The sequence below is a fragment of the Caretta caretta genome, chromosome 11 (genome assembly GCF_965140235.1).
Source record: "Caretta caretta isolate rCarCar2 chromosome 11, rCarCar1.hap1, whole genome shotgun sequence".
Classification (NCBI taxonomy): Eukaryota; Metazoa; Chordata; order Testudines; family Cheloniidae; genus Caretta; species Caretta caretta.
In genome coordinates this window covers 4,590,981-4,813,038 of record NC_134216.1, presented here as the reverse complement: position 1 = coordinate 4,813,038, position 222,058 = coordinate 4,590,981, and the positions used below count along the sequence as shown (strand labels likewise).

At 46.3% G+C, this 222,058-nt stretch overlaps 1 protein-coding gene across 2 annotated transcripts; it reads right to left on the bottom strand.

The window, feature by feature from the left end:
* Positions 1-39,457: 39,457 nt before the first annotated feature.
* Positions 39,458-211,057, bottom strand: MARCHF4 (membrane associated ring-CH-type finger 4). 2 transcript variants are annotated; one of them, XM_048869884.2, is made up of 4 exons: positions 208,850-211,057; positions 85,513-85,674; positions 76,355-76,547; positions 39,458-49,104 (listed from the first exon to the last, which is right to left on the bottom strand). In XM_048869884.2, exons 1-4 carry the CDS (start codon positions 209,327-209,329, stop codon positions 48,743-48,745), a joined length of 1,197 nt encoding a protein of 398 aa, XP_048725841.1. In that variant the 5' UTR covers positions 209,330-211,057; the 3' UTR covers positions 39,458-48,742. The 2 variants fall into 2 exon arrangements, with proteins under 2 accessions (XP_048725841.1, XP_048725842.1); XM_048869885.2 differs by having other exon boundaries at positions 85,519-85,674.
* Positions 211,058-222,058: the final 11,001 nt, after the last annotated feature.

Here is a 222,058-nt window from a genome sequence, read left to right as displayed (position 1 = left end):
GGCCCCACACTACAAGAAGGATGTGGATAAATTGGAGAGAGTCCAGCGAAGGGCAACAAAAATGATTAGGGGTCTAGAACACATGACTTATGAGGAGAGGCTGAGGGAGCTAGGATTGTTTAGCCTGCAGAAGAGAAGAATGAGGGGGGATTTGATAGCTGCTTTCAACTACCTGAAAGGGGGTTCCAAAGAGGATGGCTCTAGACTGTTCTCAATGGTACCAGATGACAGAACGAGGAGTAATGGTCTCAAGTTGCAGTGGGGGAGGTTTAGATTGGATATTAGGAAAAACTTTTTCACTAAGAGGGTGGTGAAACACTGGAATGCGTTACCTAGGGAGGTGGTAGAATCTCCTTCCTTAGAGGTTTTTAAGGTCAGGCTTGACAAAGCCCTGGCTGGGATGATTTAACTGGGAATTGGTCCTGCTTCGAGCAGGGGGTTGGACTAGATGACCTTCAGGGGTCTCTTCCAACCCTGATATTCTATGATTCTATGATTTGTTAGTCTCTAAGGTGCCACAAGTCCTCCTGTTCTTTTTATGGATACAGACTAACACGGCTGCTACTCTGAAAGCTAAATATGAGTCAACAGTGTAACACGTAAAAAAAAGCTAACATCATTCTGGGATGTATTAATAGGAGTGTTGTAAGCAAGATACGAGAAGTAATTCTTCTGCTTTGCTCCGCACTGATTAGGCCTCAGCTGGAGTATTGTGTCCAGTTCTGGGCACCACATTTCAGGAATTTCATGGACAAATTGGAGAAAGTCCAGAGAAGAGCAACAAAAAATGATTAAAGGTCTAGAAAACATGACCTGTGAGGGAAGATTGAAAGAATTCAGTTTGTTTAGTCTGGAGAAGAAAAGAGTGACGGGGGGACATGATAATAGTTTTCAAGTATAGTAGAACCTCAGAGTTATGAACACCTCGGGAGTGGAGGTTTTTTGTAACTCTGAAATGTTCATAACTTTAAACTGAACGTTATGGTTCTTTCAAAAGTTAATAACTGAACATTGACTTAATACAGCTTTGAAACTTTAGTATGTATAAGAAAAATTTTGCTTTTAGCCATCTTAATTTAAATGAAACAAGCACAGAAACAGTTTCCTTGTCAAATCTTTTATTTTTAAACCCCCCTCCTTTTTTTAGTAGTTTACATTTCACACAGTATTGTACAGTATTTGTGGGGTGTTTTTGTTTGTTTGGGGTTTTTTTTTGGTCTCTGCTGCTGCCTGATTGCATACTTCTGGTTCCAAATGGGGTGTGTGGCTGACTGCTCAGTTCGTAACTCTGGCATTAGCAACTCTGAGGTTCTACAGTACATAAAAGGTTGTTATAAGGAGGAGGGAGAAAAATCGTTTATTTTAACCTCTGAGGATAGGCCAAGAAGCCATGGGCTTAAATTGCAGCAAGGGCGGTTTAGGTTGGACATGAGGAAAAACTTCGCAATTGTCAGGGTGGTTAAGCACTGGAATAAATTGCCTAGGGAGGTTGTGGAATCTTCATCATTGGAGATTTTTAAGAGCAGGTTAGACAAACACCTGTCAGGGACGGTCTAGATACTTCTTAGTCCCTCCATAGAAGACATATCATAGAACCAAAGGGCTGCAGAGTTCTTCTGCTAATAATATGGGAAGAGCTAACCTTTTTCTGTCTCTGAATGTTGGAATCTTCCTGATCATGGAGCCGAATACTAAATTTTACCACTTTTCTCTTCGTGCTAGGGATCCCTTTCCTGTTCTAAAGAAGTCAATAGGAATACTACATTCACTGCAGTGACTTTTGTAGGAACGTACACCTTTGTTATGGGATGAAGTGGTATAAAACTTGTGGAGATGGGGAAATTACCAGCGTTTTATATAAGTGCCTGGAGTTTCGACTTAAGAGTGTCAGCTTTTGGGGCAAGAACAGTCTTTTTGTTCTGTATTTGTACAGCGCCTAGCGCAATGGGCTCTTGGTCCATGAGTGGCACTCCTAGGTATTGCTGCAGCACAAATAATGTATGGGAGGGGAGAAATTCTCTTCTGATGTCAGCTGGTCATAATCCTGAAGCATGAAGATTGCTAGCCATTGACTATTTTGTTATAAGCACATTAACCTAGCTAGCGAAACTGCAGATGGTACTAAGTATCTGATCTTCTTCAGCTAAAATAAGCAGTTATTCATACCTGTTATTTTATTCCAGAAGAAAACTCATTTTTATACTGAGCTCTTGGCCTCTATACCCCTTCCCTCCAATCTTCATTCTGCTCCCATTTCTCTCACTTGGACTGCAGCACAAAGCAGACAGACATTGGAACGACGTGTATCCGTAGTGGTGGGAACATATGCCATGAAAAGCCTCCCCTCTGCCCCAGATAACATCCCAAATTCTTTGAGGACCAAATTGCCAAGAAAAGTTAAAGTGCCTTCATTGGAAGGGTGACCACAAGCAAGTATGGCACTGGCTGCTGCAGAAGAGCATGGTTGGCTTTATAGGTTGTGTGGAATATGTACATAGCATTTCAGAGCACTGTTTAGTAGGCAGAGTGGTCCCATGGGTGAACTACATGAAGCATGCCTGCCAGCCAGCCTTGGGAAGAGCATGTTAAGGTTGTAGGCAGTTTGAGCCATTTTTGGCTTTTAGTTATCAAACCTGACACCTTCAGCGGCCTAGGTTGCCTCACGCTAAAGAAAACTACCTTGGCTTTTCTAGTTCTTTTATACAAGAACAAAAACAAAAGAGATCAATGACATTAAATATGAAGCAAAATTGGAATCAGAACTGTAGAGGCAAAACATTAGGCTGAAAGACTGTACAGCCTAACAGAAGCTAGAGCTCTCAAAAGCTGAAATGCTGGATGTTAAACTTAGCTTTCGAGCATGTCCTGGTTTAATCCTGTATGTTTGAGTGGTTATATTTTCCAAGGCAGCGAATTCTGGTGTATTTTCTATGTATTCAAATTTTCTAGGCAGCAAATTCTAATGCACATTGTGGTCCTCAGTAGCAGCCCTTGTCAGTTCCTTCCGCTGAACACAGGCATCGCTAGTTCACCCTGTTCTAGTCTTTCCCAGGTGCAGATCCTGGGAGCCTTCTCAGTCAGACTGGGAGCAGCTGAGGTTGGAATTGATGCTACTGGGTTCTCTGCTGTCTACGGTTAGAAGGAGAGAGATGGGCTGATTCTGCTCCCCTCCTGAGGCATAAGGCCCAGCCTCCCTACACACTGGAAGACAATGAAGCCAGCTCCTGTCAGGGTGGGTGAAGATCAGGACCATAAAAGGTCTGGCACTCCTGCATTTTTTCTTGCTATCCCCAGTTTTCTTTTACTCATTCCCCCTTCTGGCAAACTGACCACTTCTGTGGTCACAGGGACATAAGCATTGCCAGGCTGGATCAGACCCCAGATTTATCTAGCCCCGCAACCTGTCTCTTGAAGTATCCAGTGCAGATTTTCATAGTTTCATAGGTTCCCAGGCCAGAAGGGACCATTGTGACCATCTAGTCTGACCTGCTGCATAATACAGACTGTAGAACTCCCTGAAAATATTTCCTAGAGCAGATAATTTAGAAAAACCTCCAATCTTGATTTAAAAATTACCTGTCATGGAGAATCCACCACCACCCTTGATCAGTTGTTCCAATGCTTGTTCCACATTTGCTACTGATGGGTTTTTATACCTTCTTCTGAAGCATCTGGGATCCTGGGAAGCATAAATAGGGGGACCTCGAGTATGAGTAGAGAGGTTATTTTACCTCTGTGTCTAGCACTGGAGAGGCCACTACTGGAATATTGTGTCCAGTTCAATTCAACCCACAATTCAAGAAGGATGTTGATAAATTGGAGGGAGTTCAGAGAAGAGCCACAAAAATGACTAAAGGATTAATGCCTTTTAGTGATAGACACACAGTGCTCAATCTATTTAGCTTAACAAAGAGAAAGCTCAGGGGTGACTTGAATACTGGCTATAAGTACTTACATAGGGAACAAATATTTAATAATGGGCTCTTCAATGTAGCAGACAAAGGTATAACCCAAACCAAGGGCTAGAAGTTGAAGCGAGACACATTCAGACTGGAAATAAGTTAGAAATAAGGTGTACAATTTTAACAGGAAGGGTAATTAATCATTAGAACAATTTACCAAGAGTTGTGGTGGATTTACCAAGAGATCTGCTGTAGTTCAAACACGAATTAATTTGGGGAATTCCTGTGGCCTGTGTTATACAGGAGGTGACAGTGATCCCTTCTGGCTTTATAATCTATGAATTACTTTTCATTTATTGACAGTGAACTTCATTTGCTGAATTTTTGCCCATCTACCTAGCTTATTGAGGTCCTTCTGAAGTTCCTTATAGTCCTCCCTGGTACTGATTAAGCTAAACAACTTTGTATCATTTGTATATTTTGCTACCTCACTATTTGCCTTCCTTTCCATATCTTTAATAAATATATTAAGCAATACAAGACCTTGTATAGAACCTTGAGGTGCTCACTGTTAATCCTTTGCCTTGATGAAAATTAACCATTTAATCTTACTCTTTGCTTTGTGTCTCCTAGCCAGATTTTGATCTGAGACAATACTTTGCCTCTCATGACTACTTAGCTTCTTGTGTAGCCTCTTGTGCAGAACCTTGTGGAAGGTCTTTTGAAAGTCTGCATAAATTATGTCAATTGATTCTCCTTTATCCACTATTCTATTGACATGTGAAAAGAATTCTAAGAGATTAGTGAGTCACGATTTTCCTTTGCAGAAACTGTGCCGGTTAGATCCTATCCTGTCATGATCTTCCTGGTATTTTGTTGTTTTGTTTTTAATTATTCCACCAGTTTGCCAGGTACAGGTGTAATACTCCCCAGATTACCTCCAGAGCCTTTTTAAAATATAGGTATAATAGCATTTGCTACCCTCCAATCCTCTGGAACAGTTTTTAAACAGCATAGAGCCAGAATTGCCTACACGGTAGGACTAATTTTGGTCATGTGACTGTGTATGTGTATAGCTCTTGTGGCAGAGCTCCGACCTTGTCCCCGTGGGTCCCACGCTTCCAGGCGGTTTATGCTGGCCTCAGAGGCTCACTCCAAGCCTCCATGTAGCCCTTCTCTCTCTAGGGCCAGGGATACAGTCTATTGAGCCCTTTTCATCATAAGCCAGCAATGGAGGTTGGTGAGAGAATGCCCACAGTCTCTGTTGCTCCTACCGCCTCATGCCAAAACAGTTTAGATGCCTGTCCTGACAGGGGCCTGTTTTCCCCTCCCAGGAGGTGTTTCGGTAGTGGCGGGTTGCAGGGAACCCGGGCCCGTCCTCTACTCTGGGTTCTGGCCCAGGGACCCTAATGGTAGCAGCTGTTGGCAGCCAGCCTTTTACTGCCAGAGTTGCTACATTTCCCTGGGCCACTTCCCCACAGCTCTCCTGCTTCTCCCTTACTTTAGGGCTCCCTGACCAATGCCTGCTTTGAGCAGGGGGTTGGACTAGATGACCTCCTGAGGTCCCTTCCAAACCTGATATTCTATGACTCTATGACTTGAGGGTGTCTTCATTAACTAGCCCTTCAGTTACACTTCTTCTCCTCTCTGCCTGACTGGAGTGAGCCCTTTTACATTATCAGAGGGGCCTTAATTAGAGTCAGATGGTCACATTAGCTTAATGGCCTCACCTGACTCTTTGCAGGTTAATTGGAGTCAGGTGTTCTCATTAGCCTGGAGCAGCCCCTGCTCTGGTCAGTCAGGAAACAGAAAACTGTTAATCCAGTGGCCAGTATATCTGCCTTCTGCTACTCTGCTGTACCCAACTGGCCTGAGTCTATCACACTGTGTATATATAACCTTAGCCCCAGCACTTTAATGAACTTTCCAATCATGGTCTAAAAGCTAAGCAGCTCCTTCATTTCTTATCCCTTCATGGATGGATGGGCTGCAGTTTATACATAGTGTAGGGAATCTGTATAGAGAAATTTATCAAGATTAACAACAAACAGCAGATAAATCATACCGGCCTCAGAGGAGAGGGAGGAAAGGAGGCAGGAGATTTTAGGGAAGAAAACATTTTAAGTGATGTGGCAATTTGCATATGATTGATGCACTTGTCTGTGTGCCACCGTCAGCCTGTTGAACTACAAGAGCCCGCAGTGCTCTCTGTAAATCAGGACTGGGTTTCAATGGGATGCGGCAGTAGTAAATGGAAAATGTACTTATGAAACAGCAAAATCGCTTTGGAATGCATGTGTGTTTTATATGAAGGGTTTGATGAAATGGCTCCTGGTAGGTTTCTGCTCTAAGCTTCTGATTTTTGCCAGCAAACGAACAAGACTCATGGAGATCTGCACTTGCAAGGACCAACATGACCCATTGCAGTGAATGGCAAAGTGGTTTTGAGCATCAATGGTCTGCTTTTTAAAAAAAAACTTTATATTGCTATGGCTGCATTACAACGAGAGAGGAAGCTCTAGTGGACAGACTCTATAGCCAGGCCTTCAAGGAGGGGAGGAAGAAGGCTGTGTTGTAGTCCTTTCCATGCCTGGTTTGTCGAGGCCAGGGCTTCAAGAGACCCTATGTGGTGACGCTAGGCAGCAAGGCTGTATTTAGTCAGTCTAAGAGCTGCAGAGCCAGAGAAGCACAGTGTCTCCGTCTGTGTCCGGCAGCTTCAGTAAAGATTTCCCATTGTGCTGCTTACCGCGGAGTCTTTAACCTACCGTGAGAGAGAGACGGCGGGAGTCTGATGGTTAACATAGAGGACTGGGAGTTAGGAGAAATGGGTTTTCTTCCTGGCTCTGCCGGAGACTCGTTGTATGCCCTTGGGCCACTCACTCAACCTCTATGTGCCTCTTTTATCCTCCCATTGCAGATGCGGAAACTTTTATTTCCTTGCAGTGTCTCACAGGGAAGGCAGTCAGTGTAAAAGAGCTTTGAGATACTTGGCTGAATTGCAACCATATTGTGTATGTAAGTACACAAGTTTACTGTTAACGGAGTCGTGAAAACTGACTTAAGACAAGGAGCAACATATTTGTGATGCCAGTGGAACTGGAGTAAAACATGGTCATAAAGGCTTGAGGAGGAAAAGATAAAATTTCAGTAGTAAGTATTCCAAAGGCAGCAGCAAAACGTGTGACTAAAAGGGACTGGTGTTAAAAACAGAAAAGACCCAGGAGTTCTGGAAAAATGCCCAGTAGATCATTCTACTTAATAATTTTTGAAAGGAGATAGATGATGGCTCCGGAGTTTACACCCACCACCTGGCCTCTTATAGTATTGGGAAGCTGACTTAGAAGTACGTTGTGGTTGATGACCGTCCAAAAAGACCTTTACACAGTGAGCATTCACCTACCATTCTTGGGGACACACTCTGGTGTACTTAAAATCCATTCATGCAGGTGGTTACAGAGACACTTTCAGATGGTGACAAAATCAATGTATAGGAAGAGGGGTTAACCCAGCAAGGCAATGTCACCTGAATGGTTTATAGCTTGTCCAGGATAGATTTTCTTCTGCAGGTGAGAGTGACAAAGCCTTGAGAATTAATGGAAAATAACTCTTACCCATCAGATTGTCTTTAATCCCTAGTAACCTAGCAAGGTAGATCAAAGCACACTAATGAACTGTTAGTGCACGTCAGCAGGTTCCACACAGTTAGTATGTGGCTAGAGTGGGTAGATTTACACCCCACCTTGCCACGACATAAATGTTCATGTAGACAAGACTTAAGATATGTGATCTGCAGTGCGAAAGTGAAAAGGTTTGGACTACAAACAGAAAGAGGATAAGAGGGGTGAGGAATCCCCATCTTGACAACAGGTCTGTATAGATGGAAACATCATAGAAGCAGTAGACGTGTGTTTACCCTGGGGAGCTGGTGCAAATTAATAGAGAGCAAAGCACTGCATATGTATTACAGGAAAGGAGTGTGCTAGAAGGCACAAGGTCAACTTCAGATTCTAGAGAGCTGCGGATACCTCAAGGGGAAGTTATTTTGTTCTCTGGAAAAGAATCATGGAGCAGAGCCTCACAGCAGCCCAAGGAGAATTGAAAAGCAGATACTGGCTGCATGGACAAGCATGCTCGTTGCGTATTTCAAGGAGAGACTTGATGCTGCTGTTTGCCACTTTGCATCTCAATGCTGAGGCATCTTTCATTTCGGATTTGCCATGTTACTGGATCCATCTAGGCTGGTATCCTGTTTCTGAAAGTGGGCACGTTTTGAAGGTTTGACTCCAGCCCAGACTGAAAATGACCCAGATTTGTCACTAAAATGCGGGAAACGTGTCACTGGATTGACTAACCGATTAATAAGGATTCTGTTTCTGATCACCGAATTTCCGTGTGCAGAATGCAGGTTTCTCAAATGGATTTTTTACACTAAAGAGGCATGAACACAACTGAAGGGGATTTGCCAGTGAATATGCATTCCAATTTTTTAACTTTTAATTTTTTTTTTGGTAGCATTTACCCAATTCTGGTTCTTCCCATCCACTGGCTTTTCAGTGACCTGTGTGCCATGATTGGTGAGTCAGGTGTTGATAATCCCATTACATAATTGTTACGGCCTTCACTCATTTTCCCCTGTGTTTGCAGTCTTTGCACAGAAGCCAAAGACTGTGAATGGGATATAGTGACAGAACCTACCCTGTCATGCCTGGAGATGGCCCTTCTGGGTTAGGTTTGAAACACATTAGCAGGACAGAGAATGTGGGAAACCTGACCAGCTGCTGTCCATACTCTACCTGTTCTGTGTCTGTCAGTCCAACAGCTTTCAGTGTGCGCCATGCCCAGAAATGCACACGCAAAGCGAATGTTGCTGTGAGAGGGAGACAGCTAGTTAGACAATACTAATCAGTGACTGATGGAGAAAGTTAGTCACAGAATGATGTCTGGAGATAAGGAAGGTGAATGAGTGAGGTCATAACATTTACTAGGAGAGGTGGAGAATAATACCTAGCTTTTATATAGTGTTCTTCACCAGTAGACCTCAAAGTGCTTTATAAAGGAGGTCAGGATCATTGTCCCCATTTTACAGGTGGGGAAACTGAGGCACGGGGAAGGGACATGACTTGTCCAAGGTCCCACAGCAGGCCAATGATATTGCCAAGAATAGAACCTAGTTCTCCTGCCCGCAACAGGGAAAATAGGAACAGATTGCTCCTGCATTAATCAAGCAGATGCACTCAGGCTCTGAGGACCATATTATTGAGCAACAGAAAAGTCCTTGGGTTGACATCGTTTCTTCAGCTTTGCAGAGTGCCCACAGCCTTCAGCTTCAGGCACTATATCCGTCGCAGGAACTGTTTTTACCATTGTGCAGTCTTTTTCTGCCACTCCCCTTGGATCCTGGCATTATTTGTCATGTAGTCATAGTGCACATGCATACACATTTACACTCTCTCCGCACGCACGCACAAGTCATGTCCCTTCCCTGTGCCTTAGTTTCCCCATCTGCAAAATTTTACATCGTAAAACCTCACTGATCTATGTGCCCAGTAGTTTCTCTCCCCTCACTTCTCAGCAAAGGTTGCCCAGCTGGGACGGTCGTGCTGTGGTGAGGGCATATTGCTAAGCATTCATAACGTACAAGGATATGGATTCTCTGATGCGTCAATCTTTTTATAAACATTTTACAGAAAACTGTCTAATTGAGCAAAGTTCTCCAGATGACACAGTATCCCTGGCTTTAGTGTTCACATGGGGTCTAAGGGCATGATTGGTACTTGCCCTAACGCTGCTATAAGAACATAAGAACAGCCAGACTGGGTCAGACCAAAGGTCCATCTAGCCCAGTATCCTGTCTACTGACAGTGACCAATCCAGGTGCATTGGAGGGAATGAATAGAACAGGGGATCATCAAGTGATCCATCCCCTGTTGCTCATTCCCAGCTTCTGCTGTGGAGGGCAGTTAAGTGACCTGCCTGGGTGTCCCCCCTACCCTTCTGTGCAGTTTGTCTCGATTGCTGCTCCAGGTCCAAGGGGGAGAACAGCCTTGGTGGGTCACTGCTTGTCCCTGCAAATAGGTGAGGAGAAGGTTGAAAAGTGGCAAGATCTATACTCTCTCTCCCACCCCACCTCTCTCTCAGCTGAGCCAGTGCAAAGGGGGAGTACACAGCCTCAAAAGACTCCAGGACTTTACTTCCCACCAAGAGCATGGGGGAAGTGGGGTTGCAACTGTGATTCTCTGAGTTTTCCTAGGGCTGTTCCTAAGGAGAGGTGCAGCAAGGTGCTACCCCTCACACAGGTCGAGACGTTGTCTCTTAATCTAGCCATAATTCACAAAAGTCAGAGACGAGGAAAAGGCGTCCCCATCCTTAATGTGAATGAGCCATGTCTTACTGCAGGTGCGTGTATGTACGAGGTGAGAAAGTGCGAAAGTGTGTGATACAGAACTGCTAGTCTCTGCTCCAGGGCACTTGCCTTTCTCCGCACTGCGTGTGGCCAGACTTGGTCAATATCTGATAATACAGAGGCCCAATTTTAATTCACTTTGGGGGGAGCAGCATGCATAAACATAAGGGCAGAAATTCCCTGTGGGCACACATGTGTTTCGATACGCACTCCCCTCCTTTGGTAGCCCACCATAAAAAGAGGTTGATGCCTCAGAAATTGATTTCTAAAGCTTTGAAATAGCCCCATTGTACACCTTCCCTCTGTTCTCCTGCTGCTGTAACTTTGGATAAGAAGCAGTGAGTAGTTTGCTCCATGCTATAGGCTGAGGGCACTGCTTTGTTTACTGGCACATTGCGAGTTCTGGAGTGTGCTTATCGGCTGGCCAGCTGGCTGTTAATACCCCGAGAGGAAATGCATACTTTATATTTACTAATAGAACTTGGAGATATAGTCACACTGCTCTCCAGCTCAGCAGGCCTTTGGGCACAGAATATGCTTTGCGTACTTTGCCTCTTATGTATGGAATAAATGGCAAAAAGCACTTCCATTGGATAAGATTTTTTTTCCCCGCGATTTTAAAAGAAAGATAATTTGTTGTTCGAAATAACAGCAGCTTTGGTAACTGGTGTTTGAACAACTCGAGTGTTTCATGCTCAGTGTCTCAGGCTGTAATGTGCATGGCGGGGGCAAATTTCACAGCAGTGCTCTCTGGCTCGCTCGCTTTGGTTCCCATCTGCCCCAGTTTATCTATTTTATTGATCTGTCGGCACTGGCCTGCGAACATCTCGAGTAATGCTGGTCATTCACAGAGCACTGTGATACACGCAGCAGTTGGAATGTGGAACTGATAGACAGCAGTGGGTGGTATTTAAGTTTCGTTAGCTCCATTTTTTACAGATGGGGAAGCTCAGGCAGAGAGACTGTTACATGTGCTTGGAAACACAGCACTCATCGGTAGAGATTCTCAAAGGTACCACTCGCTACCACAACAGGTGCAGTCTAAAAACCTAGATTACTTAGATTGTCAGCTCTCTGGGGGCAAGTGCTATCTATTTGGTGTATGTTTTGTACAGCACCTAGCACGGGGGTGTTGCTCCATGGCGAGGGCTCGTAGGCAGGACAGTAATAACTAGGTGGACAACGTGAAGCTTCGTAGGGCTTGTTGGTTCATTGGTAAGAGACATCACTTTGAAATATGGTGTGCGGGGACCACCTTGACTTTCCCCTTCCTGCTTATCTGGCTTTCCTGCGGTGCTCTTCCGGCTCCTTGGCGTGAGCATTACAGCAGCTGCTCACCTCTTAACTTGGCCCAGAGAATCCTGGGTCTCCGCACAGCTGCGCTGCCTCATCTCGCTCCTCGCCTGGCAGTCTCCTTCCATTCCTTAGCTCCAGCATCCCCTTGTCTTCTGGATGTGACTCCCCGGTCCTGCCCTCTGGAGTGCCCGGCGGTGCCTCCTGCTGCTCCAGCTGGAGGATTCTTCCAAGCCAAAATGATCTGTTGCAGTGAATGGCAAAGTGGTTTTGTACTTGGCGAATGACCCCAGGGGGCCTCGAATGAAACTCCTCAAGCCCTTTTAACTTGTGACTTGATCAGTATTTCCAGCCTGATCTCTGCTGTGCTGAGCCAGCTAGCAACCCTCTTTCTTTAGCAGCGGGCCTCGCTCTCCAATTGAGTACTGCGTATCTGCCATGTCAATTTGTCCTCCCCTGTGCTAGTACCCCTCGCGTATGCCATTCCCTCTGGCTCCTCCTGTACAACTAGTCTCTGATCTCCTGAGCGTGCCACCATGCTGACCTATAATCACCTCTTCCTGAATTTTCTTGTGATCGCTACCTCCTGAATGTAAGCCTGGCCTGCAAGATGATGCAAGTGTGATGTGCATTGCGTTGCTGTTATTTAATACTTGGCAGTTTGGGTGTTGCACTTGTGCATTTAATTTAATCAGAAACCTCTGTAAATAATGGCCTGAGGATTCTATTTGCCTGGTCTCTTCCGTCTCTTTCCCTTCTCTGTCGTATTTATTACGCTGTTTATTTTACTCTCTGGCTTAGTTTTTCCTTTATCGGGAATCTTCAAAGAAAGATTTCAGAAGTATCTGTACGTAATTATTAACAATCGAGTCTCATAAGCGTACGTCATGTTTTACCAACACAGAATGTCACTAATTCTCCGTGTTTATTGCTCACTCTTCTTTTGAAGATTTCCATATACTTTACAAAGGAGAATAACTGTTGTCCCCCCTTTTTTCAGCTGAATAAACTCAAGCCCAGAGAGGCTAAGGCCCAGAGGTATTTAGGTCTTGCTGCCCTCAGTGTTGCAATGCCTAATTAATTTAGGAGCCTAAATCTCATTTTCAAAAGTGATTTAGGTACTTAGGTGCTTAATCCCATCAACAGTGAATGGGATTTTGGCTCCTAAGTCCCTTTTGAAAACTATATTTAGGCTCCTAAATTAGGCCCATATTTGTAAAGGTATTTAGGAGTTACTGCGCTCAGCATTGCAATGCCTAAGTGACTTGTCTAATATCGTGGAACGAGTCTGCCTAGGGGAGCGTGGGATTCAGGACACCTGGGTTGTATCTGCAGTTCTGACACTAATGAATATGCTGGCTACCTCGCCAAAGACACAGTCCTTACCCCACTTACTGGGGGCAAGTTGACACTAGAATTGCTCCAGGGTGGAGCTGCACCAGTGCTGAGGTCAGTGTAACTTACGTCACTTGGGGATAGCTTTTCTACGCCTTTGAGTGACTTAAGTTATACTGAAGTAAGCGCGAGCATGTACAAGCCCTCAGATGAATCCAAAGCATCGGGTGATTGCTTAGGAGGGGAGAGAGCTCAATGGGGAGAGGCTGTGCGAAAGGAGTGGGTTTTGAGGCAAGGGCTGAAGGAAATTAGGGTGGGAGGTTGGCCCCCAGGAAATGGGAGGCTGTTCCAAGCATGGAGTGTTCTAAGACAGAAGAGTGAGGTGTCAATTCACTGTATGTGCTCATCCATTCTCGCTGCACTTCACAAAGCAGGAGTATTCTGGTGCATTGGAAAACGCATCAGAACCGTTCCCCACTGGGGACCCGGGGGGTGGTCTAACAGGGCTGTGGAAGCGTTTGAGTTTAAAACTGGTTAAACTGTATAACCGTGGAGGGGGAGGGGCTCATTCCCCCTAGGGCTGCACATGGAGCTTGGCTGCATATGCCCCTCACCCTTCCCATGGGCGTGGGTCCCGTCCCCCTCCACCCCAGGCCCTGCATGAGGGTGGAGAAATAGGCCCAGTAAATCCCCGGTCCAGCACTTAGTGGGAACTCTGAAGAAACCTGCCAACCTCACAGGTTCTTTCTCCCCACAGGTATTTCCAGGTAGGGGGGTGGATGATCTAGGCCCAGGCTTTAACTTTGTGCGGCGGGGGAGCTAGCTTATTCTCTGTGGCTCACACAGCCCTTCTGAATCTCTCACTGGTTTTGAAAGTGCTCCCAGTTCTCAGAGAGCAGGGGCCTCCCAGGATACCGGAAACAAAAAAACGCCCTGTGCACCTTGCCAACTAGTATGCAAGCTATTATGAAAGTAGGACAGAACAGATGGTCTAGTGAATAAGGCACCTGATGGGAACTCAGGAGACCTGGATTTGATTCTGCGCATGGTCTTGGTCAAGCCATTTAATCTACCCTGTTTCAATCCCCCATCTGTACAATGGGAACAGTAGTATTCTCTGCCTCCTCGGGGTACAGTGAGGTGCTCAGATACTACAGTGATCAGGGTCATGTAAGTACATAAACAGAGAGAAAGCTGGCTTCTGATCAGAGTTTGGCGCATGTATTTCCCCACAGGTGCTTTAAATTCGTTGCCAGTGCTTCCTCTGTCTCAGCACAGCTGCTGCTTGGATTTGAACTCTGCTCCTTGAATCAGCTGGCTTCGTGCGTTCTGCTGAGCAGTCAATCCACTAACACTGTGATGTTATAGCTCAGATAAGATCAAGCCCAGATGATCTCGTAATGAAGTGGTCTTTGTGCCTGATGCTGTTAACAGCACACGGAGACAAATACACTTGAGCTGTGAAGAGCCCCTGCAGGTACAATTCGATGAATGAGGAGGTTCATATTGATCTGCAGAAGGAAAGGAAAAAGTGACCCATCTAATATTTCCAAAAGCCAAAGCTAATGAAGTTTGCAGTCAAGCAAACCTCGGTCCTGTTCCTAATGCGACATGACCAGCCAGCTCACTTTGCTTTCTCTGGCATCCACCTGCCTCTGCTTCTCTGCAAAACGAATGTCCTCATGCTAAATTCCTTGAGGCCAGACTCCAGCTGTCAATTAGGCCTTGTCTACATTTAAAACTTAGGTCAACACAGTGATCAGAGGTGTGCCGACTTAACTCCCAGTGTAGACACAGCTAGGTCAGCGGAAGAATGCTTTCGTGGACCTAGCTACCATCGCTTGGGGAGGTGGTGTTCCTACGTGACAGAAAAACCCCTTCAATCGCTGTAGTCTATGTCTGCACTATGGGGTTACAGTGCTACACCATAGCATGCATTGTGTAGACATGGCCTTAAACTGGGATTGAGGGGAAGGTGATAAGTGAGGCTACAAAGCAGATTCTGAGTGAATCCAGATATACACTGATGTAACCGATCACAATCTAGCCTTGTATATTCAAAATGTACATATATACTGAGGCTAAAGTTCCTCTATCACATCACCAGAATCCCAAATTCAGTAGTTCTGTAATCTCATCTAATTGAATCCAATCTAATCCCAGCATTTATATCGACTGATCACCTTAGTACTGTCTGAGCACCATGGCCAGGCCACCTGGTGATAAAACTGAGCACTTACGATGTGCAGTTTAAAAGTTCCCAAGTCTTGCCGTGTATCCGTGCTACATATTGGAACCAACTGTGGGAGAAGCAGAAACTGCAGCAGGAAAAAAAGCTGGGTTTTCTAAGCACATATGCTTATATATTGCCCCTTTAATCTTCATAGCACTTTGCACACGACTCATGGATATTAATAATACACTGCACTCCTGTGGTGTCTTTCCTCCAGCAATCCCACAGTGCTTCACAAAGGTGGGCAAGTATTCTCTTCCCTTTGCAGAAGAGGAAACTGAGAAACTAAGTGACCTGCCCGGGTCTCTCAACAAACTACCTGTGTCATCAAGAGTGGAACCCAGGACTCCTGATTTTCAAGTTCCTCGCTCTAACAACTAGATCCTGCTCGCCCCCTTAACAGTTCTCTGAAGTAGGGGATATTTTTACAGAGGGAAAACAGAGGCCGAGAGATTAAATGACACAGCCAAAGCAAGGATCAGAACAAAGAAGTTCCTGGCTCCCAGTGCTGTATTTGAGCCACCAAGTTGCCTGTGCCTCTCAATTTACAGATTCAAGCCACTCATGGGTTGTGCTGTTGTTCAAACCCTCAGTGAAATTCCTGCCTTATTCCTGGTCCAGATTTTCTCCCTTTGTTCTGGATGCTTTACATTGCTAAGAGACAAGGAGGGTGAAGTAATATCTTTCATTGGACCAACTTCTGTTGGTGAGAGAGGCAAGCTTTTGAGACACACAGAGCTCTTCTTCAGGTCTGGGACCTGTCTGTCTCTCCAATATCCTGGGACCGACATAGCTACACCTACACTTACACTGCTATTTATTTATTTGGCATATGCAATCCGGTCAAGCCAAGTCACAGCGTTCTTATCAACGGTGCTCAAGGCACAAAGACCTCCGGGGAGTTGGGTCCTTTTGCAGTCCTCAACAACAAGTGTCATACTTTGCTGCTGCCCAAAACTGACATGGTGGACTGTCTCTCAAACGCCACCGAAATTCCACTGCAGAACAGATTCCAGGGCTGGTACGAAACCAGTTCAGAAAGCACCATTGCCTTTGTGGTCAGTCAAACTTGGGTTGATGTTGAGTGGAGTCCAAGACAAGATAATTATTTGTCACTTTCTCTGCGGACCGTGAAGCTTGCCATTTATAGTTTGCACTTACATAGCTGAGGCACTGCAAACTGATGAGTAGTGTGATGAATAAAACTAGAGGAACAGTCAAGTGATTCGAGGACTGAAGAAAATGCCTTCCAGTGAGAGACGTAAGAAGCTCAATCAGTTCAGCTTATCAAAAAGACAACAGAGGAGACCCCTTGATTATGGTATATAATGGGAGAAAATACTGGACTCTTTGATCTGAGAAAGACGCAACAAGAACCAATGGCTGGAAGTTAAAGCAGGACAAATTTGAATGAGAAATAAGGCACAAATATTTAACAGTGAGGGTGATTATCCATTGGAACAAACCAGCAAGGGATGTGGCGGATTCTCCATCTCTTGAAGTCTTCAGATCAAGACTGGATGCCTTTCTGGCCAATGTGCTTTAGTCAAACACAAGTTATTGGGCTCAATTCATGAGTAACAGGGTGAATGTCTATTGTCTCTGATATACAAGAGGTTGAACTAAATGATCTATGGGTCCCTTCTGGCCTTAATATCTATAAATCTACAATACATGAACTTGCCTCCTGCCCCCCAAACACTACACACATGACCTGGAGCCAGGGCAGAATGTTCCCGCACTCTGCTAGTTCTCAGTTAGTGTGTAGAGTCCCTTAGGGACCATAAACCTACTCGTGTATGGTAGAGCAGTCTAGGAGCTGCTCTAATTGACTCTGATTGTCTGGGGTCAGCCCAGATGCATCATGAGACTCCAAGAGCTGTAACTTGCTCCCTGATGCCTGCCCTGAGTGTGTCTCAGTATGAGACAGGATCTGGGATAGTATTTTGTACATTTTCCCGATTGTTTTTTATTATTAATAATAATAGTTGCTGCTAGAAATTAAAAGAAAAGAAAGACAAAGGCGTCTTTGTTGGAGGTGGGTTTGTGTTTAGTTTTTTTGCAAAGCCTCTTCAACTGATTTCTGCATTAGCACAGGCCCCACACGGCCTATCTCACTCTCTTTCTCTCAGGGAAATGCAACACTTAATAACCAAGAGGTGAAAACACCTTCCTCTCCATTCTCCTCCATTCAGGGAATTTCAGTCTCTTATTGCACTCAGCTGACTCGTGAGACCCGAAGCCCCACAAGGTTGTGCTGACTCACACTGGTGCCCGTGACCCTGATTCAAAAGGGAACAAATCTATTTTCTTTCAGATAGATCTGTGCGCTAAAATCTTCTGATCTCAAACATGATGCAAAGCTATCAGAGGTATTTAATTGCTCATTTCCCCTTCATTCCATGAGAAGTTTATAAGAGCTCTCTAGTCTCAAGAGACTTTCATACAAACGTGTTATTCCCATATACCCTGCATAGTCCACTGCATCCCAAGTGACTGCTTATGATTAGGTGATGGTTGAAGAGCACTTCTGACGTCTAGACATAGGAACATTCATGCCCAGGGATTTCTCTGTACCTTGCTGATCAATAATGATGCAGATTATGGATCTTGTATTCTAGCAGTCAGCCATAGAATGCAATGGGAGGGTGAATCTAGTGGTTAGAAGAGGGGCCTGGGAATCAGGACTCCTGGGTTGAATTCCTAGCTCTGGCATGGATTCCCTCAGTGACCTTGGGCAGGTTGCTCAGGCCAGTATTTTCACAAGTGATTGCTAGTTTGGGGTACCCTAGCTTTTGGATGTCCATCCTGATATACCTTTCACCTGATGTTCAGAGGCATCAAGCACCTACGTCTTCCACTGGACTCAATAGGAGTTCTGGGCGCACAGCCTCTCTGAACATCAGGCAAGGGAGCCTCAAGCTGGGCAAACTGGACAATGTTGGGGTCTTTGTGCCTTTTTTCCCCCTATCCCTGAAATGGGGATAGTAACATATTTTCTGCGCTTTGAGCTCTGCGGGGGAAAGTTGCTGTATAGGTGAGAAATGCTCTTTTTCAAGGGAGAACCTGAGAGAGCTGAGAGAGTCCTCACCCCACTTCTTAATGTATTTGCAGGGAAGGGTTTCTCAGAAAGATGTACCTGGTACTGTACATAAATACTTTATATGGCTTAAGGATATAACATAACGGCTGCTCTTTTTATTACTGGTTAATCTGAAATACAAATTTCTCCATGAACAACTCTGAGCATCCCAAACTGTGTTTAACACGGGTAAGCCACCTTATATTTATGAGCATAACTGCTACCAAAAAGGCATGGAAAGCACCTAAGTATAACCAGCTGTGATGCAAAAACAAGCATTGTGTTGGACCCAAGGTTCACTGGCCAGGGATTTCCCTACTGTGTGTGCCATGCTATACTCTTCCCCTCCCACCTGTCCAGATTTAGGTTAGACAGGAGATCATTAGCTTGGGTGTCAGAGGGAAATATCCTGTCCGTAAAATCAAACTGAATCAGAGATGGGACTAAAACAGAACACCACATCTAGTCCTACCACCTTGCCCTTTGGAAAGTTCAGATCTAGGTGTTGATCTTCACCACTTTGACCTATCTCTACAATGGAAGCCCCAATACAGACACTCCCAAACTCTAGGAAAGTTCAGGTTAAGTTCAGGTTTAAATGCAGATTTTAACTCTGCACTCATACTTATTCTGTGTGTGTGTGTACATATATATATATATGATACTACACAGTATAGTAATAGGCACGTTACCAATGCCCAAGATAAACAACATGAGCTACATTTTGATTTCCTTTTTGCTGAATTAACGCCATTGGACTGTTGTTGACTTCTCTGGAGATATTCATTCTCAACTGATGCTGATGTAAGCATAAGCAGAGCTGGGCGATATTTTCTGGTGAATAGTAAATTTGCCAGAAAATGCATTTATCAGGGAACTAAACGTTTCAACAGTTTCAAAACAACATGGTGTTTCGTTTCTACATTTAGCTAATTAAAACAAAAGGGTGAAAAACATCTAAAAATGAACCAAAATGAAATGAGAAAACCATGACACAATTGTTTCGGGTTAAATGAAACATTTTGTTCTACTCAGACAATTTTTTTTTCTTCAGTTTCTTTGTTTCAGCTCCTGAACTGAAAAATCCATTATTCTCTCAGCTATAGGTATGGGTAGAATCAGGCCCTGTATACAACCCTCATACCTCATTATGCTGGGAAAGCAAAGGGAAGGCTGTACTATTTCAGAGTGTTAGCCAACCCAATGAATACACGAGATTGGAGGAGATCTTTTTTTCCAGAGGAAGAATATTCCATTTCTCCTGACTCCTAAAGGCACAAGAGAGTCTTGTAACACTGAGAATTGAGAATGCAATTATCAAATGTCTAATGTGCTAGTCTAATTAGTGCCTCTGTTCCCACGGTGACAGTAAGGCTGTGTGAACTGGGGTATCTGCTGGCTTAGGGGAAAGGGATGAGGAAGTGGCATGGTTTCTGCATTACGTCTCTGTAAGGAGAGGCATTGACAGAAATTGGCTGGTGAATTTTTGATTCAATGTGACACATGTTTTGCAGTGTGTCAGGTTGCACTGGGTTCTTGTGAATCACCCTGATCCGCACAGATGAAGTGAGCTGTAGCTCACGAAAGCTCATGCTCAAATAAATTGGTTAGTCTCTAAGGTGCCACAAGTACTCCTTTTCTTTTTACAGTATAGAAAGTTAATGTTAGGAGCATCTCTTGAACTGATACCGATAGGCAGGAAATTCAAAGTTAAAGCTGTGAAACTGTCCTCAGTTCACCCCATGATGGACATAGATCATCCATATTCATTTTATTTAATCTGATTTGTTGGGGGTGGCAGTTTTAACAGTAAAAGTCCAAATGAGAGATGGGCCTGAATCAAAACCTCAGATGCAAAGACACTTGATGGATGGGCCTCTGAGCCCAGATTTAGTTCAGCCTATTATAGAAATAGAGCTTAGAATCCTGGATCAGAACAACTCTGAAGGTTGGGGAAATTACACGCATCCATGCTGGCAAAAGGCATTTCATGGATGTAACATGCCATTCATTGGCACGGAAAGGGTTAATTACCAGTTCTGGGCAGACATTGAAAGTTCTGACAGTTGGGTTTGGTTTGGATACTTCTCTGATCGTTAGCTGAAGTATCTCAGTCTCAGTGGTCTACGAGAACCAGCGATCTCCTGAGAACCACTGAAACTAGACCCATTCAGACTGGAAATTGGGCTTCAATTTTTAACGGTGAGAATACTTAGCCACGGGAACTATTTACCAAGGTTTGGGGTGGATTCTCCATCACTGACCATTTTTATATCAAGATCAGATTTTTTTGTTTTTTCCCTAAAAGATCTGCTGTAGGAATTATTTTGGGGAAAGTTTCTCCGGCCAGTGTTACACAGGTCAGGCTAGATGATCACAGTGGTTCCTTCTGGTCTTGGAATCTATAAATGTAGAGTTGGGGTTTCCCAAACTTTTCTGCTTCTGCTCAAGCTGGAAATACAGCGAGAATAACCTCTCTCATTGTATTTTGGACTTTCTGGCTTTTGGTCCCAGACAGAAACCAGAAATGGAGAGGCGTTCAGCAAAAATTTAATAATTATTAGTGGGAGGGAGGGAGGAGAGTTATACTGAACTCAAACAGGCAGAGAAAACTTTGGGTTGAGTTTGGATTGAAACTTCTAGCTGCTCCTGTTTTTACTTGGACCAGTTTGCCCATCTGCATTAACTGATGTAAATCCTAACTGCAGCTGAGCAGATAATTCATCATTTCTTCAACAAATTTTGCCTCTTGTTCTGTTTGTGGTTTGTCTTGTAGGCAGCTTATGATTTCCCCAGCTGTATCAGAAATTACTGAATTAATAATTCTCGGGTTCTGGCTTGTTGCTGCAAGTGTTCAGTATTGGAAATCTCAGCAGTGTTGGGGTTTGATGGGACCCATAGATCACATGGTATGTTTTTATTTTTTGACTAAGTGTAACTCTCCAAACCAGGTTTCTGGAGAGAATACTTAAGTATAAGAATTCAGATGTCACTTTCCATTAATAGTCTCCAATATTTACTAAAAATTCACTGGTCCCCATGGTCACGAGACTATTTGCAGGAAGTGAGCCCAGTGCAGTGCTCCGGCCTATTTGAAAATTCATAGACTTGTAGAGGTATTCACCTAGACTTAGTCCTATTCTTCCTGATTGTTCCCCGTAATGTATCCTTTACAGATGTACTGTCAGCTCCATGACAGTGGTGGGAAAATGCTGGTGTTCTTCAAACTCTCCTCTCTCTCCACTGTCATGTGGAAGTACTTTCAGTGTCCATTTTCTCCAGGCCTTTGGGACTAGCAATGAAAGATTCCCATGTCCAGGAGGAGCAGAGAGGTTGTTTTCACTGGTCCAACTGCTGCTGGAATGCTGCATCCAGTTCTGGTGCCCCAATTCAAGAAGGATGTTGATAAATTGGAGAGGGATGGGAGAAGAGCCATGAGAATGATTAAAGGATTAGAAAACCTGCTTTACAGTGACTGACTCATAGAGCTTTGTCTATTTATCTTAACAAGGAGAAGGTTAAGGAGGGAGTTGATTCTAGAGTATAAATACTCACAGAGGGAACAAATATTTAGTAATGGGCTCTTCAATCTGGCAGGAAAAGGTCTAACACAATCCAGTATCGGGGGTAGCCATGTTAGTCTGTATCCACAAAAACAACAAGGAGTTCAGTGGCACCTTAAAGACTAACAGATTTATTTGAGCATCTGAAGAAGTGGGTCTTTTTACCCCCAAAAGCTTATGCCCAAATAAATCTGTTAGTCTTTAAGGTGCCACCGGACTCCTTGTTGTTGACATAATCCAATAACTGGAAGTTGAAGCTAGACACATTCAGACTGGAAATAAGACACACTTTTTTAATTGTTGGAACAATTTACCAAGGGTTCTGGTGGATTCTCCAGCACAGGCAATTTTTAAGTCAAGAGTGGCTGTTTTTCTCAAAGATCTGCTTTAGGAATTGTTTTGGGACAGGTCTCTGGCCTGTGTTATGCAGGAGGTCAAATTAGACCTCACAGTGGTCTCGTCCGGCCTTAGAATCAATGAATCTATGAAATCAAGGAGGGGGCGGAGGGCCCAAAATTTGAAAAAGAACCAATAACAATTGAACACGTTTTTTTGGAACCCTATTGAATTGGCTCAGATAGAATCAGACAACAGAGCCATGGTTCAGCTTGAGATCTGGGTCAGATTCACTATTATCCCTACTGATTTATAGAGCTACCCAACTACCTCATAAGCCATTTCCCAGAGAGGGTGTTAAAAGAGGCTGGATAAAAGGTTATCCTTTTCTCTCCCTTTCTGTCTCTGCGACAGCTGGAGCTCACCTGAATGATAAGGGTTTGTTGTACATTTTGGTTACTCTTCAGAAATTCTAATTCCTGGAACATCTGGTTTGTCCCGATGCTGATTTCTTTACCATTCTTCCCCCTGGGAAATCTAGGTCTGTGCTTGGCATCTGTCTCTCATTCCCCTTTGTGCACATGAAGACAAAGAGCTATCTCTGTGTTAGCAAATGTCTGCCTCATCTGTTAGAAACTGCCTCCTTACCATCTCACTTTTCAGGCCCATTTGGTTCCTTCACTGATCTCTTGTTCTTTGTGTAATTGGAAAATCAGCCCCCTATTTACAGTGTTTGCACTTTAGAAGTTTAAAAGATGCTGCTGGTTGGAGAAATATTCCCTATATTTAAAATGGGGAAACTTTTTAAGTGAACCTACTTCATATTCATCTTTCCACTCGACATCTTTTACTTTTGCTCTCTTCCCTTGCAGTGATTACTGAACTAAAGCTTTGGTCATGAGACATAAAACACAGAACATGCCCATCCTGGGCACTGTTCACATCTATTTATCTATCATAAATAGGGCTATGATTTTATCCTGGAGGTCATAGGATCCGTGACTTCCAGAGACCTCTGTGACTTGAGCCCTCACAGCCTGGGAGCTGTAGGGTCCCCTGGCAGCTGGGAACTTCAGGGGCCTGAGCTTCCAGCTGCAGAGGGAGGCAGGGGCATCCTGCAGGTAGCTCCCAGCCAAGGCAGAGGCAGGGGTGCCCAGAGCTCTGAGGCGGAGGGAAGACCCCCAAACTCCTGGCAGCTTTGGGGTTCCCAGGAAGTCCTAGCCGCTGTGAGTGCCCTGCAGGCAGCTGTGTTGCCCCAGAACTTGGAGCTGCCATGGGCGGTTGGGGGACCCTGCACCTCCAAACCAGGCCCCCCTGGGTGATGCGGAGAGCCTGCAGCTCTCCATTTTGTCGTGCATATTTTTAGAAAAAGTCACGGATAGGTCATGGGCTTCCGTGAATTTTTCTTTATGCCCGTGACCTGTCCGTGACTTTTACTAAAAATATGTGTGACAGAATCTTAGCCTTAATCATAAATATTCCCTGTAGTATCTAGGGGATGCAACAGTAGAAGGGCTAATCCCTGTGTCCTGGTCAATTTCCAATATGGGCAACTAGAGTCTGCCTACCTAATATTCAGCCTGTAATGTCCATTAGAAGCAGTATTCTGCATTTCTTGTCATCAGTGATTGTGTAGCGTTGGGTACCATTAAGCTGTCATTCTCAACTCCGTGGTGACTGCAATTAACTGGTGGGTTGAATGATAACTGTCTTACGATGAATATTAGCTAATCATTACTAATAAATATTATCTTGCATTCATGGTAGGTAGCAGCTTTCATCCCACAGATTTTACTATACAGGGACCACTTCATTCACCCCTGCAATGTAGTCACAACGAGCTGTTAATCAGTGCAAAGGAACCACTCGAGTTTAGGCTAAGAGTTGAAGGGAAGACCTCTAAACCCCAGCACTCCGGCTGCAAAATGGCCCCCAAACCATGCATGAGCTCTGTACTGCCTCTGACAAGAGCACATCATTTGCTAGCACCACTTCCCACTGAAGCAAAGTGCTCCTTGGAGGTGTTCCCAGCCAAATCCCCATTCAGCCCAACCATGCTGAGCTTGCAAGATCTGATGGTACAGCAGCAGGAAGCAGGGGGGCTGCAGGCTATGTGTTGTGCATTCTGTATACTTTGAAAGTTGTTGTATGCAGCCTTCTGTTGAAAAGTAAATTATCATCATCGTCAGTCTACAAAATGTGTTGCTCTGTTGGTTTATTCTGTTCACTCCTAAATTTTTCAAAGCCAAAAAAGGGATTTTAATCTGCATGTCTCCAGCTTTCCTCAGTGCTAAAGCCCAGTGCACTGCCTAGGAATGTAGGAATGAATTGTCTCGCTTTACATATGGGTGGTTTAAATCTTTAATTACTGTTCATTTGTCCTTTTTTTAGTGCTATTTTGACCTTGGGTACCATCTCCTCCCCATCCTCTGCTCTTTGTGATCTGATCATCTGTCGCACAGCCTCATTGTCTGCTGTAACAGCAGACCTTGGGAGGGAGAGACAGGCTGAATAGCCATTATGGATCAAAATCCATCTTACTTCTGATAGTCCCTTGTATGCACAAAAAGATTAATTCCCTCCCTTCTGTTCTCTGTGGCCTGTCATTCTGATCATTAAAGTACCTGTTAGATCCCCCTGTCCTCCTGCCAAGTATGGTGGTGACTTCCAACACCTCCAGTCTCTGTTCTGCAGTTTGCTCCCTCTCAGATAGGAGGCATCACACTATGGATAGAAAGGGCAGTCGCTGAAGAGTCTCACTCAGATAAAACTGCAATGCACGTAGTGCAAACCCTGCGAATGACGAAAGAGGATTGGGGAAGTCAACAATAAACCAGTGGAAATACCATCCAAGGAGCTTGCACGCACCCCGGGTACATTTAGATATTTATTCCCAATTACCCAAGGCCAGGGTGGCTTTTCTGAACCCAGAGGAGTCCCTGTGACTCAAAATCCCCATATTGTGGTGAGCCTACCTTCCACAGATAAGGGTTGGATTGGATTTCCAAGGGAGTCCACCACACAGCTCCTTCCCCCAGCCAGAGACCTACAGGAGATGTTCTGTCCTCCTCAGCGGGTTAATATGCTGCCTCCTTAGTCAGCCTGGGGAATGAGGAAATGCATTCGGGTTCCCCGTGTGACGGTGTATTGGGATGGCACTTCTTCACTCCCAGCCAGTAATGCTGTCAGAGGAGTACAGATGAAACAAGACTAATTCATTCTCTCCCCACCTGGCCAAGGCAGGTTTTCCTCTATGGTAAATTCTCCACTATTCTGTCTGGTCCAGTCTTAAATGGACAAGCCATGGGGCTTCCACCCCTTCCCTCTGGGAGATTGTTCTGCACTCTGTGAGAGCTCATGGTACATAAAGAGTCCGTTGCTGCATTTCTTTTCCTGGTTCCCAGTTCTACCCCTTTGTGCCACCCTACATCCCTCCTCCCAGTCTCTTTATTTTGCTTCTCTCAGGTTCTGGCTCAGCCCTGAGCATCTGTTTGACAATTTCACAGTGGGGTTGGATTTGCCATTGCTCCTGGGCAGCTTTAACTTGTCTGTTCATGTGCAAAAAAAATCAAGAGCGCTCAGAGGAGCCTTTCCAGGAGAGATGGGCCCAAGCTCCAAACTTCAGATCCAGATTTCAAAATGCCGCAAGTATGATGAGTATTGGAAACTGGCATGTTGGTTTGGCTCATTAGAAAGATGGAGCCACTTGTGAATCTGGGAATGGATCTGGGCTGGGGATTTGAACCCACACCTGGAAGTTCAGAGTTTTCATGTCAGAGATGAATGGAGTCCAGTCATGCCTGTCATGAGGACCAGTACTGACTTGTTTGCTTGAAGTCACCCATCTGTCTGTATGCATCTGCTGTCACTAGTCTTATACAAACACAGAATAAGAAGACAGTCTCTGCCCCAAGGAGCTTAAAATATAAGGTTACCACCTAGCACAATGGGGTCCTACTACATGGCTAGGGCTCCTAAGTGCTACAGTAATACAAATAATAATAATAATTAATTACCAATTCCCTTACCCATCTGGGTCCATTACTGATCTTTCTAATAACTCAAAGCTCCGGACTCCCCACCCCTTTGGTTTTGAGAGGAAAGAGAAAGTGGGAATGCATTCCATTTGGTAGTCCTGACGTCTCAGTGTTACAAGCAAAACATCCTGTGAGGGATATTTTAAACTCCAGTTTCAGCCAGGATGGTCTCGATTCTGAGATTTGCTCTAAGGGGTCTGTTCTGCCAGGTCAGTCAGAGAGACCGGTAGATGTATTGAGGATTCTGCCAATTAATTGCTTTCAGACCTGAGAGGGGTGTCTCTGTCATCCGTCAGAGTCTTAATTAATCAAAGCAGCAGATGGGTAGCACTGGCCCTCGAACGCCGGAGTAATTAACTCATTCATTATCACGGTCTCTCGCTCTATGACGGTTCATAAAGGGCACATTCAATCTAACTGCCCTTGCCCTGTCATGCGAGCAGGTGCTAAATGAGTCTAATCATTCTTTTCCAGAATTACCCTGCCTCCAGGACATCCTCTGGGGAGACACTCTGATTTTTGGCAATAAATGTTTGGGGCCCTCCTTGTTTCTGACAGGGAGGAGCGGAGCATGGCCTGGAACGTTAGAGGGGCTGGATGGATGTTAGGTTAACAATCCCATGAGCTGTCAAGGCACACAAGGGTTAGGGCTGTCATTTTCACAGGAAATTCAATGAGTTAAGCACCACTAATTTGAATGGCAGTTAGGGCCCATATCCCTCAGAGGCACCTGAGTCCCTTAAGACTTGTGTGAAAATGCCAACCTAGACCAGTACATGGTTTGGCTCTTTGCTCCACATCAGACCAGAAGTGTGATCACATGTTGAAATATTTCCCTGAAGCAAGAAGGGATTGGGATGTTCATGTTCTTGTGCCCTCAAAACTGGATTTCAGTGGTGCATGGGCCCTGTGTAGTGGGTGGAATTTCACCTCTGATTCCTTGGTCTGACCACCTGGCTTCTGGTGAGCTGAGTAGCCTTGCATATGCTTCTGTGAATGCGTCCTACCAAAACATTTCGATCTGTAGCCCTTCTTTCTGTCTTTGTGTAGCTTCATTGCTCCACAATCATGAATGGATTTTATCCTCACTTCACCACTGCGAGGTCAAGGAGTATTATCCCTCATACTGAATTGAGACACAGTAACTTGCCCATGATCACACAGGGAGTTCATGGCAGAGCCAGGAACGAATAGAACCTCTGGCCACTGGATCATCTCTCTTACCCTACTTCATGTGGCACCAGTGAATTCTCCTCTCTGCGTCGGTACAGTGGCTGGCTCAGGAGCCTGGAAATGGAGCATTACAGCCTTTCACCTCTAGGGGGCTGGTTTGCATCATTCTAGACTACGCTGGAGATGGCCAAATGTAGCTTCCAATGGGGACTCTGTGTGAAAAGAGTCGGTGGATCGTGCCGCATCTCCTAACAGAAGTAGTGAGTCAGTGTTGTTTGTTACCATGTGGTGGCTGTTTGCTGGAAAGAATTGGTGATTCTCAGTTTGTCAGGGGAGTTTGTCGTAGGCAGATGTCCACGTCGCCAGAAAATGTTGTTACAATTAGCTCTGTTGACAGAGAAGCCAAAGCGAAGGGACCATGGAGACTCTCTCTATCTGGTGGTCTTACACTGCTACCCACCAGCATCTGAGCACCTTCCATGCAAAATCAATTGTAAGGTTTCTAGTGAACTTCATGGCGTCTTCTCTCAGCTCGGAAAGACTCTGCTGGGGGCCCGTGTTTGGCTGGTTGGTTTTAAGGGGTGTTTGCGTTATAGGTTTTGGTTTTGCGCAGAGGGGACGTTATGCTCAGTAGATGGGGAGCCACCGGAGTGAGCACTGAGGCACGCTGCCCCATGCCCTTTTCCATCCTGTCAATCCAGCACCTTTCTCCAGCTCTAAAGTCACTCGAAATAATAAGAACAATTCAGCCTCAGCAAAGTGCCAGGTGAGCAAAGCGAAAGATTTGATTTTTCCCAAGCGGTGACTTGAAGATTTCATTCAGCTGGCTAGGTTTGCAGGGTGTTAGCTTTTAAAGTCATTAGCAGGAGCACAAAACACATTAAAAACACGAGTAAAAAAACCCTGGGTTTATTTTGAATGAAAGATGTTATGGGGCTTTTTTTTAAGGACCACTCCTTCCCCCCCACCCCAGCAGAGTAATTGGCCGAGGTTGAATGTTGACCTCTGAATTCATTAATGTTATTGATCCAATGAGGCTGCCAGTTGGTGCTTATGGATATTACTGTGATCCTCATTATACAGGAATCCAGCAAATAGCAGAGGAGCAGCCCTACTGTTTATTAATAGAATTTGGAACAATATATTTTCAGCTGATTAAATAAAAAATGCTAGACAGTTACATGACCTCATAAATATGAACAAACAAAAACCCAGTGAAGGCTGGGGGACACGGTGACAGATTCCAGAGATGAGAGACTGTGGCAACCTGCCCACCAAAGCCATGGCTGTATTGTACAGTATGTATATACACCTGCCCCATCTCAAGGAAACAATAATTGTTGTGCAAAATGGTGGTGAAGCTCCAAAATGCTGTGAGAGGGCTGGGTATCTCGGAGGATTAGTGCGGGGCTAACTCGCCTGGAAGTTGTCACAGTGTGATAGCTGTCAGGTGGCCTGTGTGAAATGCACTGATGATCTCAGTGTTGGGTGTCCACACCACCATTATTGCATCCCCTCCCATTGGCAGTCTCATTGCAGGAATCAGCCACAGAAGTGGGGCTGTCTGTAGGAGGAAGCACTGCTACAGACCATGTTCAGTGCATGAATAGGGGGCTCCAGGGCCGTCCGTCTGACACCTTCACCTGTGCTAAATTCACTTTAAACAAAGGAAAAGGAGTTAGGGAGAAAGGAGAATGGCTGCTGCTGCTCAGATTATAGCAAAATGTGGACCTGAGTCATCAATATCATGTGCCCTGCCAAGCACTCTAGAAAAGATGGGGTAATTCTAGGTAGCCGCATTCACAGGTGATGGATGGAGACTGTTGGGAAAAAATATTATAGTGCGCACCTCTTCAGTGTGTTGAAGACCAGCCCCTGTCAAGATGACTGTTCATTCCTCATAAGGACCAAAGGTCCATCTTGCCCAGTATCCTGTCTTCTGACAGTGGCCAATGCCCGGTGCTTCTTTTTTGAATCCTGTTATGGTCTTGACCTTCACAACATCCTCTGGCAAGGAGTTCCACAGGTTGACTGTGCGTCGTGTGGAAAAAATACTTCCTTTTGTTTGTTTTAAATCTGCTGCCTATTAATTGCATTTGGCGGCCCCTAGGTCTTGTGTTATGAGGAGGAGTAAATAACACTTCCACATTTACTTTCTCCACACCAGTCATGATTTTATAGATCCCCCCTTAGTCCTCTCTTTTCCAAGCTGAAAAGTCCCAGTCTTATTCATCTCTCCTGTCATAAATATAAAGGGAAGGGTAAACCCCTTTGAAATCCCTCCTGGCCAGGGGAAAGCTCCTCTCACCTGTAAAGGGTTAAGAAGCTAAAGGTAACCTCGCTGGCACCTGACCAAAATGACCAATGAGGAGACAAGATACTTTCAAAAGCTGGGAGGAGGGAGAGAAACAAAGGGTCTGTGTGTCTGTCTATATGCTGGTTTCTGCCGGGGATAGACCAGGAATGGAGTCTTAGAACTTTTAGTAAGTAATCTAGCTAGGTACGTGTTAGATTATGATTTCTTTAAATGGCTGAGAAAAGAACTGTGCTGAATAGAATAACTACTTCTGTCTGTGTATCTTTTTTGTAACTTAAGGTTTTGCCTAGAGGGGTTCTCTATGTTTTGAATCTAATTACCCTGTAAGATATCTACCATCCTGATTTTAGAGGGGGGATTTCTTTATTTCTATTTACTTCTATTTTTATTAAAAGTCTTCTTGTAAGAAAACTGAATGCTTTTTTCATTGTTCTCAGATCCAAGGGTTTGGGTCTGTAGTCACCTAGGCAAATTGGTGAGGCTTTTTACCAAATCTTGTCCAGGAAGTGTGGTGCAAGGTTTTAGGAAGTATTTTGGGGGGAAAGACGTGTCCAAACAGCTCTTCCCCAGTAACCAGTATTTGTTTGGTGGTGGTAGCGGCCAATCCAAGGACAAAGGGTGGAATATTTTGTACCTTGGGGAAGTTTTGACCTAAGCTGATAAAGATAAGCTTAGGAGGTTTTTCATGCAGGTCCCCACATCTGTATCCTAGAGTTCAGAGTGGGGGAGGAACCTTGACATCTCCTCATACGGAAGCCGTTCCATACCCCTAATAATTTTTGTTGCCCTTTTTGGAACTTTTTCCAATTCCCATATATCTTTTTTGAGATGGGGCGATCACATCTGCATGCAGTATTCAAGATGGGGGCATACCATAGATTTATATAGTGGCAATAGATATTTTCTGTTTTATTACCTATCCCTTTCTTAATGATGCCCAACATTCTGTTTGCTTTTTTGACTGCCACGGCACATTGAGTGGATGTTTTCAGAGAACTATCCACAATGACTCCAAGAACTCTTTGAGTGGTAACAGCTAACCCCATCATTTTATATGTATCATTGGGATTATGCTTTCCAATGTGCATCACTTTGCATTTATCAACATTAAATTTCATCTGCCATTTTGTTGCCCAGTTACTCAGTTTTGAGAGATCCTTTTGTAGCTCTTCACAGTCTGCTTGGGACTTAACTATCTTGAGTAGTTTTGTATCATCTGTAAATTTTGCTACCTCACTGTTTACTCCTTTTTTCAGATCATTCATGAATATGTTGAATAGGCCTGGGTCCAGTACATACCCCTGGGGGACACCACTATTTACCTCTCTCCATTCTGAAAACAGACCATTTATTCCTTCCCTTCGTTTCCTATCTTTTAACCAATTACCAATCCATGAAAGGACCTTCCCTCTTATCCCATGACAGCTTACTTTGCTTAAGAGCCTTTGGTGAGGGACCTTGTCAAAGGCTTTCTGAAAATCCAGGTTCACTACATCCACTGGATCCCCCTTGTCCACATGCTTGTTGACCCCCTCAAAGAATTCTAGTAGATTGGTGAGGCTTGATTTCCCTTTACAAAAACCGTGTTGACTCTTCCCCAACAAATTATGTTCATCTATGTATCTGACAATTTTGTTCTTTACTATAGTTTCAACCAGTTTGCCTGGTACTGAAATCAAGCTTACTGGCCTGTAATTATCCCGGTATCACCTCTGGAGCCCTTTTTAAAAATTGGTGTCACATTAGCTGTTCACCTCTTGGACCAGATCCTGTGTGCCACTTAGGACTAAATTAAGAATTGCCTCTCGTCTTGTGGGTTCCAGGACCAGCTGCTCCAAGAAGCAGTCATTTAAGGTGTCAAGAAACTTTATTTCTGCATCCCGTCTTGAGGTGACATGTACCCAGTCAATATGGGAATAGTTGAAATTCCCCATTATTATTGAGTTTTTTATTTTAATAGCCTCTCTAATCTTTGAGTATTTCACAGTCACTATCACCATCCTGGTCAGGTGGTTGGTAATATATCCCTGCCGCTATATTCAGTCTACTACTACGCAGTCTTACCCTGTATGTGTTTTGCTCTTTTGCTTAGACTGACAGGTATATGCCCTGGTTAAATATTTCCAGCTGATCTTTTCTAACCCGGAAGCTCACCCTGGTTTGAAACAGACCTTTTGATCAGAACTGTCCCCATGGACCTGCCATACATGCTCCGATCCTTCTCAGAAACAGCCTCTCTCTACCCTCCCTTTCCAGTCACGTTAAGAATGTTTTTTTGCTGTAGTTTTTAAACAAATGAATGATTTCCCAAAGCTCAGAGAGATTCTTTTGAAGCAAGAAGCCGTGTGAGTATCCGAGCTCACCAGGCACAAATTGGAATGATTATGGATACTCCAGGTAAAGCCTCACCAGTGCTGGGTAGAGCAGGACAATTACTTCCTTGATCTTATATACAATGCTCCTATTAACATACCCTAGAATGTGGTTAGTCTTTTTTTGCAAGTGCATCACATATTCAGTTTGTGATCCACTATAACCCCTAGATCCTTTTCAACAGTACGACCGCCTAGCCAGTTACGGTTCTTTGTGTAGGGTGCATTTGATTTTTCCTTCATGCGTGAAGTACTTTGCACTTATCTTTATTGAATTTCATCTTGTTGAATTGAGACGAGTTCTCCAGTTTTTAATTTTGATCCTGTCTTCCAAAGTGCTTGCAACCCCTCCCAGCTTAGTGTCATTTGCACATTTTTATAAGCATACTCTCCACTCTGTTATCCAAGCCATTAATGAAAATATAAAATAGTACAAGTCCCAGGACTGATCCTTGTGGGATCCCACTACATCTTCCCCCCAGTTTGACAGCAAGCCATTGATAACTACTCTTTGATGAGTATAGTCTTTCAATCAGTTGTGCACCTACCTTATAGTAATTTCATCTCGGCTGCATGGCTCAGGGGACCAGTAATGAGCTGTTCAGCTTTGCACCTCTAGGTCCCTAGTTCAGATCCCTTGCAGGACTGTGCTGTTTGTTTGGACTGAAGCTTGGTGGTCGCACACCAGTTCCTATGGTGGGGGCGGGGGCAGCCTCTCAAAAATGAGGCCCCCCTCTGGCAGGATGAGTAGGGAAACCAAGGATTTAAAGGACTGTGTGGACCAAACTCTATTCCCACCACTCGGTGGTGGTTTGTGGAGACTGAGGCACATTTGAAAGGCAGCATGGCTGTAGCTTGCAGAGCTACTGCATCTGTTGCTAATACAGAGGCCTCTCCAGAGCGTCCAGTCTTGTATCTTTCACCAGCATGAAATTCATTCTGAGGGGGAAAACACTCGGGGACTTGCAAAGAGGAAAAAGCGGTGCTAAATAAGCTCATTCTCTTCCCAGCTGTATAGATCACTGACAATGATCCATTGAGCTCCGACACGAGCCAGCTCAGCAGGACCATAAGACTTTAATGAAACAATAAAGATCACTGCATTTTCAAAATACAATGGGCAGTGAGCATTAAAAAAATTAAATGTGTTTTTAGACATCTGCTATTATTTAGTGGATTAAATAACAAGACACTGTTTACATTAGCAAAAAGAAAAGGAGGACTTGGGGCACCTTAGAGACTAACAAATTTATTTGAGCATCCGATGAAGTGAGCTGTAGCTCACGAAAGCTTATGCTCAAATAAATTGGTTAGTCTCTAAGGTGCCACAAGTACTCCTTTTCTTTTTGCGAATACAGACGAACATGGTTGCTACCTGTTTACATTAGGTCATTGTTGCTTCTAGTGACTTTCCAAATGAGAGGAAGGGTGGCACCTTAATTAGCCTCCATTATAAGATTCTTAACTAGGGGGATTCGAATCAGGCATAGATGCATAAGGCTAAAATGTTTTCAGTATTTGAGGTTTAATGAGGAATTATCCCTTGGGACATATAATAATAATTTGAAATACTCACGCATAATTCTCAAAGTGCTTTGCCGAGCTGGGTAAATCTCATTATACCCATTTTATCAATGGGGAAACCAAGGCACAGAGCAATTAAGTATCAGCTGTTCGAAAGTGCTCAACTAGCTCTCTTTTCGGCATGAAGATAAACTGCCAGACCTTCAAAAACACTAAGCATGGGTGCCAAGTGCATGTGAAAATCCAGTGATAGGGATTCCCAGGGGAGCTGTGGGGTGCTGAAAGCTTGGAAATATGGCCCCAGTTGTGAGTGTGGAACACCTGGAAATCTGATCCTCAGTAAAGCAGTGTGTGAGTGGCAGAGCCAGAAATAGAACCCACATCTCCTGGTCTGCTGTCCTACCCACGAGACCACATTGCCTCCCTGGGTATCAGCTGTGGTGAGGTGGGTACGTCCAAGGTGTTCTGCACCTGAGATTGCAAAGGGTGGACAGGCAACAAGTGTCAGATTTTCAAAGCTAGGAGTTTACAGATGCTATGGTGATGAGGGTGGTACAAATGATTCCTCAGCCAAGCAGACAGTCATGCCCATTCTTTTGCATGCACCTAATTAATGCACCTGAGGGTCCCATGTAGGCACACACGTCTGGTCCTGGTTCTCACACAAGGCGAGTGAGGTATGCCCACTTAGCAACTGAGGTGCCTAACTCATGCATGGTTTTACACACTTCAATGAGGTTTGTCGAAAAGTAAGCGTCTAGATGCTGCGGCCTATCTCTGGTCCAGGAAGGCCTACCAGCTAGCACCACGCCAAAGTCTCTCTCAGGCCTTTCCCACAGGGCATGGTTTAGTAATTCAAATAAAATCTTGCAAAGTAACACAAAACACTAGTCCCCCGAACTGCACAGGCTACAGTGGCCCAGAAGCCTTTCACTCTGCACCTTTCTCACTGCTCCCAGGCCCGTCACAGCAGCTAACCTCTCTCCTGCTGCCCTCCGTCCAGTTGAGTGCTCTCAGCCCTTTCCAGGCCTCACCTAACGCCTTTCCATCTGGGTCTCATAGTCAAACAGGGCTGGCTAGCCCCAGGCTCCAAGGCCCTTAAAGGCAGACCGCCCTGTTACAGAGGCACTCCCCTAATGTTGAAAAACCTGGATTCGTTTTAATCTGTATCTCCCAGTACTGACTATTTTGGGGGATGGGTGGTTGCAATGGTGGATTCTGCAAAGCTTGTCATGTGTGATTGACTCAGTCTCACTGTGGCAAAGTGACAGCACTCATTGACCTGGTAGGTCTCTCGACCTCTCTAACAGGTCTTTCCATCTTGCACTACTATGATTCTATATAAACAAAAGTTGTATGAACTCAACAGGGCTTTGAAACTGTAAATGTCAAGACTGAGCCCTATCCAAAGCCCATTGAAATCAATGGAAATATTCACATTGTCTTCAGTGGGTTTTACATCAGGCTCTACAAGAACTCTTAAAATTTTTAATCTGGCCTACTTCTTGACTTATTTTGTCAGTAAAAATGTAGATTGTTGACAGTCACGTCCTTCAGGTAGTGACATCCTCTGGACACTGGACAGCAGCTCGTCCCATCATGCCAGGAATTACTGCCTGGAAAAGGAAAGGAGGACTTGTGGCACCTTAGAGACTAACAAATTTATTTGAGCATAAGCTTTCGTGAGCTACAGCTCACTTCATCGGATGCATTCAGTGGAAAATACAATGGGGAGATTTATATACACAGAGAACATGAAACAATGGGTGTTACCATACACACGGTAAAGAGAGGGATCACTTAAGGTGAGCTATTACCAGCAGGAGAGCGGGGGTGGGGTGGGGGAGCTTTTGTAGTAATAATCAAGGTGGGCCATTTCCAGCAGTTGACAAGAACGTCTGAGGAACAGTGGGAGTGGGGGGTGGGCGATAAACATGGGGAAATAGTTTTACTTTGTGTAATGACCCATCCACTCCCAGTCTCTATTCAAGCCTAAGTTAATTGTATCCAGTTTGCAAATTACTTCCAATTCAGCAGTCTCTCGTTGGAGTCTGTTTTTAAAGGTTTTTGTTGAAGAATTGCCACTTTTAGGTGTGTAATCGAGTGACCAGAGAGATTGAAGCATTCTCCGACTGGTTTTTGAATGTTATAATTCTTGACGTCTGATTTGTGTCCATTTAAACTGGACAGTCTCTACGTAAAAGAATAAATGGACACAAATCAGATGTCTACTCCCCCCCCCACCCCCCCGCTATCCTGCTGGTAATAGCTCACCTTAAGTGATCCCTCTCTTTACCCTGTGTATGGTAACACCCATTGTTTCATGTTCTCTGTGTATATAAATCTCCTCACTGTACTTTCCACTGAATGCATCCGATGAAGTGAGCTGTAGCTCATGAAAGCTTATGCTCAAATAAATGTTAGTCTCTAAGGTGCCACAAGTCCTCCTTTTCTTTTTGCGAATACAGACTAACACGGCTGCTACTCTGAAACCTACCTGGAAAAGGTTGTAATCCCTGGATCAATGTCAAGTTTTTCTTTTGCTTTGAATCCACAGACCAGGGTATTATTTTTAGGGGAAGTACTTACCAGGGTAAATGTCTTTCATCATGTTCACACTGGGCTGGGCTTTGTAGGCGATGGAAATCCCAACTCATAACTAGAACTGGATATTGCAAATTGTCCTCATCTTTACAATGGTGGACCAAAGCCCCTGGATCTTTGCCTGTCTGAAGCCTGGGATATTCAAAAGCCAGATCTGAGTTTTGCAGCTGGAGCCCATAGCAGGATGGTTTGGCACAGCTCTTGTTTCTCTTCTAGGGAACACAGTCTGAAATAACACTCGAACCTCCCTGTTGTCTTGACGATCCTTTATCTCCTCAGCAGCTAGTCAGCATTTTGGATTCCCCAGGCTTCTAAAACCTGCTGAATTTGCAAAGATTGTGGTGTATTGCAGCCTGCAGAATGCAAGGCCTTCCCGACTCCTTGGGGAGAAAGTTTGTTTCGGGCCTCATCAGAGGCACAACCAGAATTTTCCTAAGGAGGGGACCCAGGAGGTGCTGATTTTGGAGGGGGAGGGATCTCCCTAGAGCTAAGCATGTGATGTGGGGGTAGGTAGGTGGGGCTTCTCCTTCTAGGGACCATCCATCTCCTGGAGCCCCATCAGCCCCAGGCTCCTCCCACCTTTCCAAGCCCAGGGTTCCCACCTTGGAACTGGGGTCCCTATGCTGGGTGAGTGGCCTGTACCACCCCAGCACCTCTGCATTGTGGACTTGGCCACCCCAGCAGCTGCAGAGGAATCTTAGCAGCCTGGCCTCTCTCAGCAACTCCAGGGTGGGGTGGCGCTGCTGTGGGCAGGGCCCAAAGTACACAATCCCGCACACAATGCCTGTGCCACAGAGGTGCCCAGCCATGGGAGGGAGCGGGGGCTGCCGGGGATGTGTATGTTCTTTGCAGACCCCTCTGGGGTGCAGCTCTGTGAGTTTTGAGTCCCAGGCAGACCCATCACACCCTCTGCCCCTAACCCTGATTGGAGTCTATGGCCAAGGGGGGAAGGGCCTGGGCACTCTCCCTCATTTTGCCCCTGGCCTAGTGCGATGACATTTCAGTGAAAAAGACACTATATACGTCTGCCTGTCTGCAGGGGCTTCCCAGACTCCAGCGAACCTTACACTGTGAAAATCGATTTTTAAAAGGTTTTCAGCCCTCTAACGGGGTGCCCGCCCCGCTCCTCGCAGACTCAGGGACGCTCCAAGCGGGCAAAACTCCCGTGCTCTTTATTTGTGTCCGTTTCCCACCACCAGTTTCCTGCTATATACAGGCTACTTACAATGGCTTGGCCTAACACAGGCCTGGTCAGCAACAGCGTAGCAGGCTCCTACCTCTCCCTGAGCCTCCTGGTCTCCACCCTCCTTGTCACTCACTGCCTGCCAGCCTTATAGCTCCTGCCTAATGAGGCTGGCAGATGCAGTCAGTGATTAGGTAAACCTAGGCTATTTACCCAGCCCCAACCCATTTCCCCTGATTGGGGCTGGGGTGGCAGGAGCTGACTGAGGCTCCCCGAGCAGTGCCCTGCCACAAGCCCTAGCTGGGCTCTTTGGAAGAGCGGATGGCAAATAGCCACGTGACTGCTGGAGCTGCCAACAGGGGGTCAGTGGCGGGGAGGGGGACACACGGGAGAGGCAGGGTAAGAGACATTTGATTGACTGCCACCCGTGCTGTACCGAACACCTCAGTTCAGAGCCAGGCGCTGTGTGTTTTCACAGCACCTAATGCTGTGGGGGACTTGATCCTGACTGGGGCCTTTGGCGCTTACTGCCGTAGAAATAAATGCTGGTAACGAGCCCCATCCTTGCTGCAAGGGCTCGGTGATGTGTCATCTCTGTTCTCGATCACGGATCGCCAACCCCATCCTCACCGCAAATACTTCCCTCTCCACTGATTGCCATCGGGCACTGGCAAGCCTCTTTCTTTCAGTGTCTGAAGAGATACCTGACTCGATTGCTGCCATGAACCAAACAGCTTCGTTCCACCAGAATCCCCCTGCAACCAGGCACCCACGTTTCATATATCCACTATACCCAGCAGTGGCCCACCTTGTCGCCTATAGGGGACTGTCCTTTAGACACGTATTTTTCTCTTTGTATAAATGCCTCATCCTCTCCATTTCCATCTCATCTTTCATTCCTGCACACTCCAGGCTCCTATCCCTCACCCCATGACAAATCTCCCACACGCACACTCTGCCTGACTCTTCCTTTGTCAACAACCCCATCTCCAACTTCCTTTCCTCAGCAAGATGCTGGAGCTGGTGGTGACCTTCTTTCCCACCTCACCGCTTTGGGTCAGCCTTTTGCCCTTATACACCCTGTCCCATTCTGGGGGGCAAGGGACAATGGCCTTCTTCTCTTGGCTCACAGATCTCTCTGTTCTCTTCCTAATGGGCTGTAATTTGGCTTCCGTTACCGTCGCTAACTCTGGGCTGCTCGAGCACCTCACACCTGATCTTGGCTCTCCAGCACTGGCTGCTCCTGGTGGTGTTGCTGGAGGTGGAATTACAGCTTCTCCTCATCCTTTCTGCTGTGGAGCCTCCCAAGGGCCAGTCTTTCCGTCTTCTCTACCACATCTTCTCTTCAGCCTATCATTGTCACAGACAATAAAGCCCATTCCCCACCCTCTTCTCCATTCCTACCTTCTCTTAGTCCCCCTTCCTGTCTCCCCCATCCCTGCCCCCCATCTTTGCCCTCACTGTACCTGGCCTGCATGGCTGCCTATGTGCATTGTTACCATTTCTCTTTTCTCCTCACTTCTCCATTTCTCTTTCATGCCAATCTATTCTTTGTCTTACACTTGCTCTCTTTTGCTCCATTCACCCTCCTTTCCACCTCTTGCTTTAAATCGTTTTGTGAGAATTTACTGGGAGGGACCGACACAAAAATGAATGCCTTTGTATTGTAGCCTGCTCAGTTGAGAAATGGTCCCCTTCAGTTTCCAGAGCTTGTCTGACTGGCCGTGTTTGTGAATGCTAAATTCACCTAATGACATACCTCCCATGGGATGCCCTTGGTCCAATAAAAGCTATTACCTCACCCACCTTGTATCTCTAGCCTAGGGACGAATTCTGCTAGCTGTTTGTTTGAAAACTCATTGTGGGGAGACCATCTCTTTATTCTCCCTGCAGAAGGTCCTGCATGCCTACAGTGGATGCTGCTAAGATGTCAGCATTTCCCAGTGCTTGCCACACAGTGGGTAGCTGAGCTTATCATGGTTTCCCCCTGTATTTAGGGAGGCTCCATGTTATCTCTGTAGCAAAGACTGGCAAATATGGGCTTTTTAGTGGCTTCCACAGTATAGATTGATTAAACAAATGATAAATCAGAGCAGGTAACAATTGTAATAAGGACAATAATGCCTCATCTTTATTTTTTCAAATCCTCTGAATGAAATGTTGACCTCAATTTGGCATGTGAAAGCAGACAACAAAGGCCACTGGATAAGGTCTCGTGTGAATCATGGAAAGAAATAAAGAGATTTTTATTGACCAGGAATGGCAATAAACAAACAAGGAGGAGGTAAATTTCACAGTGTGTATTACAGGTTAACAGAGAAGGAGAGGAGAAGATTAACAGAGTCTTTCATTTTCTTTTTTTATTATGTATATTTTCATTAGAAAACAACCTTAAACACCTAAGAATAGTTTTCTAATAAACATCAGCTCATGAAGAGCACTTAGAAGTTTCCATTTGGGATTCAGGAGAATCACAGGACAGTAACACAGTCAGCATGGTCATTCCTTAGAGCAAATCCCTCCCTCTTGACTGAGTTTTAAGCCTAACATTGCAGCCTGCAGTTCCTCCTTGGTTCCTGCTAAAAATCAGGGTTCCCAAACACACAGAAGTCTCCATAGAGAGTTTCTAATGAAGTGTTTTCATATGGGCATGCAGTTTTACTTTCATCACTTTGTGGATATCACGATTCATACAGGGCCTTATCAATGGGCTTCAGTGATTCATAAGGGGACATGTCACCCCCAGGACAGAACCCTCTTCAGTAGAGGATCAGATTGCAGCCCTCCTAAGGGCCTTCAAAGGGACTAAAATGTGATTCAGAGCAGGTGCAGAATTAGCCTATTTGTTGTAAGTATACATGAATGGGGCAGTTGCGGGGGGAAGAGGGGGAAGGCAATGTCTTTTGCTTTCCCCCCTCTGGCTGCTCCCTTTCTTCCCTCCTCCTTAACTGGGAAAGGATGAAAGTCCTGAACTGGGTCAGTGTATAGCAATGTGCCTGCCCCTTAGGCGGTGATTTCACTGCAATAAAAAGGGGAGGCTTTTACCTCAGGGTACAGGTGTAAGCTATCCCGAGGAGTAAACACAGTGAAGACAAAGCACTTTACTGTGAGGTAAACTACCTCATGATAAAACTAAAGTGCCTTCTCTTCACTGTGTTTTTTTACCTCAGGTAGCTTATGTGCATTACCCTGAGGTACCCCCCTCCCCATTTATAGCAGTGACGACAAAGCCTCAGAGTGAAGCTGTTCCAAAGCCAGGCCCTGCCAGAGCGAGGTTCTGTTGGACACACCAGTTTAAGGGAAGTGGAGAGATGTTTGTGTCTCCATCCAGGAGAAGGAGGGCTCTCCATACCTCTTGTATCAAAGAGCTACTTTGCCATTCAGTGTCACTGATCCTCACGTTGGAGGGGCCAGTGAGGATGAGGATGTGGTGGGTGAGAGGAAGGAAGGACTAAAAACTTGTAGGATCCAGGGCAAAATTCTCCAACCACAGGTGCAGAGAAACTCCAAATTTCTCTCACGAGATCAAAGGCACAGGCAGTTGTAGGGCAGCTGGAGTTGTGCACACCACTCTTGTTCAGGTGAAAGCTGACTCTTGAGAGCGGAGCTGGGGTAAGGAGATTTGGCGGGCTATGTAGCTATCATCTTGTGTAGGTAGGAGAGGAGAAATCAGAGCCACCAGAACAGGCAACAGAAAATTTACAGGGGAAAAATGAAAGGCTGGGTAGTCAAGGGACTGCTGTGCTGAATGGAACTGCTCCTCTTAGAGGTAGCTCTGCAAGTGTCTTTGACCACAAAAAGGGTGGATCACATAGAGGTTGTATCCACGTTCCTGGCCCCTAAAGGCCTATGATGCCTTTGATAAAGATTGGTGCCAGGCACATGCTGTTTGTGGGGATGAATACACTCTCCCATCAGTAGAGCTTTAAGGATCTCTGACAGCACCCGTTATTGCAGCTGGGTGACACCTGGTTTTTGTAGTTACCAGTGCCCCTCTGGTGCCTGCATAAAAATATTTACTTGACTTTCATGATACTTTTGAACCACCTTGACATCACTGCACTGGATGCTGATGTGACATCATCACAAATGATGTTTTGATATCACCACCCTCCTGTGATGGCACAAGGTGAAAGGTGCACTTGCTGGTTTATAAAGCCAGCGAGCGGTGAAAGCAGCTGCCGTCATCATGGGTGAAAACACCTCGGATAGACACAGGAACACCATTGCTGGCTTTGACCACCACTCAGAGGAATTGTCTGGTCACTTGGTGGAAATCTGAGCTCTAGGAAGGCTCTGTGGCTTTGGAGGCCACCGTTGGTCAAAGACTGGGCACTGGGCAGGCAGCAAAATAAAAATAGTGTCCTTGTTTTGTTCTATACAGAAGGCCTTGGTGTGTAGCAGTAACAAAATGTAGTGAACAGTCTCTCCTTACTCCTTGGCTCCTTTTTTGTTTGTTTATTCAGTTCTCTATATTCTGAATAACATCATCTTTCTCCAGAACACTTTGAAAAGCAGGTTGTTTATAGGTAGGTAGTAAACAAGCTGAAAACAACACTCTCAATGTGGCCTAGAAAAGAATCTCCCTTATTCTTTCCCCATGTTCAAGGACCCCCACCTCTTGTCAATAAACTTGTGACTTGTATGGTTCCAGGCGTTTGTGCTTTCATATCTTTGTGCTTGCTTGAGTATGGCTCAAATAATTTCAAGGGGCCTTTCGTCTATGATCCACTGCACTTCAAGACCCAAGTATCTCTCTCTCTGTCTCACACACACATTGACTGAACATTTAATCAATGATTGGCCAAGAATCCCATGCAAGGATTTCTTTTCTCCTTCTTCTGCCTACCTAGAGTAAGGTCCTGCATTGTTCTATCTACCTAATTAACTTCTGTCAAGACTTTTTTTTTTTTTAGGTTCAATAAACTAAACATTCTTTCACGGTTGTTTTTCCCCCCTCTCAAGAAGAGTAATAGTTTTGTAAACTTGTAATTCCGGTTCTGGAAGAAGAAACTTCATTCTCTCTTCAAAGAAGAAATTCACCCACTGACCTGGAGGTAAGTTGAATAATAAACCAAGATATTTTTGACGTTTTTGTTAACAGTGCAGAAACTTCATGGTCTTTTCTACTTGTATACAGTGTGATAGATGTCAGATCAGACACTGTTCCATCAACTACACTCACAGCACTGGAGGGAATGCTCTGGAAGCCATCAAATGGTTACTGTTGTAAAGGAAACCATTGCTTTATTCAGTATATCTCCCTTCAGCGTTGAAGTGGAGGTAAATGGTCAATACAGTAGGTTCCTGCACTAGTTGTTTATCTCTGGATTCTAATGTGAGTGCTTTTGGTCACAAGTGCTGGTTTCAAAACACTACAGATATTTATCCATGTTGCAAAATCATCCTATAGTTTATGCTGTAGGTATCTCTACTCATGAGAAGCCACAGTCTGGGCAGGCAGGGTTTTGCCACATGCCAAGAGAGGGAGTAGAATAGCAGGGAGTGCGTCATGAGTGGGGTTCATTGGTACTGGGGGTTAGGGTCCCCTGGCACTAACCATTAGGGCATATGCACTGCTGGCCCCAAGGGCTCAGTCCACCGGAATATTCCAGTGTTTTACATTGATTTTCCCTCACTGTGCGTAGCTGACAAATGCTAACAGGAACTGCTGGTAACATGCTGGCATTGTAATGAAATGGGAAGAGGAATTAGCTGGCTGACTGGCCTTGTGCTCTCAGCTGCAATGCAGGAGTCCTGGGTTTGACTGCTGGTCCCACCTCTCTGGATCCATGGGGTGACAGTGCTATGGAGGCAGCTTGCTTATATCCTGAGTGAAGGTGAGCTACCTCCTTGAATACTTTGTCCGCTGAGTCAGAGATGCTGCATTACGGCGTTGTGCTCTCGGTGTCGCTCACCCTGTGGTGAGCTACTCAATGCCCTACAAGACATGTGGCACGTCCACTGGAAAAAAATCAGGCCTCTCCCTTGACAAGAGGGACCGCTGGCAACCGTACGCAGACAGCAGCCCTCAGGATGGTCTCCAGCCGATGGCTTTCTCAGCCGGAAGGAGGTTGGCTGTGATATGGGGCCTACTGGAGGAACTGGGGTTTGAAGGAATCCTCAGGGATCTGGCAAGTCTGAGGAGGTTTGTTCCTGTTTCCCTGAGTGAAAATACAGTTAGTAAAGCCAGGAAACGTATTAACTACTATTTCTTCCCCGTAGAAAAGATTGGCATCAGTGTCCCTGATCCAGAATAATGCCAGAAGCACGCATCTCTTGGGACATTTGTGGCAACAGTGATGTGCTCTTCCTCAGGGCCTGGCCACAGGAGCAGGATGATACCGGTGCATCTTCAAGGCCCACCATAGAAAAGCACAGGCCTAGCGTTATTAAAGCAAGGCAAAAGGGAAATTCAGACATGTGTTTTGAGAGCCAGCCCACCAGTGCTGACATTTGAAGCGGGGAATGGAGTGTTTTATTGGCTTTCTGGGCTTCCCGACCAACTGGTCCTGTGGGAGCTGATTGGCAGCAGGAAACTATGAGTTTCAAAGTGAATATATATTGAAAAAACAAAACACAGCAAGGGCTGTGAGTCCTGACCAGAGGGGCGTCAGAAGAAGTGGAAGCCTGGACCACGTAGACCCCCTACTACAGTCTAAGTGTGTGCTTGTGCTCTGATGGGGGAGGTGGGAGGAATGGGCTTGAGGGTGGGTGTTTGGTGGAGAGACTGGAAGAGCAATGAAGGCTTGTGGCCACCACCGAAATTTTGGGCAAAGAGGATAGAATTGAGAGAAGTCACACAGAGCAAAACCTCTCCAAAAAGGCAGTAAGTGACCCATCAAAGCTGACAGAAAATCAGGAACAAAATGTAACAAAATGTGAGTAATTTAGCAGGACCACGAATCATTTCAGACCCCTCATCTCTCCATCAGCCACCTCTGACTGTTTCACCGTGCCATGAAGCACAAGAGCACAGGAATGCCCGATGGCGGTTTTGCCCCTACCCGCCCTCCCCCAAAACAGCTGTTGAGTTCTTTGCAAACAGCATGATCTGAGGGAAGCAGGGCTCACTGCTTTGTAAGAATGGCATTAAAAATACAAACAAGAACTCTTTGACAACGAGGCAAAGTACTTGAAAGAGAAGGCAAGATGAGCAGTGACGTGTGGGTGGGGTGATGCCAGGGAAGGGATGCCTTCCATAGAACGGCTTTGTTTAGCTCCGTCATCTTGTCCTTCTGCCCTCTGCAAACCCCCGCCAGTCCACGGTGTGGTTTGCATGTCTCCATTTTTGCACTTTTTATTGTCCTGCATAGGAGCAGAAATGAGGGGACGGGGGAGGAGAGAAGAGCGCATTCTGCCATGGAACATAGATGCTCATTGCTATTCCTGCCATCTTCAGAGCCGCTCCAAAAAATAATAAAAAAACCCCAAAACGTGCACACATCGCTCTCAGACCAGCAGCCTAGATGTTCGTAAAACTCAGAAGCACTTTGCTCAGGAATAAACTGCTCTGAAAACAGAGGTTCCAATTACACCTGTCTTCTAGGAGATTGTGCTGATGGAATGAAAGCGAAGATCCTGAGCACTAGTTCAAACAGGAATTATTTTGGGGCAGTTCTCTGGCCTGTGTGATACAGGAGGGCAGACTAGATTATCACAGTGGTCCCTTCTGGCCTTGGGAATCTATGCTTAAGAAAGCGTTATAATTAGTTTCCAACTTCCTTTAGCTAACGTCTTATCTACCTAGGTACTTAAGTGCTCCTTGTCACCATAGTATCTGATGCCCAGTCATTGATGAACTTGGCAAGACTGCGTGTTCTGTTCATTTGGTTTGGCTATTAAATAGCTGAAATAGGTCTTTGATTCTTAAACCATTGTGGAAGGGCTCAGAAGGTCACCGTCTCTGAAACTGGGCTCCGAAGCCAAATGAAAGGGTTTTCCACTCATGAGGGATGCTTCAGCCACTGAACAGCCCAGACCCAGACAGGCCAGTTGCAACTGGAACATATGTTTCTAAGCACATTGCATGGAGAACACGTGTATAGAAAAATGTTGTAACAAACCCATGGCCAAGTAGGACCATGTAGTTGTCACTATGCTGCACGTTAGAGCCACTCAGAACGTCATACGAAAGTGGCAGCACCCTACCACTTCAGCAAAAGGGGACTCTCTGGTAACAGTGTAGGGGCTATGATACACCGAGCTGAGCAGTTTGACGTTTGTCCAGCAAAGGGCAGTGGGTGCTCATTCCTGCTAACCAGCTCATTGCTATCTATTTTACACACACTACCTTATCATGTCAATGGGCTTTGCAAACATTGAATCTCACAACACCCCTGTGAGGTAGGTAAGTATTATCATCCCCATTTTGCAGATGGGGAACTGAGCCGGAAAGATTAAGGGACTTGCCCAAGGCTACAGAGAGAGTTGGTGGCAGAGCTGGAGTGAGATGACTCCATCCTGTGCTCAGCCCACCAGGCCATGCCTCCCTTTCATGGTGAGATGTGCTTCTGACCTTATAAACTCCCAACCTGCTAACCCCAGTGAAAGGAATTTGGTTTTCCTTATCCCATAATGGGAGTTGGAGGGGGATCAGATGACACTATTTACTGTTACGTCTGACAGCCCCCACCCCTGTCAGAGCATCACAAGTGGCCATCTCTTGTGACAAGAACACTGCCCTTTGGAAAAGCCCCTGGGGCACGAAGAGGCTGCTGTGTTCCCTTGCGTTAACCAGACTTTGCTAGACTTTACCACAGGAGCAGCCCCGTAAGAGACATGCTCCCAACAGCACCTTTCAGAGGTCATCAAAACAGCCCCGACCCCAACCAAAAGCACTCTTTGGTAGACAGTGAGATAGGTCAGCTATACAGACACTGGCCTCCCAGAAATCATGTTTGTTTGCATGGCTCCTCATTTCATCAGCTGTCTTGGGATTAAATCTTATCTCAGGGCAGAACTCAACTCGGCTGGAGTTTCAGAACCCACATGTCATCTGCCATAAAGACACCTGTTCCGTTGCATTCTGATATTCAAAGGGACACTGTCAAGTAATGGAGGCCCAGAAATCTGACCTTCCTTAAAATGCTTATCCCTTCTGAGAGCTAAATTGCTTTCAGGCCGGCAATTTCAAACCCGGGCGCCCAAAGTCAAACCCGGGCAACAAAAATGATTAGGGGTCTGGAACACATGACTTATGAGGAGAGACTGAGGGAACTGGGATTGTTTAGTCTGCGGAAGAGAAGAATGAGGGGGGATTTGATAGCTGCTTTCAACTACCTGAGAGGTGATTCCAGAGAGGATGATTCTAGACTATTCTCGGTGGTGGAAGAGGACAGGACAAGGAGTAATGGTCTCAAGTTGCAGTGGGGGAGGTTTAGGTTGGATATTAGGAAAAACTTTTTCACTAGGAGGGTGGTGAAACACTGGAATGCGTTGCCTAGGGAGGTGGTGGAATCTCCTTCCTTAGAAGTTTTTAAGGTCAGGCTTGACAAAGCCCTGGCTGGGATGATTTAATTGGGGATGGGTCCTGCTTTTGAGCAGGGGGTTGGACTAGATGACCTCCTGAGGTCCCTTCCAACCCTGATATTCTATGATTCTATGAAAGTCCATCAGCTAAATCCATATGTAGGGGCGTGAATCAACTCCCATGGCTCCAACAGAAGCTGCAAGAGGCGCTCAGATACCATTGTGAAGGGTGGTAATAGAAACCCCTAAGGCAGGAGACCCCCCAGCACAGCTGGAAAGCAGGCTGCTTTCGTTCATCTGCTTACATATGGGTTTTGGCGGCTAACTCCAGGCACCGGGTTTGACCATGGTGGCATTGGTTATTTTTGATTTGCTGTGGCATTGCTCCAAAACCAGTTAAGGCTCTGCATTGGGACGGTTTCTGCTCTTCGGCTACGCTAACAAAACAGCTTTGTTCTCCAGGGCCGTGGTGCAGCACCGTCAGCAATGCTGGGGCACATGAAAGTAAACGGCGCAGCCATGTTTGACTTCTGGCTGCAGTAGACGGTCGGGAGGAGAGGGGCAGGGCGGGGTGAGGGCACAGCGGGGCAAGGCCCTGGCCAGGGGAGAACAGTGTGTGCCAAATGGAAAAGGACAAAAATCAATAGGGAAAGAATTTTTATTTTCAAGTTTTTAAGAGAATCTGACAAATGATGGAGAGTAAAAAAAAAAAAAAAAAAAGCCCCTAAAAACTATTTAAAAAGTACTTGACAGTGTCCCTTTAATACCCACAAATGATTCAGCCATTGTGCATTGAAAGAGGATGTTCCTGAAGAGCAATTGATACTTTCGTGGATAGCTCCTAAAGGAGACTTATTAAAAGCATAATATATTCACTCAGGGACTGTGCTCCCTCTTCAGACTAAGTCTTTGTTAGCTCATCATTTAGTCTTTTCCACACAGTCATTCAGCAGACTGGATATCAAGGGCTTAACCTATAAGATTGAGTGAAGTGAGACTCTCTTGCAAGTTGAGCAGCAGGGATATACAGATAAAAAAACCCTCTTATGAGAGTCTGAATCACAGATGCAGGAGAAAGCTGTGGAGATGGGACTGGCCTAATGTAATCAATCAGGGGTGATGGGGTATGAGAGGAAATTAACCCGGAGCAGCCTCCTTTCTCAAAGTCTGCCTGGAGGATGGTTTTTGTGAGCGGGAAGGTTTGAATGTGGGATCTGGGGTCATCATACCAGTGCTTGTGCTTCAAACACCCACCACGCATCTGTACAAACTTCGCCAAAAAATGTCTGTCAAACCCGCTCCCAACGCCATTCTCCGAACCCCTTGCTGATTTTTGTTTTGGTGAAATATGGATGGATTTTTTTTTTAATATTAAAACTGAAAAATCCCCAGCCATTTCAGTGGAAATACTCTTTCGCGAGTAATACAGGGCTCCGGAATGATTTATGAAACAAAACGATGACTCAGATCCCTGCTTAATACAATCTGAAAACTCCTCCAAATACATCGCTTCCGTCATTCCCCTTCTGTTTGTTATCATCCCACACTGTGTGTCTGTGTGCGTGTGGGGCGTGTGTGAGTGTGTGCAGAACATTACCCATCCCAGCTAATAAAACTTGTAAGACATGCTAATACCGGCTCTTCCTCGGCTTCCCCAAACTTCTGCCTAGTTAGCTGTTAGTCCGTATTGCACTTGTTTTGTTATTTTTTTAAAAAATAATATTGACTGGCTGGAAAACGTTAACCTCTTTAGCATGAGTGTGCAGCTCTGCCTCCATCTTCTTCTTCCTCAGTTGGCCAAGTGCTGCTTACACCTTGTGCAGCTACCCAGAAAATTAAAGGCACACCATGCTTCTCTGCTCTTGAGTTCTTTGTCTCCTCCACTTCGCGTTAAGGCCTCCTGAATTCCGTTGCTCAGACTGTTGTGACCCTCATGACGAGCTCTCTGTTCGTGCTAGACTGGCTTCTCTGTTCGTGAGGCCTCAGCTGGCTGAGTATATGCAAGATGGTGTAAGCACAGTGGTGGTCAGACAGGGTGCCGTTGGCGTGGCTAGTGCCCCGGACCCCGTTGTCGGCTGGAGCGGAGTTGCTGGCTGTACCACCAGTGGAGGATGAATGGTTGGTTTGGGAGGAGGTTCGGAGGTTTGTCCTGGTTCCTGTTTTTTGGTCCTCCATGTCTTTTGTTTTGTCATAGTTCAGCACTTTCCACTGCTGATTTACCGCCTGCCACCGTTTGAAAATCCGGTAAACCGAGGGCCCTTCGTGTATTATTAGACCTGAAGGGAAGGCAAAAAAACAAGAGGAACTTTAGAGAGAAGCTGTAAACACAGCTCAGCATCACTCCCTCTAGCTGCCTGCTTAGTGGCCCATAAACACAGCTCTCTTGGTCAGCGTGCATTCTACGATAAAGCAAGGTTTTTAATTACCGACTGGCAGAGCACAAGTCCTTGTGCTCAGCCGGACCGCCTTCCACCTGGATTAAACAGATCACAGTTTGATCTCAGCAGTCAGCAAACCCATCTTACATGCAGCAGGATGGCTTATTCTATACAGCACCACAATATCCCTTTACCAATGCACCTCTTGGTTTGATCCGCCATACATGCTGTAGGTCATGACTCAGCTGAAAATGTGTGCATGGGGGGTATACCTGGAATCTATGTGCTGTTGGCAGCCATTGGGCTAACATCACATGAACATGTAAATCAAATCTAACTGCATGCATAGCAGCAGCAGGGCAGTGGTTGTCTAGTGCCTGGAGCACAGGGTCTGGGAATCAAGACACCACAGTTCTATTCCTGACTGTCACTGACTTGCTGTGTGATCCCAGGAGAAGGACTTAACTTCTGTGTCTTGGCTATATCATCTACAAAATGAAGATATATGATACGTACTCGTCTTTGGAGAGTGCTTTGATATTGATGGATGAAAAACCATGCAAATTATTCATCATAGCATTTTCACTAATACTGTGTCTGGGACAGGGTGTGTGTGTGTTTTTCTGGAATCTGTCTACCTGCACACATTGTATTTTCTGGATCCACCAGACAAACATCACACATGGTTATAACAGAAGTGTTGTCTAGTGGTTAGAGCAGTGGACTGTGACTAGAACTCCTGATATCTAATCCTGTCTACTCATTCCTAAGACATTGGATAGGTCAGTTCCCCTCTCTGTGCATCAGTTATGAGGTCTGTCAAATCAGGATAGTAAAAATACTCAACTCCCTTGCAGGGGGATTGTGATAATTAATTACTTAATCTCCATAAATCATCTGGAAGATAAAATATGCAACCTACATGCTAAGTAAGTAGTAGTAATATTCTAAATACAGGACTCTACCCAGCTGCTCTGATACCGTAGAAAATGGCACCGTATAAATGCCTTGCTAGCTAGCTTAACCAGATATAGATAGATTCCCCACACACTGGACTAGCATATCCTACTGACCTGGGGATAGAAACCATGACACCGCAAACGTGCGGGCTTAGCTGACATATTGTAACATTATTCAATAAATCAAATTTCAATCTTGGTCTGAAACACTTAATTTAAAGTAGGATGTTATACAGAAGTAATTCATATCAACCTCCAGATCAGACGTTGTTGGATGGTTCGGTGTACAGTGGTTCACCCATTACAAAAGCACAATAGCTTCCAGGCTACTGCAAGTATTCCAACAGACAGATAAACACTGAGTCAGGCCAGAGCCTGGGTTGTTTGTTTTCTCTTGGTACTGTTGGTTCACTCTGTCTGGGCCACGATCAAGATCAGATCAGGATGAGAGAAGCTTCCAGGTAGAGATGCCCCATTCACCAGCCTGTGAACTTTCATAAGCATAAATGCAACAGCAGAGAATGAAAGACTCATAGAATCATAGGACTGGAAGGGACCTCGAGAGGTCATCTAGTTCAGACCCCTGCACTCATGGCAGGACTAAGTATTATCTGACCATCCCTGACAGGTATTTGTCTAACCTGCTCTTAAAAATTTCCAATGATGGAGATTCCACAACCTCCCTCCGCAAAAAATTCCAGGGCTTAACCATTATGACAGGAAGTTTTTCCTAATGTCCAACCTAAACTTCCCTTGTTGCAATTTAAGCCCATTGCTTCTTGTCCTATCCTCAGAGGTTGAGAAGAACAATTTTTCTTCCTCCTCCTTGTAGCAATCTTTTATGTACTTGAAAACTGTTCTCATGTCCCCGCTCCGTCTTCTCTTCTCCTGACTAAACAAACCCAATTTTTTCAATCTTCCCTCAGAGGCCATGTTCTCCAGACCTTTAATCATTTTTGTTGCTCTTCTCTGGACTTTCTCCAATTTGTCCACATCTTTCCTGAACTGTGGAATGAGAGTCAAAGTCAAGTTCTGCCAAAGCCTGGAACTTGACCTCGCCACTTGCATTTCACAGTGGGTTTGTAGCCGTGAGTGCTAATTAAAATGACTTCAGTATGAGTGCCAAGCACGCCATTGCAGAAGTCCTTATAAGTACAAGTGTGCTGTGGAAATAGCATTTATGTATTTATAAGTAAAAGTAGAAGTGCAAGTACTTCCCACTCCTGTATGATAAGAATGAGCTTATCTGTTATAAGAATTTGCTTATCTGTTTTTTTCTTTGGACACTGACCCGTCACAGAGTTGTTGCTGCAGAAAAGTATCCAAACGGGGGGCCTTGTACTTTGGGGTTTCCCCAGACACTACGAACAAGTCTCCCCACTGCTACTGAGCTGGGCTGGGGAGTGAGTCTACCCATTGCTGGTTGTAGTGATCAATCAGAAGTGAAAGGGGTGGGCTGCCACCCTCCCTGGTTGGTGCAAGAGCTGGGCTTGAAGCTCCCAAGCCAGGACAATGGGTGCTGGAGGCCAACCAGAATCCAGGAGGTATGTGATTGTTTCAATCACCTATTTTTAAAAAGTATCTGTGGATAAAAAACCATGGTGCTTTATCTACCTTTACGATGTACTTAAGTACTAAGTACAGCATATTTGAAGCACTTAAGTATTTTGAAGTGCTCTCCCTAGTTGTACTTAACATGGGAACACTGCATGTGGAACTGCATTTCATCAGAGGGAAACTATTTATTGCCATCACTGATCAACCAAACCTTAACTGTTTTGCCCTCTGTCCAGCACTCCTCCATTCTGTCCGACACCCCAGTGAACTCCATTGGAACATCAGAGTGTTTTGTCATGGCTGGAGATACAGCCAACTGGTTGCACTTCCTGTCCTGAGATGTAAGGCTGCAGCCAACAGGTTATTAGAACAAACATTTACTTTAAAAGCTCATCCTAACCTCCAATGGGCAGCTAGAAAATGGAAGGCAAAAGAGTTTGTCTTTCAAAATGTAACTCTGAAGCACTGTCATTTACTATCTCTTTGTAGATTGACTAGCACAATGGACTCTGAGCTGGCTGAGGCTGTTTGGCAATAAAAATGTTAAAGAAATAATAAAGAGGTCAGAGAGAGTAGGGCATCAGCAGGGAGAAAGGTTTGGGAATCGCTGAGACCTGGGGACAAGTTACAAACTTACCTAAAGATGCGATTGTAAGCAGCGTCAGGATGAGCTCCACCCTGACATCTGGTGGTGAGGTGTGGCAAGTTGTGGAAAAGAACTTCAGGGGCCGATCTCATTTGCATAGGCACACCCACCACGCCTAGAATGAGACCATAGCTGCCCAAATGGTCACTTTGGCTGCTGTGGGATCCCCAGTGTCTCTGTTATTGGGGCAGGAAGAATAAATTGTTATTACCCTGATTATGGGAACTGTGCTTGGAACTGTACGTGGCCTTTTGTTATGATGGAGGGATTCACCATCAACTAAGTAGCACTCGCTAGGCAAGGGTCATGGGTTCCAAAACTGTGTGAATGGAGAGAGGTTGGGGACAAGTATTAATACTTGGTGGCATGGGCCCCTTGGTGAGGGCTTTACATGCTAATTGCACTTCCTCCTCTCTCTACTGTGGACTATCAGAGCTAATTTTGATTTCATTAGAAGTCTAGTTATAGGCTGCTGAGCTCACTTTGGGCTGATGGTGCACCAGCACTGGGGCTCCCCTACTACAAGCTGAATTCACAAAAGAGTGAAATCACTGAGTGTTGTGTTAAGTAGTGGGGGAGCCTGAAGCTATATTGTGGAGCGGTTGGCGGGCCAGCTGGTGGAGCAGTTTGTGGATGGCAGGAGCTGCTTGTGGGCCGTGGAGCTGAGCGAAGGAGTTCGTGGGGCGGCTGGCGGAGCGGAGCGCTGCTATGGAGCTATGGGGCGGTCAGCTTCAGATCATGTAAGGTGCCTCTTACCCCCGTCCCATTTCCACCCAGGTTGGGAGGTAAAGCTCCGCAGATAAACTTTTGAACTCTGGGGCTGCCCTGACCAGGGACAGAGACTTTTGGGGCATTGGACTTTTGGGACTTTGGGTGATTTGGGGTTGCTGGACTCAAGAACCAAAGGGAAAAGGGCATGCCCCAATTTGCTTGGGGTGGGTTTTTTTTGCTCATGGGTTGTGTTATGAATCCTGTTGGTGGTGTTTCCCAAACATAATGCCACATTGTTTCTCTCTGTTATTAAAAGGCTTTTGCTACACTCAGACTATGTGCTTGCGAGAGGGGAAGTATTGCCTCTTGGAGGCGCCCAGCGGGGGTGGTATATATTTGTCCCAGGTCACTGGGTGGGGGCTCGAGCCGGTTTGCATTGTGTTATTGGAATGGATCCCCTAGATATTGAACCCGGCCCTTGTTGCTGCCAACTCTGACGGGCAGAAGGGTTACATGATAATCAAATGTAACCTACAAGTACAATGTGAAAGGATCCTTTTTCAAAACATGGAGGCCTATTTGCTTGAAGTTAAATGTGTATATATCCTCCTGACTGCAATTGCCCCTATACGGACCATAACCACACATGCTGTATAGTGGGTATATGCATGTGCTGGTAACCATTTAGCTGCGTAAAAAGACATAGGCTCGCACAACCATCTGATCCGCATGTCCAGCTATGTATGGTAGCTGCACTTCCATTGCACAAGTTGCCTTAAGTGAATGAATGGACAACATCCCATTTAGATCATTGACTTATTAACCAGGACTATGACTGAGTTGTCACCGCCAGCAATTTTGAACATGGTGTTGCAAAAGATGTCATGAGGTCAGTGTTAGGGCCTAGTGAAATTTGCCAGTGGCACTCACCACCATATGGAATGCCACTCATTTTGGGGTTTGTAATAAGCTGGAAACTCTCTGAAAAGTTCACAAAATTTTTGAGCAGTTGTGGGCTAATTAAGGGTTGGATGAGAAATGGGTAAAACTGGCCAATTTCAACGGAGCTATGCTTTGCTATAGAGGCTTTGTTCCAACCTGATAATCAAAGCATGACTAGGAAGGGATGAAAGTGTCTACCAGATGTCCCCTGATTGGGAAACTGCATCAGCACTGTTCTGGTGTCCAGCTCAGCATCTGCAGAATTTAAGCTCCAATTTAAATAAAAATTGAGTGTCTAGCCCTCCTGGTTGTGAAGAAGACCTTCGGAATGTGACCTGAGGCAGTGCTTCCTGTGTGACAGACAAATGATAGCTCTGGAAGTGCCCCATTCCCCTCAGTGGGACATTGGCTCTGAGACTTTCTGACAACACAAGTGTTCACATGGTTAACTATTTCACTGCTGCTCATGTTAAATAAACAAGATTGATGATGGAATCTGGTATTATCTTTGGTGCAGTTTCTCCTCCCAACTGGCACAATGTGCAGGGCCCTGAACTTTGATTAGCTGCTCACGTCAAAAAAGGTAACAATATTAACAGCTGGCTATTCTGGAACAACAGAGCTTGGACTGTGGGTCAAGTTTAGAGTATCACAGATTTTTTTCCATCCTGCTTCTTGAGATTTGAAGAGCTCTCGTCATGGGTCATCTTATCACAACCCAACACCTAACTGTCATCACACAAAGTCTGATTTTTGTTTCCTCCCTTGAAATACAGTTCAGAACTGTTAACATCAGGCATAGGACAGGCCCCTGAAAAGCAGCACTCCTCTGGGATATTTTGGACAGATTCCACACCCAGACAAGGAAACAGAGACCTCTGAAGCAGCTCTAAAGTGGGTCAGTCCTTGAGAAGGAACATTAGATATGTATTTAAATGAGCTGTCTGATCCCTAAAAGGGGATAAAATTCCATCCTGAGCACTGCCAGGTTCAGTATTTCTTTGAGATCACTTTAAGCCCTGGGTCAAAGAACCCAAACTGGATATTTTCTCCTCATCTGTAAAATACCCTCTATGGAATAAGATCCATTCTCCCAAGTATTAAGCATGGAGCTGGGATTGTAAATCCTCTTTTATTAGCTTACCACAAATATTACTGAACAGCCTGATTCAAGAGGGTAGTTTTAAAAATTCTTGTTTGCTAGCCTTCTAATTATAAATGTCTATGATCTTATGCTGTTTAATGTGTGACGTTGGTGGATCGGTTGTGACGTTGACTGAGCCCCAGTTTTTTCAGACAATTCTGGCTTCAAAATATTCATAAAAGTGCAAAATAACTTGTTTTCCTTTGTATTTGCCGGGCTCTAAATTACTTATCGATTTCCCAGTGCCGAGCTCAGGAAGCTGTAAAATTAAAAGGGAACTGAGCAGAGGAGTGGGCAAGGGGCGGAAGTAAAGGTGATTCATTTGAAACAGTAAATTCCAAGAGAGAGCTGGAGTCAGCCAATTAATATCAAGTTGTGAGAAATTGTATGCTTTCATCAAAACAAATTTGGGTTAAAATATAACTCGAAATTCCTGCAGGCAGGTCCAGAGACCCTCTTCCCAGATGTACCATCACTCTGAGGACCTTTCTTACTAACTGGGGAGAATCCTCCCAATTCAAGGCCTTGTTTATCTGGAGAAACCTGTAGAAGGAGTCAAATTCTGCTGGAATCTCCGTGTGTGCTTAGGAGCCATTCCTTAAGGCAGAATGGGCAGGTGGGGTTCTGAACCCTCAAGATGCCCCATGGGGAAATTTCATGGACCTCATGATGTTTGGGAGTGGGCAGTGCCTCTGGCCTGGCTGCCCAGTCTCCCCACTCCCTGCATCACAGCATGGCTCCCCTCCATTCCCTTCAGGATGCTCCTTTCAAAAACTCCCTCTTCAGGATAGAAGTCTCTGAGTTTGCTAGAGAACCATGTTGGGGCATATGGCTACCACACGAAGCCCCAGCTCTGTGGTGTCAACAAGGAGGGGCTCCCGCAGAATCAGGGGTGCTGAGGAATTTTTCCTTCCATCCCACCTTTCATACGTGGGGCACCCAGTTTGACTCCCCTTCCCACCTGGTCTGAGAGGGAGCATAAGGCCCTAAATCTAGCACACTGGCTTAGGGCAGCCTGCCACCCCACATGCAAAGAGCTCGCTCTTTCTATTAAGTCCTTTCTCTCCATTAGATGCAGGTTTTCCTACTCTCTATCTCGTTTCCTTATTATTTGATTGAATTCCGTATTCTATTCAGGTTCTCATTCCATGTTCACCACCATGGTATTTGAGCACGTGTATGGGCCCAGACCTGTGCCGAGAGAGAAAGAGAATATTCATGTATTATGTCACAGCTCTCAAAAGTGAGCTCAACGCCTCACAACGCAGATAAACCCACCAATGGGTAGGCAGCTGGGGCATTGTGACCACTGCTTACCATGCTACCCATAATCATCTCATTGTTACCTTGTCTTTTCCCTCTTTGTTGTATCAACCTGTTGCCTCTTGTTTTATATTTAGATTGTAAGTACTTTGGGGCAGAGACCTCCTTTTTGTTGTGTTTTTACAGCACCTAGCACAACAGGGCCCTGATCCTTGGCTGGGCATTGCTCCTGTAATACAAATAATAATAATAAATGAGCCCTGCTCCAAGGCGCTTACAGCCTAGTTTCAGATCAGACACAGCGAGGCCATTAAAGAATGGGGCGGAGGGGCTGGATGGACAGACTTACACCAATGAAATTTCACAAACACTCAGCAAAGACATGAGAGCAGAGGCTCATGGAGCACGGGGTTGGCTCATTAATTCCTTGAAGAAGGAATTTGTCTCATTTTATTTATCCAAGTTCCTGATTTCAATCATGTTGTTTTTGTCCCCAAACAGAACTGGAGAGGTTTCTTTTCCGGGTGATCAGCCTGAGCCTGAGGAGCGGAGCTATGGCTGATGGAAAATTTCATTTCCACAATCCGCTGCTTGCAGACAGCTAATCCTGCGCGTCTGTTCAGAGAAACAGCATACGTGAAACACAGGAGTCAGAAACTGAAGCACGGGAAAGAGTTTCTAATAAAGGCCAGGCAATAAGTCTGATGTGGCTCTGGTGCTCGGATGGATAAAGAAGAGCATGGCGCGCTGCACCTGTCTCCAGTCAGTGCTATTACACCTCGCTGTTCTGAGCGGACCATTCAAAGCGACAACGGAGAAACCACTCTCACGTGATTCGTAACGGCTCATTTCCGCACAATGGGAGCCTTCGTAACATGTTACCTCACCATGTCTCTCCTTCTCAATTTCCCCCTCCCTTCTATTGTCTGTTTCACTCACTCGCTGTGTCTCGTCTTATGTGAGATTGTGAGTTCTTGGGGCTACGCACCCTTCCCAGTTGTGTATCTGTACAGCACCCCTCACAATAGGGCCCCGGCCCACAATGAGGCCTCTGGATGCTGCTGCAATGTTGCTGCTATTCTGTTCAGTTTCCTCAACTGGGCCCATCATGTGGCATCAGAGCTGTTCCCTTTAGTCTCCTACCTTTAGAGCAGCACATTTCTCCCACAGGTATCCCATTTACATCATCCCTAGCCAGCATGATGGTCTATTTCACTGAGGCCACGGGTGGCTTTGGTGCTAAGGGAAAGATCTTGGCACCTGTATGGGGACTCTTCCTTTCTTGCAAAGCCTTTGGGTTCAAATATGGCTCCTCCACAAAGGCTCAGACAACACAGTGAAGGCCTGGTTCCCAAAACTGGCAGCTCCTGTCTCTAAGCCACCTCCCCTCGCTCCCTGCTTCCTGCGTACCATATGGTGGAACTCCGTGAGCAGCAGGTCCCTTCTCAGAAGCCATCACACCACAAACAGACAACATTACAGCCCCTAATGCCTACCCTTAGTTTCAGCTAGAGGCTAAATCCTGACAATGGAGAGATTAATCCAATGTGTCAAGATCTCAAAGGGTTGCAACACTGCCTGCTCCACAAGGAGAAGGATCATTACAACACGCGTGTGTGTGTGTATGCATCCTCTAGTTTGCAGGATGCTACCGAGGCAAGGGACACAGTTTCCAGGCGATGACAACATAACGGCTTGCAGTCGTCTAGTGCCTTCCAAACTGATACACAAATGACACGTCCTGGGAACGCTTTACCCCCGCCACTGAGCTGCAGCTGCAATTAGTGGCAACCCACACAGATGTTTGGGATGGGAAACAAAGAACACTTTATCCAACTGAACCTGAAAGGGGAATTGAGATGGCAGACTGGAATCACCCACCTTGGAATTTGTACAGGAGGCTGGGGCTAGCAGCTGCTCGCTTGAGAGGTGCCAGGGGAGCGTTCTTGCCCATAAGCACTCAGGTGCGCGGTGTGACAGCTCATTTGAAAGGTGGCACGTTCGCCACACAGCACCCCTTAGCACCACACTGGGGCAGGGGTTCCAGGCTGACTCGGAAGAAGGCGCTCTGCCTGCTGACTCCCTTCCACCACTTCCTGGAGCAAAAGTGTGTGTTGCTAAGGAGGGTGTCTCTCCACCAAGTTTCGACTGGGCGAGAGCACAGCAACCCAGTCTGGTCTGTTTGCAAGCAACAGAGCCAGCTCTCTGCAGGATGCCACACCTGGCAGGGGAGCTTTAATGGACACACAGCAGCATGCACAGTTACTATTGGGATCCCTCACACACGTACGGAGAGTTGGGAGTCCGGTTCTTCAGCCTCTACCCACCTGAACAACAAGCCAGGGCCTATCCTCCCCCTGACCAGAGCACGATTCTCATTCCTGTTTTATTCCCTGCTGCTGGCTGGAAGTTAACCCCCACCCCTGCTCGAAATAAATAAATCATGGACATAATAAAGCCGCAGATTAAAGGGCAATGTGTATCAATAAAGGCAGCAATAAATGAGCTCCTTCTCATACCCAAACGAGAAAACACTCAGGCAGAATGACTTTATTGTCACAATCTTGCAAATTGCCTCCTTCTCCCCCTGCCCTGTAACCTGCAGCACGCGCTGCTCTACCCACAGCCTCCACGGCTGTGAAGTCAATGGAATCGTATCTCATGCATCAGTGGGCGGAACGGGCAGGCACAGACGAGCATGCCTGTCGCACTCCCTGCTGGTCCCCGGCCTGGCCCGTGGAAGCAAATGATCCAACCAATGGACCAAATTCAGTGATGAATCCTGGTCACGTGCCACCTGAGGCACGTTGTGTGTATGTTAAGAAGAAGAGATGGGCAGACCTGAGCCCAGATCCTTCGGCTGCAATTAGACCAGTTTGAAGAAAGCCAGAATGGCACAGAATGTAGTATCTCTCTCTGCTTTACTCAATGGCCCGTTCTTTAGCTAGGAAAGCTTCTCTTGATCCAGCGAGCAATGACAACTCCCTGCGCAGAATCCCCTGAGCTTCATTACCAAGTTCATAGAATTGTAGGGCTAGAAGGGACCTCAAGAGGTCATCTAGTCCAGGCCCCTGCACTGAGGCAGGACTAAATAAACCATCCTAGACCATCCTGACTGGTGTTAGTCCTACCAGTTCTTAAAAACCTCCAATGATGGGGAGTCCACAACCTCCCTTGGAAGCCTATTCCAGAATTTAACTATTCTTATAGGTATAAAGTTTTCCCTGATATCTAACTTAAAGCTCCCTTGCTGCAGATTAAAGCTGATTATTTCTTGTCTTAGCTTCAGTAGACAAGGAGAACAAATGATCACCATCCTTGTTATAACAGCCCTTAACACATTCGAAAACTGTTATCAGGTTCCCTCTGTCTTCTTTTCTCAAGACTAAATGTAACACCGACAGACCCCGGTTGTCAGCGGCCGGGATCAAACTGGGGACCGCTGGAGCTTAGTGCACGAGCCTCTACCACATAAGCTAAAAGCCAGCTGGCTCTTAGCTAATACTGTAGAGCAGACTCATTTTTTATCTCTTTCTAAGTGGTCTTGGTGCCACCAGATGGGACAGAAAACTACACCCAGAAGGTGTGTGGGTTACATAAACATGCCCAGGGTTTGCAACCTTTCCTCATAGGTCAGGTATTTTTTAACCTTTTACCACTTTTTAATTGCTCTCCTCTGGACTCTCTCCAATTTGTCCACATCTTTCCTAAAGTGTGATACCCAGAATTGGACACCGTACTCCAGGTGAGGCCTCACCAGGGCCGAGTAAAATGCCTTAAATTCAACACTCCTGTTAATACACTCCGGTTCTCAATGAACTGCTTGAGGAGGGCAGCATTTCTCATTCCAAAAGGGTGCCGTGCTGGCCAGTATGTTGGATGCAGGAGCCCTGGCATTTCTAATTAATCAGGTGGCTTCTCTCCCTGTGTCCTGCAAACACCATAAGCCTCTGCCATTAGAAGAAGAGGACCTAGGCTGCTGGTGGCACCAATGTTGTCTCTGCAGAAAAATGACTGATGTCTTGATGGGCAATTTCCAGCTGAGATTAGTTTAGCAAATCTGGACCCATTCCCACGAATCCCTCAGCAGCCAGTGGTACTCTTGCCTACAGACTCTGTGGATCCTGATTTGAACGTTGGCCATACTAATTGCTAGGACACACCTGTGACAGACCACCACCACAGATAAGGGACTCACGAATAGTGTCCAAAGGATGAATAGGTCCCGTCTAGGAATCTATGATGAGGGATGAGAGCTGAATTCACTTGGCTCCTCTCTCTCTCCCCTCTTGCCCACGGCGCAGGCTTCTCTCCTAGCAGCGAGCAGGAACAATAGCACCAAAAGCAGCCCGGGTCCTCCACGTTGCAGTTGGAGGTGAGTCCCTGCTCCCTTGGTCTTTGAGCAGGGAGTGGATTCTTCCTGCCACGATCGTGCTGTCCCTCCCCTGGCCACTGCAGCTCTCCTCCACCTCCAGCCCCATGGCCACCTGGCAGGGATCAGGACCCAGCAGGAGTGGGAGACAGGACAGGACTCGCATGGAAGACGGGGCTCCTGGATGGAGTTAGGGTGATCTGGTGAGTTCACCTAGCAGAGCTGATCCACCTCCGACTCCTTACCAGACCCCCACAAGGACCAATTAAAACCACCTCAGGATTAACTCGAGTCCTGTTCTGGTGCATCAGCGGGCAGAAACCCAACCCACCAGCAGAAGGCTCAGACATACCTACAAGCACTGCAGGTTCAACTCAGAAAGGTTTGGACTGGACAAAGGGAAAACCTTTGCAACAGCAAGGACAACTGGGCAGGCACGCAGCTGGGAAAAGCAGCCTGGCATAATGCAGGTGCTTGGAGTGGATGGTCTGAAGACTAGTTCTGGCCTTACAATTCGCACTATGGTGTCATTTATATTGAGAGCACAGGATGTTCCCCATGTGAGCTAAAGGGGAATCTCTATTTGCTATTAGCAGACACACAGATGAACATTTCTGATTCTAACCCTAGAGGGCAGCGGGGCCCAGTCCCACCACGTGCTTTATTCCAGTGCAGTATTTAGTGGAAGGGCAAGAACACGGGATCATTCTCTATCCCCCTCTGAAGCACAACGTAGGCCATTGGGATGTTTTCAGAGAACATCATTTATTTCCCCCTCATTAAATACTAATAAATGGACTCATTGGAGCGGAGAACACCACATGTTATTTGCAACCAAACAGACCTATGGGGTCCTTTTGCACAGAGGCACTGTATGAAGAGGAAAATTACCAAGCATTCTTGAAGGTAATGTATAGAAAAGGGAACCCTTTTGAATAAAATAGCTGGGCGTTCTGAATTTATTAGTAGTGATGGGCCCAATGCCAAACTCAACATAGAGAGTTCAGAAGTGGATCCAAACTTGGCGGTTCAGGCCCATCTCGGTTGACTGGCTCTGTACATGCTCTGTGGAGAGCTGCCAAACTGTTAGCAATCAAATTCAGAAATGCCTGCTGGGGAATACCCAGCGGCCTGTCTGCTCCAATCCCTGATTGAACAATCAACACAGCATTAGATGAAAACAGTCCCATCCCTTCAGAAGCGGCGGGGCTGCATTCCTCAGTACTGGAGTGCCTTGCATGTTCCTGGTTGCCTGCCACGCAGCCAGTCGGTGTGAGCGTGCGACTGCCACTTGGCCTCCTGAGCTGTACCGCAACACACAGAGGGGGAATGAGTGATTTTTAAAGGGAGACGCGGCCCAATGGCTTAGGAGCAGGAGACTTGACCTGGCAGGTGGTTGCTCTGGTTTTCCCACCCACTCCAGAAAGGATTGTACAGGTGTCCCTGATGGATGTCCCGACCGGACACAACACAAAACAGGGATCGTGGCCTCTGCCACAGCACAAGAAAGGACTCCAATTTTTCATCTTTATTCCAGCTGCCTGGTCTGCTGACAGGGCCTGGACTTAGTCTCTGTGACCATAAAGGGGGTGCTAGCCCCAGCCAGCCGTTAAACAGGATGTGCATTGGGGCTGGGGGCGGGTGTGGGGCTGGGCCCTCATGTGTTTGCGTGAGGGCTGCGGAAGGAAATCAGAAAAAGGCGGTGGTGAATTGCTCAGAAGGTCAGGAACTCATACACAAGACACCCACCTCCCTTCAAGCTCCATTTCCAAGCAGCCCAGAGCTTCCTCCAGTCGTGCCCTTCCTCCCAACAAGGATCCTGGTGGGTTACTCCAGCCCTTGAGCTGCAGTATTCTTCCTCGGCATGAGGAAGAGATGGCCGAGGTGGAGGTTCCTCATTAAAAACCCCCCGAACACTCAGGCCCCCCATCTCCCTTGAGATGGGGCATGGAGTGGGGTAGTTACAGGAGTGCTGTCTCACTTCCCCACAGATATGTTTTCCAGACACAAAGATCCAAGCGTGTATGTCTCAGCTTAGAGAACTTATTTCACTTTAAGGAAAGCAACAAACAGAGAAAGAACTAATGTAATATTTCTGGGAGAGGGAGAGCGCTGTGTGTGCGCCTCGCTACAACATTTTGCAGCCGACCTGAAACACAAGCTGATACCTGCTTCACAGCTGCTAGGCAATGGGCAGGGAAATGCCTCCCCATTTAAGGGGATCCACAAACCAACATCTCCTTGCAGTTAAAGATCCCCATCCCATGCACACACAATCTGAGTGCCTCAGCCTAGCAGGGCCTAGTCTCTCTCCCTGCCTGACAGCTCTATTTTGGACCTGTTAGTTGGGAGATCCATCTTGGGCAATAGGCTGCAATTTGAAACGGGGCCTAAGAGAAGTTGATGCCTGTAGTGAGGCGGTGTGGCTCCCTGCCGCCCCGGAAAGAGACGAGCCCCTCTGGGCACCAGAGTGGGCAGAGCCTGGGAGGGTCAGACGGCGCCCCGGAGGTATAAAGGCTCGACCTCAGAACTCACTGGGAAGACAGCCGCCGGCGAGGCCAGACGCCTTCGACCGGTCCCGCGCCCGCCAGCCGGAGGAGTTGCCGGGGTCTGCCCCATGCCCACTACCCAGAGGAGTTGCCGGGGTCTGCCCCGCGCCACCACCCAGAGGAGTTGCCGAGTCTACCCCTGGCCAGCTACCCCGAGGAACCCATGGTGCTGGACCTCCCTGAGGACACCACCCTAACCCAGGTCCCTCAAGAGGGGGAGTCCGGAAGTAGCCCGGGGGGCAGCCGACCCTAGTCCGGCTGCAGCACGGCCAGAGCCCATGTCAGTGTGTTGCGGCCGGGATCCCCACTGACATAGCAGCGGGTTTTCTGCCGTGCTAGGGCCCCGGGTTGGGACGCAGTGGAGCGGGAGGGCCTGCGTCCCCCCTGTCACCCACCTCGTGGCTGGCTGTCTCCCCCTCTCCCAGGGCCTTTGGGGCCTGGGCCTGTTGCTACTGTGTATATTGCTACTGCTCAGCCCCTGCCTGAGCGCCTGACGCCTTGTTGCCCTGCCCTGACCCCGGGCCTGGGCTTATTGATACTATTTGTACTATTACGGCTCAGCCATGCCTGAGGTCTGAGCGCCTGACTCCTTGTTGCCCGGCTCTGACCTAGGGCCCGGGCTTACTGTCCTTATTGCAGTTGTCACAAGGGCCGCCGAGGGAGACTCCTGCAGCCGGACTAATTCCCCCAAGACATCAACGGTGCGTAGTGAGGCGGTGTGGCTCCCCACCGCCCCGGAGAGGGATGAGCCCCAGCTAACCCCTTGAAAATGCCCATCTGCCATTGAGTATCCCAGCCTCATTATCCCTGCTCCCCAAAAACCCCTGGTCTGCCATTGGGGGTGGGGGTCATTGCACATGTTTGGCACCTCTCCTTAAATTATCCCCATGGGCCCTACTGCCAATGTGACTCTTCCCAGCTTTGTTCCTGAAGGTACTTGTGTCCTGTGCATGCAGGGTCCGGGAGCTTTCCACCTCCATTTGACCAGGCCATCAGCAGGGGCAGGTCACCAGGCTCACCACACACAAAACGGCTCCTCCACCCTGCACCTCCGCAGACCGTACATTGCAGCAGACCCAGTTAAAATGAAACCACATTAGCCTTGACAGGAAACCTTGAATTGTGACTGTCTCAAGGAAACTCCATTAATTACTGTTCCCATCACACCCCAAAAAATCAAATGCTGTGGATCAGGTTTAATTGGCTATTGATTTCTTCTCTTATTACCTACACTTGTGCAGAGATGCCATCAGGCGGACTGGATGCCTCCGATCATTCTCCCTGGCAGCTGGGATTAAAAGCAGCGGGTGCACACTTCCTGGTATGTGATGGATTGCCGCAGCGTGCCAACAAAAATCGTTGGCAGGATGAATGGCCGTGCTTTGCTGATCTCCAGCGCTGCTGAGTTTCAGAGCAGCTGTTGGTGCGAAAGCAAATACCCTCAGGGACCGAGGGCCAAGCAAAGGGGTGAAGTGTCTAAGAACATGAGGATTTAGTGCTTATAAAAGTGAGGGGTTGACAGCAACGAGTCAAGAGAGAAGGTTGTTGAAGAGCGCTTCCAGTCCAGAGCCGACACATGGCTCTGCTAGCCCTCCTCAGTCCTAACCTCCACAACCACGGCTAGTCTAGTCATATACACTAGGCTGCTGAACCAAACCAACCCCCCCACAAGTATGCTAATTAAATGGAAGCCAAGGACAACTCGTGATCTGCTCATCGGCCGCCCCAAACACCACTCCCCTCTTGAGCTGCTCAGGTGATTTTCTTCCCTAGGCTGGGTTGCTTTCTCATTAGCTGGCAACACTCTTTGTTGTTTAACAGGAGATTATGGCCAGGCCTCCTGAACCCACCACTTTAATCCACAAACACTGACGTTTCCCTAATTGTGCCTTGACAGGGAGGCAGATGAACCCCCCCGAATTGCCATTTAATTAATGGCCAGGTGCCTCTCAGGATGTGTGGCCGAGTTCCAAGCTGCCACTCACCCTGCTCAGCAGCTTGAGACCCAAGGAGACTCACTTCGGCTATGTTTATCTGAGTATATCTCTACCTATATCTATCTGTATGCACCATGATAATCCCTCTCCACCACTGCTCTCCAGAACTGCCACTCCTCCTTTCACTGCCTCCGGCGGCACAAAGCAGCCCCGGAACTGACTGCATTCCCCTTTCAGTCACGTCTCAGCTCCTGATCTCTCTCTCTCTCTCTCACTTGTTAAAGTGAAGTTTATTGGATAAGAATGTGATGGGAGCCCTGGATCTTTTGAGGAAATATGGAGTCAAGGAGGTTGCAATCAGCCATGTCCCAGGGTAGAGGCAGGGACACATGCCGCTTCTTGCAGGGTCCCTTAACAGGGAGAGGCAAGAATTTATCCCTTAGGCCACAGGAGCCAAATGCACAGTTCTCCAGCTAAGTAGGTTGGGGCAGGATTAGTACTTGGGTGGGAGATCATCAAGAAAAAATGCAGGTAAAAGGTGGAGGGGCTTCAGTAGGTGGCACTCTTCTCTTGAAGGTTATACCGATCAATGGTTTGGTCTGATGCTAGGCGCAATGAGCTGCTACAAGTCCAGCCCACTTGTGTTACCTAAAGATCAGGTAATGCTTTTTAGATCAGTACGGGTGTGGTCTTACCCTGTCCTGGCCTCACTCCAACTCAGGAGAGGACATCTGCCGACTTGAGAGTCCCCCAGATGTTCAGCTGGAGGAGACACTCTTCACCTGCTGTCAGACACTTGTGTTGCTGGTGAAGAGCAGACGTGTGTTACTCCAGATGTGGCTGCATTTCAGTGGTGGGTGAAGGGATTCCCTAAGTGGTGCGTGGCAAGGCTAAGCTACGTCCATTTCCGATCTGTGGATGAAAGGTTCTAGAGAGGTGCAAGAAACCGGACTCCATTACTGTATTGCAAATACGACACCACACCCCTCGGTGGGGCGTCGGCAACAATGATTGAACCTGGGATCTCAACACATGAGTTTCTGCTGCTTGAGCTAACAAACTCTGTCAGCCATGCCCATAGCAGCTTGATCTACCTTGGTGTGCCCCACTCCAGCCCAACCCAAAGGGGGACAGTGCCCCACACTGAGTGGGCGTGTCTTACAAAAAGATTAGCCCTCCAAACTGGCTGGCTAACCTGTATGCACCAATCCCACATTTGCCCAGGCAGCCGAAGAAATTGCACATGCAAGTTAAACAGACATTTTGAGCGTATGGTTCCATCCCCAGTTCCATATTGTGAAGACCATTGATCGGTATAACCTTCAAGAGAAGAGCGCCACCTACTGAAGCCCCTCCACCTCTTACCTGCGTAACTGCACAGCCACATAAATGGCCATGAAATCCTGCCTTTGCCCATGCACTGCCTTTTGTGCCACATGACTGGCCAGCCAAGGGTTTGGGGCTTAGTGGAGAGGAGACTAGGCAGACCTAAGGAAGCTGAATGACATCCTGACAGCACAGAATCACTGAAGATTAGGGTTGGAAGGGACCTTAGGAGGTTGGCTAGTCCAACCCCCTGCTCAAAGCAGGACCAACACCAACTAAATCAACCCAGCCAGGGCTTTGTCAGGTCGGGCCTTAAAAACCTCTAAGGAAGGAGATCCTACCACCTCCCTAGGGAACCCATTCCAGTGCTTCACCACCCTCCTACTGAAATAGTGTTTCCTAATATCCAACCTAGACCTCCCCCACTGCAACCTGAGACCGTTGCTCCTTGTTCTGTCATTTGCTACCACTGAGAACAGCCAAGCTCCATCCTCTTTGGAATCCCCCTTCAGGTAGTTGAAGGCTGCTATCAAATCCCCCCTCATGCGTCTCTTCTACAGATTAAACAAGCCCAGTTCCCATAGCCTCTCCTCATAAGTCATGTGCCCCCAGCCCCCTGATCATTTTTGTTGCCCTCCGCTGGACTCCCTCCAATTTGTTCACATTCTTTCTGTAGAGGGGAGGCACTGAAGAGGTGCTTGCCTGGCGTAGACGAGGTGGCAGCGTTCAGGTGCTCTGCAGACTGGTGCCTTTTCCAGCTGTGAAACTCCACACGTACACAGGAGAGAGACCCCATGTCCTACACGGCAGGAGCTCTGCAGCCATACCTGCCCTGTGGCATTCTGGGCCACAGCAGGCTGTTTGTACATGAATATACTGAGAAACTAGAACAGTTCTAAACTGGAGACTGGGACACAGGTCGATAGCTTTTGAAGGGATCTATGGACAACATTGTACCGACATGAGAATCAGTAGGAACTGCTGGGGAATTTCGTTCCCAGAATTCTGCTGTATAATACATATTTCATGTTTCAAAATTTAACCACTCTGTCACTGGGAAAATGCAGGCGGAGACCAAGAACAGTCGCAGTTTATGTAGGACCTACTGTACAATGTTTGGCCAGCCAGCAGAGGGTGCGTATATTAAAAACGCTGTGCACCGATATGCACTGCAGTTGCCAATGTGACCATTCGTTGTCGTGCACAAAGGTGCTAATCAAGGATTGGGACCCCCCCTCCCTCAAGCTAAGGTCTTGGCACACAACATAAATGACCATCCCGACTCCAAAGAGCACATGCTGTTTGAATTCTTACGGTGCCCACCACGGTTCCATCTGAGCACCTACCTTGGAGACGTGGTTGTCCATAAACTGGGAAGAAAATAGGGTCGGGGGAATCAGAGACTGGCTACGGGTGATGGAGGAGAAGCCATAAAATGGCAAAGAAATGTGGTGTCCAGCTATTCCTATGGCCCTTGGCACTACATTCATGTTCACGATGCAGGGAGCATTGTTGTTCCTGTTTTTGCAGATGGGGAAACTGAGGCACAGAGAGGGGTGGTAACGGGCTCAAAGTCACACAGGGAGGCTGGGGCAAAGGCAGGAACAGAACCCAGCTCTCTCGAGTCCCAGCTGCGTGTCTGTGCATGGATTGGAGAGCCAAACAAATGAGTGTATCTATGAAAACAAGGCCAGAGTGCCCTGCTGGAATCACTGCCTAGGATTGCCCCTAGCCACTTCTCTGTCCTGCCGTGTGGACAGGGGGCAAGGAGAAGCTCACTGCAGGCTGCTCCTTTGAAGCTTCTTTGCCCTCAGCAGCCCCCTAGCGAGGCCATTGGAGCCGCAAAAGGGACAAGGAAACCCCAGTAGCTGCAAGCCCCAGCGGAGATCGCTAGCCAGCTGGCTGTGGGCGTTCCATGGGAGATGTCAGCGGTGCTGGGTGAAGACCCTGTCAGGCCCTAGGATGGACAGGCTAGGTAGGCAGTAAGAAGCAGGACCCCAGAAGTCCAGGTTATGCAGAAGCCTCGCTACGAGTCTGTGCGCTGGGTGCCCATCTCAGTAGCATCACTTCGCTTAACAAAGTACTGGACAGTCACCATGTGTGTCTGGGTCACCTTCCCCTCGACAGATAAGGATGCAGGTCAACGGCCCTGGAGCAGGGAGTGCGTCTCACCCCACTTCCCTTCGAGAGCAGGACTGGGGCAGAAGCTAAACGCAGCAGGTCAAATTCTCCTCCCAGCTAGACTGGGGCAGCCTCCTTGAAAACAACAGGGTTGTGGGGGCACAACGCAGGAGATTGTGGCTGGGTCCATTTACAGTGAGGGACACTCGCAAGTCTCAGCATAGGCCTCACGGGTCACTTGGTTCAACGCAGGGGTGATGAAAGCAGGGCCCCGGCCCAGCATGGCTAGCAGCCATCCTCTCCCTGTCACTGCAGTGATGGCAAACTAGCAGGCTCGAACTGCTGCTGAATGCCAGCATCATGGTTATTGATCCCCCACGAAAGACAAATACAAGCAAACACAGGAGTAGGGGGCTTGGCAGTTGGGTAGTGGCGAAGAGAGAGAGAGAGATTATATATATTTATATATATAGAGAGATATTATAGTTTGCATTACAGCCTTAGCTAACAGGCAGTTGGCTTTTAGCTCATGCGGTAGAGGCTCATGCACCAAGCTCCAGAGGTCCTCGGTTTGATCCTGCGTGCTGACGACTAGGGTCTGTCGGCGTTACAATTGCACAGAGTAACCATTGTTCCGCTGGAAATGAAAAGCCCCTGGCCCAGGGATTTCTGTCATGGCTGAATTCCTGTAAACCTGGCAGGCAAAAGGTTAAGGAATAAGCGGCAGCAAGCAGCAACTTTGAGGGCTGCCTGGGAAGGCAAAGGCTGCTCTTCCTCTGGATGCGACAGGCTTATCGCCTAAAGCTGACAGCTTTGATTACGGGTGACATCACTGGTGATGCAAAAGGGGACGCTCCACAAAAGGCCAGGAGAAGAGGAGAAATCAAGCCCAGATCCTTAAAAACAATCAAAACTTAAGCTCCCTGTTCGTCAACGATCGATGGGCTCACTTTGTTCTCCACTGACCGCAAGGGAATACTTATCTCCCATTCACAGATAAGCTAATCAGTTTCCCTCAGGTTTTCAGCTTTATCACAGCCACGATAATCATGTTGCCAACATCCACGAGCCAGAGTTTTTCATTTCCATCAACAGCCAAGAAGGTGCACAAGCCAGATACTCACAGAGGACCAGGGTTCCTCCTTCTTCCCCCGACTCCCCAAACAGGGATGGGAGGACAACACGATCTGCCACTGTGCTCAAACGGTTGCTTTCTCTCGCATCCCACTCTGACACCCCCTTTTTCTTTACCATTCCCCTGATCCCCCGAGGGAAAGTGGAGAGCAACGTGTGTGATGAGTTAAACTAGCTCCCGTTCTCCACCGAAACATGGCCGAGAAGGGTAATGAACGGAATGGGCCCAGGTTCATTGCTGGAGGAAATCCCATGACACCAATGGAGGGATGAGCCTGGCATGGGTGTTGGCAAGTCTGTCAGGCTGGGATATGCCCTGGGAGGGCACTGCTGGTGGGGCAGGGGTGGTCATACATGCTGCCTAGGCACTGCTGGTGGGGGATCATACATGCTGAGTAAGCCCAGGCACAATGGGGCTGCATGCAGAGGACACGGCCTGAAACTCCCTCGCTGGCACAGGGTTTGTCTGACTCTTCTCCTTGACTTTTCAAATGGGGCATTTTTATCTGCAGAACTCCCGTTAGCATCAGGGGAAGCACCTGGCAGCGCTCCATCCAGGCAGCCTTTCCACCCCCCCACTCCACCCAGGGAAAATCGATCAATCCTGGTGAGGGAGGTTACTTTTTGCCCTGCTCCTCCTCGCTCCCAGACAGAGTCTACAGTGTTTGGACAATGACAAAGCAGAGCAACTGATCGTGCTCAAGACTATTTGTCTCCACTCCCGCAACCTGCATCCCTGTTATCTGACTCCCTGTGTACGTCTGGGACACAGGCGCACGTTCCAAGCCTGACACATGTAACAGAGCGGAGTCGGCCTGGCTCGTGCCTCCGTTATACCATCTCCTGCTGCTGCAAAGATCGGGGCTGTGCATCTGCAGGCACTTGAATGAGTCTTTAAACTTCTCCGCCTCAGGGAGTGCCTTACGGGGACCGGGAGATTAAGATCCTGGTAGCTCTACCCTCTAAGCACTGAAAGACCATGAGAAGTTTGCAGTTGTGTTATTTCTGACCCAGGAACAGATCCCCGAGGTGCAAATCTTGCTCTCATCCGCAGCCTGAGCTGGGAGGGCCTAGCCCAGGGTATGCGGCCTGTGCACAGAGGCCATTCTCCTGATCTGTGCATCCCAGCGCACGGTGGGCTTGGAGGGGGCGGAGAAGGTGGATCTGCTGCCATGCATGTCCCCCCAGCCATTTCCTGCAATGGAAAGGGGACAGGAGCAACTGCAACCTTGAGGCCTGATGGTGGACAGCCATATGCTGCTGCAGCCGCTGGCCGAGCTGAATGGTCTCACTCAATAGCGAGAGGCTACAGTAGAGAAGGATACTACTCACATCGGCTGGAGTGTGGCTTTTTGGGGCTCTGGGGTCCTGTTTAAAGCCCTAGCAGAAACAGACACGCCCCTTCTTGTGACTGCAAAGGTCTCTCACTGTAGCACGGCTGAATGACTGCGTCTGGGAATTGCGTATCAGACAGCAGCGAGGAAGCGCAGCCAGGAGAGCAGCTGCAAGGCTGTAACACCACGCATTGAGCACCCCATGGGTGTCCTTATGAGCAAACAATCCTGGCAGAGCTAAATAACCAGCGCTGTACAAGGTGGGGCCTGGCCCAGGCTCCTGCGCGCTGTTTTTGAATGCGGAGGATAAGTTTGTAGCGTGGGCTGAGGAATGGGACCAGAGCTCCGGTCCAGTCCCACTGACCCAGCGGGGAGAAGCAGGGCTGCTGACAAGGAGCCTGAGAGCTGACCAATGAGGCTTGGCAAGAAGGAGCTTCACTCCACCTTACACGAATTGCAGGTGGCAGAGCAAACACCTGCCCAATACGGGACAAGCAGCCAGCCGCGCTGACTTCACTGCCGTCGTGGTAAAGTGACTTTAGTGCTCTGCCAGGTGCAGCCCTTTATCCACGTGCCCCCAAACTGCCCTAACCCTGACCTCAAGGGACCAGCACCATGGCTGCAGTGGGGAGTTCTAGGGCCCCGGCCCATTCAGATCTTAGAGTGCCAAACATGACAATTGCAATAGAGTGTGTGTGTGCGTGTGTCTCTCTCTCTCTCTCTCTCTCTTCCCTTGTAGTGGCTTTGCTGGGTATCTCCCTGGCATGGAGGTGTCTCAATGGTACCACAGCTTCTGCTTCCCTGCAGCTGCCACCTAACTCTGTAACCTCTCCTGCCTCACACTCGGATCCCACGACCTCCTGTTTGCTTCTTGGCCTGACTCTGCACCTCTTAGCCCCCATTGTTAATTTCTTACTATTTAAGTTCTTCTGAGCAAAGCAATCTGGGACTCCCTGTCACTCTCCACCTTGACCTCAGCTTCCCTCCCAAAGCCAGAAAGTCTTGCCATTTGCACTCGGACTTTCTTCTTTCCTTGTAGCTCTGCCTTGTTTGGCAGCTGTGCATCTTTGCCTGGATTCATCCTGATTTCGACCCCTCCTCTGTTATCCCCGGTTCATGCCTTAGCTGCTTCCCTTTTTGACTACTGAAGGTCAGCCTCTTCTGGCTTTCATCAGTCCCATGGTCTGGAGTCACTGAGCAGTTCAGACTAATCTCTGACTCCAGGACATAGGACCGTGTCACGGAAGAGGGTGGGCCTGGTGCCAGGCCTTAGCCCCTTAGGCACGGTTGTGGGAATTTTAGTTGCCAGCATGTGTCTGAGAGGAGGCTCGTGACTGGCTTGGGAGTGTAGGAGACATAGCTCTTGACTCAGTCTGGGAGAGACCTGGCATACGGACTGCCTGCAGGATAACTGCCTGAGGATGGAGCAGGGGGCCAGACTCCACTGTGAGCAGCTTGGAAACAGCCAAATGGACCATGGTGAGTCCAGGAACAAGACCAGCAGGAGGACTTCCTAGGGAGCAATGGGGAAGCCCTGATATGAGATTGACCATGAACTCCTGGGGAAAGACCAGCAAGGATGTGAGAGGGGCCCAGATGCAGATGAAAGCTTTGTTATTTCTATTAATAAGCCTGGCCCCATAAAGGGAGATTTTCATGACCGACCTGTTGTGTAGTGTTTGCTTGACCAACTGAAGGGAAACTGAGGCACAGCAGCACATCCAGACGAAGGTACAGCGACCCTCTGATGCCATCTCTGCAGGCATCCACCTTGAAACTGCCTTCCTGGCCTTAGCTACTGCGTATGAAACTTGGTCTGTCCTCTCCTTGAGCTGATAACCACCCACTCCTTCACCTCTCTTCCATTCCCCTGTGCTTCACTTCCAGGCCTGGTCCCTCGCTGGCCCTTCCTTGCGCTTTTCCATTAGTTGGGTTGCCTTCTGTTATGCTGTTTAGTCATCCTGTACTCCTCTACCTTCACCTCATCTAGTGTCCCCGTGAAGACACCTTTGTGTCTCTCTTGTGATTGTCTTGCTCTCTGCGTACACTGTGCACGAATGCATCACACCATAGCAAAATTACATCAGAGATCGGGGCCGTCCCCGCACACAGGAAATGGACACAGATCTTGCCTGTTCGTTGCATAATACAAAGACCCAACAGCTGCTCAGTTTCGCACATCACTGCTCCAGAGCTACACCAATTTTAGCCTCCAAGTATCTCAGTCTATAACACAGCTGCTCCACGCACACAAACTCCCCAGCCTCTTGCCCCACCGAGGGAGACTGGCCTGAATGAGGAGCCCGGTTCTGGGTCACTCCCGGTCTCTTTGCAAATTTGCAAACACGGAGACACAAAGTCAATGTCTCAGAGCCAAACCACCCGAGCCTTTGGGCGGGGGGCTCAAACTCAGGGGGTGGATTGAAGAAGGAGAGCCCCGTGGGCAAAGGAATTGGGGGCTCAGTGATAGGGCCCGCCGTGGTGTCCGGAGTGGGGTGAGCCCAGGAGAGGTGGTGCTGAGCTAGGGTAGGCGAGAGGCTGCATCCTCTCCATCAAGTCTGGTGTGCAATTGGGCCACATAATTGAGCCTTCTCTTGCAGCTGGGGCTCTTTGCTCCACCTCATCTGCTGGGTCTGACCCTTCCCTCTCCTGGGGATTCAGGCTCCCCCCCACAACCTCTTTGCTGGTTCTACCCCTTCAGTGGAGTGGGGTTCTCAAACCCCCTCTCTCCCCCCAAGGCTCTGTCTCCCCCAGCAGTGGCTGGAGGTAGGAGATGAGGGACCGAGCAGATGAGCTCCCGCCAGCCAGCCTATGGGATGGCGGCTGGAGAGTGAGGGGGTAGGAGCGGCACAGAAGCTACAGAAGCCCCTACGGGCTTTCGTCAACCTTGTTGCCCCATTCAAAATCCAGAGGTTGTGATTCGAGCCCTTCCTGCATCTGAGTAATTGAGCAGCTGGAGGCAAATCCCTGCCTAGGGCAGAGGTGCCATGGGGTCCTGGCACCTGCCCTGCAGCTGCTCTCCATTTCTCCATCCTAGATACGGAGGTGCAGCCTCAGGCAGCCCAGAGTGGGGGTCTGCTGATCCCCCTACTGTTCCCCTGGAGTGGCTTGCTGTTGCTGCTCAAGTCAAGCATCTCTTGCAGCCAAGGTTGGGACACAGGCTCCATCACTCACCTCCCTCCCTCCATACATGCACAGAGCAGGACTGAACTCATTACCTCCGCCCCTTCTTTGGAAGCAGGGTCCCCTCTCCTACAGCTGGCAGAACGCAGGAGACTTGGTCTCTGGCTGCAAGGCCCACGACCCAGCACACGCAGTGCCTCAGAGAGATGGCCAGGTCCAACTGTGTATGACCTGTCGCTGGGTGTGGGCATTATATGTTCCCCCATGGCTATCAGCTGTAGCCTTCAGTCTCTTCTCAAGATGCCAGGGCAGTTTGTAGTCTAGCAAACTTTGGGTTCCCGCAAGAAAGGGCTTTTCTGGGCAGGGTGACCACCCATCCTGAATTGGGCAGGACAGTCACAAAATGGAAAGTTCAAGTCCTGGGCCTCGGCTGAATGACTCAGGGACAGTATTTGTTTTGGATTGCCTGCCCAAGGCTCACGGGCGGTGCCAGTCTCTTCCCTGGGGGTAGGGGGCTAAGCTGGGCCTTCGCCCCCATTGCCATGAGGCCCCACCCGCTAGCCAGGCTGGAAGCCAGAACTTGGCTGTGGTAAGAGCCGCCCAGGGAGCCGGACCAAGGGCATCAGAGCCTTCCCAAAAGCGGGGAGGCAGGGGCCCTCGACCCCTGAGACCCTGCCCCTCCAAGGCCCTGCCCCTCCTCTTCCTGCCTGGGGTGGGGGGTTGAAAGAAACCCTTTGCCTGTGCCTGGGCCCCCCGCCCAGGGCAGGTGGAGAGACCCAGGCTCACCACAGTTGCTTGTGCGGCTCTCCCTGACCTGGCTCTGGTGCGGGGAAGGCCTCGGAGCTGCAGCTGGGCCATGCTAAGAGCTGTGCGGGCAGCTATGCGGAGCCGTGGTGGACCCTCCACCTGCCCGCGGTGCGGGGGGCCTGCCAAGAGCAGCCCCTGGCCTGTGTTCCCGCCCCCAAGTCCCTCTGTCCAGGGCAGGTGGAGGGTTCGCAGCTCCCCACCGCTGCCCGCACGGCTCTTAGCATGGCCCGGCTGCGGCTCTGAGGCCCCCGCCGCACCGGAACTGGGTCGGGGAGAGCGGCATGGGCAGCTGTGGTGAGCCGGCGTCGAGCCTCGGACCCTCCACCTCCACCTGTCCTGGGCCAGGCGGAAAGCCTGGGGGATGGGGACATGGGTTGGGGGCTGCTCTCAGCCCCCCTGCACCATGTGGAGATGGAGGATCTGCGTGGCTCCCCACAACTGCCCGGGCTCCCCAGTTGGGCTCCATGCTAGCCTGGCCGGGCAGGTGGGGCCTCAGAGGGAAGAGAAGGGGTAGGGGGTGGGGTCTGGCCCATCCACTTTCAAAAAGTGGGAGGGCTATGGCCCCCCCGTCCCTCCCAGTTCTAGCGCCTCTGAGCTGGATTGCAGTGGGGAGCCCCAGACCCTCCAACTGCCCTGGGCAGCATACCCTGGGGGGTGGGGACAGGGGTTGGGGGCTGCTCTTGGCCCCCCTGGCTGGTAAAGGGTCTGGGGCTCCCCACAGCGGCTCAGCCTTCCCAAGCTCCACCCAGGGGGTGAAGCCTCAGGGGGAAGAGGAGGAGCAGGAGGCGGGGCTCCTGAGTGTGTCCCACTTTTGCCTTTGGAAAAAATGTTCACCCCAGTTCTGGGAGTGAAAGGAAAGTGTTTCCTCTACCTCGTGCTCAGTGTAAATAGATGTTTCTCAATCAGCCCAGTGCTCTCAGATTCCTACACAGCTGTTGTTACTGTGTAAGTGGCTGCATTTTACAGCCTTCGACCCTCATTGCATTTGCCCAGGGGAACGTTCCAGATCCCACGCCACCCCAGAAACGGAAAATACCTCAAGGTTGATGAGATCTTCAGAACCGGGTTATTTCTGTAAAGAGGGTGCAGTAATGGCCAAGGGGGCTGTATCCAAACAGATCTGTATAGCAGCCAGGCCCATTCTCCGTGTGCCATCTCCTGCTCCTTCCTGTGGAGGGAGCCAGCGGGCTGCATCCCCTTGCCTGTGAAATTCATTCACCCACCTATACAGACAATGTCCATGAAGCCATACATTCCATAGCAGATCTGGAAGAGCAGGTCCTGGCGCTGCCATTTGGCGGAAGGACTGAAGGTCGACCAGATGAGCCACGAGATACTGGCAATGAGGAAGAGGGAACCCAAGATGGCTGCTGCTATCTGAACCTTCTCAATGACTGTCAGAGAGATGGCCTGCCACTGCAAGGGAAGGAAGGGATGGGAGGAAGGGGAAATAACATTCAGGGACAAAGAGAGAGGGAAGGAGGGGGAAAAGACAGGAGATTAGATCTGTGGTGAACACCAGCATTTAAACAATCACATAGTGGCTTCCCATCCCCAAGTGCTTTACAACTCGACAGACAAACACTACACATGGATCACTTCACCCACCACTGACATGCAGTCACCTCTGGGGATGGAGTACAGCAGCTGTTTAAAAGAGCACAGCCATGTTCCACATTTTGGATCTGGAAGCGAAGAAGAATCCTGTATCCAACTGAAACTGCAAAGGGAATCCAGGGAGGCAGAGGGCAACTACCTGAGATGGACTTTTGCCAGACGCTGAGGGTAACGAACAGCCCCTGCTCTCATGTCAAGTACAGTGGTATGATGATTTGGGGGATCTGTCTGTATGGTTTATGAATTCTGGTTGATATCATCAAGCTGTTACTATGAAGTTTGCTGTATCATGGAATTTCTGTGTAAAATGTAGAATCCACCATGGGCTGAGAGGGCTTGTTGCATGCACCCACTGGAATAGGGACAATGGAGAGCAGTTAACCTTAGTGACTGTATTGTGACCACACAATGGGTATGCTAAGGGAAACTAGTTTTCCCCAGCCCCTCAACAGCCAGCTGAAGTTTGGGAAGTGGAAAATTGCCAGCATCAGAACAAAGGAACCAGGTGTTGTTGGTGGGACATATAAATGCGGGAGACTCATGAGCCAAACAGGAAGCTTTGGACAGGAGAGAGGAAGAGATGGGTATGCTTTTGTAGCAGAGAGGTCCTGTTTAACTGTGAACAGCCCAGGTCAGAAAATGACAGCTGGGGTGGAGAGGGATCCATGCTTCAGAAGAGACATCATGAAGTTGCAGAGGAAGGTTCCTGGGCACCCCAGAGGGCTCTCCCCTGGCCCAAAGATCTCTCCATAATGGTGAGCCAACAGGCAGAGAAATGCATAAAGGCATGGCTATTATTTTGTATAGAGCTGTACCTCTCTCTCATGCTGTTATGTAAAGAGCAATGGTGTTTTAAAACCCTGTGCAAAGTCTGTGCGTTGTGTGTTACACACATCACATGCCCTTGAAAAGTTACCCTGTGGATCTGGAATACCCCCATGGCTGGAATTCTGGGACACAGTTTGTTTAAGCTACAAGAAATTCTGAAGAGTCAGCAATGGTCTCAGGGGCTAGGTAGTTGACTGGCAAAGGTCTCAGTTCTCAGGAGGGGGTGCTAGACAGAGGAAAGGCATCCCAAGAGAGTGTCTAGAGACCCCAAGCTAGGGGCAGTGCATGGACTCTGTTCAGACTCTGGAGGCTGAAAGCACACCCCACATGTGGATCCCCTCAGAGTAGTCTGGAGAATGTCCTAGAGGAGGCACTTGACTAAATCTGTAACAAGTGTGATGTTAACGACGCCATGCCTTAGGATCTCCATTTTATACTGTGATGGGTTGGATCACAGAACCCCCCTTGGGAACTGCCAACCAATGTGCCATGGCTACTTCTGCCCCTGCTTTCCCTGCCCTCCCAGCATGGGACTTCAATGCCCTGCCTGGTTTGAGCCAGACCCGCTAGCCTGCTGCAAACCCAGACCCAGGTCTGAGCCACGTCCCCTAGCAGCTGTAGACTTAACTGAAAGCAACTTACAGAAGTGTGCCTGTCTTTAACACTCAGATGCCCAACTCCCAATGGGGTCCAAACCCGAAATAAATCCGTTTTACCCTGTATAAAGCTTATACAGGGTAAACTCATAAATTGTTTGCCCTCTATAACCCTGATAGAGAGATATGCACAGCTGTTTGCCCTCCTCAGGTATTAATACATACTCTGGGTTAATTAATAAGTAAAAAGTGATTTTATTAAATACAGAAAGTAGGATTTAAGTGGTTCAGTCTAACAGACAGAACAAAGTGAATTACCAAGCAAAATAAAATAAAACATGCAAGTCTAAACCTAATTCAGTAAGAAAACTGAATACAGATAAAATCTCACCCTCAGAGATGTTTCAATAAGCTTCTATCACAGACTGGATGCCTTCCACGCTGGGCAAAATGCTTTCCCCTGGTCCAGCACTGGGCATTGCACTGAGATCTACCAACTCACCTCACACATGCCAGTAAATGGTAACTGTTTGTGGTCACTGATGGCCCTGGGCTGAATTTGCACCCATGACCTAGAAGTGAAGTTGTGTTCCATTACCAGCCCCCTAAGCCAGGTGTGCCCCCCGCAAAAGAGTGTCTTTTAAATATCAGTTGTCAAGAGGTTAAAAAAAGCTCACTCCCAAATCCAGATCACTCAGCTGAGAGAGAGACTGGATGGCTCCGGAGGCTGGAACGTCTCTCTCTCTGCTACCAGAGGTCCCCGTTTCACATCTGGCACTGAGAGCCAACAACCAGGCTTTGTCGTCATCTCTTGGCTGTCTGGTGCTAAACAAAGTGAGATGGATAGTGTCAGCTCATCAGGGCAAAGAGCATCTATGCAGGAGATAGAGCTTGCTTAGGGGCTGGTCCGAGGCTCCGGCATGGGCTCCCCAGGAACTAAAGACTATCACAAACCGCATCACCTTCGGCGCCAGGTTCGTGTCTTTGACCTTGCCTTCCCTATCCCAGAGCAGCGTGTGCATTTAAAAAGCCACCCAAAGTCCCAAACAATAACAGCCCCACCGAAACAAAACACGCCAGTGCACACACAGTTCTCCCACAGGAGAGAGGAGGAGAGAAAGAACCAACCACATGAGAGAGAGAGACGTTAGTCACATCACTTAATGCCCAGTTGGAAGGTGCTCAGATACCAAGGTGATGAGGACAGGTTGAGCACCTATAGAGAATCACCAGCCATTCTCCTCCTCCAGTCAACACTGACTAGCTCCATTCCTACAGTAAAACCAATGGCTGTGCAAACTGAACTTGCTTGTGATATGCTCCCTGCAGCTCAGGGTTATAGGTCAGCAGTGGGGAAACTTGTACTGCTGCTCTCTGTTGTGTGGCTAACAGGAATTCTTCATTCTCCTGGGCTGTCTAGTTGGCACTGTTCACCAGCACTAAACTCATGCATGCAATTGTGAGAAAACAGTTAAGTCAGAACTAGAACAAAACCATGTCTGTAGTCTGTTTGGTGCCTAGATGATAACTCTCTTTCCATTCCACTAGGATCTCAGGAGGTATAACTTCCTGTTAAGTAAAGCTCTTCGGATGATCCCAGGACCCGTACCATTAAGAGCAGACCTATGAGCTTTGCTGTAACAGAAAGCATCAAATAAAGGGTTCTTTGCAAGAACCTTGTGAACTCCCAGTTCACTGTTTTTCAAAGGATTCTGAGGCACAATTATGCAATGGATGGCCAAAGTGCCACGCTTACTGGAAAACACACTCTTCTCCTTCAAATCGTCCCTCGAAGTCCACCTCTTTCAAACACCATTCCATCACTAATCTACGCTGACCATTACGTCAAATAACCTAGACAGTAAGGCAAAGTTCCAATTGAGTTTTCCTCTTAATATTTGTTCTGTTGTTTTACCGAAATTACAAAACCTTCAGATCCAAAATACCTCTGAATGTTAATATTAGACCCAGAGCTGAAATTTTTAATTAACCGTAATGTAAACTGGCCAGGAAGGTGGCAGACTGAGACTACTGCCTGCTATACCAACCAGTATCATCTTTCTGCCTCCTCTCCTCCTTGCCCATCATTTATCTCATTCATCATCTTTTGTACAGTGTCATAACCCCATGTTATGTGCTTGGGACAGTACAATGTGGCCCTGATCTCTGACGGTGTCCGATGCAACTGCCATTGCAATACAAATTCAATGATATTAATGCTTAGTCTCTTAAGTGCTGACTTTTATTTTTCCCAGGGGATGCTCCGCTCCGAGGCCCTGCCCCCACTTCAACCCCTCCCCCAAGGCCATGCCCCCACTCCACCCCCTCCCCCGAAGCCTCCGCCTGCCGTCCAGTCACTGCTCTCCGTCCTCCCCCAAACCCCTCCCGCAGCCACCAAAACAGCTGATCAGCATGGCCCCGTCAAACAGCTATAGTGGGTGCTGAGCACCCAATTGTTTTTTCTGTGGGTGCTCCAGCCACGGAGCACCCACAGAGTCGGTGCCTATGCTTACTCTGATTCTCATATTGGTTTGACTCCAGTGATCTCCGGATTTACGCAAGCGTCCGGGAGAGCAGAATCAGACCATATAATTAGCCAAAGAAAATTGATATGCCTCTGACGGAGAATATTGCTTCCTAGGAAGGATTTTTTATTTCCTGCACCAAGCTCTCCCACCCCAGCCTCAGCCAGTTTAGTTTATTACAGGATTTGACACGTTCCTTTATAATTATGAGGATCCAGGGCCTCGTTATTGAACAGATCCATTTTCAGATTCTGAGAGAAATACAAATAGTTTGAGATTTTCCTGGAGATACACAGCTGGTCATCTGGAGCACTTCTGGTCTCCTGTAAGACATGCAGAAATCATGTTACTGCTCTCCCAGGGCCTCCGTAACCCTCCTTCTGCAGCCTGTAGTGGTTTTTTTCCTTTTCTGGTTCTTTAGTGAACGTGACAACGAGCTGTTTGCCACAGAGGCAGAAGCTCCTTTGCGGCTCTCCTCGCCGCTTCCAGCAATCTCATCACCTTTGGGTTTTTGCCCAGGAGTTAGGTCTGGGGTTGGGAGACTCCTGGGTTTCAGCCACATTTGATGTGGACACAGTAGCCCTGATGAAGGGCAGACATTGAGCAAATATTCATTTACTCCAGTGGGGTTACTCCTGAATTACATCAGTGTCAGTGAGAGGAGAATCAGGACCAGAATCTTAATTTGAACACTCCCCAAATGTTTGGGTATTCTGAACAGGGGGTCAGTCGACCCATTATGCAGAGGGGACACCAGAGACATTTGTGGCTGGATTTTAACTTCTCCAAAGCTCAGAAGCTTTTGGATCTGGGAGTTTGTTTTTAGCAAAAATAAAATGGGTCTGAAGCAAAGAGTCTGATTCTGCTCTCAGAGACATTAATGTAAATCAGGAGTGACTCCCGAGACAAAAGAGTTACACAGCAGTGTAAATGGGAGCAGAATCAGGCTCCACTTTGGGATGCAGGGATGCAGTGCAAAACACACCTGCAATGCTGCCCGATGTTTCAGATACTCTGTGTGTTCAGACCTTGTAGACACTAAAGATCCAATCCACAATATATCCCTGCATAAATGTTGCAACAGACCCCAGTAGGGAACAAATTAAAGCTACCTGCTAGTCCTAGGGTTGCTTTACCCATCACTGGGGATTACCAAATTCAGTGATGTGAGTGTAACAAGCCACCCAGCCGCTCTGAGCTCCTGGAAGAACCTCTGTTGCTCACTGACTAAGCAGCTACCACTTGGCAGGTTGGATTGGAGACTTGAGCTTCACTCTCTCTGACTTTAATCCCTTGGCCTTGGCAGGTTTGCAGCTCTCATTGCTCTAAGGCATTCTCACTTAATGTTGGGAAATCCCAGCAGCCAGTGCCAGAGGGTTCATTTAAAAGCAGTGCCTATAAGATGCTGTCTGATATGGAAGCATCATAGCAGCTCAGAGGTTGTAAGGAATCTGGTTAATTAAATATGAGCTCTGCTCCCTTGCTGTAACTTCTCTGCTCCTAACACAACTCTCCACATGTGCATACCGTCCATGCAGGTCTCCCATCCAAGTACACACACACACACACACGTTGAAATACATAGAGTATATGTTGAATTGCACAGTGTACTCAGAGGACATATAGTATGCAATGACACACACACACACACAGAGGATATGCTGAAATACACATGCACACAAATGCAAAGTACACTCACCGATTTGGTACAGTCTTTGCCACAGGAAAACACAGGACCCACAGGTTGACTAAGGCTATGTCTGGGTTTAAAATGGGACCAGGTGACTCGGGATGTTGGTCGTGGGCCATGAGGCTATGTCACCTCCAGGTCACTGGTTCAAATCCATCCTAGTGGTCAAAAGCCATTTCATTTGGTGGCCTGTGTGAAATGAGTGGGTGGGTCTCAGTCCAGACCTAACGGACCGATGTCCATGCCACAAAACTGGCATCTCATCAGAGAGGCCAAGGACAAAATGGGCTGTGGGACTAAACTCTCTCAGCCAGAGCAGTGGACCCTCCAAGTCAAAACTGACGCACATTGGCAGGGTAGTGAGAGCTCACATTGTCACTGCCTGTGTTATGCCTGTTCTCTGGATAAACAGAGGACTTCAGATCTCCCTGGCGTTCTACAGAACGGTACCTAAACACTGAAGCTTGGGAAAGTCAGAGCTTTAAACTAAGGACAAAGGCATCTAAATTCCAGATAGCAATTAGCATGCACAAATCAACTGTAGGGATTGTTCTTGTTCTTTTACTGCATGGCCCATTTATGTGCACGTAGACATCTGTGTGCACAAAATCATATATGGACCTCCATATTTGGGCTTGTGTGTGCATCTATGCGAGTGACTATTTGAAGATGTGTGTCTGCCTTACGGGGCTATGAAGCGTGTCTGTTGCTATGTGGTGATGTGTATGTATTTCAGTGCAAGTGGGATCTATAGGTGAGTATCTGTGGTATGTATAGTTCTTTGGGCCTTCAGTTGTGAATAAGTATCCTCTATCTTGGCAGGGGGTTAGAACAGATGACCCTTGCGGGCCCTTCTAATCCTATGATATATTGTATTTATTTAATTCAGATTGCTCCTATTTATAAGCAAAAAGTCTCAACGTTTCCACCAAGTTTGTGACGTCCAAACAAAAACTTGAACTCCTCACAGTTTTTATGGTTTCCACTTTTCTTTTCACACAGCTCTAAGCTCTATTTTCTTGCCATCGCCTGGTCATTTTTTATGTTCACGGCAACAGCTGCCCAGAGTTTAATAAGGCCAGGTTTTCAAAGAGCTTCCGGAAAAGTGCAGTGTTTCTGAAGCTTGGGGAATGGATACTTGTCTCTCTCACTTCAAAGAAGCTAGGCTAATTTATATCAGCTGAGGATCCGGGACTAAATCTTTAACTTGTGTCTCTGAGCTTTACAGAGGGCTTGGAGATCCTCAGAGGAAAGGTTCTATCACAGCATCAGCACAAAGCTTTAGTATCTGTGTTGTGGCAGGACCCTAATGTCAGCCTCTGATCTGAGATACCTGCAACATTCAGGCACACGCAAAACAGCTTTAAAAATACCATACAGTTTTGTCCAAGTCCTCCCTCTCGAGTTTCAGTCAGGACCAAGGTATCCGAGCCAAGAAATTAAACTCCTCAGGCTCTGGGTTTGTGATGAAAGTGCTGACAACCTGAGCCCAATGCATGTAAAAATCAAGTGTCAGAAGCCCTGCTGAGCCATGGAGCAAGGAGAACTCCTTGCAGGGTAGAATTGGCTCCTGTAACGTCCACACAAGTCCCATGTATTTTATTTAAATCCCTCTTAAATCCTAGGGACCAGTTCTGCTCTCCCTGGGAAGTTAGTGGCAAAAATTCCCACCAGTGCCAGTGGAGGCTCACTGGGGGCCCTACACAGGAATATCTCCCCCCCACACACTAAAACAGTCAAGTTCTTATATTAAAAAGCAAATAGGGGGCCCCAAACTATCGCTTCATCTGCTTATGCCTAGTGCCGGCTCCGATTCCCCTGAGTTCAATAGCAGCAGGATTGGATTTTTTTATGGAGACCTAAGCGAGACTCAGTGGTGCTGAGGGCATGGTGGGACCTTGTTCACAGGAGTCAGTTTCCCTCCTAATGATGCTGAGAGGCCATTTACATGACCCGATCTAGGACCAGTAAAACTAGGCAGAACCTCAGAAGCAAACGCCGAATGGAACAAGACCCTTCTGGTTCCAAAGAGCTGGGCTAGGTAGGCCCTGTGCTGGAGCTACAATGGGTCCTGGTTCAGTGCGGGGTCACACACTGCTGACTCGAAAAGCGCACTGGACGTGCGCCCACCAGCCGTGGAATAGCTACACAGACCAGCCCTCGAAGAAGAACTATTAATACCTTGCTCTAATGCGGTGCCTGACATCCGAGACACTCCAAGTGCTCTAGAAAGGGGGGTAGCAACTCGCCAACCTCCGGGCACTGTCCAAATAATAATAAGCCACTGACAACATTCACCCCCATGTTACAGATGGAGCAGCTACGGCATGGAGAAACTAAATCACTCCCCCAAGGCCACACAGTAGGTTGAGGGAGAACTAGGACTAGAATCCAGGTCTCTCGATTCTTAGTCTTGTGTTCAAAGTACGTTGCCTCCTCTTGGTCAGATTTGAGGGCAATGCACTCGGGGAAACTTCTATCTCCTGAGACTCACCAAAGCTCATGAAATCTGAGGAAAGGAGGTGCAATTTTCCACAGCCTCTTACAGTCATTTACACCTGGGCAAAGTGGATTTCAAAAGCTACCATTGGGATCTGGTTGTGACGGACACCTAGCTCATACAGCACAAGGCACAGGCCAGTGGAACCTCAGGACTGTAGGGATGAGGTCCAATATCCCTGATGGCATGCAAACCAGAAGCGGGTGAGGGGCCTATTGGGAACCAGAGCAGGCAAGCTTGGGCTCTGGAGAGGACAGATGGTCTAGTGGTTAGGGTGTGACTCTGGAGACCTGGGTGGGACTCTGGAGACCACTCTACCACAGCCTTCCTGTGTGACCTTGGGGAAATCATTTGGCCTCTCTCTGCCTTCTTTCCCCAGCTGTAAAATGGGGATAAATAGCCCTGCCCTACCTCACAGAGGATTTGTGACGTGCTCAAATGCTACAGCAATGGAGACCAAATAAATACGCTAGACCGAGAAGAATGGGTGCTGGAGATCCCAGGGGACAGCAAGAAGAGATTGGTGGGGAGTTGAACCAGCCCTCCTCCACTTCGTAAAGAGTCCATCCATACATCCCTCTGCACAGCAACAACAGAAAAGAAAACTTGGAAATGTCTCTAGTACCTTTACCTGCAGAGGGTTCTTTGTGCTTATGGCAATGACGTGATACTTGTAGTAACACAGCTCGCAGCTCCAGCAGCCTCTCTCGCTGATCCATTTGATCAGACAAGGCTGGTGTGTGCATTTCACCGATCCATCACATCGACACGGGCTCAACAACTCCCCCTGGAAAGAGACAGACAGATGGTCAGCAAAGGTTACCTCTTCCAAACAGGTCTGAAGGCAGCTCGGTAAGGCAAGTTGGCTGCGGTTCCCCTTTGCAATTGAAGAGTCTTGGCTCAGGAGTCTTGGCCAAAGTAGTCCATTATTAGTTCTTCGATTGGGTTTTATTTTATTCATGAAGTTCCCTGCTGTTGAAAGGTGCTGGACAGATTGTCCTGGGGACTGATGGCCTATTTAAACACAATGCAAACTTCTCCACATTGCCCTTCCAATGAGCCACAATCCTGAGAGAAGATCAATCTCTGTTGTCCATTCAGTCCTTGGTCTATCTGCTGGGACTGCCAGTGTAGGGTCTAATGAGTGCTGGGCATGGTAGTGGTTCTGTGAAGTGGACACTGACCCCTGGACTGAGACCAGCATCAACTCATGTCACATGGGCCACTGAAGATAGTAAATGATTACCAGAGACAGACCCAAACCAAAGTCCCCATCGCAAATTTTCAAAATTTGAACCCAAATCAAAATTTTGTGGCATGGGTCCATCTCTGGTCACTCCTCATTTGTACCCATAGCCTGCAGGGGAAAGGGTTTCAAAATTCCATTACCAATGCAGTCCAAGAGGACAGCTCATTCGAAAACCTAGACACCAGACAACACGTGGATCCTGCTATTTCCACACTTGGAACAAACAAGATGGAAGCCGAGATTATGGCCTGACACACAATCTATGCACTGGCTGATTCCAATTGTTAGAGGGAAGCCATTAAATTCTAACCCCCACCTCTTGCTGTTTAAAAGCCACATTTTGAACCCGTGCTCGATGTTTAGCTTTGCTCAGAAGGTTAATGGCTTTTTAAAAGGCAGGGTGAGACTGTCTCCTGGAAGACAGGGAAAGGCTGAGGTTGCATCTCTCAGCCATGCCTCAATACTTGGGACATCCTATTAAAGTCCCAGATTTACCTCCATCCCCCACAGACCTGTTGTCCTCTCCTCTTTTATTACTGTATGTAAACAGCAGAAAGGCTGAGTCAGCAATATGGGACTAGGATACAAACAAGTCTTCTATCCCCCTTCTATCCCCAAATCGGCGGGTAGTGATCGATCCCCGATCGCTCTGCCATCGACTCCGGAACTCCACCACGGCGAGAAGCAGAAGCGGAGTCGACGGTGGAGCAGCGGCTGTCAATCCTGCGCCGCGAGGACGCGAAGTAAGTGATTCTAAGTCGATCTAAGATAGGTCGACTTCAGCTATGCTATTCTCGTCACCCCTCCCCTTTCCCCTCCAGTGTAGACCAGGCCTAAGTCTCACTTTAAAGGCCAGGTTCCACACCCATTGAAGTCAATGGAAAAAACTCCCATGGGTTTCATAAGGATCAGGTGCAACGGCCCCTGGAGGTTCACAGAATCATAGAATATCAGGGTTGGAAGGGACCTCAGGAGGTCATCTAGCCCAACCCCCTGCTCAAAGCAGGACCAATCCCCAACTAAATCATCCCAGCCAGGGCTTTGTCAAGCCTGACCTTAAAAACCTCAAAGGAAGGAGATTCCACCACCTCCCTAGGTAACCCATTCCAGTGCTTCATCACCCTCCTAGTGAAAATTTTTTTCCTAATATCCAACCTAAACCTCCCCCACTGAAACTTGAGACCATTACTCAAGGTTGGGAGCAAAGCTGGCAGGAGTGATACTTGTTTTTATGAAATCTAATGCCAAAATGTTAATCACTTCATTCAGCTCTATTATGTGACCCAGAACTGTCATTTTCCATGAAATTTCAGCAACCTGGTTGTTTTTACACTACAAAGGCAGGCTGGATTTTGACTGTCACTGGCTTTCCTTACAAATTGAATGTCATGCAAAGGGAGGTTAGAATTTAGAAATTTCAAGAATTGTGGTTTTCACTTGGAAATAGGCCACTTCCTTCACGAAGACATGCCTACTGTAGAGCAAAATTGTGAAACGGAGGTGTGGGGGTGGGGGGAGGCAGGAGGGAAAGCAGTAGCATTCATTTTCAAGAATTCAAACTAGCTGTGCTAACTTCAGTTGGAAGTTTGGGCATGTGGCTTTGCTTTGAATGTTTTCATGCCTCCTGCCGAGAGGTCTGCTTGGCTGACATGTGATTGTTAGTGCCTTGCCACATTCTGCTCCAACTTCCAGGCACACTTTGAGGACCTGCCTTCTCCAACAAAACCAAAAACCTACCAAACCAAAAGACACTCCGCTACATGCGCAATTCTCCCACTGGGGTGAGGATGAGCGAGAGAGAGAAGGAACCACACTGGGCAGATTAGTCACATCACCTAATGTTGCTTAACAACTGGAAGGTGCTCAGATACTATGGTGATGAGGGTGGTATAAGAACCTATAAAGACTAGAATTGAATAGAGATAACCTGGGGGGAGATTAAGTTAAGATGTCAGAATTCATTTAAATTTCTCAAATTTGATCTCCACTTCCCAGAGGTGAAGGATGTACGTGAACCAGCCTGGAAAAAACTCCTCTCTCAGACTGGTAAATCTATCCACAGAGAGCTACTGTCACTTTTGAGAATATGGTGAAAAATTCTGAGTCCGAAGCCCCCAGTTTCTCTGTTTTTGTAAATCCAGCAAAAACCTGATTTATTGCTAGCTTCTCCAAGCAGCATGAATTATGATGTTTTGGGGGTTGGTGCACAGCTATTTTTATATATGGCTAGGCCCAGTTCTGTACACAGCAGGTGTTTGTAAAAGCCCCAAACCGACAGGCATAGTAAAGGGATAAAGTCTTCGCACAGCAAAAAGAAGAGTCTGATCCCAGACTTCACAGTAAGCTCTAGAACAACACATCAACAGTCATTAATGCACGAAGGAGTCTCTGCACAGAGACCCTCACAAAAAGCTACACACAACAGTGATCCTAACAAGGAGACACAACTCAGGGAAGTTAGAGATGGAAATTAGATCAGGTCCGTTTCTCTTGGGCAGTGTAAGATTATTCCCTACACAGCATGCTCTCCAGTGCTTCCAGCAATGGACCTTCCATTGCTGCCTTTACCTGCAGAGGGTTCTTTGTGCTTATGGCAATGACGTGATACTTGTAGTAACACAGCTCACAGCTCCAGCAGCCTCTCTCGCTGATCAGACAAGGCTGGCGCGTGCATTTCACCGATCCATGGAACTATTCAACAAAGACACTTCAATGTCAGGAAACGGTATCCTACCTTTCCTGTTGAATTACATTCCACCACGTGGCTCACCCTAAACAGTTCCTCTTCTCCGCTGGCAAATTGGTGGGCAAGTGCCTGATAGCTACAGATTTTCAAATACATTCACAAGTTCAGTGTGGATTTTATCTAGCTTGTGAGGAATCAAGAGGGTTTTGGACTGATTCTCCTCTCATATATACATCAGGTATGGTGTCATTGGAGGCAATGGAATTACAGGGGTAAACCTGATGTAAATTAAAAAAGGAATCAGGTCCCTGGATTGAGTCATATCCCTGTTGGGGGAGAGATGAGTAGATGTAGATCCAGGATATTTTCCTACTTTTATTTCTGCACATATGGACCAGCTCCTCAGCTGATATAAATCTGCATAACTCCACTGAAGTCAATGAAGCTGTGTCAGCATATGTCACCTGAGGATCTTATCAACATCAGTGCTTTCAAGAAGGCTAGAGCACATCAGCAAGAGCGGCAGCAGATCTTACACAGGTGCGGCATTGCTTGTGGGACGCCAAGCCACAGGCTGGGCCTTCCAGATCTCCAGCCACAGAGAACTTGTTTTAAGCCTGCTGTTTCTCCTAAGGCTGCACCCACAGCTTTGTGCAAGATTCGGCATGTGAAACCCTTCCCGGAACACCTAAATACCCTTCAAGGGTGGGTGGGAGGGGATGAGCCATCACTCGGAAAATCACCTCTCGCAATCACTTGCCAATCAAAGTCACACACACCTATGCCAGGAGTAATCAAACTAGCGGTCCCTGCCCTGAAGATAAGGGGACCCATTTCACCCCATTGTGTGTGAAAGGAAATTCTGTCTTTTAGCCACTGGCAATGGTAATGATGGTCTAAACTCCCCATTGAGGGGGTATACAGGATTGAAAGTTGAATTTGCTGTTAAGCATATGAGGGCTCAACTCCGCTCACTTTGGAGGAGTTACACCTGTTTGCACGAGTGGCAAATTTGTCATAGAGTCCTGAGGCTCAGCCAACGGAGAGATGGAGGAAACTCTGAGGTGCCCCACTGAGACATGTGCTGCTTTCAGATCTTGACTGGTGTTGCGGCAATATCTCCATGTACTGTGTCTATATCCTTGTGCACACAAGCCAGGCACATGCCGCCAAAGCAGCATCAGGCAAAGCAGATGGCTCAGTTTAAAGTACAAGGAAGAAGAGAGGTGACTATCACAGATCAATAGTTGCACTGTGACGCTCCTGCTCCTACCACGGTTAAAGCATCAGCAGAAAGTAACTTCCTGGAGTGAGGAATCCATTCCTGCTGAGAACCCTGCCTGCTCTACTCCAAATGCAGACGGACAGACACCTGACCTACAGGCCAATCTCCATTCACTGCCAGTCGTAAAAGTAGCCAGATAGCCTGGCTTTTAAGGGTCCTACATAGGGTCATCACCTGCCCCAGTTTTCATGGGGCAGGCCTAATTTTTCTACAGTCCTGAATTTAATTGGGAAAAGGGGGTGGGGAATCTGCATCACGATGCATATATTAACAGACTAGGATTTAAAACACCATTAGGCAGTGTTGTTGGAGCCTAAAACTGGGCGCCAGGGCTCCAGGGGTCTCTTCCCAACTATGCCGCTAAAATGTAGGACCTCAGGCAAATCACTAAGGCCATATTTGTCAAAAAGCGGCCAGTGGCTTTACATGTCTGAGTTTTGGAAACTCTATCTGAAACCCCATGGAGAGATTTCGAGATGCAAAGAGACACCCCACAGCTCTAGTTCAAGTCAATTATTAATGATCTATTATTGGTATTGTGGTAGCTCCTAGGAACCCTCATGGGCCAGGACCCCGTTGTGCAAGGTGCTGTACAAACACAGAAAACAAAGAGACAGTTCTTGCCCCAGTCTAAGTCAACGGGAGTGGCAGAGGCTCGGCACCTCTGGAAAAAAAATAAAAAATCAGGACCTAAATCAGCCTTCCCAAAGCACAGAAAGATGAAAGCAGCCTTCTGTACTCAGGCAGTAGCTGGGGAATGTGAGACCCAGAGGGCCATTGGGGGAGGGTTTTACAAAACTTACAGAGAAACCATATTTTCATGATATCAAATATATAATTAGAAATGGGCCCAAAGCTAAAGCTTTTATCTGAACGTTGATGATTCAGATAGTGTAGAACTTGGAGCCAAACCTCCCCAGTCTTGAATCTGTAAGCTCTTTGAGGCAGGGACTCTCTTTTGCTAAATATTTGCATGGCACCTCGGACAACGGAATTGAGCCTGGCGGTGGTTGTTAGGTGCTGCCACAAGAGAAGTGGTTAAATAATAAAACATGGCTGCCGTGACCCATCTCCAAGTTAGACAGTGCCAAATGTCTGCAGGGCCTTTTGCAGACGAGGCACCCTGTGTCCCTGATAATTTGGAGCTCCTTAAACTGAAGGCCTGAAGCTCAGTATCAAAGGTTGTATGTATGAGCTTCATTGCTCATGTCTATACCGCAGGGGTATCCATACATCACTCAATATTAACACTCAAAGTCCTATCCCAGCATGCACTGACCTCAGGGTGAAATTTGTGATGTTTTTCTGTAGCAGTCTCTTCTTTGGACTCTAGATGGGGTGTCACCAGGACAGTATAGCTTCTGCCTATGGGATCTTAAAGTCTAATCTCCATTATGTCAGTCATTTTATTTCCTGTTTAAACATTCCCCTGCAGTGCTGGAAGCCCAATTACAATATGGTTTGTGCAGGATAACTAGAAAGTGCAACTGACTATAAACAACAAAAGTAACAGATAAGTCCAGAGTGAAATGCATAAAAAACGGTGTCACTGGCAAAAATGTAAGCAGGCTTTTACAAAAAAAAAAAAAAAAGTCTCTTTTTTACATTTTGGAGGGGCAATTAGCAACAAAAGGAAGAAAAAAAAGTAAAAATATTATTCCTCCCCTTGCCTTTGTCCCTTCAACAGATTGCATGGGAGAGGGCAAACGTCACTCTGAGCGGACCTGGGGGGAAATAAATACATTGAGCTCTGGGTGTGTGATTCTGTAAAGCCAAAGTTCCAAACCCCGAGATGGCTCAATTCTACCAGCGCATTGGAAAGTTGACAATAATTTATACCACATCAAGAAGTACAAATAACCAAGTTTTCAGGTACAAGTAACCAAGAACTGTAAATCAGCGTAGAAAATGCAGGGGACGAAATGCTCCTGGGGCACAACGAAGCCCCTGTATGTGCCTATAGTGAGAAACCTCCATCATTAATCAATCTAGTGTATAGATGGGTGTTTGAGATCAATAATCTGGGCCTGTCAGAATGTCCCTGCATCACACTGTTGCTATGTCTGTGTTCCCTTGTGATGCTGGTATTTCAAAGCAATGATTGGAAGTGGCCATGGCCACGATTCAGCATCACAACTTTGTTAGGCAAAAATCATTTTGAAGCTCTAAGGGCCACGCTTCTAAAAATGACCTCCTAAATAATCTCCACCAAATTAGACACAACCTTGTTTGTGCATGCAAAGAGCACATCAGTGCAAGCCAGTGGGCACTGGTGCATGCCAAAGCGGGGACTGCCCTCAGAATGGTCACTTATGTTCACAGTGTTCTGTCCAGTGGAGGCACCAAAAAAACCCCCACACTTGCAGGTGCTAACGTAATTACAGTATTGGCCTCACCCATTAAAATCTGGCCCTAGATTGTCCCATGAGCTCAGCTTGCACATTGCATGCTCACAGCAAACTGGAGCCACTTGGTGGCTATCAGGTGGGGGAGCTTAAAGTCTGAAGATTTTGCTGAGCGACTTGTTTTTCCTGCTCAGATCATAAAAAGCAGCATCGCTCATTAGCACTGCTGTCAGTATCCACTCTCCAGGATGGACAAAGGCATTTAGCGGGATATAAAGGAGTCACTACACACTCAGGGCTATATTCTGTCATCAGATCATAGAATCATAGAATATCAGGGTTGGAAGGGACCTCAGGAGGACATCTAGTCCAACCCCTGCTCAAAGCAGGACCAATCCCCAATTAAATCATCCCAGCCAGGGCTTTAAGTACATGAAGATTCCATTGACTCCAGCAGGCACCGGCATGTGAATCTGAGGACTTGAGTTACTCTTGAGTTTGGATGATTGTTGGTATAGACCTATTATTAGGATGGAAGACCAACAAATTACAGAGCGCATTTACCAAGGAATGCCGCTACACCGCTGATGATCACATGGCACAATAAGATCGCCAGTGATGGACATAAACTAAATATCCAGCCAGCCCACATTAAGGATCTAGCTAGAGATTGACTTGGATGGTGCTTGATCTGCAAGAAAGCTTCCATCTCAATGATGATGATTGTATGGCTTGGAAACAGGAAATATTTAACTTCAAGCCTTCAACTAAGCCTCCTAAATACACTTAACTTCACACTGAATTTCAATGTAATGGGAAGTTTTATTATGGCAAACAAATGCCAGAAGATTTCTATATTAAGAACATAATTACAGAGAACTGAAGCACAGTGGCAAAGAGAATCATGTTGTTACATAGCTGGTGAGCCTCAATAAATGTGTACTGATAATCACTCTGTCTTTAATGCACTTACAGTAGCTGCCCCTCTCCCTATTAAACCTTAACACACACTTTCAATGAAGTGTCTCAAATGCAGTGTGAACATTGCTTCAGCCAGCAACAGAGACAGGAGGAGTCACTTTGGAAAATATAACACATTGTGTCATTTTTGTGACCATTCCCTGAGCCATTGAAACAAAAATTGTAATGAATTAAGCTCCCCAAATGGCGTGGGGGTAAAAAAAAAAGCTTGTGGTCCATCTACACCAGCTTTAGCAAAGGGAGACTGCTCCCCCAAAAAGGCTAGACACAGCCAGTAGAGGTTGCACTGGCTGTGGAAGGGTTAGGTGCACTGGCAGGGAACGCTTGTGCTTGTTACCACCTGTTCTGTGGATAGAAGATTTCAGCCTTGCAGACTTCACCAGCGCTGGGTTTACTGAAGACAAAAGGTCGGGAGAAGAGACCGAGTTAGTACAGTCCAGATGGAAAATACTGATTCCTACTAGAAAGGACAGACCACAGGCCCGACAAGGCCCAGGTACTCATGAAACAGAAGGCTGCTCATTGCTGCAATTGGTGAAGGAAGCAAGTCCTGAAACAGGCAAGGTGACAGACCACGGACACAGTAATGAAGCTCAGAGTGCAACGTAATGGCAGCCGATCATTGTTACCCAAACCAACACGAGCACCCGATGGACAGCTCAGCTGTCACTAGAAAGGAGGTGAGAACAGGTCCATGTGCCACCTTACCCCCTGGAGGATGGTTCATTTAGGAGTTAGAAAGGGTTATCTAAGGAGAGAATTCGCCAGCTCTTCAAGCGGCTCAGCTGGGATTCAGAACCGCCTTGAGGCTGAAGGAACGGAGCCAGAATGTCCAGAAGGAGGAAGGAAAAAAAAAAAAAACCAAAAAACCCAGAGCATCAAAGGATGGGTAAGGAAAGAGCTGAGAAAGCAGATCATCCTGCAATCTGTGCAACACCAACTGTGCGCTCCGCACCCTGGCACAGAACGACTCCCCCACGCTGCTGTCTCCTCGCCACTAAATTATTTTAATCCACATCCCATAGGAACCTCTGATAGTCCAGCAACCAAACCCTCACAAGAAGTGCTTTTTAGGACAAAACAAACTTTCACTGTTTGCAGCCAATGCCTGCTGCTCTCAGGGGATGCACCAGATATCTAGAAACTAAAATCAGAGCTCTAGGCCCAAAGCTCAATCACTGAGCAACACAGGGCAGTAGGGGCTGGGATTGCCACAGAGATGGTGCAGGGGCCAGGGAGCACCAAGCACTGGGATCCAGAGCCACTCTTGTACCCCTCCTCTGGCTGGCAAACATGAATGGGGCTGACAGTCCGCAGAGGGGGCCAAGAACTGAATGCCCCCCTATTTCCAAATCCCTCCCTCTTCTCTAGAGGTGGACCCTCCAGGGCAGGCTCAAAGCACATTGCTGCGGCGGGGAAGCTATGCCTGCTCCCGGTGATGTAGGGAGACTTTGGTATCTGGGGCTGCCTTTCACCAGCATTAAATCCACTTGCCACAGTGACCTAGCACTGTATTGGATATTTACGAACCGTAGACAGAGTCCCTATTCCCAAACACTTCCACATCTGAGGTAAATGACAACATGGAGAGGGTATTTGAGGAGAGCAGAAGGAGGGGAGCAAAACAACCCTCTGGGCAGTGGCTTGGGACAGATGATTCAAACAGAGCCCCGAAGGAACAAAAGCTTCATCACAGCGATCCCTCCGACTCAGACCTGCAATATACCAGCCAGTATCCACCCCAGAGATGTTGGGGGACCTCTGGGGAGGGATCCGCCCCAGCAGGACAGGAGCCTAAAGGATGGTGAGCAAATGGGGAAAAAGACCAAGAATGATGGAAAGCAGGAGGAAGAGGGAAGGGTCTCTCAATGCCATAGGGCTCATGGGGACAGAAAGGCCTGATCATAATGAATGATCTCCCCATTGAATTCTTCAGGGAAAGGTGATGTCAGTTTGTCATGGTATTTTCCTTCCTGGTCCCAAGCTAAATGATCATTCAACCATAGGCCTCTAAGCCAGATTCTCTGTAGTTAAGCATTGAATTCAGTTCAAACATAGGATGGAGAGGGAGCCAAGTCAGAGTCTAAACCACCCACTATCTTCGGGCAGGTCCGGCCCCCGGAGGCATTCTGTACTGAGTGCCCCTCCAGAGGCTCCCAGCAACTGATGCAAATTTTTGGCTCTCATTTTAAAAAGAAAGTTTCTAGCCCTGCTGGCTGTGAAAATAACCTGAATGGGACCTGATGCGGGGCTGTCTTCCTGAGTCTGCAGACAGGTAGCTGTGAGCGGTGTGAACTATTCCCCAGTCAACTCAGGCAGTGGTTAACTCTGGAGTGTAACCATGGCCATCAAAATCGCAATACTGTGAAAAAGTGAACTGCTGACCACATAAGCCGAAACATCTAGTTACTATGAGACTGTGGGCAGGGTTTGGGATTGTCAAAGGTGTTTAAGGAGAGTACTTGCAGTTTTCCCTCCCCCCCACTGGGCCCCCTGGCAGCAGCAGGACCAGAGAGCCTGCCTGAGTTCTGCTTGGATGGGGTCCTGCAGAACAGAAAGCTGGCCCTGCGTGCAGGCTCCCCAGTAACAACCAGAGCCTGTGGAGAGAAAAGCTATGCAGTCACGCACAGCAGCATTGTCAGTGAGTCACAGCAGACCTGAGACCGGGGGGGCTGGGCTGGGATATTATTTTGCTCGCAGATGAGGAGAGACCTGCGGTTTCTAACGAGTGCATCAGGCTACAGCGGCAAAACACTACAGCCCATAAAAGAGCAGGGAGGAAATTAAATTCCAGACAATTGTTTCTGTTGCTCAGCAGCACGCTAGGGCAACCGAGCTCTTTCAGCAGAGAGTATGTGAAGTGGGTTCCAACCTGGTTTTATAGCATTTCGTAAACACGTACCAGGCACACAAAGACATGCCCCTGTAGACCACTTCCCTCTTTCTCAGGCGCAGTGCTAGCAGAAAACGGAGTGAGAAATATCCATGCTGAACAGACAACACCATTGGGAGAAAGGGGCCCAGTTATGCCCTTGCTTGGTACAATGACTGCATAGGGCCAGCTGTGGGACCTACATGGGGCAGCATAAAAGTCCGTGCCAACCTTCCTCTTCCATAAAACCCCCTCCAAAAATACTTTGTTTTAATGAGAGGAGAGAGCACTGACTGTTAGAGTTCAGGACATTTTCAATTCAGTCCCCGCCAGCCCCTCTCTCCTCCTGTACCCAGCTCAGCATCCACGGAGAGGCCAAAAGCAGCCACCCCATTGCTACACTGGCATGGTCTTTAATTACACAGCGCTGCTCTTGCCTGGGGAAGGACGGGGACTCTATGGGGTGGGCAGAGTTTATGGGGTGATGATCCCTTGGAGGACGGGATGGGCAGTTAAACAAAGGAGGTTTCTGCTTGCCTATACAGAGTATTGTCAGGGTAAATTGTTCATCAGCTTGTGTCTGGATGGTTGGTGCATCTGGGCTGTGATTAGACCAGGCGCAGGTCCCTGTGTCAGAGCAGGTGGACCCAGTTGAACCAGTTAGTGGGGGCAGGGCTACACCTGGGGCTATAAAGGCCTGTCAGAGGGCAGGAAGAGGAGGAGTGATTGGGCCAGGTGCTGCTTGGAGAGAGCAACCCCAGAAGAGTGGAGCTAACTCAAGTGGTGGGTCCCTGCCCCAAGGGGCTAGGGGCTCAGGAGGGAGCTGTGGGACCAGGGTTCAGAGGGGAATGGGAGCTGGCTGTGAGGTGGGAGCTGGCTGAGAAGGGTGCAGACTGGGACAGAGGAAGAGCTCCATGTGTGGCAGAAGAACCAGGACAGAGAACTTGTGTGTTATATGATTATGGATTTTATGGAGGCCTGTTTGAACCATTTCTGTTATTAAACCAGTCGTGGGTGGGGGTGCCATTAGCCACATGAGAGGGCCTGCCAAAGGTGGCTAACAGGGTGTCTGCAAAGTGACCCTTGGCCACGAGGAGACGCTTGTGTGGCGGACACTGTATTATGTGGCCCATACACTGAGGCAACCAAATGGGCAGGAGAAGGCGCAGGCCGGCAGTCACATGGCAATTTGCTATTACTAACGGGGATATTAAAACCCATCAGTTATTAGAAGTTCTGACCCTCTTGGAAAGGCAGAAGCTGCTTATGACCTGTCCTGTTAAACACCAGCTCCCCGGTAACCACACAAGGAGGAAATGAGCAGCACAAGCTTGTTGTTCGTGTAGCCAGCAAAAGGGATGCAACTTCAATGAGCGCCCGGCCAAGCAGTGAGGGTTCCCTCGGAGCATGAGGGGGAGCAGGCACCAGTATTTTGGGTGCATCTGTGAATCTGGCATGAATAAAAATCTGACGTTTTGGGGGTGACTTGGTAAGAGTGCCCTGTTGGCCAAATTAATCCGAGTTTGTCTCAGCTGGAAAGTTGTCATTTTTGCAGAGAAATTCTGATGCTCTGGGTGCAGCACAGGGATATTTCCACCCACAGAATGGGCCTGTGGCACACCTGCAAAGAAGGGAGACATTTTCCTGCTGATGTAAGAGCTCTAGGGTGGGCAGCTTTTGGCGTGTATCACATTGTCTAACACAATGTTGCCCCCTGACACACTGCCACAAAATTCCAGGGCTTTTCAGTTGTGGGGCAGGCCTAGATCAGTTGTGTTTCACCAGAGCCAAATGGAGCTCAGGCCTCAAAAGAGAGCAGTTTGGGTTCCAAATTTAGGATCCAAGATTTCCAAATGGGTTATAGAATTCAGCAACACAAGTCCTGCCTCAATCTAATGTATTAACTCACAGCGAGAAGGAAAAATCATACAGTGCCCACTGATCCTGACTGGAGCCTCTGGGTGTTTCCGCAGCGCATAGAAATAATAGTTTATATTCCCCGTGTCCCTGTAATTCTAAAATATTAGACTGCAGCTTTCCTGGCTGTTAGAGCCAGATGGAAATTGCTCTGCCGTTGCCTTAACACAGGAGTCTCACTCTGCCAGTCTCGCGAGAGGCAGCACTGTTCAGCCAGGCAGCTGCTTCCAGGCCTGGGTTCCAAACCGCCGAGTGGCATGTCAAGATTTGTGCTCTTCCTCCTCACAGTTGGTTAGTGCAGTGACCCATCGGACAGGCAAAAGCCTGGCTCTGGAGAAACTTCTGGTGGCTCTACATCATGGGTCCCCAAACTTTTTACCAGCACGACCTCATTTTAACGAGATATTTACAGCCGGGACCCATGACAGATAGGACGCCATTTTGAAGAGCAAACTGGCGTCCTCTGCACAGCGTGACTGTGCGTGCTGCCTACGTGGGAGGTCGCATCACATGGTGGATGTCTTTTTGGTCTACAAAATGGCCTCCTCCACTCAGCGTGACCTCGTCTCCATGGCGCGTACGAGGTCACACTGTACAGAGGATGCCATTTTGTAGACCAAAATGGCGTCCTCCAGGCACCACAACCTTGCACGCACCATACGTGCGAGATCACACAATGTGGAGAAACACAGAGTCCTCCGCCATAGAGGGATCACCTCGACCCCCATCTGCTGATGGCGTCACCCCATTTGGGCTTGCGACCCACTGTTTGGGAACCTCTGCTCTTTGGGATGGGGAGCGGTCAACTGCCTTCGCCTTGGGTACATGGATGAATTCACAGCACTTTTGAAAGCAACGTTCTGCCTCCCTGTGCACTGAAGTCCTCTGCTCCTCTTTTGGAGCTCCCCTACCGGAGTGAGCACTGGTCAGTCTAGGAGTCTGGAGCAGCTGCAGGAACCATTGCACTAACAGCTACGTGCGGCCCAGCGGAATGGGAGGGAAGGGATCCTCCTTACCCTGCGTTTCTGAGTGGTGAAGCAGAGCAGCATGGGGTCCATCAAGCAGTGGTGAGCTTAGTTTTCCTTCAGACACAGATTGGCCTTAGAGAGAGCAACACCACACTTTATTCACTGACGGGAAAAGGAAAGAATGGCATTTTGCTAATGCTTAGAGGAGCCATGCACCGGGGAGGCAGGAGTGGAAGAGTGACAAATGAAGACACAGAGGAAGACCAGAAACGAGGAGGAAAAGGGAGTGAAAAAAAAATCCTTGGTACTGAAAGCCCAGTGCATTAGAGAGGAGTGATTCCATCTCTATTAGATACCAGCCTCTGCGCTGCAATGACTCATCAGCTGAACAGGCTGGAGGGACGGCTCAGCTGCACAGCTCTGGCCTAACTACTTAACTGATTAACAGAGAAAGGTGATTAAGCTCCGAGGAGTTAAATTAAATGTGAGCAGTCAGGAAGCCCGGCACCTCTATGCAGTGTCTCAGGAACAAGACGGGAACCTTTAAAAAGGGCCCTGAGTTTAACGGTAAACGTTCTGACGTGAGCCAAAACCTTTCCTGCAAAAAGCTTAATCTCAGCAGTGTCATTTCACATGTGAGCAGTTTGGCAATGATGCCCACACCCACCAGGCAGACTGACGTCCTTTCTAAAGCATCCAAGGCGTCTCGGCCCCTACAGGTGGAAGACAGTGAGTTAATGCTGGCAGGGTTTGCATGGCACTTATTCCAACCATACGAAGCTTGTAAAGAAAGCATTTCACTTTCCTTTAAGGGTGGGCCCTTCCAGGCAATGGGAAACACACTTTTTCTCAAGGGATGAAGGGTCACTGGGGACCCATTGTTCCATGCAATGTTCTAGTAAGGATGTAAAAATGCTAATGAAAAGTGGAAGGACTGAAAGCCCGGGAGACCAAACCCTCCTCTTTTCAGCTGCAGATACAGAATGGACAATGGCAGGGGAAACTTCCCTTCCAATATACCTCTTCCTCTCTGCTGAGACTGCCCTGGTGTGGTGGCAGGCTGTGTGATGGGGACACTTGGCCATTAGGAAATCGTCAAAGACTCCCTCCCCCAACTCGCATCCTGTGACCCTCTTGCAAGCGTTCCAGGAACTGGTGCGTTGTCCTTGCTTTATTGCAGTGCCATATGGGAAACAGAACCTGTTTAACTGAGCAGTGACTACATTTGCATGACTACATTCACTCCGTGTGAGCAAGGCAATGATTCTTAGATGTTGAATTGGATTCACAGATGAATCCTGTCAAGTTCTATGTGTAAGGTTTTTGGGTTTCATGACCCCTCCCTGAAATAGGACTACTGGCCAATACATTAATATTTTAAAACATATTATACAATTGATTACACTGGTCAATTAAAGTAAATCCAAGAAGATAAAAAAAAAACACATCTAGAAAACCTAGGCAGCCAAACATGCAGTTTGGGGCAATACTTAACTCTCACTGCAACCTGTCCCAATACTTAAACCAGCCCTAATGTCCCTGCTGTCAGTGGACTGGGGATGCGTTGTCCCACACCCCATTCAGTCTTCTTGATGGTGAGCTGCAGGTGACTTGCTGGCTATCTGGATCTGAATCATTAAGTGATAAAAATAAGCAGAGCAGATCTGGGATCTGCTAATTCTAAGAGAAAAAAAAACATCCAGGGCCAGATCCTCAGCTGGTGTATTTCTACATCAGTTCACACCAGCTGAGGATCTGGGCCACATTTCTCTAAAATGCATATCAGACGTTGGTATGCAGAATTTATGTGACTCACCACCATAGCCTCTGAGCACCTTCGTCATTAATGGATTTTATCCTCACAACACTCCTGCAAGGTACAGAATTATCTCCATCTCACAGGGACTTGAAGGAGAGAGTACCTTGTGTGACTTACCAAGATCTCAAAAGTTCATGGGTGAACCAGAAAATGAACCAACATCTCCCAAGCCCAATTCAGTGCCCTATCCATGAAACCATCCTTCCTACCTTTTCAAATTCATCCTGCCTTCTAGGGTCAATTCCATTCAGTAACACTGAGTTCCTGTAAAATTAACTAAAATTAAAATGCATGCTACCTCAATGTCTCAAAGTGGCACAGTGGTGACCCTGGCTTGCCTGACAGTGATGATAGCAGAGTGTATTCTCCAGTAGGTCCTACCATGCTATTAAGGCATCAGACTGCCAACCCAGGGAGGGGACAGTTGTCTGCCTTCTTAAGGTTGGGTGCTAGCTAAGCTGAGGAGGTAAACATGCCACTGACAGCATAGCCAGTGGGTGGCTGCAGAAATGGCTAAAACAACATGAATAAATGAGCCTCATTTCCTTCCATTCTACAGTGGTGGTGCGGAGTTCAATCAATGAGAGGCTGCTAAGAATCTCAGGAGCCAGAAAAAGGACTACCCTCTCAGTGTGTACCTACAACTGTACAACTCCATCAACCACCTAATGGAGGAGAAGGCAAGGGCAACCTGTGATGTCCTTAGACTCTGCGAAACACGACGAAGAAAGGAGATGGAAGCGAAGTGGAGAGAGGGAAGCACCATCATGTTGGGAAAAGGAGAAGGCACAAGAAACATTGGAGGAATCAGTTTTATCATCATCATCAGGGAATGGTCTTAAAAAATCATCTCCTGCAAGTTCAAGTCATCACGCGCTGGAGTGATGTACCTTCAACTGAACAAGAATAGCACCCTCAAGATTATCCAGATCTGCGCTCCCACAAGCACAAGTGAAGGTGATGATGTGGAAGAATTCTATAAGGAGCTTGAGGAAACCCTTGCTCAAAAATCCACACGTATGATTGCAATGGGAGACTTCAACGCCAAGGTTGGAAGAGGGAAAGAAGGCAAAAGGTTCATTGGAAGGCATGGCATTGGCAAACGGAATTCACAAGCAGAGCAACTGGCAACTCTGGCGGAGACAAAAGAAATGCTCATTGGTAACACCTGGTTTAATAAAAAGGCCAAGAGAAGGTGGACATGGATCGCACCCAATGTGAAGAACAAGAACGAGATCAAATATAGTCTGATTGATAAGCGGCTCATCGTACAAGACGTCTCAGTAATGCCATCATTCAACACCGGTAGTGACCATCGTTTGCTTAGAGTGAGGCTCAACTTCAACGTAAAGGTGGAGAAGAAAGCGCTACAGATCGCAAATCAGAGACAGCAGCCAAAAATATTCAATAAGGCAATCCTGAAAGTGAACATTTCCAAGGAAGACTGGATACTCAGATAACTGCAACGACGACTATAAAAACTTCACTGATAAGTTGAGGCAATGTGTGACATTAGCTGAGAAAGAAAGACTGAGAAGAGACTGCACATGGAGAGAAGGAAGGCCAGGATAAGAGAAGAATGGAAGATGTGTTGTGATAGGCACAATCTATATGAGGGCTGAAGGACCGCTTGATCAAGGTGAAAATGCATCCTTCCTACAGGACTGAAGGTATTTTAAAGGGCCAGGATTTGATGTCTATCAATAAAAATGTCAACTGATAACAAATTATCACTAAATTAGTGTAGCAAGGTGAATATTACCAGAAAATGTTTTGCAAATATTCACTCAACGTTTTTAATTAAGTGACTTCCTGCCATGTTCTCACCCTGAAGGCATTCATGCCATTGACTTTTGATGGCACAATTTCCACAGAATAAGAGTGTTCAACCCTGCATGGGTGAGCATGTGCAGAGTATAACAAATTGCCATACATAAATATGCCTGCCTAAGGGTTGAGCACAAATCCAGTCGGAGCCAGAAGCAATACCACGTGACTTATTTGACCAATCACAATCAACCAAGCAACAAAATTCAAATAGTGTATACTTGGAGAGATTTCAGAGTAACAGCCGTGTTAGTCTGTATTCGCAAAAAGAAAAGGAGTACTTGTGGCACCTTAGAGACTAACCAATTTATTTGAGCATGAGCTTTCGTGAGCTACAGCTCACTTCATCGGATGCATACCGTGGAAACTGCAGCAGACTTTATATACACACAGAGATCATCTCTGTGTGTATATAAAGTCTGCTGCAGTTTCCACGGTATGCATCCGATGAAGTGAGCTGTAGCTCACGAAAGCTCATGCTCAAATAAATTGGTTAGTCTCTAAGGTGCCACAAGTACTCCTTTTCTACTTGGAGAGAACTACTCACAAAAGCCCCTAATACTTTTGAATAATAAATAAGCTTGTTGAATTTGTGCTCTAGACATAGATAATCCATCAACAGAAGGAGGTTTAAATTCATCAGATAAATAGTCATTGTGAATTATTTGCTCATCTCTATAAGCTAATGATTCATATGAAAAAAATTAAAGAAAACCCCATGTTATTTATTAGTGTGTTCCAGTACCTAATTCATCCAAATATGATTAACCATATTTTTGATTTGTCAACTCAAGTGAGAGAACTATCACCTGAATGTAGTTAGCATCTCATCAGGTGTTAATCATAACAACAATTAAAGTTATGAGCCCAAGCTCTGATGCACAGATACCACAGTGTTGAGGGTGTTAAACAGAGCTACCAAGTTCAGATTCAGACCCAAGCTAACATAAATGGAATGGAATATATCCCAGGAAACATCAATATAAGCTGTCTCAGTCTGGTGTTTGTAGCTGTTATGATTTTATTTTCTCTGTTCTGAACCTTTAAATTTCTAGGAGGCAGCTTCCACTTTCTGAGACAAAATGATACAGCACATTAGAGAACACCCACACACCCACACCCCCCCCCCACACACACACTACTCCTCGTGAAGATTCTACTTCTGTTCCTTCGGCTTTTGTCATTTTCCCAGGTATGAAAATCAAAGCCTTTCAGACAAAGTCTAGATTTGCTATTTCTATATGGGATACACAGTAACGGGCCAAATCCTGCGGCGACATGGGTGTAAATCAAGAGAATTCTGTTGATTTTAATGCAGATACCTGACAATAAAGCCCTCTTTGTTATGGCTTGGTGTAATAACTTTCAGCCAATTAAGAGGTCTTCCCATTATAAGCCTTTTTAACACCTTGGCTTTTGTCTATGAAGAAAGGAGCTGCTAAACAGATTTTTTTCCCCAAATATATTCCTTCTTTTTAATGCAAAAATAAAATAAAATAAAATCAAGCTGCCAGTTATCCCTTATTATCTCTAATCCACTGGGACCTTCACCTTTCCATATGTTCAATTCTAATCAGATCCATCAATGCGTATTTTAAAAGTTCAAAGTATAAAGTTAATGCCTTCAGCATGTGAGCACCATATAATAGGATTCTTATCAGCTACTTGCTCCTAATTCACATAATTGAACTTTTTCGGAGTCACTTCCCCAGGAAGCTGTTCATGAAAATACTCAGCTTCTGGGCATTTCAGAAAATATTATGCCATCCGCAGTGCTGAAAGAAGCCGCCATAGCAAATCCATAGAAATTGGTACCTATTAGACCCCCCCAAATGTCAGACTCCACTTTAAAACAGCAGAACAAATAGAGCAATATACTTTTTCTTGGAAAAGTGGAAACGATTCTAGTGTGACATCTAAAGACCCAGGCTGGGAAGCTTAGCTAGACCCACGCTCTAACATTCATCTGATAGTCTCATTTTCCTAGTGAACAATAAAGTGGCCAACAGTGCACTGGCAGCATTAGAGCAGCTAAATGGCCACTTCCAAAATTGCAGCTGTGCAAGACCTGCTACTCAGGGGCTTCCATGGGAGAGTGAGAGAATTTTCCATCCATGGTCACCCAGCTTTGCAAAATGACAAAGAGGGTGGATTGTTTGGCACTGGTCCCCACGATTCTTTGGCTAGTGGATTGTCATAGCAACAGCAGGAGCATACTAAACAGAGCCATAAATCAGTCATTCAGGATAGGAGCCTTACTGGCCCATTAATATAGGAAGCCAAGTAAATAATGCAATACAACAATAACGGAAGGACAACAATATATGTCCAGTATTGACAGTGTAAAAATCTTTTGTAGACAATGCTAACCAGGTTTAAGCTCCAAATTAAGGTTTTTAACTAAATACAGAAGTAGATACACAGAAATGTTCTCATCAAGATTAATTTAGAAAGGCAATGAAAACAGGTGGTTTTGTTTAACCACTGCCCTGCAGTGCTGTGAAACAATGCACCAAAGACAGGGGCATGAGAGAACCAGGAATCAAACCAGCTTTAAACAGAAACAAAACTGACAAGTCTAGGTCCCCTGTCCCTAGCGCAGGGCCTGATCATGCCAGTTAAAACATGGCCCAGACTGGAAGGGGTTCCCTGCAGCAGAAGTGTGCCAGGGTATGCATGCGACCAGCAGAGAGATGTTCATGTCTCTGGAATTTGGTCCAGCAGAGGCAGAATGTGTTGGCTTTCACGGCGCATTGCAAGGCTTGTCTATTTCCACAGCCTTGTGGGGAAGGTAATCTAAGGGATGGGGTGGTCAATGTTAACAGCAGAGCAGTTCAGTCGGAAGAGTTGATACAGTGAGGCCCATCTTTCTGTGTGTTTGCAATTCAACCATGTTCTGGAGGGATCATCTCTACCATGCCTAGATGTGTTCTCCAACCATAGTTCATTCAGTCCTTGGCGCTGTACTGAGATTGTCAATAACACTGCCAAATGACATGGTCGGTTTTGAGATGTTGGCTCTTGTCCTGAATGAAGGGAACAATTCAGTTCCACACAGGCCACTGAGCAATGACTAGCAGTCACGACCCAGCTGGCTGGATTCTAACTGGTACCCTAGAGACAAAAGGCCCTATTGCCATTTGTCTGAGCCACAGTCCCCTTGTTTTCGATAGCTTAAGATCATTTGCCTCAGGTAAGCCTGATGAAAGTTGAAAGCAATGCCCTTCGTGGCTTGGGTGACTATTGGTTACAAGACGGCATGCAGGGCGAGTGTGAAGTCTCTTGACACACAGATAACTTTCTCAGGTCTTCCCCAGGGCAACGGAGAGGAAGCTACTGATACAGAGCCATTGACAGCAACGTACTTGCTGCAGAAAATAACCAACGTGATTCGTTTACGTCGTAGCTTTGGTGCTGTTACGGAATTGGAGTATTTCATTAAGATTTGACCTGAGCCTTTTCCCCTTTATCTCCCACAAACTGTCAGAACAACATGTGCAATTGTAAAGTTCCCTCGTGTAGAGCCCTTCAATTGCCATGGCCATGCCAAATGGTATAAGGTTCATGCAGGAGGACGTGGCACCTGAGATAATGCATCCTTCAGCTGCCAAGTAGGAGAGATTAAAATGGTTCCCAGAACATCCCAATTTATGTGAGATCACGTCCCTTGTTACTACAGAGTGTGTAAGCAGGGAAATGATTTTTAAGTCTGATAGCAGAAATGAATGGGAGAGGAAGTGAAAGTGAGAATACCAGGTATTCAGGATTGCAGTAGATGAATCTCTAGTCCTGGATTCAAATTCTGCTTTAATGTTTGGCATTAAATCAAAACGTTGGCTTTTGTTTGCTTGGATGGGTATAACCTGTAGGCAGCAGCTACACTTCAGAAAATGAGGCAGTAAGGGAATAAGGTAGCGACAGACTTTATTGGTAACGTGCTAAACAACTAAAAAGCACAGCTAACAGTAAGCATTATTTCATCAGCTCTCTGCTTATATACAATTAATTAAATGGAAATTGGCAGCCGGCAGGAAGAACTCACGTATTACAATGATGGATGCAGTATAAGAATCTGACTAGACTAGAACGTGTTGCATCTGGTGACACCCCATAATGTTATGCACGCATCTGGAAGTTAGCTTGGTGGTTTCAGCCTAGTTCCATAATTCAGACTGGTACAACTAGCAGCTTGGGCTCAAGACTGGAACAACAAGGAGACTGCAGATCAGGATGAGGCTCTTTCGCAGAGCTGGACTAGCAGGATCAAGAGGCACTGAATTGGAATCAAGATTAGGAGTCACTTGGCTCACCGCACAGTCCTTGCTTACACTTCACCTGTATTTCAAATAGTCACGGGTGTCGTGCTATAAGACTATGTCAAGTCCCTTGAAGAAAAGTCAGAGTAAAACTTCTCCTCCCTCTTGCCCCCCACTGCCCTCTGTAGTTCTGGCAGCTAAACGCTAACACTGGATGTTGCATTACATATTCCTATTCCACCAGCTCCCCCCGTCACTGCAGGAAGCAGATGTTAGAAGAGAAAGCATGTCCCAGGTCTCATAAACCTTAGGCCCAATTCAGGAGATGTGCAGGGAAAATAAAACATGGGAGAGGAATTGATTAGAGAATGAGCAGCTTCAGCCCCCAATCTGCATGACAACTTCCCAGGAGAAAAGGCTCAGATGGCTAGAACTGAAGGCACCATGGAAGCTGGTTCCACACCCACATCGGGAAGCTGCATAGCACCGATTTCAATCTTCCAACATTGCCCCAGCCAGAGACATTCTGTAAGTGAAGCTTCCATGATCCAGGTGACTCATTCCACTTGAAGCAGAGCTCTCATACTGCAGGAAAGCTCCAGGTAAAAACACTGTTCTATTACCTTTCTGGGCAATGTTTTTCCATTTCAGCTGGGGAAGACAGCCAGATATCACAGTGGTAGGCACAGTATTAAAACACGAGATGAGAGATGATAGAAACGTAATCGAGAACAGTATAGTTACCACTAGGAAGTCCAGTTGGAGATACTGAAAATTAAATTCCCTTCATAGAAACAAATTCTCTGCACTGCAAAGGTTTATTTTATGTGTAAATGAGAGAGAGAGAGAGAGAGAGAGAGAGAAATGCACATACAATACCCGGCTGCTCTGAAGTTGTGTCACACTCAGAATAAAGCTACTCAGTATTACATTTGGCTGATTTATTACTTGGATCCTACAGTAATTTCATTCTGGAGAATACATTTGTCCAAATGTAAACTGCTGATTGGCATTATCAACATTTAGGAAATTCTGACGTTATCCACTCCAGACATGGCTGCATTTCAAATGGTGACTGAAGAGAAAAAAAAACACATTTGGATCCTTCCACATGAAAGATACTCTGTTAAAATGTAAGTGATTAGGCTCCCTGGAGTTAGTCTTTATTGCGAGTTACCAAACTGCTTCTTTTTCTGCTCCCTTGCCATGGGATTTGTCCACTGGTTGGTTCTTGTACTCTGGTGTCTCTCTACCTGGATCAGGTTATTAGACTAGCTAGTGAGTCCAATGTCCTATTTCCAACCATAAGAAAGGCCATACTGGGTCAGACCAAAGGTCCATCCAGCCCAGTATCCTGTCTACCGACAGTGGCCAATGCGAGGTGCCCCAGAGAGAGTGAACCTAACAGGTAATGATCTAGTGATCTCTCTCCTGCCATCCATCTCCACCCTCTGACAAACAGAGGCTAGGGACACCATTCCTTACCCATCCTGGCTAATAGCCATTAATGGACTTAACCTCCATGAATTTATCCAGTTCTCTTTTAAATCCTGTTATAGTCCTAGCCTTCACAACCTCCTCAGGCAAGGAGTTCCACAGGTTGACTATGCGCTGAGTGAAGAAGAACTTCCTTTTGTTTTAAACCTGCTACCCATTAATTTCATTTGGTGGCCCCTAGTTCTTATATTATGGGAACAAGTAAATAACTTTTCCTTATTCACTTTCTCCACACCACTCATGATTTTATAGACCTCTACCATATCCCCCCTTAGTCTCCTCTTTTCCAAGCTGAAAAGTCCTTTCCTCTTTAATCTCTCCCCATATGGGACCTGTTCCAAACCCCTAATCATTTTAGTTGCCCTTTTCTGAACCTTTTCTAATGCCAGTATATCTTTTTTGAGATGAGGGGACCACATCTGTATGCGGTATTCAAGATATGGGCGTACCATGGATTTAAGGGCAACAAGATATTCTCTGTCTTGTTCTCTATCCCTTTTTTAATGATTCCTAACATCCCATTTGCTTTTTTGACTGCTGCTGCACACTGCGTGGACGTCTTCAGAGAACTATCCACGATGACTCCAAGATCTTTCTTCTGATTAGTTGTAGCTAAATTAGCCCCCATCATATTGTATGTATAGTTGGGGTCATTTTTTCCAGTGTGCATTACTTTACATTTATCCACATTCAATTTAATTTGCCATTTTATTGCCCAATCACTTAGTTTTGTGAGATCTTTTTGAAGTTCTTCACAGTCTACTTTGGTCTTAACTATCTTGAGCAGTTTAGTATTATCTGCAAACTTTGCCACCTCCCTGTTTACCCCTTTCTCCAGATCATTTATACTGAATCACACCACTCGTCCTTCTACTAAGGTGCATCCTGTCTCTGGCAATGGCTAAAATACGATGTTTCAGAAGAAGGCAACCCCCTTCCCCCAGGCCCTCATCAGTCTCTTAGCAAACTGTTCACTAGACATAGAGAAAGAACTCATGTCCTTCCCCAGCACAGCATTAGCTTATGCCTTTGTAATGAAGCCATAGGTACAAATAGAAAAAATGGCATTTAAATACTCGCATGAAGCCCTGGAAATGGAACCACTTGAGCTAAATAGAACCTCAGCTGTTACTTGGTCATAGAGCTTTTATGGTCACGGTAGGCTACAGTCAACCACTAAAAGGTGATAGGCACCTCCCCCCACCCCAATGACAGTGCACATCCTGGAGCACAAGGTTAGATTAATGACAACATGCAACACGTGCCTTCCCTACAGTCTCTTCCTGTGAATTAATTGACACTGCTCCAGATGTATGTTTTTTCCTCCTTTACTATTATTCAGTTGGAAGAGAGAGAGAAGAAGAAAATGCTCTACAAAGAGAAGCGGCTATAGAGCACAAAGACAGAGGTGCACTCAGTCTAACCCCGGTCTACCCAGATGGAGAGAGGTCTCAGAGAGGGCGTTGCATGCAGTGTGAAGTTAGCTAGACACAACAGAGCTCACCTACCTGTGACCCACTTAACTCTGGTTTCAGAGTAGCCGCCGTGTTAGTCTGTATCCGCAAAGAGAACAGGAGGACTTGTGGCCCCTTAGAGACTCACAAATTTATTTGAGCATAAGCTTTCGTGGGCTACAGCCCACTTCATTGGATGCATGCAGTGGAAAATTCAGTAGGATGATTTTGTATACACAGAGAACGTGAAACAATGCCACTTAACTCTGACTCTCTGCTCCGGCAGGACTGACTCAGAACCTTGATGTGACTGAAGCCTCTTCAATTACTGCCCTGCAGCAATAGGATGTGCAGATGCACTTGGCATGGAGATATCAGAGAGACAGGTGCTTTACAAATACCTAGCCGCAGAGAGTTCAGTGGCACTATGAATATGCTAAGGAAGGCTCAATACTGATTACTATGGATGTACTAATACAGAATATAGCAAAAATTCCCTGGAAACAAAGCCCAAATGATCACACTTTTGCATTCTAGTTTTTCTAGACAGGCAAGTCAGAAGAGTCTAATCCACAAATGTCCCATTCCAGGTTAACACTATGTTCACATTCAAAGCCATATCTCAACTCCCTGGTACGTAAGGTCATATCATGCCCCTGATCCACAGCAAACACGGACTGGCGTCAGTGGGAGTTGTGTGGCCGCATCAAGGACAGTACATTATATATTCTCCACGTAGCACATTTCCATTGCTGTCAGGGACATGCACTCCATTCATGCTTCGAATCAGCAAGCTATTAACTCTTAGTAGCACATTGTAGGCTGATATCTGCTTTGACATTGCCAGCCCTTCCATCTTCTGGTTCCCAAGAATGTCACTGATTATACCAATATATCGAAAATAGGATACAGTGAGACCACTCTGGCTCCCACCCACCCCCCATGCCTGTGTGTGAGCTATACAACAAACAAGGGGCGAAACTCAAGTGGGGTTGGATGTACAGACAGAGGTGTTCAGAAAAATAAGCGTTGCCTATGTCTCAATGACTGACTTGCAAAGATGAAGTGGGACATCCCATGAGATGAGTTGTTCTGGGCTTTGCCAGGGCAGAAGCACTTTGAGAACAATCCGGCTTATGGTGTTTCCCAACTTCTGTTTCTAGCCCTGTTGGAAATGGGGAAGAGTGGAGGCATGAAAATTAAAAATGACTATTAACAGATGAGTGCCACTTAGCAAAGCTTCTTCCAGCTTCTAACAGCTGGGTTCAAACTGGATCAGTATCTATGATGAAGATTCATATCGGACGTTATTTTACCCTAACCAGCGTCTCCATCTGCAGTTAAGGGCCTGAGCCAGGAAGGTGCTAAGTCAGTGCAGTTGAAGACACTCAGCATCCCAGGCAATAAGAGAGAACCCCACTACACAATCACGTAACACTGGGCAATGGAATGTGGACTAGGGGTACAGCAATGCCGGTATTCAGCAACCTGCTATGGTATAGAATCGTCTGCCAGTGCATGCACTATTGTAGCCTGATTAGTGTAGGGGGGCAGGGTCCAGGTTCCTGGGCTCTGTTCGCTGCTCAGCTAGTCACTTACTGTGTAATCCTGGACGAATCACCAGGTCTCAGTTTCTCTAGTTATAACATGGCAGTAATGATTCTTATCCACTTCCAAAAGTGTTCGGGACATGCCATTTATTAACATTTGTAAAGTGCTTTGAGTGCCTCGAATAATCAGGGCTATAGCCATGCAAATTATTTAAATTTGGGCTGCTACATGTAGGAGCAGAAACTAGACAAGCCACTCTTCGTGCTCAACTCTGATGTAGTTAATTCACTGCTGTAATAATCAGAGCGAGCATCCAGCCTTGACTATTCTGAGCAACCCATGCCTCTTCTGGAAGAAAGCCAAATTCCTACCAACAATGAGCACCTGCCTGGAATACTTGTTCAGGATGGTGTCCTTCAGAATCCTGCAGGAGTAGTGTGTGAATGGAAACACAGTCTTCAAGAGCCTGGGTCTGCTCTACCTAACACCAACGCAGACTTTGTCACGTGTTATTTGTTTTCTTATCAGCTACTGTTCCAGGCACGGTTACATGGAAATCCCAAATGTGATTTTTGTGCCTAGTTTTAAAGGAGCTGAGTTGAATAATATTGTGAATTCCTACAGCACCTTCCATTGAAAGATCCCCAGCTGCTGTCTGGGCAGTAATGGATCGATACCTCTCAAGGTAGGGGATATATCACCACGACTTTACACACGAGGAAAAGGAGGTACAGAGAAGGTATGTGAATTGCCCGAAGTCATGCAGTCAGTCTGTCGAAGAGGCAGAAAAAGAACCCAGATATCCCAGCGCCCAGGCTTGTGTTCTAATGACAAGGCAACACTGCATCTTCATTTCATTATAGACATGAGCGTTTGTTAAAGAAGGGGAGTGAGGTGGAGAGTGCCCTTAATACACACCCTTGGAGAAGTGAATGGACAAATCCTGACTAGTCACTACAGTGAAAACAGGTTTGGTGGGTTTTATCCTAATTCCCATTTATACACAATGTAAGAGAAACACCAGGTATGGCCCAATGGACAATGTCTGCACCGTCGGGGGCTGCAGGCCACGACTGATCATGGCAGATCAAGGGGAAGAATCCAGAAGTGGAACGTTAGAGGTAAAACAGTCCAGGTTCTCCTCATCAGCCATCTTGTCTACTACAACTTACTCCTTGCTGGCTTCCCCGACTGCCATTGTTCCCCTCTGGTCCATGCAAAAACTCCACTGCTAAGGTCATTCTTCATGCCTGTCACACTAGCCACATCCCCCTCCTCTTGGAAGCCTTTCCTTCCTCCCCTTCTTCCACCATCAAGTTCAAACCTTTCGCCTGCTTCAGTCCTCTTACGATGCCAGCCTCGAAGCCCCTTTTGTCCACTTTCCCCACAACGCTTCCCCCCGCCATACACTGGGGTTGTGTTGCTGTGACACTTACAGAGACAAATGCGCCTAAGGGGGTGCATGAAAATGACAAGTGGAAGACAGAGGTGAACTGGCCCAGCTGGGTGGGGCCAGGAATGGAAGAGCAGGGTGCTGGAAATTGTGACTAAGGTATGTGGGCAGAGATGCGGAGATGCTTGCATGACACACACCCATGCTATGGCTGGTGCAGATCAGTCATATTACATGGTTTCATGAGCAGTAAATTCACTTCTACATTTTTGGGGGGGAGTGAGGTGGAAACCAAACCCTGGAGCCTGTCTGCAAGGACGCTGCATCACCCTGTGTGTGAGGGGCTTTGACGGGCCCCAGATCCTGGCTGCAGAAACTCTCCTTGCTTGGCACTCAATTCCCCTCTGCTCCCCTGCTGCTCAGCCTGTTCCCTGGCCTCTAGCAGTGGCAGAGTGAAATTGAGCAGAATCTCAGCCAGGGAGGCACCCTGCACGGGAGGATCAGGATGCAAGTCAATTTCACCCTCCTGGCACTGGAGTTGCAGGCAGAGCAGAATGCAACTGTACATCAGGGACCAAAGGAGGAACTAGCAAGCGGGAGACAAGACAGAGGAGCAGCTGGAAAAAAAGGGGTCAGTGAGGGAACTGTGGCCCAAGTCAGAAATTTACAATGGCCTGTGAACCCTGACATGCCCCACTGTCATGATGCTGGGGCAGATGTGGTGTGACATCCTTGAAAGGGTTAATTTGAACACAGTTCCTGCTTTTCCAAGCATCTAGCAAGGTCATGCCTTTAGGGTCCGATCAGCCGATGCAAGTTCATTCTGATGATGCAATGCTTATTGATGTCCTGTGGAACACAGAACTGAAATTCTCCCTTTTATTTGGGTTGTTTAGCTTGGGCTCTGTAAAAACCAGCTATTTTTCTAACTCATTTGCAGACTTATTATTATCCCAAACACTGCAATAAAACAGAGACTGTGGTGCGGGAGAGATCCCCCAAAATTTGAAGTTCCTTGTGGTTCAGTTTGAAGTGGTTGAGGTGTAACATTGGTGGCCTTGTTTACGCCGTTCATCTGAATGTATAGGAGTTAGATCTTGGAAAAATGCTTCTTAGCTGTGGCATTTCAGAAGCTGAGCATATCACAAGTACAGTTTGTTCTGCCCAGTTCTCTCTCCCCCTGCCTGGCTATTTTTCTTCAGGGTAGCTGCTGCTTCTAGGTTATGCCCACTGTGAATGAAAATACTATGGTGTTAAAACAATACAGGGGTGCGTTTTTCTGGCTGGCTGTGCTGCAGGTGCGGGAGGAATGTTAAAATCTGCAGTGCTTGAGGAAATTGGGACATTAGGTCGGCTCCTGTTTACAAGCATCCCGAAGAGAAATTGCATAGCTCTGGATCGGAGTGAGAGCCACCCCAAGGCGATCCAACGTCTGCCCCTGCATGGCTGGGTAACTTGCAGAGTGAGAGGAGCAAAGCCGCAAGGGCCTGGCAGGTGAAGGGGGTTGCTGTCAGCCCTTGTCTGCATTTGTATTGGAGAATATCACCAGGGGAGGCAGACTGGAAGCAGTGGCCTCGGAATAATAATAATTGACAAAGCCCTGGCTGGGATGATTTAGTTGGGGACTGGTCCTGCTTTGAGTGGGGGGGTTGGACGAGATGACCTCCTGAGGTCCCTTCCAACCCTGAGATTCTATGATTCTATGAATAATGCGATGAAAGGGAGGAAAGTGCGAAATTGCCAAGGAAAGAGAACACGGGAAGCTGCAGCATCAGGAGTAAGACACAAAAAGGAACAGGCACTAGGTCCCAGACAGGCTACAGCAGCTGCCGAACAGCACAAAGCCATCTGTTCGGGGACAGTCATGTGAAAACCTAGGGCAATTGTTAGTTTTACTCTACAGAACTGGGAAGGTGAAAATATTTTTAGGACTGTGTGTGTCAGGGTCACCTTTCCTCATTCGCACCCAGGGCTCTATTCCCACTTTGCAACACGCAGTGCTTTCCTAAAGTTAGTAGCTGGCATGAGCTGGGCCTTGACTGAGGAACTGGCACCCAAAGTGTTAAATCCAACATGGAAGGCAACTGGGATCTTAAGGTTGGCTATGCTCTTATTAGCTTAGAGCAGGGGTCGGCAACCTGTGGCACGTGAGCCGATTTTTACTGGCACGCTGCTGCCAGCTGGGGTCTCAGCCGCCGGCCCCACTCAGCCCGCTGCCTGCCTGGCTGAACAGAACCCCAGGCTGGCAACGGGCTGAGCGAAGCCGGCGGCTGGGACCCTGGCTGGCAGGAGCCGGTGGATGGAACCCCAGACCGGTGGCCAGTAGTTCAGTTCCCCTTCTGGGGGTTTCTCGCTGTCTGATTGCAGGTCAGTTACCCAGTGGCCTATGTGAGAACCCTAGGCCCACCCACTACTCCAGGTCCCAGACCAGGGACCCTAAGCATAGCAGCCACGTGCCACCATGTCCCTTTAACAACACTGCTTTCAGTTCCCGGGGCCACCTCCCCACAACACCAACCTTTGCCAAAGCTTCACCTTTACCTCAAGGCTCATCTGCGTTCAGGCCCAGCACTTAGCCAGGAGTTCTCGCAACTACCCTGGTACCTGCCGGTACTGAGCTGTCCATGGTGCTGCAGTTCCCTTTGGCCAGCCAGGAGGACCATCTGCACTCCTCCAGTGCCAACAAGGACTCTCTCTGGTGCTGCAGCTCCTTTTATATGGCCCTCCTGGGCCCTGATTGGCTGCTCCCTGCAGCCTCTCTGATTGGCTGCTTGCCCTGCAGCCACTTTAGGCTGCTTGGAGGACTCCTCTGCTGCTCCTTTCCTAGGACGGGTGTGGCAGGACACCGAGGCCTCCAGCAAGGGGCCTCTGGGCCTAGTCTACCCCATCACACCAATATATAATAGTAAATAATTATACATATATGGGGAGCAGAGTTCTTCACACAGCAACAAACCCACATATCACTGACCTTGGCTTGGCTTCTGCTACAGCCACCAACTTCAGCCCAGCTCAGTCAGAAAGTTTAGTAAGGGAAATGAACCTGAGAACAACTTACAGGCTTGTGTTGAAATCAGAGACGGGCCTGATCATAGAATCATAGAATATCAGGGTTGGAAGGGACCCCAGAAGGTCATCTAGTCCAACCCCCTGCTCGAAGCAGGACCAAATCCCAGTTAAATCATCCCAGCCAGGGCTTTGTCAAGCCTGACCTTAAAAACCTCTAAGGAAGGAGATTCTACCACCTCCCTAGGCAACGCATTCCAGTGTTTCACCACCCTCTTAGTGAAAAAGATTTTCCTAATATCCAATCTAAACCTCCCCCACTGCAACTTGAGACCATTACTCCTCGTTCTGTCATCTGCTACCATTGAGAACAGTCTAGAGCTATCCTCTTTGGAACCCCCTTTCAGGTAGTTGAAAGCAGCTATCAAATCCCCCCTCATTCTTCTCTTCTGCAGGCTAAACAATCCCAGCTCCCTCAGCCTCTCCTCATAACTCATGTGTTCTAGACCCCTAATCATTTTTGTTGCCCTTCGCTGGACTCTCTCCAATTTATCCATATCCTTCTTGAAGTGTGGGGCCCAAAACTGGACACAGTACTCCAGATGAGGCCTCACCAATGTCGAATAGAGGGGAACGATCACGTCCCTCGATCTGCGGGCAATGCCCCTACTTATACATCCCAAAATGCCATTAGCCTTCTTGGCAACAAGGGCACACTGCTGACTCATATCCAGCTTCTCATCCACTGTCACCCCTAGGTCCTTTTCCGCAGAACTGCTGCCTAGCCATTCGGTCCCTAGTCTGTAGCTGTGCATTGGGTTCTTCCGTCCTAAGTGCAGGACCCTGCACTTATCCTTATTGAACCTCATCAGATTTCTTTTGGCCCAATCCTCCAATTTGTCTAGATCCTTCTGTATCCTATCCCTCCCCTCCAGCGTATCTACCACTCCTCCCAGTTTAGTATCATCCGCAAATTTGCTGAGAGTGCAATCCACACCATCCTCCAGATCATTTATGAAGATATTGAACAAAACCGGCCCCAGGACCGACCCTTGGGGCACTCCACTTGATACCGGCTGCCAACTAGACATGGAACCATTGATAACTACCCGTTGAGCCTGACAATCTAGCCAGCTTTCTACCCACCTTATAGTGCATTCTTCCAGCCCATACTTCCTTAACTTGCTGACAAGAATACTGTGGGAGACCGTGTCAAAAGCTTTGCTAAAGTCAAGAAACAATACATCCACTGCTTTCCCTTCATCCACAGAACCAGTAATCTCATCATAAAAGGCGATTAGATTAGTCAGGCATGACCTTCCCTTGGTGAATCCATGCTGGCTGTTCCTGATCACTTTCCTCTCATGCAAGTGCTTCAGGATTGATTCTTTGAGGACCTGCTCCATGATTTTTCCAGGGACTGAAGTGAGGCTGACTGGCCTGTAGTTCCCAGGATCCTCCTTCTTCCCTTTTTTAAAGATTGGCACTACATTAGCCTTTTTCCAGTCATCCGGGACTTTCCCCGTTCGCCACGAGTTTTCAAAGATAATGGCCAATGGCTCTGCAATCACAGCCGCCAATTCCTTCAGCACTCTCGGATGCAACTCGTCCGGCCCCATGGACTTGTGCACGTCCAGCTTTTCTAAATAGTCCCTAACCACCTCTATCTCCACAGAGGGCTGGCCATCTCTTCCCCATTTTGCGATGCCCAGCGCAGCAGTCTGGGAGCTGACCTTGTTAGTGAAAACAGAGGCAAAAAAAGCATTGAGTACATTAGCTTTTTCCACATCCTCTGTCACTAGGTTGCCTCCCTCATTCAGTAAGGGGCCCACACTTTCCTTGGCTTTCTTCTTGTTGCCAACATACCTGAAGAAACCCTTCTTGTTACTCTTGACATCTCTGGCTAGCTGCAGCTCCAGGTGCGATTTGGCCCTCCTGATATCATTCCTACATGCCTGAGCAATATTTTTATACTCTTCCCTGGTCATATGTCCAATCTTCCACTTCTTGTAAGCCTCTTTTTTATGTTTAAGATCCAGAACCTCTGGATCCAAACCCAACTTTAGGAAGTTTAAAATCCAAGTCTGTCCCTGCATTCTGCAGCTTGAGCCTATCCCTAGCAGAAACCACAAGGAACTGGTAGCTTCATTGTGTTTTGGCTTGAGATCTGGTAAAATTCAGCACTGTTGAGTTTGGTGTTGAATTGTGTGAGCCTGAAGCTCAGAGTGAAATCAGAAGTGGCACCAGTAGGTTGAAGGGGAGGAAAAGGATTTTAAGAGCTCTCTGAAAATGAGGCTTCTGAGTTTTGCAAAATATTGAAAGAATATGGGGATACCAAACTGTAAAATGCACATTACATCCACAAAAGAGTCCAACAGGGGAAAGGAGACAGTGGTTAAAGCACAGACCTGGGAGTCAGGAAATTTGGATTCTATTGCTGGGTGAACTTGGGTAAATCACCTGCCTTAGTTTCCCCACCTGTAAAAAGAAAATATGAACTCTCCCCTCCCACACAGGATGATAAGTTCACGTTTGTAAAATACTTTGAGACTCCCTGGGAGACAGCATGTTATAGCTTTTCTTAGCCTCCCCGTTCCCCCTCTCCTCAGCCTGCCGGTTAATTGGGACATGTATTCATAGCACATCATAAGGATGATTCCCAAGCAGACATTTAGCAGTGAAGAACAGACTGTTTAAAAAAATTCAAATTAACTTTATTACTAAATCACAACTATTGTGTGTGTGGGGGGGAAACCAACAGCCTGCAGCGCTTGGAGTGAGTCCAAACCCGCCCCACATGTCAGAGCATTTTCCTCTGGCAGGATGCTTAAATAGTGGTGGAGTCTTTTCAGGAAGATTCATTAGAGTCTGGTCAGGCAGCTAACATGGCCCAGTTTAAAATGAGAACTCAAGCTTTGAACATTTTCCACACGATTTTCTTTTCTTTGCTACCCCCTGTTTATCAGGTACAAAATCTACCATTAGGGGATTAATGGCTGTCACTGAAAATGCTGCTCCGTGAAATATATCCAGCCTCGTTCTAAACATTTTTATGCACAATGTTTCTACGTTCACACAGTCCAGGAGCCCTCAGGTCATACGAGTCCATTTGCACTGCACAGTGAATTCTGTTGAGTAATACTGAATTCCTGTTAAAAGATGCTCTTTTCCTGCAGGGTAGAGGGGAATGGAAGGCAATAGGACCGTAGCACAGTACTTCCAGTGTTCAGATCAGCTTTGAATATTTCCCAACAGAAGCTCACCTCAGTGCTTCCCTAAAAACGTTTATGCATGGTGCTCCTGCCTCACATCCACATTCCCACCATGCTTCCCGGTTAAGTGCCCTGCCCACCCAAGAATGTCTTAATCACGAACTTTTGAAAGCTGAGCCTCCCAGTCCCTTTCAGGAAAATGAAACCAAGCATGCCCCTCCGCAACCCTGCCGAGTGTTGTTAAAGGTCTGCACATCTTAATTTACTTATCTTCTCTGCCCACCCCAACACATGCTGGGAAACCCTGGGGTAGCTCTCCCTCTTCCTCTCTTTTCTTCCATGCTTGGAAGAGCAGTGAAATAGTTTACCATGGTGCCATTTAGAATTTTATCAGTGGCATCCGAGCACCCCCCCGCTGAAATGAACATGGCAGTTCACACCTCAGAGCTATTTTCAGGCTCTCTGCAAACTCAGGCAGAGGTCTCCTCATTGATTATGCTCATCTCACACTATGGAGGCTTTCTCTGCAACCATAATAGCTAGATACTTTTTTAAAAATGAAAGCTGAGGTTGGCGAGCAATGGAGAGGCTTTCCCTTGCTTCCACGTCCACCCGCTCCAACTAGTCATTTCTGCTTCACACTCCACACTTAAGGAAAACCTGTCTGAGGCCAAGGTCAGTCAAAATACAAACAATGCCAGCAGTAGGTGTCACCAGAGCCTGAGAGAAGATGAACTTGACAGCCTCTCCACTTGTAAAAGTTTTGTATAAGTGATACTGATTAGCAGTATGTTCCTCACAGATGACCATCCCTCAGGGTGCATTTCCTCTGGGGAGTCATTTTTCCATTCCTCTGAACTGATGGTTGCTGATGGCTCACTCAGTCCTACTTGGGTGCGAGAGGCTTTTATGTCATTCAGGAGATACTCAAGGCTGTCTGTTAGGAAAGCCCTAGCTATCTGGTGGTGTTCTTTAGATCTAACTGTACCTAACTAACTGTACCTGTGTGAGTTAGCAAACAGGGAACATTGGTGAGGTACTGTATTGTGCCGTATTGTAGTACATAAGTATGTGACTTTTTGCAGACTTTTATACTGAGGTTTCCTCAAGTGTGAGTTTCAAGGGCTTTTAGCTGTTCAGTTTCAAAAGTTCAAAAGTTCTCCTGATTCCATTCAAATCCTCATGATCTGTGTTTCACCCCACATCCCTCCTGCACCCCAAAACCCAACCCCCTGCCCTGAGCCCCCTCGCACACCCCGCACCCCTCCTCCACCCAACTCCTTGCCCAGAGCCCCTTCCTGCACACCACACCCTCTCCTGCACCCCGCACTCCCTCCAGCATACCAACCCCCAGCCCTACATTCATGGCCCTGCATGCAATTTCCCCACCTAGATGTGGCCCCTCGGGCCAAAAAGTTTGCCCACCCCTGCCCTATGACATGAAACTGCTGCTGAGTGTGAGCAATTTCCCCATCAATGGCAGTACTGAGAGAATTTCCAGTTCTGTTCCATGGCAGAATTTCCTTTGTTTTCTGCTCATCAGTTCAAACATTATTTTGTTTGAGAGAAGGAGGTGGGTGGTGGTGGTTGGGGACTCGCTCCTCAGGGGGACTGAGTCATCTATCGGCCGCCCCGACCGGGAAAACCGGGAAGTCTGCTGCTGGCCAGGAGCTAAGATTCACGATGTGACGGAGAGACTGCCGAGACTCATCAAGCCCTTGGATAGCTACCCCTTCCTGCTTCTCCACGTGGGCACCAATGATACTGCCAAGAATGACCTTGAGCGGATCACTGCGGACTACATGGCTCTGGGAAGGAGGATAAAGGAGTATGAGGCACAAGTGGTATTCTCGTCCATCCTCCCCGTGGAAGGAAAAGGCCGGGGTAGGGATCGTCGAATCGTGGAAGTCAATGAATGGCTACGCAGGTGGTGTCGGAGAGAAGGCTTTGGATTCTTCGACCATGGGATGGTGTTCCAAGAAGGAGGAATGCTAGGCAGAGATGAGCTCCACCTAATGAAGAGAGGGAAGAGCATCTTCGCAAGCAGGCTGGCTAACCTAGTGAGGAGGGCTTTAAACTAGGTTCACTGGGGGAAGGAGACCAAAGCCCTGAGGTAAGTGGGGAAGTGGGATACTGGGAGGAAGCATGAGCAGGAGCGTGTGAGAGGGGAGGGCTCCTGCCTCATACTGAGAACAAGGGGCGATCAGCGGGTTATCTCAAGTGCCTATATACAAATGCACAAAGCCTGGGAAACAAGCAGGGAGAACTGGAGGTCCTGGCAAAGTCAGGGAATTATGATGTGATTGGAATAACGGAGACTTGGTGGGATAACTCGCATGACTGGAGTACTGTCATGGATGGGTATAAACTGTTCAGGAAGGACAGGGAGGCCAGAAAAGGTGGGGGAGTTGCACTGTATGTAAGGGAGCAGTATGACTGCTCAGAGCTCAAGTATGAAACTGCAGAAAAACCTGAGAGTCTCTGGATTAAGTTTAGAAGCCTGAGCAACAAGGGTAATGTCGTGGTGGGAGTCTGCTATAGACCACCGGACCAGGGGGATGAGGTGGATAAGGCTTTCTTCCGGCAAGTCGCAGAAGCTACTAGATCGCAAGCCCTGGTTCTCATGGGCGACTTCAATCATCCTGATATCTGCTGGGAGAGCAATACAGCGGTGCACAGACAATCCAGGAAGTTTTTGGAAACTGTAGGGGACAATTTCCTGGCGCAAGTGCTGGAGGAACCAACTAGGGGCAGAGCTCTTCTTGACCTGCTGCTCACAAACCAGGAAGAATTAGTAGGGGAAGCAAAAGTGGATGGGAACCTGGGAGGCAGTGACTATGAGATGGTCAAGTTCAGGATCCTGACACAAGGAAGAAAGGAAAGCAGCAGAATACGGGACCCTGGACTTCAGAAAAGCAGACATTGACTCCTTCAGGGAACTGATGGGCAAGATCCCCTGGGAGAATAACATGAGGGCGAAAGGAGTCCAGGAGAGCTGGCTGTATTTCAAAGAATCCTTATTGAGGTTACAGGGACAAACCATCCCGATGTGTAGAAAGAATAGTAAATATGGCAGGCGACCAGCTTAGCTTAACAGTGAAATACTTGCTAATCTTAAACACAAAAAAGAGGCTTACAAGAAGTGGAAGATTGGACAAATGTCCAGGGATGAGTATATAAATATGGCTCGGGCATGTAGGAATGGAATCAGGAAGGCTAAATCACACCTGGAGTTGCAGCTAACAAGGGATGTTAAGAGTAACAAGAAGGGTTGGCAATAAGAAGAAAGCCAAGGAAAGTGTGGGCCCCTTACTAAATGAGGGAGGCAACCTAGTGACAGAGGATGTGGAAAAAGCTAATGTACTCAATGCTTTTTTTGCCTCTGTCTTCACGAACAAGGTCAGCTCCCAGGCTACTGCACTGGGCAGCACAGCATGAGGAGGAGGTGGCCAGCCCTCTGTGAAGGAAGAAGTGGTTCGGGACTATTTAGAAAAACTGGACGTGCACAAGTCCATGGGGCCGGATGCGTTGCATCTGAGAGTGCAAAAGGAATTGGCGGATGTGATTGCAGAGCCATTGGCCATTATCTTTGAAAACTCATGGCGATCGGGGGAAGTCCCGGAAGATTGGAAAAAGGCTAAAGTAGTGCCCATCTTTAAAAAAGGGAAGAAGGATGATCCTGGGAACTACAGGCCAGTCAGCCTCACCTCAGTTCCCGGAAAAATCATGGAGCATGTCCTCAAGGAATCAATTCTGAAGCACTTAGACGAGAGGAAAGTGATCAGGAACAGTCAACATGGATTCACCAAGGGAAAGTCATGCCTGACTAATCTAATTACCTTCTATGATGAGATAATTGGTTCTGTGGATGAAGGGAAAGCAGTGGATGTGTTATTCCTCGACTTTAGCAAAGCTTTTGACAAGGTCTCCCACAGTATTCTTGTCAGCAAGTTAAAGAAGTATGGGCTGGATGGATGCACTACAAGGTGGGTAGAAAGTTGGCTAGATTGTCGGGCTCAATGGGTAGTGATCAATGGCTCCATGTCTAGTTGGCAGCTGGTATCTAGCGGAGTGCCCCAAGGGTTGGTCCTGGGGCCGGTTTTGTTCAATATCTTCATTAATGATCTGGAGGACGGTGTGGATTGCACCCTCAGCAAGTTTGCGGATGACACTAAACTGGGAGGAGTGGTAGATACGCTGGAGGGCAGGGATAGGATACAGAGGGACCTAGACAAATTGGAGGATTGGGCCAAAAGAAATCTGATGAGGTTCAACAAGGACAAGTGTAGAGTCCTGCACTTAGGACGGAAGAATCCAATGCACCGCTACAGACTAGGGACCGAATGGCTAGGCAGCAGTTCTGCAGAGAAGGACCTAGGGGTGACAGTGGACGAGAAGCTGGATATGAATCAACAGTGTGCCCTTGTTGCCAAGAAGGCCAATGGCATTTTGGGCTGTATAAGTAGGGGCATTGCCCGCAGATCGAGGGACGTGATCGTTCCCCTCTATTCGACATTGGTGAGGCCTCATCTGGAGTACTGTGTCCAGTTTTGGGCCCCACACTACAGGAAGGATGTGGATAAATTGGAGAGAGTCCAGCGAAGGGCAACAAAAATGATTAGGGGACTGGAACACATGAGTTATGAGGGGAGGCTGAGGGAACTGGGATTGTTTAGTCTATGGAAGAGAAGAATGTGGGGGCATTTGATAGCTGCTTTTAACTACCTGAAAGGTGGATCCAAAGAGGATGGATCTAGACTATTCTCAGTGATAGCAGATGACAGGACAAGGAGTAATGGTCTCAAGTTGCAGTGGGGGAGGTTTAGGTTGGATATTAGGAAAAACTTTTTCACTAGGAGGGTGGTGAAACACTGGAATGTGTTACCTAGGGAGGTCGTGGAATCCCCTTCCTTAGAAGTTTTTAAGGCCAGCCTTGACAAAGCCCTGGCTGGGATGATTTAATTGCGATTGGTCCTGCTCTGGGCAGGGGGTTGGACTAGATGACCTCCAGAGGTCCCTTCCAACTCTGTTATTCTATGATTCTATGATTCTATTGTCAGTCAGACAAAATCCCTCACAAAAGGGAATTGAAAAAAACAACCCCTTTCACATTCCATAATAATGTTTTATTCCCAGGCCACCCTTCTCACTACACTGTAATTTAATGGGCATAAGACAAACGTACCTATTCACTCTAACCGTTACTAAATTGACTCCGTTGGTACTACAAAGGGGAGCATAATCTCGCAATAATTGAATTGAAATAACATCCATTTTATGAGGCAAACCTAGAAAAGCATTATAAATCAGCAGCCTGGCACACACATCATGGGAGCTGCTTATAGGGAGGCAGAGCTGCCTACTAAATAAAGCACCCAACTGGGACACAGAACACATGGGTTCTAACCCCAGCTCTGCCACTGGTTTACTGGGTGACAAATCCTGCCTCAGTTTCCTCATCTGTAAAAGTGGGCATAATGATACTGAGCTCCTTTGTGAAGTGCTTTCAGGTACAGGTCAGAAATCTTTATGAGAGAGCTAGGGGTTATTGCTATCAGGCCCAAGATATTAAGCTCCAAAGATGCACTCTGTCCTGTGAAATACAAAGACGGTCCTGCTCAGGTGTGATGCCCCTGCCTGCTGGCAATGACAATCAGTCACAAAGTCTGCTAGACTTGCCTCCAGGAAAGTGAGGTCAGTGCCAGGATTTTAGCATGTTATCTGGCTATGAAAAATAACGATGTGGCTTTGAACTGTAACCTTTGAGAGACGGAATAATGCATTGGCCATATCCTGAGAAGGCAAGGGGAGGTGGTGGCCTAAAACTCTAAGCAAAGGCTGCATCTCTTCAGAGTAATCTAATCTAGATCCAATTCATTACCATGGAATTTGAGTGCTTCGCTGAAGATGTTCAGATGCTACCCTGCAGTGATGAGGGCCTCAGAAATGCTAATCAATAAATAGAGAGACAAGGTGTGTGCGGCAAAATCTTTTATTGGACCAACTTCTGTTGGTGAGAGAGACAAGCTTCAAAGAAGAGCTCCGTGAAAGCTTGAGAGTTTGTCTCTTTCACCAGCAGAAGTCGGTCCAATAAAAGATATCACCTCACCCACCTTGTCTCTCTAATATCCTGGAACCAACACGACTACAAGGCCAATAAATATTGAGAAGTTTCCTCCGTCACTTCTCTTCCTCTGTATTTGCAGGGACAGGACGAAGCCATAAATCCAGGATCCAGGTTCCAAACTCCTCCAGAGACTGGGTGTGTTGGGACCTTGGGTTCTGGTTCAGCCCACGCTATTTTGAAGACTAGATCTACTATTTATACATTTTGTAAAATCAGGTTAATGTGGATGTGAGAGCTAACGCCCCACCCGAGTCCTAACTATGCCCTCTGCATCTAAAAGGAAAGAGAAAGAGCATGCACTTGTTATTACTATTGTTTACTCTTTGTATTGTCATAGCACCTGGCAGCCCGAGTCACAGACCGGGACCCCATTGTGCTAGGTGCTGTACAGAACAAAAAGACGGTCCCCAAACAAAGTGCAGCCCTGATCCTGTTTTCCATCCAAGTCAATGGTGAAACTCCCCATGGACTTCAGTGGGAGCGGGAACCCTGATGAAAAGCCATCCGCTGCTGAAACGCTGTTAGGATTTTTTAAAAACATATTAATAAATAATCATACCATATGCAATGCAGTCAATAATGAGAGTGATACTGCCAGGGTGTTAAATGATTGTATGTCTGTGTGACAGTCTCAAGTAGGCAAGGAGAGTGAAACAAACACCCATCATCATCATCATTTCTTGTCTTAGATAGACAAGAGGGGAAACAGAGGCACAGAGAGATGAAGTGACTTGCAGAAGGGCATATAGCTAGTCAGTGGCAAAGTCAGGAACAGCACTCAGGTCTCCTGAGTCCCAGTCTAGTGCCCTATCCACTGGACCATGCTGCCTTATATCACACACAATGTTGTCTCCAAACCATCAATAGCCTAGCCATGCATATTGACTCTCAAGTGATCTCTAGTATTATCTCTAGAGATGAGATCCTGTGCTGTGTTTTAATCAGGGGTCCTGCTGTTGCTGCAATAAGGACTGACCTGAATTTGGTATTGCCTGTCTTCCAAAATACAAAACACAATGTAAGCAGGCAATATTTTTGGCATCGTGTAATGTTTCATTTCCCTGTGTGGATATAACCTCTAGGCACAAGCTACAACTAAAAACTAACTCCCCAAAAATGATTCAGTCAGTGTGAGAGATAGATCATGGCAGAAGGACTGAGGCAGGGAACCAGCTTTATTGGTTCACACAGCTGCTAAAAAAAATAACAGCACCACAGCCGACAATAAGCATTTCTTCAAGATGTGACATAAGTAGCACCTTCTGGTGACCCCCAGAATTGTTACAGAGGGTTCTTTCATGCAGGCTCCTCTGTACACTGGAAATTTGCATATATCACAGTGTGTGTGTGTGAGTTCATAGTCACTATATATAGTGCAATCAAGGAGCCTGACCCTACAAGCCATACTCGCATAAATGTCCATACTAAAATTAATAAGTCTACTCATATGAGGGTACGGGTAACTGGCTCTAATTGCTTAATACGGCAATTTCGCAATGCACAAGTCGAATAACAGAGCTGTTACAATAAGGGGTGGGTGGGAAAGCAGGTGGGAGTTGACCAGTTTATTGGGTTTAACTCTGACCAGTTTATTGGGTTTAAGTCTGGTTCATTAACACCCATCCTACACCCGGAGGTCTCCCATGCAAGCAATGAGCCAGTCCAGCCCTAATTAGTTTGTGAAAGGCTCTGCTTCACAGCATGAGGTAGTAATTCTATGGCACACAAACACCCCACCACAACTCCCTTCCTCCTCCTGAGTAGCTGGACAGTTTCCTCCCTGGATCTTAATGGGGAAATGTCCATTTCAAGACATCCATGGTGGGAAAGCTTTTTTGCATTTTCCTGAACAATTATGTTAACTAGAATTTGAATGTTTACAAAGCCTAGAAAACCCTTTTTTGATCAGTTGACTACTCACCTTCAGTAATCTTCTTTGAATATACTTATCTTTTCGTAGGGATAACTTTTCTCATTAAGAGATAGTTGAAACTGAATATATATACATATACATACACACACACACACACACAGAGAAATACTGTCGGTTTTAGATTATTATAATTTCTTTGGGAATCAAAACACTTGTACTTTGGAGGGTGGGGTCGGGGGGATACAGAATATTTCGCTTTTTATTTCTTCCTCAGTTTATATCATTTTTTTTATACACAGTGTGAGCGGCTCCAGACCAGCAAGGGAGAATGGCAAGACTAACATTAAATTTACTACACAAAAGACCATAAAGAGCTCTTGCATCATTTTCAACAGTTTATCAGGAGTTCTAAAGGCTGGATGGGGTGAAGATCTAGGTGAATAAAATAGGACTGGCACTTTAAATTATGGAGCTGGGTTCTGTAATGGCAGCCCTTTTGAGAGAAGACCCTAGCTAGAAGGTAGACGAGATGCAGACACCATAGACAACAGACCTCTAACTGGGTGTATGTTCTCTTCCACACTTTCAAGGCAGGTATGACTCCATGCACTTACCTATCTGAAACCACTCACACAGATACCACAGTACATGGGAGTCAGTCCAGAACTGTCCTGTATGAAACTGCCAGAAGAGGTTACCCGGGCAAAACCTGGAACTCTGACTCTGGGTCCCTTTCAATGACCTAGGCTGAGGTTCTGATTCGTGCTCCATACCCCACTGCCAAGCAAGGTCCCTTCACCCAGCAGTAGGTGGCCCCAGTGAGCAGTACACTGAGGACATGAAGGGATGAAAGTATCAGGCGGTGGGATGTTGATCAGGAGATTGATAAGGCTTTTGGCTTTTCTTCAGCAAGCGGTTGAGGAAGTTGGAGGTTGTGGAGGACAGACGGGGCCCTTCTGAAAATGGTACTTGGCTCCTGATATGACCACACTGGGGAGAGCCATATCCTGCCTTCGACCTGCATGCAGTCCTCTCGTAGTCAGCAAAATTTGTAGACTCATCATCCTGCCTGGAGTAGATTGAACTGGAAGGTGCCAGAGGAGGGAACCTTCTTAGCTAAACTCAGTGACATTCCAGATCATCTCACATCTTGATCAGCGCAACCTCTTCTTCTCTCACCTCCCTGCTACCCAACTCCCCCGTCTCCAGTCAATCCCAAATTGGTCCCTACAATTACCTTTCTTGTGTGATCTGACCACGTCACGCCATCCTTGTACCACTCCCCCGCCTTCCCCTGTGAGCATCACATCAAGGTCAGAATTCTTGTTTTCAATTTCCAGGCCATGTGCCACTTCACGTCAGCCCACACTGCTGTGTTCCCTGCCCCAAAGCCAGTTTTGGTGCCCCATTCATTCCCTTCTCTCATTCCTGTCTGGATCATTTTCCATGTTGCCTTTTACACATGGAGTGACTCTCCTACCCCGTTTGCCAAGGCACCATCCTCTCTTGGTTCAAATCTCTCCACAAAAGACTCACTTCTTCCCTGATGCCTCCAGGAAATGCTTTTATAGTTACTATAACAGCAACCACTGTCTCCCCTCCTCTGGATTTCCCAGTGGGTTCTGTCTCATGTCCACCTCTAGACTGTAAACCCTTCGGGGCTGGGACCATCTTTAGCTTTGTTTCTTGGACAGCACTGAGCGCATGCCTAACACTTATTAATAAACTCTGTATCTCCTGCAAGAGAGTGGAGACACAACAGCCGAGCAGCGGAGACCTAGGACAGGGGTGACATCTAGGGAATGAAGAACGTTCAGACATGACACCTGAGAGATTTGTCTCCCCCATATGCTTTCTGTGGGAAGTTGTTTTTATTTCATCCGGACCTCAAAGCTTCCAGAAGCCCACTCACCCCACCTGATAGCTCACAATTCCACTCATTGTAGTAAGGTTCCCTGATCAACAGCTGATTTCAGTGACCTGAAATCTCTATCTACTCCACTTCCCACCAGGGGGAACAGTCATAGGGTTTCCCATGCATCATCTTTTATTTTTATAAAGCACCTTGATCTGAGGGGACCCCAAGAACCCTATAAAATTACACACTTGAGGTGATTTTCCATCTTTAATGCAGAATAATAATCATATGTTACTTTTCTATAGCACCGTTCACCCCAAATGACTATTACATCACCTACTGCTGAAATGCAGCTGTCTCCGGGGTGGAACATGACAGCTAACACCAACACTATACAAAGTTTAGGATAGGAAATGAAGAAGACTGCTCCTAATTGCAACTTCAGGGGGGTTTAATAATGACTTAGTACTGCTTATATACACTTTCTTCCTCACGTTCAAAGCACTTTACATACATCCAATTAATTTAAAGCAGGAAAAAAAATTACCCTCATTAAAATTTGGCAAGGACATAGAGGTTAACAGTCCTGCTCTTGCAAAGTTGACAAAAAGTTGCATTAGTCCCTGGGATGAAAGGAAGGCAGGGTAAAAACTGACAGCTGCCCCTGCCCCCTTTCCCATCTCTTTTTGAAATCCCATGTTAACATGCAATACGCAGTCACCTCTGTGGCTTTCATCTGCACACAGTAACTCCGGCAGCAATGAGTAATGGACAGTGATGCAGGAATTCCCACTGTGGCTGGGCAAGAGCTATCAATCAGGAACAGCAGGAGGAAATGGAATAGAAAATCTCATTGAATGAGCAATCCCCCAAATTCTCATCCATCTAGATCTCCATTGACAAGCTTCCCTGCAGCCCCCAATGAGCTGATCCAGACAGACCAACTGAACACTCTGGATCTACACAGGTCAAAATCAGCTTCGGTTTTTCATCTGGCCAATTGGTAGCTGGTTTTCCTAAGCAACAAGCCATGGGGATTTCTTACAGTTAGTATAATTTGTGCAACCTGTCCGAGCACAGGTTAGTTAAACCAGAGTTACTGGAAAGTGACGATTAGTAAGTGGAGTTTCCTCTTGCTCCCTTTGGTGGAAATAGACAGCATTTCATGTTCTTTTAATTACGATGAGCTGAGCATAAAAACTATAAATGGGTCCTGAGAAAATGGTGAAGCACAACAGCAAAGACAAAATCAGGCCACTGACATGGGACTTGCCATGCAGAATAACCCCAGTTGACCTGAGACTAGTTAAACCCTCCCATGAAGGTCCCTCAGCCAGGGTATAGACAAAATCCTACTGCATTAGAAAAAATGGACTCCCTAGGGAGGTGGTGGAATCTCCATCCAGAGAGGTTTTTAAGGCCCACCTTGACAAAGCCCAGGCTGGGATGATTTAGTTGGGGATTGGTCCTGCTTTGAGCAGGGGGTTGGACTAGATGACCTCCTGAGGTATTTCTAACCCTGATACTTTATGAGTCTATTGCAGGTTTTAATTAAAATGCCTCATTTTAGGAGACAGAGAATGCAATGGCTGCATGTTAGCCACACTAACCTCCAGGGTTTTCTCCCCATTATTTTAAACGGTGACTTGCATGTTGATTGAGGTCTCTGCAATTCAAGACGGGACAGGACAGTGGTTTTTCAGCCGTCCTCCATGCTCCTTCTCAACTCTTCTCTGAAGGGTTACAACAAGGGCTAGAGGGAAGTTCAGTGCCCCCCTCCCTTTTCAGTTCTTGGACTCCCTTGAGCTAGTCAGCCGGAGTGCCAGCAAGCACTCTCATTGTTAATGGGTTTGTGACACTGGCAAGTGTTGCAGTCCAGAGGAAGCCACTCACCAGTGTGGAAACACAGTCGCCCGAGCCTCTGTTTCCCCTCTGACTCTCCCATCAACTCACATGTGCCAGGGCATTTTAATTAATGCTCCTCTTCTTGGAGTCTAATTTATTAAGCCATTCTGGTTCCACAACATAAGCAGTTCACTTGGCCCTCCCAGACACCAGCAGTTCCTTCCCCAGTCAGCAGGGCTTCATACATAATCCCCTCTCCTACTTCAGACTTAGTCCTTTTCTACCCCTGGGTCACAGGTCTAGATTGGTTGCCTCTTCTTGAGCCCAATCCGATCCTTTCCAGTATTCCATGTCTGGAGATCCTCCCAGCATTTCCTATGGATCTCTCCCAGGCTCCCACTTGAAACTTCCCCAGCCTACTGCCATCCTGGCTCTCCTGCAGATCCCTCTCACTATATAAGAGGTGTCATGTCTAGGTTGCCATCACGAGCCCCTAAGTCACCTGTCTCAGGCTGAGACCAGAGCTTGGAACTTTACCCCCTTACAGGCCCAGCTCTCCCTTGTCTACGGGCGATGATATTGAAATCACGAACTCTCTTTCATATAGGCAGCCAACAAGGCATCAGACTCACGCTTTGCTAATCTGGGTTTAAACCAGCGAGCTAGAAATGAAAAACACAGTGCCCCATTACCAGTCCCCTGAGCACAACCGGTTTCCAGTCTTCGAAAAGGAAGTGAAATCTGAAAGCAGACAGCTCTGGGGATGCATCCCAGGAAAAGTCAGGGAGCAGTTTCAATTTTGAAATTTGAAGAAAGGGAAGGGACACAGTAGAAAATGTAGATCTTAGGAAAATCTCTTGAGAGGTCCCCTGGGATGCTTCCACATTAGTGAACATTAGTGTCTAGAGAGAGCAGTATTTAAAGATTCAGAACTCTAGAGATCTGAAACTGCCCTCTGGCATTAGAAATATTGCCAAATTCAAGACATTCCTACTAGAATTGGGCCCAAAGCTATCCTGTTTGGGTCTGAATCTGAGCCTGAACTTTCTCCAAGTTAGGAAGGTGTTTGAATCTGAGGCGATTTGGTTCAGCCCATTACAGATATGAGAGCTAATAAAGTTCTGATCTTAATAAAAACTTTGTTGGAGGCTGGGGATGTTGAGAACTTAGGGTTTTAGTTTGGGCTCAGATCTATTCAGTAATTATCTATCTTCGGTACTTGAATATAGATCACCATTTTTATCCTCACAACACCTTGGTGAGGCATGGCAATGCTATTGACTCCATTTCACAGAGGGAAAACCGAGGCTCAGGGAGACTAAGTGACTTGCCCAAGATCACAGTTAATCTCTGATGGAGCAGGGTATTGCACTCAGCTCTCTCAAGTCAATAGCCACTCTCTAAGCCACTGGACTGTCTCTGCTGGCTCAACAGAAGTGCAAAGAAATATGGGCGGGGGGTATTGACTACATCTCCAAACAATTGAAGAGAAAATAAATGTTAACATGATAGAACCATGCGCAAAATATATATGCAGGGAAATATGTTTAAAATCTATTTCTGTATGTGCCATAAACTGAGCTCTGTATGTGATATTACATTCAATGTGCATGCTGTGAAAATATGACCATTCGTTATTCCACAATACAGAGAGAATAGCAAACTGTTCCTGGTGTAATATACGATAACTAACAAGTGAAAACCATGGATACTCACATCATCAGCAAATGAGGAGTAGACTTTTTCTGCAGGTTCTGATTGGTCACAACTGCAGCAAGCTAACTTGATGGGCCAATAGGAAGTAGCATCGCCATTGGACACAAACTGCACGTCACCAGCACGAAGAATGGCAGGTATCTTACATTGTCAACTTTGCAAATTTTCCCATCTGTTCTCTCATTTTTGCATAAGTGTGTTGCTTAATACAAACCATGCTCTTATAATACATTATATGTTCAATAAACTGTTGAACAGCATGTGTATTCTTAGGGTAACATTTACTAATGTCAATATTTTTCTATATAATTCTTGGGAATACAACAAATGATTGGTCAAATTTCATGCAATAATGGAATAATTATGTATAGTTAGAGAATATCTATACTTTGCCTCAGTCTTTAATAAGACTAAAGAGGATCTTAGGGATAATGGTAACATGACAAATGGGAATGAGGATATGGAGGTAGATATTACCATATCTGAGGTAGAAGCGAAACTCGAACACCTTAATGGGACTAATGGGACTTAATGGGGGGAGGGATAGCTCAGTGGTTTGAGCATTGGCTGGCTAAACCCAGGGTTGTGAGTTCAATCCTTGAGGGGGCCATTTGGGATCTGGGGCAAAAATTGGGGATTGGTCCTGCTTTGAGCAGGGGGTTGGAGTAGACGACCTCCTGAGGTCCCTTCCAACCCTGGTATTCTATGATTCTAAATCAGGGGGCCCAGATAATCTTCATCCAAGAATATTAAAGGAATTGGCATATGAAATTGCAAGCCCATTAGCAAGAATTTTTAATGAATCTGTAAACTCAGGGGTTGTACTGTATGACTGGAGAATTGCTAACATAGTTCCTATTTTTAAGAAAGGAAAAAAAAGTGATCCGGGTAACTACAGGCCTGTTAGTTTGACAGCTGTAGTATGTAAGGTCTTGGAAAGAATTTTGAAGGAGAAAGTAGTTAAGGACATCGAGGTCAATGGTAATTGGGACAAAATACAACATGGTTTTACAAAAGGTAGATCGTGCCAAACCAACCCAATCTCCTTCTTTGAAAAAGTAACAGATTTTTTAGACAAAGGAAACGCAGTGCATCTAATTTACCTAGATTTCAGTAAGGCGTTTGATACGGTGCCACATGGGGAATTATTAGTTAAATTGGAAAAGATGGGGATCAATATGAAAATTGAAAGGTGGATAAGGAATTGGTTAACAGGGAGACTACAGCAGGTCTTCCTGAAAGATGAATTGTCAGGCTGGAGGGAGGTTACCGGTGGAGTTCCTCAGGGATCGGTTTTGGGATCAATCTTATTTAATCTTTTTATTACTGACCTCAGCACAAAAAGTGGGAGTGTGCTAATAAAGTTTGCGGATGATACAAAGCTGGGAGGTATTGCCAATTTAGAGAAGGACCGGGATATCATACAGGAGGATCTGGATGACCTTGTAAACTGGATAATAGCAATAGGATGAAATTTAATAGTGAAAAGTGTAAGGTCATGCATTTAGGGATTAATAACAAGAATTTTAGTTATGAGCTGGGGACGCATCAATTAGAAGTAACGGAGGAGGAGAAAGACCTTGGAGTATTGGTTGATCACAGGATGACTATGAGCTGCCAATGTGATATGGCCGTGAAAAAAGCTAATGCGGTCTTGGGATGCATCAGGAGAGGTATTTCCAGTAGAGATAAGGAGGTGTTAGTACCATTATACAAGGCACTGGTGAGACCTCACCTGGAATACTGTGTGCAGTTCTGGTCTCCCATGTTTAAGAAGGATGAATTCAAATTGGAACAGGTACAGAGAAGGGCGACTAGGATGATCCGAGGAATGGAAAAACCTGTCTTATGAAAGGACACTCAAAAAGCTTGGCCTGTTTAGTCTAATCAAACGAAGGCTGAGGGGAGGTATGATTGCGCTCTATACATATATCAGATGGATAAATACCGGAGAGGGAGAGGAATTATTTAAGCTCAGTACCAATGTGGACACAAGAACAAATGGATATAAACTGGCCATTGGGAAGTTTAGACTTGAAATTAGATGAAGGTTTCTAACCATCAGAGGAGTGAAGTTCTGGAATAGCCTTCCAAGGGAAGCAGTGGGGGCAAAAGACATATCTGGCTTCAAGATTAAACTCGATAAGTTTATGGAGGAGAGGGTATGATGGGATAACATGATTTTGGCAATTAATTGATCTTCAAATATTCATGGTAAATAGGCCCAATGGCCTGTGATGGGATGTTAGATGGGGTGGGATCTGAGTTACTACAGAGAATTCTTTCCTGGGTATCTGGCTGGTAAATCTTGCCCATATGCTCAGGGTTCAGCTGATCGCCATATTTGGGGTCGGGAAGGAATTTTCCTCCAGGGCAGACTGGAAGAGGCCCTGGTGGTTTTTCACCTTCCTCTGCAGCATGGGGCACGGATCACTTGCTGGAGGATTGTCTGCACCTTGAAGTCTTTAAACCATGATTTGAGGACTTCAATAGGACTTCAGACATAGGTGAGAGGTTTATTGCAGGAGTGGGTGGGTGAGATTCTGTGGCCTGCATTGTGCAGGAGGTCAGACTAGATGATCATAATGGTCCCTTCTGACCTTAATATCTGTGAATCTATGAATTATTTGACGTGTTTTATTAACATATCTGTTCAATAATCACAGGCAGTATATAACTACAGTATATTTAATATGGCATACCGATTCTTATTGCTATGCTATCTTCAATCATTTACAACTTTTATTTGTGAAAAAAATCCAGACCTGTCAAAGGCCCTGGCGAGATAGGAGGCTGATCATGGGCTGAGCCAGAGTACTTACTGTTGCAGGGAGTCCCACTGATCTCAGCTTTTGAAGAGTTAAGCCCTAGATCCAATGTGCAGACAAGATTTAAAAACTAACCTGCTGATAAGTTACCCACTGATTCAAGTAATTCAACAAATTAAAAAGCTCACCCGATTTTGCTGACTTTCCAAAAGGAGCATTTCACGTTTGGGCTGAACCTAATTGCGCTGGCTAACATGTAATTTATTGTTTCTAATACACGAGTCATCTGAGGCTCCCAAGTTCGGACATTTTTAAACCCGTGTGATTAAAAAATAATAAAAATAAAGTGCTGAGTGTGTTTTTCAGGGGGGGTTGGGTATTTTTTTAAAATGTCTGAAAATTAATCCAGAACGAGTGAGTGTCTGTTCAAATGCAGGAGTCTCAGCAGGCCTTTCCGCTTATTTATTGTTTTATTTCAGATTGGGATCTCCAGATGCTGCTGCCGTGCTCATCCTCTAGCCAGCTGGAAAGTGGAATTTACCTGCAGAGGCTCTTTTTCTAAGCTGCATCTGTTTCTAACTTTCAAAACAGAACCAACCAACCAAACACCTTCAATTGAGAGTTATATAATGTTTCCAGTCTGGATGTTTTAAATAACAAGTAGACGTTCCAAGTCAATGCAGTAGGAACAGCAGCAGCACTGAGCCATGGAAGCCTGGTCTACACTTAAAAGTTAGGTCAACCAAAGTAATGTCGGTCTGCGTTATGGAGTTCTGCTGGCATAGCTATGCTGGGATACTCTCTGTAGTGTAGACGTACCCAGAGGGTCCTGAGCGGGTTTGCAGCTTGATTTTAAACACCAGAACAAGGAAGAATATTTCTGGTCCCTCTCTGCTGGGGCTTGCTGTATAGACAGCCCTCAAGCCAAGCTGTTTCTCATCCCCCCCACTGCTTGCTGGTAGGCCTGGGCACTGCGAGAATCTGGATCTGTCCTTGCTGTGAAGGGAATATTTGACCTGCTCACAAATCTATACTAAATTGGAGATGGGGGGGGAATAGGTCAAGGGGATGGGGGTCATGGGGGGATGAGTGTTGCCCTAGAGACCCAACCTAGCCTCTCCTCCGAGTGCCCCAAGACTGCCCCCTTGCAATGTAAAGGCTTCCTGTGCATACCACACAGGACTGGGTGGCATTGTCTCTAGTGGCCAGCTCACAGAGAGGAGCAAGGACCTCCTATGTGGGTCAGTTTAGAGCACTCACATGGTAGAGGTCTGTAGTATCAGAGCTGAAGGACCAGCTTTTTTGTTCTGACTCCCGGGCAAGTGGCCACCTCTCCCCCTATATATTTTAAGACCTAAATGTAACTCCTGAGGCCAGTGGAGCTACTCTGGATTTACACTAGTGTAACCGACCAAAATTTGACCCTGTAGAGAGTTACTTCAGAGTCTCCCTCCATTTGAATGGAATTGAAGGTGTCTTTTGGGTCGTATAGAGCTGAATGGTGGTTCTGCGTGAAGTGTGAGAGGTCCCAGAGCTTGGGCTGCAACCGGAGCCATAATGACCATGCTGTGATCAAACAGCCCCTTAGCCTGAGCCCAAGTCAGCTGGCATGGACCAACAGCAAGTTTGTAGTTGCAGCGTAGACCTACCCTGGGACGGCCAGAGAGAGAGGACAAAGCTCACAGGAACGTGCAGTCAAATCTATTTTTTGCGAAAGCTCTCAGTGCTGACGTTAAAGCTCAGTTCTAAGAGGCACATCCCCAGCAGGTATAAATCGGCGTGGTGCTGTTGAAGTCAGCGATGGTACTCTGCTTTACACCCACTGGGGATTTGACTGTAAGGCTCCCCGAGGGAAATTACCAGTGCAACCTTTATTTTTCCCCTGCTGGGCTGATGTAAAAGCAAACGATTAGCACGGCAGCTTCTGCTCGGCCAGTAGGTTCTGCCCTCAGTTCTCCCCCTGCCTCTGTGAAAGCAGACGAGCACCTGGGAGATGCAGAGCCCGGCTGGCATGCAGGAGGTGTTCGGCCATGTGGCCGGGTTCACAAGGCCTTCGCGTTGTAACGGCATGTGAGCAGAACCCCAGAGGAGTTCCCAACACGTAAAGACTTTGAAATCAATAGCCCCTCTCTCTCTGTTCCCCTGTCGCGTTTCTGGATCCTCCTCGCTCTGCCTCGGAGGTGAACCCAACATGCTGCAGACTAGATATTGAGATGTGTTTTAATGTCCTCACAGTAACGGCAAGAGTAGAGGTGCCAACACTTCCTTGTGTATTACAAAGTTATATATTAACCACCACAAATGTGCTCAGATCTGTTCAAAGGTCCCAGCCCTGCCCCAAGGATCTTACAATCTAGGGTGGATGACAGTGGGCCTGTGACGCAGGAACCTCCTCCTGTAGAGAAGGCAGCTGAGTCCATGGGGAGGCACATACACTTCCAAGTCCACACTAATCCATAGCATAACTGAGACCTAAGGGCAATAGAATTAAGCTCTGAGTATTTGAAGGGAATAAACACCAGAGATCCAAGGTGGTGTAACTAGGTGTAATGGGATCAAACTGAGCAGAGGAAAACGTTAGATGGAACAGGAAAAAAAATCACAAACAGCCAGGACCAGGGCATGAGCTCCTTGGGGAAATGATGGGAACCCTAGAGCTGAGGATATTTAAAAGTGGGCAAGAAAAAGGTCAATGTCCCTGGGCAGTCCCAAATGAGATCACCAAGCGTGTCAGATAGTGCTCAGTGGGGTTTGTGGTGTGTAGAATTAGACTGGGTCCATTTACTTATTCACTGAACAGCCATCAAAGGGTAATAGCTTTCAGTCACTCCTGACCCATGCTGGATTTACATCAGTGACCAAGAAGTGAAAAGCTCCTTAGGTCTTGTCTACAGCCAAAAGGTTGTACTGCTTTAACTATACTGCTGTAGATCCCCTAGTGTGTTATACTGGTTTAAAGGTGCTTATGCAGGATAACTTAGTCATGTAAGGAAAGGGGAATAAGTGATACCCATATAGATCACCTTTATAGCAGTATGACTGCATCCACACTGCGGGTTGTACTGGTACAACGCCTAACCGAAATGGTACAGTACAAAATCTAGTCCAAAATCTAATCTAATCTAATCTTAATCCTGCTAACAACGTCTTGGACTATCCAGCTGTCCCAGTGCTAGAATTTTATCTTTTGGTATTTATGTTACAAATATAGTCATTTCATCATCCCCTAAAAATAACCACTGCCTTGAACATGTTACTTACTTAGAGCCAAAGCACCAACAAAAAAATGCATCTTTTTCTCTGTAGTAAAATCTCCTGTGTCACCTCCACCCTTAGCAACCTCAATAAAAAAACCCACATGCTCAGGAGCGCGAGTCTGATTTTTATCACATTTTTCCTGCATATCTGTCTTGATATGAGCTGCTGTGGTAACCAGGGATGCACTCTGTTTGAACTCTGCAGCCCTGATATTACAATGGTGAATTAGATTTGCCTTTGTCAGTTTCAATATGTTTCTGTTAAGCACCTGGGACAGTCCAAGCTCCCTCTAGTGGCTCAATTCACACCCAAAAAGCGTTGTTTCGGGGGTGGGGGGGTGGGTTCTGCCTCATCGCTTGATGCTAAAGAAATTCCATGAAGCCTGCTAGATAAAATGAGTGACTTTGTTGTGGTTTCATATCCATTTGCGTTTCTCTTAATTAAAAATCCTGTTATTGAAAATCATGTATCTAGCACGGTCCGGTGTGATACTTTAACCCTATTGATTGCTGTGTTTCAAATTCTCGCCAGTTACTTACAAAATAAATAAAAAAATAGCTATCTGCTATTTGATCAAACCATTAACACAACCTGGGAGTCAGGACAAGCGTCTCCTGTAGATGCAGTCGCGCAGTCTTGGGCTACTGTCTTGTCAGATCTCACATGCTACCCAAAGGTTGGCACGGTCAGTACACTTACATGCAAGATCTCCATGTACGGGGTGTTAGTGTCACTCTTCCTGTTGAGCCAGAACTGATCCGATGTCCTACCCTGGTATCGTGCAGTGCTGCGCTGCCAGGGGTGCCATCTTTCAAAAGAGCTATCGCATGAGATTCTGAGAAGGGACCATCTATGATCCTGGGGTGCTTTTTGCAGGAATAGCAGTGTTAACCTCTATGTCCTGGCCACATTTTAATTTGAGCCAATGTCCTGCCCTGAATTCTTGGGGAGCGCTGCAGTGTGCTCTTCAATGTAAATGGATACCTCTAGGAACAAAGGATGCAGGAGATACTTCCACCATGGTGGACTCTATCTTGGGAAGCAGTGACTCTGAAAAAATGTCAGAGTCCTGGTGGATAATCAGCTAAAGATGAGCTCCCAGCACAACATGTGATCACAACAGGGCTCATGTGATCCTGGGAGGCAGAAACAGGGGAATCTCGAGTAGGAGCAGCGAGGTTATTTTACCTCTGTATTTGGCACTGGTGTAACCACCGCTGGAATCCTGTGTCCAGTTCTGGTGCCCACAATTCAAGCCAGATGTTGATCAATTGGAGAGGGTTCAGAGAAAAAACACAAGAATTATTAAAGGATTGGAAAACCTGCCTTATAGTGATAGACTCAAGGAGCTCAATCTATTTAGCTTTAACCAAGAGAAGGTTAAAGGGTGACTTGATTGCAGTCTATAAGTACCTACATGTGGGGGGAGGGGGTGGAATATTTAATAATGGGCTCTTCAATCTAGCAGAGAGAGGTATAACAAGATCCAGTGACTGGAAGTTGAAAGTAGGCAATTTCACATTGGAAATAAGGTCTACATTTTTAACAGAGTAATTAACCATGGGCCCAATTTACCAAGGGTTGTGATGGATTCTCCATCACCGGCAATTTTTAAATCAAAGAGTTGATCAGGGCACTGGAATGATTTGTATCGTGGAAGTGCTGAGAGCCTTTGAATCAAACTGTAAACCACTGCATATGACGGAAACCACTTCAAGCTGTGGGGTGCTGACGCTACTCCCAGCACTGATGGAGTTGATGTTCTTCTGAAAGATCTGCTCTGCAAATTATTTTGGGGAAGTCGTGTGTGTTATACAGGAGGTCAGACTACATGATTACAATGGTCCCTTCTGGCCTTGGAATCTATGAATAAACAGATACCATGTCCTGCCATGCCAGTGGCTGCATTTCAGGGATGGGTGAAGCACCAATGTCTGTTCTTGAAAAGTTCTTTGGTATCCTCTGGGATTCTACCAAAGGGGAAGCTGCAGCAAAGAAATGTAAAGTGACTTGTGCAGGCAACCTATGGCAAAGCCAGGGCTGAAATCGAGATTGCTTGACACCCATTCCAACGCCCAAGTTTTGTGCCCTGACCATAAACTTATCCACCCTCACTTATTTGCTGGAAGGCCTATTTGTGCTATGGATCAAGAATAAAAAGACCATTACAAGAAGGCAGTACCAAGAGCCTGAATCCTCATGAAGAGACTCTGTTGCTCTTGACCCAATCAAAGAAGAGAGGGGTTGTTCTGCCTTGTATTGTGAAAGAGCAGCAAGGTGCCAACTATTCATAAGGCACCTTGTCTAGAGCCAGAGGCCCTAGCTAGATCCCTGGGGGCTAGATCTAACTCTCTCTAATCCTCACTGAGTGGACTTCCATCATGCTTGTAATTAGGTGGATAATAATTGAAAGAGACAGTTGAATACACAAATCTGCTAATCCGTTAGCAGAGCCTGTTTCCTTTAATCTCTTTCAGCGTCTTTAATATATAGAAATGTAGTCGTGCACTCTCTGCTCAGTCACTCGCTCATTAAAGGGAAACTTTAACCTCATTCTCTCTGCCTCATAGGCATGCTGGAGAGGAAGGCAGGCTGGGGAGCCAGCCTCCTGACCGCTGAAGATGTGAGGGAACTTTGAAATCCCAAGGACTGGTCTTGCTTAAAGTCTAATGCCACAGCATAGGCCGGTAGCCATGGCAACGGGTTGTCAGATGTCAAAAAACTTCCAAAAAAGAAAATCAAAAGGACAGGCTGTGGGGGGATGGGGAGGGGTGACTTTGTCCCTGGATAAGGGGAAATCCATAGGGAGGGCCCACGGGCAACCAGATACTGCTGAGGAGAAACTCTGTTCGTTAACATAATTGACCACTGTAACTTACAGTTGCCAACATGAGACAACAATGGGACAGTGGATCAAAAGAGCTTTCAGACGCAGTGAAGTATTAGAGAAGGGAAGGGTGGGAACAGGAGCTGCCAAACTGCCTGCCGCTCATGACACTGCATGGATTATTTCTCCAGCGACCAAGGGAAGGCCTTGAACGGTGAGGGGGACATTTAGTTGTTGCTATGTTTTGCCCTTCCATTGCGCTTTCTGTCTGACAAGCCCAAAGCGTTTTGAAAATGAGAACTACGTTCCCTGGCAAAACAACCGACACCGAATTAGAGGAGTAAATGGAGGTCAGAAGAGTTTAGCCAGAGATGGATGGGGATCAGCCCAGGGACACTGGAACAGGGGGAAGCAAGGAGCGCATGTCCCCATCACTTTTTACCTGCCTTAAGGGCAAGCTATGGGAGGGAGAGTGTGGAGAGGAGTGAACAGGGGATGGGGCCTTGGGGAAGAGGTGGGGTGAGGATGGGGCCTTGGGGAGTGGGGCAGAGCAAGGGGCATTGGGAGAAGAGGCGGAGAATGGGCAGGGCCATGATTGCCTTCTATGATGAGATAACTGGCTCTGTGGATGAGGGGAAAGCAGTGGACGTGTTATTCCTTGACTTTAGCAAAGCTTTTGACACGGTCTCCCACAGTATTCTTGCCAGCAAGTTAAAGAAGTATAGGCTGGATGAATGGACTATAAGATGGATAGAAAGCTGGCTAGATTGTCGGGCTCAACGGGTAGCGATCAATGGCTCCATGTCTAGTTGGCAGCCGGTATCAAGTGGAGTGCCCCAAGGGTCAATCCTGGGGCCGGTTTTGTTCAATATCTTCATTAATGATCTGGAGGATAGCGTGGATTGTACCCTCAGCAAGTTTGCAGACGACACTAAACTGGGAGGAGTGGTAGATACGCTGGAGGGTAGGGATAGGATACAGAGTGACCTAGACAAATTGAAGGATTGGGCCAAAAGAAATCTGATGAGGTTCAACAGGGACAAGTGCAGAGTCCTGCACTTAGGACGGAAGAATCCCATGCACGCTACAGACTAGGGACCGAATGGCTCAGCAGCAGTTCTGCAGAAAAGGACCTAGGGGTTACAGTGGATGAGAAGCTGGATATGAGTCAACAGTGTTATTCAACAGTGAATTATTTAAGCTCAGTACCAATGTGAACACAAGAACAAATGGATATAAACTGGCCACTAGGAAATTTAGACTAGAATTTAGACTAGGGGTATTGCCAGCAGATCGAGGGACGTGATCGTTCCCCTCTATTCTACATTGGTGAGGCCTCATCTGGAATACTGTGTCCAGTTTTGGGCCCCACACTACAAGAAAGTTGTGAAAAAAATTGGAAAACATCCAGTGGAGGGCAAAAAAAATGATTAGGGGTCTGGAACACATGACTTATGAGGAGAGGCTGAGGGAACTGGGATTGTTTAGTCTGCAGAAGAGAAGAATGAGGGGGGATTTGATAACTGCTTTCAACTACCTGAAAGGGGGCTCCAAAGAGGATGGATCTAGACTGTTCTCAGTGGCAGCAGATGACAGAACGAGGAGTAATGGTCTCAAGTTGCAGTGGGAGAGGTGTAGGTTGGATATCAGGAAATACTTTTTCACTAGGAGGGTGGTGAAGCACTGGAATGTGTTACCTAGGGAGGTGGTGGAATCTCCTTCCTTATAAGTTTTTAAGGTCAGGCTTGACAAAGCCCTAGCTGGGATGATTGAGTTGGGGTTGGACTAGATGACCTCCTGAGGTCCCTTCCAACCCTGAGATTCTATGATTCTATGGTTTAGGCACTAGCGTCCCCCCACTTCTAGGGAGCTTCCAGCACTCCTGCATCAGCCCCCTCTGAGCCAAACACACCTGAATCTAAATTCAAGCCAGAGGAAGCTGAGACTGGTGTGGAGGTAACAGTCTGCGCACCTAGGCCCTGGGCAAAGCTGACTGGGATTGTGAGGCGGATGGAGGAGACTCGCGTGGGCATGGGAAGAGCCAAACAACTGGTGTGCCAGGCTCAGTTACAGGAGACTTCCACTCCAGTCCCAATCGAGGACACACAACTTACAACCTACTCCTTGTCAGCACTCATGTTGGCATGAGGCAGCACCACTAGGACTCATGGCCCAGATCCTCAAAGGTAAATGGCAGTTTAGAGCCGAAATACCTTTGAGGATCTGGGCCCATGGCACTTTGCTATTTGCTGTCACAGCAATGGGTCTGCCAACGCCACATGGGCTTGTGCCAGACCCCCTCCCATTCCCCAAGATATTGTAATACCCCTAGCAGAAGCTTTCCTTTCCCATGGCGGCATAAGGAAACTAATCTTCTGGAGTATGTCAGCATCTTAGTGTCTGAGGCAAGTTTATAAGCCAGCTCAATGGACTAAAATCAGTACCAAGTATCAAGCAATAAGAATAAGTAATAAGTATTAATTAATTTGATACACATTGTAGCAGAGTTAATCATGATCAATATGTTAGATAAGGAAGTCTTTACATAATCTGCTGCAGGGTTGGCACTGAGCTACCTAAAGCACCCAAATGTCTTCAGGAACCCCCCAGGCCTAACTCACGGACAGGCAATACCCCGGGGATCAATATTATCCTTGTCTTCCCAGGCTTTCAGTCCATCTCTGGATGCAATTTAGAATCATCTTCCTGATTTTCCAGACTGCCCATAGACCTGTTCCCCTCTATACCAATCACCTTGTGTCTACCTGCTCCTCTGTCTGCTCACTCCGCTTCTGTGATCTCTCTGGTCTTCTGTCCATCCACCCCTCCAGTTTCCCTCCCCAGTCTGATATCCCCCTGGTTCCAGTTCCATATTGTCTCCATTGCAGGCCAACACTCTGCTTTGCATAGTGTGATGGATCTGTAGAGCAGGGGACTACAGCTCCCATCAGCTTCCTCCTCATTGCACATCCCTTTCCCTTGGCCAGGTCAGAGGAAAGGTCCTGAACCAGGGAGTGGCGGGGCTCTCCTTGACGGGGAGCAATGGCGGCATGGCAAGCACAGAGCTAGAGAGAAGCTGAAGGCAGGAATGGATGCCGAGTCCCATGTGGAACAGACGGTGAGTGCCAGACATCACAGCTGGGTGCAGGTCTGTGTGGGACTTGTGTGAGAGCAGCAGTGCTGGGCAGGGAGCCAGTGCAAAGGGGCCCAAAGGAGACACCAACTGAGCTTGGCCTGAAACGTGCAAGCTCTTACCTGGCTGAACAGAGACTGGACTGGAAGAGGGGCCCCCAGACACTAGGTCCTAAGAGCCCTGACTTTCAATTGGACTGTCCCCAGGGACCCAAACTGTGGCCACTAACGCTCACTTTGAACTGTAACTGTACCTAGGGGATCCGCAATCTTTCCCTTTCCTGCCAGCCCTCGTAAAACACCCTTTCCCTTAGCCAGGGGTCTGAGTAGCTACTGGGACAAGGCCTAGCTGCTGAACCACCGACAGTGCTTGCCGCCGTGTGGTGGTACACCTGGCATGCTACTGGCCCTGAGGGGCTGGCCTACTCCAGCCCTGAGCAGCAATAAATACAAGGTATCTCCCCTTTTGAGGGGAGTCCTGTGAGGAGCCTGCCCTGTCCGTACACACGGACCCTCTGTCTCCAGGGCTGGTGGCTGACCGTGGCATTGTAGAAAATGATGGGGAATGTTTCTAAGGAACTCTGGTAAACATTGGGAACCGGGGGGGGGGGGGAGGAGAGGGGGTGGTGTGTGTATGCACACGCGCCAGAGACAAAAGCCCTGCCCTGGAGACCCTCCTTGTCATTAAGGGAGTGCACAAAGGGCAATATTCACTCACCACAAGGCCTTCAGCATCATGGAAGTGCCTCTTTATCCTTGGAAGGGGTGAGTGGGTCCAGGCCAGTGCCAGACGCCTAGGACCCTAAGCTGCTGCTACCTGGTGGGGCAGGACACCCCAAAAAGGGCAGGACACCCCCAAACCTGTCCCAGCAAGTTAGGGGAGGGGGCTGGCCACACACATCCTAGGCAGTTGCCTATCAGCCTTCCACTAAGACTAACTCTGAGCGGGTCATGGGCAGAGCAGCCGTTTGGGATGGAAGAGCTCTCTGCCTCCTGACAGGTTCTGAGTAGGTCAATAGGGCAGAGCTCATCACTGCCTCAGCGCCTTGAACCTCGGTGGCAGCCCCACACTCTTCCCAGGGGCGGAGGGAGTGAATTCCCTCCTTCTCTCCCCAACTTAACCCGCCCCCATGAAGCCTTTACATTGGGCATGGCGAATATGCTCCAGAAGGATGGCACTGCAAATGCAATAATGGTGTCCCTTGCCTGGGTGAGGATGTTTCAAGGAAGGACTCATTTTTCCTGTGGGGTAGGGAGAGAAGTTCCCCCTTAGCCTGAAAGGATCATTCATTCTGCTCTGAAAGCAGCTTCTGCATGACGCAGGCGGCATCATTGTGGCAACAGGGCTTCCTTTCTGACAGGAAGGGCTCTCACTGCAGGTCTATGACTCAGAGAAACAAGCCTTTTTCTCTTCTTGCTTCGGCCCTGACACACGCGCAGAAATAAACCCCAGCCGTACCAAAAACTTCGACAGAGATAATAGGTTTAAAAACAGCCAATCATGCCATACTCTTGTATAAAAAAAGAACTCTAAATGCATTCCATTAAAAAAACAGACAAGGGGCGAGGCAAAGGGGGGGGGCGGCAAAAAAAACCCTTCTGCAGCCTTAAAAAAAATAAAAATTGATTCATAAAAATAACCCAAATTGGCCAAAAAGCCTGGTGTGTCATCACAGCAGGCTGGGCAATTTATACCTCCCAAAAAGCACAGTCTCGGGGCAGACCATTCAGAGAGAGTGTATTTAAATCCATTGGTTTTCAGCTGGGGAGAACTGAAAGCTCTTTTCCTTTCTGGCTCAGGGTGTGTGGGGTTGGGGGGCGTTTGCTCACTGTGCTGTGGTCTTGACTTGCCGATGGGCAAGGTGGGACTTGCTGAGGCCGTGAGAACAGAGGAAAATCACAGCTGATGTCCAGCGTAGGTAAGGGATGTGTCAGTGGGGATGAAACAGTGGTGGGGTGATACACATTCACAGGTCTTTAAATATGGCAGGGCAGACCGAAAAGCCCTGACAAGACAAGAAACCTTCTTCACCTTGCTCAGAAGGCTGTTGACTTTGATTGAAAGGTTGGATCCTGCTGGGTATTAGGAGAGAGAGAACGGGTGGGATTAGTCTCTGCTGTTGTGCAATTAACTATTTCCAGCAACATGTGCAGTGGGGATGGACTTGAGGTGCAAAGTTTGGACCCAAACTTTTAAAAAGTGTGGGGCCCAGAAAGGAGGCTGGGTCTGAAGTTTGCCTTGAGCCCACCCCTAGTTAGCAACATCCTCTTTTCTCTGCTGGTGGAAATAGAAACTGAAAGTGGGATGGTCCATCAGCTGCATCCAGCTTCACCTTCTCTGCCTCCCTTGGCACATCCCTGCCCACTGTTTCCTGCCCCCCATTCAGTGAACTGGCTACAGCTGCTTACACACGCTTGCCGAACTTAAGGTTCCGTAACATTCTGTCAAGTGCAAAGCAACAATGTCCTGACTTTCACATAAGCCCATCACCCTAATGAAAGCAACATCTCCCTGGAACGCTCTCAATGCTTAGTTCACAAGGATGCAGCATGCCTGTCAAAAGGTGATGCCGCCCCTTTTGTAGAGAGGGGCGTACAATTTCCAAGGGGAAGCATAAATACTTACTACTTATTCAGGGCCCAATCCATCTCCCACCGAAGTCAATGGAAAGGCTCCATCTACATGTCTTAAAGCACCTTCAGAATGGTGGAGAAGTAGCATTATCCTTATTTCACAGATGGAGAAATGAAGGCAGAGCAGTTAAGCAGCTAGCCCAAGGTCACACAACAAGTCTATGGCAGAACCAACATCTGGCCGGCTAAGACTCAAGATCAAACAAGACTGAGATCATATTTATAGGGTGGATGAAGTAACCAGAGAGTCTCCGAGATGATGCTTGTTTGGTATTCAGGTTTGTGACTTGGGCTGCTTCTTGGATCCTCAGCTGCATTTGAATGTTCAGAGAGCAGCAGTTTCCAAGAATGCTTTTGGTCTTCGATCTTACACAGCTATTCGACACATTCCTAACTTGAAGTGTGGGAGATAGTCCCATTGAACTCCAATGGCTTACTCACATACTTAAGAGTCTTGCTGGCTTCAGCTGGACCATTATGGTTATCAGGACCTTACCATTTGCACTTGCCAAATAGGTCATAGAATCAGACACACATAGAACCGTAGGTTTAGAAGGGACCGCAAGGGTCATCTAGTCTACCCCCTACCAAGATGCAGGATTTGTGGTGTCTAAACCATCCCAGACAGATGGGTATCCAGCCTCCTTTTGAAAGCCTCCAGTGAAGGAGCTTCCATGCATCCTTTTCTTTCAGATGAGGAGACCTCACCGTAGATGGTTCAGGTCATGGCCTCTCTTTCTCTCTGTGACACCATAAAAGCCATGAAAAATGCCTTAACTGTAAAACCAGTAAGACAGTGGAACAGACTGCCTTGTGAGGCTGTGGAAGCTCCTTCACAGGAGGTTTTAAAAAGGAGGCTGGAGCCATCTGTCTGGGATGGTTTAGACACAACAAATCCTGCATCTTGGCAGGGGGTTAAACTAGATGACCCCAGTGGTCCCTTCTAACCTATGGTTCTATGGCATTTGTGTGTATAAGGCCCCAGCTTAAGTAAGATGGGGCTGGTGGTACATCAAGCCCAGTGAAGAGTTCTTGACTCTTGAACTGCCCTTGGTCTGACAGAGCCTAGCTTTGTGAGAGGAATATCTTATATTGGAATGCAGATCTAATACTGGAATACAGATCTTATATAAAAAGGTGTGTGTGTAAAGTGGGAATCTTCTTGATAAGCTTTAAAGTACCTTTTCTCTGTCAAAATATAGATTCCAAACAATAAGCTGTCTGACATATAACCTAGTTCCGGAATAGAAAGGCACAAAAAAGGAAAGAAGAAGAAACCAAAAGTGATAAAAACTGATCATAAGATCAGACTTATTTTTAATTTTGCTGAAGGATGAATGTTGATTGACTGGGTGTTGCTAGGTGTTTTGGTTTGTTTTTGTTTTTTCCAAGTAGGTATTTTTAATATGATTTTTATGTTGAACTTTCTGTAAAATGGTTAAGCTATGCCATCTCAAGACCTTTTCATGGCCAGATATGGCTATGTCAGCTTCCTCAAAAGTGTATCTGGATTTTCAGAGACAAGGTGGGCAAGGTAATATTGTCTTGGCAAAAGAGAAAGCTTTTGAGCTTACACAGATCTCTTCTTCAGGTCTGGATTTTTGATATTTTGAGGTGGAGGGAGGGGGTTGTCACAGACTTGTAATCTCTGTAGTATGCAAAACACCAAGTATTTTGAAATTTGCGGGTTTTCCAAAGTAATGCTCGCTAAGGGGGATCTAATTCAATCTTGATTGGACCAAGTTGCATGGCTGCAAGGTAGGTCTTGTGCCTGATTTACCCAAAGACCATGGGGTGAGGTGCCACCAGGCTGACTAAGTGAATTTTACAAACTATATGAATTAATGATAAGGCAAAGAAAACTCACTGTTTAGGTCGACAAGCCAACGGACAGAAGACTGACCCCCCTGCCAAAATCCCCAAGACTAATCACATTGGGGAGAGGAAGTCATCACATTAGTGACCAGGCCACTCCAGCCTTTGATCAGTCTCGCCTGGCACAGGAAGGAGGTCTGCTAGGGAGAAGGCCTGTGCCAGCAGCAAAATCACCATCTGGCTCCGGGATTGCAGTCTTAGATCCTACTCTGAGAGACTAGGAGACTGCAAGAGCTGAAGAGTTTGCAACGATGCCATCCCCCCAGCCTTTTTATATTCTTTAATTTTAGGGTGTGAAAGTGCAAATGTGGCAAGTATGCATGCCCGTGCAGATGAACACCCATAAAGGCCATACAGGGAAAGCGCCTGAAAGAAATTTCCCCAGGTCTAAACAGCCCTAAATATCGTCTCATAAAATTACTCATTACGATGTGTTCTGTGTTGAAAAGTCCTGAAAGGGGGGGGAGAGATAGCTCAGGGGTTTGAGCATGGGCCTGCTCAACCCAGGGTTGTGAGTTCAATCCTTGAGGGGGGCCATTTAGGGATCTGGGGCAAAAATTGGGGATTGGTCCTGCTTTGAGCAGGGGGTTGGACTAGATGACGTCCTGAGGTCCCTTCTAACCCTGATAGTCTATGATTCTATGAAAGACTTGAAATTATCATGTGCCATTTTTGGTAAACTTCTGTTGATCAAAAGTGTTCTGCTGATGTTTGTATTATAATATCTCTGTTGGAGGTAGGGGGAAGAAAAGGGTTAGCCACCACACAAAAATTTGAAAATCAAAGGAGGAAGTTTTGTAATTGACCCTGAGGTTGTGGTTCAGACATTAGATAACAATTTGGCTTCAGTATTAGGACATTTGACCAGCTTTAAGTTACAGATTGGATTGACTTCAGTAAAATTCTTTATGGACAGCAACCTCCTTCGATTCCTTCTTAGAATGTAGAAGGATTGATTATTTTTAGTATGAATATTGTCTGTAACTGCGCGTGACTGGATCCTTTCTCAGGAACCAGCTGGAACACAAAGTTTTCCCCACTACTCCTGCTTCACTCTGTTGTTTTAACAGGACACGAAGAAAAGTAGGCCCATAGTAGGCATGTGGTGCATGCATCCATGAATCTGGGGAAACGTACCATCCATACCATTATTTCACGAGGAGGGTGGTGAAGCACTGGAATGGGTTCCCTAAGGAGGTGGTGGAATCTCCTTTCTTAGAGGTTTTTAAGGCCCGGCTTGACAAAGCCCTGGCTGGGATGATTTAGTTGGGGATTGGTCCTGCTTTGAGCAGGTGATTGGACTAGATGACCTCCTGGGGTCCCTTCCAACCCTGATATTCTATGATTCCTACTAGTTAGAATACTAGCAGTCAGACCACAACAGGTTTTAAATATAAGAAATGAAAAAGAGGGTAACTCTTTGTAAGTGCTTCAGGGTGGGGCCTGGGCTCACTTTATATTTGTATAGCACACGATGAGCACTATTGGAAATAAACAATCATCAATAGCTTAATAACGGTAGGGAAATGTAGATGGGTGGCAAATACAGTACTTAGCCAAACTGGAGTCTGACCTGGACATTGCAGTTTCAATGCTCTTTCAAAAAGCATCCTAGAATTGTTAATGATCGCCAAAGGTCTTATTGTTCGTCTGAAAGCTGGCACCTCCAGCCATAAAGACACCCTAATACTGTACTAGGGCACTGGGTCAGTTCTGATGCAGAGAGAAGAGCACCAGTTTGAATCAATCAGAACTATTTCATGCAGTACTGTGGGTCTAAACTGGAAGTCTCCCAAAGTACCAGCCCGGCTATGATCACTCCCAGATCTCTCCCTTTTTCCATCCAAAACACAGAACCGTTAGCGTCTTCTAAATATCTTGTTAAAACACTTCCTTGCCTCTTGAGCCTATGGCTTGACTGACTGTGAAGCATTTTGTGATGCCACTTGCAATGGATACTGCACACAAGCCTATTGTGCCGTACTCTGGGGACCTTTCATTTATTCCACATTTACCAGCTTATGTCCCCTGTGGTCCCAAATCGTATCAAGATTTATGGTCATACGTCAGCCCACACAATCTCTGTGATCTTTTCGGTGATAGGGTCTTAGTCACTGTCACTCTTTACATTACTATCTTCCTTGCTGAAAAGGCACATCACACCTGGAGATCCCTTCAATATCCTTCTTCAGACACTAGCGATGGGAGAACCTAACATGTACTGGCGTTGGGGTTCCATTTGGATAAGCCACGGAAAGCTCAGATGCCTGCACGAATTTCAGCTTAAGTTTTGGAGACAACATTATGGAGACAACATTATGTAAAACATACAGGCACCTAGCAAGGATCTGAGACTAGTGCCAGTTCAACTCCAAGAACAAAGGCCTCTAGTATACTCCATTAGCTGATAGCAGTAATTAGCCCCAAATCCTTGATCTCACTCTCTCTTGCATATGGCATCTGCAGAGCAACATTCTATAGATGCAGTTGTAGGTCCATAAGCCATTTCAAGGCCTCCTCTGTGACTGGGCGGATATCGTCCAATTCACCTTTGAAGCTATATCTGGGGCACTGCATTATGGTGTTTTTGAGGGTCTGGATGTTTTCACCACAGTCACATGAAAGGCAGCCTTTGATTTTCCACTTGTGCATCAAGTAGCCGCATCTTCCATGGTTTGTTCAGATGCAGTTCAGTGTGGTCCAAAGTCTGCCTGGCAAGTCAAAACGGGAAGGGTAGCTTTTGGGATCAGTAATAATGTGCTTTTTTGAGAGAGTGGGTGAGATCCAGTCACTTTGCTGTTCCCTGGCTGAATCCAGAGCCGTGAGGTTGTCACGTGGTCCACAGTGGCTTTCGCAATTTCAGGTGTTGTTGCGGTACGTTATCCATACCTTTCGGATGGGAAGTTCTGAGTAGTCTTCGGTACATTTAAGTTCTTTTGCTCTGACTATATCTTGGTGGACAGCTGGAGATCCAATGTTTGCTAAGACAGAAAGCCATGGTAGTGGCATTGATTCTAAAGTTCCTGTGAGGAGTGTCAGTCTGATTCAGCTGCCTATCCACAAGTTGGGTAAAGCAGCTTCTACTCCACAGTGCTCTGCAACTGAGTACACCAGGACCAAAGCCAATGTTCGCAGCACCAGGGCAGTTGAGTTGCAGCTGGTTCCCACTCACTTTTGAATAATGTTGATACAAGTCTTCTCTTTAGAGGCCACTTCCTTGAGGTGGTCATGAAAGGTCAGTGTGCAGTCAAGAATGACACCGAGATATTTATGTTGGCTATGGGTCATAATGCACAATTTCACCACAAATCTCAACAGTTAGAGAGTTTTGCGTGATTCTATTATCAACGTGGAAAATAGAGACTACCGATTTGCTCAGATTTGGTCTCAGCCACCACTTTTGGAAGGTTTTGATACCCTTGATCAAACCACTAGCAATATCACACTCACACAGAGGTGAAGGTAAGAAACATGGTTAAGATACTAGACTGGGCCTCAGGCGATCTAGGTTCAATTCCTATCTCTGCCACAGACTTCCTGTGTGACCTAGAGCATGTCATGTAATGTCTCTGTGCCACACTTCCTCATCTGGATATTAGGAAACACTATTTCACTAGGAGGGTGGTGAAGCACTGGAATGGGTTCCCTAGGGAGGTGGTGGAATCTCCATCCTTAGAGGTTTTTAAGGCCCGGCTTGACAAAGCCCTGGCTGGGATGATTTAGTTGGGGATTGGTCCTGCTTTGAGCAGGGGGTTGGACTAGATGACCTCCTGAGGTCTCTTCCAACCCTAATATTCTATGATTCTATGATCTGCTGAATGGGGAAAATAATACTTTGCAGGAAGGCACTCAGATACTGTGGTTCTGGGGGTGATATATGTGTTGAACAGGTCGATAAATAAAGCCAGTACATTACAATTTTGGATTTGCAAAATTGGACTGGAAGTCTCACTGGGATCACTGCTTTCATGAGATTTTGTACTTCGTGCATTAGTCGGGTTGGAAATATTACAATTATCCAGCTGTTCTCATAGTATTTCAACGTTCTGGTTCCAGAACCAGCAAGGAAGAGGCTCAGGAAAATAGGAAAGTGAAACAGTTAATGAACTTGTTCAACATTCCAGTAAGTTACAAGATGAGTTTTGGGCGAAGATTTGGGTAAATCCTTATTCTAGTTGAACTGCTTGATGTATCCCTGCCGTGTACTCTTGAGAAAGTCAAGAGAATGCTGAGCAGATCCTTATGACCAACCTTTGAATCAGACCTTTAGGAAAGAATGCTGACAGCATCTTGAGGGGTATTTTTAAATCCAGCTCCACAGTCTCTGTCAAATGCCAGGCTACGAAGCATGATCTGGCTGAGGATAGCATCATTAATTTGTGTCAGATCTCTTGACATTAGATGAGCCTTTCCTTGACAAAGTATACACAAGAAACAAACATGAGAGTCATGCAAAATAGAACATTTCCAAGCTAGAAATTAACCCTAAGTGAACCAGATCCAGACAGGAGCCATTTTAATTTGAAAAAGATAAGAAAAAAAAACCTCAGGGTATGTGACATTCCCCAGGGTGGAACCTGGTGTACATCCATGCAATCAGGGTACATCCGGCAAGATGTAAATTTCTCACTCACACCCTTCTTCGTGCCAAAGAATGGCTGCTTAAACCAGTGATAGTCCACTTGATTATGCTGACACCCGGCTGAGGCATCAGTTTGCCTTTTGTCTCTGAGTAACTGATCTGCGCCTGCTTTTCTGAACTTGGAGCATGTCTCAGCAATGCCATCCAGTGGAATCTTATATCTTTATATACAACCGTTGCCACACATATTTGACCAGGACAATAATGATCAGCAAATTATGAGTTTTAAAATGATACCTCACAAGGCATACTTAGTACAAAATTTATCATAGTCTTGTAAAAGTGGTGAACATAAGGGTACAGTCTGTCACAGCATACGTCTACACTGCAAAGAAAAACCTGCAGTGCCGAGCCTCAGAGCCTGGGTCAGTTGACTTGGGCTCAGGCTGCAGAGCTAAAAATAGCAGGGTAGACGTTCCTGCTGGGGCTGCAGCCCAGGTTCTGAAACCCAGCGAGGCGGGAGGGTCTCATAACTCAGGTGCCAGGCCGAGCAGGAACGTCTACACTGCTATTTTTAGCCGTGCAGCCCGAGCCCCGCACGCTCAAGCCTCTTGACCCAGGCACCAAGTCTTGGCACCATAGGTTTTCGTTTGCAGTTTAGACATACCCTTAGACTTGTTTATAATGCTGTTGAATACACAGGGAGCAGGCAAAATAGCATTCACTGAGGCAGGAAGATCCCACTCTTTCATATTCAAACACCACTGCCCAGAGTTAGAAAATTCAGTCCTCTCAACTGGAATATGGTCACTGGCAGCTACTGGTCCTTATTTTGATGCCTTGATGTCAGCGTCAGTGTCTTGGCCAAACTCCAGTTTGAGTAATTTCATTCTGCCTTCCCAAGCTCCCTTTACAACTTTGTGATTAGAAAGAGTTCAGAAAAGAACTACGAGGATGATTTGAAAAAAGAAAAGGAGGACTTGCGGCATCCGATGAAGTGAGCTGTAACTCACGAAAGCTTATGCTCAAATAAATTTGTTAGTCTCTAAGGTGCGGCAAGTACTCCTTTTCTTTTTGCAAATACAGACTAACACGGCTGCAACTCTGAAAAAGGATGATTTGAGATCTTGAAAATTTGCCTTCTAGTGAAAGGCTAAAGAAGTTCAATTTATTTAGCTTAGTCAAGAGAAGGTTAAGAGGTGATTTGATCATGATCTATATTTACACAGGGAGAAGATTTGATAGTAAAATGGCTCTTCAGATTAGCTGACAAAGGTATAACAAGATCCAATGCCTGGATGCTGCAACTAGGCAAATTCAGACTAAAAATACCTTCCAGAGAAAATTCTCTTCTAGTACCGCTAAGATCCTTATCAGCTCGGCCCTGCTGCTTTTCCCCTGACAGTTAGGACCTGCTTTTCAAAATGTGCTTGTGTGATTGTACATGCAGAAATGAGTGTAAAATCTAATTCCCACTTGCTGTTATACACACTACCACAGTGATATGACCATTTCGGTATTTATCTGTCTAACCAGCCTCTGGTGTGCCCAGGTACTCAATTGTCTCATGTAATCTCAGTAGCTGTGCATACAAATTAAGCAGGCAATTGCATGTGCAGTTTCAATCCGCAGTAAGAACTCCAGGGTCTCCTCGATCCCTGGAAACCCACCTCGTCCAACAAGTATTTGACCCATCTTATTGCTCCAACAGCCTTCCAAACAACTGAGTTCCACTGTTCTCCATCTCCTCTGCATTGGTATATGGCGCTCATAAGGGAAAGCCAGGGTTAATTTACCTGTGCCCTGCCCCTTGAAGAGTTTGGAGCGCTGCTGATGTAGTAAAAGGAACACAGTGGGGAAGCAAAAAGGCTATGATCCCAGCACAGGGAGCGTGTAATGGTGTTCCAGTGGGACTGAGCTGGTGTGGGGCTAATGCAGGCTGCCTTTGTTACTGTCTTTTTTAAAATGAAGTTTGATAAGAGCTCAGTTTTAAACCTATCCCTGGACGGAGAGTGTAACATTTGGCAAGCACAGACAGGAGAAGCTGATCTACAGTGATCTGACCTCTCTGAGAGACAAACCTACCTAGAAGCTGCTTCAGACTGTTCCAGGAAAAGCTGCCAGAAGTTAATGCAAACAGAAAAGAGCTTTTGCGTAAAGAAAGTTTTCTCTGGAAGCAGAGGGGAGGATTTAATTGTTTGCAAGCACCATGACTGGGAGGGAGATAGAAGACATTCCTACAGAATAAAAGAACTGTAGGACTGGAAGGGACCTTGAGACGTCATCAAGGCCAGTCCCCTGCGCTGAGGCAGGACCAAGTAAAAATTGACCATCCCTGACAGGTGTTTGTCCAACCTGTTCTTAAAAATCTCCCCTGACAGGATTCCACAACCTCCCTTGGAAGCTGATTCCAAAGCTTAACTACCCTTATAGTTAGAAAGGTTTTCCTACTGTCTAACCTCCGTCTCCCTTGTTGCAGATTAAGCCCATTATTTCTTGTCCGACCTTCAGCAGACATGGAGAACAAGTGATCACTATCTCCTTTATCACAGCCTTTCACACACTGGAGGCCTTTAGCAGGCCCCGGCTCAGCCTTCTTTTCTCAAGGCTAAACATTCCCAGGGTTTTTAACCTTTCCTCATAGGCCAGGTGTTTTAAGCCTCTGTCTACTCTGGCACTTTCGTCATTTTATCGCTTCTATCGCTTGGGGGTGTGAAAAAAACCACCCTCCTGAATGACAAAAGTTTTACCAACGAAAACAAACAAAAACGCCGCACTCCCGGCGACGAAGTTACCGCCCCTCTTTGGAGGCGGTTTTATTTTGTCGCCGGGAGAGTTCTCTCCTAGTGATAAAGAGCCGTGCCCTTGTGAGGTACGCAGTGTTGACGTAGCCCTAATCGTTTATCATTTTTTGTTGCTCTCCTCTGGACGGTCTCCAATTTGTCCACATCGTTCCTAAAGTGTGGCACCCAGAACTGGACGCAGCACTCCAGGTGAGACCTCACCAGTGCTGAGCACAGTGAGACAATTACCTCCTGTGTCTTACCTGTGACACTCCTGTTAACACACCCTAGAATATTAGCCTTTTTCACAGCTGCAGCACACTGTTGATTCATACTCAATTTGTGATTCAGTGTAAACCCTGGATGCTTTTCGGCAGGTCTACCACCTACTCAGTCATTCCCCATTTTGTAGTTGTGCGTTTCATTTTTCCTTCCTAACTGAAGTAGTTTGCACTTATCTTCATTGGATTTCATCTTGTTTAATTCTGACTAATTCTCTAATTTATTAAGGTTATTTTGCTCCAGAGTGCTTGCAACCCCTCCCACCTTGGAGTCTTCTGCAAATTTTACAAGCTTACTCTCAACTCCACTATCCAAGTCATTGATGAAAATAATAAATAATACCAGACCTAGAGCTGACCCCTGTGGGACCGCATGAGTTAACCCCCCCCCCCATTTTTCAGTGAACTATTGAAAACTACTCTTTGAGTAGAGTCTTTCTACCAGGTGTACACATTCCTTACAGCAATTTCATCTAGACCACATTTCCCTACTTTGCTTATGAGAATGTCATGTGAGACTGTGTCAAAAGCTTTATTAAAATCAAAACATATCACGTCTGCTGCTTCTCCGCTATCCACTAGGCCAATAATCCTGTCAAAGGAGGAAATTAGGCTGATTTGGCATGAATTGTTCTTGACAAATCCATGTTGGCTATTCCTTATAACTCTGCTATCCTCTAGGTGCTTACAGATTGATTGTTTAATAATTTGTTCCTGTATTTTTACAGCTATTGAGGTTAGGCTGACTAGTAAATAATTCCCCAGGTCCTCTTTGTTTCCCCTTTTAATGATAGTTACCCTGTGCCCTTCTCCAATACTGCAGGACCTCACTAGATAGTTGCTATTGGTTTGGAGATTGCTTCAACTAGTTACTTAGGTACCTTAGGGTGAATTTCATCAGGCCCTGCTGATTTGAATAAATCTAACTTACCTAAATATTCTTTTACCTGTTCTTTCCCTCTTTTGCTTGCATTCCTTCCCCCTTAGGTTAACATTGTGTTGTGTATCTGGTCTCCCTTAACCATTTTAGTGAAGACTGATGCAAAATAGGCATTAAACAGCTGAGCTTTCTTGATGTCATCAGCTATTAGCTCTCCTTCCCTTCTAAAGAGAGGACTTACACTTCCCTTTATCTTTCTCTTGCTACTAATTATCTAAAGAACCCTCTTCTGATTGCCTTTTATGTCCCTTGCTAGGTGTTACTCATTTTGTGCCTTGGCCATTCTGATTTTGTGCCTACATGCTTGTGCTAGTCTTTTGTACTCCTCCTTAGCAATTTGTCCATGTTTCCATTTTTTTGTATGCTTCCTTCCTCCCCCACCTCCCCAGGTCATTAAAGAGTTCCTGATGGAGCCATAGTGGCCTCTTACTGTTCCTCCCATCTTTTCTTTAGATCGGTATAGTTTGCAGTTGTGCCTTTAATATGGTCTCTCTGAGAAACTACCAGCTCTTCTGAACTCTTTTTTTCCTTAGATTTCCTTCCTTACCTACCAGTTCTCTGAATTTGTTAATGTCTGCTTTTCTGAAGTCTATTGTCCTTATTCTGCTGCTCTCCCTACCTCCTTATGGAGGTAGAAGGGCTCATATACCAGCTAAAAGATGAGCATTTAAGAGACATCTGTGTCTCTCTAGGCATTTCTGGGACAAATTGCAGTAAAATTGCATCAAAATGTGGTTTGGCTTTAATCAAACACATAACAAGCCACTTACACTGTGAAGAGTTGGAAGATCAGCGATTGTCCCATTACTGGCATTAAGAGGTAAGGTTTTACAACTCATTGCTACAGCAAGAAAGAGCAGATTGAAGCCCCTAAAGTAGAGACAATTGCTAGACATATAGTTTCAGGGAAGCATAAAAGAAATTAAACCCCAACCTCCTGTGAAAATGCGGTCAAAAGCAGAACGAGTTTTAAATAAGGATGGTAAAATAAAAGGGCAGATTGGGAACCTCCAGCAAAAGAACAGGTTACATTTTACTAGTTTGGCTCATCAGATTGAAAGTGGGGTTCAGAAAAAGAAAGAAGTCAAAGGGCAAGGAATCTGAGCCAATACACTCCAAACAGCCAGTTACCTGAACGGAGTTGTCATAAATATAAAGGGAAGGGTAAACCCCTTTAAAATCCCTCCTGGCCAGAGGAAAACTCCTCTCACCTGTGAAGGGTTAAGAAGCTAAAGGTAACCTCGCTGGCACCTGACCACAATGACCAATGAGGAGACAAGATACTTTCAAAAGCTGGGAGGTGGGAGAGAAACAAAGGGTCTGTGGGTCTGTCTTTATGCTGCCTTTGCCGGGGTAGACCAGGAATGGAGTCTTAGAACTTTTAGTAAGTAATCTAGCTAGGTACGTGTTAGATTATGATTTCTTTAAATGGCTGAGAAAAGAATTGTGCTGAATAGAATAACTATTTCTGTCTGTGTATCTTTTTTGTAACTTAAGTTTTTGCCTAGAGGGATTCTCTATGTTTTGAATCTAATTACCCTGTAAGGTATCTACTATCCTGATTTTACAGAGGGGATTTCTTTACTTCTATTTACTCCTATTTCTATTAAAAGTCTTCTTGTAAGAAAACTGAATGCTTTTTCATTGTTCTCAGATCCAAGGGTTTGGGTCTGTGGTCACCTATGCAAATTGGTGAGGCTTTTTACCAAACCTTGTCCAGGAAGTGGGGTGCAAGGTTTTGGGAAGTATTTGAGGGGAAAGACGTTTCCAAACAGCTCTTCCCCAGTAACCAGTATTTGTTTGGTGGTGGTAGCAGCCAATCCAAGGACAAAGGGTGGAATATTTTGTACCTTGGGGAACTTTTTGACTTAAGCTGGTAAAGATAAGCTTAGGAGGTTTTCATGCAGGTCCCCACATCTGTACCCTAGCGTTCAGAGTGGGGGAGGAACCTTGACAGGAGTAACACCCAGGTGTTTTAAACTAGCTCGTTAACTGCCTGGTACAGCCACCAATAATAGCTTATCCCAATTCTGCCTCACCCTTTATTCTCCATGCAGATGTTTCCAGTAAAGGACTAGGTGCCATCCTGTACCAACATCAGGACCATAAGCTGAGAGTCACCAGTTATGGGTCAAGAATACTATCTGCAACTGAGAAAAATTATCACCTTCACTCAAGAAAGCAGCAGTTTCTAACCTTAAAATGGGCTGCAACGGACAGAAGTTGTGACTACTACTGTGCACAATCCTGCACAGTTGTCAGATAACCCACATCTTCACTTCTGCCAGGCTGAATGCCACAGTCCACCAGCTAAGCACCCTCGAAGCTGCATGGCCATGCAGCAGGCTATAAAGGGCCATGCAGGCACGCAGCCACAGGGAGCTAGAGAGGAGAGAGGTAGGGGTGGGTGGAAAAGGGAGCAAGTTGGGGCGTGCAGGGCTGAGGTGTCTCTCCCCCAGCCCTGGAGCTGCTGCCAGCAGGGAGAGGTGGGTGTTTGGGGCGCAGGCTGCCTGAGAGAAGCAAGAAAGGTGCCAGTTCTCTGGTCAGCTCCCTGGACAAGCTTGGGTTAGGAAGCCACAGAAGTTTGTTTTCTCCTAAGTCATGAGCACAGATATCCTGGGAGACCCAGAGCATTCTGGTGAAATGCAATTATACATTGAGCCATCATTAGAAGACTGCCAGGATAAAGCTATGACAGTCTGGGCCCTGGGGATCCTTGAACTCCGTTGTAAATCTCCTCTTTGCACCCTCACGCCTGAAAAGCTGAACAGAAAGATGGTGATTGTTAGGTAGGAAAAGGGTGTTTAAAGACTTGTAAATGAACAGTGCATCAGACCTAAACAACACACAGTAGGAGTGGAGGATCTGTGTGTTGCTGAGATAAACAAAAATTACTTGCAAAGGGGCCCTGTCAAGGTATTGTTCATTGTTTTCCAGTTCTTCCTCCCTCCCACACTCCGTGACATAACAACTGCCTGGCTAGCAACCAGGAGAAGCAAACAGGGGACTTGTGCAAGGGAGTTCTCCAGGTGATGGAGGAGAGACTACATGACCCACTGGGGTGATTTTGTTATCTGTCAGTTTTATTGTGTGCTTGCTGCTTGACTGCAGTATATAGTGCGGTCTGTTTGTTTGGGGGGGGGGCATGTGCTGAGCCTAGCGGCCTACTAGGCAAGGCTAAGAGCTTCTTGACGAGGCTTTGATCTCTAAGCCCTTTAGCACCCATTAAACCTTAACCAGGGGGCAGAGCTATTCAGGGAAAACAGGGGTTTAAAAAGCTGGCTCCTAAGCGACCAGAGAAGCTAGCAAATGGGAGTTTTGTGAGGGAAACTTAGAGCGGGATCGAAAGAGCTAGATACACCTGATTAACATTCTCTAAACTTAGGGCAATAAGCACACTGCTCCTTGCTCCCACCTGCCCAAAAAAACCAAAGACCCCCCCCCCCCCCCCAAAAGCTGCAGGTGTAAAAAGAATGCAGGCGGAAGCCCTGCAGCTGAAAGGGAGCCATCCAGTTTATTGCATGGAAGGCAGCACGTAGGATTACCTGCCTTGTGGGCAGGTGGCATGTATGTGCATTCGGTGCAAGGAGCTCATGGCTCTCAGGGACCAAATACAGGCTCTGGAGACCAGAGTGGCTGAACTGGAGGAGCTAAGGGAGATAGAGAGGTACGTCAAGGAGACTTTCCGGGACACAGTAAAGCGGTCCCACCCCCAGCCTGACGGCCTCTATGCTGCTGAGGAGGATGAAAGACTCAGGGAAGGAGATCATCAAAATGGAGCGGAGAGAAACGATCCCATGGTTGGGACCCTCTTTCCAGACTATGTCAGGGTATCCCCTCACACCGAGGATAACAGAATTGGTTAATCAACCACAAACAAAGAGTAACTATTAATGGAATGATGTTGGATTGGAGGGAGGTCTCAAGTGGGGTTCCACAGGGATCTGTTCTGGGTTCAGTGTTGTTTAACATAATTATTAATGACCTGGATGTAGGAGTAGGGCGCATACTGATCATATTTGCAGATGAGACAAAGCGACAGGGGATTGCAAACCCTTTGGAGGACACAGCTAAAATTCAAAGGGATCTTGATAAATTGGAGAGCTGGGCTAGAGAAAACACAATGAAATTCAACAAAGACAAATGTGCACTGCTACACTTAAGGAAGAAAAACCAGATGCACAAATACAGAACAGGGGGTAACTGGCTGGGCAGCTGCACTGCTGAAAAGGATCTGGGAGTTGTGGTGGATCACAACCTCAACATGAGTCAGCAATGCGATGCATTTGCGCTTTTTTTTTTTTTTTTTTTTGCAATAGCAATGTTAGGTTGCATTAACAGAGCCATGGCATGCAAGTCACAGTAGGTGATAGAACTGCTCTACTTGGTGCTGGTTAGGCCGCAGCTGGAGTCCTGTGTCCAACTTTGGTCACCAATGTATAGAAAGGATGTAGACAAACTGGAAAGGATCCAGAGGCGAGTGACAAAGATGATCACAGGGATGGAATGCACGCCATAGGGACAAAGGCTGAAGGAACTGGGTATGTTTAGTTTGGAAAAGTAGAGATTAAGGGGTGGTGGGGGGGACCATGATAGCGGTCTTCAAATACTTGAAATGCTGCCATAAGAAAGATGGAGAAAAGTTGTTCTCTCCTGCCACAGATGGCAGGACAAGAGGCAATGGGTTCAAACTAGAGCATAGCAGTTTTAGATTAAATCTCAGGGAAAACTCCCTCACTGTAAGAACAGTAGGACAATGGAACAGATGCCTTGGGAAGTCATGGAAGCGCCTTCACTGGAGGTTTTCAAAAAGAGGCTGGATCATTGCCGTCTGTCTAGGATGGTTTAGACACACTAAATCCTGCATCCTAGCAGGGGGTTAGACTAGATGACCCTTGTGGCCCCTTCTAACCCTACGGTTCTATGAGTCTACAATAATGGCAGACAGCTAAAAAAGTGACAAATTTTATATGTGCTTGTATACACATGCTAGAAGTCTAACTAAGATGGGTGAAATTGATTGCCTGACATTAAATGCGGATATTGATATAATAGGCATCACAAAACCTTGGTATTACTGAATCTTGGTGAAACGATGATAAATCAATGGGACACAGTAATGCCAGGGTACAAAATATATAGGAATGACAGAGTAGGTCATGATGGTGGGGGAGTGGAACTATATGTGAAAGAAAGCATAGAGTAAAAAAGAGTAAAAATCTTAAATGAATCAAACTGTACCATAGAATCTCTATGGAAAAAAATCTCATGCTTGAATAATAAGAATATAGCAGTAGGAATATACTACTGACCAGGAGGGTGATGGTGATTGTGAAATGCTCAGGGAGATTAACGAGGCCACAAAAATAGAAAACTCAACACCAATGGGGGATTTCAACTATCTCAATATTGACTGAGTACCTGTCACCTGAGACCGGGATGCAGAGATAAAGTTTCTTGACACTATAAATGATTGCTTCTTAGAGCAGCTAGTCCTGGAACCCAAAAGGGGAGAGGCAATTTTTTATTTAGCCCTAAGTGGAGCACAGGATCTGGTCCAAGATGTGAATATAGCTGAACCACTCAGTAATAGTGACCATAATATAATTAAATTTAACATACTTGTAGGAGGGAAAACACCAAAGAAGCCCACCACAGTAGCATTTCACTTCAGAAAGGGGAACTACACAAACATGAGGAAGCTTGTTAAAAGAAAACTAAAAGGAACAGTCACAAGAGTTAAATGCCTGCCAGCTTCATGGAAACTTTTTAAAAACACTATAATAGAGGCTCAAATTAAAAGTATACCCCACATTAAAAACCATAGTCAGAGGACCAAAAAAGTACCACAGTAGGTAAACAACAAAGTAAAAGGAGTGGTTAGAGGTAAAAAGGCATCCTTTAAAAATTGGAAGTTAAATCCTAGTGAGGAAAATACAAAGGAGCAAACTCTGGCCAGTTAAGTGTAAAAGTAGAATAAGGCAGGCCAAAAAAGAATTTGAAGAGCAGCTTGCCAAATACTCAAAAACTAACAGCAAAATTTTTTTTAAATACTTCAGAAGCAGGAAGTCTGGCAAACAATCAGTAGATGATCGAGGTGCTAAAGGAAGACAAGGCCATTGCAGAGAAAATAAATGAATTCTTTGCATCAATCTTCACAGCTGAGGCTATGAGGGCAATCCCAAAACCTGAGCCATTCTTTTTAGGTGACAAATCTGAGGAACTGTCCTGAGATTGAGGTGTCAATAGAGGAAGTTTTGGAACAAATTGCTAATTTAAATAGTAATAAGTCACCAAGACCAGATGATATTCACCCAAGATTTGAAGGAACTCAACTACTAATAGTGGTGTATAACCTATCATTTAAATCAGCTTCTGTACCAAATGACTGGAGGATATTAATGTACCATCAATTTTTAAAAAAGGTTCCAGAGGTGCAGTAAGCCTAACTTCAGAACCAGGCAAATTAGTTGAAACTATAGAACAGATTTATCAGCCACATAGATGAACACGATTTGTTGGGGAAGAGTCAACACAGCTCTTGTAAAGGGAAATCATGCCTCACCAATCTACTGGTATTCTTTGAGGAGGTCAACAAACATGTGGACAAGGTTGATCCAGTGGATAGAGTGTATTTGGATTTTCAGAAATACTTTGACAAGGTCCCTCTCCAAAGTCTCTTAAGCAAAGTAAGCTGTCATGGTATAAGTAGGAAGGTCCTCTCATAGATCATTAACTGGTTAAAAGACAGAAAACTAGGGCTGTCAAGCGATTAAAAAAATTAATCACGATTAATCACACTGTTAGAAGAATAGAATAACATTTATTTAAATATTTTGGATGTTTTCTACATTTTCAAATATATTATTTCAGTTACAACACAGAATACAAAGTGTACAGTGCCCACTTGACATTTATTTTTGATTACAAGTATTTGCACTGTAAAAAAACAAAAGAAATAGTATTTCTCAATTTACCTAATACAAGTACTGTAGAGCAATATCTTTATCATGAAAGTTGAACTTACAAATGTAGAATTATGTACAAAAAACTGCATTCCAAAATAAAACAATGTAAAATTTTAGAGCCTGCAAGTCCATTCAGTCCTACTTCTTGTTCAGCCAGTCGCTCAGGCAAACAAGTTTGTTTGCATTTGCAGGCGATAATGCTGCCTGCTTCTTGTTTACAATGTCATCTGAAGGTCAGAACAGGATTCTCATGGCACTGTTGTAGCTGGCATCACAATATATTTACGTGCCAGATGTGCTAAAGATTCATATGTCCCTTCATGCTTCAACCACCATTCCAGGGGACACGCATCCATGCTGATGACTGGTTCTGCTTGATGATAATCCAGAGCAGTGTGGACCAACGCATGTTCATTTTCATTATCTGAGTCAGATGTCACCAGCAGAAGGTTGATTTTCTTTTTTTGGTGGTTCGGGTTCTGTAGTTTCTGCATTCTGCTCTTTTAAGACTTCTGAAAGCATGCTCCACACCTCATCCCTCTCAGATTTTGGAAGGCACTTCAGATTCTTTAACCTTGCGTTGAGTGCTGTAGCTATCTTTAGAAATGTCACATTGGTACCTTCTTTGCGTTTTGACAAATCTACAGAGAAAGTGTTCTTAAAATGAACAACATGTGCTGGGTCATCATCCGAGACTGCTATAACGTGAAATATATGGCAGAATGCAGGTAAAACAGAACAGGGGACATACTGTTCTCCCCCAAGGAGAACAGTCACAAATTTAATTAATGCATTATTTTTTTAATGAGTGTCATCAGCATAGAAGCATGTCGTCTGGAATGGTGGCCGAAGCATGAAGGAGCATATGAATGTTTAGCATAACTGGCACGTAAATACTTTCCAATGCCGGCTACAAAAGTGCCATACAAATGCCAGTTCTCACTTTCCTTAGACATTGTAAATCAGAAGTGGGCAGCAGTATCTCCTGTAAATGTAAACAAACTTGTTTGTCTGAGTGATTGGCTGAACAAGAAGTAGGACTGAGTGGACTTGTAAGCGCTGAAGTTTTACATGGTTTTGTTTTTGACTGCAGTTATGTAACCAAAAATAAATAAATAAATCAATCTACATTTGTAAGTTGCACTTTCACAACAAAGAGATTGCACTACAGTACTTGTATGAGGTGAATTGAAAAATACTATTTCTTTTATCATTTTTACAGTGCAAATATTTATAATAAACAATAATATACACTTTGATTTCAATTAAAACACAGAATCCAATTATCAGGGGTAACCGTGTTAGTCTGTATCCACAAAAACAACAAGATTTAAAGACTAGCAGATTTATTTGGGCATAAGCTTTCGTGGGTAAAAAACCATGGGTAAATTAAGATGAAGAAGTGGTTTTTTTACCCACGAAAGCTTATGCCCAAATAAATATTAGTCTTTAAGATGCCACCGGACCCACAGAATACTAATATATATGAAAATGTAGAAGAACATCCAAAATATTTAATACACTTCAATTGGTATTCTATTATTTAACAGTGCAATTAAAACTGCGATTAATTGTGATTAATTTTTTAAATCGCAATTAATTTTTTTTAGTTAACCGCATGAGTTAACTGTGATTAATTGACAGCCCTAGTAGGAATAAATGATCAGTTTTCAGAATGAAGAGAAGTAAATAGTGTTGTCCCTGGGGGGTCTGTACTGGGACCAGTGCTATTTAACATATTCATAAATGATCTGGAAAAAACACTAAGGTTAACACTAAGGTTGCAAAATTTGCAGATGATACAAAATTACTCAAGATAGTTAAGTCCCAAGCAGACTACGAAGAGTTACAAAGGGATCTCACAAAACGGGGTGACTAGGCAACAAAAAGGCAGATGAAATTCAATGTTGATAAGTGCACAGTAATGCATATTGGAAAACATAATCCCAACTATACAGACAAAAAAAAAAAAAGATGGGGTCTAAATTAGCTTTTACCAGTCAAGAAAGAGATTGTGGAGTCTTTGTGGATAGTTTTCTGACAACATCTGCTCAATGTGCAGTGGTAGTCAAAAAAGCTAACAGAATGTTAGGAACCATTAGGAAAGGGATAGATAATAAGACAGAAAATGTCATAACACCACTATATAAATCCATGGAATGCACACACCTGGAATAGTGTGTGCAGTTCTGATTGCCCCATCTCAAAAAGTATATTTGAATTGGAAAAGATACAGGGAAGGGCAACAAAAATTATTAGGGGGATGGAACAGCTTCCGTATGAGGAGAGATGAGAAAGACTGGGACTTTTCAGCTTGGAAAAGAGACGACATGGAGGGGATATGATAGAGGTCTATAAAATCATGACTGGTGTGGAGAAAGTGAATAAGGAAGTGCTATTTCCTCCTTCACATAACCCAAGAACCACGGGTCACTCAATGAAATTAATAGGCAACAGGTTTAAAACAAACAAAAGGAAGTACTGCTTCATACAATGTACTCTTAACTTGTGGAACTCATTGCCAGGGGATGTTGTGAAAGTCAAAAGTATAACTGGGTTCAGCAAAGAATGAGATAAGTTGACGGACGATAGGTCAATCAATGGCTATTAATATGGTCTGGGAGTCCCCAGCCTCTGATTGCCAGAAGTTGGGAATGGGTGACAGGGGACTTGATGATTGTCTGTTCTGTTCATTCCCTCTGAAGCATCTGACATTGGCCACTGTTGGAAGACAAGATACTGATCTCAGTGGACTATTGGTCTGTCTCAGTAGGACTGTCCTTACATTCTTATTGAAATAATTCCTTTTTCATGCACAGACTGGTTTGTTATTGTATCAATGCTCTGGAGTGCTGGGCAGCATATATGTGTTTGGCTTTGTAGGGCTGCTGTTAAGGGATATTTGCATTATTCCTTTTTAAAGAGAAAACAGTATTGAAACATTTGTTTTGAAATACAAAGAATTAGATGAGTTTCAGAGTAACAGCCGTATTAGTCTGTATTCGCAAAAAGAAAAGGAGTACTTGTGGCACCTTAGAGACTAACCAATTTATTTCCACGGTATACATCCGATGAAGTGAGCTGTAGCTCACGAAAGCTCATGCTCAAATAAATTGGTTAGTCTCTAAGGTGCCACAAGTACTCCTTTTCTTTTAAAGTTTTAGATGAGCTTGACAAAGCGATGCAAGAAAGCAAGGGAGGTCCAATTTTAGACCAACCACCAGCACTGATTCTCTCTTTATCATTGGAACGGGTTACTCAGCTGTCACTGAAGTCACCGGACTAGAATTGTGACTAACCTTTTATGCTGACTGGAACTGATTTCTGATGCCTTTTGGAGGATCTGCAGCTCTATGCAGGAGCAGACGCCGTGTACAAATGCAAATTAAACAATATCTGACTCCATCTTCGATCAACGTAATTTATTATTAACCAGATACTTTGCCCGCACAAGACTGCTGTGCACCTCATAGGGCTTCTGAGCAAACCTGGCTTTAAGTAAATCCATTCTTCTTTGGGTGAGGGCATGTCTGTGCTGAATGCAGCTGCCACTGGCTTGAAGACCGCAGGGCTTGAGCACAAATCGAAGCACTGGCACAAAGTTATAGTCGCGTGACATCCAGCCACTTCAGGATGGATTTGTTGTCTCAGTAGAATGTCATTTTATTCTGTGCAATGCCTTTCACACAAATTGCAGCTCAACACGTCTTACAGAGCGTGACAACGCTGCCCTTGGTGGGACACAACTGAGAGTACCCGTTCAGGACAAATTGCTCAAAGCAGGGCAGTTACAGCCCAAGGGTTCCTTTGCACGCCAAGGCAAACCAAACAAGCCAAACAGAGAAGACTTTGGTTTTACCCCACTGGCTAACCATAAATCATACAAGCAATTCCCTTAGACACTCCAGTTTCCCAGTATCCCCACCAGTGCCACTCGTTATGGGGACAGATGGTTATGAAAACCAACATCCCAGTAAAAGAAAAAAAGTCCTGCCAAAGGACCAAGCTCCAGACCCAGATCAAATGATAACTTAGCTCTTACCCAAAATACTCGCTTACAGCCAATTCCTATTAACTAAACTAAAAATGTATTAAAAAAGAAAAGAGAGAGAGTTGGTTGAAAGGTCAATATATAGACAGACTTGAATTCCATTCTTGAGGGTCATATACCTAGCAGAGACGAGTTTGTAGTTGCCAAAAGTCCTTTTAGAAATAGTCTATAGGTTATAGTCCAATGTCCATATTCAGGGTGACTCCAGTCAATGACTGGGGATCTCAATTCTTACGGCTTAATGTTTCCCCTTCTTGAAACCCAAAGCAGATCTGAGATGAAGAAGGATTGTGTCCCAAGGTTTTTAAATACATTTCCAGCAGCCTTTTGTCCTGAGAAAACAATACGCTCAACTTTCTGTCTCCCAACCATCATGGCAATTAGCACAGGGTCATTTATCCATTAAACAGGTCAGATACAGGTTACCACAACCTTCCAAGAGACATAGAGACAATAACACTATTTAACTCAAGTGTCTTCCTAAATGTTAATACTACTTTTAAAGATCTTTGAATCAGAGCCATAGTAACAGACAAGAATTGTTTGCTTACATCAGGAGACCTGAGCAAACGTCTACCCTTCTATCTCTAACAACGAAGGCTTGCATTTCAAAGGTCTATTAACTTACATCTCTTCCTAACAAGTCTTTTAAGTTCAGCCATGGGTCATGTCAGTCTGTGAGTTAATTAACTCTTTCTGACCCTGTGTCACCTTTTAATGAGATATTATATTACACTCATAATGTCACACAGAGCAAGCCCAAGAATGGCTGTCAGTATATGAGCTGGATATTTGAATGGGGATGGCCCAGTTAGAATCCTCCCATATGATTGACAGTTAATGTAAGTGGCCCTAGATCAGCAGTAAAAGCACCAATTTTGCCTATGAGCCAGGTGTCACAAAGATTTGGGCATTAATACACCCTTCCTTGAACAGGTGCTTTCACTACTTTGGAGATTACAATTTTAATAAAACACTGAGGCATAAGGGAGAGCTGGGAGGGCCTTTTGCTGCCAAGTAGATAATGATATAAGGATTCAGTTGGCGTAATTAATTAAGAGGACGTGCTGTGGGTGGGGAGCGCTGAAAGGCTATAAATTCCCTGAAGCTGACTTCATAGCTAGGCTCGTTGCTAAAATTGCTAAGCTTTGCATTGATAGCTCCTTTTGGCTGTAGACAGTAGGGTTATGCGGGGCAGAGAAGTAGCATTATCCCTAACTATTTTTAACAAATAGGGAAATTGAGGCACAGAGCGGTTGAATTAATCGATTGCCAGTTACCTTGGGATAATTAAAATGCTAAGTTAAACATTTGTTCCAGGCTATAACTGTGCTATTTACCTTAATGATCCATTAACGACTTCAAGTTACCTGGCTACCTGTTAGGGAGACGGTAAAAAATCTCTAGTGAAGACAAACAAGTCCAGGTGACTTTCCCAAGGTCACAAAGCAAGCCACCAGCTGGGTATTGAACTCAGCTGTCCTGATTATCCATTGCCGCTCCACTGTTTACTGTTAATAGTGAGCCAGATTGACTTTAGCCAAGGAACCCTGACTTTGGTCCTCTCTTGCCATCCGTAAAGATCTCGTGGCACTTTTCACAAAGGGTTGGGCATTTTGTCAATGCCTGTTCTGCCCAGTTTCCAGATAGTTAATTATATTTCACTAGCCGAAATTCTCCTTGGAGCTTTAACTGAATATGTTATTCTTAACTTCTAGCCGTGCTCTCGTATGTATTTTTGCTGTGCATGACTAAACAGCCACTACTCTGGAGGTGGCGAGCCTCTATTGCTGGGCAAAGTAATTCATACGTATGCCATGAAATCCATGTTACGAATGGCAGAACCATAGGATAAGTTGTAGTTATCCTGTGGCCTGGACCAATAGATGGCCATCTCAAACTCATGCTGTTAAAACCTTTATACTGCACCAAGCTGTCGTGTGTCATACACCTGGTAAGACAAAACTCAGAAGTCCAAAAATCTCTCTGAAATCAGTGGGAATTTGTCCTGAGTAAGGACCCAGAGTCCATATATTTTATAAAGCACTGAGAGGTTTATTTAAATGTACGGTAACGTCTAATGCAGTGACCCAAGGGTATGGGAACCCATTTATCACTCTCCATACTACCTATGCCAGGGTAAAAATGATTCGGATTTGCCGTACTACACCCAGCCATTGGCTTGCAAGAGCCCAGGATCCCAACTCCGGCAGTGGAAATACTAGATACTTCAGGAAAAGAGACCCTCCTCTTGCACCTAAACAAGTGTGTAATTCATTCCTCACATCCAGTGGAGGTTGGCTGAACTGGCTGAGGAATTCAGAGTTGGAGTGGGAACTCTCCAAAGTTTGTGTGTGTTTTGGGGAGCCCATTACAGAGATAGGAATTTGGTGTGAAATTCAGGTCAGCTTCCAATTCCAATGCCACTTTCTGAAAGCTAAGAACATAGGAGCTGCCATACTGGGTCAGACCAATTGCCCATCTAGCCTAGTATCTTGTCTCTGACAGTGGCCAGTATCAGAGCTTCAGGGAGACTGTACAGAATAGGGCAATTTTGGAGTGATCTATTCCTGTCATTCACTCCCAGTGTCAGAAGTTCGGGGTTGACCCATGCATGCATCCCTGACCATCGTGGCTAATAGCTATTGAAGGACATATCCTCCATGAACTTATCTATTTCTTTGTTGAACCCATTTATACTTCTGGCCATCCCGACATCCCATAGCAATGAGTTCCAAAGGTTAATTATGTGTTGTGTGGAAAAAGTACTTCCTCTTGTTTGAGGTTTCAGTGCAGTACCCGGACCTGATTTACCATGTAAGGCCCCTGGCTGTCTTATAGCCCTTTATTAGTATATCCACCATGTCAGCTGTGCAGAGATTTGCATGAGAAACATACAGTGCAACAGAATTAAACCCTTTCCCAAGCATTTATCACCCCCTGTGGGAACATCTAAATGGCTGCATGTGGGAGCACTTGTACAGAGCGCTACGTTGGAGCTGTGTCAATGCTGAGCCCAGAGACATCACCAAGGTGCTGCTCTACCTCTCCTGGAGTGAGGAGAGGTGAAATAAACGAGCTGGCTTAGCTCCAGGACTCCTGGCACCTCAGGTAATCCGGGCCCACTGAGTTATTAGATAATACTCCCCGGAATAAACAAAAGTGGTGTTAGCAGCTGTGTCTGGGCTACACAGCGTTTCCTGCTAATTCGCGGCTATTTTTTTAATAATGAGGGCTTATAGCTAAGCTCCTGCCACTCGGCCTCTGCTGTGATGGATCCCCAATCAGCCATCATGATGCTACGCTCCAGCAGGTCTGTTAAGTGGGGCAGTGCTTCTCCGACAGCACGTCAGGGCAGCTCTCCCTTCCCGTCCTTTCTGTGTCTCTCTACTGGCTCCCAGCTAGATCTGAAGCTAGCTACCACTACAGCAGGAGTTCTCAACTTTTTCCCCTTTCTGAGGCCCCCCCCAACATCCTATAAAAACCCCACAGCCCCCTTGTATTACAGCAACTGTTTTTCTACATATAAAAGCCAGGGCCGGTGTTCAGGGGTGGCAAGCAGGGAGTGGGGCTTTGGCTTTCTGCCCTGGGGCCCAGCAAATCTAAGGCTGGCTCTGCTTGGCAGACCCCCTGAAACCTGCTCATGGCCCCCCAGGGGGCCCCAGACCCCTGGTTGAGATCATGCCCCTTTGAATAAGTAACTACTGAGAGCAACATCCTTGCAGACCTCAAACGCTACCCGGTACTTGGGCACAGCTTAATTTGTTCAAATGTATTTTATATCCAGAAGGAAACCCACAACTGAGCCAGGCAGTTTTTATGCAAGTGGTTGGACAAGAACTCCCTCAACTAAAGCTTATTTTTTGCTTTTCCTTTAAATAAAAACTTCTTTTTAGATTTAATCCCCACTTCCTATCAATGCAGCATATCTACATTAGCTGTTTACTCCAGTGTGATTAATTCTATTCACTTACCCTGGTGCAAGTTTCCTCAAAATAGACAAGGCCACAGCATTATTCATATTGTAATGGGTTTCCCCTCCCCCAGTCGCTGGGTTGCTGATAGTATGGTTTGAGACAGGCTCCACGAATGAAAAGACAAACAAATCATTCTCCTTGAGGGGAGTGCTGCTTGTTGCCCAAATCCGCTTGTCAGCCCAGCTGGGATCTTCCCTCTTTCCCATTCAGTTTGTTCACAGCTGCTTGCCATTTCTGGTTCTAAAGCTAACAGCTGCAGCAGCTTTCCTGGGTAGCTTTTCCTCCTTTTCTACAGTTAAAAGCTACCTGCATGGTAAATTGGCCAGGTGCAGAGGTGACTTGGGGGCACTGAAGTAGGGAGGAAAGCAAATAGGTTTCACCAAGAAGCTGAGGTCCACTGGTACCGAACAAGCAGCTGGATTACACCCCCAATGCGATACACACAGGTTTCCATAGTGTCTTTCATGTAAGCATTCTTGTTCTATCAGTTCCCACAGGTACAAGGGGTTCTACTGGAGGGGCATTTCACCCCATGCACCTCTTGCCAGGGCTAAAGGAGCTAGAGGTAATGGGAGTTGCACAGTTAGAACCATGGGCTCTGCTTGGACAGCCCACACACTCAGTAGAAGCTATGGGCTGGAGCAAATGCCTTCAGCTGTCTAGCAGAGGCCCCTATGCAGTGCTTATCATTAGAATTCAGCTTTCTAGCAGTCTGTAAGGGTAACCAACAGGGTGTGGCAAATGGAAAGGTACAAAGGGTAGACCTGTGTAAACACAGGTACATATGTAGACACATTAATAACATATTTTGCCATTCTTTACTTCCTTCTATCCAAGGATCTCCTAGTAGCCATGTGAGGTCAATATTATTTTACATGTGGGGAAACTGCAGCACAGAACAGAGATGTGAGCTGCTGGAAGTCTCATAGTGGGTCTGTGGATGACCTGGAAAGAAAACCCAAATCTTCTGACTCCCAGTCCCAGACTCTGTCCTGAGATTAAATTACACACTGAAGTGTGAATAGGACTACAGTGTAAAAAATGCCCCAAGGAATGCGAGCTCGGGGAATGCTGTGGGTCCTCTGACACTCCACTGCTCGGGACTGGGAATGGAGAGAGCACAAACACCAGCCAATGAAAAAGTGAGCTTATCTTCCAGGGGATGTGATCAGAGGTTCCATTCTGCCATGCCACTGCCAGCCCATGGAGTGGCATTTGTTATAGGAGTGCCTACCTGTCCTTCAGTCCGGAGGAGAGAGTGCTCCTGGCAGAAAGCTGTGCCCAGACAGGCAAACAGCAGAGCTCTAGCAGGGAATGCCAGGGCTTTTCAGCAGGATGAAAGAGGATGCAGGATGCTAAGCTACATTACAAGGACCAGTTTCAATAGCCATTTGTGGGATCCTTGCTTATACAAATTTCCCTAAAGCACCTTAGAAGATAACCAGTGAAACCTGCTAGCTATTGGCCACTTGAACCAACAAAATAAATAATTTCACATGACAAAAAAAAGCGCTCTGCAATTGGCTCTCCTGAGGATTGTCCCAGAAGAGAGGCCAAATACTGAATGGGTCATGGAGACAAAAGAAACTTGGAGATCCTCTCTCTCCCCAGCTTTGGGTTAAGCACAGCTGGGCAAGGGGAAGCTTGCACTATACTCTGCCCGTTCTGTAGATAACTAGAGACCTTCAGCCTCTGGGCTGTTAATCCAGTGCCTTTCTCCAGCACTAAATTCACTAGGGGAAAAACAATAAAAAAAAAACCTCGCGGTGCTTGACAATGCGGGTTTCTTTGTGCACCTAAGACGGACAGAGATCGAGAACTTTCAGCTGGTCCATGGGACAATTTATATGGGTGAGCTCCTCAGCCAGTGTGAATTGATGCACTGGAGCCAATGTGCTGGTTTACATCAGCTGAGCACCCGGGTTTACGTTATTACAACCTGGCACCATGTGAAACACGGATCTTCAGGCTCTGAGCAGCCTGGGTATGCCTGATTCAGACTGTGCAGACTTTGGCACAGGCGCCCAGCATAGTGAGAATGCTCGAGGCATAAAGAAAAGAAACACGAGGTCCTTAGAGATCTGGGGCCAAACGCATCCCTGGTGCAACTTCATTGGCTTCAGTGGCCTGACGGTCGGGAACAATTTGACTCCTTGTAGAGCTATGGAAGGTAATTTGCTCAGACAGACGATCGTGGCAGGTCAAGAAGAAAGCTCCATGTGGCTACTAGCTGAGCCAATGGGTCCAGTCTGGAGCCAGAGCAGCAAGAGAAGCATAGGCAGGGCATGGCCAGCCAACACTGGAGCAATGCGGTCTGTGGTCAGTCATATCCTCCATGCTTCTGCAAGTTATGCTGGTTGAGGGTTGGGGCAGGGAGGGGGGAGAATGTATGCCCTTGTTGCCCAGAAGGCCAACGGCGTTTTGGGCTGGAAAAGTAGGCGCATTGCCAGCAGATCGAGGGACGTGATCGTCCCCCTCTATTTGACACTGGTGAGGCCTCATCTGGAGTACTGTGTCCTGTTTCAGGCCCCGCACTACAAGAAGGATGTGGAGAAATTGGAGAGAGTCCAGCGGAGGGCAACAAAAATGATTAGGGGGCTGGAGCACATGAGTTATGAGGAGAGGCTGAGGGAACTGGGATTGTTTAGTCTACGGAAGAGAAGAATGAGGGGGGATTTGATGGCAGCCTTCAACTACCTGAAAGGGGGCTCCAAAGAGGATGGATCTAGACTGTTCTCAGTGGTAGCAGATGACAGAACACGGAGCAATGGTCTCAAGTTGCTGTGGGGGGTGGTCTAGACTGGATATTAGGAAACACTTTTTCACTAGGAGGGTGGTGAAACACTGGAATGCGTTACCTAGGGAGGTGGTGGAATCTCCTTCCTTTGAGGTTTTTAAGGTCAGGCTTGCCAAAGCCCAGGCTGGGATGATTTAGTTGTGGCTTGTCCTGCTTTGAGCAGGGGGTTGGACTAGATGACCTCCTGAGGTCCCTTCCAACCCTGACATTCTATGAGTCTGTGAATAGCAGCAGCCGGGGGCCAGCACCAAGGGGACTGAAGCACTCTAGTCTGCTGGTAGTGAGCAGCCCAGCTAAGGAGCTCTGCCTCAAACAAGGAAAGTCATTGCCCTGGTTCATCACGCAGGGGGGAAACAGCTGAGCCTGCCGTGGCGGCAACAATGCACTTCAACCCGGAGGGTTTGGGTTCTGGACAGGACTCCTAGACTCCTAACGCAGACACTTGTACATGCAAAGTGGCGACAGGTCAGGCGTAGCTGGGATGTTTGTGGCCCAGAGCATCATGTTTGGAGCAGGTGCGCGCGGGGGAGCAGGTGTCACAGCTTGGGAAGGAGTGGAGTTGAGGGGGGTGGGAGATGCCTAGACTAGAGAAAGCACTGCAGGCACAGGTTAAACTAGGGACCAACCTTCCCGTGGCAGGAGGGTGTCTGCTGACCGAACTGGTCTTGTCCATCTTCCATGTCTGCAATGCCATGAATAATTCCTGCTCAGGGTTGGGAGGAAATGCAAGCAAAGCCTCCAACTGCTCAGCAACAGCGGGTAAGAACTCAGCTTCTCCTATTCCAAAGGAACAGACCCTCCTAATTTGAGCTAAACTAAAGGAGAATCTGTAAGAGCTGTTATCAGTATAAGATCTATAGGATACAGTTTTGATTTTAGTCAGTAGAAGGCAGTTCTCTCTCTCTCTCTAGTTACAATCTCCTATTGTCTTGCTTCTTGTATTAATTTTATCCTTTCAAGTACAATGCTTTGCTGTCAAGATAAAATTAAATAGGAAATACCTACACCCAGGGCTGGAAAACCAGAATGAATTTTCCAGACATTCTGTTAACTGAGCAAATAAAACATGAAATGGAAACCATTGCTTACACAAGCTACAGCTTTGCATAGCTAATTGCACAGTGCCCATCAAACAGCCGCCTTGTCAAAAGGGCTTTGTTATTAGTTAAGCAATGACAATGCACTCGGACCTGTACAAGTCACAAAAGTAAAGGGAGATTTACAGCCTTAGTGAGACAGAGAAGAAAAGATGCACTAGGGGACCCACAGGCGGGAGTTAACTTAGACCAAATTGTTTCAAACCTGAGCATTGTTGTTTGATGTCCAAAGCGAGGCACCCATCTTAAGCATGTACCTAACTTTAATAATGTGAGCAGTTCCAATAACTTCAGCTGGACTTCTCACAAATCTGAAGTTAGACACACAGCTGATTATCCTGCTGAATCTGAGCCAGGGGTAGAAAAATCAAGCCATTTATTTCAGTGCCTAACTATGGCATTCGAGGCCTAACCTCAGGCAGCTGTAGTAGAATGCTTTGGTCCTGGATTATATTTTTCGTTTTGCTTTGCTCTCTAGATCTAACACTCTTCTCCGCTACTGTAAGAAGGGCTTGGGGAGGGCTGTTTGGTGTAGGCTGTTGGTTGTACCCCGTGTTTCGTACATCACCGACTGCGTTTCCCACCCCGGCACTGAGCAATGTGGGTGATGCTCCTTTGTGTGAACTTTGGCACAGCTGAAGTTATAAACGTCCAGTTCTGTCCATTAGAGAAGACGAAGAAAGAAGCGTAATGCAATTTAGCTCCTGCAGTGGATCAGGTCTCTATTTTGTATAATCCCAATTATTGCCTTCAGTCCGCACAGCCACTGGGGTGGGGATCAGCTCACCCAGGCATGGGGAGCAAGCAGCTGGGAGGAAATTAAGAAAATATTTTTCATTACAAAAAAACAAAATCACTGTAGGCTCCAGCTATGTTGACAGTGACCTTAGATAACTCTACATAAAAGAGTAAAGTGACACTCACGTTTCTGACACAGTGTAAGCATTTCTGGATCAGTAACCTGCCATCACCACTCACCCATTAAGGATGCTAAAGGTTTTTTTTTTTTTTTCCCTGCAGAGATCAGCTTTCCAGCAAAATGAAGAGGGGTATAATTTTGTTTCTGGGCCAGTAGTTTGAGCACAGGACTGGAAGCCAGCAACCCCTGAGCCTGTTTTCCTATGTGACCTTGGGCAAGGCACTTAATCTCATTTAGAGCCTGCTCCAAAGCTAATTGAGATCAATGGGACTGTTCCCTAATGATGTCAGTGGACTGTTGATACAGCCTACATTTAGAAAAATGTTTCTTAGCTGCCATCACCAACAGCTCCTTAGATTATTGGAAGGGGGAAAACATTAAAAATCCAGTTTACTCTACACTTTGTATGCTGTTCATTTGTTGCTGGGTTTGTTCATATGCTGCATTTTATTCAGAACTGTTTATTGAATCTAGAAGGGCAGAACTGTCAGTTTCACTTTGTAGTGAGTTTCACTTTCTAGTTCTTTTGCACTGGTAAAAGTCTGCTCCTGTGCCTGACACCACACAAGTGAATCAGTAATAACGCTTATTATTATGCATCCGATGAAGCGAGCTGTAGCTCACGAAAGCTTATGCTCAAATAAATTGGTTAGTCTCTAAGGTGCCACAAGTACTCCTTTTCTTTTTGCAAACAGACTAACACGGCTGTTACCCTGAAACCTGTTATTAATTATTGTTATCATGAATAATCAATAATGTCCTTATTTCCTCCTCTGTTCTTCCCTGCACATCCTTTGGAACTGAGCCTTATTTATGCCCTGATCCTGCAATTGCATTGAGGTGAGTGGAGCCCTGTTTAAGGCTTTGCGTGGGAGGTTCTGACTGCAGGATTGGTGCCTTCGGCCACAAACTTGTCAACACTGGACTTTCAGCATGGGAGTAATTCTCTTGCCTTCAGTGGGACAACTCAGGTGCACAAGTGTTTGCAGCATCAGGCCATAGACTGAAAGCTCTCTGAGCAGGGCCTGCTTCATTTTGTGTGCTCCACAGCTCCCATATATTGTTGTTGCTGAACAAATGACCAAAACAATATTAATACGACAGCTGTCTGACTCAGGTACTTATCTGACCTGCTGTTACCTTAGTATCCAAGCACCTCACAATCTTCAAGGTATTTGTCCTCACAACCCCCATGTGAGGCAGGGTCACGCTACTATCCCCATTGCACACAGGGGAACCCGAGGTACAGAGACCCAGCACCTCAAAAAGCATTGATTTCAATCGGAGTTAAGTGCTATATACCTTGGTGGCTCCCGCCCCAGAGTGACTCATCCAGGGGCAGAAGAAGGAGAGTAGAGAATTGAACCTGGTTCTCCAGGCTTGCTCGCTAACCACTGCACCAGCCTTCTTCGCGATGCTACAAGGATCTAATTCTAAATGAGCTATTTCGTGTATGACTTTCCCCCCCACACTTCATGAAAGGATTTATTAAGGTCTGTGAAACTGTTTTTCTTTTTAACAAAATTTGCATGCCAGTCCTAATCTATTCGGCAGCGTCCCTTTAAAAAGCACAACGAATTCCCGAGCAAAACACATTTAAAAATGAAAATCGAATGTTCCATGAGAGCACCACATTAAAGCTCTTACTTTGGGAAAGAACTAAACTCATTGCGTCTAATTGTTCTTGGCAGAGCTCTCTCCTTTAACTAACGTAGAACAATGACAGCGGAGAAAGACAGCTACGCTTCTTTCTTTGAAGAGGGCTTGGCCCTAAAATGCTTCCCTTTGTGTTTTGTCTTCTAAAGAACAATGTGAGGCTGGTATCCTCTCAAGGTTGATCGTGGGTGAAGACTAGAACCTGCTTTGAATCAAAATATGCCATGTGCGCACATCTGACATCACATTATTGGGAGTACATTCTTTCATAGAAGGCCTAAAATGTGTAGTAAAAGAAAACTAAGATTTTTAGAAATTGTTTAAAAACAACTCCTTTGGCTCTTTTCTCTGGGGTGCCCAAAGTGCTTTGCAGTAGTTAACACAGCCTCCCAATGCCACTTGGAGGTAGGTACATGTTGTTACCACTCGTTTACTGAAAACACAGTGAGTCAGTGACAGAATAGAACCCGGGAGGCCTGGCCACACACCCAGGAGATCATTTTCAGACTTTTCTCACTCTTCTTGAGCTGTACTGTGACTTTGCCCTCTGAATGCTTGGCTCTAGCTTTCTGCATCCTTTTTCTGATGTCTGTTCCTTCATTAGTCTGAGCAAGAGTCAAATCCCATGTCTACATTAGGAAAATAGCAAATGTTTTAAAATGTGCTAGCTAATGTGATCTTGGGGAGTACTCTGCACCTGGGATTGACGAGACATGGCATGATCAAAAATAAGCTGGTTATGGTCATCTCTACCATGAGAAATCTAGGAATCAACCCACAGCTGACCACAATCAGCTAATGGGTCTTTAAATATGACTTATTACTAGGCGTAAAGTCCTGCTTAAAATCTTATTGGTTAAAACAGGTTAGCTAACACGTTTTAAGATATGATCTATTTTCAGAGTCGAGACATGAGAATGGCCATACTGGGTCAGACCAATGGTCCACCAAGCTCAGCATCCTCTCTCTGACAGAGACCAGCATCAGATGTGTTTGGCAGTTTTAGGTTTAGGGACACCCAGAGCATGTGACTGGCTAATAGCCTTTGATGGACCTATCCTCCATGAACTTATCTCATTCATTTTTGAACCCAGTTACACTTTTGGCTTTCACAACATCCCCTGGCAAGGAGTTCCACAGGTTGACTGTGTGTTGTGTGAAGAAGTGCTTCCTTATGTATTAAACCTGCTTTTAATTTCATTGGGTACCCCTATTTCTTGTGTTATGTGAAAGGGTAAATAACACTTCCCAAGTCACTTTCTCTGCACCATTCATGATTTTATAGACTTCTATCATATCCTCCCCTTAGTCATTTCTTTTCTAAACTGAACAGTCCCACTCTTTTCAATTTCTCATCTTAAGGAAGCTGTTCCATACCCTAATCAATTTTGTTGCCTGTTTCTGCACCTTTTCCAATTCTAATATATCTTTTTTTGAGATGGGGCAACCAGAACTGCATGCAGTATTCAACATGTGGGCGTACCATGGGTTTATATCGCGGCATTCTGATATTTTCTGTTTTATTATCTATCCCTCTTTCTAATGGTTCCTAACATTCTGTTCGCTTTTTTTGACGGCCACTGCACATTGAGCAGATGTTTTCAGAGAACTATCCATGATGTCTCCAAGTTAGAATCACAGAATCGTAGAATAACAGAGTTGGAAGGGACCTCTGGAGGCCATCTAGTCCAACCCGCTGCCCAGAGCAGGACCAATCCCAACTAAATCATCCCAGCCAGGGCTTTGGAAAGCCTGACCTTAAAAACTTCTAAGGAAGGGGATTCCACCACCTCCCTAGGTAACGCATTCCAGTGTTTGACCACCCTCCTAGTGAAAAAATTTTTCCTAATATCCAACTTAAACCTCCCTCACTGCAACTTGAGACCATTACTCCTTGTCCTGTCATCTGCTATCACTGAGAATAGTCTAGATCCATCCTCTTTGGATCCACCTTTCAGGTAGTTAAAAGCAGCTATCAAATCCCCCCTCATTCTTCTCTTCCATAGACTAAACAATCCCAGTTCCTTCAGCCTCTCCTCATAACTCAGGTGTTCCAGTCCCCTAATCATTTTTGTTGACCTTCGCTGAACTCTCTCCAATTTTTCCACATCCTTCTTGTAGTATGGTGCCCAAAACTGGACACAGTACTCCAGATGAGGCCTCACCAATGTCGAATAGAGGGGAAAGATCACGTCCCTCGATCTGTGGGCAATGCCCCTACTTATACACCCCAAAATGCCATTGGCCTTCTTGGCAACAAGGGCACACTGCTGACTCATATCCAGCTTCTCGTCCACTGTCACCCCTAGGTCCTTCTCTGCAGAACTGCTGCCTAGCCATTCGGTCCCTAGTCTGTAGTGGTGCATTGGATTCTTCTGTCCTAAGTGCAGGACTCTGCAATTGTCCTTGTTGAACCTCATCAGATTTCTTTTGGCCCAATCCTCCAATTTGTCTAGGTCCCTCTGTATCCTATCCCTACCCTCCAGTGTATCTACCACTCCTCACAGTTTAGTGTCATCCGCAAACTTGCTGAGGGCGCAATCTACACCATCCTCCAGATCATTAATGAAGATATTGAACAAAACCGGCCTCAGGACTGACCCTTGGGGCACTCCACTAGATACCAGCTGCCAACTAGACATGGAGCCATTGATCACTACCCGTTGAGCCTGACAATCTAGCCAACTTTCTACCCACCTTGTAGTGCATCCATCCAGCCCATACTTCTTTAACTTGCTGACAAGAATACTGTGGGAGACTGTGTCAAAAGCTTTGCTAAAGTCGAGGAATAACACGTCCACTGCTTTCCCTTCATCCACAGAACCAGTTATCTCATCATAGAAGGCAATTAGATTAGTCAGGCATTGCCCTTGGTGAATCCAAGCTGACTGTTCCTGATCACTTTCCTCTTGTCTAAGTGCTTCAGAATTGATTCCTTGAGGACCTGCTCCATGATTTTTCCAGGGACAGAGGTGAGGCTGACGGGCCTGTAGTTCCCAGGATCATCCTTCTTCCCTTTTTTAAAGATGGGCACCACATTAGCCTTTTTCCAATCTTCTGGAACTTCCCCCGATCGCCATGAGTTTTCAAAGATAATGGCCAATGGCTCTGCAATCACATCCGCCAATTCCTTTAGCACTCTCAGATGCAATGCATCTGGCCCCATGGACTTGTGCACGTCCAATTTTTCTAAATAGTCCCGAACCACTTCTTCCTTCACAGAGGGCTGGCCACCTCCTCCTCATGCTGTGCTGCCCAGTGCAGTAGCCTGGGAGCTGATCTTGTTCGTGAAGACAGAGGCAAAAAAATCATTGAGTACATTAGCTTTTTCCACATCCTCTGTCACTAGGTTGCCTCCCTCATTCAGTAAGGGGCCCACACTTTCCTTGGCTTTCTTCTTATTGCCAAATATCTGAAGAAACCCTTCTTGTTACTCTTAACATCCCTCGCTAGCTGCAACTCCAGGTGTGATTTAGCCTTCCTGATTCCATTCCTACATGCCTGAGCAATATTTATATACTTATCCCTGGTATTTGTCCAATCTTCCACTTCTTGTAAGCCTCTTTTTTGTGTTTAAAATCAGCAAGGATTTCACTGTTAAGCCAAGCTGGTCGCCTGCCATATTTACTATTCTTTCTATGCATCGGGATGGTTTGTCCCTGTAACCTCAATAAGGATTCTTTGAAATACAGCCAGCTCTCCTGGACTCCTCTCCCCCTCATGTTATTCTCCCAGGGGATCCTGCCCATCAGTTCCCTGAGGGAGTCAAAGTCTGCTTTTCTGAAGTCCAGAGTCCATATTCTGCTGCTTTCCTTTCTTCCCTGTGTCAGGATCCTGAACTCGACCATCTCATGGTCACTGCCTCCCAGGTTCCCATCCACTTTTGCTTCCCCTACTAATTCTTCCCGGTTTGTGAGCAGCAGGTCAAGAAGAGCTCTGCCCCTAGTTGGTTCCTCCAGCACTTGCACCAGGAAATTGTCCCCTACGCTTTCCAAAAACTTCCTGGATTGTCTGTGCACCACTGTATTGCTCTCCCAGCAGATATCAGGATGATTGAAGTCGCCCATGAGAACCAGGGCATGCGATCTAGTAGCTTCTGCGACTTGCTGGAAGAAAGCCTCGTCCACGTCATCCCCCTGGTCCGGTGGTCTATAGCAGACTCCCACCACGACATCACCCTTGTTGCTCAGGCTTCTAAACTTAATCCAGAGACTCTCAGGTTTTTCTGCAGTTTCATATTTGAGCTCTGAGCAGTCATACTGCTCCCTTACATACAGTGCAACTCCCCCACCTTTTCTGGCCTCCCTGTCCTTCCTGAACAGTTTATACCCATCCATGACAGTACTCCAGTCATGCGAGTTATCCCACCAAGTCTCCGTTATTCCAATCACATCATAATTCCCTGACTTTGCCAGGACCTCCAGTTCTCCCTGCTTGTTTCCCAGGCTTTGTGCATTTGTATATAGGCACTTGAGATAACCCGCTGATCGCCCCTTGTTCTCAGTATGAGGCAGGAGCCCTCCCCTCTCACACGCTCCTGCTCATGCTTCCTCCCGGTATCCCGCTTCCCCACTTACCTCAGGGCTTTGGTCTCCTTCCCCCGGTGAACCTAGTTTAAAGCCCTCCTCACTAGGTTAGCCAGCCTGCTCGCGAAGATGCTCTTCCCTCTCTTCGTTAAGTGGAGCCCGTCTCTGCCTACCACTCCTCCTTCTTGGAACACCATCCCATGGTCGAAGAATCCAAAGCCTTCTCTCCGACACCACCTGCGTAGCCATTCATTGATTTCCACAATTCGACGATCCCTACCCCGGCCTTTTCCTTCCACGGGGAGGAAGGTTCTCTTTCTTGAGTGGAAACAGCTAATTTAGACCCCACCATTTTGTATGTACAGTTGGGATTATGTTATGAGAGTCCAGCGAAGGGCAACAAAAATGATTAGGGGTCTGGAACACATGAGTTATGAGGAGAGGCTGAGGGAGCTGGGATTGTTTAGCCTCCAGAAGAGAAGAATGAGGGGGGATTTGATAGCTGCTTTCAACTACCTGAAAGGGGGTTCCAAAGAGGACGGCTCTAGACTGTTCTCAATGGTATCAGATGACAGAACGAGGAGTAATGGTCTCAAGCTGCAGTGGGGGAGGTTTAGATTGGATATTAGGAAAAACTTTTTCACTAAGAGGGTGGTGAAACACTGGAATGCGTTACCTAGGGAGGTGGTAGAATCTCCTTCCTTAGAGGTTTTTAAGGTCAGGCTTGACAAAGCCCTGGCTGGGATGATTTAACTGGGAATTGGTCCTGCTTCGAGCAGGGGGTTGGACTAGATGACCTTCTGGGGTCCCTTCCAACCCTTATATTCTATGATTCTATGATTCTATGATTTTCCAATGTGCATTACTGTGCACTTATCAACATTGAATTTCATCTCCCATTTTGTTGCCCAGTCACCCAGTTTTGTGAGATCCCTTTGTAACTCTTCTTACTCAGGTTTAGACTTAGCTATCTTGAATAATGTTATATTGTCTGCAAATTTTGTGACCTGAGTGTTCACTCCTTTTCCCAGATCATTTATGAATATATTGAACAGCACAGGTCCCTGAACAGATCCTTGGGGGACCCTACAATTTACCACTTTCCACTGTGAAAAGAGACTTATTCTTACTCTTTGTTTCCTGTCTTTTAACCAGTTACTGATCCATGAGAGCACCTTCTCTCTTATCCCATGACTCCTTACTTTGCTTAAGAGACTTTGATGAGGAACTTTGTCAAAGGCTTTCTGGAAGTCCACACTGTACCGACTGAATCACACTTGGCCACATGGTTGTTGACACCTTCAGAGAATTGTCATAGATTTGTGAAGCATGATTTCTCTTTACAGAAGCATGTTAACTGTTCCGCAACATATTGTGTTCATCTATGTGTCTGGTAATTCTGTTCTTTACTGCAATTTCAGCTACTTTGTCTGGTACTGAAGTTAGGCTTTCCAGCCTGGCCTCTAATTGCCAAAATCACATCTGGAGCCCTTTTGAAAAATAGGCATTACATTAGCTACCCTCTAGTCATCTGGTACAGAGGATGATATAAGAAACAGGTTTATATACCACAGTTAGTAGTTCAGCAATTTTATATGTGAGTTCTTTCAGAACTCCTGGGTGAATACTGTCTGGTCCTGGTGACTATCAATTTGTTCCAAAACACCCTCTTCTGATGCCTCAGTCTGGGACAATACCTCAGATTTGTCACCTAGAAAGAATGGCTCAGGGATGTGGGAATCTCCCTCACTCCCCCTGCCATGACAAGTAATGCAAAGAATTAATTTAGCTTCTCTGCAATGGCCGAGTCTTCCTGAATTAGCTTCATTAGCACCTTGATCACCCAGTGTCCACAGTCACTGTTTGACAGGCTTCCTGCTTCTGATGTACTTAAAAAACCCACCATTTTGCTGTTAGTTTTTGTGTCCCTAACTCATTGGTCTTCAATTTTTTTCTTGAGCTGCCTTATAGTTTTACACTTGACTAGCCCAAGTTTATGCTCTTTTCTATTATCTTCACTAGGATTTGAGTTCCAATTTTCAAAAAATGCCTTTTTGCCTCTAACCACTTCTTTTACTCTGCTGTTCAGCCATGGTGGCATTTTTGGGGGTCTTCTTCTTCTTGTTGTTTTTATTTGGAAGGTGTATATATTTAGTTTGAGCTTCTATTAAGGCATTTTAAAATAGTCTCCATGCAGTTTGCAGGTATTTCACCCTTGTGACTATGCCTTTTAATTTCTTTTTAACTAGCTTGCCCATTTTTGTGTAGGTCCCCTTTTTGAAGTTAAATGCTACTGTAATTGACTTATTTAGCACTTTTCCCCCTACAGAAATATTAAATGTAATTACATTAATGGTAGCTATTACCAAATGGATCAGCTATATTCACCTCCTAAACCATATACTGTGTGGCTCTTAGGAATAGATTGAGAATTGCCACTCTTTTTGTGGGTTCCAGGACAAGCTGCTCCACGAAGCAGTCATTTGTTGTGTCTGGAAATGTCATCTCTGCCTGCCTTCCTGAGATGACATACACCTAGTCAATATGAGGATAGCTGAAATCCCCCATTATTATTGTGTTTTCTGCCTGTGTGGCCTCTCTAATCTCCCTGAACATTTCACAGTGACTGTCACAATCCTGGTCAGGCAGCCATCGTATTTTCTTACTGCTATACTTTTATTATTCAAGCATGGAATTTCTATCCACAGAGATTCTCTGGCACAGTTTGTTTCATTTAAGATGTTTACTTTATTTGACTCTATACTTTCTTTCACATATAATGACAGGTTTCAGAGTAACAGCCATGTTAGTCTGTATTTGCAGAAAGAAAAGGAGTACTTGTGGCACCTTAGAGACTAACCAATTTATTTGAGCATAAGCTTTCGTGAGCAAATAAATTGGTTAGTCTCTAAGGTGCCACAAGTACTCCTTTTCTTTTCACATATAATGCCACTCCAGTTTGTACTATGGTATTACTGTGCCCCACTGATTATCCTCATTCCACCAAGTATCTGCCATGCCTATTATATCAATATCCATTTAATGCCAGGCAGTCTAATTCACCCATTTTAGGCCTGGTCTACACTGGGGGAGGTGGGGATCGATCTAAGATATGCAACTTCAGCTACGAAAATAGCGTAGCTGAAGTTGACGTATCTTAGATCGACTTAGAATCACTTACTTCACGTCCTCGCGGCACGAGATCGACGGCCGCCGCTCCCCCGTCAACTCCGCTTCCGCCTCTCGCTGTGGTGGAGTTCCGGAGTCGACGGCAGAGCGATCGGGGATCAATTTATCGCATCTACACTAGACACGATAAACCGATCCCCGATAGATCGATCACTACCCGCCGATCCGGCGGGTAGTGTAGACGTGGACTTATTATTTAGGCTTCTAGCATGTGTACATAAGCACTTGTACATGTTGTCAATATTCAGTTGCTTGCTTTGATGTTCTATTCAGATGGGACTCTTATATTTGACTGTTCCTCACTAGCTCCTGCCTGTACTTTGCCAACTTTTTTCCTATCCTTTTTACTAGGATGTAAAGTTCCCCCTTCAATAAAGTCATCCCTGAGGCATGTCTCCGCCCAAACCATGTGCTCCTCCACACCTGTCGGTTTTAAAACCCAGCCCTTGGTTTAAAAAACCCTCTACCGCCTTTTTAAGGCTACCTGCCATTCAAGTGTGTGAAAGGTTAGATAAGGGTTTCCAAAGGGCTGATACCAATCCAATGCTTATCCGTCAGAACATAAGAAAATAAGAATGGCCATACTGGGTCAGACCAAAGGTCCATCTAGCCGAGTATCCCATCTTCTGACAGTGGCCAATTCCAGGTGCCAATTCCAGGTGCCTCAGACGAAATGAATCAAATGATCCATCCCCTGTTGCCCACTCCCTGCTTCTGGCAAACAGAGGCAAGGGACACCATCCCTGCCCATCCTGGCTAATAGCCATTGATGGCCCTATCCTCCATGAATTTATCTAGTTCTTTTTTGGACCCTGCTTATAGTCTTGGCCTTCACAACATCCTCTAGCAAGGAGTTCCACAAATTGACTGCATTGTGTGAATAAATACTTCCTTTGGTTTGTTTTAAACCTGCTGCCTATTAATTTCATTTGGTGACCCCTAGTTCTTGTATTATCCAACCCTAGCCACCAGATATGAGTAATCACAAAGTTCTGCACCCACACTTCACAGTTGGCCCTATTTCTAATGGAGAGAATCAGATCCCTGGGTCCAAATGTCCCTGAGCTATGGGAAAGGTCTGATGTGAATTTTGTGGTCTAGTTCCACTTCTACTGGAAATTTAATAAGTCCAGGATTTCTTGGGAGAACAGGCTCTCACAGATTTCTGGTACTTCTTGAATTTGACCATGTTAGAAACACAAAGGAAACAGCCTCTTCCGTTATTAGGTATGTCCACTTCTAGGCTCATACAAAACCAGAATGTGCATAGGCGGGATGTGTGTGAGGGTGAAATTTAAAGAAAAGAAAAGTATACAGTAACCAAGTTTTGTAAAGCCTCAAAAAAGTTAAAAGGATGGCGGTCTGGTTCTAGTTTGGATAATGTTTCAGGATGGCTCTTATTTTATCCGAACCAGTTTGGCTCTCCCTCGCTGGCCCCAGGGTAAGGGCATGTAAAACACCATGCCCTACCCACCCGGGTGAGTGGAAACAAGGCACTTCAAACATACACTCTTGAAAATCTGTTGCAGGGGAGCAGTTCTCAAACCATGGTCCATGGAACACCTCCAGGTAGTCCATGGAGCAGCCTCCATCATAAAGGTCAGAGTACCCTAAGCTGCAATTTCCATGATCCCGCTGCAAGGATTGGGCTAATCATCAGAAGTGTTGCTATAGTAACTGCTGAGAAGAGCAACCTTTCCAGCCTCTCTTCCCATCCGCCAATCAGCTGCTTAGCACCTCCCTGCTGAGAGGTTCAGAAGGAATGCATCACCTGAACTTGCCATTGGGCGACAGCCCTAGCATGGGGAGAAGCTAGGGGAGGGGGAATAAGAGAGAATGACCGGTGCCAGAAGAGGGGAGGAGAGGGGGAAAGAGAAAGCCAGATGGGGTGTGGAGAGTCAGCTGGTGATACTGGGATGGGAGGGACAGAATGGAGCAATAAGGGAAAATGTGGTATCAGGCCTACAAGCTGCATATGGGTCACAATATGAAAATGTTTAAGACCCACTGAAACGGGAACAATTCTGCACGAGCGAGGGTGGTGGCCCCTCAGTGACCAAACCAGTCATTTCCATCTCTGATTTCTGTCACTCTGCTTTAATTTGATCTTAAAGGGCAACAGATGCAGAAAGGAAGCAGTGAGCAGCCCACGCATTTGCCTTTTGGCATGCACAGGAAAGTCAGTCATGAATAGCTTCCTGTGCACTAGTTAAGCACCATGTGCCACTCACGGAAATGTCTGCAACTGGCCCGTGGCTTTGTTGCTCTCATTACGGAAGGCTTTCACGCTGGGAGAGCTTAGGCACTTAAAGGTCAATAAGACTTGGGACACTGCAGAGCAGGCTGAATATGTCAGGTGGGAACATAAAGGGCTCCTTCAGTCACTTGCATCTGTATCTGAACTCAGCCAAGACGTGTGGGGGTGTGTGTGTGTGTGTGTGTCCAGAGTTCCAGCTTTGATGTGCTTTCAGAAACCCATAGGGATGGCTCTGAGGAGTGCGAAGGAGACAAAAAGCCTCACAAAAGAGAGAAGACAAGACGTTGTGCAGAGTTCTTAGCACGTGTATCAGTGCCACGCTGGGGGGGCGGGGGGGGCAAACCTTTAAGGTGTGGGGAGAGGAACCAGCAGCAACTCCAAACTGGGTAGCGGCCAACCTATCCAACTTCACAGCCAGGCCTGACCTATGCCCTTCGAGTCCCTCTCTCATTTCAACTGCATTGAATGGACCTGCACCCAGCAGGGGTTGTTATGGACCTACACTCTGAACATGCTGCATGAGCCTGCCTTGCGTGGAAAGCTTTCAAACTCACATCAGAGTGGGGGCTTGGATGGGCAGAAAACCCACTCAACTGATGTGTCGATTTGAACATTCAGGGCTTCTAACACTCCAGCCTAACCAGGCCCTGAATCCCCCAAGGAAAGGTACCCACGTCGTAATGACCAAAACTTTTGGGGTCAGATCTGTTGCAGCTGTCACTGGAAACTGTCAACTGCACCCCTAGATCAGCCTGGACCACTGACGCTGCCTTCCCTCAGGCAATGAGGGACGTTATAACCACTTCTCTGCTGCAGTACCCGCTGTAGGCTTTCCCCCTCAGGGGCTCTCTGTCAGGCAGCTCTTGGTGAATTTCTCTCTTTAGCCTCTAGGTGAGACACCTCTGAAACTTGGCTGCCCATAAGAACCTCACACCTCCAGCACAGCAAACACCTTGGTTTGGTTTCTCAACAGATCAGCATTGGAGCAGAGTGAGAGGACATTACATCACTCAGGCTGCATACCCTGCCAGCTGTGGAAAGCTTTGGAAAGATAAAATGCATGTTGAGATTGCATTGGGCCGAGTTGGTTGATGAAGATCTCAGCCTTGTTTGTTTCTTCTCTCCTAAAGTGAGTGACAGACAGAGAGACTTCCTCCTGGGCAGGCAGCCCAACAAGAGGCCCAAGTTCTTGGGATGTATTGGAGACCATTTTTTATTTCAGAAAGTGGAGAAAGCCACGAGGGGAGAGGCTGTTCTAGATTTGATTTTGACAATAGGAGATAGGAAAGAACTGGTTGAGAATTTTAAAGTCGAAGGTAGCTTGGGTGAAAGTGATCATAAAATGGTAGAGTTCATGATTCTAAGGAATGGTAGGAGAGAGAACAGCAAAATAAAGACAATGGATTTCAAGAAGGCAGACTTTAGCAAACTCATGGAGTTGGTAGGTAAGGTCCCATGGGAAGCAAGTCTAAGGGGAAAAATAATAGAAGACAGTTGGCAGTTTTTCAAAGAGACATTATTAAGGGCACAAGAGCAAACCATTCCACCTCATAGGAAAGATAGGAAGTCTGGCAAGAGACCACCCTGGCTTAACCAGGAGATCTTCAATGATCTAAAAATCAAAAAAGAGTCCTAAAAAAGTGGAAACTAGGTCAAATTACAAAGGATGAATATAAATAAATAACACAAGTATGTAGGGACAAAATTAGAAAGGTGAAGGCACAAAACGAGATCAAACTAGCTAGAGACATAAAGGGTAACAAGAAAACATTCTACAAATACATTAGAAGCAAGAGGAAGACCAAGAACAGAGTAGGCCTGTTACTCAATGTGGGGGGAAAGACAATAACAGAAAATGTGGAAATGGCAGAGGTGCTTAATGACTTTTTTGTTTCTGTTTTCACTAAGAAGCTTGGTGGTGATTGGATGTTTAATGTAGTGAATGCCAGTGAAAATGAGGTAGGATCAGAAGAGGCTAAAATAGGAAAAGAACAGGTTAAAAATTACTTGGACAAATTAGATGTCTTCAAGTCACCAGGGCCTGATGAAATGCATCCTAGAATAGTCAAAGATCTGACTGAGGAGATATCTGAGCCACTAGCGATTTATTTTTGAAAAGTCGTGGAAAACAGGAGAGATTCCAGAAGATGGGAAAGGTGCAAATATAGTGCCCATCTATAAAAAGGGAAATAAGGACAGCTCGGGGAATTACAGACCAGTCATCTTAACTTCTGAACCCGGCAAGATAATGGAGCAAATAATTAAGCAATCAATTTGCAAACATCTAGAAGATAATAAAGTGATAAGTAACAGTCAGTATGGATTTGTCAAAAACAAATCATGTCAAACCAACCTGATTGCTTTCTTTGACTGGGTAACAAACCTTGTGGATAAGGCAGAAGCGGTAGAGTGGTATATGTTGACTTTAGTAAAGCTTTTGATACTATCTCGCATGACCTTCTCATAAACAAACTAGAGAAATGCAACCTAGATGGAGCTACTATAAGGTGTGTGCATAACTGGTTGGAAAACCATTCCCGGAGAGTAGTTATCAGTGGTTCACAGTCACGCTGGAAGGGCATAATGAGTGGGGTCCCACAGAGTGGGTCCAGTTCTGTTCAATATTTTCATCAATGATTTAGATTAGGCATAGAGAGTACACTTATAAAGTTTGCAGATGATACCAAGCTGGGAGGGGTTGCAAATGCTTTGGAAGATAGGATTAAAATTCAAAATGATCTGGACAAATTGGAGAAATGGTCTGAAGTAAATAGGATGAAATTCAATAAAGACAAATGCAAAGTCCTCCACTTAGCAAGGAACAATCCGTTGCACACATACAAAATGGGAAAAGACCTCCTAGGAAAGAGTACTGTGGAAGGGGATCTGGGGGTCATAGTAGACCGCAGGCTAAATGAGAGTCAACAGTGTAACGCTATTGCAAAAAAAGCTAACATCATTCTGGGATCTATTAACAGGAGTGTTGTAAGCACGACACAAGAAGTTATACTTCTGCTCAACTCTGCACTGATTAGGTCTCAGCTGGAGTATTGAGTCCAGTTCTGGGCGCCACATTTCAGGAAAGATGTGGACAAATTGGAGAGCGTCCAGAGAAGTGCAACAAAAATTATTAAAGGTCTAGAAAACATGACTTATGCGGGAAGATTGAAAAAATTGGGATTGTTTAGTCTGGAGAAGAGAAGACTGAGTGGGGACATGATAACAATTTTCAAGTATGTAAAAGGTTGTTACAAGGAGGAGGGAGAAAACCTGTTTTTCTTAACCTCTGAGGATAGGACAAGAAGCAATGGGGCTTAAATTGCAGCAAGGGGGGTTTAGGTTGGACATTAGGAAAAACTTCATAACTGTCAGGGTGGTTAAGTACTGGAATAAACTGCCTACGGAGGTTGTGGAATCTCCATCGCTGGAGATTTTTAAGAGCAGGTTAGACAAACACTTGTCAGGGATGGACTAGATAATATTTAGTCCTGCCATGAGTGCAGGGGACTGGACTAGATGACCTCTCGAGGTCCCTTCCAGTCCCATGATTCTATGTCAGGCCAGACAGGGAACTTGGTTTCCAACAAGAGTAAAAGCCTGGTCTACACCTAAAACTTAGGCTGACCTAGCTACATCGCTCAGGCCTGTGAAAAATTTCTGGCCCTGAGCGCCATAGTTAGGTTGACCTAACCTGCACTGTAGATGCAGCTAGGTGGACAGAAGACTTCTTCCAAAATCTCTTCAAAAATTAAGGGATGGATCTGGACCCAATGATCCAGTTTGAATCCCTTTTAGAGAGATGGACCTGAGTTGTGAGGTTTGGATCCCAACTGCCCCCAAAGGTTTAAAGGGGTTTAGCCCATCTTGACTGCAAATACCCCAAGGTATAAATACCAAGAAAGGAGAAGAGTGGGTGGTTCCAGATGGCATTAATTAGGAGTAATGGGATGAAATTAATTAAGCAAAGGAAAATCAAGAATGAACATCAGGAAAAATGTCCTGACACTGAGACTTAATAGAGTGTATAATTATCTCCCAAGGGTTTGGTAGAAGCCTTATCACTTGTGACATTTAAAACGAGTCTGGACAGAGCAATAGGGCTGTGTGAAACAATCCTGTACCAGCCAGGGGAATACAGACCAGAGATGTAATAACAGGTCTCTTACCCTCAAAAATCTATGATTCTGCTGCATGAAGGATACATTCAGCCAGCAGAGAGATTTGAGAAAGCCCAATAATGTAAATTCCTTAAGTACCAGCCAAGCCTCTGAATAAGATAAATCTTTTAGTCACTTTGCTGGTGAGGTCCCCTCTAATCTTATCCTTCCTAAGCTACACTGCCGAGAGAGTGAAACACTTTGCATAAGTGGGTTTGCTGCTCCGAGCCATCGCTCACGCCGCCCACACAGCCCCCCAGGATTAGAGAAGTCCCTTGCATTAAGCCTGTTACTATTTCAAGTCCAGAGTGAACCAGCTAAGCAAGGGCTCTGGGGAATTTTCAAGTAGGGGCTTCAGACAGCTGACAATGGTAAGTAGAGCGGCACCCTCTCTTTGCACTTCAAACTCGAATTCTATGTGAGGATCTCCAAGTGCTTTCCGAAGAGTAATGAATTAACAACAATGAATTAATAACTCTCCTATGAGGTGGGGAGGAAGAGGTTACTCACCTGATGCAGTCCCTGGAGTTCTTCGAGATGTGCGTCCCAGGGGGTGCTCCTTCTCCAGTCAAAGGTTCCTGGGGCACATGTGCACCTTAAGTGACTGAACTGAAGTGGAGTCCCCACAGAACCTTTGTTTTTAGAGGAGAAACAGGCAGAGAAGCGAAGGCCAACATTTTCCAAAGCACGACTCAACTGCCTTGGCCCTAGCTTCTAGAGGCACTGAACACCCAGATCATCCAAGAAAGTCAATGGGTGCAGAGCATGCCCAGTGCCAGGAAATCAGGCCCAAAGTGTCTCGAGTTGGGCACTCAAAACTGAGGCACCCAAAAATCAATGGTCACGTTGACTGTTAGCCACCTGTTCAAGGTTACACACTGAGTGAGTCGGAGGCAGCGATTGAAGGCAGGTCTCCTGACCTCCATCCACAAAATCATCTGTTACTGCATCCTTGCCTGTTGCATAAGATTATCAGTGCTGATTCCCTCCTGCCTTGCACTTTGTATGGTCATTTACACCAGAACAAGGGGAATGTAAAACACTGCCGGATCAGAACGGTAGGATTTTGCAATCACTCTGCAGTCACTTTGTGCACATGTGATGGCCGATGCCAAATGCAAGGTTGAGGCAAATCAAGCCAGTTATGTCAATCTACAAGCTACATTTATCAAACTACATTTAAGACCATTAACTGGCACTTTCTCTTGTCCTTACAATTCTTGAGTTCTCATACATGCACACATATACTCTCTGCAGAGTCAGGAATCATATATATATATTAATGTGATGCACTATAAACACTCCACAGATGCTTAAACCCCCCAACAGGGATTGGTTCTAACACCTTTGACAGATACACAGATTTTTAAAAATGGCTTGAAAAATGTCTGCTGCTCCTTCACTCTCTCCATAACCAAGAATGATCTCTCCGTAAGTGTGACTGGCCTTTCCGTGGAAGTTGCTGCCCTCTGGATGATTCTCAGCAGGAATTCCAGTCTGATGCTGTAGACAGCAAGGGTGAAAGCCCTGAAGTCAACGGGAGTGTTGCCATTGATTTCACCTTTTGACTGGGAAAATACAACCCAGCATTTAAAAGGAGGTGAAAGCAAGAGATTGTTGAAGTTGGTGCAGAATATATTGGCTGTTTTGGTTAGTGCTAATAGTACTTTTAAATTTTAGTTAATTAAAACAGAAATTTGGAAAATCTCCTTTTTCATATATTCCCATGCTGAGCTGCAGACCCTCAGCTGTACCTTGCATCACCTGGTTGTCAAGATCATAGTTTCCTATTTGACTGTAAATTATTCTTTTTAATTATATTTAAGATATTTTATTATTACTGCTTTTTATGGACTCATTTTTCTCTCTGTAATTAGACATTGTCAGCTTGGTTTTAGCTTAACCCCATGGACTTCAAGGATAAATCCGGCTAATGGTTAGAATTACTATCACATGGCAGTTTACTATCTTTCCTATCACATGGCAGTTCTCCATAAACAAGCTCATTCTTCCTGACCAGTCCTCCATAGCTGTGCTACTGAGTGGTTATCTTGAAGATTCATGATAGGGCCAACAAGGGCACTTTGCCAGTTCAAGAAGATAAAGAACTGCTGGACAGGAAAATAATTTGGCCAAATAAAGCCAGCTCACCTCCCTGACCTCACGTCATTGTTCTATGCTTCAAATCCCATCTGTCTGTCTCTCTATAAAAATGTCAAGCTGTCTCTTAAGCTCATTAATACTGTACTCGCTGCTTCAATGTGGCCTCACTTTGCAACTTCATCTCTCTGTTTACTACTCTTTAATGCTCTGCCAGCATACCCAGTTTACTCATAATACTAATAGTTGGCATTTATATACTGCCTTTCATCTGAGGTTCTCAAAGTATTTTACAAACAAGCAATGAAGCTTCACATTCGGGGACCCTTTCCCTTCACGGGGCTCAGTGCCCAGGCTCCAGCACAAGCCTGACCGTCTACATGGCAATTTTATAGCTACCCGAGCCCCACTCAGCTGACCAGGGCAAGCTGTGGGTGTTTGATTGCAGTGTAAACATAGCCCAAGAGTCCAGGTTGGCAATCATGCTGCTCTATCCACTTGACCTGGGAGCAAAATCCAGGTGTCCTGACTCCAATTCCCATGCTGTAACTAATAAGGAACATACAGAACCATACACAGAATGCAAGAGTCCTGTCTATAAAGGTATGTCTACACAACAAAGAAAAGCCCATGGCTGCTCCCGGCCAGCCACCGGTTTTTCTTTGCTGTGTAGTCATATGCCTACACTGTGAAAAAGGTGTGTTCTTAACTCAAGTTAGCGAACCCTCATTAGCTGACTCAGGTTAACATAGCAGTGAAGACATGGCCACTTGGCTTTTAGCTAGGGTTAGCAGCTGGAGTTAAGTAGCCCATTGTGGAGAGCACAGAAATATGAACTCCAGTTAGCAGAGGTGAGATGTGAACAATTTCTCAGGCATAGAGGAATTGTCTTATGAGGGAAGACCGAAAGAGCTACATTTGGGTGGGAGACATAGCAACCTTACAAATGCTCAGAGAATGCAAACGCTAAGAAGAAAGATGAATTATTTGGTTGGGCGGGGAAGTAACCAGGAATAGCAGGAGAGATTTAGGAACAGGAGTGTTCAAGGTGAGTATAACTGAAAATCTTCGTGAGGGTGTCAGAGGAACAGCCGTGTTAGTCTGTATTCGCAAAAAGAAAAGGAGTACTTGTTGGTTAGTCTCTAAGGTGCCACAAGTACTCCTTTTCTTTTTTCGTGAGGGTGAGCTCTATTAGAAAGTGCTACAGCCTTCAAAGGGAACAGCTATGAAGCCCCATCGTGTGCTGCATCATGTGCTGTATCAGTCAGGGAGGTGGTCGAGGCCTTTTGCATCTTGAATTTGCCACATCTTCTGTGCCACCGGAGAACTCTGGCACTATCAGCTGGCCCATATCATCGACACTGAAGGAGCACCTCCCCCAGACCAAGTTGTGGGGGGACAGAACCCAGAAGCCAATGTCCTGGCAGCTGCAAGAGCTATTGTCTTTCACCCCAGTATGCTTCTGATCCCCTTAAATATACCCACAAGCTCAGCTACACACACAAGCACACCACTTCTCACATTAGCAAATAATCTCTGGAGTGGAACTGTACTGTATGCTTGGTGGAAACCCATGAGCCTGTATCTTCCGCTGCGTTCCTCTAAGTTTACCGTGACAATAATATCTTTTGAAGAGCTCCAGCAGTCTAGTTCCCTTTGCCACTTACCAATCCAGGCTGGCTGCCTCTAATCAACGTTCTTTCTCTCATTAAATCTCGCCCAATTGTTTCTGATACTCTCCCCACAATTTACACTCAAGCTATTTATGCTTGGTCTATAATTGCTTCCCCTATCACATGGCTCTTCTGCTTTAGGCTTGCTGGAATGATCGCGGAGGTTGGTAGGCTGCAAGAATCTCAGCTGTCATCAGCCAAGCTCCTAAAAATGCCAATTAGCCCTAACTTCTAGCCTTTTCCCATTAACTTCTTCAGTGCCAGACTGCCCCAGCCAATGCTGTTTGAATGACAAGTATCCCCGGCAAGGTTGGATTCAATTGGTACATCAATTATCATTGTGTGTGGGAATACAAGCCACAGTGACTGTTCTGGATACTGCTCTGTAGGTGTTCCCACTCATCCTTTATTTTCCGAACTCATCACTTTCAGAAACATTCACCTGCTGGGCTGAAATTTTCCAAGCGTGGTCTTTGCAAAAAGGGTTCAGCAATTTTTGAATAGGAGAGTGGTGAGGGGGGACCTTTTCCCATTATTGAAAGCAACGTAACAGTTTTCAAACAACTCTCCAGCCAAACTAACTGGGAGCTAAAAAAGCTGAAATTTGCAGGGAAACAGCCCTCCCCGAGAAGAAGGGCTGTGAATCTTTAAATCATGCTTTGAGGACTTCAGTAACTCAGCCAGAGGCTAGGGGTCTATTCCAAGAGGGGGTGGGTGAGGTTCTGTGCCCTGCGATGTGCAGAAGGTCAGACTGGATGATCACGATGGTCCCTGCTGGCCATAAAATCTATGCGTCTGGGAACATGCTAGTGATCAGTGGGTTTGATTTAATGGAATTGCAACACTTTAAAAATCATAAGCTGCTCACAGATTTTTGCTTCAACCCATGCATACCTCCAAGGGTCTCAGTTCCTCTTCTGTGAACCACTGGACATACACAGGAGAGGCCAGAGAGGAGATCTGTTCCTGCAGACTTTAGGAAGCCAGCAGAAAGGGAAGGAGAGAAGCTATCCTCTTGCACATTTTCGGAGACCTGTGGAAGTGGCAGAGTATAAACCTGGGGAGAATGGCAATGAGGAAGTGCTTATGGGGGGCCTGCAAACTGGTTCCAGTTGGGCTGGCTTGCGGCAAACCAACAAACCATGGCTATTATTTGCAGGCTTCATCTTGTGCTATCAAATCTAAGATTTCATTTACTAGAAATTCTGTTCTTAGCCCTCATGGTTGTGAAGAAAAATCTTCAAACCATAGACTGATGCCGTGATGTCAGCCCAAGGCTCCAGGCAATGTGAAATGAGAGCTGTCCCCATTTATGTCAATCAGGTATCAACTCTGAAGCCTAATGATGACCATTTAAATCCCAACCTGGTTAACTCTTCCATAGCGTAAGGATTTGAAGATATTCTTATGGCACAACTGGGTGAGGCTTGGATTGTGGGTAGAGTCTGAGACAGTAGCAGAACCACCCCCTCCTTTTTTTTTTACTAATCTGACACCTGGCCAAGAGAAGCTTGCTGGAGCCGGTGCAAACGGATCTGGGCTCTACTCGCATGGGTGTAGGGCTTCCGAAGGCATGCACGCCGCAGCCCTCGGACTCACAGGTGAAGAGCTCTGCAACAGAGAGGGCTTTGTGTTTACACCAGAGCCTCCTGTGAACTGTCTCTCCATCTGCTGAGACCGGTGCCCTGGCACCAACTGCTGCCCACAGACCTCATCAATTGCATGGGACACGATGTGCAACTGACAGCTGGCCAAAGAGATCCCGATTTTGAATGATTTTTCCTTTATCAAGAAAACCCTGGGAAACGCCATCAAGAAAATTGTATTAAGAAACTGTTGAGGCTGATTAGTCCTGCACTTCACTCGAGGCAGGAATTGTCTTTGCTTCATTTGTTTGTACGGTGCCTTGCGTGCTAGACCCTAATCTCTGATTGAAGCCTCTAGACGCTACTGCAGAATTAAAACAAAACCTGCATGGCAGTCAGAAGTACACATAGCCTTAACTCTGCCCCTTGTGCAAATCCATTATAAGAAAGCCCCAGTGAAGTCTAGAAGGGAGTGAAAGATGGACCCAAAATGTCACTTCCTCCTTTATACTTAGAGTGTGACTTTCCCTGCAATTCCTCCAAGTAAGCTCCCTGTGGAACTGAACATCTCCATGAATATACATCCTTAACATGAGTAAACATTGAAAGTGAAATTGACAAAAAGATCAGACAGTATCCTTTAATTTATGGTAATACCCAACCCAAAGTGGAGATTTTAGGCAAATGATATATTTTTTAAAGTTCTACAAACTAGTGTGTCTTTTTTGCTGCTGCTGTTGTTAAGCATGGCCCATTACCTCAGAACATATCCTGCAAAATATTTCCCTAAGCTAAGGAGAACCTTGATTTTACAGACACCAATCTTACAAACAGTCAGTTGTACAAACTATTTTTCCCCGATGGGATAAAAAAAAATCATATAACAAAAGTGATGTCAATGAAGAACAAATCAATTTCCTTTCATATTCTGATTCCTTCAGTGCATTGGAATCTGCTTTGCAGGGGTTTAAAGGACAAGAAGAAAGCAATGTGGTGAACTGTAACTTATGCACCACACCTACTGTCATTTCGTGATGTTCATTTTTTTTGAACTTTTTGATTTTATGAACTCCTCACTCCCTGATTAGTTCATAAAATAGGAGTTCTGCTATACATGAAACCTTTTGTCTTGAAGTGTAGATCCAGGACAGGATCAAGGTTTGCAATCCACGGGAGGCATTAAATGCAGCCCAAGAGTTCTGCCCTGTGCTCTCTAGGCATCCTTCTCTTTAATACTGGGATGCATGCCACAGAGACCGTATGTCTTATTAAGCACAGAGATATTTGTGTGAGACACTGACAAACAGGCAGACAAAGCTGGGATAATTGGGGCTGTGTAGGAGGAAGTGATAAGAAATAAGAATGGACAAGAAGGGAAAAGCAGAGCTGTTTGAACTTGATGTGGTGAAAGATGGGGAGAGCCAGTGGACAGATTCAGCATTGGGGGGTGATGCCATCAGAGTGATGGGCAAGGAAGATGATCGTAATAGCTGTGTTTTGAATGGACCAGAGCTGGGTGATGTAAGTGTTAGGGAAGCTGGAGAGGAGGAGGTCTCAGTAATCAAGACAGGAGATGAGGAGGATCTGGACAAACGTTCTGATTGTCTGGACAGGAAGGAAAGAAATAGAGTAGGAAAAAGCCTGGAGGGGTGGGCAAGAAAGAGGGAGATGAAGATGATACTCAGGTTAATGGCCTGAGTGACTGAGAGGATGGAAGAGCTGTCAACAGTGCTAAAGAAAGGGAGAGGAAAGAGAGTAGGGGAGGACAAATCAAGAGTTCAGTTCTGGCCCCGTTCAGTTTAAGCTGATGGCAAGACATCCAAGGAGATGTCCAGAAGCCAGCAGTGGTGTGGGACTGCCTGGAGGGAGGCAGGCCAAGAGCAGAAAGGCAGATCTGTGAATCACTGGCCTAAAGAAACCGTGTGACTGGATGAGATCACTCTGAGACAGTGTCAAGGGAGAAGAGGAAGGCACCAAAGAAGGAACTGTGTTGTGCGACCCCAGTGGAGGAGCAATCGGAGAGGAGAAGAGGAAGAAGCCACAAAATCCAGGGATGGGGAGACGAGGGACAGGCCATTTCAAGAGGGGTGTAGGCCATTTCAAGAGGGGTATATGCTAATCAGCGTCAAAAGCCACCAAGACCTCAAAGAGGATAGAAACTGCGTAGAGATCCAGGGAATTGTCAGGAACCAGTCAAGCAACAGCAGCTTTCTAAGGACAAAATCTTGAGATACCAAGCACCTTAACCTCCCCGTGAAGCCATTATGGGTGTGCAGCATCCTTCTGGAGGCACTTTATAGCTGGCAGGACTTGGTCCTAGCCCCTTGCCCCTGCACCAGGATAAAAATGCAAGCTTTATGCACACATTTCAAAGACTTTGTGTAGCATGCACTGTGAACACTTCGGGGAATATAATTTCATGTATTTTAACTGTTATGACTCACACTACTGTTGTCAGAGCCAAGTGCATTACTCCTAGACCAGGGCCATCCTCGAGTGGAGCAGTGCAAGCATCAGCAGAGGCAAAAAGCTATGAAGCCGCGTGCCTCTTCACGAGAATCGGCAGACACAGAAGGATGAAATGCAATTACGTATCAGTTGTACTAAGTGAACATTGCAAGGAGAAGGTGACATCTTGGTAAAAATAACAAACAAGGAAGATATAGATGCAAACAACTTGAGCAACATGTTTTGTGCTGTCACTAACTGACATCAACCACAAGTGCAACCTGCAGAACTTGTTGCCCAGGGCATTGTGATGGCCAGAACTGTAACTGGGTTCACAAAAGAATGAGAGAAGCTCCTGGAGGAGAGGTCCATCAATGGCTCTTAGCCAAGATGGGCAGGGATGCAACCCCATGCTCTGCGTGTCCCTAAACCTCTACCTGCTAGAAGCTGGGACAACAGGGGATGGATCACTCAATAATTGCCCTGGTCTGTTCATTCCCTCTGAATCCTCTGGTACTGGCCATTGTTGGAAGACATGATACTGGGCTGGACGGACCATTGGACTGATCCAATGCGGCCATTCTCGTGTTAATCATGGCTTGAAATGTCTGTCCAAGTGCAGTGACATAAACACAGACAAGTTCCTAGCTGAAGCCTTCTGTGTGTGGGAAGGTGAAGGAGAACAAAGATTGCCGATTTACTGATGAAGGTAGCTATGGGCATCACAAGCAAAGGGATAGGCTCCAAGGTCTCAGCAGCCTGAGAACGTGGAAGCCCTGTCACCTAGGGCATTTAAAAGTCAACTTGACAAATTTCCGTTTCTACTATTTATAGGAGACCACAGCTATGCATAGCATGGTAATAAACATGCATGATCAGGTCCCTGCTACAAGGCGCTGACTATCCAGAGCAGGGGTGGGCAACTTTAAGGGTATAGAGGGCCACAAAATCCACTAAAACCCTTTGGTGAGCCACAGAGAAGAACAACTTTTAAGCTTGAGCTGGCGCAGTCTTCCCCATCAATCCGGACGCCAACTCTGCCCCACGCCACCCAGCTCCACTTACTGCCCCCCGCCAACATTAGCTGATTGTTTCAGAGCTGAAAGCCAATCAGGTTCTTCCCCCCTCCGCCCCGCAGCAGAGCCAATGGAAAGGAAGTAACAAGAGCTGAGTTGTGTGGGACAGAGCCAGAGCCTGTGTCCATGGAGAGCCCGGTGCATGGCAGAGCCTGTGTCCATAGGGGAAAAGAGCAGAGGCAGAGACTGGGAGCAGCAAAACCCCATGCGCCAGGTGGCAACATCACTCAACTTTGGCCTGGCCACCCCTTCATCATGTGAGCAGGGGAGGGGCTCTGCCATCACACCACTCAGCTCTGGTTACTGCCTCCCCATTGGCAGAGGTGTGTCCCAACCTGCCCGCAGCCAGGGTGTGGCTGGCCACAGTCAGATTGGCTGTGGGAGCTAGGAGCCAATGGGAAGGCAGTAGCCGGAGCCAGGTGGTGTAGAGCAGATCCCCTCCCCTGCATATCTGATGGAGAGGTTGTTGAGCCAATGAGCAGCACTGCAACATGGCACAATGGCTCCTGCTCCCAGTCCCAGGCTCCACTTCATGCCCCCTGCAATCTCCTTCACTCTGAGCACTGTGCTTGGTGCTCAGATTTAGGTGGGCCTGGGTGCTAGGCCCACTGGTATCTATGCACCTGCTCAGCCCCAACAAAGAATATTTTCACCATCGCCTCTGAGCGGGCCAAATGAAATGACCTGGCAGGCCAAATGCAGTCCCTGGGCCACCAGTTGCCCATTCCTGATCTGGAGATTGATCCAGCTGCCACTGAAGTCAAGAGAAACAGGGTCTAACCCTAAACTAAGGTCAAATTCTGAACTCTTTTCAGTTTATATTTGGCTCTTACTCAGGCAGAACTCCCACTGAAACCAAAGGGAATTCTGCCCAAGCAAGGAATTTGGGAGTTCACCCTGGGACAGGTACAGTTATTCCAGGCAATTGATGATAATGATCAGGTGTAAGGGCAGGAGCAGACAGCTGCAGAGCAGATCCTGAAGGGCAGAGATATGAACTGGATGACCCAAGAAATCTTTTCCATCTCTGACTTCTGGGAGTCTAAATCCACAAACCCAAATCCAGATAGATGATGCCAACAACCCTAAGCTTCATTTGAACAGAAATGGCTCTTTTCCAGGGAATATTACTCTTGTTACCACCAAGAAAATGAATCATGTAGAAACACGCAGATGAAAAGAATATGGACTGGAGACCCGAGCTGGGAACACTGTGGTTATATGACTCAACACATTAGCTACCAAAACACAGATGTTCGGGTCACTTTCAGCACAAAGTTAGAAAACAGTGCTTTCTCTGCTCCTTCACAAAGTTTAATATTCCTTCCTAGAATGTTATTATTCATTATGATAACTCTATTGCCCAATCCCTATTTGAATCTTGTTACATTCTTGGCCTCAGTGACTTCCTGTGGTCGTGAGTTCCACAGTTTAGTCACCCATTATGTGAAAAAAAATTCCTTTTATCACTTTTTAATTTCCCACCTTTTAATTGCATTGACTGTCCCCTTGTTCTTGTGTTAACCATTTGATCTGAATCCAAACTGCCCTGAAATCCAGGGGGGCTGGATACAGTGTTCCACTTTCAGACCATCTCTAATCAGTACTGACCTAAATTCCTACTACTCGCCTAGACGTGAAAGAGTCCATATCCTGTTCTTCAATCCCACTTAGCCAACCCCAGTCTCATTTCTATTTACTTTTCAAATCTCTTTCTCTCTCTCTAAAGCACTTTCCCTGGAAGAAGCACAAAGTACAACTAAGCTGAGAAAAGATAAACAAGTGGAGAGTGCCAGCTAGAAAATATATGTAGCCATGAATCATTTGCAGGACCATTTGTAAGAAACCACACTGATTTCCAAGTCTGATATAGGTTTGATTTTCTTTCTAATGATGTTCCTTTCTTTATAATGAGCACCAAAATTGGGACTCTAACCACAGAGGGATTGTTTACCCACTGTTACATGTGCAATCACACAACCCACTGATATGAATGAGGCTTTTTATTCTATCCACATTTTTTTGCTGGCCTGCTTGGCTTGCCTCCAGTTTAGATCCACACCTATGAAACATCGAGGAACATTTGTCACAGTGAAGCTCATCTTTAGTTTCTATCTCTGGGAAAACTTTGCCAGTGAGCCAGGCAACGCTCTGCAAAACAGAGCACATAAAGCAAAACAGAAGAAAATATGCAAAGACCCTTCCCTCCCACCCGCTACCCCTCATGCTCACATTTTGTGGTTCACAGCTTCAAAATTAATTGATGCAATGGCCCAGAGTCTCTACTCAGTTAAACCAGTGAAAATCAGAATAACTCCCTGAAAGTTGATGGAATAGCCAAGATCAGAAGCCGGCCTGATAGATTTTACAATTTAAGCCATACCTTTCAGTAAAAGCAATCACCTGTTCTGACAGCTAGCCTTGGTTATAATAAACAGTCCCCTTCCAGGATCAGAATTTGTTACTTTGACATTTTATTCACCTGGTCATCTAATCCACGCTTTTCTTTGTATTAGTGGTTGCTTTCAACTAACCATCAAGTATCAAAACATTTTTACAATAAAGAGCTTTTCTCCTTACTAAATTCCCCCAACATAGTTTTAAATAAAACAATCAGCTTATACATAAGAACCACAACCGCACAAGGAGCTTAAGCTACAAGTAACTCAGTGCCTGAGGCCTCTCACACGTTGGACCATCGTAAATTTAAAGTGAAAATCCCCACAGACTTTGTTTTGCATTAGATGTTGCATAAAACCTACTTGAGAAGCCAGATTAGTAAGGAACTTTGTTGGTGTTGTCATATTTAAACAAAGAAAATAAAAATGGGATTAAAACATCTTTTGGAGTCTCACCATAACTTTGTGTAAATAGGCCTAGAATGCCTAAAAGTCCATTTATAATGATGATTTTGTTCCCAACAAACCATAAAGCGTAAATCAACCTCGCAAAAGTCTATTTGCCCATTCCATTTCTAGGGCAGCTGGCTTCAGATTTTTGTTCATTTTGATCATTGTCATCATTTGTCACCTGGCAATTAAATTTTGTGCCCAGGCTGGTAAAATTACGTGCAAGGTTGGTATAATATCATGTGCGTTCATCACTGTTGTAGTTCTAAGAGGCCAAATCTTGAAAGAACCTTGCTGAGTTGTTATGCAGGCAAATCAATAGGTGTTTACCTGAATCAAGACTGAACAAAAACTGGATAAGGCCTCAGGATTTGGCCCAAGGGGAGTTTTAACAGAATAAGGACTGAATAAAAACAGAGGAGCCAGCTCAGATCTCAGTCATACTGGTACAACTCCGGAGTATCTCCATTGACTTCAAAGAGTTAGTCTGAATTTATACCGGTGAAACTGGGGTTAGAACCTGGCTCTGGGTTAAAAACTTCAGGATTTGGCCCAATAAATATGGGCCACATTCTGATAATCTCATTCATAATGAACCGTGCCTTACTCCACAAGTAATCCCACTGAAAAAAATGAGATTACTTGTAGAATAAGGTGTAAGGATGGCAGACTCCAGCCCTAAGTAGCCTTATTATAACAAAGTCAGAGGATTTGAGAAGCAAAAGGAGAGAGTAGTGACAGAACTTTATTACCTGCAGGTCACATCTGCTCACTTTTTCCCTTTGATAGACTGGCTGATGGTCAGCAAATAGCCTCACATTTAAAATGCAACATAGATTTTGAAGTGTAAAAATAAGCATCCAATTATTTTAAAGGATTCCTGTTCCCCAAGGTAGCCAGTCACCTGGCTTTTTACTCTACTTAGAATCTATTTGCTCACACACACAAACAAGAGCCTCACAGACGTCACCTTTCCTGAGTCTGGGCAGAATGATCAGTAGTGTAGATAGTACTATAAAGGTGAAAAAAGCTAAAATATACAGGCAGCTAGCTGAACATATCTTCAACTGTGCTGCTTTTAAAAGAGATGAAAAAAATAAAATAAGCCAGACATAAACTGCCTCTGGAAACGGTGAGTGATATGTTTTTTGTTTTTTTTTTTTACTCCTCTAAAAGCATGTTGTGAAAAGTGCATCTTCAGCTATCAATCAAATACATAAGACATTCCAAAGGGCTATGTCCCATTGGCCCTCCAACTCTGATCTAAGAGACCTATAGGTATGAAGAGGGCTCATTCTGCCAGACTGTGCTATGCAGATGGGTTGCTGTAGGAACATAACTAATCTTCAGGAAAGATAGGGACGTACACTGGGATGGGTCAGGTCCCCTCAACGCCGAACATCCTACTTATGAGAGACACAAATGAGCGTACCACCAGAGGATGCAAGATGCTGGCGCCTTTACTAGGCGTGGCAGGACATGGATCACAATACTTTCACCCTAAGCACAGCCACATGGCACTGGGTTACTATACCAGAGGCAGAGCTACCAAAATAGGAAGCAGAGAATGGGGCAAAATCTGGTTTAACTGAACTTCGGTTTTGATCTACCATCTTACATACCCAAAGATCTTTGCCTTACAGCCAGATCCTGCAACTCATGCGAGTAGAGCTTACATGGCAGTCAGTGAGACTATTCTGGTGAGTAAAGGCTACTTGCATGTTAGGGCTGAAGGATCAAGCCTCAGGTCTGTAATCTTTCCTGCTGCGTTTAACTGTTTTAGACTAAGTGTGAATTTTGCCCATGTACTAAATGCACCAAACGTACTAGGCTAAAATACTTGATCTACTTTTAATCATTTGTAGTTTGGAGAAAATGGTGTGAAAAAAATGTCACATTTTATTTTTGATTACCGTGTATTTTTTCCCATATTGTGCAGCACCCTAGATATTTTGGTGGAGAGAAACTTCTTTGGCCTACTATTAACCTGTCCCAAGGAATGTTTTTAGGTCGCACTCTTAGCACGTATAATCTCGCACCATTGCTTTATTCAAAGTTTAGCGTAGTCCTGACCAATAGCGGTTTTGAAACTGTGGGCGGGGGCGCAGGATAATCTGCAGACTATTTGGTAGCATTCCACGGGGAGCTGCCTGGTCACGTGGTGTTGATTCCTGCTGTGTATTTACAGCCACTAAATTGTGTTTTAAAAAGCTAACAATGCATTTCATACTTTCTTACTGTCACTTTTCCTCATAAGCAATTGCTGTTGTTGCCCCAGGGATTTTATATGATTGCAAATGGGGGAAGGGGGGAGATGTCCGCAGGCAGACAAATAATCTCTTTATTAAGACGTCCACACTGTCAAAAAAAGTTTGAGAATTCCTGCCATGCAGTATAAAATGGCTCAGGACATCTCTACTAAGGAATCTCTAGGAAGTCATTGCTCTCTAACCATCTGCCCCTTAAAACTGCTCCTGTGTAATGAATGTCAACTTTGCTTTTTTAGTTTTAAGTCTTGGAAGTGACTGTTAAACCCTAATAGGATTTAATGCAATGGAGATCTTTTCCTATAATTTTCCTCTGGGTGTTCTTTGAGTCATTATCCATTTATAGATAGTGGTGGAGTAATTAAACAGATCCAGGCATCTTTCAAATGTTGAAGGGTATTTTTAATTAAGGAAAAAGAAAAGGAGTACTTGTGGCACCTTAGAGAGGAACAAGTCCTCCTTTTCTTTTTGTGGATACAGACTAACACGGCTGCTACTCTGAAACCTTTAATTAAGGAGAAGTTAAGGTGAGACTTTGATTATACACAATCCTTCTAGCACAGATAAAGCCATGACATTCAAAGTTTTACCCGATATATAAAATATTCTCTCTGACTCTGCAGGGAAGCCTTCAGGCCATGGCCCCAGACCTGACATTTCTCTTTTAAAAAGTCCTAGGCCAAGCTGCAAACCACAAAATCAACAAAAGTACCACTTGCCAATCCAGAGACAAATCAAAGAGTTATCCAGTATGCGTGGGGATATTCTGATATAACTCAAATGCAACATCTGAGCATCTAGGTTTTTAAATGTTCACAGTGTCATTAAACAAAGTTGATATGTATGTATCAGGGCCACACCTCAAAAACCAAGTAAAGAAACCGTAAATAATTAGCACTAAGAACATTGCTGCCACCTTCAAAATTGCATCTGGCCCCAAATCCAGTGAATGAGAACCTGAACTAGACTGAGTTAAGCTGCGCTCCTTTTCCAGACCTTTTTCAAGGTATCACCCTTATGTCCATGCAGTAAAAGAAAGTCTTTTCATAGCGTGGCTCTGGGCCTGTCTGTGTATTGTGTCTGTGCATAGTGGGCTGTGAGTTATGTCTGTCTTTTGGTGCCTCGTCTGCGTGGGCGTTGGTGTGGGCATGTGTGGCTGTTTGTGTTTGTGGCCCTGAGTTCTGCGGCCTTGCATGTGTGCGCTGTGTCTGTGCCCGTCTCTGGGTGTGCCTTTGTGTTTCTCCAGGTGAGCAGCTGTGTATGGGGCAGTCCCTTGGCGGGCACACTGGCCTGTGGCGGCTAGTGTGTGTCTCCACCTTTCCCCTGCCTGCACAAAGCTTCCAAGGCAGAGCAGCTCCAGCTCAGACCCTTCGCCCCAGGCTCACAGCCCAAGAGAAAATCCGCACCACCCTTCTCCAAAGAGCAAACCCAGCTTACCGGGGAGCAGCGAGGAGCGCTGGGGGGGGGAGGGGGGGGTCAGGGACACACACACACACAGGACTCCAGCCCCAGCGCCTGGCTGGGAAGTTGTCCCCCCCCCAGGCTCGCTCACCTGCTCGGGCCCCTGGAAGCAGATCCTGCAGAGCGGGGTCCTCATGCCGCTGTCCAGGCTGCTGCCCAGCGAGTACCTGTCCTCCGCCTTCCCTTTGCAGAAGTCCTCCGAGGACGCGCTGCTCATGGTGGACGTGGGGGGCTCGCCGGCCGGGCTGCTCCCCTCCTCCTCGGGCGGGCTGGCCGGGCCGCCCCCGCCGGCGGCCGGCGCCCTCCAGGCTCCCCCTCGGCCCCCCGGCAGCGCGGGCAGGGGGCTGCGGCCGGCCGCCTGCGCGCCGGGGCGGGGGGCTCCGCTGTTCATGGGGAGCGGGGGCGAGGGCGGAGGGGGCGCGGGGGGTCTCCGGAGCAGGAAGACTTTCAGGTCATTGAACAGCCTGCGGCAGCGGCACTTGAGGAGGCTCGGGTGGCGCGACATCTGGCTCGGGCTCCGCAATCCGCAGCGGCGGCCCCCGAAGCCGAGCACGCCGGCTGGTGTGAACATGAGCCGTCCCCGTCCGGGCAGGGACGGGCGGGAAAGAGGAGCCAGCCGGGGGGAGCCCAGGAGCCAGGGGGGCTGCTTGGCTGGTGTCTCCCTTCCCGCTCCCCACCCCAAAATGTTGGGTCGTTTTTCTTTCTTTAAAAACAATAATTATTATTAATAATAATAAAAAAAATGGATCTGGAGGAAGAGCTGGTTAAAATTCACCGCAACCCGCTGATCATTAATAAGGATAAAAAATTATCTCTGCCCCTCCCCTCCCCCCGCCTTTTTTTTTGTTTTTAACTGGACAAATTCCACAAGTTTGTTTCGAAATAATCCGGTGTTAGAAGTAAACCCTCCGCGGGGGCCGGGGGGGGGGGGGGTTCAGAGAAACGCGGGGGCTCCTGGAAAGTCTTAACTCCTGCACCTGTAACGAACGGGGTCGGGTCTCTCCAGCGGCTGTGGAGAAAGGAGGGAAATATGGTTCTTGCAACAGTATTTGGCATGTCAAGGATTTCCTTTTGCTTCTGACTGTTAGCAGCAGAGTTATTTGAAATGGTACAAGAGGATGTGGCATCAGACGGGAGACACAGCCGGCTAATAAAATGCAAAACTGGGTTTTGTTCTTCTCGTGATCAAAACTGCCTTCGCTGACAAAAGGTCCTTCACATTATTTGGGGGGGACGGGGGTGAAAACACCCTACGTCTGAAACACTGTCCTCACCTGCTCATTCAAATGTTGCTGTTGTTTTCAAAATGTTTCATGATAAATATTAAAAGTCCTGCGAGACACGATTAGCATCCAATGAGTTTATCCCCCAAAGCATTTGCTTGTGTTTTATTTTACCTCCGCCACTCCAGCAGCTGTCTGGACCGCACTCACAAATATGGCAATTGGCGCGGGAGAGGGGAGCTTAGTACTTGCCCAGCTGTTACTCCCCTGGACTAAAAACCCCGTAGAAATCGGATCTAGTCTTTGCATGTAATTGACCAGGCAAAGGTGGATCTTACATGGTCACGTCTCCTTTCCCCTTTCACCAAACAGGGACGTCATCAAACGCATTGGCAGCCGGCACAGCCTGCATGGAGGATGGCAGGGACGATTCTCCCTGCAACTGCAGGAATCTCCTTTGACTGTGCAGGGCAAGGCTCCTTCCTTTTCCCCGCCACCAAGCCCAGCTTCATTTCCCTCCCCTTCTCTCCTCCTCCTCCGGCTGTTGTCCTCTCTCTCACTGGCATTGACATTCAACCATGGCAAGTCTCTCTGGCAAAAAAAAAAAAAATTCTCCTCCCCGTCTAAGAACCTCTGATGAAACACAATGCGCCAGACACACGGGGACGCATGGGTTATTTTGCCTGCAGCTCCTACCGTGTTGGCAGCAGCGAACTGCCTCTCTCATCAGCCTCCTCTCAGCTCTCCCATCCGGCTTGCAGTGATGATGCTGCTGTTGCTACCTCCCTTGGATGCAATGGGGAAGGAGGCGTGTGTGCAGGGCAAATGGGGGCTCTGAGGAGGGGAGGGGGGCGTAACGTGGGTCTCTCTCCTCCCCTCCCCCCTGGGGGGGGGAAAATTAAGAAAAAAGGAAAGAGGAAGGGGGGAGTAAAGGCAAGAATTCAGGCTGCCCCAGCCTTTGGCTCCCCCCGCCTAGGTTGCCGACCGCTTTCAGTAGACGATTTGGGAAGAAAAAGAGGCGAAAAGATGTTGGTTGGGTGGAAAGTGTGTCTGGGAACCCAACAGCTCGTGGAGCAGGAGGAGGAGGAGGAGGAGAAGGAGGAGGAGAAAAGGGGCTGGCCAGTGCTGCGGCACTTTCAGCACCACGAGCCTCTGGACAGCTCCCTCCCAGGCCGGGCACGTCAGGCAGCTGGGGGACTGACGCAACCAGCCCAGGGAAGGGAGAGGGAGGAGAGAGACACACAGGGACTGTGCTGCGGGGGGCGCGGGGCGGGGGGGGGGGGGGGTGCAAACCGCCTATTGCGTTGGCCTCCGAGCTGCACACTGATAAATTATTCGTTCCTGGAGGTATGATGTTGTTATGGTGGGGTTAGCGTTTGCATACAGCCTGTCTGTGAACCTGTCTCGGTTGGGTGTTTTCATGCCGCCTGTGTGTGTGTGTGTGTAAATGTCTGTGTGTGGGGATGTCTGCGTGGGGGTGTACAAATGTGTGTGGCTGAACGTCGGGGGGGGGGGTCTGAACGTCTGTGTGAATGCCTGTGTATGAGTGTGTGGGTGGCTGTGTGGATGTGTACAAATGTATGTGTGTATGAACAGCCGTGTGTGTATGCATGCCTGTGTGCATATGGGTGTGAGGGTCTGTGTGTCTGTGTATGAAACGTGTGGGTATGAATGTCTGTGTGCGTAAGCGTACGACCGTCTGCGTGTATATATGAATGTCTCTGGGTATATGTACGAACACCTGTGCGTGCATGAATGTCTGCGTGTGGATGTGTGTGGATGTATGAATGTGTGGGTGTCTGTGTGAATGTGGGTACAAATGTGTGTGTGTGTGAATGTCTGTCTGTCTATGTGTGTGTGTGTGTCTGAATGAATGTGTGTGTGCATGAATGTATCTCTGTGTGAATGTCTGTGTATATGTCTATCAGTGCCTAGGTATCTGTGCTTCCAAGGGAATGTGTGTGTGCATGAATGTATCTCTGCGTGTCTATCTGTGCCTATGTTTTATGTGTGTCTGCATTTATATGTCTGTGTGTACTTGTGTCTGTATATACCTAGATCCCAAGTGACAGCATTTTAAACTCTGGCTTTCATGAACCCTGCAAAAAACAAAACAAAAACAACTAGTGACACAAGTATGATCACCTTTCAGAAACCAGGAACTACAGAATTAATTCCTTCTAAACAGGAATGAATGAAGACAGTGTAGAATCAGAGCGTTATTAAATAACTAGAAGACCATGTGCCTCAAGGTGTGAAGAAATCCATCTTGTCTGGTCTAGTTTTACTTCCGACTAGTATTTCATTCTGTGATGGGACCTATGAAACAATGAGCGGAAACTTTCAGGTGCAGTTGAAGTCAAGATGTATATTATCTGTGACAGATTTATTCTGTAGCAGTTATTTACTTTAGAGAATTTCAAGATGAAAAAATTCCACTGATGAACTTTTCCCTAGCAGATTAATTAGTTGCAGAGGATTTCATGGTTTACCAGGTATGATCATCAATATTTTTAATTTCATGCCAGGAGGGTTTGCTCATTAATAAATTTATTCTTTTCAAGTGTGTTGTTATTTAAGTATCCTTTACTATGAAGCACAGATTCTGGTGCAGAGTAAATACATTTGAACTAATCATTCTATCAGGTATTTGCTGAAGATAATTGACAACACGGGCAATACACAGGGTAGCTTTGTAGTCCCTGCTTCATCTGCTTTGAAAACTCTGGATAAGGTTGCTGTGCCCACTCATCAGCTGGCTTGACAGCAATAGACACTGAAGTCCATTAGCTATCCACCTTCCAAGTGTGTCAATTACATCAGCAGTGATCATTGTAAGCCATGTTCTCCCACCAATGGGCCTCCACCTAGATATGGAGAGACCACCTATAAAGAGGAGAGGAAAGGCAGCAATCCTTTTAGATTCAGTCTTTGTCTTCACTGCTGAAGCCATGAACAAAGGTGCCAGTTTTGATGTGGACAAGAAGGATCAAATTCTTGCATGATTTACAGATATACAATCTTCACAATCCCATTGCAGTCAATGCACTGACTCATTTCAGAGGCCACTGAGCAGCTGTTGATGTAGTCATCAATGACTTTTGATGACTACAGATGATGGCTGGATTTGAACCAGTGTCTGGCAGTTTTGATATCTCCGCCCCCTCCCCCCGCCCAATTTGGTTCCTCTACCTACTGTGACAGGGTTGGGCCGGATGGCTACAGGAGAGTAATAGAAGGCAAATATATTAGCCCCAGGTTAAGTAGGTCCCTTTTCCCTGGGTAAGGTAACAGGGAAGGTTCCAGAACAATAAGGAACCTTCTGGAGACAATTAAAACAGACAGGCTGATTAGAACACCTGCAGCCAATCAAGAAGCTGCTAGAATCAATTAAGGCAGGCTAATCAGGGCACCTGGGTTTAAAAAAGAGCTCACTTCAGTTTGTGGTGCGCGTGTGAGGAGCTGGGAGTAAGAGGCGCTAGGAGCTGAGAGTGAGAACGTGGACTGTTGGAGGACTGAGGAGTACAAGCATTATCAGACACCAGGAGGAAGGTCCTGTGGTGAGGATAAAGAAGGTGTTGGGAGGAGGCCATGGGGAAGTAGCCCAGGGAGTTGTAACTGTCACACAGCTGTTCCAGGAGGCACTCTAGACAGCTGCATTCCACAGGGCCCTGGGCTGGAACCTGGAGTAGAGGGTGGGCCCAGGTTCCCCCCAAACCTCCCAACTCCTGGTCAGACACAGGAGGAGTTGACCTAGACTGTGGGTTCACGAAAACAGCCAAACTGAGGGCTGCCGTGAAGCTCCAAGGTGAGCAAATCCGCCAATAAGTGCAAGACCCACCAAGGTAGAGGAGGAACTTTGTCACACTACCCAACAAGGTATCATCGAACCAAAAAAGAAGGGAAAAAATGACTACTTTATTGCGATTTAAAGGCTTGTGAAACCTTTGGTAATCCTAGGCAGATCCTCTAGCCACTCCTTGCATTAAAATCCCGCCATCAACAGGGTTTCAATACCTACAACTGATAGGAAAAGAATACCAACGTCACTCAAAGGTTATACTGGGTCCTGGAGAGGGTTCTGAGATTGCCTTCTTAATAAGTATAATAAATGAGTAAATGGTAGCACCACAATGCGTAGAAGATCCGATAGTGTTATCTAATTAAGAATAGAGCAAAACCGATTATTCACCACAGCAAAATGAAAACAGCAGATGCAATTAATTTACAGCAAATAAATGACACATCAAAATGCTGTAAAGTTAAAGCATTCATCACTGTGGTCTGCCATGCCTTTCAAAAGCGAGTCTTTTACAACAGAACAAATTGCCCTTCTAGGACCTCCAAAAGTAGATTAAGGCTTCTGTGAATTTCAAATCCTCCTATTCTATTAGGGTCATTGGATAAAAATAATGTAAAGAGCTTTTTAGAGACTTTCCGAGCTCCAGACGGACTGGTGAGAGGTTGGCTTCTCCAGAATGACTCTCCATCTCCTTCCCTTTACTGCCCTATTCAATTGTTTTAATGCCACCAATATTTTCAGAATGCCTCCACCAATAATAGAATTGAAACAAACCCAACCACCTTGTAATAATAATGTGGCTATCATCTTTTTCCCTCCTCAGGTTTTTCCAGAGGGAGCACTTATGGGCAGTCCTTTATATTATATTGTGCATTTTAATGTACGGGCTAGGCAGCTGGAGCACAGGTCCGCTGCCCATAGATATTTTTATAAACGTGAGGAAATAAATAAAACCATAATAGATCTGAGGCTCTCGGAATGCTTTACAAAGACAGACATGTGTTACTGTCACTGGTTTACAAATGGGGAGAAAAGGGGCTGTAACAGGGTATACTGGCCCTTGAAGAATAAAGGGGACCAGAAGACCCCATTTCAGGTGTTGGAATGAACAAAGGCCTAGAAAATGGCCTTGTAGCAGAAAAGAGGAAGTGGCCCAGGTAATTAGGAGTTGGATGAGGTGGGGGGGGGGAAATCCAAGTCACTGTTTCTTTAAGGCCCGGGGTCAGGAGCATTGTTGTGTAGGGTGGAGTGGGGCTCCCATCTCTTCCAGCCAATGGGGAGGAGCTCTCTGGAGGAGGGCAGTATATAGGCTGTTTTCTGTCTCAGAACAAGGGAGACTCTGAAGGAGAAGAAAGCCAGGGCCAGAGCTCCAGTCAGAAAGGTCTGGCAGCTTCAGGTGCAATACACTGACAGAGGAAGAGGTCTGGGTGTGGCAAAAGAACCAAAGCTAACTATGAACTGTTGAGTTATGATTTAGGGCTTTGTGTTGGGGCCTTTTTGAGGACTGTTTGGATTATTTTTGAGTAAGGACTCTAAGGACTGTGTGAACTTTATTTGATACTAAACCAGTCCTAGAAAGGGTGCTGTGAGCGACAACAGAGACTGTCTGGCATGCTTATGAGGGGGCTTATGGGGTGCCTGCAAGGCAACATCTGACCGCGAAAGGGTGCTCAGTAAGTGGCCACCCTGCTACAGAGGTTAAGACCAACAGTTTCAAACACTGTTTCAGTTCCTAAATATGGATTTAGTGGCCTAACTTAGGATACTCTTTGATAGCTGTTTTCAACTACCTGAAAGGGGGTTCCAAAGAGGATGGCTCTAGACTGTTCTCAATGGTAGCAGATGACAGAACGAGGAGTAATGGTCTCAAGTTACATTGGGGGAGGTTTAGATTGGATATTAGGAAAAACTTTTTCACTATGAGGGTGGTGAAACACTGGAATGCGTTACCTAGGGAGGTGGTAGAATCTCCTTCCTTAGAGGTTTTTAAGGTCAGGCTTGACAAAGCCCTGGCTGGGATGATTTAACTGGGAATTGGTCCTGCTTTGAGCAGGGGGTTGGACTAGATGACCTTCTGGGATCCCTTCCAACCCTTATATTCTATGATTCTATGATACTCAGATTTGAAACTGGTGGGCTAAATTACTTCCAAAAGGTAAAAAGAAAAGGAGTACTTGAGGCAGCTTAGAGACTAACCAATTTATTTGAGCATAAGCTTTCATGAGCTACAGCTCACTTCATCGGATGCATACTGTGGAAAATACAGAAGATGTTTTTATACACACAGACCATGAAAAAATGGGTGTTTATCACTACAAAAGGTTTTCTCTCCCCCCACCCCACTCTCCTGCTGGTAACAGCTTATCTAAAGTGGTCACTCTCCTTACAATGACAGGTTTCAGAGTAACAGCCATGTTAGTCTGTGTTCACAAAAAGAAAAGGAGGACTTGCTGCATCCTAGAGACCAACCAATCCATTTGAGCATAAGCCTTCGTGAGCTCCGATGAAGTGAGCTGTAGCTCACGAAAGCTTATGCTCAAATAAATTGGTTAGTCTCCAAGGTGCCACAAGTACTCCCTTTCTCCTTACAATGTGTATGATAATCAAGGTGGGCCATTTCCAGCACAAATCCAGGTTTTCTCCCCACCCCACCACCCCCAAAAGGGAGTATCATAGAATCATAGAATATCAGGGTTGGAAGGGAGCTCAGTAGGTCATCTAGTCCAACTCCCTGCTCAAAAGCAGGACCCATCCCCAATTAAATCATCCCAGCCAGGGCTTTGTCAAGCCTGACCTTAAAAACTTCTAAGGAAGGAGATTCCACCACCTCCCTAGGCAACGCATTCCAGTGTTTCACCACCCTCCTAGTGAAAAAGTTTTTCCTAATATCCAACCCAAACCTCCCCCACTGCAACTTGAGACCATTACTCCTTGTCCTGTCCTCTTCCACCACTGAGAATAGTCTAGAAACATCCTCTCTGGAACCACCTCTCAGGTAGTTGAAAGCAGCTATCAAATCCCCCCTCATTCTTCTCTTCTGCAGACTAAACAATCCCAGTTCCCTCAGCCTCTCCTCATAAGTCATGTGTTCCAGACCCCCAATCATTTTTGTTGCCCTTCGCTGGACTCTTTCCAATTTATCCACATCCTTCTTGTAGTGTGGGGCCCAAAACTGGACACAGTACTCCAGATGAGGCCTCATCGATGTCGAATAGAGGGGGACGATCACGTCCCTCGATCTGCTCGCTATGCCCCTACTTATACATCCCAAAATGCCATTGGCCTTCTTGGCAACAAGGGCACACTGCTGACTCATATCCAGCTTCTCGTCCACTGTCACCCCTAGGTCCTTTTCCTCAGAACTGCTGCCTAGCCATTCGGTCCCTAGTCTGTAGCTGTGCATTGGGTTCTTCCGTCCTAAGTGCAGGATCCTGCACTTGTCCTTGTTGAACCTCATCAGATTTCTTTTGGCCCAATCCTCCAATTTGTCTAGATCCCTCTGTATCCTATCCCTGCCCTCCAGCATATCTACCACTCCTCCCAGTTTAGTATCATCCGCAAATTTGCTGAGAGTGCAATCCACACCATCCTCCAGATCATTTATGAAGATATTGAACAAAACTGGCCCCAGGACCGACCCCTGGGGCACTCCACTTGACTACTGGGCTGCCAACTAGACATGGAGCCATTGATCACAACCCGTTGAGCCCGACAATCTAGCCAACTTTCTACCCACCTTATAGTGCATTCATCCAGCCCATACTTCCTTAACTTGCTGACAAGAATACTGTGGGAGACCGTGTCAAAAGCTTTGCTAAAGTCAAGATACAATACATCCACTGCTTTCCCTTCATCCACAGAACCAGTAATCTCATCATAGAAGGTAATTAGATTAGTCAGGCATGACCTTACCTTGGTGAATCCATGCTGACTGTTCCTGATCACTTTCCTCTCATGTAAGTGCTTCAGGATTGATTCTTTGAGGACCTGCTCCATGATTTTTCCGGGGACTGAAGTGAGGCTGACTGGCCTGTAGTTCCCAGGATCCTCCTTCTTCCCTTTTTTAAAGATTGGCACTACATTAGCCTTTTTCCAGTCATCAGGGACTTCCCCCGTTCGCCATGAGTTTTCAAAGATAATGGCCAATGGCTCTGCAATCACAGCCGCCAATTCCTTCAGCACTCTCGGATGCAACTCGTCCGGCCCCATGGACTTGTGCACGTCCAGCTTTTCTAAATAGTCCCTAACCACCTCTTTCTCCACAGAGGGCTGGCCATCTATTCCCCATGTTGTGATGCCCAGTGCAGCAGTCTGGGAGCTGACCTTGTTCGTGAAGACAGAGGCAAAAAAAGCATTGAGTACATTAGCTTTTTCCACATCCTCTCTCACTAGGTTGCCTCCCTCATTCAGTAAGGGGCCCACACTTTCCTTGGCTTTCTTCTTGTTGCCAACATACCTGAAGAAACCCTTCTTGTTACTCTTAACATCTCTCGCTAGCTGCAGCTCCAGGTGCGATTTGGCCCTCCTAATTTCATTCCTACATGCCTGAGCAATATTTTTATACTCTTCCCTGGTCATATGTCCAACCTTCCACTTCTTGTAAGCTTCTTTTTTATGCTTAAGATCCTCTAGGATTTCACCGTTAAGCCAAGCTGGTCGCCTGCCATATTTACTATTCTTTTGACACATCGGGATGGTTTGTCCCTGTAACCTCAACAGGGATTCCTTGAAATACAGCCAGCTCTCCTGGACTCCTTTCCCCTTCATGTTAGTCCCCCAGGGGATCCTACCCATCCGTTCCCTGAGGGAGTCGAAGTCTGCTTTTCTGAAGTCCAGGGTCCGTATCCTGCTGCTTACCTTTCTTCCTGTGTCAGGATCCTGAACTCAACCAACTCATGGTCACTGCCTCCCAGATTCCCATCCACTTTTGCTTCCCCCACTAATTCTTCCCGGTTTGTGAGCAGCAGGTCAAGAAAAGCTCCCCCCCTAGTTGGCTCCTCTAGCACTTGCACCAGGAAATTGTCCCCTACGCTTTCCAAAAACCTCCTGGATTGTCTATGCACCGCTGTAGTGCTCTCCCAGCAGATATCAGGAAAATTAAAGGTTTCAGAGTAACAGCCGTGTTAGTCCGTATTCGCAAAAAGAAAAGGAGTACTTGTGGCACCTTAGAGACTAACCAATTTATTTGAGCATGAGCTTTCATGAGCTACAGCTCACTTCATCGGATGCATACCGTGGAAACTGCAGCAGACTTTATATACACACAGAGAATATGAAACAATACCTCCTCCCACCCCACTGTCCTGCTGGTAATAGCTGGTAATAGTGGGGTGGGAGGAGGTATTGTTTCATATTCTCTGTGTGTATATAAAGTCTGCTGCAGTTTCCACAGTATGCATCCGATGAAGTGAGCTGTAGCTCACGAAAGCTTATGCTCAAATAAATTGGTTAGTCTCTAAGGTGCCACAAGTCCTCCTTTTCTTTTTTAGGAAAATTAAAGTCACCCATGAGAACCAGGGCATGCGATCTAGTAGCTTCCGCGACCTGCCGGAAGTACTTGTGGCGCCTTGGAGACTAGCTGGTTTGTTTGAGCATAAGCTTTCATGAGCTACAGCTCACTTCATCGGAGCTCACGAAGGCTTATGCTCAAATGGATTGGTTGGTCTCTAGGGTGCCACAAGTCCTCCTTTTCTTTTTGCAAATACAGACTAACATGGCTGTTACTCTGAAACCTTCCAAAAAGTAAAGAGTCAGTCAGTGGCAGTCAGGAATACAGCCTTGGCTCCCTCCCTGCATGTTACAGCACACAAAATCAATGGGCGCCATTCGTCCTGCAGTGAGAGGACCTGCCTTCAGGGGTCCTGATGCCTCGTCCCTTGCTCTAACCACTAGATATGTAGACTATAAGGGATTACGTGTGTTAGAGGCATAAACATGAGATTTTGGGGTCTTCAGAACTTGCTGTGCAATTAATTCTTTTTAATGAAACAGTTTGTTAGATTTTCTTCCCCCCCCCCTCCCAAATTAAGCCAATATGCTGATGTGATAATCTTTCTCCCCCTTAACTATTATTGATAAGACTAATAATAATAATAATCCTTATTAGCACTATTAAGCTTTTTATCCTCTTTACAGACATACTTTGGTAAGGGGGCCTTTAGAGACCTTGAGACAATTGACTAATCTTCTGATAAGGGGGATGAGGAAGATAGCGGGGGTGCAGAGGGAACTGGTCTGCTACCATTCAATTACATGCCAGGGTCTTCAAAAACCCTGATCAGAGAACAGTGGAGCAGAGAAATTCCACGCTGCTTTGGGCCACATCCTGGATCAAGCACACAGCCTGAAGAACCATGCTGTGTGCTCAGGAGCTCTGTGGAGTTGGAGGGAATCATCTGGACTAGTAACTTGTTTTTTCAGTAGCCAAAGGCCCATCCCTTATTCTCTATCACAGTGCAAACTGGGATTAGCCTCAGCACCTTATACATTAGCAACAGCAGCCTCCCTGCAAAACCTCCCTGCAAAGGGGCCAGCCTTCGGCAGAGAAAACAGCAGGGAAGGAGAGAGAGGTTTGACCAAAATTCACAAGTAAACCCTCACTATAAGCTCTCTGTCTATTTGTACTGCACCCATCTGTATGTACCGGAGTGCTCGGTATCGAAAAGCTGTTTAAACACTGGCAGGTCAGAGACACAATTCAAATGGGAAAAAATAATAAGAGTTATTAGAATGAATGAATGAATGAATGAATGAATGAACAGCAGCAAACTGATTGAAACACAACCAATTCAAGTATGTGCGTGTGTGTGTGTGTGAGAGAGAGAGAGAGAGAGAGAGAGAGAGAAAGAGAGAGAGAGAGACAGAGAGAGAAAATGCTTCCTGGGCAGCTAGCATCAGACAGCCAGAAAGCAGCCATTGAAACCTCCCTTTGTGTTCTCCATCACTTAGAAAGTAAACAGTCACCTAAACCCATTTTGCCACCCACCTCCTCAGTCAATAGAAGCACAGCGCTTCCTATTCTGCTTCAGGCTCCTTAATGGTGCAGCGGCAGCTTTGATTGCCTTGTTGGCCACATCCCCCTGGCAAACCATCGCTGAAGTTTCCTTCTGCACTCTGAACAATCAGGAGCTGCTCATCAGCTAAGTACCCCTGTGAGTGCACGGCACAGCAAGGCTTCCCGTATCTCTTCCTGAATGGAGATAATATTGATATAATTAACATAAGCTTGCTGGCGAAGCCAGTGGACAGCTCCAGCCAGGGTTTATGGTGGGTTCTGTCCATGAGGCTGAACAGCTCCTGGGGGGAATGATGCTGCTAGCTTGGGGTGGCTAGAGGATGCACTGGCTCAGAGAACCCTAACAATAACCTGTCTATTGATTGAAGTGATCTTCTCAAAAGTCCCTTCAGTTAATTTCTAATGCTGTTTGCATGGTGCCTGTGTTGCATTTAGACTGTGGTGAGTAAGCCATTAGCAAGTTTCCATGGATTCCTTGGTCAGGCAAGATCATAGAATCATAGAATATCAGGGTTGGGAGGGACCTCAGGAGGTCATCTAGTCCCACCCCCTGCTCAAAGCAGGACCGATCCCCAACTAAATCATCCCAGCCAGGGCTTTGTCAAGCCGGACCTTAAACACCTCAAAGGAAGGAGATTCCACCACCTCCCTAGGGAACGCATTCCAGTGTTTCACCACCCTCTTAGTGAAAAAGTTTTTCCTAATATCCAACCTCAACCTCCCCCACCGCAAGATGGTGGCAGCTTTTGCAATTTTTCTTCCTGACGCCCCTGACACCTCCCCCGAACTCTCTCTAGTGTTCCCAAGTATGCGTTGCTCTTACTTCTGTTCCATGCTGTTAGCATTAGGTAGCACAGCCCGCTTTGGGCTGACACCGGGCACTCACTTCCTGTTTGGGCAGAGGGTAAGGGGTGTTAAAAATGTGCAAATACTTTTATCATCAAGTCCTGCAATGGATAATAACACTCTCGATCTCACTGTATTTATATAACTAACAATCCTGAAAAGAACCCAAGTTCCTTTTCCCGCTATAACCCATTTGCTATTCTCTGTACGGGTGTCCTAGGGACAACTTCCTCCCTTTCTTCTTCTTATTTAAAATTCAAAACTGCAAGCTGAGTGCATGCCACTACCAGAACCAGCATTCCAAAGCATGGAGTTTTCTGCTTTCAAGCCCTGAGCCAATATCTGCCTAGAAATTTTGAAAACGATGGGTGACTCTGGGCAGATCTGTGACTTTAATTAAGCAATCAGACATGA

What these genes read in the sequence shown, in the direction of transcription:
- MARCHF4 (XM_048869884.2), bottom strand. Translation starts at nt 209,329, where the DNA reads ATGTTCACACCAGCCGGCGTGCTCGGCTTCGGGGGCCGCCGCTGCGGA. An exon ending in GCTTCCAGGGGCCCGAGCAG is followed by an intron (nt 85,675 to 208,849) that starts GTGAGCGAGCCT and finishes GTCTCTTTCCAG; the next exon opens with GGGGAGTTGTTGAGCCCGTG. An exon ending in AGAACCCTCTGCAGGTAAAG is followed by an intron (nt 76,548 to 85,512) that starts GTACTAGAGACA and finishes CTTCCCTTGCAG; the next exon opens with TGGCAGGCCATCTCTCTGAC.